The sequence below is a fragment of the Vespa crabro genome, chromosome 7 (genome assembly GCF_910589235.1).
Source record: "Vespa crabro chromosome 7, iyVesCrab1.2, whole genome shotgun sequence".
Lineage (NCBI taxonomy): Eukaryota > Metazoa > Arthropoda > Insecta > Hymenoptera > Vespidae > Vespa > Vespa crabro.
The window spans coordinates 4,573,885-4,862,242 of NC_060961.1; the positions used below are offsets into that span (position 1 = coordinate 4,573,885).

General features: G+C 31.5%; 11 protein-coding genes and 1 long non-coding RNA gene across 44 annotated transcripts in view; 5 read left to right on the top strand and 7 right to left on the bottom strand.

Annotated features, from left to right (window-relative positions):
- The window catches only part of LOC124425768 (glycine receptor subunit alpha-2), a 12,226-nt gene extending 5,789 nt beyond the window's left edge, over positions 1 to 6,437 (top strand). For all 4 annotated transcript variants that reach the window (XM_046966614.1, XM_046966615.1, XM_046966616.1 and 1 more), the window contains one exon: positions 1,282 to 6,437. In XM_046966614.1, coding sequence (XP_046822570.1) covers positions 1,282 to 1,458 — 177 coding nt within the window. In that variant the 3' untranslated portion in view covers positions 1,459 to 6,437. The remainder of the gene's footprint in view (positions 1 to 1,281) is intronic.
- A 6,400-nt stretch (positions 6,438 to 12,837) lies between these two features.
- LOC124425766 (potassium voltage-gated channel protein Shal) lies at positions 12,838 to 109,223 on the bottom strand. 6 transcript variants are annotated; one of them, XM_046966599.1, is made up of 7 exons: positions 104,538 to 109,223; positions 72,446 to 72,608; positions 55,124 to 55,312; positions 45,130 to 45,282; positions 25,866 to 25,949; positions 20,151 to 20,408; positions 12,838 to 14,053 (listed from the first exon to the last, which is right to left on the bottom strand). In XM_046966599.1, exons 1-6 carry the CDS (start codon positions 105,650 to 105,652, stop codon positions 20,268 to 20,270), a joined length of 1,845 nt encoding a protein of 614 aa, XP_046822555.1. In that variant the 5' UTR covers positions 105,653 to 109,223; the 3' UTR covers positions 12,838 to 14,053; positions 20,151 to 20,267. The 6 variants fall into 6 exon arrangements, with proteins under 6 accessions (XP_046822555.1, XP_046822554.1, XP_046822556.1 ...); XM_046966598.1 differs by having other exon boundaries at positions 12,838 to 14,058; XM_046966600.1 differs by lacking the exon at positions 25,866 to 25,949 and adding an exon at positions 31,401 to 31,451 and having other exon boundaries at positions 12,838 to 14,058.
- A 148-nt stretch (positions 109,224 to 109,371) lies between these two features.
- Positions 109,372 to 136,018, top strand: LOC124425767 (adenosylhomocysteinase-like 1). Of its 8 annotated transcripts, none has more exons than XM_046966606.1 (12): positions 109,372 to 109,390; positions 128,775 to 128,891; positions 131,192 to 131,239; positions 131,685 to 131,769; positions 132,132 to 132,325; positions 132,450 to 132,774; positions 132,856 to 133,006; positions 133,104 to 133,256; positions 133,347 to 133,512; positions 133,677 to 133,923; positions 134,079 to 134,199; positions 134,373 to 136,018. In XM_046966606.1, exons 2-12 carry the CDS (start codon positions 128,793 to 128,795, stop codon positions 134,377 to 134,379), a joined length of 1,596 nt encoding a protein of 531 aa, XP_046822562.1. In that variant the 5' UTR covers positions 109,372 to 109,390; positions 128,775 to 128,792; the 3' UTR covers positions 134,380 to 136,018. The 8 variants fall into 8 exon arrangements, with proteins under 8 accessions (XP_046822562.1, XP_046822564.1, XP_046822565.1 ...); XM_046966608.1 differs by having other exon boundaries at positions 132,144 to 132,325; XM_046966609.1 differs by lacking the exon at positions 131,192 to 131,239 and having other exon boundaries at positions 109,376 to 109,390.
- On the bottom strand, positions 110,784 to 128,335 carry LOC124425763 (rho GTPase-activating protein 190). 4 transcript variants are annotated; one of them, XM_046966590.1, is made up of 24 exons: positions 125,414 to 128,335; positions 123,718 to 124,439; positions 122,744 to 123,654; positions 122,444 to 122,653; positions 122,218 to 122,229; positions 121,877 to 122,063; positions 121,682 to 121,797; positions 121,432 to 121,584; positions 121,118 to 121,356; positions 120,843 to 121,044; positions 120,582 to 120,752; positions 120,226 to 120,477; positions 119,968 to 120,146; positions 119,700 to 119,883; positions 119,415 to 119,605; positions 118,912 to 119,325; positions 118,576 to 118,815; positions 118,299 to 118,496; positions 118,155 to 118,207; positions 117,696 to 118,077; positions 117,483 to 117,614; positions 117,313 to 117,363; positions 116,639 to 116,735; positions 110,784 to 116,549 (listed from the first exon to the last, which is right to left on the bottom strand). In XM_046966590.1, the coding sequence occupies exons 2-24, from the start codon at positions 123,886 to 123,888 to the stop codon at positions 116,351 to 116,353; spliced, it is 4,944 nt and encodes a 1,647-aa protein (XP_046822546.1). In that variant the 5' UTR covers positions 123,889 to 124,439; positions 125,414 to 128,335; the 3' UTR covers positions 110,784 to 116,350. The 4 variants fall into 4 exon arrangements, with proteins under 4 accessions (XP_046822546.1, XP_046822543.1, XP_046822544.1 ...); XM_046966587.1 differs by having other exon boundaries at positions 119,415 to 119,623; XM_046966588.1 differs by lacking the exon at positions 125,414 to 128,335 and adding an exon at positions 124,776 to 125,386 and having other exon boundaries at positions 119,415 to 119,623.
- Positions 136,019 to 136,424: 406 nt separating the features above from the next.
- Positions 136,425 to 148,981, bottom strand: LOC124425764. 2 transcript variants are annotated; one of them, XM_046966591.1, is made up of 13 exons: positions 148,289 to 148,981; positions 146,341 to 146,941; positions 145,325 to 145,624; positions 144,237 to 144,542; positions 143,998 to 144,155; positions 143,747 to 143,918; positions 143,371 to 143,679; positions 143,083 to 143,231; positions 142,115 to 143,006; positions 141,888 to 142,034; positions 141,731 to 141,821; positions 141,539 to 141,608; positions 136,425 to 141,441 (listed from the first exon to the last, which is right to left on the bottom strand). In XM_046966591.1, exons 2-13 carry the CDS (start codon positions 146,924 to 146,926, stop codon positions 140,029 to 140,031), a joined length of 4,593 nt encoding a protein of 1,530 aa, XP_046822547.1. In that variant the 5' UTR covers positions 146,927 to 146,941; positions 148,289 to 148,981; the 3' UTR covers positions 136,425 to 140,028. The 2 variants fall into 2 exon arrangements, with proteins under 2 accessions (XP_046822547.1, XP_046822548.1); XM_046966592.1 differs by lacking the exon at positions 148,289 to 148,981 and adding an exon at positions 147,323 to 147,346.
- A 99-nt stretch (positions 148,982 to 149,080) lies between these two features.
- On the bottom strand, positions 149,081 to 157,054 carry LOC124425765 (membrane-associated guanylate kinase, WW and PDZ domain-containing protein 1-like). Of its 4 annotated transcripts, XM_046966597.1 has the most exons (12): positions 156,749 to 157,054; positions 155,844 to 155,924; positions 155,530 to 155,755; positions 155,042 to 155,445; positions 154,763 to 154,951; positions 154,121 to 154,684; positions 153,541 to 154,042; positions 153,313 to 153,448; positions 152,675 to 153,232; positions 152,414 to 152,584; positions 152,212 to 152,346; positions 149,081 to 151,226 (listed from the first exon to the last, which is right to left on the bottom strand). In XM_046966597.1, the coding sequence occupies exons 2-12, from the start codon at positions 155,890 to 155,892 to the stop codon at positions 151,062 to 151,064; spliced, it is 3,099 nt and encodes a 1,032-aa protein (XP_046822553.1). In that variant the 5' UTR covers positions 155,893 to 155,924; positions 156,749 to 157,054; the 3' UTR covers positions 149,081 to 151,061. The 4 variants fall into 4 exon arrangements, with proteins under 4 accessions (XP_046822553.1, XP_046822550.1, XP_046822552.1 ...); XM_046966594.1 differs by having other exon boundaries at positions 153,541 to 154,684; XM_046966596.1 differs by having other exon boundaries at positions 152,675 to 153,229; positions 153,541 to 154,684; positions 156,749 to 157,053.
- Positions 157,055 to 157,382: 328 nt separating this feature from the next.
- LOC124425356 (3-hydroxyisobutyryl-CoA hydrolase, mitochondrial) lies at positions 157,383 to 159,789 on the bottom strand. Of its 3 annotated transcripts, none has more exons than XM_046965604.1 (8): positions 159,397 to 159,789; positions 159,231 to 159,324; positions 158,872 to 159,011; positions 158,563 to 158,804; positions 158,227 to 158,468; positions 157,942 to 158,161; positions 157,679 to 157,866; positions 157,383 to 157,571 (listed from the first exon to the last, which is right to left on the bottom strand). In XM_046965604.1, the coding sequence occupies exons 1-8, from the start codon at positions 159,397 to 159,399 to the stop codon at positions 157,441 to 157,443; spliced, it is 1,260 nt and encodes a 419-aa protein (XP_046821560.1). In that variant the 5' UTR covers positions 159,400 to 159,789; the 3' UTR covers positions 157,383 to 157,440. The 3 variants fall into 3 exon arrangements, with proteins under 3 accessions (XP_046821560.1, XP_046821561.1, XP_046821562.1); XM_046965605.1 differs by having other exon boundaries at positions 157,385 to 157,571; positions 158,872 to 158,945; positions 159,397 to 159,787; XM_046965606.1 differs by lacking the exon at positions 159,231 to 159,324 and having other exon boundaries at positions 157,385 to 157,571; positions 158,872 to 158,945; positions 159,397 to 159,786.
- A 94-nt stretch (positions 159,790 to 159,883) lies between these two features.
- LOC124425520 (ankyrin repeat and zinc finger domain-containing protein 1-like) lies at positions 159,884 to 164,365 on the top strand. 3 transcript variants are annotated; one of them, XM_046965966.1, is made up of 12 exons: positions 159,887 to 160,436; positions 160,760 to 160,966; positions 161,052 to 161,392; positions 161,561 to 161,675; positions 161,941 to 162,095; positions 162,176 to 162,401; positions 162,471 to 162,740; positions 162,835 to 163,050; positions 163,213 to 163,477; positions 163,592 to 163,733; positions 163,824 to 163,997; positions 164,064 to 164,365. In XM_046965966.1, the coding sequence occupies exons 1-12, from the start codon at positions 160,337 to 160,339 to the stop codon at positions 164,226 to 164,228; spliced, it is 2,376 nt and encodes a 791-aa protein (XP_046821922.1). In that variant the 5' UTR covers positions 159,887 to 160,336; the 3' UTR covers positions 164,229 to 164,365. The 3 variants fall into 3 exon arrangements, with proteins under 3 accessions (XP_046821924.1, XP_046821923.1, XP_046821922.1); XM_046965967.1 differs by lacking the exon at positions 164,064 to 164,365 and having other exon boundaries at positions 159,885 to 160,436; positions 163,592 to 163,728; positions 163,824 to 163,991; XM_046965968.1 differs by lacking the exons at positions 163,824 to 163,997; positions 164,064 to 164,365 and having other exon boundaries at positions 159,884 to 160,436; positions 163,539 to 163,669.
- A 62-nt stretch (positions 164,366 to 164,427) lies between these two features.
- LOC124425521 (RNA polymerase I-specific transcription initiation factor RRN3) lies at positions 164,428 to 167,600 on the bottom strand. Of its 2 annotated transcripts, none has more exons than XM_046965970.1 (8): positions 167,423 to 167,600; positions 167,013 to 167,216; positions 166,708 to 166,927; positions 166,486 to 166,588; positions 166,249 to 166,401; positions 165,685 to 166,155; positions 165,421 to 165,599; positions 164,428 to 165,195 (listed from the first exon to the last, which is right to left on the bottom strand). In XM_046965970.1, exons 2-8 carry the CDS (start codon positions 167,214 to 167,216, stop codon positions 164,846 to 164,848), a joined length of 1,680 nt encoding a protein of 559 aa, XP_046821926.1. In that variant the 5' UTR covers positions 167,423 to 167,600; the 3' UTR covers positions 164,428 to 164,845. The 2 variants fall into 2 exon arrangements, with proteins under 2 accessions (XP_046821926.1, XP_046821925.1); XM_046965969.1 differs by having other exon boundaries at positions 166,486 to 166,591.
- A 1,793-nt stretch (positions 167,601 to 169,393) lies between these two features.
- LOC124425818 (diacylglycerol lipase-beta-like) lies at positions 169,394 to 174,910 on the bottom strand. 6 transcript variants are annotated; one of them, XM_046966743.1, is made up of 14 exons: positions 174,535 to 174,910; positions 173,276 to 173,374; positions 172,861 to 173,073; positions 172,379 to 172,701; positions 171,782 to 171,925; positions 171,513 to 171,681; positions 171,313 to 171,436; positions 171,089 to 171,232; positions 170,740 to 170,851; positions 170,550 to 170,642; positions 170,317 to 170,471; positions 169,971 to 170,117; positions 169,775 to 169,893; positions 169,394 to 169,694 (listed from the first exon to the last, which is right to left on the bottom strand). In XM_046966743.1, the coding sequence occupies exons 2-14, from the start codon at positions 173,368 to 173,370 to the stop codon at positions 169,520 to 169,522; spliced, it is 2,013 nt and encodes a 670-aa protein (XP_046822699.1). In that variant the 5' UTR covers positions 173,371 to 173,374; positions 174,535 to 174,910; the 3' UTR covers positions 169,394 to 169,519. The 6 variants fall into 6 exon arrangements, with proteins under 6 accessions (XP_046822699.1, XP_046822698.1, XP_046822701.1 ...); XM_046966742.1 differs by having other exon boundaries at positions 173,644 to 174,910; XM_046966745.1 differs by having other exon boundaries at positions 169,974 to 170,117; positions 173,453 to 174,910.
- A 313-nt stretch (positions 174,911 to 175,223) lies between these two features.
- On the top strand, positions 175,224 to 196,367 carry LOC124425817 (dynein axonemal heavy chain 8). Its single transcript, XM_046966739.1, has 63 exons — positions 175,224 to 176,972; positions 177,061 to 177,283; positions 177,368 to 177,519; positions 177,657 to 177,855; positions 177,970 to 178,133; positions 178,204 to 178,380; positions 178,821 to 178,922; positions 179,013 to 179,159; positions 179,228 to 179,502; positions 179,583 to 179,922; positions 179,998 to 180,224; positions 180,289 to 180,776; positions 180,886 to 181,039; positions 181,115 to 181,326; positions 181,400 to 181,527; positions 181,615 to 181,795; positions 181,862 to 182,199; positions 182,614 to 182,777; positions 182,866 to 183,120; positions 183,216 to 183,456; positions 183,555 to 183,754; positions 183,815 to 183,986; positions 184,131 to 184,276; positions 184,355 to 184,493; positions 184,557 to 184,787; positions 184,855 to 185,060; positions 185,191 to 185,411; positions 185,489 to 185,774; positions 185,837 to 185,975; positions 186,050 to 186,270; positions 186,355 to 186,538; positions 186,627 to 186,767; positions 186,848 to 187,195; positions 187,252 to 187,432; positions 187,513 to 187,658; positions 187,720 to 187,918; positions 188,016 to 188,134; positions 188,210 to 188,546; positions 188,652 to 189,123; positions 189,212 to 189,457; positions 189,538 to 189,856; positions 190,012 to 190,238; positions 190,323 to 190,545; positions 190,624 to 190,800; positions 190,881 to 191,048; positions 191,120 to 191,473; positions 191,550 to 191,846; positions 191,932 to 192,087; positions 192,187 to 192,342; positions 192,415 to 192,550; positions 192,638 to 192,789; positions 192,872 to 193,125; positions 193,203 to 193,631; positions 193,724 to 194,000; positions 194,078 to 194,264; positions 194,326 to 194,587; positions 194,650 to 194,889; positions 194,965 to 195,132; positions 195,217 to 195,358; positions 195,438 to 195,627; positions 195,706 to 195,827; positions 195,888 to 196,049; positions 196,185 to 196,367. The coding sequence occupies exons 1-63, from the start codon at positions 176,841 to 176,843 to the stop codon at positions 196,308 to 196,310; spliced, it is 13,557 nt and encodes a 4,518-aa protein (XP_046822695.1). The 5' UTR covers positions 175,224 to 176,840; the 3' UTR covers positions 196,311 to 196,367.
- A 7,368-nt stretch (positions 196,368 to 203,735) lies between these two features.
- LOC124425819 lies at positions 203,736 to 207,023 on the top strand. The gene is made up of 4 exons (XR_006942582.1): positions 203,736 to 204,032; positions 205,814 to 206,233; positions 206,359 to 206,597; positions 206,819 to 207,023. It is a non-coding gene; the product is annotated as an uncharacterized LOC124425819 (long non-coding RNA).
- The last annotated feature ends 81,335 nt before the right edge of the window (positions 207,024 to 288,358 follow it).

The following is a 288,358-nucleotide window of genomic DNA, read 5'->3' on the forward strand; positions in this document are numbered from 1 at the left end:
CTTTGCGAAAAAGGAAAAAAAGAAAAAAGGAAAAAGGAGAGTCGAGTGGAAAGTTTTAAGGTTGTTGTCAGCTCTGTCGAAACTCTTATCCCGTTTCATTGTTACGGGGGATTTTATATTGCCAAAGATATGTAGATAGAGATAGAGAGAGTTAGAGAAAGAGAGAGAATCTAAAAGATCGTACAACTCGATATAATTAAGCATTCTCGATATCTAGTGAACGAACGACTGTGAACGTTAATTACATTTTTCCAGAATGTCATGTACCATATTCGTTCGTGTATTCGCAATACGTATCATTAAGTACGTAAAGCATAAATATTTCTGCGTTACATTTACGCGTTCACGAACACATGTGTAAACTCCGACGATTCCCTTCGGAAAAACACAATTATTTACTTCTCCCTCGTGCAAATAGATCATTCGTGTTTCATGTGTAAAAGCTCTCGTTAACGAAACTGGTTGATTCACTTTAAATATCTCTGTGCCTTTTGCCATTCGAGAAACTCGAAGGATAGTTCTTGCTTTCGTATGTATTCGAATGAAGAGAAAAAAAAAAGAGAGAGAGAGAGAAAGTAAAAGAAAAAGAAAAGAAAAAAATTAGTAGCTTATAATAATTACAAGTCAATCTTATCAGTTTGTACCACTTTTATAAAGTACAAAACGTTCCATCAATCCATGATATAAAATGTTAAGACTACGAATCAACGTGACAGACTTTACGAGCTAACTTCTCGAGAAACTTCTTACTCGGAAAATTTTCAAGTCAAAATGTTACTCGGCTAAAACTTTGTCTAGTAATCGAGGAATCGTTTGTTTCCGTCTCGTTTCGTCTGTTTTATGAATAAAAGACATTAGAATCTTTTACATGAAGAGAATCGTAAGTTATTCTTCATCTAATCCATTGTTGAAACATTTTCCTCGAAGTTTTTCTTATACATATATTAGGAGGATCGAAAAGTAATGTCGCTTTCTTAAATTAAATTCAAACGAATAAATTTTTAACAAGTTTTTATTTTTAATCACAATCGATATGCGCAGAAACGACATTACTTTCCGGTTCCCCTAATATATATATTTATAAAAAAAAAAAAAAGGAAAAAAAAAAAATAAATGACAAAGAAACATTGAACGCTCGTTAATAATGTGTATTATAAATCATTTATAAATGAAATTAGGATATATTCATTATTATTAAAATCTTGACATATTCATCAGCGTTTATGTTTTTTAACATTTATTTTTGTCCTAAAATCTATAATATCATGTAATATTTTATAGACTCCAATGAGGCCCGATTCCGAAAGAAGCAGAAGTCCAGTAAGACCACCTACCGTTCAGTATGACACTTGCTGTCAGGGAAGGGCAACAGCAATTTACATCGACAAAATCTCCAGATTCTTCTTTCCCTTCTCGTTTTTCATCTTGAACGTCGTTTATTGGAGCACCTTTCTATAAAATAAGAAGAATCTTCGCCACGTTACCTATCGATCGATCAATTAACAAACAGAGACATTCGAAATCGAAGAAAATATGATTTAGAAGTGCCTTTTATACAGAGTATTGATAAAGAATTGGCTGATATTCTGAAAACTTATAGTTTGGTTTGAAATAATGAAACAAAGTTTATATGAATGTGTGTGTTTTATGATACATCATTTATCACATTAATATTAATTACCTTATCTATAATTATATAATAATCATTTTAAAAGAAATGTTTGATATCCCATGAAAAGAAAAAGAAAAAAAAAAAAAAAAAGAAAAAATACGAACGAATTTATCGAATTTGCTATAGCATAAGAAATCATATATAACATATATTTATAGAAACTCTTCATTATTTTAGCCTAAACAACTTTATTATTATCCTGTATAAAATCAATACTTACAAGTTGTATCAACAAATCAATATTAACTTATGTTAACAATTTAAAAGATCAATTCTTCTACTTATGCAAATAATAACAAATTTAATTCGTTAAGCTTTTTAATCCTTCGCACTCAACGACATTCTAAATCTTGTTATTAAATATGCAATATAATAATAATGATGATTATTATTACTATTATTACTATTATTATTATTATTATTATTATTATTATTATTATTATTATTATTATTATTATTATTATTATTATCATTACACTATGTTAGTGATATTAAACAAAATATATTTATATCAAATAGTTGCTATTGTATTTATTAATATTTATATACCTACTTACGCGTATATTGCTATACAAATACAAATTTTGTATGTGAAAATTACTTTCGATGACCAAACGAAGAAAATGTAGAAAGTGCAAAGGATTAAAAATGAGTATTTAATTAAAAAGAAAAGAAAAAAAATGTAGAAATGCTTTCTCATGGATAAAAAAAATGGCACACTTACTTACTTGATCGAAGATTTAATATTGTGGCAAGCCGCAAATATGATAGAGAATCTTATCGTAGGAATGTACGACCACTTGTGGGTTTTACTACTAGACAATAATGTGGTATCCCTTACGTGGTAAGCCGCATTGCCATTACACCGTCTAGTTTAATCATAAGAGCATCTTAAAATTACAAGCTTCGCGTCAGTGAAGAGAAGATAATTAATTGCATTATTAAATATATATATATATATATATATATATATTGATACTTACGTTGATACTTTCGCGTTTTTTATATCAACGCAAATTAAAAGAAAATATATACACACACATAAAGAAATTAAGCGTTAAATTATCGGTACTGTGTTAATGTTAAATTGTTATATGAAAAACAATGATTTATTCAAAGAAATTAAAGAGTATTCCTTTTGAATCATTAAATATAAGTAATATATGTAATAGTAAATAAAATAGAAATACTTTGTTAATAAATTATCATCAAAGATATAATAACCCATATAACGATGTTTATGAGAAGAACATTTCTACGTTCTCTCTTGTTACGTCGTTAAAATTAAATAAAAAATAAAGAGTCATCAACAAGAGGATTGAATTTTGAAGGAGAAAAAAAGCAGAAAAGAATAGGTCGAAACAACGTGAATAAAGACAGTATTTTATTTTCATATATCTCTTCAGACAGTTCATTATTTCATGAAATGTTCGATAATAAATATATTCTTGAGGCATCGAAGTGGGTTCCACTGGTGTGCAGATCCACGTGCAACCTGTTTTTAAAACTCCGGCGGCAACCAATCGATCCACGATCGGTTGTACGCTATTAATTTTTCTCTTCTTTTTTCGTTTTTTCCTTTTTTTCTTTTCTTTTTTCTTTTTTTTTTTCTTTTTTTCTTTTTTTCTTTTTTTTATTTTCTAGCAACTCACGAAAAATCGCGCCCAAATTCCGTCGCTCGTAATACATTCCTAAATAAACGATATCGACTTGCGATTTTTACGAGAAGGTTAATCCCTTCGTTTAGGAAAAGTTCGTTTCGTTTCATCGATCTTCGTTTGATAATCCTCTTTACTCTCAGCTGTTCTTTACACACGATGATTTCTAAAATAGTCTCGACAAATTTATAACCATGTACTCTGTTTCAATAGAACAAAAGAAAGAAAGAAAAAAAAATGGAATACTAACGAACACGTTTAGTTTACATTTTTAACATTTACATACTAGACTATTTCAAATGTTTTTGTTAAAACTGAAACGAGATGGATGAATATTTAAAGAAATAAAAAAAAAAAAAAAAAAAAAAAAAAACAGAAAAAACAGAAAAAAAAACAAAAAATTCAAAATTATAATGATATATGAACTTATTTAATTTTATCTATTTCATCAATTTAAATAGATATAAAAATCAGTTTATATGATCATTATATTTTTACAATCTATATAAATGAAAATAATTATAGTCTAATAGAAACATAGTATAGACGGAATCATTTAACGTTATTAGGCAATAATCGATAATATTCGAACGAGTTAAACAATTATTGATATTTTAAATAGTTAATGTTTAGGATAGAAGATACGTATAGAAATTTTCCGAAACTATTTTAAATTCCCATCCTATATTTTATCAATAATTCCCATTCAATTTGCACTCAGTTTCTTTCGCGCTTTTTCATTATTTCTCTCTCTCTCTCTCTCTCTCTCTCTCTCTCTCTCTCTCTCTCTCTCTTCCTCCCTCCCTTTTTCTTTCAAACGCAGATACCAACACGCGTGCTTGCACCGTCACTTTTTCATATATTTCTAAGCCATCTAGATAGTATCCCAATCCCATATTATCGCTAAACCTTCTTGCAAGTTTTTTTTTATTTTATTTCTTTAAGTAAAGTAAGGAAAAGGCAATCTTGTACGAAGGAGGAGAAAGTTGGGAGCGATCAGGATAAGTGATTAAATCCTCTAACGACTTTGACACCTTCTCTATCTTCTTTTCTTTTCTTCTTTTCCCTTTTTTCTTTTTTCCTTTTCTTTATCTTTATCGTTAAATACATCTACGCTCTTTTGGCATACATATACACACGCACACACGCATACGCACAAGCACACGCGCACGTAGACGAACGCACAAGCCGACGGGACTCGAAATCAAGAAAGCGAAATACGAGGCTTTTTTAATTTCTATTAAAACGTTTTAGAATTAATTCATTTTCATAGAATTTATGAAAGAATGTTTCGCGCTAATGAGAAAACAATCTAATCGTCTAATTTTCGTCTTTATGAAAATATAACAAATCATCCTTGCACAGGTTATTAAAATAAATAGCCTGATTAATAAATTCGTAATATCATGCGATCGATATTTAATGATAGATTTATTATAAGCTTAAAGAAGAAGAAAAGGTACCCACTTTCTGTCGCCTTTATTTTATAATAACGACGTCCTACACTCGATGGATCATCCTCTCAACGTCAAGGGGCAATTAATTGTAGTGAAACGATTTAATGGATTGTACCTTTTCAAAGAACGATTTCTTTTCAGGTAAGAAATTGTAGTACCCTCGCAACGAATCGGTTGAGCAAAGCCGCTATTAATTTAAATATTCTATACGATCCCTTTGCCTTTCATTTACTCGTTTATCTGTTTAATAAACTTTGTTAATAAAAATTCATTGTTTTTCTAGTTCTTTTTTTTCTTCTTTTGTTTCTCTCAACACAATATTACAATTGTTTATTCATATAATTCACGTCGAACGTTGCGTTTAATTATAAGATTTGATATCATCGTGCAAAGGGTAGAATCGTAAAGGTGAATCATTAAACACAAAGCTTGTGTCTAGTCGAGCAGAATAGTTTGAATTGATCGCTTTTAACGTTATCACAAGTAGCTACGTTTAATTATCCGATGTGCGTGCGATACGATCGTAACATAGTTGTTTGAGCCGTCCTGATCTTCCTTACAGGATATTCACATTTTCGTAATTAACTAGAAACTTTCTAACGATGGGTTAACAAGTACGTATACTCTATCTCGATAGTTAACAAGATCTTCCCTTTGAAATATTCTGTAATATACGATATATTCTATTTTTGTTTTAAATATCTTATAATCAAAGAAAAAAATTGACTAGAATTATTAGCTATTATTGATACGTCTCGTTTGATAATAACATTATTTTATTAAGAAATCAATAAGACAGGGATATTAATTCGATCGGGAAAACCTATCTTTAAGTATTAAGTGTGACGTAACATAAATAAAAAAAAAAAAAAAAGTAAGTCATAAGATTTTGATTGAATAGAAACGATCGATAAAACGTTTAATCAATAACTATACAACGTTCCATAGTACTTTATCGATAAAGTTTTCCTTTATAGTGTCACAATATACCTTCTATCCTAATGACTATATGCTTTTAACGGAGCATCGACTTTTTTTTTGTTTTTTTTTGCTTTTTTGTTTTTTTGTTTTTTTTTTTTGAATACGATCAAAGAATGTAATCTTAAATTTATCGACTCAATAATATTCTTAGAACGACTGACGATTATAAGAAAAAAAAAAAAAAAAAGAAAAAAAAAGAAGAAGAAGAAAAAATAATGTGAAAGAGTTCGAACGTACAATAAATGATAATTTTTTATATACGATTAGAACATTGATGCCTCTCGTCTTTGTCTCTAATACTTCTCTCTCTCTCTCTCTCTCTTTTTATCTTCTTTTTTCCTCTTTATCTTTTTCAATTTTGATTACTCTTGGGAGATGATTTTCTACAATTCCCGAAGAACAAAGAAATGCTAAAGAGTACTTTTATCTACATAAATGAATCTCTCTCGTTTCGTTGAAATTAAATTATCGTCAAGTTATATATATATATATATATATGTGTGTGTGTGTGTGTGTGTGTGTGTGTGTGTGTGTAATAAGATATTTGTAAAAATAGAACATTTAAATATAGACGATCGAGATTTCAAAAGGCAAGGAACGATGACGATAGAACGGAGTCACTATTATATAGGTTCATCGAATCTTTTAGTAAGACTATCAACGAGAAATCGATTTAATCGGTCTCACATCTCCCTTATCGTCTCAAGGGAAGCTAAGTGAAGGACTGTCAGAGGATAAAGAGAGTATGATGATAGATAATACGAAGATCAATTTATTTATCTTTCCTTTTTTCTTTTTTTTTTCTTTTTTTTTTTTTTTTTGAGTAAGGCGCGGAAATTATCGAAGTTGAATAACGCCGTCGATTAAAACGTTTATCCCTTTTTCTTTATATCTAATTGGAATAGTTTCTGTTTTCTTTTTCCTTTTTATTTCGTTTTCTTTTTCTATTTCTTTTTTTTTTTTTTTTTGCTATTTTTCTTTCCTTTTCTTTTTCTTTCATCTTCTCGGCGTAATTACGCTCGATCTCTTTTCTTTTTCTTTCACTCATTCTCTTCTTCTATTATTTTTTCTCGATCATCAATTTAATACGATTAAGAATAGGATTATTATTATTATTGCCAAACATCGATATACGAAATACAATCCTCGAAATCCAATAGAAGAGATAATCATCAAAATCACAATCGATTTATTTTTATATATAAGTCTATGACAGATGTTGGAATATATAATACTAATAATATTTTGTTAATGCGTTTCACACACACATACACACATACACACACACACACACACACACACACACACACATACAGCCAAGAAAGAGTGGAACTTCTTTTGCAAAGAGATAAATGTAAAGTTCGCCCGCTCTCAACGAAAGCTTCCTTTGAACGAAGAAAACCACACGATGGATTCAACAATTCCCGAAATAAGTATAATTTATTTTCTAGATATCGAATAATCGACCGTTCCAACGACGATTCTGCGCTTTCCTACGAACGAATTGTTCCGTTTCACCATTTTAAGCGTATTTGGCATGTCTCTCGAAGCAAATTCAGCCGAATTCAGCCGTGGTATGCCGAGAAAAACTGAGATAATACAGTTAATTGTATCATCTTAACATTTTCTTAATTCAAAAGGGATAATAAAAATACAAAATCTCATGTGATAAATGTTTTACGAGACACGAGTCTTTTCCAAAACGTATGAAATTCATATTTTAAGAAAATTGAGATTACCTATTACAAAACCCATATTCTGGGATTCTGATTAAAACGTTCCAAATGTTTTATAAGATATAACAACATCCAAAAAACGATATTCATTTTTGACCATATACTAAAAACATTGGAATAATAAGTCATTAAAAAGTTGTCGAAGTGTTAAAAATTGAAACGATCGAGAATTATGAAAATAGATCATTATATGATCTGTGAAAGAGAGAATATAAGTCCGTTTGAAGAACGAAGAACTATTTTATTCAATGGATTAGTTAGTTAGTATCGAAAAGCGACGAACTGTACAGAGTTGTATAGAAAAAAAAAAAAAAAAAAAAAAAAAAATAAAATATTGAAAATATTATTTCGAATTGTTAAAAAAAAATATTAAGACAATGAATGAATTTCGACGCCCATCGTATTTCTTAGCGAACGAATCATAAATTTCATGGAATCGTCTGTTGTCGACGTGTGCACGTGCGTTTGTCTCCACGTATGTGAAACGTAATATTAATCGATTAATTAATTCCTATGCAATAATAATAATAATAATAATAATGATCGTAAATTAATAATAAGATGTTTAACATTGAGTTTTCGGTGTTTAAGGAACATACGGTGCTCGACACAAATCGCTTTTGCATTCAGATTATGAATCGCGTAGAAATACATGGACGGCAAGTGCCTTGCTTACAAAAGAATCGTATTTTTTTTTGTTTTTTTTTTTTTTTTTTTTTTATTATTATTATTTCTTTCTTTCTTTCCTTTTTAAACAGCGAACAATTACACTCACGAGAGGGACGAGTTTAAAATTCATCTTGAATTTCGGAATCAAACGATATTCGAATAAAGAAAACTTTGTGATTCTTATAACTAAAATCTCTGATTCTATTTGAAATATACATGTACGTGTTATACGCTATACAGTAGTATGCACGACTGCGTGTGTCTGTGTGTGTATGTGCATGTATATGCGTGTATGTGTGTGTGTGTGTGTATCTGTGTATGTGTATCTTTCTTAAGAAGGGGAATATACGCAGCTCGAGCAAGACAAATCATCTAATCTCTTTCCTTATCTTACTCATTCTGATGTTGTGCATATGTGCGATATTTATATATAATCGATGATAAACATAATAAATAATTTACTTTCGCTTGATTAAAATAATAATGCATTTTATCTCACTATGCATTTAGATCTCATCTCGTCGACGAAAACGCTTATTTAAAAAAAAAAAAAAAAAAAAAAGGAAAAGAAAAGCAAACATTGGAATTCTCTCCGTTGCCCTCTCATTTTTTTGAATAAAATGATACCATAAGAGAATCTTAAAGTCCTTCTAGGACTCACCACTGGCAAAAGCTCAAAACGAACAAAGAAAAAAATAATAAGCTTATGTACGTATGTATGTATGTATGTATGTATCTATGTATGTATGTATGAATGTATGTATGAATGCATGTATGTACGACGAGAGACGGGCATCGTGTATTTCGCCTATTAAACCCTCTTATTTAAAGTTATTACGTCGCTTCGGAAAAATTGGCAGTACGGTAGTGAATTGAAAGACTCATTATTATTTTTTTTTCCTTTTCCTTTTGGTTTCTTCCTCTCCTCCTCTCTTCTTCTCCTTCTTCTCTTCTCTTCTTTTTCTACAAAACGCAATGACGCCGACGAAACGTAACTTATCCATCGCTTTGCGTTTTATTATTATTATTATTTTTTTTTTTATTTTTTTTTTAGTATTATTATTAATTATTATTATTATTTTTATTATTATTATTATTATTATTATTATTATTATTATTATTATTATTATTATTCATCTTCTTATCTTACTCGCTTGCGTTACTTACAATTATTAATTAATTATTCAACCAATCAATTACGTACTCACTACAAACGGATGGCTCGTTTCAAGCACAAAGTACAAAACGTGATCGATCGAACAGCTCTCTTGTCAGCTTCTAATTACTCGTATCAACGTATCGTAGTTTAACACGAGAATTTCTAAGATTTACACGCGTAAAACGTGTCGATGCAAAAGGAAACAAAAGAAATTGAAATTGAAATAAAAGTCGAGTAATTATCTAATTCATGAAGTACGAGAAGCATTTAAATGCGACGATCGAATTGCATTTCAGGGTTTGCATACGTGCCCTTCTTCATACTTTATTGGAAATAAAAGTCCGATAAAAGAAAGGGGAGCGATCAAAAAATTTTCTATCTTTATCGATTTTAATCAAAAATATGAACGAGGCTCGATGATAAACTTCCACAAGTTTGGCACACGAGAAAGGAGGGCGAAAGAAATTTTTGCAGCCCTTGTTGTTTCTTAATCGCTATATATTAATGAAAGGAGAGGGAGGATAATAGAAGCTAAAACATCACGTTGCGCACTGTGTGCTATACTCATGCCCATGGTAAATGAAATTAATTATCATTTAATAGCTAATCCTGAAATTTTTTTTGCAACGATAATTCTTCCACGCTAGTTTTAAATCTTTCTTCTCTTTTTCTTCCCTTCTCTCAACCTATCTCTTCAATTCTAATTCGAAACTGCTCTTGCATATTGTTTTTCTTGTTTTTTGTTTTTCTCGTTTTTTGTTTCACTACTACCTTGTACAGTGGTTCTAATTGTGGCTTAAAACGACAAGAAACCTTTTTTTTTTCACGACACACAAATGTATACTCTCTTTTGTTCTATCTTTTTTATCTTTCTCTTTATCTCTCTCGCATACATACACACAACATATATATTCACTCGATCACACACTCTCTCTCTCTCTCTCTCTTTCTCTCTCTTTCTCTCTCTCTCTCTCTCTCTCTCTCTCTCTCTTTCTTTCTTAAAACCTTGAACACATTCAGACTTTCACACATACTAGTAGTTTGAAACGATTTAGAATTTATTTTATTGCGCGACGCATAGTGCTGCAAGTGTGTGTGAGAGAGAGTAAATTTGTTTCATATATGTATAATCTCTGTTCCTCTGCTTTTCACTCGTAATATAATATTTATAATATAATATTGTGTATATATATATATATATATATATATATATATATATATATATATATATATATATATGTTATTACTCTCTGTGCCTTCTTTTTTTTCTTTCTCTTCTTCAACTCCAAGTTAGATTGTTACAGATAATTACAAAGTTAATTACATTTAACGCAAATAAATATTCCTCACGAACTTCGACGAAATATTTACAACCTAGAATGTATGTATTTATATCCTGATTACACGGATAGTCGCTATTGTTATTTTTTCTTTTTACGAGCATTCTTTCTCTCTTTTTATCTATCTCTTTTTTCTTCTCCGTATGATATTATAACGCGCTTGTATCGATCGATCGTTAGTAGAGATATCGATTCGTTCATCACTTTTTAAATTCTTTCAACGAGTTCTCTTTTTACACTCGTCGATTTTTTTCTCTTTTTATTTCAACAAATTTATGAAAAACGTCAGGACATTTAAGCGTATTCTCATTCTGTCCAAATAATAATTTACTTTACAAGCTCTTTCTATCTTTCTCAAATTTTTTATTAATTCCCTTATAATATGTATATATATATATATGTGTGTGTGTATGTCTGTGTGTGTCTGTGTGTGTATATATATATGTATATGTATATGTATATGTTACACCAATCTACACGGAGAGTAAATAAAAAATCTACTCACGATAGGACATCATTTTATAATTGGAACAACGTAAACGCGTAGAAGGAATGTATCGTAAAAATTGTTAATAATCGTATTGTTTAATTTAAGCTTCGTATTACATTTATCGCGAAGAGATTAAATTAAACGGAAAATCTACTATCTGTCTACCGAAGGCGTCTCAACGATCGATCGTACAGCGAAACAAGGGACGTTCTTCAAATCGACGTCCAGCGATTTTTAATTAAGTATCGTGTCTAAAATATCTTCGCGATCGGGCACGACCGAACGCGGAACTTTGAAAGAACGAGGGTATTATCTTACTTTTAGTTTTAATAGAATACAAAGGTACGTGGGTCCCTGTCTCTCTCTCTCTCTCTCTCTCTCTCTCCCCTTTGTCTCTGTCTCTGTCTCTCTCTCTCTCTCTCTCTCTCTCTCTCTCCCTATCACTTCTATTCAATCGTTATTTATTTATTTATTTATTTATTATTATTATTATTATTATTATTATTGTTATTATTATTATTATTATTTATTATCATTATCAATATTATTGATATTATTTATAAACATGGACAATAATTTCTCTTTTATTTTCTATTTCGCTCCGCTTTTGGACATCGCGGTTGGCATGGATAAAAATTTGAAATAAAATATTGTTGCTCCGTTTTATCGACAATTCCAGACAGACACGAGACCCTTAATGAATCGCACTTTATAACGCGTCGCTCAGCTATGAAAATTTCGTCTTTTCTCCATGTTCGAGATGAAACGAAATATTTCATTAGCAATATCGCAAACTATAATTATCATAGAGAAATTCTTCGGGAACCACGTCGATTCATCGAAACTACTGATAGTCCATAAATTCTAAGCATCTTTCGTTCTAAAGATTTTCTATATTAAATAGGTAGATAAATAATGTAGAATTATAGCTACGATGAAGACGACTAAATGTCTTCAAAATTTATCGAATATGTACATAGGTACAGTGTGTAAAAAAAAAATTAATTATCTATTTAGATGAAATCGGACAATATTTTTAAAAATTTACTTTTCTTTTATATTTATTATGTTCAGTATGTGTTAAAAAGGATATAAATTTTCAAATTTTATTCTCATTCACATTCAAAATTTTAACAATAAATACACAAGAACGCGTCATTGCTGTAATATCCCATATCAAAGGAGTGCAATGTAATGAAATCATCCTATAGACAATGCGATTCGTGAACTTGTGAACCAAATTTAAAAGAATTGGATTCATATCCGGAATAGGTAGGAAGAAAACGAGAACAGCGCATAACAAACAATTGGTATCAAACAAGTACGACAATTGTTCAATTACGGAAGTCATTGGAAGACTCAACATATACAAAATAATAATTACAAAATATGTTTTTTTCGCAACGCTAAGGATAGATTTAAAATTTACAGATATAAAGATATAGCACATATTGAACATGGCAGATATTAATCAATAAAATTTTGAGTTAAAATATATAAATCATTTTTTGAATCATAATTAAGTAATAAACATAAATTTATGTAAATTCTTTTCTTTTTTTTTTTTCTTCTTCTTCATAAATTCAGCCGATTTCATTAAAGTAGATATTTTTAATTTTAAGACACACTGTACGTGCATATTTAAATACGCTTTTAATGACATCTTAAAAAACGATTGATAATTATGAAAAATTTTAATTCTCGATATTATATTAAATATTCATAAGTAATTAGTTATACATGCATCAAGAGAAAACGAGGAATTAAGAAACGGTGAAAAATTTCTCTTTTTAAGGAAACGACGAAGTTCGACCCGAAGCCCGATCGCCTAATCAACAAAAATAAGTACATAGATTTATTAATATATATATATATATATATATATATATATATATATATATATATATATATCATTCACATACGAATTATTCGTAAGATCGTCACGATCTCACCACGTTTGAGATTATCGAATATATCTAAAACTTTTTGCAAGATATGAAAAATAACTATACGACTCGGAGTAAGGCATATTATGGTGCCATTTTCTCATTTCGCAACTTGTCTATCTTTCCTGTCGTAGGTAGAATCGATTCATTTTATTAAGAATTAGATCTCATTCTTTTTTTCCATCTTCTTCCTACATCCTTTTCTGATAAGATAAACAAATTACAGAGAAGCGCGCAAACAACATCATAATATATCGAACGTCGATGAATGTCGATATAATTAACATGGATAAAACGAATCCCGAATAGTGATTCAAACTCAATGTAGAAATTCAATTTGTTCGAATCATCATTCTTGGAAATTCTATAGTAATCCTTTGCGAGTGACTTTCTGGATCTAAAGTATTAACGTATTATCATTATAATTTCTGTCATACGGTCCAATGAAAATTTTTGTAAACGCGAAGTCAAACGCGAAGAATTTCTTTTCGAAAGGTTACAACGAGACCGTGAATTTCTATGGTCACCGTTGAAACGTTTTGGACGTTTAATCTCGCTATTAAGATCCCTATGCAAAATCATCGATTCAATCTTTTTCTATCTTTTCTCGCCGGAATCAAAATTATCTCTCTGTGTGTGTGTGTGTATGTGTGTGTGTGTATTAGAAATAAAAATTAATAGTGCATATAGTCTCATCGACGAGATCCAATACAAAATTTCTTCAAGAAGAACCAATCGTTGATCTTGGATCGTAGTTAAATCGTATCAATTCCATTCTCTCAATTTTTATCTTGCTTGAATATTCCATTCTTGATCCGATGATATATCTTGAGAAACTTCTCGTCGAATTTTCCTCATTTTTTCAAATAATCTCTTGATTATTTCTGCCGTGTAGTAGTAGACATTTCGAAACTTCTATCTCGTCGACTCGTGTATTCGTTCTTTCTTTACTGCAATATATGCATACATTGTATCGTTTGTAAATCTATTTTTTATCGTCAAACATTGAAAATGAAAGATAATTTATTCTTGTATAAATTCGATCGTATTCAATATCGAAAAGTATTTTGATGAGATCGAGATGCTTACAATGAGAAAATAATCTCCTTTCTCTCTTTTCTCTATAGAAATAAATTTAATAAGACGAAGAGATATGAATGGATTTTAAATGTCACAATCGAAATTGAATATCGTCATGGATAAAGTGTCGGAGAGAAGATTTGAACGCGCGCAGATGTTCGAATGAAACTTAAACCCAACTAATTTGAATATTTATATCGACTGTATTAATCGAAGTACTTAATGTAAGAAATAAAAGATGATACCATTAATCCATTGAAAATCAGTCAATACATTTAAAGTACTTCGTCGATCAGATATATTATAGATATAGATATATATATATGTATATATTCTTCATAAAAAAAAAAAAAAAAACAAAAACAAATCTAGAAAATCGAATGATTTTTAACGTTGAAAAACGTCTTAATTATTTTATTAAGACATTCGATAGATCGAAAATAATCTTACATTTTATAATATCAATATTATCAAATGAAAAAACGTATAATTATTTCGTCGAAATAAATTATTCGATAACGTTAATTGGTACATATATACATAGAAAATTATGTTGCCAAGGGATACATTTTCAACGTGTCAACGTCAGTAATCGTATTAATAGAATTATTGGAATATCATAAAATTTCTATGATTCTGGCTAGCCACAAAATGTAAACCTACATGCAACATAATCGATACTCATCTAATTACGATAATATCAGCTTCGTTATATCACTAATAGATAGATATTCCATTACTTCAACTATTTTTGGTCGAAAGAACTCGATCGAATTTGTGATAATAAAATGATAAGGAAAGTCGAGATTATCAGGGAATAAATGATTATAACGTCAGATTCTTTCATGATAAGAATAATTGTTCGTAAGTCTAAATAGCATATCTTAATTTTCTGACAGAAAGAAAACGTTCTGTTGCAAGAAGCTTATCGTGTTCATGGTATATTGTATTCGTTCGGTGAAACTATGACGGATATCTCGCTATAAGCCGAAAATCCTACTATCTATATATTTCTCTCTCTCTCTCTCTCTCTCTCTCTCTCTCTCTCTCTCTCTTTCTCTTTCTCTTTGTATTCTTAAAAACTCGGCCGGAATCCGATGCAGCTATTAACGAAACTCATGCGAGTTCTCGGAATAGTCGGCAGTTTTTGAAAGTTATTCGTAACAAGCGCGCCAATCATGAACAGCCTAGAACTCGGTCATCTATTGTCACCGCTTTTTTCAAGCTTGAACCAAATTTCCGAAAGTCAAACGAGAGTAAAAGAGAAAGAGAAAAAGAAATCCCTTTTAAAGTCAGCCTTCTGGAACATTTCACGAAAAATGGGGAGCTAAATATGAGATTGCCAATATACTAGAAGATATAATTCTTTGGATTATAAGAATCTCCTTTTTTTTTTTATTTTTTTTCTTTTTTTTTCTTTTTTTTTTTTTTTGATATAGTACTGACAAACTCGTGTGAAATTCTATCTGAAATTATAATTTGACACTGAGACATCTCGTTCTTATCTCGCATTCAAATCTTGTATTCAAATCTCGCATTCAAACCTCGCTTCTCTGCGTTTATCTGACTGCGTGTACGCGACGTAATACAACTGAATTCTAATGTTACATCGAAGTTACATCGAAATTGTATTGTATTTAATCTTTACAAAGCAAATTGTTTAACTTTATCATTATTGTTCCGTTGAAGATTCTACAAAACCGCGATGTAGCGTATACCTACAGGTTATTTCAAATTTTTCCTTACAAACTTTGACAAAACAGAAACAATTTTTTAATATGAAACGTAAACTCGCTTGATGTAAATAATTTCTCTTCAACATTTCCATCTCTCAACGAATCCGAATTAGATCGATAGATTCACTGAATCTAAATTATATCCGATGCTAAATCCATCGATTTGAAGCCGATGCTTATATTACGGTTTCACGTTTGGACGCATTCGAATTTGCCAATCTCACAGAAAATTTATTAAACTGGCAAGTACGAATTGGCCGTCGTAAGTCGGTATATGCAAACGAAGAACATAAAGTGAAATATGTATATAAACGAATTTTTATGAACTTTTATCAAGTTTTATCATTAAAATCGATCAATTTTAAAAGAAAAATAATATACTTTTATAAAATAATTTATTGAATAATTTCTATCGTATTATCAGATAAAATTAAGATCAATATAATTTTAATTTTCGATAGCGATATAACGACATATTATTATTGCCTACAATTTGTTTCCCTTTAAAAGACGACTTGTCGATTTCGAGTGTAAAAATATTTTCATCTTTTTGACAGGTTCTTAGTACAGTTCAACAAAGATTATGAACCAATCTAATTTTTCGAATTCACTATACATTAAAAATTAAAAAGTATCATCGGAAAGAGAAAGCAAATCATGTAAAAGTACCAAACAATTTCGACAAATTTATGCGGGAAAGAAAAAATGAATCGAAGAATAGTAGAATTAGTAGAGATATAGAATAGTAGAGATTCGAAGAATCGATCAAAGAGAGCAATAAAACGGCAAAGGATGAAGAAACTCGAACAACGAATCAGTCGCATAACAGACATTCCAACGAAACCCGCCAATCGATCGGTCAAAGTTCGATAGCGGAGTTCAATTTAGAAAGTCGATAAAAAAGAAGAAAAAAGAAAAAGAGAAAGACAGAGGCGATCTCATAGGAAAAGATGGACTTTGACTACTTGTACAACTATCGGATTTCCGAAAGTTGAACGATGAATTCGAGAAGGAAAATAGGCTTTACTATGGCACGTGTTCTTGAAAAGTCGGCCAGGTTGCTGAGTGCTGTGAAAGATTCAAAAAGGAGACGCAGAGAGAGAGAGAGAGAGAGAGAGAGACAGAGAGCGAAGAAACAACTGTCACAATTGTCATGCGAAAGAAGGAATCAACGAAACAGAGTAAAGAAAAAAAAACGCGAATGATGGAAGAGTGTCGGAAGATAGAGGGTGAAAGAAACGAGAGATATATAATAGCTAACTGGTTCACACCAAAAGGGTTGGAAAGAGATAGAGAGATGGGCCAAAAGTAAGAAGAAGGAGAGAGAAGCTCGAGAGTATCTCGAGAATAAGTCGAGACGTCCGTGAAAGTGCTGCTGATGGCGCGTACGCGTCTCTTTTTGTCTATATGCTAGTTTGTGTGATCCATCACAACACATACACACATTTGCACAGAACGGCTATCTCGTCGAAGCTGGCTAGAGCAGGAGAATGAGCGATAGAAATAACACACTCGACTCGGTTGCTGGCACCCCAGGAAGATATAGAGAGAAGAGTAACACAGCTGAGAGTCAAGAACTCTGATCGATATCTCTACTAGATTATACCTTGAGGCTCTTTCAGACTTACTTCGAGAGAAAGGGGGTAGAGAATAAGAGAAAGAGAAAGAGATAAAGTTGTTACTGTACGGTCGATGAACAAATAACGTAGCTCATTCTCATAATTTAAAATGAACGAATTCTACACTTCGATTTCATTTTCGATTGAATCGAAACACAAGAAACATCGAATAAATCTCGATTCTAAAATAATAAAAATAAACTAAAATTAATATAGATAATCATTATATATCGTATAATTATATTCTCTTGATTTTATTGAAACTTTGTCGTTCGAGATATCGATCGAACAATGACGACTCTATGCAGAAGAGTAACTGTGAGATAAGCCATTGGGAACGCATTCATTCCACACCAGGTATTTCGACGGTTTACCTCTGTGCAAATTTACCTTCGACCTCGTTTCGAAGGATCAAGCTCCTTTCTCGAACTAGCTTCGTCCTCGAGTCGAGCATCCACAGCTCTCAGGATCGAAATTCGAGCAACGAGCTTTGGTGTTCGATTACCGGCTGATTCATCATCCACTTGCTGACTGAATCGCCTCGATAGTAGACTCGATACTATGGCCGATACATACTTTGCGAGAAATCATCTCACTAAACACACTCTCCATTATGTTCGGATAAAACAACGAGACTATGCTAGAAATATTAACTGGTACTGCGCTATGAGCCAATAAGTTTCGGGAATAAGCGAATATCAATTCTGATATTTCGTCGATTATTTAACTATCTCGATGAATCAAAAAAATCACTTCTTTAAAAAAAAAAATCTTTTCTTTAATAGAGATCATACAATGAGTTATTATCTTTCTCAAATTATTCGGATCAAAAGGTCATATTCCATGCTCGAACGACGAATATCCGATATTAATTACCGTGTAATCAAGTTTTATTATAGCTTCGTCCTTCTAACTAGAAGTAAGCATCTCGATCTTAAAGCGTAATCCAATAATCGCGAAAAGAACTGAAGGGGTAGCTTGTATAATTATCGTTCGACCTTGACGAGATGGATACGACAAAAAGTCGTTGCGTTTTACCCTTTCACGGGTTACAAGAGATTATACACTTGTAGGATAACAGTTGACCAGTTTTCGCTTGAGGGAACGACAAAAGCTTAATTAGTGTTAATAAAATGGTAACCATCGAAGAATATTTCGTAAAGAAATCCTTGACGCATGATTTCCCTTTAGGTATTCTTTGTCTTCATGAATTTGAATTCGTCCAAGTAAAAAAAAAAAAAAAAAAAAAAATTCAATGTAAATATAAAAAAAAAACAAGAACAAAAATTTTGTTATACATCACAATTAAAATATGATTTTAAAATATCATTTTATTTAAATATTTAAATATTAATTCAATATTTTGATTCAAAATAAAAATATTATTTTATATATATATATATATATATATATATATAAATATGATTCTTTATAGATAAGGACTAACTTACGATTACTGGATTACTTGTAATGTTCGCGAAAGAAATAGAGTGAAATATCGAAAAAGAATGGAAAACTTATTGTGTGTAGAGAAAAAAAAAATAAACAGCGTAAACCACCGAAAGTAGCCAGAAATTTTCAAAAAGAAAATGTGAGAGCTTTCTCCAACGCTTGGAGCAATAACAATATGTACGTGTAAACTTTTCTACTACTATACAAGAAAGTGTCCGACAAGAAAAAAGAAAACGATTGACTAAAGCAAGTTTGTACATTTCATGCGAACCGAATCAATACAAATTTCTTAAAAATTTTTGAAACGATTCGATCATTGTGAAGTTTCGAAACGTTTCCGTAATTATTCGAAATTGAAAATTCTTGAAAAGTTTTGAAAACTGTTTAGAATTTTGATAATCTCGAATACGTTAAAATCATTTTGAACCATTTATTATGTAAAAAAGAATTATAATCATCATTTCAAAACTTAAAATAATTAATTTTTCAAGATCTTCAAGAATTTTTAATTTCGAATTATATCTACTGGTATTTCCCACTTTACATATTTCTAAATTTAACAGAGAATTTAATATATTTTGAACTATATAATATCAAATAAATTTATCTTATATCGAAAATTAGTAAAACTTTCAATGAAACTAATTAATTGTCAGAAACAAAAGTTATACTTATTGTATCGTGTTTATGGGAAACGTCAGTTCTCACTTTACGAAAAATGGGATCGAAATGAATTAATTTGTAAGAACAGAAATTACTCATGTATTCAAACTGACTCGAAACTTTCGTCATATACATTGTGTGATCCTGATAAAGTGTTGCGAATTATTCGTTGATTACTAATTTATCGTTAATTGACAAAAGTATCAGTAATCAGCGATACGTGTTCACGAAAATCTATCAAATTCCACGAAGAAGTTTACGACTACTTCCGGTGACGCGCTTTATACATTCCTCTTCTCAATGTTCCTTTATTCTTTCTTTTTCGACGATATCTCTCCATCTGTTTTCTAGTTTATTTTTTTTTTTTTATTATTATTATTTTCTAGAATTCTTTTTCTATTTTATTTATTTTTTTTTTGTTATTTTTTTGTTTGTTTTTTTTTTTTTTTTAATTTTTTTATTTCTTTTTAAATGATCGTGATTCAGGCTCACCGTATTCATGGCCAGATGGCCATGGTTAGTTCTCGAAGCAATCGGTAGAGAAGAACGATGATAGTTATAGGTGATCTTATTAGCGGATATGGTGATCGTGATTGGTCTCGATCGTACTCAAGCGGTCTCCGAAAGCGGAAGCGGTGGCTGCCCACCGGAAGTAGTCATGGCAGGCGCGGTGTTGGTTGTGGTGGTGGGGACCGGAAGTGGCTGTAGGGCCTGCATGTCACAGGTGTGGGAACCGCGCTTCTTTAGGTCCTGGAACAATTGGCATTTCGGATATGTTTGAATGTTCTTTCCTTCCTTCCCACTCTTTTCTTTTTTCTCCTCAACTTCTTATCACTCTCTTTCTCTCTCTCTCTCTCTCTCTCTCTCTCCCTCTCTCTCTCTCTCTCTCTCTCTCTCTCTCTCTGTCTCTTTCGCTCGCTTCTTCTCTCTCTCTCTCTCTCTCTCTCTCTCTCTCGCTCTTTTTCTCTGCATCTCTCCATTTTCTCTCTCTCTCTCTCTCTCGTTCTCTCGCTCGCTCGTTCGCTCGCTCTCTCATTTCTAAATCGACTAAGGCAGATTAAACTACATCTACCTCTCCTCCCTCACCTCTCTTCTCTCATTCTCTTTTTAGTTGTATCGATTGCTTCTTTGTTCGCTCTTGTGGAGAGCGCAATTTAAAAGAAAAAGTGCAACGCAATAGTACTCTATCAAGTGTCACGGTCAAAACTCAGAATGCAAGGTATTCGAGACAACCACAAGGAACTTTCGAACTAGTTTGAAGATCGACTTCGCGTATTTTCCGAAAGAATCGGCTTAGGATATAAAAGCTCTTCTCGCGCTTGGATGGTAGGAATGAGAAAAAATAGAATAAAAATCTTGAATGATAGAGGAAAGAAATTATATATACGAGCGTGAAAGTACGTCGATGAGAAAGTATTATTAAAAGAGTGTTGCACGATGATCGTTGTCTTCTTCCTTTTCTTTTTTTGTATTTTTTCTGTTTTTATTTTTTTTCTTCTTTTTTTCTTGTCTTTTTTTTCTAGAAAGAGAAGAAAAATGATGCTCGGCTTCGATAATGTTGAAGGAGAAAATTATTTATCCATTCGAGAGAAAAGCATTGTATGTTAGATTTGAAATATTATAAAATATTCAAAAGAATCGAACGTCAGGTTACCTTTAAAAATATATGATAAAAAAATAAATACTTGCACGCGTATTTCGAGAAAAGAAAGGAGGGTCGAATCGTTTTTCTTCCTCTTTTTCTTTTTATATTTGTTCTGTTTTTTTTTTAACTTTATTTTTATAAATTTGAAAAAGTCATAAAATATTTTATCGAGTTAGTATTCGTTTCTTTTTTTATTTTTTCTTTTTTTTTTTATTTTTTTTTTTTTTATTTTTTTTTTTTTTTTTAGTCGAAAGAACGGAGAGAGAGCTAGAGGAAGGGGAGAATGAAAGAGACACGTGGCCACGTGCAGAGAAATCAAAATCATGCGTAACAATGAACAACAAAGACAATTATATAATAAAACAACAAGTGCGAAGCAAGCAACAATAAGAATTAAAAATACAATGAAGAACAAGAAGAAGATAATACGTAAAATTGTTAAAGAGAAGAACGAATAGTACAGGAACTACGAAGATATGAACTATGAACTGTATATGTATGTACATATGTACATATATATGTATATATATATATATATATATATATTTACAAAAGCATGCAATATATGTAAAATATTTATTGAAAGCATGATATAACAAAGCTTTACGATATGTACATAGATCTTTTTGTCGAAGCTCTTTTCGTTTTCTTTTTGTTAAATAAATAAAATTAATAAAAACGAAAAAAGTTTTCGTTCTTTCTATGTAACAATGACGAAAATTAACGAATTATCAAGTTCAAAGTATTAAGCAAAAATGTACACGTCATATTATAATATATAGGTAAAAATAAAAGAATAATTAGTAGAGTCTCATCTGATGAACGTATCTCGGGTATGTATAATGAATTCACGCTTAATTACATCAAGTTTGAGCAAACTAAATTTATTAGGAAGTTCTTCAGTCCGGAAAAGTTGGACGTTCTACGTTCGGTCTGAATATACTAAAACTCGGACTAAGTCCGTGAAAACATATGCTTGAACGCATTGCGGTGACCTTTACGAGTCAACGTATTCATCATTGTCCATTTGTCGTCGTTTGCTCGATAGTTAACGCTATGTTCTGTTTTCTTCGAAGACAGGAATCGTTCGAGCTAATAATTCCTCATGACAAGCTGCACCGCACTGCAGGTGCGACGATGCACTTCGTGCACTCTTGTGTACACATACCTAATCCGTACAAGCTTTCATCAAATACGTATGTACGTATGTACGTGTATATATGTATTGAATAATTTAAAACTGAACTGAAACTTAAGCTAAATAAAATTTTGTAAAATACTTGCACTCAATGACGTCCGTCGAAATTAAATAAAAACTATATCGCATTCAAAACCGGAAATAATGTCAAGCAGGATTCTCAGGTATCGAATATAATATATACAAGTACGTTATATAAATAATTTACCTTTCTATCCGAGTGTAAGTACATGTAGAAACTACAGGAACTTATCGAATATTCGTCGAAATAATTATTGATATCAAAATGCAATACAAGGGAATAATTTATCATAAAATTAAATTGTTGCATTCAATATATCTATTTTATCGAATGAAGTCAAAATTTATTATATTATCAGTAGCGCTATAAAAGTAAAAGGATACTTGTGCGAAATGAAATAATTCATTTTTATTAATTCAGAGATGGAGAATGATTAAAGTATCATAGGACGTCCAACCAAAAGCAATGTTACCCCTTTATATATATATACATATATATATATATATATATATATATATATATATATATATATATGTATATATGTATATAAAATTTCTTTAGATAGAAAATATAAATGTTGAAAATGTTATTAAGCATTCACTAACTACATTAAGAAGAAAGTCTTTTCCCAAGGTAAAATGTATACATAAAAGAACGGAATTTCAAAGCTAAGAATTCTTACCAAATGTTTTTTCTTTAGCAGATTTTATGGATGCTGACCCCATTTTAAGGAGAACTTTAATTAGACTAGTACAACATAATAAAAACATATTCGTGCCATCAGCACGGTAGTAATAATTATCATTATAAAATTCAATAGAAGGTGAAAACTCGATAATACCAATTTCTTCCTACGAAATAAATAACTTAGAAAAAGCCTAATTCAAAGCTTAGATATATAATCGACGAGCTCTGAAGATCGTAATAAATTGTAGCAAAATTATAGAATAAGGATGCAATAAAATACAACAGAAAAATTGTGAAGATTCATTGGAAATTGAAGAAATAGAATAGAATAATTTACGATAAAGCAAGAAACGTTCGAAACAACACGCGTTTAAGAATCTTATTAAACATTACCGTTACGTGACTCGCCCTTTTAATTATAAACACCTATAATATCTCTCTTTCGAAAGCATTATGCAATATCTAAAAGAGTATAGTAAAATCGTGGGATGAATTAATTAACGTTATAAGACGCATTCCCTACGGTCGTTTATTTCTTTCTCGATGCAAAGCGCAATAACTGCATCGTGGATACCCTGTAAATGTGGTTCTCATTAAGTGTGCTCACAAAACGGCCTTTACGGGTCGCGTAATTCTATTTTTCCGTATCACGTATATATACGTATATATACGTATATACATATATATATATATATATATATATATATATATATATATATATATATACACGTATACGCGAGCCTCTTTCTGTAATATGGATAAGAGAAAGAAAGAAAGAGAAAAAAATGTTGATGACGATGATGTTGATATTGATAATGGTGGATGATGGTATCAAGTGAAGCACGCTCTTCAAAACATCTAATAATGAATGAAAATCTATAGATCCATGAAACGAAAGAAATTATAATACTTTAAAGAGACTACAATACTTTTTCAGAACTATTTCTATAGTGTTACTTTAAAGATAGAAAAAAAGAGAGAGAAAGAGAAAGAAAAAAAGAAAGTATAGCAACAATTTCTTTGTATTCCATACTCTCATTTATCTTCATGCACTCAGAGATGTACTCAATACGAATAAGAATGCCTAGATATTTATCCTTTTTTACGTTCATGTGTATTCAAAGATGCCAACATAAAACTCTAAGAAATGATAAGAGGAAATAGAGAAGAAAGTAGAAAAAGCTACAATGGTTGATTTTTCTGATAAAATACGAACGGAACGAAATGAAAAAGAAAGAGGAAATTTTATTTCAATCACCGAAAAAGGCCGATATCGAGTGACACATATTCTATTTTTCATTTTCTTTTATCACTTTTTATGTTCTATCATTTTTATGTTCAACCGCGATAAAGTTGATAAGATATAAAACTTCATTTCGGCGCTTGTATGCATTTTTTTAAAAAAGTTATATCGAACATGTAATAAGATCAATAATTGATTTATCATATCGCGTTTATGAAGAAAGAAAATCACTGGTTGTATCGAGGACAAAAAATTATATTTCACGTAACGAGTAATATATAATAAGTAAAAGAGAGCGTGAATTTGCTATGACGCGATTAGAAATTCTATAAACATTTCCAAATTTTCAATTAATCAAATATAAATATTTTATAACATTGATTGTAACAATGCCATGATTATACAAATCTTAATTTCAATCAAATAATCAAGTATGCTTATGAAAAATATAATGACGAATATAATTAAAAAAAAAAAAAGAAACATAGTATCACACATAAAAAAAAAGGGAAAATTTCAAGTTCGATTTCTAATGATTCTCATTATCCGAGGAAATTATAACGATATGTCTCCCATGTAATTCAAATAATCAACATTCTAAATACATCCTATATGTCAAATATTTCATTATTAGAATTTCTAATCACCTTTATTTCGTTCTCGACGTCTCACCTAAAACAATGAAAACGCATCAACTTTAAGAAGCAAAAATACGGCGAGAAGCAATAAAAGAATAGTAATAATTCATATCAGCCAATATAAACGATCATAACTAAAACCGTTATAATTATTTAGATATCAGCATATAATTATGATGAATAATAAAAACGTCGATAGGAGAAAAGTAACTGTTGGAAAGAAAGCGAACATTCATAAGCCAACTCAGATAAGACAGCCACGCGATAAGATCGGCTCGCACGATCGGCTGACACGATCACCAAAGAGGATTTCTGTTCTGGAGGACCTCATCGTGTGCCTCTCGTGTGTCCTCCAATCGTGTAAGGCAAGATATCATCATCCAAATCATTAAATCGTATATATATATATATATATATATATATATATATATATATATATATATATATTCGCATACATATATCACATATATTATCATATAAATATGTATGTATATAGATACGATTATATAGACATCATATCTATATACGTATGTATATATAAATCATCACATCAACAGCAGCATCGTTATCATCTTTATCATTATCATCATCATCATCATCATTATCATGAATATCATTATTCTTATCATCTCACAATCTCTCTCTCTCTCGCTCTCTCTCTCGCTCTTTCTCTCGCTCTTTCTCTCTCTCTCTCTCTCTCTCTCTCTTTATATTTTTATAACAATATATCATAGCGTCCACAAGCGTTTCCAAATGAGGAAACAATTTCTTTACCTTTTTCCGCACTTGTATACGGTCGCCATATACGAGCACCACTCTATCCTTGCTCTCGTTCGAGGTGAGCTGATAGGACAAGCTCTATACGTGGACACGTGTAACACCGTCGTAGAATTGGATTCGTCGTGAGATCGTTTCGTTCATTTGTTCATTGTTTTCATTTTTTATGAACGTCGCACGTTCATGTGCGCGTCATTTTTGTTATTTTTTGTTTTCGTTTTTGGTTGCGTTCGTTTTCATTCACCGTTCGTTAGCATCGCATGGAACCGTTCGTCGTTCGTTTGGTGCATTTATTTATTTTTTTTTTTTTTTCGTTCCATTTTTCGTTTTTTCGTTATCGTGACGATTCCATTCCGTGATGCCGTCAACGATTGGTAGTCGAGCGTTCGTCGATCGAATTGTTGTTTTCGTTTTTTTTTTTTTTTTTTTTTTTCATATCGTCCCGAGTGTCGTTAAATACATTACACGTCATTTTTGATTTCGCACACTCGCAGCACGCGTTTACGACGACGAGCGGTTTACGTTTTGATATTTTTTTTTTGTGTGTTCAGTCGTTCCATTGTTTGTCGTTCACATTTGATGAACGCGTTTGGTTCATCCGACATTAATAATGATCAGCGATTTAATTGTTTAGTAATTTCAGAACGAACGATCGTTTCGTAAAGAATATGTTATTGCGTGTGTCAAAAATCGAACGGACAAGAAGAGGGAGCCATTGTGGTGTTCGAAGTGCGTTCAAAGTCGATGTACGGAGATGTCGATGACGATGAAGATGGTGGCGATGATCGGAATGGCAGTGATGGTGGTTTGATGTTGGTGGTGACGGTGGTGATAGCAGTGGTAGTAATGCGACGATGGTCATCATTGCGGTCGTCGTATCCATCAGCATAGAGAATCCAGACATCGAATCATCATCGATCGTCGTCGTTGATGATCCCGGGGGGTCGAGAGGTCGCATCGATGGAGATAGCACGGAAATGAGGAAATAGAGAAGAATTTGATTGATTGACACAGTAGATTTTCTTTTGGTGTATCTTACTAATTTTTTTTTTTAATTCATGTCGATTTTCATTTTGTCTTCACCTCGCTTCTCTCTCTCTCTCTCTCTCTCTCTCCCTTTCTCTCCCTCCCTTTCTCTCTCTCTCTCTCTCTCTCTTTTTCTTTTTCCCTTCCTTGATTTATTCATGACCTCTAGTCTCGAATTATTACGTTTCTTTTCGCTTTCGAGCTTTATAAGAATGTCCTTTATATATTCGTTTTTTTACTTTAGTTCACTTTCACACGTATTATCAAATATTTTCATACACGACTCGAATCGTACGTACCTCGAATCGGTAATGTGACTTCTTGTCAACTAGAAAGAGACTCTTAAAATTTTTTTACTTTTCTCATTTTCCTTTTCATTTCATTTACAGTTTATACAAATATCAATCGAATTGCTTTATATCGATCTCTATACATATATAATGTATGTGTCATGTATATATTGTACATGAAGATTTATCTCGACATATCGATTTCTTACTACGTAGCGGACACTCAAAATGAGGCCTCGACGAGGTAAGTGCCGTCCATGGCGACCCCCGTCTGCCCACCCTGGGCCCCGGAAACTTGGGCCCTTGTAGCTGGGATGTACTGACTGTACGCCTGCTGAAATTCACACCACAAGCACACACTACATTGTTGCACGCCAGACTGACCTATCCTAAGTTTTTCTTTTATTTTTATACAGATCTTCCTCACTTTCTCTCTCTTTCTCTCTCTCTCTCTCTCTCTCTCTCTCTCTCTCTTTCTCTCTTTCTTTCACACACGCACACACATAGACACACTCACGCACGTACAAACATACGATCTTTCTTTTTATTTTTCCTTTTTATTTTCTTTCTAAGTCTTTACTATTTATAGCTAGATACTACGTGAAATATTTCTGAAGAATATTCTTGGGAGAAAGATATAATGTCAACCCTTTCGTCGACTATTTTTCGCGAAAATATTCTTCACAAATTCACGTTCCTGGAAAGGTCACTATTGGAAATTATGGCATCGCGATATATATCTATCTAACTCGTTTCATCCTACATGGAGACATACGAGATCGAGCCTCGCGCACAAGACTCGATTTATCATAATCCATTTAAGGGCTATATACCTAAACAATACTTTTCACCTTAAGTGAATCCTCAGTACGAGGAAATCGTTATATAGAGTGATAAATAAGACTCGTCCTGATGGTCGAATTATTTTTATAAGCGGACATTTTGCTATAGAATAATGTCCGTAAATACTTAAATGAAATGACGATGACTTTCATTTCATTGTCCTATTCTAAGTCTACACATGTCACGATCTATTCCTAATTTATAGTTTCATAGATTTCTTTTCGGTAAAATTATGGGTAATAAGTTTTACAATTAGACATAATAATAGGGCATTATAAATATTTACGATAAAATTCTGGATAATAAATTCTACGATTAGATATATCGTTTTAATCTCTATTTCGTGCCTTGTTACATGAACGTCAGAAAATTATTTTTACTCACGTAATCCTTTACTGTGTTTCGTTGTCTTTCGACAAAACCTTTCGACTTCTGACCTACAAATGTCAAGAATTTTTCGAAATAGGCCAGCTACCTGCCTGTTTTGCGAAAGGAGAGATGCGAGAACTTTAAGTTCGTAGTACGAGGACTCTCGTGACGTTCTTATGACACCTGTCAGTGCTTTACGTACTTGTTACACGACATACTCGTCTATAGCATTACGATGATAACTTACATTGAACCTTCAGACATCATAATGGAAGATCAATATTCTTTGAACGATCACAAATGATATATAAACGCGTATGATTTAAAGGAACGTTACTACTTCTTGAAATATTTCAACCATTAGTTTTGAATCTAAATGGATGAATAATAGCGATAAAACGTAGAACATGTTCCATTTAATCTGTAAATTTATAATTCGAAGGTTACTTTTCCTTTATAAAAATATCGAACATAGATTCGAAACACTAAAGCATTTTTATTCTTGAGAATCTATTTCAAGCAGAACGAAATAAAAATTGTACGAAAAATAATCAAAAGTTTGTATTATTCCGACAGTGACACGATCGAATAATCGAAGAGATTTATAAAAAGAAGCAAAAGAGTCGATCGAGAACGAAGAAATTTCTGCGTATTTCCTGCGCGAATTCTTTGTCCTATTTAAATAAATGAGTATCGGTTGAGTGGTATTAAACAATGAAACGTTCTCAACAATTGCATACTTCATGATTAGCAATTAAAGCATATATCGTTTATTCTCTCCTCTCGTTAGGAGAACACCTAACGTGAAGTGTTATTGAAGAAAAAACATAATAATAATAATAATAATAATAATAGTAATAATAATAAATAATAAAATAAAGGAAACTATGAAAATGGGCGAACATGTCGAAGAAATAATAATAAAATAAAAAATACTTATTGCAAGAATAACTTGATATGAGAATTACTTAACTCAGGAACATCAATGCTGTTTTTTCTCAGACATCGCAATGAGAGCACGAAACGAAATTATTGGAGATTCCCATTTTTCTTTTTCTCACCCCAATTTTTTTCCCCCGTTTATGTACATAAACGCACGGGCACGTACGTAAGTACTTACGTACGTATGTTTGCGCTATATTTTAAACTTGATCCAACATTCGTAACGTTCGTAAACAAGTATGAATAAAACGGACGTATAATAAATCGTCCGATTAACGGAGATAGTCGGAACGTTCTATAAAATTTGTGTCCAACGGTAATCCCTAACGGTTCCCCACTTGGAAATATTTCCTTTTAATCCTCAAAGGATAAAGAAGTTCTAATTATCGTGATTAAAAAAACAAATATAATTGTATTCACTTCGAAATGATTAATTAGTATGGGCAATCGATCATAGATAAACGTTGAAAAAATAATAAGAATACACGTAAGTACATTAATTAATCAGTATAATGAAACATAGTTCCTCACCGTTGGAACACGAATTTCATAAGACATATTATATGTATATATATATATATATATATATATATATATATATATATATATATATATATTTATATAAATATATATACAGATGTGGAACAATAACAAAGTGCCAACAGTAAAAACAACAAGTTAAACATTCCCAACTATAAATCGGCTATAGCAAAAAGGTTTCGTAATTCATTTTTAGAGGTGAGGAACAAAAGAACAGTCATTTGTACTTTGTTAAAGAAATCTTACCTTAAACAGGAGGATACATTTTCTACGGGGTGCACAAGTTTTTTTTTTTTGTAAAGAGACACGTTTTTATATATTTATATATTTATATATATATATATATATATATATATATATATATATATACATATATGATATAGTATATACATATATCAGAATATATTATACTTGAAATGTATATGTACACGTGTGTGTTATCAACGTCCGGTTCACTGTATAATAGAAAAGAAACAGGAATATCCAGACATCGTTACTTGTCTCCCTACGATCACAGCCTTTTGGAAATTTCTAATTTATCAGCTCGAGAAATTCATATAGAATTATAACTATTTCACAGTGACACTTTTGAATTACCAACGATTTAATGTTTTCAAGGATCTTAATTATATGTTGATTGATCGTTCAAAGGAGTATATTCAGAACGTGCACATGTACTACGAGACTGAGTGACTAACTCGTAATTAATCTCCCTCTCACGTGACAGCTCAATTCCAATAAAATCATCGAAGGATAGACAGGCCATAGATTAAATTTTCGTTTATATCAAACGATTACTTATATGAATTTTCGAACATATCCTTCGCATCCCTTTTGGAAAAGAGAATTAACTCGATTGTGAAAATATATCTAGATGATATTGTTGGATGTACTACTAGCGATATTCAAATGTGGACCACTGCCAGTCTTCGACGATTGACCTGTTGAGCGTTAATTAATCGACCTCGCAAATGTTCGTCGCTACGATAAAGTCGTTACTGTTTATAAACGACACTTATAAAGTATAACGTTATTCCCTTATCATTGCGATAGTAGGGTATTTGCCAAGAGAGAAATGAAAAAAAAAAAAGAAAAATAGATAGATAGATAGATAGTTAGATAAAACTCGATTATGACTCCATTTATCATTTGACACGGCTGTGATCGACGCAGGTAGACAAGGTACAACGACTACTCGGTAATTAATCTTCCCCTTGTGGTGACAAGGACGCGAAATACTGTTGGGGATCGATGAAAAACGAATGATACGGAATAATAGGGTTGAGAGTAGAGGTAAGGGTAGTGGTGATACTGGATTCGCGGACACTCATATATTTCTAGTGGAGAAGCTGCAACGAATTCGCTGCGACAGCGGCAGCCTCCACCGCTTTTCTTTTTACGAGGAGACGAGGGCTGGATGGAACGGCGAGGGTCGTTCAAACGTGGTGCTCGTTACTGGGTTAACGACGAGAGGATCGACTGAGCTTTTTAGACGGACACTTAAGATTCAATTTTGTCTTGCCTGGTTGATCTGAAGTGGATGCTCCACTACAGGCTCCTGCTGTTCCTTCGGCTATGCATTATTCATAAAAGCAACTCGTGTTATACATTATAACGTAGATTATGCTCCGGTTAATTCGACGCGATGTCATCGTTCTCTCAACGATGACTTTTTCTCTTTTTTCTTTTATTCCTTATTTTATTATACATACTTTCTTCGCCTCAAGCGACGAATTTTATCGCAACGAATGATATGACTTATTCGTGAAGATCGATATGTTTCCAACGATATTTCGATGATTCTATATGATAGCGATGCAAACGAATTTGAAGATTGACAAAAACAAAAAGGAAAAAGAAAAAATAGGAATTTTTCAAGTGAAAATTCCACATATCGATATTCAGGACAAGTTATTTTGACAACGTCAAATAAAATATAGATATCTATATACATACGTATGTATGTATCCGAATGTAATTCGATATTCAAAAGTAGAAATAGTAGAAGTATTTGTTTTAAAGATCGAAGCCATAGCTTTCGTGTATGAGTTTCACAAAAATTTTGTGAAACGACATTGAAAAATAACATTATCAAAGTTTAGTTATAGCCAATGGCTATGGAGACGATGATGACAACAATTGTAACGCTCGCAGCTGTGCTTTCTACATTATCGATCGGTTAATTAAAAATTGGTCAATGAAATAAACCATAAGAACGCTCTTACTCAATGTTAAAATATTCATTTTTACGATTTATGCGTGTTACGAAGAGGCGATACAAACTTTTACATTATTTATATTAAATTTTTATAAAACAACAAGTAATAATAATTATGAACATTATAATGATACACATCAAAGATAATCGTTAATTTTAAATAAATTGTATATACAAAATTCATTTCAAAATTTTTAATATAAAAAATTCATTATCTTTCTCGAAAATTAATTCCCCGTTTCTAATTAATTAGATATAAGGACCCTAATTGAAGCAAGTATTATCCACAATAGAAATGTTGAATATCTGATGATCTTATTATAAATGATCAATGATTCAGTGATACATTGATATAATAATCCATCCATGATACGATTTAATATAAAATATTCTTCTGCTTTATTAAAATAATCCGATATAGATAAACATAATAGATGCTAAGTATTAGACAAAATTATTGACTATTCGTTTTAGCTTTTATAGAACTTTGTGAATGATGCAAATAAATATTTTCACTTTGCATGATTTTCATTCGTCGTCCGAAAAAGTGGGACAAAGAAAACTCGTTAAAGCAAAATCTTGGTCACAATTGTTACTTTTGTTATTTCAGAAAATACTTATAGTTCGATCTTCGTTCATTTTTTTTTTTTTTTATATTCACGATTTCAATGATTTCAACGATTTCATTTAAGACAGTTAAAACAATCAATGAAACGTCTTATAATGTCCTCTACAATTTCGTTTCGATCGACCCTACCCAATGGAAACATTTATTCGATCTTAAATGCTTTCATTGTTGAAAGTTTGAGAGAGAATAATTAATGCCCGGTCGAACTGCGAGATTTATTGAGGTCTTGCCTTGGCAGTTCTGACACACAAAGCTCTTCGCGATAATTTAATTGCCACCCCTGTGATCCAGTTCTTTGAAAGCATACCGCCTTTGCTAACTAGAGAGGATGCAGAGTGCTGCGTCAACGATGGGAAGAGAGAGAGAGACAGAGAGAGAGAGAGACAGAGAGAGAGAGAGAGAGAGTAAGAGAGAGAGAGAGAGAGAGAAAGAAGAGAAATAGTCGTTTGCTATAAGACATAGACGTCGTTTTCATCGGTACGCTTTTCACCCTCTCTCTACGAGTCGATGCACCTGCGACCCGATTTTAATCGGAGAAATTTTGCACCTTCGTGATTGCTCATACAGAGTAACGTATGGAAAACGAGCAAACATAATAGAAACTAATACGAATAACATATCGAGTATTCGTTTTAACGAATCTGTGTCCACGTGGAAGGGAAAAAGGTTTGATAGTCAATGGATTAGAGAGAAGCGAGCGCAAAGCGGAGCTTAATGAATACCTGAGTTACCGAATCACTCTCATCCTCTCTCATTCTCTCTCTCTCTCTCTCTCTCCTCTTCTCTCATTCACTCTCTCAATGTGCTCACACGTCTCTTTCACCCTTCTCTATTTCTATCCCTCTTTCTCTCCGTTTCCCTACTTTGCCCGTTCTCCTCTTTCTCTCTCGCTTTCTTTTTTTCTCTCTTTCTCTCTTTCTCTCTTTACCTCTCTTTATCTCTCTCTCTCTCTCTCTCTCTCTCTCTCTCTCTCTCTCTCTCTCTCTCTCTCTCTCATTCTATACAGTGAACCTCTTTTCTTCATGTCTCTATACAGAGGATCAACTAGAGTTTTTGAAATGAAGGAAAGGAAAAAGAGCGAACCCGATCAAAGTGCCGTGCCGTGATAGAGCGCGTTTATGCGGCCCGCCGAGCTGGAGGTAAAGTAAGAATTTATTTGAATGCTTTGAAAAGCAAATTTCTTAGACGTTCAGGTGCGCCATACGTCTCTCGGCTTTTACCTTTAAAAGAACTTTTTTTCGCTATCTCTACGACCCAATAATGGAATCGAATAAGTCAAATATGTCGTGTGTTCCAATTTGAAATCCTTTTTAGAATAACCGTCGAAGGTTCTGCGAGAAGTGTGACCTTTTATTTTTAGATTGAGTTCGTTTAAAATACAAGGTGGCCCATTTAACGTTGCAATTTCATAAGAATTTTTCATTTTCGACAATAATTGTGTTCAACGATTAAAGAAGAAATATTTTCATTATTGATACTTTCTTTTTTTTTTGCCTTTCCCGAGATTCATGAAATGTTCAAGAGTTTTCCCGCATAATAACGATAAAAAAAAGAAAACATTTCTTATTCACTTTCAAAATAGGAATAAAATTATATTTTTATAATCCTTATATTTATGAATAAAGTTCCAAATATTTTAAGGGTCGGTTAAAATTTTTTTATCAAAGAAAATAGTTCACAAATATAATATAAACACTTACTACTATTATTCAGGTAAAATATCGTAAAAGTTCGCATGACGTTCTCTTTGTCATATTATGCATAATGATTTAAATAAAATTTATTTCTAAATAGATGCTTTGAAAAAAAGAAAGAAGAAAATCGAGAAGAATTTAATTCTCGATAATTCTTTGTAACTCGGATTAATGCATATTCATATATATCAGGATTAAAGAAAATATTTATGCGTTAAACGGACGTGTATCGAAGAAAGGTGAAAAAAAAAAAAAGAAAGTATGATTTTATTTGAATACTGTAACATGTTAGCTCCTTGGAGAGTAAAAAAAGAAAAGGCGGAAAAGTGACGGTAGCTAGTGGCTCAGTCATTATGTGTTTTCCCTCTCTCTCTCTCTCTCTCTCTCTCTCTCTCCTCCCCCACTTTTTTTTCTTTTTCTCACCCTTCGTTTTTTTTCTTTTTTTTTCCCGATTCACGGCACATTACTTTCACGTCTAAGGCGAGATCAAAAAGAGGTACATAGATGCAGTCAGAGAAAACAGAGGCTAGAAAAGAGACAGAGAAAGAAGAAGAACGATTTCTCGACATCGCTCCCAAGAGTCGCCAGGAAAACCATGAAAACGTATAGGCTCTCATATATTTCAACGTATTTTCGCGAGAGTTGCAGCGAGAAAAGAAGACAAACGACTTCGTCGTTTGTCCCTTTTGTCATCTCTTTCTTCATCGTGCAACGTCTCTACGAACGTGAACCGGATGCATTTTTCTTTTCTCTTTTTCTTCCTTTTTTACGATGACGTCATGGTGGACAAGACGAAAAAGTAAGACACCTTACTCGAAGATATATACACCCTCGTATTTCAATGTTTTTATCCAAGTGCTACGATTTAACCTGTCGAAAATTCAACTCGAGGACATGCTCAAGAATATCCCAATGAAAGTTTCAGTATTTCAAGACCAAGGTCTTACCAACTCTTTCATATGTATAATATATATATATATATATATATATATATATATATATATATATATATGTTCGAGAGCAAAAATAAAGACAAGAAATTAAAGTGCTGAAAGTGTTTTCCTATAGGAATGAATATATGAATTTCATCGATAACATATCGATTAAATATTTTTTTTTATATCACAGTATAGAAAGATCCTTTTGTGACGATTAATTTTATATTATTTTTATCATCATCGAAAAAAGAAAATCAAAAGAAAAAGTCAAAGATAGCAAAATTTAAAGAAAGAGAGAGAATGAGAAAGGGAGAGAGAGAGAGTGAGAGAGAGAGAGAGAGAGAGAGAGCAATAACGATTGTTAAAGTAAACTAAGGAGGTAAACCAAAACCACGTCTAATTATAATAGGTAATATCTAATTCTGTAGTACATTACTCCTTTAATTAATTTCCGTGCGACAAGGAAGTAATATCGATTAGCAACATTGAAGTGCAGGAAACTTTCGAATCAATAATTATAATCAAAAGGAAAACTTCTGTCTCTTTTAAGTACAAACGTTTTCGAATGAAATTCTCCTTTAAAAAGAAGTAAATTAAATTCACCGGAAACAGTCGAAGAAAAGTTTAAAAAGATTTAAAGTAACATGAAACGATTAATCGCTAAAACGACGAAGAATGTTTCTCTTTTCTTTTCGCTGTTCCTTTTATTGAAATAAAAGAAAAATGTTTTGTTCTTGCCATTTCAAATCTTACAGGTCAAACCTCATACAGACGCTTTGTCTTTTCCTTTCTCTTTCTTTCTCTCTGTCTATCTCTCTCTCTCTCTCTCTCTCTCTCTCTCTCTCTCTCACACACACACACACACACACACACACACATATACACACGCTTGTTCACTGTGCTCTAATCACGAACAGCTCTTTCCCTTATTACACTAGTTTCGAGTAAATCTCTGGATGACCTGCTTCCGAGCAAACGGCTGGTATGGTGATGAAATGAGGGACAGAATTACTCGCGAGTTTCGTCATAAAGAAAGGATCTTCTCCGAGCAGATTTGCGCACTGTTGGATTCTCGTATTTGTTCTAAACAATATCAAATCTCGTAACGTTGTTTTCCTCTTCCTTTAACAATTAACAAACTATAAAGATTTACGAGAAAGCCTTCGTTAATATTAATACGAATTTGTCGTAAAACTTTGGATAAGTAAGAATAGGATTAAATCGGACAAAGATAAACTACGTTAAGATATATTATTAAAAGAAAATATTAAAATCGATATGGAACGCCGTTTGAATCATTCATATACAAAGTACACTCAAATCTGTTCCCGAAGTTTGATATATAATACATAAATCATTGTAAAGATACACGTAGTACATATGTATGTATATACATAGAATATCGCCTCTTCGTAGTCACGTGTAAAGCGTAACGTTCGATCGATAATAATGCATAGCGTGCAGATGGGACTCACCATTCACGGTGTGTAACCTAAATCGCACGTGTATGCATCAATCGGCGTGTACGCGAGCACAGCTACGACACATTGTCGACGTTTACGGTGATACCGTTCGAGATACGTACGCATAAAGACGTTTCCTATTTTTTTCCTTCCTGTGAATATTTGAGAAAAAAAAAAAAAAGAAAAGGAAAAACAAACAAACAAACAAACGAAACGTTCGGAATAATTGATTATTTTGCCGTCGGAATAAAATATTAAGTTAGAAAGAAAAAGTTCCCGATAAGTTCTTTAAATAAAAAAAGAAAACATAAAAAAGTAAGCAGTTACGCGTTCACCAAAGACAGGACTGTCTTCTTTAAAAAAAAACACGTTGTTAGTTCGAGTTTGCGTTTCGTAAATATAAGCTATGCCACATACGTAAGGCAAATGTAAAGGCCGTTGGTATCCCTAAGGTCAAGGCAAAACGTGTTACTATAGAACGTTCTGCTAGTCGATATCTGTGCAAGGATGACCATACATCGGTTATATACATGTCCATGACTCTTTGGCGATCACATTGGCATATATACAAATCATGTTGTCCGTATGAACGCGCGAGTGCTATTTCTGTCAACGCAAGAAAGCACAGAAGATGATATTACTTCGATGGGTTCCTCTAAAATGGTTCAGCTAAATTCTGCTAATGATCTGGTATCACGTCGTATTATACGATACGTGATACGTCATTCGAAACATCAAGGATATTTATAATATTTTCTTTCATTTTTATTTCTTCTATAAATGTAATTGAGACTTATTAAGAGTTTAAAAAACAATGTCCGAGATTAAAAAGCATCATAATGGCCGATTTAACGTTTCAGATAAATTTCATAAATTATCTATTTTTATAAAGGTATTATAAGAGGATCAATTTTATTTGTAAGTTTTTTCTTTCTTTCTCGACTCCGAAGACCTTATGTTTCGCGGACAAAGGAAAATCAATAAAGACCTCCTTTAAATTCTTATTTTTCAAGCTCATCATCAAATCGTAAAATTGTGTAAGAATTCGTTCTTTATTTGTTCAAGCGTTATTTCCCTCTTATATTCAAATATATTTATGTATATCATTTAGAATCGGAATGAAGAGCAAGTGAAAATCTTATAAATGCACGCACATTAAAAACAATACCTCGTCGGAGATTGAAAAGATCTTTGTGTATGTGTGTTTTCTTTTTTTTCTCTCTGTTGGTTTATCTTTACATTGAGATACGTTAATTATTTTATAAGAGCTTGAATAAGCGAAAGTGATATTTTCTCGTATTATCTTGTCTTGCAAAAAATGAGAACCCGAGCGAATCAGAATGCGAAATTTCTTTTGCTTTTTCACTTTTTCTTTTTTATCTTTTCTTTTTTCTTTTTTTCTTCCTTCTTTTTTTTTCTCTTTGCTTCTTTCTCGTTATATTTATATATGTATATTCTTTTGTCATCTTTGATAACATATCTATGGTTTAGGCCGCGCGTTAAGAAAGAGAAGTTATAATAGCGTATTTATATGTAGCAGGAATGTGCCAAGTAAGATATCTAAAAAGAAGAAAAAAGAAAAAAAAAAAGAAAAGAAAAAGAAGAAAAATTACGGTCGCGATTTTATTCGCGATAACATCAAATATATCACAAAATATTTGTTTATTAGTAATTCTTTAGGAAGTACAAAAAAAAAGTGCACGTTATCGTTCTCTTCAGAAAACAAAAATCGAATATACTTCGAGACTGGCCGACGTCGAGTAATTAATTATTATTCTTCAGGATAATAAATTGTCATTGGATCGTTTTCATTTATTAAAAAAATTAATAAGAAATTAATATTGATTAATACATGATATATAATGAAGCGGCATTAATTTTGTTCTCTTTTCTTTTTCTTTTTCTTTTTTTTTTTTTTTTTTTTAACAGGCTTATGTCGATGAGACGAACAAATTTAAAAAAAAAGAAAAAAAAAAAGAAAAAAAAAGAAAATACTTCTCATCGAGACATACTGCATTTATCTGATCTCTATTATCAAACATCAATCTAAAATATTAGAGCTAAGTGAATGCAAAATTTAACTGGACTGAAGGAGAATTCATTAATCTTCGCGTCCCTAAGTTAATTTCTTTTTTTTTTCTTTTCGTGAAAAAAAAAACTCATTCGGCTCCAACCAATCCCGAAGAATCGATCGAGCGAAATCGCGACCGTTTTCAGTGCCTGAAGAAAAGTATAGAAAGGAATAAAAAAAAAAAAAAAAAGAAAAAAAAACGATAAAAAAATGAAATAAAATATTCTTACGAATACCGGAAGTCGATATATATATATATATACCGTAATCACGATTTTTATGTACATATCGTTGTGTAAAACGAACGTTCGTGAACACACTGACTGTGTTTTTTTCTTTTCGTGACTATCTCTATCTCTATTACTATTTATTATTAATTATTTTATTAATGTTATTATTATTATTGTTATTATTATTATTATTATTATTATTATTATTATTATTATTATCGTTATTATCGTTATTAATATTAATTATTATTTAATCATTATAATTCAAAACGGCCTTTCTTGTATCGTCGTTTCGATTAGGATTTTACCTAAGAAAAAATAAGATTTCCTTAAACATCTATCATTAGGGCCATAAGCTCGCACCTTGGTCAACCTTCAATCGTAAAAAAATGCACGTAATATCGAAATATGAAGGTTAAAACTTCGCTTCTTCTTCATCACGTGAAACTCGCGCTCGTCATTTTTTTCTTTCTTACGTACGCTCATTCAAGAACGACATTTATAATCCAAACGCCGAAGCGAACGTGAAAGATGAGAAACGAAGCTAAAAAAAAAAAATGACGAGTGATTATCATGTAGAAAAAAAGATAAGTCTTTTTCCTGGAATTCTTCCATGTTTAGAATAAAATCGATTGCGTGCTTTCCTTTTCCGTTTATATATATATATATATATATATATATATATATATTATTTTTTTCTTCTTCTCTTTTATTTCTTTTTTTTCCCTTTTTATCTATCTTTTCTTTCTCCGTGCATTTTTCTTTCGTCTTCTATCTCTCACACGTTTCTTTTTGGTTTCTTTTTTCTCTTTACCGATCAGAGGAACGTGCCGGGAGAGACGTCAAGTGTAATAGACGATATGTAAAATGACGCCTCTCTTTTATTTTTTTTCTTTTTTTGTTTTCTTTTCCTCTTTTCCTCGATTCTTTCTTCTTTTTTGTTTCTTTTTTCTTTTCTTTTTTTTTTTTTTTTTTTACTTTTTCTTTTCGTTAAATACTTCGCGGGGGGGGGGGACAGACAATGCGTCTTATTCGTCAGGCGCGAGCTCTTCTTTTCTTTTTTTTTTTTTTTTTAGTTCCTCTTATCTTTCTATACTTTCTGCATATATATTTTTTTTCTTTTTTTTTTTTTTTTTTCGTCGTATCTTACGTCGATCAAGTAATATATAATTTAAGATATGTGTATGTTATGTATGTACTTGTATGTTAAGAGGCTAATGATACTTGTCATTAGATGTACATACGAGAAAAGGGTGATAGGTACGAGCTCGAATAGGATTCCGGAGTGAAGACTAAGTTACCTAAATTGGAAGACTTAGGACTGGGCCGATGAGCATCGAGCTCGAATACAGGGAAACTTTCGTCCTGTGGGATAGGAACGATTCGCCCGGTGATCAAAAGAGAAAGAGAGAGAGAGAGAAGAGAGAGAAAATCGTTGAACAAAGTCGACTAGTTCGAGCGTAGTCGAGTAAAAATTCATAGCGATTTTCGGATGCGTTAGAAGAACTTGGTGCGATAAATCCTGTCATCGGTATGCTTAGAATATGTCGTATCTCATGTTTATATATGTACGTTATGTATGTACGTTATCTATGTATATGTTTGAGCATCGACTCGTAAAAACCAACGAGAAAAAAATTGCCGCCTGCAACGATGATAGACATTATTACGGATTCATCCAAACCATTCGATCGATTCAACGTATGAAAAAACCATTTCAATCCATTCGATGCCACGTCACCTTCCTTTCATCGACCAAACGCGTAACGCAAAAAGTGAAATAAAAAGAAAGAAAACGAAAATGGAAAGGAAAAAAACAACGAAGAATTGTGATTACGATGAATTGTGACGTGGCACATAGTTATGCGAAATAAATGGATTTTTACATCGATGTACTATTTTCACTTTCGACACTTTTCTTTCAACCTAATATAAATGAATTGAAAAAATTACTCTCATTTTCTCATAGAGATAAATTCTTCGAAGAAAAGTACTCTATAAATACTGTGTAATTATTACGAGTTAGTTTAATGACTTCATTCGTACATACAAATATCTAATACTTCACCGTTCTCATCTTTAACAGAAATTTCACAGGAAAATTTGAAGATAAATTTCGTGCAGTAAAGCGTGTTTAAGACACATTACCGAGTTGGTTCGCATGTTAATCAGCAATTAACGCGAACGAGGATTCAAAGAAAGATTAAAGAGAGAAAGAGAGAGAAAGAGAGAGAGAGAGAGAGAGAGAGAGAAAGAGAGAGAGAAAGAGAGAGAGAGAATGATGAACTATTAAAAACTGGCTTCCATAAAAATGGAGATACGAGAGAAGGCACGATTAAGGAGTTTCGATGAGGTCTTGTCCTCGATCTGTCGAGCGACTAAATCATTTATCACTTCTCATTTTCCCTCGTTAACGGAGGCTGATTTACGAGTCGATATACATACATCGAATCGCCAAACATTCCAACCGACACGTGTCTAAACCGACCGCTATCGTAGCTTTTTTTTTTATTTTCCTACGGTAAACATTTGACGCTTCAACAAAGATACGATCGAACCAATCCGAAAGATCAATCACTATACGATCCAAACGATCTTTATTATTAGTCCTAAATTAAACCATTACACGCGTAATAATTTGAATTCCGTGCATATATCAATATTATTATAGATCTTTTTAATAATACATCATAAAAATTAATTAATATCTGATAATTAATATCATCGTTAAATATAATATATTCTTTTTAATAATATATCATAAAAATTAATTAAAATCTGATAATTAATATCATCGTTAAATATAAAATATTTCATCAATTTTTGTTCAATATTCACGAAATTAATACTCTACCAAGGATTTCAAAGGATTCAAAGAGAAATCGATATAACTTTGATCGATTTGTTTTTCCTTTTTGAGTAATTTTTATGAAGTAATAAGAGACAAGTTTAAATCAACATCTCTAAGATTCGATTTATTACGAAAATAAATATAAATAAATTTAAGAACGTAAAGGATTGTATTACACAAGAAACACAAATTTACAACGATCGATTTCCCTTCAGGAAGAACGATTTACGAGTCGATGCTTTAGTCAAACTTTCAAGAACGATCTTATCAAGTATCCAAGGATTAGTTTATCCATTCTACAAGACGCAATCCAAATTGGACTCTCTCAAGAGCAATGTCAGACGACGTGAACGGATTGCTCTAAACGTTAGAGAGAAAGAGAAAAAGAGACGTACTTCGAATTTGGAGATTCAAAGGGAAGACAAAGATAGGGATAAACCCGACTTAATCGACGAGAAGACGTTCGCCGCGATCGAAGGTATAAATCAAAGGACGTCGAAACTATACTCTCATGAGAGTGACCTATTAAACTCCATCATCGTTGTTGTCGAAGGTAAGCGTACCGGATCTCCGTGGCAAAGTTTAACGAAAGGAGGAGAAACTTCGGCACGCATAGAGAAGCTCCGACTGTCTTCCTTATCACATAATTTCGAAGAACTTTAGCACTGGCTAGTCCCCACAAGCTTGCTTTCTCCTTGCTTCGTTCTTATTTATTTTTCCAATTAAAACTTTGCTTTCTATAAAAGAGTTCTCTTTTCTAGAAAGAGTTTCTCGGTAGAACAAAAGGAGATAGATATCTTATTCGAGTAGCGTTCGATAATATATGTGTATATAATTCATATATATATATATATCACGCTTAAATGTAACATTTTAATTCAAAGAACTCATTAATTGAAGTTATCTGAACTTCAATCTCGGTCGTTCTTTTTTTATCTTCTTTTGTTTTCCTTTTTATAGATTCGTCGCGTGAATCCGGTACGTTCGCATTCGAATCTATGTTGAATATCTACGACACTGATTTAGAATTCGGTACGAAGTCAATTGAATTCGTGGAATAATTAATTTCTAAAGTAGATCCCACTCCCGATTTCATCAATGAACTAGGAGTGGCAACAATGAATATAATTTTTTTTATTTATTTTATGCATATATATATATATATATATAATATATATATTTTATTAATTTGTGTATACGTGTGTTGAATAATCTAATTAATCTACGATAAGTTTGATAAATCCGTCTCCGATGATTATTCTCATGAGGGAATTCGCTAGAGAAACGATGAAACGATTTTCACGATTTCGATTTCAGCAAGAAAAATCGTAAAGATTAGGAAATGTTCTTTACTAGTAAAAGCGAAAAATATTATTTCTTTCGAGAGCACCAATTCATAACGCGAACTCTCAGGGCAGTGCTTAGGGAAACGGCTGATCGTGAATCGAGTCTGAGAAATCGATGAGACGATTCATTCATTTATTTTGTTCTAACCATAGTGAATGAGATGTCTGTTCATCGCCCATCTTTTTTTTTTTTTTAAATAAGATTAAACGTCTCTTTAAATTTATTTAAACTAAAGTTACTGTTAATGAGTATGTATCGTGCTGAAATTTTATTTTGCCCTTTTAAGAATCTCTATCAAATTCAATATCTCATTTGAAATGTCTAACAAAAAATCATTATAAATATATCAAATTTTATGTTCCAACAGTTCGATAATAAACAGAAAATAAAAATCATAATAAAATGAAAATACATGAAGTACTATTAGAAATATTTACGTTGAATATATAAATATAAATATATATATATATATATATATATATATATATATTTATATTTATAAATTATTTCAACTACAACTCAATTTTCTAATAGAAAATAATATTATATATCAATCGATAATAGTTCATTGTTTAATTCAATACGAAGGTAAAACGTACGATATCGATAGAAAATCAAATAAATGAATGCATATGAATTAGAGCAAAATATTCAAAATAATATGATTCGGGAAACAATTTATTTTAACAAATTATACTTAAAAAAAAAAAAGATGCGCGATACCAGTTCACTTTCTGTACACATATGTATTCACACATATGTCTATATATAGCAAAAATCGTTCATCGAGTATTACGTGGTCGACCGATTAACGACCACCATGGTCATATTATTGAAAATAGAACGCAATCGAAGAGAAGGATGTAGTGACCACGTGCGACGCAGTAGAGAAAGATAGAAACGGCGTGTGAGGGAAAGAGAGAAATAGATGACAGAGAGATTCACCGAATAGTGACGCTCGATTTTGGCATCCCCAAAAGCGACGACAACGAAATTTTGTCGTCGCACTTGGTTTCCGTCATATGGCGTGAATTTACGCACGTTTATCAAATCACCAGTATGATCATCGTGCTGTTGGAACTTCTCCATCAACTTGATTTTGCAACTAATCCGTAAAATTCGTGTCACCGAGTTTAGAATCTCGTTGAGCCTTTATATCTCATTATGACGATAATTAACGGATACGTTCTCGTTCGAAAAAAATTCAATAACCTAATGAGAAATCTAAAATTATTTCAGTATCATCAATGAATCAAGGATTAATGAATAATATCCTTTATCAAGAGAAAAACAGCCAACGATGAAAGTTAAACTTTCGGAAGAAAATTGATGAACAAACGATCGAACACTTTTCTCGAACATAAGAAAACTGCGCCGCTTCCTTTTGTCTCATCCTGATCGTAAGTCTCTATTATTAATTCTTCGCGAGGACATTAAAGATGATAATTATTCAAGGATCAGCCTATAATCTCGTGTATTTCGTACCTTGTGAGAAGGAAGGGAACGCATACGTTAGAATAAGGGATCTATTTTCTTTTTTGCTTCATTTAAAGAAAAGTATCCGTAGACTCCCATTGAGCTAGCTCGGCTCACACCCTTGTCTCGTTGTATGGGCTCGAAGTGCTCGTGCCTTGACGACGTCTGTCCTCGCCTGGAAAATTGAACGCGACATTCGGCACAGTAGTAGGATCTACTAACTGGCTAGCCTGCGGATTCTGGCAAGTCGTCTGCGATTGGTGAGAGTGGGAGGAAGATGAGGGTGGACCCTCGCTTATCGAGGTCGTTGAGGCGAGTATACGCCGACCGCGTACCTGGTAACGCTGAGGGTAGCAGCGACCGCAACAGGACTGCAGGAGGCCGCCTCTCGAGGCAGTGCTGTGGGCAGGTGACGTCAATGGTGACGGCGAACCTGGCCTCTTTGGGGCACCATTATAGGGCACCTCCATTTCCACGAACTCGCGATCCTAAAATCATAATAAAGTTTTTCATTTTTAATCCCTTCATTTCCTTTTCTTGAACTCAAATATATAGAGAATATCTCATTTAAATACACCCTAACATCCATATAGTTCCCCTTGGCTTCACTGATATGAAAAAAATATTACAGAATTGCCCGATTGAATAAATTCAATGATGATATATAAAATTTTTTTAAACAAATATGTAATGTTGGTTGTTGCTTTTCAATTCGTTCGTTTAAGTTGATTAACGTACGTTATACGATACGTAGAAATAATACATAGAAATAATACGTAGAAATAAAGAAAGATATGTGTACTAACAAATAGAAAAAGTATATTCAATAATTGCAAAACATAATCCAGAATATGATGGATCCTTTTTTTTTTTTTTTTTTTTTGAAACATAATTCATTGTCGATAAGATAGTTCTTTGTCTCATCATGATTTAATCGTTAACTTGTAAGATTTTTCGATAAGATGTGAGAATAAATTTCATAAAGTTGACTCATTGATATGGAAAGGAAATGTAAGATTTTATTAAATGTTCTAACAATGTCGCTCCTTTGAAAAAGGATCGTGGTTGATGGAATTTTTAACGATATTAACTACTGTGCTCGTCGCGAAGGAAAGATAGGAATGACGTAACTTTTGAACTTTTAGAATTTTTGCAATTCATTGGAAATTACAAACACTTTATCTCCGTGTAAATCGATATCTTTTCTGTGGTAAGCTGAATCATCATTTCTAACTTTGGAAGATTAATATATAATAATAGTTTTCTAAAATAATGTGCTTTATATTCCACGAATCGCACATTATAAAATATAGATAATCTTCCTAAACGTAGTAAGTCGGCGATATTGATCTATAAGCAATGTTTAAAATCGAAAATATAACGAGGAAAAAATTTCATTCAAAAGTTACGAGATTTTTATCGTCGATCAAACTCGAGTATTTAGAATAGTTGATGCCACGATGTAAGGGAAATTGCTGACCAGCTTGAATTATGTCCTTGCAGCAAATCATGTAGCACGTCCTCATGTAAAACAGCTGTTTCCCGTTATTCCACGAAATTACGTATACATACCTAAACACAACGGGATAATTTCATGGCGAAATGAAGCCAAGGCTACTCTTTTGCCAAAGAGAAGGAAAAAGAAAGAGAAATAGAGAAAATTATAAAAAGTTACGAATTCGAAGATACTTTTTATCTGATGGAAGATAACATATCGAACATATTAATCTCGTTTGATGTTTAAACATGAGAATTTTGTCATTAACATAAAAACGATCGAGAGATAAGAAGATAGAGTCTTTCTTGAAAGACTCATGGATGGCTTTTAACGTCGACCGCTCAGTCTGTTCAGAAAAGAAGACATTTTTGAAACATTTTGCTGACGAGATTGTAGCGCTTTTCCATTCTGCGGAATCAAATCTTTACCAGGAGCTCGGAAGGCTGAGAAGGATATGATTCTCGCTTGAACGATGTCGAGATCAGTTGATAACTTCTCGTATTTTCGCATTGGAGCTTTCTCGTAGGATTTCTACGAGTATCTAAGGTATTTCGTTCTCTCTCTCTCTCTCTCTCACCTCTTTTTCTCTCTTTTTCTCTCACTATCTCCTCCTCCTCTCTCTCTCTCTCTCTCTCTCTCTCTCTCGCTCTCGTTCGTTCACTATCGGAATAAGTGATGAACTTTTCAAATTCCAAAGAAATAATTTTACATACCTACATTCGAATGGTACTGCGTCTATGGAAAAAAAAGAAAAGAAAAAAATTTCAAGTAATGCCATTAGTCGTACATTTAATCGGAGCAAACGTATCGAACTGCAAAAATTAAAACCGATAGCGTGGCTTTCTAATAAAATCGATCGGTAAGTTTTTTATCTTGAGTTTACAGCAACGAAGGAACGTGTACCGACGTAGCTATCCTGCCCTTAACCTCCAGTTAATATTGATCCTCATCGTGGCGAAGAAAAGTATTATTTCCGCCTTTAAATTCCGTCCTCGTGAAAATATATTCATGAATTTCCTTTCTCCGAGTAGCGTTAAGATATTCAAATGTCTTCTCTATGTACAGGGCGTTTCATCGTACGCATTGTTAATTCTTATTAACGATATCACAATGTCCCTTTTTTTTCTTTTGTTTCCTTCTTTTTTTTCTTTTTTTTTTCTTTTTTTTTTTTTTATTTTTTTTAAACGTCAATCTTATAAAAGAAGCTTTTATGATAAGTAAACAAAGCCTTTCTCTACCTCGAGTGATAACTTCGATTTTTTTAATCGGTATATGTTTTCTTAATTATTAAATATTAAATTATTATTAATTATTATTATTAAATATTAAATTAATCCTTATTAAATTAAACAAGTTTTGATTTAAATGTTTCTAAAAATTTCACTTTTATCAAAAGTTATAACAATTTGAATTTTTTGCAGTAGAAATTGCTTTTCAAATTGAACAGCGTAATCCAATAACAATGTCAATAATTCAATAACAATGTCAATAATCCAATAACAATTTCAATAAAATATATCGTTAAAACGATATGCTTTACATCTATGTTGAATCAACCATTTAAGATTAACAAAAGTAATTCATTTTATGAGAATTCGTGTTTCCAGTATTGTAAAGTGTAAATTCGTCTGAGGAAAAAATTGTTTCCAAGAAATTGTTATGAATTAATTTTTATTACATCCAATTGCAAAGCTTGACACATTGAACAACACCTATCATTCTTAATTCTCGATAGAATACTCGATAGCCATTAAAGTTATGCTTCATTAAAATCGACGAAACAGAAACTGCTGTCTAATTTCATTATTTCTACTTATTTGTCTCGTGTTTGTATACGAATTGATTGCAATTGTAGCCAGCACAATAATAGTGTCATTGTCATTTGATCATGATGTCAATTGTTATTTTTTTTTTTACTTTATTTAGATAACATGAAAAATAACGAGCGCTTAAATTTCATAAATATATTACAAGATATCAAATTATGATACCTATGATGAAACATCCTATATAAAGAAAGAAAGAGAGAGAGAGAGAGAGAGAGAGAGAGAGAGAAAGAGGTAAATTCGATATCGGCAATCTGCGAAATTATTCACGCATACAGTATTCTCAGCCCTTCTGCCGATAGGAGCTACGAATTTCATTCTCAAAAGAAGTCGGATTAAACTCGTTTTATCGCGGTAGACTTCACTCTTTCCGTTTCGATTTCTCCGTCTCGTGTTAAGGAAAAAGAAAAAAGTACGAGAAAGAAAAAGAAAGATATATATATATATATAGAAAGATAGATAGAGAGAGAGAGAGAGAGAGAGAGAGAGAAAATAATAGAGAAAAAGAGATATTCAAACGTAAAAATAGAACACTCAGTTTCAGGAATAACAACGGTCTGATCGGAAAAAATTTTACCTCTCCCTCTCTCTCTCTTTCTCTCTATTCTACTCGTTATTTTTTTCTTACTTCGCATTCACGTATTTTCACGTATTTTCTATACAAATTCGAATTCGACAAATTTTTTTCGGAGAACGATTCGATGAAGTCGTAAACAAGCGGAACAACGAATGCACACGAGTAAGAAAATCAACGGAAATACGTATACGAGTATATGGCATCGTTAAAAATTTCATCGAATAAAACAAGAAACGAGAATTTGTTTACGAGATCCAAGCAATTGTCGACGTGTGACATGGAGCTATTAAAAAAAATTGCGAACTAGAAGACGTAAAGATATGACATTCGTAAATCCAAGAACGCCTTCGTTGTGGCTCGTAAATAACTGGTTACATCGAGTTGTTTCCGGCAGCGTGACCCTAGTCATAGAAAAATGTCGTACTTGCCATGACCTTTTACACGCTTGTGACGCTTCTTCTCAGTCTATCTGTCTCTCTCTCTCTCTCTCTCTCTCTCTCTCTCTCTCTCTCTCTTCCTCTTCCTCTCTCTTTCTGTCCCTCTATTGATAGGAGAACTTTTAAATACCTCATTTCAAGCGATGAATCACGAAAGACCTAGACAATTTTATATTTCAACCAACGACACTCATTTTCCATTCGAGAGTTTGAATCGTGAATGTTCAGACTGTGAACACACACACATATACAATATTCTTGAACAATACACTGTTATCTTTTATATACTATTGCAAGTTTAAAATTTCTAAATCTATATTCACCAATAATAACATTTATTAATGATAATATCAATTCAATTAACAAATAGCATCAATTAATAATCATTTATTGATGTTTATTGAATAAACATTTATTAATTGATGTTATTTGTTAATTGAATATTTATAATTTTTTTTTTTTTTTTTTCTATAGAATAAGAAGTCATTTCACCGTCCATAAAACGATATTATTTAATAAATATATTTACTTTAGCATAAAAATTTAAAAACTCTTTTCAGCATTGAACAGGGCTTTAAATTTCACCTTGATGTTCATTAAAACTCATTAAAATTAATACCTTCCTTTGACTTTTGGAAAAAGGCTTTCATTTTTTAAATCACTTTAATAATGTAAACAAGCATGAACACTTTTCTAAGATGGCCAAAGATTTCAAAGAAACGGATGTCGAACAGAAAAAGATACGATTGATGGATTCACGTTGGAGCGTTCGTCATACGTAAATACAGATGCACTATCCAAAAATGGCTGCAGGAGTGAATTTAATATCGGCCAACCGGAAATAAATGTTCAGGGTAGAAAAGGTTGGAAAGAAAAACGGAAAAAAGAAAAGGGAATGGAAAGAATTGGAACGGAGAAATGAACTGGACAACGGGCTACGGTTTTATCGGGGCAGAAAAATAAGGACGAACTGAGAGAACGAGCAACAAAGCCTGCTTCAGAATCTCGACTCGATTCTGATTAATACGGTTCAGCTTAGCCTTTAGTTCGAAGAGTAAAAGTATAAAAAGACGTACAAAGATAGGCGTTGAATCATACGAATGACGATCGTATTAAAAATATCTTAAATCGTGATTAAAAAATATCTTAATTATTGAAAATCGTAAATATTGTTTGAATGAACGATCTTTATAATATTGATTTCTTTGACTAAATAAGCATAATCATTTCGTCGTTTTATCATGTTCTTTTCTTTTTCTTTTTTTTTTCTTCTTCCTTTTTTTTTTTGACGTCTTTGCTAGATATTTTTAATAATTCGAAACAAAATATATCTTTGGGCAAGATAATGAAGTAAAGAGAGATCGATTAAATGTATACTAACTTAACAAAACGATCTCGCATTCTAATTACGTAGAGTAGATGTTAGAAAAATCGGTGGGACACTTTTAACTGAGGCAAAACGGGAGTTGTCAAAGGCCCGTGCTTTCCCTCAACACGAGGTAACTTTGAAGCGGCCTTTACAACGACAAAGTCATTCAAAGACCCTCCTCCTTCGTTTGTCTTCTGTGCTATGATGATAACCGAACGAAGCCGAAGCAAGTCGAGCCAAGCCGAGCCGATTGAAGCGGAACTTAAAACCGATCGCAACGTGCTTCTTCCACGACGATTGCGTTCGATATGCCACGCCAGATGGAAAATTCGTGTCCCGTGACATGACGACGACTACAACAACGACAACGAAGGGATCTCCCCGGCTTTATTGTTGGATATCCTCTTTACATCACGCCTTGCTATAATTAGCTTCGAGGATGACGTTTCCCACTATCGACGGTGAGAGAAAATCTGAGAATTCTCTGATAATATTCGATCGAGCGCGAGCATGACCCGGAAGAAATCAATACACGACCTAAAGATACCGATTGGTCGCATCTGCTAGGTCGACGAGTGCAAGAGAAATAGAAAGAAAGAGAGAGAGAAAGAGAATTTATCGAAAGGATACGCTACATTCTCCTTTTAACGAACCCAGATTTACCAATATCGTCGCTCCTAATATCGATTGGTTATCTAAACTATTATTCAAACAATTACGCGCACGCGCATAACATAGATATATGGTTTATTAAAAATGACCTATCCTATCAAATGTTCCTAGTACACGTGCTCTTTTATTATTTCATAAAAATTCATTTTTATAAGGCACTCATATTCCGAATATGGCATACACGTAACCAATGCAAAATCGAACGAATTCTTTTCAAATATTTCACGAATCTTTCCGATAACTTTTATACCTTTATATTTGACAAGTTTACAAACTTAAAAGGGAGAAGTTTATGTATATGTATACTTGTGAAATAATATCGGAACTACACGAAACGTATTTCTATTATTTCACGAATTCCTTGTTCTTCTCTTTATCGTTATCGTTTATTCTTGCTTTCGTTGATTTAAAAAAAAAAAAAAAAATAAAACTTTATTATCTGTTTTCGAAAAAGTTCGACAAAGACTGAAAAAGAAAAATGACAGAAATAGAGACAGATAACGAGATCATAGGCTTTGAATCTTGTTAAGCATTCTTGAAGCGAAGGCCGTGCCACAGTTAAAGGGTTGCAAACACGTTTGTGGCTCGTCGGTGGCCCATTCTGGAGTAGTAATGATCGATCGAACGATCGAACGATCAAGAACTCGATTTACGATCGTTTACCGCTTCGTCCCTGTGACGATGCAATGATGAAAGCATTGAAGTGTCGTTATCTCTCATCGTAAAATCGTTTTGAAGAAACGTGAAGTGGAAAAAGAATAACATTATTTGGAACAAATTTCTAAGTATGTCCTGTTAAATATCTATGACATTATCAATTCAATTCTATTAATATTCATCGTTAGAATGAACTTGCAATTAAAATAAGAAACACAAGAGGAAGAAAAATTTTTAAATTTGATACGAAGAAAAAATTGAACGAACGTCACGTCAGAAATATTATTCATTCGATCTGTTAATATTTATATTTTAAAGATCGAAAAGAAAAAAAGAAACGTACTGTATAAAATGACACAAAACAGCACGTTAGAATATTGCACGTAACAAAAAGTTTCTAAGAATGTCAATTCACATTAACTGAACAAAGAAAAAAGGAAAAAATTGAATTCGATGCATTCAATTGTAAAAACCAAAAAGAAAAAAAGAAAAAAAGAAAAAAAGAAGAAATGGCATTCTATTGAGGGAAGAAGAGTCGTCGGAAATACGTAGAGAAATTTTTTTCGCTCCGAAAATGTCAAACAATAAAAATAGACACGTAGAAATGGATGATAGAGGTGGGTGGACCTCCCGCGTGAGTTTCGAGAGAGACAGTTAAACGTCGGCAGGAAACATCGGAATGCTGAAACGCACCGACCGTATACAACGAAGCTCAGAATGTAAGAGAGGAAGTGGAACGACGCGCCTCCAGGCCGTGTGCTCGGTTTCTGACGCTTCAACAATGGTACCCGGAATCGCATTGCTTTCTGGGTTAAGTACACGAGACGACTAGGAAAAAGAAGTGGAAATAGGAAAAGAAAACGTGGTAGTTGGACGCAAAAACGTGCGAATGGATACACAAAGCTATAAGTATCTTGATAAACAAATAAATAAAACAAATGAATATGATAAACGAAATGGTAAACAAATATGATAAACAAATAAATAGTCTGGTAAAATAATGAACCTTACATAATTGGATGTATCATTATAAATTCATTTAAATCATTCTCTCTCTCTCTCTCTCTCTCTCTCTCTCTCTCTCTCTCTCTCTCTCTCTCTCTCTCTCTCTCTCTTTCTATGTCTATCTCGGATTTGTAATTAGATAAAATTAGTCAATTATTTATTAACTATCCGAATAATTTCGTATTTTTCGGACGAGCCATGGAATAAAATAAATTCAAACAAAAAATCGTTATCTCATTCGTGCGGAGATAGGTAGATATTTTAATAATGCTGAGAAAAGAAGATAGTACCGACGGGAATGATTTTAATATATTCATACAGTTTAAGTGCGGAAAAAGAAAAAAATTCACTACCACTTTTATTCATTCGAGGGAACGATAATTGAGAAATAAACGTCTTTGTTTTTATATAAGTAGTATAACTTAAAACCCTCATAAATAATTCCAAACCGTAAGGGACGAATTCATCGATAATAAATTACTCTCGGAACCACGAAAGATAATAGAAAGGAGTCTAATAGTAAGATCAATAATAGAATAATATTTGGAACATAAATTCGCGCTAAATATTGAATTAACTATTAAATATAACTATAATTATAACGTTAGTAATGAAATTATTTATTGTGTATGTTAACAATTATATTATCTTTAAACATCATGTATAATAATTACACCTTATAATATAATTAAATGAAGAAGAAACATGATTAAATATCTCCAAAGATACGTGTTCTTTTTATTATCTTCTCATCTTAAAAAATCAAAAGAAGTCAACGTGTTCGATAAAGTAATCATATATTATTGGATACTTCAAACAAAGACGAGGCATTATCGATGAGAGACAAATAGAGAGAAGAAAGAGGAGACCCTTGGAGCTTGTTGCGTCCCTTCGATAAGCACGTACGTGAACATCAATAAGTGCCCTCGACTTATGGTGTACTCGATGAACATTGGCGAATGAAAAAAAAAAAAGAAAAAGAAAAAAGCTACTAAACCTTGTCCATTGCAGAAACTCTGCATTTGTTTGTTACGACCAATCGTAAAGACAATTGCTCCGTTTTTTTTTCTATTTCTTCTATTTTTTTTTTCTATTTATCTTCTTACGGTTAGCCAATTTACGTTAGGAAAATCCTTGATAAGTTTATCAGTAACGTTTAAAGGATAGACGACTTACTTCAAAACGATTACTCTAAGCTTATGCCCGAAGGCAATCTTGTCCGTTTCGGTACGCCCTGTATAGCAAAATTAAAAGTCAGTAACACAGATGCACTTCCGAGTGATCCTACATTGGTTCATATGTGCTGACGATTTTTTGCGATACTCGTTGGCGATTCCTGATTCTGAAAGAGTTTCCCACTCGATCTCCATCGAGTTGATTGAAGGAGGATAAACGTACATAGGAGAAACCCGGACAAAGCGAATGCCCTGGGCAAAACGGATATATTTTTTTTTTCGCGTGATGCAAAAGAATATAATTAATACTAAGAAGAAAAGAAAAAAAGAGAAAGAGAAAAAGGAGAGAGTGAGAGAGAGAGAGAGAGAGAGAGAAAGATAAAGAAAATCGTGATTTTTAAACAGATTTAAGTGGAATAAGAATTTGCATAACTATGTGTATGTGAATTTATCCCACTTGTGTTATTACTACATTGCAACGATTGGCCAAAGGCACGCATGTTGTATCTGGTATGTTGGTCACAGTATATACACTTTAGCTTTACATATCTTTCCACCTAGAAATGTATATGTATATACATTCGTATACGTATTAGAAATGGAGATAGAGTTCGAATTGAGCGGGTTATGTACTCGCACTTTCAACGAGATCACGCATACATACGTATATATATAGTACGTATAAAAGGAAAGTGTATACTTAACACGATACCCCTTACAAAGGCAGTTGGTTAAAATTAGACGAGAACGGAAAGCGGTTTATTCAAATTACTCGGCACATCGATATCTATACGCAAAACTGCTTGACGGATTTTAAAATGATTTTTTTCTAACGGCGATTTTTCTTTGACGAAACATAAAATATACGATAAAAGGAAAGGAATACTTATATTAAAAAAATCTTCCTAAAAGAAATATTATAAATTATACGTTTGTCTAGTGTATTCGAAAGAACCATCAATTTTTAATATATATCATATAATGATTTAATTGCGAAATACAATGAAGAAATATATACTTTGTTAAAAACAAATTTAAGAAAAAGAATAGAAATGAAAATAAAAAGAAATTAAATATTATATCTAAATATGATTTAAATATTATTTTACTCACCGTCGTCTTCTCTAAACAACGAAGTAAATGATGATGTTGTAATTCGAAAATATCCTCCTCCTTGTAGTTCTCGTCCAGCTGCAAGCCACTCTCCTGCGCAGCCAATCGTGCTTCGGCCGCTTTCTTTTTGCTGACAAAGGCCGCACCGCTTGATGCTTTAGCGATTCTGATGCGAGCCAACCTCGCTTTCTGATGGAAAAGAAAATTCGTGTCACTCGTTGATAAACAACTTGTTTATGTTTATTTCGAATAATTTCAAGGGAAAAAGAGGTAAGTCAAGAAGATCGAGATATAGAAATGATTTACGAAAAACGAACCAAGTACCCTTCGTGAAATCTTAAAGCAAAAATATATACAAATATACCTACATATATATGTGTGTGTGTGTGTGTGTGTGTTTGTATAAACGTATGGGTATGATTTTTTCGAGCATATAAAGCGATCGGCACGTTTTACACTGTCAATTCACAAAGACTCTTTATACTACCATCTCCATTAAATGTGTTATATCCTTCCAATATATCGGATCATCGACGAAAGATATTTGAGATTTATTGATTACCATTTAACGTACGTTAGAACGATCATACATTTTAAAGCCTAAAATTCCCATTCGAGCATCGACAATTTTCTATTTTTTCTATACCGTTCCGAAATATATACGAATTTTGTAAGATTTAAAATTACAAATGTTGGTACATATTTTTGATAATACAAAAAGATTGTTTGTTCATTGAAACTTAAAATTAATACGAATAGTTGTTCTGTTTTTCATTTATAAAAATTATCAAGAAGATAATTTCAATGAATCATCTTATACAAGCTTCTAGATAAAACTTGTCTACCTAATATTTTCAATATATTTCAAAAAAAAAGTTAGTTATTTGTTGCAGAAGAAAAAAAAAAAGAAAGAAAGAAAAACATATAAATTATAATTTTATTCGTACCCGGTAACATAATTCAATTTGTTTTATGCGAGAGTTGAATGACTTGATTCAATTGATTTCATTTTAGGACTCTAAGAACAGCAGAACTCTATTGTATATACCGAGTTCATTCGCTTTCTCTCGTTCTGTAAATCTATAGAAAATTAAATTCTTTTTTTTTTTATTTTTTTATTTTTTTTTTTTTTTTTCAAAAGATACATCTCTCTGCGAAGACGTAAACAGAACTTTCCTTTCTTTCTCGTTTGATTGAAAGCTTTTCGTTTTCTGTCTTTTCCACTCTCTGCGAAGGATTGATCCTGAATAAATCTTTCTTTCTTCTAAAAATGTATGTGAAGAGTAGACCTCGTATTTTATATAAATATGAGACGAATGAAAGATGGTGACCTACATAAATAACAAGATCCGTGTAGATCTTTTTAACCAGAAGATAAATATTTATTCCTACGTATTTGGGATACAAGTAAACTACTCGTCCAGAGGTCATCAGTTAGAGGACTTCTTTTATGTAACTGTATAAATACTAAATTGTTTATTTTAATTACATACTACGCAAACATTTTTGCGAGAATATTTTAACTGCGTGACAATTATTACTACTCAATAATATAAAATCTATAACAATTTATCGAATAGTTTAATAATATTCAGTGATGGAAAACTATTAGTGAACACCTAATAGCATTCTAACCTCTTACTCTTATCCGTATATTACACTTATATGTAGTTATGTTCAGTATTCTAAATGGAATTTTCGTACTAACTTTGAACCTATATTTTGTCTACGTACATATTTTAATGTATAGAAAATACTCAACGTGCTAAGCATCTTCCACTATTACATGAAATTTCTCTTTACTTCACATCTATTCTAAATATGACACGTTTTCCTACACGAAATTAATATATCCTTACGAATTAAACTTAATAAAGAAGAGTAAATTTTAGAAAAAAAAAAAAAAAAAAATACAAAAAAAGAAAACGCAAATCACAAAGAAATGTGCTCCCGACAACGAGATTGAAAATTACGTTATTTCGTTAATTTAAAATAATTACATTAACTTTTGATTAACGAAAGTTATTATATTTTAAAGCTAAACAATTAAAATCTCTATTAGAGGCAATCGAAATTATTCGATTCGTCTCTAATAAATTCTTATAATTATCAAAGCATACGAGTTTAACACAAAGTAAAACTATACAATATTTAAATACATTGTTATAAAGATACGAAATGCAAATCAACTATTATTTCTTGTAACTAATGCTTTTATTTATTGATCTTCTCATTGAAATTTATTCAATTCCGCAAATACACAAAAAAAATACTATTGAGACAATAAATGTACTATTGATCGATTCTTCTATTTAAGAGGTATACTACATCTTGTATAAATCGAATATATTCATTTAACAAAGATAAAGATATAGAAAACTTTATCGTCATACTTTTAACATTACAATTTTACTCTTATTAGAAACTTTTAATCTTTGAGATGTGACAAAAGAAATCGAAGAAAAGTTTTAAATAAAGTCTGCAAAGTTAAGCTTTCAATATGTTCACAAATGTGTTCACATTCTTTTCTCGGATTTAATACTGCTCTGGATTTAATCCATACTACTTGATAACTGGAGATCGACTAAAGATTTTCTCGTGAACTCAATAGTCCTTCGATCGATATTGCCGAGGTAAGGAAAACGGCGCACGCATGTCTCCTAAATTTCGTGTGATACAAACACGTACACATGTCACTTTGAACGCATACATACGACGTAGACGTTCAATGTGACATGTCTCTACGTATAAACAAATCTTTTCCATTTGAAATTTTTGTCTTACCTTTTCTTACATTTTTACAATTTCATCTCGCAAAATTTAAGAAAAATTACATTAATATGATACGTGCTCAGGTATATATTTGTGATATTTCTTTTGTTATTTCAGTTAGACAAATTTTACAAACCATACTAAGAAAAGGAAAAAGATATAAAATATACAGATAGTTCCCACTTTTATGTTTGAATTTATTCCAATTTATATTTCATAAAGTAATTTCCTATAAATGAAATCGTATCTTTTACTTCTGACAATTAATTATTCCTATTGAAATTCGTAATAATTTCGAAACGTTCGTCGATTGATGCCGTAATAAAAATTGTGTAAAAATTTCTCAATGCTGAAAATTCATAAAGCGACATATATATACTTAGGTATATATACAATATATTCAAGAACATAATCAAAAGACATACGCAAAAGAATAGAAGAGATAGATCGAATAGCTTTGTGACAAACTTCCATGAGATCATAGAAGCAGTTAGGCTGTTAATCGTGCTCGAATAGAAAGGAAAGAAGATATCTCATGGAAAGGACACGAAAGCTCGCGGGACAATGGCTCGTTAGATTTCGCGTGCAGGTCCATTTCGTATCGTGTCGCATGTTAAAATGGGAGAAGAGTACGGGGTAAAGAGGAGAAGGGAGGAGTGGGGCTGGCGCTAGCGATCACATAAAGTGGACTGCACAAAATGCATCAACCGCAGGCCCTCGATTCAAGAATCGCACGAGCTCGGCAAAAGGAGTCGTTACACCAACAATGACTTATTGTTCGCTGTCCCGTTGATGAATTTGCTGTTTTCTTTTTTTCTACCGCCATTCTCCTTTACCCTCCATCAACCAACCTCTTTTACAAATTCACCGACACTTTCACTTCTATATATCTCTTGTCCAGAACACTCATCCTCGCTTGATCGATTAAGCTTTTAACGAAGATTTTCGGTAGGGGAAATTACTATGCCGTACCATTAAAGCTTGTGCGCCGCAAATACGTGACGCTCGTGTAATACCATTTTAAATGCAGCCGAATCGCGCGTCGCGCGCACGTACCCTACTTTCAACCAACCCAGTCGCCAACTCCCATTTCCGGAATGATTATATACAAAGGATGAGCAATTTCGTAACCAACTGGTCTATCTACCCTTATCGTTCGTTCTCCCTTTCGTTATGTGTCTATTTATTCTTTCACTCTCATCTACATCATTCAATTATTTTCAAAATGATTTCATAAATGTTTATATACTTATTGAGAAAAAAAATGTCATTGGAATCTTTGTAATAAATTTTAAAGACAATCTCATAATTATATGAAAATTTCTCAATTTATATCCGATAGAGAATAATATTTATTACAAGATATAGATAAGATTAATATTATCATTAAGATGAGATATTGGAAATAATATGTCTTACAAAGAATTATACAATATCAAGAGAACGATTAAGTCGGTGTTAATACAACGTCATACCATCGATGTACTTGCGATGTACAAATAGCGGTTAGTATTTGTACTGACATTGAAATCAAACACATGCTAATTAGGACTGTGTTTAGAATTCTAACGTCGGTATATGCGTTATGTAAATAAACCAAGCAAATGCTCTACTTGCCAGATTGGAGCAAGTGATTAGTAACTTATATAATAATTTTTTTCAACGTGTAATATTAATATTACTTTTTAATTATTATAATATATGTATATCATAATATCTATTATAATAATTAAAAGTTAACATAGAACATTGGAATTTCTATGGTTTCGAAATTCTGTAAGGAATAACGATACAACATGACAGATTCAATTATACCAATTGGAAAATTCCAAATAATAATAGTATGAAACTCGATATTTAATTACAAAAGATCAACTTGAAGAATGCTAAAAAAAAAAAAAAACTTTTCTTACGATAACAATATAATAGTTGCCATGATAATATAACAAGGACTTAATATCACGACGTGTCTACACAGGCAAGAATGAGTTGAGATGACTATTTTTTTATCATTGTCCTTTCGTAAACCAACAAATAAGGAAAATAAGAATATTAATGGCGAAGATGTATTTCGGTCAAGGTCTATTCATCCCGCAAGCAGGTCGACAAGCAAAGTCGTGGTTATCGGGACGGAAAATAACAAAGTAACAGTAAAAGGACTGAAATAGTTCGTCGATAATAATAACAAAGAATTCTATGGCGTAAATATAGACAAAAAGAAAAATTGGATCAATGATGGTTTGACCAGTCGATTTGAATTTTTCATATTCCACTTCAAAACATTTAGCAATACGTATGTAATATTAAATCCACATCACAGTTGAAAGTCGGTAAGTCGGTCAATTTGTTAGCTCGTACAAATTGCAATATAAATTTAGGGACTATGGTTGCGGCACGATATAAAGCTACACTTCTGCCAACAAGCGCCATCTGCGTAAAGGTAAAGCGTCGTATTTATAGTGCGTCAGCTGTACGCAATGGCATCTGTTTTTGCGATGAACTCTTAGCAAACGTCGTCTCGACGAGTAGATCGTCTGACTTGCAGGTGTCCATGTCAAATTTCGTAAAGCTACGAATTGTAAAACATCTAACGTTTGCCAAGAACGTTTTTAATAAACGAGATTCGATACAAACGTAATGAAAATAATGTTCAAGTACTCGACTACAAGTGAGACCATTTCGATTCAGCTTGTAAAAAAAGAAATCGACACGAAAACATCGTAGAATGTTAACATCAAAAAACACAAGTTCCACGAAAGCCAAAGTAATAAAATTTCACAGCCTGGCCAATATTTCACAAGATAACGACACGTTGCTATCATTACTGAGACTCTGTGCGTAAACTTACGCTCGGTTGAGTTGCATAAAGCTGCCCAACTGCAACGAAAACACAAAGCGTCATTCAATGAACGCGCGAGGAATCGCGTTTGTGCGACAACGTCGAATGTCAGCGTTGCAGCGTGGTACGGATAAGCGCCCTGGCGACCGACCGTGTCCGGCAATAAAAGCTCAAAAGCTCTTGCTCGTTCCTATCCTCATAGACGTGTTTCTCTCGTAAATAAACGACGCCACAATCAACGATAAGCTTACTTTGACAATTCGCAAATTTGAGAAAATGAGGCCCACGTCAGCTAAGTCATTTGATAGTATAAATACAAAGCTTTAACAAATGGTACGAGATTTTTCCTTTTTATTATTTTCACGCTTCGTAGGTGTAAAAATTGGACCGTTTGCGATCTAAATTATTTCAACCAGACCGTACTCAGAATCAGTATCGAGTAGTTTCTCATTATTTTGATATTTTATCACTTAAGTAATACAATAATATATTTATATTAACTCAACATATAACTCCTTAGAAATCAATTTAATGCTTAGTCAGATTTGACATACAACCGCAAAACGTTAAATAATTATTTTCTTTTTTTAAAATAAATATATGAAAGAGTACTTATTGTACTTATGTTTACTTTTATTACCAGTATTATAAATAATAATTAAATCCTCATGAATATCGATAAACGACATTTATAAAATCAAATAAGATAAAAATTCATAAATCTTCATATTTTTTTCTTTTTTTTCTTTTTTTTCTTTTTTTTAAAGTACCAAAAAAGTTATTAATAAAATAAGACACTAATTGTAACGGGAATGAATTGGAACACGTGAAATGAAGAATAAGCAAACGATTGAGATGTATCCAACTTAAAACAAGTTACTAACGTAAACGTAATGTTTAAGATCACTGTATTGCTGTTTTAAAAAATATATCATTTCATATGGTACTTCGTCTTTTTGCATTATGTTTTAAACAGTACCTATGTCTTGTCTGTTGCATGTCTTAACGTAAAGCGGTATGTGGTCGATCTAAGAGAGACGATGTAAACATCCGCGAAACGGATCCTTTTTCATGACGCAGATGCATCTCTTTTCCTCTTTCGTACGATCGAGTAGATTCCTTGTCAAAATATACGCTGCGATTGGCGAAAAGTAACGGTAAACAGATCGTTAAGAATGTAGATTCAGGTATACACGTCATTTCGTCAACGTTAACGTCAGCGTCGTTGATGATCGTTTAATAACAAATACGTTTCTCTTCGTAAAAATTCGAACAATAGACGTAATAATCTGTACTCGATAGAAGTGATCGAATTGTTCGAATACAAAAGGTACAACTAGAAACTCAAGTTAGCTTTTCAAGTTTTAAAAGAAAGAGAGAATGAAAAAGCAAATGGAACAAAAAAAAAACGTATGACAAAGCTAGGGATGTATTTCGTCTAGCACCGAATGATTGATCGACGAGATTTCATAGTGCCCTCCCGGAAGTTCCAGTGGACGCATAAAACAGGCATTTCCTGGCAAAAATCCAGAACTACGCGTACGAGCAGCTGGTGATACGTCACAGAAGAACGTAGATTTTGCGCGAGAAAAAAGATAATCAAAGACAAAATTGCACTCGTCTCGTATATATGTATATGTATTTTGAAATTAATAGCGTACGTCGAAAAAAAAAAAAAAGAAAGAAAAAAAAATAGAGGGTGAGAAATACAGAAATGGAAAAAAAATTTATTTTTTATGAGAGAACAATCCTACTTATCTATACCTTTCACACAGGGATTTAAACAAGCTTTTGTTAAACACATAATCTAACTATTACCGTCTACAATAATCGGTCTAAGATAAATGTTATTTCGACTACTTTTTCCGTCGAAAAATTTTGAATAAAAAAAGAAAAAAAAGATCAGTAATCGTATCTACGAAAAGGTTTCCGAGAAATATCAGCAATGGACAAGTTGACATACTTTTTCCTTTTCACGATATCCCGACAATGCAACGTTTCGTCATTCGATTGCTCGTCGCACTTTCCGATATCGCAGCTTTGAATGAAGAAGATCGAATGCAACAGCCGGCTTGCCGTCACTTTTTGTATCGATATAGACTTGTGTATTTTTAAGTACTCAATCATTCGTGTTTTCTAAGTCGAACCACAAATCCCGCGCAGCTGTAAAACACGATTCGTAGATATGTTTATACATACGTATTTGTATATATATATATATATATATATATATATATGTATGTATGTATATATATGTATAAATATGTATATATATATATATATATATATATATATATATATATATATGATACGTAAATACATATATGTATATAGATAGGTACAAGGACGCGTATCGTCGCGTGGGCTACGACAATTTATCTAACGAGGAAGAATCGTGGAAGACGCAAGGCTATAGGAAACGAAAAACACGATTGTAATGATCGCGCACACTGGCTTGCTTATCTACTAAGTTAATTAAGCGAATGTCGGCATATAACATAGGTCATGGACGACGAGAGCCGACATACATACATATACACATTTGCATTTACAACAGAACAGAAAAAAAACGGGGAGAACTCTTTTTCCATAGAAATATACCGACAATGCAAACTCTACGCGGGTTTCATATACCACATAATGGAAACGATGTAATTAGCGACCTGTATATTCTCATGATCTCAAAGAAATTTTTAGTTATAAATATTATAATGATAAAAAAAATTTATCTATTAACTATTTATATAATTGTTATATTAAATTATTATATTTATTATATAATATATATATATATTATTATTAGATTAATTATATATAATAATTATTTTGTAAATATCTCTATTTGAAATTTATATGACTATTTGAAAGAATAAAAGAACTTCGACAAAATAGATTTTTAATCGAAGAAAATCATGAATTGAAACGAAATCCATATGATTTCGTTTTTTACTTCGAGTTATGTAGAAAAATGTTATATTAAAAGTATTTATTTAGAACGCCTAAAGACTAAAAATTACTATCGTTCTTGTTGTTGCATTGTCCCTTAGGAACATATAACTCGTTACGTGACTACCATTTGAATATTCGATTCTGTCTTGTTTGAGCTGCAAAACCAGTGTGGACCGTAGATACGTTTCAGAGTTTAACTTCGTCCAGTCGTTTGAAATGCCATATTGTGTCGTGATGAATACGTTTTGGAACATAGCTCTAACTTCGTAGTCCAATTTCATAAAGATGCCAGTGATGTAACTTACATAGTTAAGTTTTAAAATCGAACCGAGCCGACATTATCGATTGTCATTTAATCGATTTGAAAAGTCATTTAAAAAGTTCTAAACGCGTTTTGTACATAGTTCAATGGAAATCCCAAAGGATATACACCCTATCGAAGGTTCGATCGTTGAGATACGTATCGTTCATGAGTAAACGACATTGCCAAGAAGATTCGCGAGGTTATTCCTGGCAAGATAGAGAAAGAAGCTATAGAGAAAGAGAGAGAGAGAGAGAGAGAGAGAAAGAGATAGAGAAAAGAATGATAGTTCTTTCCTATGCCAATATTCTCAGCTTTTATTACGCGTCTCTCGGTATCGTAGAAAAACCGCAGTAATCGTAAAAAGGAAAGAAGAAACAATCGTCGCAAGAGTAACGGTGCGTACAAAATAATACATCTGCTGCACTGAATGCAACGTTTGTCGATATATGCATTAGAGAGATAGAAAAAGGATAGATAGAGAAAGGGAGAGAGAAAGAGAGAGAGAGAACTTGGCCCAGTATTTGAATATTCAACGGTTGCTACGTGATTCAGCCCCAGAGTCGAATCGGATTCGTCGATGTGCAGCGAGCGCACGTACTAATTAGTCGCGATTAATTAACGTCGTGTCGTCTCTCACATACGCTTGCATAATAATTCACGTAACATCATGAAAACGCGGGAGCTAGCTCGACCGCTGCTCGGTTTTATCTCGACGAGAATTAACAGTTACCCTTTCTACCTTGCGTTACGAATTTTGTTTGGAGGTCTGTTTCGAAGGCTTTTCGAATTTCGAATGTCGTTCTGTCGAACGTCGCCGATCTCCGACCGAATCCCGTTAACGGCGTTCGATGACGCTAAATCACGCTTTTATTGCCAGCTAGTATCGAACTGTCAACCGACGAACGCCAATAATTTTCTGCCCGTTCCATTCTTTTCACGATTTGACTTATCGACGCGCGAATATCATGGATATTCTCTCTCTCTCTCTCCCTCTTTTTCTCTCTCTCGGTCGCTCTCTCTTGACCTCTTACCTAAACCAGCTGCTACACATTTCACAATTTAATTCTGACTTATATTTTACTTTTTCTCTCTCTTTTTTTTTTTTTTTTTTAAGTACTATCACAGAAAATTCTCCTTATTCTCTTGATATCGCAAAAAGTGACAGAGATATGTAATATTCTTAATGCTTTTCGAATGATTGTTAAGAACATTGTATCACGAAATTTCATCTAACCAGACCGACGATTTCAATTCGTACCAAGTACTTAAATAAAATTGTTATTTATTCCTGAACTCGATCGTAATTTTATATTTAATTCAATCGTTGAGATCGATTACTAACAATTTTCACAGCGAAAAGTTTTCTTTTCGATATCGTAATAACAATGAATGCAGGGAGAATCGTATTTCTTCGTTATGGAATGATCAGCAGAACGCCCCATTTTGACGTCATTAACCGAGCATAGAAGTTTATTGGCCCGATCTTGTATCCTGTTAACAAAACTCAACCGATAACTTCGACTATAGCAACAGACCGCTAGAGCACCGTTATGCTATTCTTAACGCACTAAACCGTCTGCATTTTCAAACAGTTTATAGCAGGGCCTCAGTTAATAAAGATTGCTCGTCGTAATACTTACTACCAAGAAACTGGCCGTATATATATCATCCTCGGCAAAACGAAGTGCCTCGAAATGCGTGGCATCGTTGATTTAAATCGCCTATTACTTCTTTGCGCAATAAACGAGAAAACGAATAATAGTAAAGCACAATTCGTGACGTAAGAAAATCTAAGAAGAAACTACCGAAGTTTATGTAGAAATTTTTTTTTTATTCAAAAAAAAAAAAAAAATTGTAAAAATACTACCATGGTTTTCAATTTTATACCAAAATCGGCATACGATAGGCATGACTATTTTTTAAATGAGATACGTTCGACTAAAGAAATGTTTAAAGAAATAAAAAAGAACTGAGATAGAAATGAGCTTGTAATTGTATTAAAAACTTGCTTATTACAAATTGTGAACAAAGACCAATAATATGTTCTATATCTTATATACACTTAGGTTAAAATTACAAAGGCATTTTATATATCGTACATTGCACGCTGCGTTTTCTTCGCCAGAATAGGAACTGTGTGTTTTAATGCAACTGACTACACAGGCGTGAAACACGCTCTGACACTTTCAAACGAAACGCAGCTTGTCGCGTGTCGCATGCGGTAAACAAAATAAGCTGGCAAATGCTGTACAATGTTTATCGTGTAAAAAGCCTGTAAAATGTTCATCCAGTTAAAATCCTACTAGGACTAAAAAAATGTGACGAGCAATACGTGGCAGTATACTTCTAGCTTTAATAACGCTTTTGTAGGTTACTTTAAAGGTGATTTATTTAAAAAATGTAAAGAGATATGTGACTAACACCTACAATTAATAAGACTAAAATGCTACTCGTAATATATCTCGTGATAGTCTTAAGTGTAGTCATTCGTTTATGTTTTTTTCTACGCTTTACACTTTGTTTCTTCGTTAAAATTTTTATCACTAACATTAAATGTAAAGTTAACAAGACGAAATAAAGGACCAGCTAAAAATAATAATCACGAAAGATACAAAAGATGCGAAAGACGCGAATGTATTTCTTTCATGAGTTTGTTGTAAACTTGTTCAAAGGTCCCGTCCTTTGTCACCTTTAGATTTAAAACAGAAAGAAAGATAGAAATAAACAGGCAGAATGATATAGATAGATAGATACAGAGAGAGAGATAGAGAGAGAGAGAAAGAGATAGAGAAAGAGATAGAGAAAGAAAGAAAGTGAGTCTCTTTTAGAAGCCCTTCGGCCATGCAATGGACTTTTTACGTTAATCATCACGCTCTACGATTTCCGTGCTTATCATCGTGCACAGTCGATGCCTTGAGGCTAACACGACCAACAAACAAACAAACGAAATGTTTAAGAAGCGGCTGAGAAACTTTACCGACGAGACTCTGCTTTCTCTCGTTATTTTTCTTTCTCTTTTCTTCTTTCTTTTTTTTTTGCTTCTGAAAGCCTCTGGGACTACTCTACCTTCCACCCTTAAAGCCAGAGTTTGTTGGAGAAAAAGAAAGATGGGGTTGGAAGGTTGGACTAAAGGGTGGAGAAAAGAGAAAGCGAAAAGAGAGGGCCAACCGTGCCGAGGGGTTCGTTCCAAGAATAAACGTGCCATGAGGGTAGGAATAGAAGGGCCGACGAAAATGTTAGAGAAACCGAGAGACAACAGAAAACATAAATCATTAGCAAACCGCAAGACCGCTGATATTGATACGATGTATCACGCGTTCTAATTCATTAAATTTTTGCTTTTAAATTAAGGAACTAAAAAAAAAAGAAAAAAAAACAGCAGTATATCATTTTCTGTGGATTTGTTTAATAACATCACTATTTCCAGCAAGACTACGATGTATTTTGATTGAAAGCAAATCGACATTTTTCTTCTCCTTTTTTTTTTTTTTTTTTTTTTTTTTTTGAAGGGACATCTATATAAATATTATTGATGATCAAACAGTTAAATTTTAAGATAATTATTTTAGAAATATCAGTATTCGCATAATTGTTCGAACGCGTGAACTGCTCGAGAACAACTCGACCTTGTTACTAACACGTTACAGTAAAATCGTTGAATTCGCGGTAGCGAAATTAATTAAAAAATAATTTCCTTCGTTAGCGTGGTAACTCTGGTATTGCTCTATAGAATTAAGACATCGACGAATATATTCCTCTATTTTCTTTTTTTCTCTCATCCGCGGTACCCACGTATATCCGTTCCGTCGGTTTGACCTTTTGAATCGATTTTACAGGTACTACGCAAGCTAACTCGGCTCTAAGGGTAAACAAATATTTGAGGTGAGCTTATATAAGTAAACGTTTTCGCCATAAAGTTTTTGTCGTGGTAACCCAGTCTTTCCGACTTTCTGTGAGAGCTTCTCAAATCCAAAAACGTTACTATTGAATATGTGTGTCTGTATCTTTGTCTTAACCCTTCAAACACCACACTATTATACCACAAAACCCTCTTATTGGTTGGTTAGCGGAGAACAAAATATCTTCTTACTTACATTTTCCACTTCATTTACTATTCGATGTCAGCTCCTTCCAATTAAAATTTATTATTTGCTTTTGGTTAACCAACCATATAGTCATCACGTTTTATCGCATAGTATTTCTATTTCTTCAAAATTAAAATGATCTCTCACGAATATCTTGATTATTGATATTGGGATCATATTTAACAAGATTAACAATGAAATTTTTGAAATTTACGAAAATTTCTCTCGTAAAAATTTTCAAAAATTTTCTTCACAATATCTCTCCACCTTTTAATTTTACTTGAAAGTAAATTTTTTTTTAACTATTAAATATTTTACAAGACAATACATCAAGATATTATCTTTCGGAAGCATTATCAACGAGTTTACGCTAATGATTATTATTACGCTAGAATTATTCTTACTACTCTGATTTAACGATAAATTCGAAATTCGTTATGTCTTTTCTTCTGGTAATTTGGTTAGAGCAAAAGGGAAGAAAATAGAAAAGGAACGTAAAAGGGAAGAGACAGGGAGTTACAGTGAGAACAGAAATCAGAGAGACGAAAGAGAATCCGTCGAGCTCGCGAAACCACAAATCGAGACAAACGTGTCCATGCATATGTAGATAACCATATCTGCATTGCAGATTTTACTGTTGAAAAGAACTAAAGAAAGAAATAAAGAAAATTCACGATTCGATAGGTAGGTTTTAGAATACTGCTGCATTGCCCGAAACGCAACGGCGAAATAAGCTTTCTCGTTCGTTTTATGCGTCTAATAAAAAAGGAAAAGTAAAATGTGTATTCACCAAGTTCTTAGAACGTCTTCTTTCTGTGAAAGACGAACGAGACGCTTAATAAAAAATTAAAATAATTTCAAATTCATTGAAGAATAGATTAAGATTCTTTCAAAATTTAATTCGATTCAAGTACTATAACCACCACAATTGGACCATAGATATCTCAACGTCGAAGAGATGTAGAAGAATATTTCCGTATGAAATTTGAACGGTACGGTATAATGCTTGAAAAAATTCAGTGGAACTGGGCTAAAAGAAAAAAAGAAAGGGACGAAAAGAAAAAACATACAAGTTTTCACTTTTGACCTCATTTAAATTGTAGGAATATTAATTGCCCTTTCCACTTACTCCAACCTTCTTGCTATAAGATCGTTCATTTTTCATCCAAAATTCGCGTACGTAATTGTAGAAAACATCGAAATAAAAACAGGCCCTTGGATCTTGGCCAAGAGAAATTACTTAAAGCTCGAGCCTTGTTTCTGAGAGAAACCTTATCTATCTATCTATCTATCTATCTATCTATCTATCTATCTATCTATCTATCTATTTATCTCTTTCTTTCTTTCTCATGAAAACATCCACCGAGTGTAAAAGAGGTAGAAAGATGAGAAAGAGACGAGTAAGAATGAAAGAAAAGAAAGCAAGACGGATATAGAGATAGAAAGAGGGAGAGAAATCTCTTGACGCGAAATACGAAAGGACAGATAAAAGAAGATCAAGCAGAAATGAGGTGGATAAAAGGAAAAGCTTGCGTTTTTCTTCCAACTCCTGTTAGTTTCTTATGAAATTCTGTGAACTTCTGATTATCGTTACTCCGTGTGGCTCACTTTCCTTCCAAAGATCCCTATCCGAATCCCGTCCAGCTGCTTCAACCTCTCGTCTCCTATGAAATAGTGGTAATGAACTGAGAGTAGCCGTTGGAATCGAGCCAAGGCAAACTCCTCCAAGGAGCTCAAACTGCGTGATCTTCGCTAAGATCAGTCGTTGAATTTCATGTGAACGCGTGATACCATGATCCAAGAGAAAACTGAAAGGGGAAAGGAAAAGGAGAAAGAAGAGATGAATTAAGAAGGAAGGACTTGCAAGAATCAGATGATCTGTCTTCATACGTATCTTAAGAGTTAACTTTAAGTCAATCGTTAACTTAATATTATGAAGACTCTATTGAAGTTTGATAAACGATGTCAAATAATACGTTGCTTGTACGTAAAGTTAAATGTATTTAATCTTTCCTTCGATCAATGGACGATCACCATTCGCATAAAAAATTATTGAAATTTAATCTTATAACCTAATATTTAAAACGTTTCTTTCAATTTCAGTTTCTAATACGATAAATAAGTATTACTCTGATAGTTCTCTTTTTGATTTTAATGAATATAAATTACTCTTGAAATGAAAAAGTTAGAGAATCATCGAACATTGGATTAGGCCGATTATGAACGAACACGTAAAAGATAAAACTCGATCTGGCAGCAGATCGAAGCTTTTAATACCATACAACGTTCAAAAGATCCGATTTGAGCTACGGAGAAGCATGAGTTTCATTGATAAACCTCGCCTGTAATCTGAGGAGTCTTTGTGGCCTGTTAGAAATTGCAACCTCGTACTATTCATTAGAGTTGGTGATATTGCATTACTCAGAGGCGATCACGACAATGCACGATAACGAGCGAACGAGGCAAATGTTAAATATAACTCTCTAAGTTCTCAAGCACAATCTTGAAACGAAGACTCGCGAAAGTTCTATTTCTCTTCTCGAACTGAATCTTTATTACTTTTCAAGTCGATCGTTCGATCGTCGATATTTTATGTTAATAATTATCGAAGAATTGCAAACATGTTTAAATATCCCTATATATATGTACAAGTAAAAGCTTATTTCGAAGTCAAGTCTCAAAAGTTTCAAAGCGTTTTACGAGCGTGTTGTTTTCTTTTAATAAAAGTTTTCTTTCGATGCAGGCATTATTGTCCGCTATTTTATAACAACGACGGTGTTCCTTTGGGCGAAAATATACCTAATTATAAACTGTTACAAAACGAAAGCTTTCTTAGCTTTTCGGAAAGTTATGCTTTTTCAAGTAAATGTATAAGAAATAAATCGTGGGAGTATCGTAGGAGCTTTGAAAACATTAGCACGCCTGATCGAACGACGAAGCCAGAGAGAAAGAGGGAGAGAGAGAGAGAGAGAGAAAGAGTCAAAATGAAACTTTCATCGAATCCATCGATGGTCAAAGGCAATTTTAAAACGAACGTAAAAAAGTAAGGAGAATGAAAATATTAAACTAGCTACGAATGATCGGAATTGAAAACTACACATCACGAAGCACTTACTTCCCATAAAATAAAGAGCTTCATAATTGCCAAAAAGCTACGAAAGACAATATACAATCGTGACCAGAACTAATATAATAGTATATCTCAACAATAAAAATTTATTCGATAATTAGAGTTCCCTTCACGTGAAATGACTTTGAATAAACCAGCTTATATTTTTCAATCTAACATTCGACGATACACGATGATAGCAATATATATCAATATAGATAAATTATTGAAAGAAGAATGAGAGCGCATATACAAGTTTTTTTTTTTTTTTTTTTATAAATAAATGGTATAATATTTATGAACGTACGTATATAAATGCAAAAAATGATACTATTGCAAAAGATACAAAAGGGCGAATGACTAATACAATCTTCATTTATTACTTTCATATCATCTTCGATAAACGTTCTTAATGTTTTATCCTACATTTAAGACGACATACTTTAAGAAAATGTAAAAATCCAAAAGTCGATTTTTGCAAGATTTTTACAAAATGATTGTAAAAAAAAACCCCATTTAAGAAACTCCCTTCTAAATATAGAACGAAAGATCAGATAAATCTTTTTTATAGTCAATACAAAATCAAAATACAAATTTAAAAGGAATTGCATTCATTATATTCTAATTCGCATAAACTCTTAAATAATATAATAGAATATTTTTCTCTCGTTGTTTTCCCCAGACTCTTATTTCACATGTACTTGTCAGTTCCTAGGAAAGACTCGACGGAATTAACCTACATACATATGTTCAAAGGTTCACGTACTTGAACTCCGAGACAAGTGGACGTTCTGCACGATCATGTACACGCATTTACAAGCTGACAAACATAATCTTATAGGATTTAAACAAGTAGCGAACAATGAAACGTAAAAGAATGTCCGAGCAGTTTCCATCTCGAGATTCGATTATATGATTGAATTATAGTCTTAACGAGTTATCAAATGCGAGTTTGTTTTAAAACAACATTTATCCTTTGTGACTTTTAATTTTTAACTTTTAATTTAGTTCTTTAACAATGTTATAAATATGACAAGGATGAATAATATTTGTCATTGCAATTTTTATATTATATGTTTTAAATTTGAGAAAAAAAAAAATAAATATTGCATTTTTTCTGTAATAAATATTTGTTATTGATGCTTAAAAACGATACTATTGATATTGTTAAGACTTGGTTCGTATATTGTATCACTATCTGACCTTACAATATTGTCTAATCGTGATAAAACATTAAAGAGAGTATTTAAAAAATTCTACTCACCCTCTGTGCCTTCCTTTTATCGGCACGTTGATTTTGATGATATATTCTGCTGAAATTACTGACGATAACAGGTACCGGTAAAGCGATCACTAGGACACCGCTCAAGGAGCATACACCCCCGACGATTTTTCCCGCGATCGTTTTCGGAACCATGTCACCGTACCTGTAAGGACAAAAAGAAAATCATTAAAATTTGACATCAATGACGAACACATTGAATAAAAATGATTAATAAGAAACGATTATAATCATTTCATATCACGTTGTGTTCGGATATATATATGTATAAAGTTGCAGTGACTATAATGTTTCTTAATAGCATCAAGCATAATATAGTATCTCTGATAAACAAGAAATAATTCGTATACTATTACACTGTCTCCCCTCAGGTGCTATTTAAAGAGAATACTATCTCGAAACAACCGTGTTATGTTATGTGATGTTCCTCTCGCGGTAATTTCCATCTCTTTCTTCGTAAAACGGATTATTGTAATAATAATACAAACTGCATAATATTAACTAACCTTAGTAAGATTCAAATACTATAGATAAGATAGAACTCAAATGCTATATATATATATGTATATATATATATATATATATATATATATATATATTTGTATACATATGTGTATGTTTATTTTGTCTAAGAATAAATGGTGCAATATATATATAATACAATATGTCGTAATTACTTTGCGATCAATTCAAAGTCTCCTTTTTTTATGTATGTTTCACGAAGTTTTAAGGACAAAGAATGGTCAAGATTCAAAGATAAGTAATAATTAAATAATTGAAAGGCGAATGTCAAAAATATATATTATTGTTAGACTAATATCAATACTAAGCACATTAAAATATTTATTTTCAATTCTGATCGATCATCTAAGCACATATATACGACTTATGTATTTTTATCGATGTTTAATTTAAACGTTTGGATGTCATGTAGCACGATAGTACTGTTCACATTTCATTTCGGAAAGTGCCAGAGTATAAGGCCGTGTTGCGCAATTGATGGTGCGCTCTGTCGACATGTATTGAAATAACCTTTATCGCGCCGTTTTGACATTTTTCGACATGAATTGAAACAAGCGCTATCGTGTCGCTTGTCATTTTTTGACAAGATTTTTTTAAAGACCCCGTGGCACTCCAATGGATAATACACATACATATATATATATATATTATATATATATTATATATATATTATATATATATATATTATATATATATATATATGTATGTATGTATAATAATTGCAAGTTGGAATCAGAATTATTCATGTTAAATATTAATTTAATGTTTCATTTCCAATTGTAAGTCTGAAAGGAATCGCATTTTATTTCTAATGAATAATAAAATTATTCGTATATTTATAACTTTTTCTTTCCAATTTTTAAACAATTTTTGTTTGACATTGTTCTTAATAACATGTAATAACAACCAGAAAGGGAGATTTGATTATTGATAAAATTCAATATCTTCAAATGAGAAAATGTATAATTTTTGAACGGATAGATAACAAATCCGTGTCAAAAAATATTATCAATAAAAAAGATAGAAAATATTGTCGTGTAAAAAATAAACGAAGATTTTAAACGATTCTGAAATATATGCTTGAACGAAAAACTGTTTCTGGTATTTTCCTTCCGGATTTATCGTACTCGAGTTTTTCGCCTGTGTAAGTAAAACAAAAAAAAATTTATGCGTACTAAAAGGAAAAGAGAAATAGAGAGAGAGATAGAGAGAGAAAGAAAACCCATGAAATGGTAAAAATAAACGCGTTTAAATTAAACAACGAGCTGGACACTTTAACGATTCGATTAAACGACGTCGAAAGTCAAAGTTGAGGGGCAACGCAGTACCATTTCGTAAGGTGAGTATGACGTTGAACTATATTGCTTCACGTCATATGCTAAAATTTTTAAATAACGTTTTGGATCATTCATATTCATCAAATGAATAATGACAAAAAGTAAGAAAGAATGTATTACCTTTAAATACTTCGAATTATTTCCAAGTATATATTCAATTAATCATTAACATAAAACAAAACAATGGAAAATTAAAATATCAAACCCTTTGTAATGCCATAAATGAGAAATTCACAGTATGATCTATTCTAATTGAATTATTCGTGTTTATTCAACATATATAAAAATGTATGATATTCAATTTCTCTTTAATGACAATCTACGTCATAATAATCAACAATGCATTTATTCGACAAAGGAGAAATCACATTATTATTCTTAACAAAAAAAAAAACAAACAAATAATTAGACTTGTCAAACTGTATGTCGACATTTATATCTTAAAACTGAAAAAAAAAAAAAGAACATATAAGCTATTTTTATATGCCGCATTGTTCAAAAATTCGCGGCAAAATTTAATTACTGCAAGGCAAAATTCGATAAATGAGATTTATCGAGTTCGTCTATTGCGCTGAATCAATGGATCAATAAAATCGACCGATATCAGGGATGTTTCGCGTTTGCGAAACTATATCCAATTTACATACAATATTTTAATGTAATTTATATTACAATTGATGTGTCACACTGCTAACTAATAGAATTTATATAAAATAATTCGATAACAATATATAGGCTTTAAATTTTAATAAACGGGAAACATAATATTAGGCGCTAATTAATTATTTCCAAACAATCAATGAAAGTTGTTCGTCATTAAGTATTGTGCTACTAACGAAGTCATTTTAGAATCGTCAATGATAGTTGTTTCATCGCTTGTGTTCATATTTTGAATCGTATTTAGTTTTTTATGACATCCCTTTATTCGACATATAAACTAATATGTAATTAATTGATAGTACTCTCTGATAATTGTCTGAAACATTGTAATTAGACGTTATAATATTTGAATAAAATTTGTAAATATTACTAATTGAAAAAAAAAACGAAAATGAATGTTATATCCTCGATGGAAAAATAGAAAATAAAATATAAAGATACCAAATGAATGAACGACGACAAGTATGAATTGGCTCTTCTCGAGTGAATTTTTGTGAGTTATACGCAATTCGAGGGGTGCCTTCGTGGGAAGATGAAGGTAAACGAGTCCATTTGAGAGACGTTCTGTAAATGACATGATATGCGATATAAAAAATATGCTCCTGGAGATGGATGTAATGGAGCATGATGCCTCAGCATTTTCTGAACCATGGAAATATCACGAGGCTATATTAGAAGGGGGCCTCAAGAGTATTATAGACAATGGCCCTATATCTCTTGACGTTCAATTATTTCCAAGGACAAAGTTAAAAATAAATTTCTCTTACGCAATCGTATGTACCTATATATATGTAGTTTCATTTATCTTAAAAGTGAAATCGATTAACGTGATTGGATACTTTCTTCCTTCCAATACTAAAACGGAGATTTAATCAACGTTTCATATAAAATGGTAATAGGTATACTGTAAAAGAAGAATAGATCGTCTTAAACTTAAAATGAGATGCATCAAAAGCGTGACGAGATTACTATGACGACACAAAAAGAGCGTCAGATGGTCGTTTTCCCGTAGAAATCGCTTCCGGAAGTCAACGAAAGTAAAGTCTCTTGGTAAAGTAAATCAGAAGTGAGAAATGGTAGTCGAAGTCACTCCAATGAGTTATCGCACTGTTCTGAAAAACGAGAGAGCGAAAGTTCAGACCACTGGTCTGATACTCGACGATTTCCGATTGTTTTTTCTTTTTTCTTTTTTTTTCCTTTTACTCACTTTTTTCGATTTGTCTAGTTCACGAACATACAGCATGAATTCTCCAACTTTGATGGTCCATTAAAGACGACTGATGATAATCACTACGTATTTTTAATAGTACGACGATTATTCGAACTTTCATTGTCTCTGGTCGATGATTCATGTATTGCAAATAAATTTTATAAAGAATAAATATCTTAATAGATGATGTTTCATTTTCTTTTTCGAAATTTTTATGTACAAAATATTATATCATTTATTATACGTATAAATAAATATGTAAAAAAAAAAAAAAGAAAAAAGACTAAAAGAAATGATTAAAAAAATTACACTATTATAATTTTTTGTACGAGAGAGTTATTAAAAAATTGAATTATTGCACATATGCATATCGAATTATATTAAAAGATATTAATTAATAATTTTATAAATATATGCATTTAAAGGATTGACAAAGAAACGGATAGTCAAAAAATTTTGAGAAAGAAGATGACGATGATTTGATCTTATTAGAAATCGTTATCATCTTAGGTTCACATAGTACATACGAATAAAATAATAAGAACACTTTACAAAAGTCATGATTGCACGTAATTATAGGCTGCACGTAATATGCCGTGCATCTATGTAGGCCGTTGCATTATTAAAAAGGGAAATGTGTGCGCTAATTGCCAGAGGAAGGGAAAAGAGCTCATTACGAACACTTTGCTCTCTACCCCCTCTCTCTCTCTCTTTTTCTTTCGAACGAACGAGCGAGCAAGCGAACGAATGCACGAAGGAATTCATACTAGAATATATATATATATATATATACTGAATAATGAAAAGGTGGGAAATGGAGTTAATTGTGTTACTGGTATTTGTGTTCAGCAATGGGTAACGTTAGTTTTGACTATCTTAAAAAATTGACAAATGAAATGAATCCTTTCTTTTTGCTTTTTCAAATTGATCCACTACTTAGACATATATTATTAAGAATAACTATTTTATATGTTGTATTTCAACGTAAACATTTTAAAAATAAAATAAATCGAATAAATAATAAATCTTGATATAAATCTAACATTTGTCTTATACGCTTGATACTTAAAATAATATAAATATATCGAATACAAATGTATAGGAGCAATTTGCAAAAAAAAAAGAAAGAAAATTGAAAATTACTTTTAACTTTACCAAGATTGAAATTTAATTAATTAATTGATTAATACTGTTTAAATAAAGAATGTCTTTTTTTTTCTTTTTTATACCCTATAAATCAATTAAATGTTGATCTTCGTAAGATTTAATAATAATGAAAATATCTTGTTTCATTTTCCATTAACGAGAGATCGAATTCAAAGATCTTTCATCTCTTTCACGAAGCACAATGTTGTTCGCGTAATCTCCATCGCGCGTGCGAGCATACACAGTTCAAATCGAATAATACGAGCGTAGCAACCCGATCCCGGCTGCAATCCCGCGAGGATCGTGCAATGATGTAGCGTCGAGGGTACTGAGGATCCCGGAAGTGCAGCAGAAACGGCAAGATAATTCGATCAAGCATCGAAGAACCACGAGAACGAGATCGATCATGAATTGGCTTATCGACGATGCGCTGTTCCCTCTACGATTCTATGCACTTGCGGGACCATTTAACCCCTCCACTTTACATTTTCTTTCCTTTCTTGTATCGATCGTGCAAAGAATTTTACTGAACTATTAATTGTGGGATTACATAACTTTTATCAGAGTGAACAAGTTCTGAATTTTTAATATATACATACAATGTGTGTGTGTGTGTGTGTGTGTGTATGTGCGTATGTGTATGTGTTTGAAATTAATTCTTCAATATCAGCAATTTTTTTTTATATCTTATAGAAATTTGTTGATAAATATATTATACTAACTAATTTTTCGAAATTTTTATGAACAAAATATTATATCAATTATTATACGTATAAGTAAATATGTAAAAAAAAAAAAATAATTAAAAGTTGATGATTAAAATGATTAAATATTTAAGTAGGAATAATGTAAAAATTATATTATCATAATACTCTTTTATAAAGAAAATTTAACATGAATCTAAACTATTACGCATACGTCATATTAAACTACATTAAATATAAATGAAATTTGAAATTCGGAAACGACGTACACGTAAGGGATACTGTGTTACGATCAGATACGTTACAAACTGAAAAAAAAAATATATCAACGTAGCAGCGATAAAATAGTTTTTTTAGTATTCCCTTCGTCTCATAAAAAAATCGAAAAAGTGAAAATAATGTACCTAGGAAACAATTTTTACGATCCAATACGACATCGGTTGTGTCGAAAAAAATAAAATAATATAACCACTATCTTTAAAGTGATAGAAAAACGAGTTTATTTCTAGTGTTACAAAAATAAATATTCAAACGTTGACACATCGTGGCATATCGAGAAACGGTAATGTTAGAGATCGCGTGCCTTTCACGAAGAACTTACTGGAACTACATAATTATCTTTACTATGGGATAAAAATAAAAATTAAAACATGAAAAAGTTACAATTATATCATAAGTATACACATTCAAAGAAAATTTAAGAATTCAAAAGATGGCCTCTATAGATATTAAACCATTTTGTTTAATTCTCCATGATCCAAATTTTTATTCATATCTAAATAAAAATAATATAATATAAGAATTATAATATCAATAAATATAATTATACTCAACAAATAATAATTTTTGAATACTTATGGATTAATGATTGATTTTATGTAAAAACAAAACAAATATATATATATGCGATAAAACTTAAAAATGTACTAAAACTTAAATATGAATCAAAAGTCATACGGCGATACGTGAAATTAATATTAATTATTATTGTAAATATATATTATAAATTATTATTGAAAACAAAAAAAAAAGAGAAAAAAATAAATCTATATGACAAAAATCGTAAATGCGTTATATAAAAAAAAAAAAAAAAAGAAAAAAAACTTGTAAATATATCAAATCGCACGATTTTATAATCGAAAAAAAACGAATGCCATGACACAGTTCCATTTTACTCATATTCGTTTCTCATACCTGCGTTTTAATTTTTATTAGATATTATATACCTGTGTAGTTTCGCGTATGTATAGAATATGAGAGAAGTTCGAAGGAGTCGGGTGCAAGGTCAACGTGTTTTTTGGAGAGGGGCCGAACTATCGAGATATTTTTGTTATTTATCAATGTAGTCCCGGACACACGACGGAAACGAGTTTAGAAGCGGCGAAAACGTAGGATTAGATATCTATCTTTAGAAAAGCACGCCTTGGCGGACGCCGCGAATACTTGCGTTTCAAGCGCACGCTGTTAACTCGCGCAAAGGCTTCAACACGATCGTTCGTAATGTAATATCAAATAAAAAACGAGGACGAAACGATAGTTCCATGCAAATCGATAATCCATACGTCGGATTAAGAAAATTCATTAATTAATTTTCTATCACGTCGCACGAGATAGAGATACAAGGGTTGCACTCGCAATTAGCGTCGAAGTCGCTCTTATCGTTCTTGAATTCATCAAATAAAAGAAAAATCGTATCGTAATTAAAATTCTCGTTAAATTATGATAGGTCAATAGTAAAGTATAATATCAAAATTTTACGGTATAAGAGTCGTATAATAAGAGAGTCGTATCTATCTACATACGTATATATTAAAATGAATGTTTGCCAAAGTAGACGGAAGAAATCTGAAACGGTAAGTAAATATTTGGAATTTAATTCGTAAATTTATTTCGACAATATCAGCCAAATTTGATTGATTGTAGATATATTTCTAAAGATTTACATTGCACTTACGGACACTTTTCATCGATATTAATCATTCAAAATTGAATGTAAGGGATTTCACGATTGAATGACCGACAAACGAATAGTCGAATACATTTTGAGAGCGTGCAAGGTTGATGAAAGGAAAGGAGAGCCGATAAAAAGTTAGTTTTTCGAACTCCTCACGTCGGAGAAAGTCGGTGAAAGTGCTCGTGAAAAAATCAAGCGATCGCTTTATTTTCGACGTCCCAATTGAGGGTGGGTAAAACTGGTATATCGAACGAGAGGAGAGATTGCCTTCGGTTCTCGTCTTTGAAGCTTCGATAAAAACGATTCTCCTTGATCGAAGGTAATATTTAACCAATTTCAAGAAGTTTCGGACGGTCGAACGTCATCATCCGATAAAATCCTATTTTCCATCGATCAACATTTTTTTCTCTCTCTCCCTCTCTCTCTCTCTCTTTTATTTCCAGCACAATTACGAATAGTAGACCGAACTACTACAAAAAAGGTGCGCTTTAATGGTTTCGAATGTATTTTATGGAGAGAAGAGGTACGCTCATCGATGTAAAAAAGAAAAAAAAAAAAAAAGAAAAAAAGCGCGAATAAAAAAAGAAAAGCATCCTCCAGAAAAACGATCGAAGGTGAGCTGTTTACTTCTCATTGCTCGATCATTACGCGAACAACAGGCTGCGTGCGTATCTAACGATCGATAAAAAAAATAAAAAAAAGCAAGCTTAATTAGTTAGTCGATGCCTCCTTCGCATTTCACGCGCTGTCAACGTCGATATGGACGATTAAACGACCTCGATTTAATCTTCGTAAATGTATATATGCATCTACGTATATATGTACAATATACATACTACTATATATGGCCTTAAGTAAAGTGCAACAACAACAATGTCGATAGGAGTCGAGTGTAATACGTTTATGGAAAATTAATTTCCAAGTTAACCTTAGCTGGTTTGAAGTAACGACAATGTATAACAAATAATAATATTTCTCTACATAGAGTCAACCATACTTTAGTCTCATAGCCAAAGAAACACACATGGAAGAAGGAAAATTTCTGAATCTCTCTCTCTCTCTCTCTCTCTCTCTCTCTCTCTCTCTCTCTCTCTCTCTATCACTTTCTCTCTGTAGACTTAGGACACGGTATTGCGATTGCTAGTAGGCTTAGTATTAAATAGGCTTATGGTTAAATTCCGAAGTACAATCTATCGTACTTTGTTTTAATCCATGCTCACAAACTTGTACAAAGCTATCGAGCACGTAACCTCGATCATAAGTCACAATCGAGCTTCATTCCTGAGTTTTTTTCCCAATCAAATCAATTCTTCGGCAAATTTCGTTCCTTCGATATTGTTATTAAAGCTTTATAAAATATATGATCGAAATAAATCAATTTCTTTTTTTTTTTTTCATATCTAAAAAAGAATTGTATAATATGAAGCTTTAAATATAATTTATACTATTGTAGTAAATAAAATTTATATTTAGCATACTTATATTTAATCTTCTAAAATATAAACTAAAATAGTTAATTCTATCGCTCAAGAATGAAATAAAATTAAAAAAATAAAAATATATGAGTATGTCACTTAAAAATTACATGGTGTTATACCATAGTTAAATAAATACCGAACTATTTAGATTTTTTTGTATTATATCGTATTATTGTTGAAACAAAATATGATTGTATATCCTGTTATTCTGACATATATTTATACACATTATAGACATTATGTACACACATATTTATTTAATATTAAACGCTTTATCGATGCTTTATTTTTCACTTAACTAGGTTCGAAGAACAAGCATCGATCTAATTCCATTAGATAAAAAGTACATGTGGCTCCAAAGATAACCGCTGTTACCAGATTACGGGTCTTTGATGTTGAAGCATTTCATTTGAAAGAACGATACAGCTGGTCTCTCGTCATCACGCGATCACGCAAGGATTAAACGATCGATGAGTCGATCGATCGATCATACCGGACATCTTTATGTACATAGAACGCGTAATCCGTCGGTACACGATATAATAATTAACGAACGACAATATATGTATGTGTATAGATAAATATATATATATATATATAATGCTTCTCTGCTTCTCAAAGGGTTATTAACCCTTCAGAAATATTGACGTGTATGATAGAGCCAAGATTATTGGGTATACTTATTATTCTCGTACGGCATTGCCATGTTTCGAAGGATAATTACTATTAATTAAATTCATCGATGCTCGACAGTAAATTCAATATACGAAAGTATCGAAATTCGGTATTACTTTAATAACATTTCTGAACGAATTCTGATGGCTACGTATATTTCCGAAAAAAAAAAAAAAGAAAAAAATTATGTAAACGTTTATTTGATACCATTGTCTATAATAAAAAGTTCATTATAATTTTACAAAATGATAAAATGAGATATCAAATATATCATTGAATACTTGAGATGATCATAATTGTCCAATTGAAAATTAACTGAAGAATAAGGAAAATGTATGAGATTGAAAAATATATGAAACATAAAGAAGCTGATTCTTTCATCACGTTATGTTAAGAGACAAGTGCACTCGAGCGATCGATCTTTCCATCTCAGTCACCCGGTATACATCGAGAGAAAGATGCAGTGTGCTATTAAAAGCAGAACCACCACCTTTCCAGATTAGCCGCGAGGTGTTCGTGTGAGCTGTTTGAAAATAAAGTAGATTCTCGCCCGTGAAATGCGTTCATCTTAGATCGAAACGAAACGAAAACGACAAGCGAAAAGAATATTTATAAAAATAAACAATGCAATTTTTCATCAATTCATCGATATACAAATAGAAAATGTATCACAAATATTAAAGAAAGAATTTTATATAAAATTCACAATGATCACATTTTAAATTAATTAATAATCAATGATTACTAACAGAAAATAATAGTATTAACTAAGCGTATATTGAAAAAGAGTGAGGAGAAATAGCAAGGGAGATCAAATGATGTAGGGTTCGCATTATCAACTCTTAACCCTTTCCACCTTTCTTTATTTTATCGGTGAGCGAAAAAAGAAGCCGCGAGGCGTAAATAAAATGCCACGGAGATAACTAAAAATTTTACGTCCTACGCATTTACCCCGTTTTCAGGAAAGTGCACTTTAACCGTTAGTTCTCACTGAAAAAAAAATGCATTTTTACCATCATGCATGCATGCGAGAGCATCATTTAGTAGGTTTTACGATCTGAACGTAATCATTTTCCAAGTAAACAGTAAACTTACATCTTCCTTTCTAGTGTCTCATGAAACTACAAATATATTTCGAAAGGAAAGAGAGAAGAAAATAAATAAAAATAAATAAATAAACGAAGTGAGGGCAAAAAAGAAGTAATGAAAATCGATACAACAGATATCGCCTTATTTTTTATATTGAAATTCTTTCATTCTCATTATAATGTTGTAGCTCTTACCAAGCGTACACAGGCGATCGATAAAAATGTTCTTTAGAAGAGACGTTATTAGCGCGTGTCACCTAACGTTTGTAAAGTACCTCCACTTTCCAAGTGTCCGAGTAAACGAGGAGACCAGAAACAAGGTTGGGATAAAGACATGAAAAAGAGAGTCATCTCGACGTTCATCAATATCTTCCTTCCGAAGTATACTTCTTACTCCGTGGGATATATATATATATATATATATATATATATATACTAGACCTACCTATGTAAAATGTACATATATATATATATCACCTATGTAAAATGTACATATGTATATATCACCTATGTAAAATGTACATATATATGTAAAGAAAAAGGTACACATAAGGAAAGGCACAGAGAAACACGAACATGCTATACCACCTTGTCAAGGGTTGCACCGTCTGTTTACTTCGCTACGACAGTACGTGACGGAAGCAAGTGAGACGAGGGTCACGAAGATAGAATGGTGGATTGGTCCGATCGTCTGGCACCTGCTCGCTTTCAACCATCGAGCGAATTCACCATTCATTTCAATTTGTGAGAATTTAAGCCCTCTCTATATATAAATACGAGCTTAACTTTTCAATTAATCTTTGAAAAACAAAAGGTTCGACCTTTCGAAATTCGACGCGTAGGATAAATAAATTTGAAACAGATAGAAACGTACGACGAAATTCTAGAATTTCTTTCTTTCCTTTTTACTGATTCGATTTGTCGAAAGAATTCAGTTTGTTTACAGTAGAATAAAGGAAAAGACAAGCAAACTAGATGCGAAGCTGTTGAAAAGGAATACACGAAAAAAACATAAAGAAAGATTATCTCGATCGGCTAGATTTTTCGTTTAGAAATCTGGCAAACGGATTTAGTATAGTTTGTTGAAAAGAATCAAAGCTACGTGATAATATAAATATAACCATGAGCTTTTCCTTTCTTTCACGGTGAATATTATTTATTGTCGTTGGAATAATATTTTTATCAAATGATTTACATTAATGATTTTCAAATACTAATTATTAATTTAATAATACAGAAATGATAATGTATGTAAAAGGTATAAATATAAGTAAAATGTCAGCTTCTGCTAATTTTTTTACGATTAATTAATACCTTTGTTAATCCTTAATTCGTAATTTATAAATAATACTGATCTCTTTTGATATATATTACGTAACATTTTTGCTCACTATTCGATACACCTTATACACGATTCACATATTCCCTTAACAATACTCTTTTTATAATGCTCTTCTTATCACTTTCTTCTTTCAGCTAATTAATCTCCAAAATATTTACAATTTACTTTCTACATTGCACTACGAGAAATGAAAAATATTATATTTACTTATACGTACAACATCTCTCATTTTTAATTATTACACCGTTCAAAATGTTACTCCCTTGTCTTTATATATTATATTTTGTATTGTAAGTTATAAAAAGAGGAGAACGTATTCCTGTCCTATTAAAACTTATGCACTTTCTTTTAATTAAATATTTATGTATATATTTATTTTTGTAGAAAAGAAAATTTTCTATTCGTTTTATTGGCAGAATCTCGTCTATACGTTTATAATGAAAAATAGAGAAGATACGTAAAACAAAACAAACAGTTCTTTTCGTATTCATCGTCCTTGTAGCCCAGCTCTTTTCAAAGATGTAAACCCTTTTTCAAGTAAATACGCCTTGCGTCATAAATTTTCATCCTCTCTCTCTCTCTCTCTTTCTCTCTCTCTCTCTCTCTCTCTCTCTCTCTCTCTCTCTCTCTCTCTCTCTCTCTCTCTCTCTCTCTCTCTCTCTCTCTCTCTCTCTCTCTCTCTCTCTCTCTCTCTATCTATCTTTACTCGCATACGTCAGTGTGCGATGAGGGATTGAGCAAGGAAAGTACGACGACTAGCGTAAGTAGGTAGGTAGGTGGATAGGTAGGTAGGTAGGTAAGTACGAACTGCGTTCGGCTAATGGAATTTCAGATAATCTCGTTCGTCCGAAGAGGCAGGAAACGAAGCGAAGTGAGCACGACTACGGGCTGACAATCTACAAAATCCGGTTAACTTGAGGGTGAGAATTTTTTAAGCGATAGTAATTATTGTTTCGTCCGTGTCAAAAAGAAAGTTTTTCCATATAATCGCTTTCACTCCCGTAGAGAGAAGGCAGCTTTCGCTCTGCCGTTCAACGTAGGACTCAATTAAAATCTCGTTTTAGGTGATCAATTTCTTTGCTATAATTTCGCGAAAATTCGATTTACCTACTGGGCCAGCAATCTTGGTACGATCTAATTATATGGGATGATTCCTTTTTACAAAAATAAAAAAAAATAAAAAAAATTAAAAAGAAACAAAAAAAGAAAATAAAATAAAATATAATTCTTTCCTATTAAATTTTCCTATCTATCGAAAACTCATTCAGATCTATTTATTAATTCCTATATCTAACCTGTATTTCATGTTTCTATGGTAAAAGGTCAAGGGAAAAAAGTTAATCGAAATGAAGAAGATATAACAAGACTACAAACTCGCTATAATCATTATCTCATTGAAGTGTCTTTGATACCATCTGCCATGGAAACGAGAACTTCGGACGACTCTAAGCCTTGATATGCGAACTTCTTGATTAATCGAATAATCGAGGACCCAGTAGCATAAAAGCGATTCAAGATGTTCGTGAAAACGATCGATCATCGGGCATAATTAGAATCTAGGAACGGAAAAGTATAGAACACCATCATATTGGTGTAATTATTCTTTGCAAGAATTACAAGTCCAGATACATTGTTATTCGACTCATAGTTTAATTTGAGCGATACTTGGGTTTTTGATATATTTACTTTTAACCAAGATTAAAGACTATTGAAATATAAAGTTTACGACGTCAATGTACTGCCGTAGTATTAAGATATGAAAAATTAAATGACACTTGATCACTATTCCCCTCTTCTCTCTCTCTCTCTCTCTCTCTCTCTTTCTCTCTCTCTCTTTCTCTCTCTCTCTTTTTCTCTCATTAAGCTGGCTAAAATGTTCAAAACCGCCTCAAAAGTTAAAAACGTTAAGAAGTTCGTGACTCGTAATTATGTCGCTACTGAATCCTTCCAGAATTTTCTGGCATGTTTTAATTACAAACTTTAATTAATATCGCGAAAAAAAAGTGTTCTTTATTTGATTAAAATCTTTCTTTAATTAATGTCTGTCAATGACGCATGGCCTTTAGACCATCGTTTCTCAACCTATAGGCGGCGAACCAATATTGTACCACGTTGAATTTTTAATGGGTTGCGAAATGATCGTTTCCAGCTTACACCAAAGAAAGGAAAATGATTAATTTATAAAAAAAAAACTTTTAAGAGTGTGCAAAAGAATAAAGCAATAACAATCGTACCTTTAAAATAATATACAGTGATTACTAATCTATCAAGTTTTTCAAAATTTTCTATTATAAACATTTGTATTGTGATAATCATTTAGAAAGAAATATATTAGGCCGTACGATAACAAGATTGAGAAACGCTGTTCTAGGCTTTATATCGGCGTACTTCACCGAACCAGAAGCGATCTAATATATCATCGTTTAATTGTCCTCTCTTTTCCTCTCTTTTTCCCTTACCTCCTTTCCCCTCTTTTTCTCGTTACCGCTGCCAACATGATTGATTACTAATTAGTTTTAACAGTCAAAGTTGATGAAGGAGCGATCGAAATAACAATTATAAATATTCACCGATATAATTTCATTGCTATTTGGGATATTGATATTGATATTGATCTTGGACAATTATTAGACATTATTATGATTAAATGATGTACTATGTGAAAATTGTTTTGACAAAAATAGATTTAATTCCAATTGAATAAAATAAAATTAAACTTATCTAATATAATCATTTGAAAATTTAAATGATGTTAAATGACTTTTAAAAAGGAACAAATTTTCTTTAACCATGCGATATAAATACGTACATATATTGAGATTGTTTTCAACAATATTACAAATACGAAAATAGAAAAACCGTCTGTAGCATAGAACAGTATTACGTGCATGTAAATTGTGCAAATACACGCAATCAGTTACGCGTTGATACGAGAATCGCGGTAGCCCATTCATAAAAGCGCAAACTACAATTTCGTGTCAGACGGAAGGTCTTGCCATGCTAACATATCGGACGAACTTTCTCTACTTTGAATCTAATACAACCGATGTCTATCTACATATACGTCTACATATGTCTACCGCAAATACGAAAGAAATATACTGAACTTTTTGTTTTAGAAATTCAAAATATCTAAGAAACTTTAAATCTCTTACAATACAAGTATAATTTAACGATGGGAAAATTTAGAATTTGTGCAAAAAAAAAAAGAACAGAAAAGAAAAAAAAGAAAATAATAATACATAAGTATTGTAATTATTTGAATTCATTTATTGCAAGTGGTCTGAGTTATCGTTCAATGTATCGTTTCAATGAAAACACTAATCTACATAGTTCTACGTGTGAAATAAAGTCGAATAACGTGCCGGTTCCTTCTTCGTTTAATGCTAATGTTGAAAAGTTTTGGCCATAACGATAACGAACCAAGCATTTACCGGTCGAGATCATAGATTCCGTCGTAACAATGTAATTAGTTCTACCGCGAAAAGGTAACGATAACGGCTATCGTAATCCCATTCACACGACCTAAAATATATGCACTACCTTATAAGCGTCACGATGTGCACGCAACATTTTACTACGCTTGGTTAAGATGATCGTGATAATTGATTAAGTTCGAAGAAGTTTGCGTATAGAGCTCTCTCCCTCTCTCTCTCTCTCTCTCTCTCTCTCTCTCTCTCTCTCGTTCCCTCTTCGTCTTGACCAATTATGCTAATGAATCTGACAATTAATATTGAGTTTACATAGGTGATAAGACACGAAATGATTTCCCCCTTAATGCAAATCGTGCGTGTTCGAAGATGATCGATGTAAAATTTATTAGAAGTTAATACTTTCTATGTTTGAAATTTTATTGAAATAAATTTCATTTTATTTTCGATATTGTTAAATTAAAACAAATCTAATTCGTATTATGTGATATAAATCCAACGGAACAGAAATGAAATAAAATGCGAACGTCGAAGGGGAACGAAGTTAACGTAACTTTTTTTTTTTTTTTTTTTAACAGTATTAGGTTTAAAAGTCGTTGTTATTCCTTTCATATCTCAAAAGAACTTTTTTCTCGCACCCTAGGGTGGTGCTCTGACTTATCGTACTCGTAAAGAATGGGTCGGCATAGAAAGAAATTTCATATAGTAGAAATACTTCAAAAAATTTTTTGTATTCCTAAAAATTCTTATATTGTACAATTCTTTATGATCCTTTGTGATTCACAAATACAATTCGCCGATCAACATCGAAAAAAATTTATAAAATTTTCAAACGTAATTGAAATCTCTTCACATCGCAATATCTTTCTCTTTCTTCCTTTTCTCCTTCATAACTTTTTAGTTAGGAATGACGATATCGCCGAAAAAAAAAAAAACAAAAAAAAACAAAAAAAAAAGAAAAAAAAGGTTACAAACCTCTTTTATCGACAATAAGACGTATGCTTTAATTAAATTTGACGTGCGCTACATGTAATATGAATGAAATAGAAAACGTATCTCGACAGACGTAAGTTTTCCGCTCTTTTTGAATCAAAGGAAACCATATCACCTACAAGGTGTTATACCATAAAGGGAGACGGAAGCGAGAACATCTTCTTTTTATGTTTCTTTCAGTAACGCTGCAAGATTGGACTCAAGCCAAAAACTCTCTTTTCCCTCCAGAGTTAAAGATACTAAAGAGGAAGAAAATATAGAAACGGATATTACGACTGGATGTTAAAACGATAAGTGAACGTTAAAACGATATATTTTTACAAATTAGAGAAACAGAAAGAGAGAAAGAGATAATTCAAAATTACAGCAGAAAAAATTGAATATACGAAATGGAATGCGCGGGAATTGTCGAAAATTATTTTCCCTACTAATGATAAAAAGAAATTAAGACGATTGTACAATTTGCAACTCGGCGAACGCGGTAATATCGGGGAAAATTTCGAAGCCAAAGCGATTATTAAAAAAATTTTGAACGATACTTTCATATTTCATTGTGACACCACTCGTTTCTCACCGATTTCCCACAAAGAGGGAGTACGATCGATTTTAGAGAGGCGGAACCATAATCGCGTAAAGACAAATAATGACAAAGGTTAATCATAGTGCAAATAAATAGAAAGCGAAACGTCAAATCATAGGCTGTGATCCTTTAAATATCAACTTCTATGAAATTTAAAATATCAATTGTATTTATTATTGATTATCAATGTATCAACGCTATCAGTATTATTAGATTAAATTATAATCAATAACAAATAAATATCTGTAATCTTAAAATTATTAATTACTTTTGTACTTGTATATACGATTTAATTAAAAGCCATTTTCAATATTATATATATAAACGAAATGCAAGAGTAATAAAAATAGAAAAAGTACGAGATAATAAAATTTCCATTTCGTTACGTTCAAGATCATTTTCAAAACAACATAAAATGACCTATGAAGTGTCAATGGAAGTTGTCATCGTTTACTAAATAAACAAAGGTCTATTAACCTAGACAGAATATTACGATCGAATTATATCAGTCGTAGTTGATACGTCGAACGGGAAAGTCTTTGACAGTACTTCGCTCGTCCTTTGATCTTTTGCAAATTTGTCTTATTTATATATATTTTATAATACATTTAATAAATTTGATTGATTGATTTATATATATATATATATATATATATATATATATATAATATTTTATCAATTTATTATTTATATATCAAGCATATTAACGTATTAATGAATTTTTACGCAAAGATTATATCTTGAATATATTCAATTTATTCTTGGAAATATTTTTAATAATAACAATTTGTTCGTGCGTGAGCTTTACAAAAGAAAAGAAAAAAAAAAGATATAAATAAGACCGAAAATTTGATTTAGAGTTAAAAGAACAACAAAATCAAGATGAGTAACAACAGAAGGAGATGGAACTTAAAGGGAAACAAGAACGTTTTCATGAAGATGCTACTCACCTAGTTCCGTCAGCGATGACCTACGTTTGGAAAGTTGGAGAAACGCCAGAAGGTTCCTACCGAAGGAAGATTCAAAGGGATGACATTGTTTGGAGTAAATTCGAAGAAAAGGAAGAAAAACAGGCGCCAAAATGGAAAGGGACCGCGTATAAGTCGTCGTTAAAATCATCCGATACGATGAAAAAAGACAAGAAGAATAGAAATGTTGAAAATCGAGCGATCACTTGGGATTTAAAAGGAATAGAACTTTTGAAAATCGAATGATTAGTATAAATTTCTTACTAAATTTATGACCGTAATGATAATTTAAATCACACTAAAGCGGATTCTACAATCATTACTCACGATAAGTCGACGATATTTTATAATCACAGCCTTGTGATTTTTTTCATTATAATTCTTTCGCCAAATAGTTCGATTACGTTTAAAAAGTTAAAAAGTATCTATTCATATTAAAGATAATATAATTGTAATTTACTTGTTCGAGTTATTAACGTTATCTATCATCTTTGTGCATATAATTTTTTCTAATAAGAAAAGTTTTCAGCAATATAGGAAACGAGAAATTGCAGAGAGAATTAAGAACTTCATTCCATTCTCCCAAAAAGGAAAAATTAAAAATTGAACCAATTCGTAAAGAAAAAAAAATTCACAATCAGGTGCGTTGTAATCCAGGGAACATGTCATGAGATTCAAGTTGAAAAACGAAGAGAGAAAAAGAGAGAGAGAGAGAGAGAGAGAGAGAGAGAGAGAGAGAGAGGAAGGAATAGAACGAATAAAGAGAATAGTGAATTTCCGTTGGTAACGATGAAAGCCCTTGCACAAAGTTAGGATCATAATCGAGGGACGGTCTTAGTACTATACAACTGGGTCACTCTAGTCGAAGTAATTTATAGATACATTTCTACGTATCTACATCGTAACGTCCAACCAAAACTTTTCAATAGTCACTTTATATATTTGATAATAATAATTATTACCATAAATAAATATTTCAAGCCAATAAAACGAGTGACTATATTTTAATTATCGAGAAAAATATCATTCTTCTAGTTTCTATTCGAAAAGGAAATATTATTGTAATAGTTATCGTAAAATATGAAATATGGTTTGTAATATGTCGATCGACGAAAATTTAATGAGAATTTTACTTCCTCACACCTATCATGAGGAAACTCAACTTCGAGAAACGAGCCTTATCCTAAGTTTTCCTCGTAAATTGAATTAATTGTAAGTAAAACGAAAAGAAGAGATCATAATTATAAGTAATAAAATTTTATTACAAACCTATGTAAATGTAAAACTCGATACATTATCTTACAGTATCTTTTGTAAAAACTCGGACGATTGATATTTTTTATTATATAGGAAGTAGAAAAATCAGCGCGGTCTTATTCATTTTCATTTTCGAACTTCATCGTTTCGCTTAGACGAATACGAAAGATATACTATGATAAGTTAGGACATTTGTCATTATTTTTATTTCCACGCGATTTGGCCCCACCCAAAACGACCTTCTATACGAGGCGGCCAAGCAAATCGATAGAGACATGGAAGGTGGAAGGCCATGGAAGATTCTATGGGTTGAATTGAACTGGTCCAGAAAAGGATAGAAAAGAAAAGAGAAATCGACAGAAAATGATGACTCTTTGAGATCTCTTCTGAACTTATGACTATTGTTTCAATCGTTGGCATCATTTAACAGATAACTTGTTTGTTGTTTTTTCCTTTCTTTTATCGTATATTATTGTATAGCAAGAATAAACTGTGATGTATGATTGGGTAAAAGTGCGTGCGTGCGTGCGTGCGTGCGTGCGTGCGTATGTGTATTCGTACGTGCTTACGTGCGTGCCGATGTAACTAAAACGAATCTGTCTTTGGGTTAAGGACGAAGGAAAGGATCACATTGGTAATAGTCCATAAGATAAATTTCTTTTGATTACTTGTAAGACGCAACAGTTATATTAAATTATCCCCGATCGAGTGAAACATAAACAATTCGTAGAATAGCCAAAAAAGAAAGGAAAAATGTTCTCTTTGCCTAAATAGAATACTATTGATATTTATTATCTCGTTTTCACATGTTTCATCTTGATTTTTGAGATAAGTTCCTTCGATATTATCGAGCTAATTTTATGGTTATACAATTTTTTTTTTTTTGACATAGTCGAACGAAACTATTAATAAAATCATACAATGCTATTTTTCGGCGAATGATATATTTCCCCATTGATTTGCATGAGTCCTACAAACTCACGATAGTACGTCTTTATTTTTCTCAGATATTTTTACGATAAGGCTTTCTTCTGTTTTCATTGCGAATCGTAAAAATGAACTTCCAAAGGGGCAATCTTTTCTCGAACGTGTTACGGAAATTTTTGCAACATTATTTATAGTCGCATCAAGTTTTATTATTGCGAATTTTACATTCCCTGATTGATCGGAAAAAAAAAATATTATATTCTGCCCGTGCCTTCGCGATAAAACATATACGATCTTGATAACTCTAGCAAATAATTCGTTCGAGTTATCCCGAACATGTAGGTATAAAGCTATATATATATATATATATATATATATATATATATATATACATATGTATCGTAGAATCAAATCGATATTTCATGATTTCATTGAAAGGTTTTCTCGATTCAAACGGGCCAACTATGCTTATATATTCATCATTGACAATGAGACATTAGCGATTGAAATCGCCATAATGTTCATAGTACGTAACGTCGATAGGAAAGGACCAGTGATCGATCGTAACGTCACGACTCACGAGTTCATTCTTGCGCGAAAGCTATTGACGTTCGCATCTAATATCATCGCTCTTTCTCCCTCATGAAACGCAACGCTATCGACTATCTCCTCGACAATGTCGAATAACGTCGATGTTCGCACCCTTTTCATACTATCGGAATAGACTACCCCTGCCATTCTTCTGCACCCTTCTCGGCAGCTTGTCTTCTATCTTCACCGGAATATTATTTGCAGCTTTGGAATGACTGAGAATTTTCAATGACTAGACGTTATCATCATCTAGTAACAGTTCCATCATAATGATTATATTGACCGAAGTATTATAATACATATTAATAATAATTACTCGTCGCACATGCTGGACAATAGTTTTTCTATGAAATTGTTAGAAAACAAGTATATATATATATTATATATATTATATATATTATATATAATATATATATATATATATATATAATAGAGCGTTTATTAAATGCTTGCGATAGATTAGATAAGGCAGCCATTGTGATAGAGAATCTCATTTAAAATCGAATTCGATCTTGAAGTCAAACGTGGATTGCGGTCGCGAAATAAAATTGTGATGGCCTTTGCAATAACGACGAGTCAAGTGTAATAAAGGAGAAAAAAAAAAGGCAATGCAATCTGCACGCAAAGGTATGGTCGATATGGTCGGAAGATTTTAAAGAGCTTGTCGATTACATTATTACCATCGATACTTATGTTAGAATATATTCATGGATAAGCTCGTTTCCCGATGCGCATTACAACGTAATATTAAATCTTTATGGCTATTACGTTATTTACGTAATCCATCTAACGAATTTTTACGGATTCTCGCACATTTTATTGGATTAAATTTCGCATAATTTACGACAAGTGTTCTCAAGTTTCGTGAAATCGCTCGATTATATTTTTCATTAACAAACACGTTCATTAACGTTAATTTAAACGACGCCGCGTGTTATATTATCGTGTATCATATTTGGCAAAATATCCAATGTTCGCAATATAATTCATAATAGAAAATTCCAACTCGAAAAGGGCCGCCTTACGTGAAGAATTAACGCACCTACACGTAGAAAATACGATATCAGCATGTGCGTAAATTGTACACGAACGTTCCCCCAAATTCATGCTGATAGTTCGCATCGAAAGTTCTCTAAAATTTCACTGATTATTTATTCTCTATCCGTAGATACATAATGCACGCAATTTCAACGGGACCGGCATTTCGCATTCATAATATTCAACGTTTCCCATAATCATGCAGTCGTTATAATTCAGTAAATCTGACTTTACAACTTTTACCAGTCGACATTCAATTTTCTACTCACAAAGAACGCTTTCGGCGAAAGGGCCGAATGAATCAAAAGTTATTCTAAGGTGCACCATGTCAGTACATATGTAAAATCACACAAATGATTGTGCCGATGATCGAGTTATATTAAAAAAACAAATTAATTTCACGGAGAAAGCGTGCTAATGGAATTTCCCTTCCTCTCTCTCTCTCTCTCTCTCTCTCTCTCTCTCTCTCTCTCTCTCTCTTTTTCTCTTTTCTGAGAATCTCACAAACGACATAGCTGATTTATAAAACCGCTGTTCTTTAACTGCACTGTCACAGCCATGAATTCAAAGCAATGGATTTTTAATAAATTTCTTTCTATTTAATAAATGTGATAAATCTTATAAGGTAATGAAAGGAAAAAGGAAAAGGGGGGAAAAAAAAGAACGATAGCTTCACGTTTCTCTTGATCACAACTTGGTACCCAAAGCTTCTCAACGTTCTCTTGAGTTCATGAATTACGCATCGTGTTCCGTTTATATACCACGGTTCTAGGGAATAATCGTATATCGTGGATACGTCAGGCTATCGCAATCGTGTTTGAATAAATCTGCTCGAAAGCTGGTCGACTTATTTACACCCCAAGTATCTACTGTATCAGAAAAGAATCGATCGAATTTTATTCGTTTTCTTATAACAAAATTCAATTCATTGTTTCGAAATCTTAGTCAATTGATCGAAAAAATCAATTTTTATGTTTTATACAAAAAAGAAAACCTTATTTATTCTCTGTCCACAACAAAAGCTTCCTTTATGCGCAAAGCCATTGGATGACCTTTTAGGACTAAATGGAATAGGTCGAAGGGCGTATTCATCCGGATAGAGGTTGGATATAAATCACATACACTCTCTCTCTCTCTCTCTCTCTCTTCTCTCTCTCTCTATCTCTCTCTCTTTCCCTAGCCTTTTTCCCCTCTTCTGGAAGATAGGAACCTTCCGTTGACGTCTTGGTGAAACGACTAGAAATACGAAAGATATTTCCTAACGTGTGCATGGATAAAGAAGAAGGAATAAGGGTAAGAGTAAGGAACAGTAAAGAGAGGGAAGGAAAAAACGAAGATTGGATATCGGACCGGCTCAATGTACGAAATCCCCGCAGGCTTTATATTTCCGGAAATTTTTTACGAAATCCATCCTAGCCAAGAAAAAAGAATAAGTATTAAATCGATAGGAAAAGCGAGAACGAAAACACACCAAGGGAGAATTCAAATGATCCATCGTAACGATAAAAATAATGTGTATGCATAATATATATTATATATATATATATATAAATATATATATTGTAATGATTCACTTATTTAATAACAAATTAATAGAATAAAAAAACAATAACAAGTATACATTATTTGTATAATATAATACGATATTTTCAAATATCTAAAATCTACGAAATTTCCTAATAAATTTGAAACAATTTCCAATTTCTATCTTGATATAATAACGATCCAGTCGGTCATAACACTCCTATCAATCGTGCTTTCTTCTTCTTTGTGTTAGTTTGGCAATTCATTACATATCTCGAAATCTAATTCAGAATTTCTACACTCAATCAATCCATCGTTTCATTTAGAGACGACCAATTTGATTGATTCACGCTTCAGGCAGATTCAGTCCACATGTATATTGCATAACTGCAAATCTAAATCTATTGTCCCGAAAGCTTCGTAGAACAAGGAAAACAATTATTTTTGTTTATTTTAATTCACTAATAGAATCATTCTCACGAAAGCGACTCTTAGAGTTATTTAATTTACGCACTAGTTGTTTTATATCTTTATAAAGTCTTAATTTTTAAGTTATACTTTTAATCATATTATTACTTATCAAAGGTAGATTATAAAACTTATAAAAATTAAACTTATAAAGATTAAAAAACATATAAAACTTATAAAAATTAAAAGAAATCACGGTCGAATATTAAAAAGGATTGCGAAACAAAAATGTTTTAGAAGTAAAAGAGAGGAAGATAATTCTATTAGACAAGAAATATGATCAATTCGTAGATATAATAAAATATTAGGAAAAAAAAAAGTGAAACGTTAAAATATTTTTAGATTTATACAATGAAAAATATAACGGTATCGAAATTTTATATTTTATCATGGAAAAATATGTAGGATAAATGCTATTTATAACGTTACTTCCCAAAATGAAAATTCGATCCAAGTGAAAAAAGTAAAAGTACTCGAACATGGTAATATTAAAGAAAAGTAATTTAAAAATGAGCATAAAAGTTCGAGAAGAGAATGTCTAAGAAAGAGAAGAGCAAAATGAAAATTTACTAGTAGTAAATTTCTTAATAATCTAATTTCAAAAGATATTTTTAGATTAGAACCTATAGGAAACATTTATTTTTGGTTTCTTTTTTGCTTTTTATTTTTTTTTATAAAAAATTTTCTAACACATTATAAGAAAATATATAAATATAAGAAAAATTTCATTACGTTCGAATATTGATTGAAATAGTATTGAAACTCGACGAAATGAGAAAAAAGAAAAAATAAATAGAAGAGGAACATCTTCGGTTCTTACCTGATCTCTCTCTAGAGGTCAATTAATGAGGTTACTGTGCACAAATTATCGTGCAATAACGTTATCTCGCGATGTTTCGTCCTCATTGACCCATCCATTACACGATCCTGTATCACTTGTCCCTTGTCTATAGAGAGGACGAAGCGATGCAGAGCGTACGTAAAGAGGCCCGTAAGCCATGACTATAAGCGTAATCGTTAAGCATACGTGATCAAAATTGATCGTATCAAACAAATCGTTAAATCGACAATGGCACGATGTTACGATGAGTGCTAGGTAAATTTGAAGGGAAAAAGAAAAAAGTAAAGAGAAGTATATACTTACATATGTAAAAATCAAAGGTAACAAAGGCAAATGGAATGAAATGAAAGAAAATAGAACACTCGAAATGGGAGATGAGTTATCGAATGTAACATAAGATGTAAGCTAAGACATATATATGTGTGTGTGTGTTTGTGTGTGTATAATACACACTCTCGTTGTTAAATAAATTAGGATAGATTTGGAGGAAATAAGGAAAGAAAACTGTGCTGAAAGAGCGCTGAAGGGTGTAGACCGAAGGTGATCTACAAACATTCTGCCACTCCTCGTATTTTCGACAGTGATTGGCATAACTCCAAAATACTGTGAGACTTGGATCCGATACGTAGTGCACTTTTTTCTCGCCCAACTATGTACGCTCCCCATAAAACCACGCTTTCTTTTAAAAACTACCCTTGATATCGGCCAATTCCGGCCACAAAATCTCAGGTCAGGCTTTCTCGATTTAATCGAGAAAAGGAAAAAATAGTTAAGGGAAAGTGTCACCTATTGGCGTTCATAAATCCGGAAATTGCGACTCGCGTAACTTTTTTCATAACGTCTAACAAAACACGAATTTCATGGTTAGTTTTATAAGTAATGCTACTCTATGAGATTTTATGATTTCAGTAAGAAAAATAGTGATATCTCTTTATGAAACATGAGTATTATTGGTATAGAGATCATAAAAATATTTCAATAAAAAGTAATAATAAAAAATGAGTAATGTAAAGTTTAACGAATCAATTCAATAATTAAAAAAAAATATATCAGAGATTCCTGCTTTAAGTTACTCACAGAGAAAGTTAAACTTTCGATCTATCAACGAAGCTTTCCAGACTCTTTTTGTTATCTTTTCTCTAAAGAGATATCGAGATAAGTATCAACGACCCTTTCTAGTTGTTCACTTTCTTGTTATTCTATTCAAAGGTGTTGATTCAAAGCAACCATAATTACTATCCTCAATTAATACTTAAGTAACCATTAATTACTTTTCTATTTATTAATATTTCTATTACGTATGTATATAATACGAATTTTTATATATTAATTTTATATATTAATATAAAATAATTATATAATATGAAGATTTCAAGTTTGCAGGAAAAGCTAAAATCGGATCATGAAATAACAGACGTATAAAAATAAACAGTATTTCGGCGATTGTAAAAAATTTTATTGTAAAATATATATTACTTTTATAACCTTTAACTTCTTGACGTACAAACAATTTTAGGTTTACGACTTTGTCGGTAGAGTTTTCATGGACTATTTTTCAAGATAAAAATCGTCATTAGACGAAGTCCACCCAATTCATGGAAGAACGTAACACAGACCGTAGTACACTTTCCCATGGGCATTAAAATACCACGATTATGGTCGCAGATAACAGGAAAATTACCAGGTTATTTTCTGACCAGCGGTCTTGCTATTCGCTTTCATTCCTTCTGCCTCTTTTCACCCCCAACGAAGCCATGGAACTTCGAGTTAACCCCCTATGATGAAAACGATGTAAGTACATGCTTTTAAAACCTTGGCGAAATAATAGAGATAGAATGTGAGCACATAGTTATAAAAAGGGAAAGGGTTACGTTAATACGTAAACACGAGAAATTCGGTATAATGAAATACCTTAGAATTTTTATAATGGTATAATATATGAAACACAAAGCTACGAAATTTTAATATTTCGCACGTACACTTGAATGTAAACATATTATTTTGTTTTTAAGGTATTCGAGTTATTCCCTGTTTTGAGTTAACGCTCTGTTGAACGTGCTATAACAGCTAACACGGTGTATCCCGTTGTTAGAGAATTTGACACTTTAAATATTATTCGAAGAAAAATTCTATACTTCGAGATATTTAATCTTATCAAAAAAATCTTTTTTATCACGTAAATACTTTTATGAATATGTCTCGTAATTCATTAGTTTATAAAGTAAACAGATATGATGACAAATACATATACAAGTTTTAAGATCGTATCAAGAATTGTGGATATATTTTTGGATAAGAATTTATCGTTTTAAAAGACGTACGAGAATGTCTTTATATATGGAGGCTATAAATGCATACAAGTTTATCCTGAGATATAAATGGTACAACAAGTACTTTTTGGCAAAGCCTATGAAACGTTGCAACGAAACATACTAGAGTACAATGCACGAAAGACACGAACTGGTATTAGAGCGGTATGCTGCCATACGTACCAAGGTACACCAAAGCATCCTATCGGTATGTAGAGGTATACCACCGCTCTACTGGTTTGGATAATATCTTATTGGTATGTTGGTATGGCTTTCGTATCCACGTTCGCCAAAAATCGTCTTATGTCTGGCACGAACCAAAGTTGTCCAACGAAGAACAGCTACAGCTATCGAAATCGATCGTGGCTCGCTTTTTTTCTCGCTAATATTTTATTAAACGATTTATCCCACATATATTTTCGCATATACCGTTTCTCCCTTCCCCTTTCCCTTCCCCTTTCCCTTCCCCTTTCCCTCCGACCGAACTCTTCTTTTTCGGTTCGATCGATCGGGCTCTAACAAAAAAAAGTAAAATTATGCATAAAACGAAAAGTAAATAATCGTAACGGCGAATAAGAAAGTTTTCTTCTCGAAAGTCCTCGGTTAGTCTCGCAAATTCTTGTTCTCGATTTCTTCTTTACTTTTCTTTGTTTCTTATTCTTCCCTTCGCACTTCCAACTCTCTTCCTATTCGTTTTACTTCGGCAAAATAAAAAGAATTTGATTCAAGATTCGAAGTTTCTGTGAAAATCCGTTTTTCGCATTACCTACTCGCTGGTCAGACCTTGGGAATTTTCCGATTGGTATAACCCTTCGTAGCATCCCCTTCCTCGTCTTCTTATCTCTAACCCTCTCTCTCCCTCCTCTTCTCTTTATTCATCCAGTATATGGGAAGGAGCCGAAGTTAAAATCGATTCATCGTGAGACCGGATAGATTTCTAAAGCCTAGATTAGCGTGTGTTTGTGTATGCAGCCGAGTGTGTGTGTGTGTGTGTGTGTGTGTATTACATAGTACCATAATACTTTATTAACTTTTGGATCCATCGTTATATATTTTTAAGCGAATATAGTACTCTCCAATATATGTATATACTTTTTCATTTCACTAGTATTCATGATTCATCAAGAAAATCTTCGAAACTTTATATGAGCTAACGGGTGATAAAACGAGAGAGAGAGAGAGAGAGAGAGAGAGAGATGTAGAAAGAGAAAGAAAGAAATTTAATCGATTTAACGGAGCATCAAGCTACGAAATTCATGCATCTCTTGAGCCATCAAAATCAACGGTAAACTGAGCGTATTAAAGCCGAAACTCGTTAAATCCTCATGAGCCATACTTCTAACGGGAAAGATGTTACAGAAACTCTCTTGATCATTAAATTAATTCATTATCGATTGAAAATATTTCTCGAATTTCAAGAAAAAATCGTCAAGATTTTTTCATTTCTATCAATAAAAATTGGTCCATTCATAATATGACCGATTGTTCGCTCATTTTCTATACTGATTGTAAGAAAGCACAACCTTTAACATTTATCATTGTTTTCTTTTTTGTACGACTCATCCCAAATAGACAGAATAATCTACAAATGCAACGAAGTATAGAGATGTATCGTATTTCCTCGACGGATTCAGGATAGCTTTCACATTGCTCGTTCCTGTGAGTATTGGCACTGTGCAAGACGATATAGGAAAAAAAAAAAAAAATATTTCTATCTGTAATAGCGCACCCATCTACATTCACCTCTCTATCTCTACTATGCAGAGCTACACGAACATATCTATCTGTCTACCTCTGTGGGGCAATTAGGACGCGATAATTCCTCTAGGAGAGATTATCGAGAGAAAATAGCGACGAAAAGCTCGTACCTCCGCACAGCTTTAGTCGGGTGACCGCAATGCAACGACGTAATGCGTATACATTCATCTGCACACTCTTACTCTGTATGGTGCATTAAAAATCAACGAATGAATAAGCACGCTACGAAAGCTTTTCGAATGTAACCAATGTAACAAAGGTACATACATAGCTTTGCTTGTGATTTATCAATAGGAATCGTTTCACATATATTAATATTACAAATGATATAGGATCCTATCTGAATTTATATCATCTTTTTCATCCTTTGTTTTGTAAATAAATAATTTCAGCATATATGTACAATAGTTATCTAATTATATTATTAAGATTATCTAATTTCATTTAAAAAAAAAAAAAAAAAAAGAACGAATCTTCTAAAGAGACATATATACATAAATACATATGATCGTTATTATTATAACTGATAAGAATGAATTAATAAGAATCGAGATGAAAAAATGTTTAAGCACATAACGTTCTTGATAAAAACATCTTAATAAAAGAGAAAAGAGAGTTCGCACTATATACTTATATATATTATATTTGAGAATATTCGGTATTATAAGCGAAATCGTATATGAACATGGGTGTATGCAGAAGCGAAATTCCAGTCGATTTGCCGAAGCGAATACGACAGTGAATTTACAGACAAATTATGCATAGTACATAGACTAGACAATGTATTCGCCCGGTGGATTATTCTCATTGCAACCTATACGAATCTGAGTAATCTTTCGTGCGCGCATTTCCGCTCTGTATATAATCAATTATCCTTCGATATCTTTTTCGCTCATATACACATACATAGTCGATACGAGTTACATCGTTCGATCAACGAATTCAATTGCAATCAAGATTCGGCCATTACTGATGCGTTTATGTTTATTAAGAGAATTCATGAAAATAAATCGATAAATTAATATTAACAGTATTAAAGATAATTCGATCATAGTATCTTTTTTGATAAGTCAACAAAAGAAAAAAATTAAATTGAATAACACGAATGGTATCGTACAAGTAATAGTTTTTTAAAGCAACCATAGAATCGCGTTAGCAAAGATCCAAGGCACCTGTTGATAGCCCTCGTTAAAGTTTGAAGGAAGTAACCTGGGCACTGCTGGACACGCAAACCAAAAGATAGCTAAGTAATACTTCAACACGCGAAAAATAGTGCCACGTGTATCATTTGTCAACCACAAACTGATCAGTTGATCTTTAATGCCATAAATTAACATCAAACTGACGAATGAGCAAGTACAAAGTTGAAAAAACAAATGTTCCTTGTTCCGGTAATGGTAATCCAAGTCTCATGTATTATATCAACACAGAGTTATTCTTAAATCAAAGAATTATTCGACATTCTGACGATTCATTTAAGAAAAATTAAATTAATTCAATATCCATACATATTTTTTATATGATATGCTATTGATCTTTAAGCTTGTGAAATGTAATTCTCTCTCAAAAAAAAAAAAGAAAAACAAAAATTCTCAATAGAAAAAAAAGACGAAGAAAATAATCGATGAAAATCAAAGAAGAACAACTAATATTTCGGTCATCATTCTTGCGACTAGAATAAAATAAATAAATCGTGTCTTGGTAAGAGAAGCGAAACAATGCTACATTCCGATAGACTAATAGACCATCGAGAATTCTATTTCTGAAACGCGTTGGTGCAAGCCGTCGTCAGCGTGACTCAAGTTGTGTCTGATTGTCAGCTGTCCATGCGAAAACGAAACAAAACGCCATTGACATAGATTTTCATGACACGAATACAAACGTATGTGTTCATATGTGCATCAACATATATACATATATATATATACGTTAAATAAATTTGTACTTCCGTTGATAATCAGGCAAAGAAATAAGTCGTTATTTCTCAATAAGTTTCACGTTAAAAAATAATATAAACTATCATCTATTATCTTAAATCATTGATAAATGAGAAGCCGTGCGTACGTTCGTCGTCTGTTTATTTATTGTTACCTTAAAATGAGTCAATCAAGCACTTTGACTTTCCCGGAGAGATTTTATCGACTCGTCAATAAAAATTAAAGGAATTCTCCAAACCGAGAGAGTGCACGTCTGAGGAAATTAACGGTATTGCTTCTCTCTCTCTCTTTCTCTCTCCCCCCCCCCCCTCTCTCTTTCATCTCTCAAAGTGATGACCGAGCGCATGAAATTTACTTCGAAGAGACAAATGAAACAAATGAGAAAGAAATGACTTTTTCGAAGTGAACTCGTTTCTTTTCTCTATCTATTCATCTACACCTCTCGTAGAGAATAATGATAGCTAACGATTATACAAAAAGAAAAAAAAAAAAAAAAAAAGAAACGGAAAATAGTTCTCAACTTCTTTCTTATGGAATGTCAGCTCTCAGAGATACGATATTTCGATCGAAACTAAAGAGATAGTAAATATAAACTAAAAAGATAAAAGAAAAGAAAAGTACGCGGATCGACCGTGATAATTAGAAGAAAAGAATCGCTTCACGGCTTTTAGAAACGATGCTTTCTCCGGCAGAATTTAACAAAGCGCAAAAGCCCTTCGGGATAAAAGGGTCGACAACGAGCTCCGTTAAAATTATCGCCCAGACTGGTGCTTGCAGTACCTTTAGGCGCTTTGCACAGAGCCAATTACTTTGCTAGAGTTCAGTACGTTCGTTCCCATGAAACGTATACGGTTGGACATGTATTTGAGAAGGGATTCGTATTTTCAGCAAGGAAAAAAGGACCTATCAATCCACTGACTTATATTACTCCAATCTAATTTAAACTACGCTCGATTTATTTTTATCAGCAGTTTTTTTACGAATATTTCTCCATTATGTAAATTCCTTATATTTAACGATGACCTAATTACCAGGATGATATCACGAAATTAATATAAAGAGAGCGAAACGTATATCATTAATGTCACTTGTCGTATAAGAATGAAAAAAAACGTTTCAATCGGCGAAATATCATTAAATAATATTAATACGTAGAATATTTAATTAACGAATAGTTAATCTCAAAATGATAGAATTTAAAGGGAAAAAAAATGTTTTATCCTTTCGTTCGCGGGAAAAAAAATGATAAGCAAGATAAGTAACAGGTGCAATATCTTAAAGTTTTGGTGTAAGAGAGGCATAAAAGAGAGAAAAAGAAAAAAAATCAGAAACTTACCCCAGCGTAGTCATCGTAACGATGGTGTACCAGAAGGCAGCAGGTATCGAGGTGAAGTTCGTACCGTCAACGTTCTTCTCCGCGTAGAACATGACGGTGGCGAAGATGATGATGGCCATGGCGAGGGAGAATACAAGAAAGCCAAGTTCGGATGCGCAGGACTTTAGGGTGTAACCAAGAATCCTGAGGCCCTGGGAGTGCCTGGAGAACTTGAAGATTCGGAATACGCGGAATACGCGTAGAGTTACGAAAGCGCCGGAAACGTCGTCGTTGTCGGTTATACCAAGACCGATGTAATAGGGCAGTATAGCGACTACGTCAATGATCGACATCACCGATCGCGCGAACTTGCAACGACTTGGCGCGGCGAAAAGCCTGAGCAAGTATTCGGCGGTGAAGATCATGACACAGGCGGTGTCGAGGCAGAAAAAGACGATCTTGTATCGTTCGCCGCATGAAAGTGTACCCGCACGACCAGGTCTATTGCCGCATGGCACGGTTTCCACCACGTTCGCCAGCACGCTCACGGCGATGAAGAAACCGGTAACGTAGTAGAAGACCAATGCCGCGGTTGAGATGTGTGGATTTTGGAAGGCTCGCCACATCTTTTGTCTTATATCGAGCAACTGCTGAAGATTCTGATCGCCATTTTCGCTGAGTTTGTCGTCCATCAAACGTTCCGCATTTTCGCGTTTGCGATCGCGATAATCCTCATAACAGCAGTCGCCTATCACGTCCGGTAGGATGCCGAAGAAAGCGAGCTCCTCGTCGTAACTTGTCAGACATTCGTGTTTCGGATAGTGGAGCTTACCGGTTCTGTAGTAATTCAATATGTGACGAAAAATGTCCGGATCGCGATCAAAAAAATACTCCTTGCTCTCCTCGTCGTAAAAGAACTCGCGCTCGTTCGAACCGAGCAACGTGTCCGGATATTTTTCGAGTGTATTTCTCCACGTCTCGAATCTACGACCGCTTACGTTAATAAGGAGCTTCTCGTCGTCGGCTTTGCGACGATCCTTCGGTATCGGCGGCGGTGGCAGTGGGTGTGTGGCGATCGGCACCCAACCGATCGCCGCCGCACGGGCGAATGGCAGCCACGCTGCCACCGAGGCCATGCTCGACGGTGGAATCTTTCTTTTCTCTCTCTCTCTTTCTCACTTTCTCTGTCTCTCCTTTTTTATCTCTCTTTTTCTCCTCTTATCATCTATCACCTGCAAGTATTATTTCTCGATCTCACCAAGATCGCATTTAATTCGAAAATTCCTTCTAGGATCTCTAACGAAGCTCATCGTATGCTCGAGGCTGCTTCTCGCTCGGCGTTCCTCGTTCGCCAAGGTCATCGATGATGATGGAAGCGTCCGAACACTGGCAGTACTCTCTGCTCAACGGCAAACCTCTGCCGTCGATGACGAGAGTGACATCGAAAGTGACGCCGACCACAACGATATCACGATTCCCTATCCTATTAGACTCGAGATTGACCTCGAACCTCCACATCGTACCACTGCATTCCTCCTCTCCTACTTTCTTTCTTTCTTCTTCTTCTTCTTCTTCTACTTCTTCTTCGATCTTCACGCCGTCTAGGCGTTAGGATCGACCTTGACAAAGATTCGTCCTTGAACGACACAGACTCAAACAGCTAAACTCTCGAAAACACTGGAGGAACTCGTCTTCCAGCATTCTCGACACGAATCCTTTCTTCGATCGCTATCTTTCTCTTCTCTTCTTGACTACATTCTCGAGTTAACGAGCTCGCAAGCTGCGATCTCTTCCCTACTTTCTTCTTCACCCTTCTTTTTTCACGTAAAAGTAATAATAACGAAAACGGACGACATGTTGGAACGAGATGTCCTTTGATTCTCAGAGTTCCATCAAATTTTAGTTAGGACGAAGAAATCTTTCTTATATAGTATTTATTATATATTTTCTCATGATTCAGCAGGATATCGCTTGTGATAATATCACTTCTCTCTTCATCTCGAGCTCGAGCACGCTTTCAAATCGTACGATACGTAATGTTGTTTAATATATACGTAACATATTCTCTGCGCGCGGAACGCCGGTGCGGCTGATCTTGGCGATCAGCCGAAAAAGAGCGGCACTCTTAGGATCATCACCGATAAGGAGAAAAAATCTCTATAAACCATGTACCATTGAAAAAAATTCCTGACCGATATATAATTCGGCGCGTCTCGACGGATAAAAAATGTGAAGAACAACGATGAAGGACGGCGTCGGGTAGTACGATAAAAAAAGAATATCGAAGGGCCCAAACGTGTGTTTAAAATTACGAGAGCCCTTCTTTCTCTCTCTCTCTCTCTCTCTCTTTCTCTCTATTCCTTTTTATTTCTTTCTATCTTTCTTTTCCTTTTTATCGGCCTTTCCCACCGTTCGCCGTACAAAAAGCAACGAGCTTTCAATCGTATCGTACTAGAACGGAATGCACGCAATATTCCTCTCTTACTACTGTCGGAGCTTTTTCACATAATTAACTGTATCGGCGAATCAAAGAAATGTATCGAAAGATGTTACGTGTTATCGCGGAAAAATAATAAAAAGTAGAAGAGCAATTCTCTTTCGATGGCGCGTTCGAATTTATCGGGCAACTTCTAGAAGCACTCGCGTGAGCTTCCAACCTAGCGAATCCCCGGAGGTTCACTCGACGATACGTCGTCGTCGTCGTCGTTGCCTTTGAAGAAAGCCCTCGTAGGAGGAAAACTCGATGGCGCACGTAAAAGGAGAAGAGTAGCAGCAACAATAGCAGCAGCAGCAGCAGCGGCAGCAGCAGCAGCAGCAGCAGCAGCGGCGGCGGCGGCGGCGGCAGGAGTGTCGTCGAGCTTGATTCCGCTCCCGACGCATGTCAGAGCTGAAAGCTCCGCATGCCCGAAAGCATCGTGAAAACGTTCCTCCTCTTTGTCCTCTCGACGTCCATACGTATTTCGTCGCGTCGTCGTATGGCGTTTCGATTCGAAAATTGGTTGTCCGCGTCACCGGCACGTTTCCGTCTTGTCTCGTCTCGTGTCGTCTCGTTTCGTCTCGTCCTTGTCTCGTCTCGTCCTCGTCTCGTCTCGTCTCGTCCTCGTCTCGTAGTCGTCTTGGTCACGGTCCTTTCTATTCGTTCTCGTGTTCTAATCTTCGCCGTTGCGCGTTCGAGCTCGCGCTCTCGGAAATGCGTGCTTTAGTGCGCGGCACGATCGCAAGCACGAGTCTCTCTCTCTCTCTCTTTCTCTTTTTTCTTTCGCTCTTTTTCTCTCTCCCTTTCCCTCCCACCCTCTCTGTCTCTTTCTTTCTCTTTCTCTCTCTCGATCTTTCTCTCTCTCTCTCTCTCTCTCTCTCGCTCTCTCTCTCTCTCTCTCTCTCTCTCTCTCTCTCTCTCTCTCTCTCTCTCTCTCTCTCTCTCTCTCTCTCTCTCTCTCTCTCTCTCTCTCTCTCTCTCTCTTTCTGTAACCCGCTCGAACGAGTTGACCACTCGCGACTGCCGAAGCGTTTCCGAACTCGGCGAGCTTTCGGTGCTTGCGCTGCTACCGCTGCTGCCGGTGGCGCGGCACAGTAGTGGTTGACGCTGACGGTAGCAATGATGGAAGCTAAAGGTGGAGGGAAAGAGAGGTAGAGAGAGAGAAAGGGATAAAGAGGGAGGTGGTAAAGCCGCGTCGAGCTCGACGCCTTGAGAAGCGTGCACTCGCCTGGCCTCGCTTCGTGACGACTCGACACGGCTTGACTCGTTTCAAACGACGAGCACGTATGTAGTTTCGAGCCGATCACTGCTAGCTCGCTCGCTCCTCGCTTACTTTCTTTCTCGACCCCTTGCTAGCTAGCTATCTAGCTAGCTAGCTAGCTCGTTCGCCTAGCCGACGTCTAAATTGATTTTTACGGTGCACCGCCAGTGGCGACGCGCTACGGCCTCCCAAAGCGCCGGACGACTCTCGTTGCCCGGGCAACCCCTTAACGATGACGTCACATACCACCCTCTTGGCAACCCTCTTTTCACCCCGTTTCTCTTCCTCTTATAACTCTCGCTAGTGGCTCCCTCGTCCTCACCAATCTTAACAACACCTTTTCTCATCCTTCTTCCTCTTCCTTTTCGAGAATCCATCTCACGTGCAAAATTGGATATCTTCTTTCTTAAATACTCATTCCTTCCATCATTCTTCTTCTGAACGCATGTTTGTGTGAGCGGTCTTCTTTGCAACTGACATTCTGCATTGGACAGACCAATTATTTCTTGACTTCATTCATTAAAGGAAAAACGTGACGAGGAATAATAAGATTTGATGACCATTTACATACGCGCTCGTCCTAACAATGAGTTAACTTGAAATGTAATTTTCATAATGTAACGCTCCTTATATTTTACCCATTAACTGTTTCCGCAGAACGGAGAATTTCTCTCTCTCTCTCTCTCTCTCTCTCTCTCTCTCTCTCTCTCTCTCTCTCTCTCTCTCTCTCTCTCTCTCTTTTCTACGTCCCTTTTTTCTGTAGAACGTGATATCTTTCAATTTTCTTTATTTTTTTAAGCGCATTCGTCTAAGTCAAACGATATACTTAAAAACCTCCCTTTCTTCAGACATTTTATCCATTAACATAGATCGTTGTACAGTTTAAAATTAGTCCTTTAAAAACTAATTCCTTGAATTTACATTTTTTACATTTTACAAGCAGCATGAGTTCGTTCATTAGAACACTACCGTTGGTAATGCTCTCTCTCTCTCTTCTTCTTTTTTCTTTTTCTTTCCCTCCTCATAACGGTGTCACTAAGAAAAGCAGGTGGTGAAAGACGAAAAAAAGAGGTGACGTTGGTATATCCACGTTGGATGACTGAAATCAACGAGAAGAGCACTGAGCTTCGCCGCCAGGTAAATTTGTGCCACTAATGAACGTGCGAAAGAGTGCAGCCTCAAAATGTGAGTGTACACTCCGCAACAACGTCGGTAACGTCCCCTCAAAAGTACCGTTGCACATTATTACAGGCTACCGCCGTTTTTTCATCCGTCTTTCTTCATTTTTCTAAGCGAGATATATACGTCATTTGACTATGGGCTCTTGGTGGTAGTAGAAATAAAAAAAAATATATATATATATATAAATATACAAAAAAAAAGAAACAAAAGTACTACTATCGTTCTTATTTTAATGTACAATCGATTATTTAAATGAGAAGATATTGTAAATGTATTGTAAGAACAGACTTCGCGAGATGTAAAAAAAACTCTAATATTAATTAATAATGATTGTTAGGGCAAGTTTTCAAATTAACAATTATAATTTTCGTGAAGAAATTCGAAAGAGTTGATTTTTTAATTACGCTTAAAACGTGCAATTACCAGTTCCTTCGCGCGACCATCGTGCTTCGGTTTGATCTTATTCCGGTGAATAATTTTCTGTCCTTAATTTTTCCCCAATCTTCAAAGATAAAAAATCACGAAGTAAACATAAATGACGTAAATAACGCCAAAAGCGTAGGGAATTTTTCATTGGATCAAAATTGCTTTCTAAGAAACATTCGCGGTTACATATAAAAAGATGCTCTATATGCCTATAATTAAGGGCCACATTAGAAATTATTTTAAAACTCGTGATATTTATGTAACTACAACGTTAATTGAAGAGAGGCCAAAGCTTATATATATTCGGTAATAGCAGTCGCCCATAAAGTCGCTTTTAATGCTTTGAGAGGATGCAACAACTGAATCAAAACTCGTAGCCAAGTATTTTTATTTAATTAATTTAAAGAAAGACTATAAAAGATAAAGAAAATTAACATCCTACTGACAATAGAGAAATAATTTTCCTATGCGACCGACATTTTTTAGAAGAAAAGTGTAAATGGATAATGGTCGTTCTAATTGGCCACTAGGTACGACGTTGACAGCTGTCGTGCGATTTTGATTTATACGTAAGATATTTTAACACGTTGGATTTTTTAAATAATTTTCGTGCGATATTGTAAGTGAAATTTCAAGAGTAGAAATAATTTATAAACGAATTAAAACTTTAACTAATCTTTGCATATTCCGTATAATCTTGTTCTCTAGTACAAGTAGGATTATATGTATGTAGATATATGAACGGCCGTATAGAGACCGCTTAAAAAAGTCAAAGCGATGTAAATTTCAACTTTCCTGCTTTTTATCTTTCATGAGGATTCAATTACACGCGAATAAAAATGAACGAAAAGTCGGATTAGGAATTAAAGTCGTTGTGTAAACTCCTTGTGCAACGAAAAATAATGACAAAGAAATGACTAGATTTACTGTTCAAATTGTACATAAAGACGATTTTTATTTTTTTAAATACTTTTTGGACACCGATACTTTTTGTGGTATTTTCAGCTTATTTCTCATTTTTTTCTTATATCTTCGCAAACGTCGAAATGCATTCGATTCTTTCATTCTCCCCTCGTGTACGGATATGACACGACGCGTCGATCATACATATTAAATACTCGTCGAACTCTACGAAAGATTCTCACGATTATTATTTAACTTGAAATTTATGTCAAAACGTTTTTGCCTATTCCAATCTATGAGAGCAAGAGCAAGAGCAAGACGATATCGTGATGACGGCAGTACGGCAGAGGAAATGTAGGCCGATTATCGAAATAAAAAGGGACGGTAAACTTTATTAATAATGATCTATACGAAATACCCTCTTCCCCAGAAGCTCCTCCCGTCCTTCTTAAATTTGATTAATCATCTTACAATTCGTAGTATCAAAAGAAAATGATGGTCCGTCGACAATTGCGAATAATGTAACAATACATATTACACCTCGTCCCTATACTATTCTAGAAAACATCACGAATCTATCGTAAAGCTCGACACTTTATATCGTAATTATTTTGTACATTGGTTATATGTACGAGCGTCGAAAACGGCAGCGCACTGTCCCGCCCTCACTCTCTTTTTTCAATCTTCCCAATTTTTTTGCATTCATAAAGTCAATATGTAACGACCAGTAGATAAAAGCGCGTCGAAGAACTTGTTTTCTTCTTGATTTTTTTCCCCCTCCTTTCTTCTTAATCAGACTCTCTTCTCATAGATCTTTTCTTCCTTTTTCTTTCCTTCCTCGACTTCTTTCTTCCCTCTCTATTTCATTTCGTAAATAGCGTCATTAACGCCAATAATTCGTGTCAGCCGTCGATTATGAATGACAACCGTTAATAGCGTAAGCAACAATTATATACACATTAAAAAGCGTCATTACAATTATCGATTACGAGTACTCGTGGATTACTAAATTACATGCCACATCCAAATACATCGTTCGTTCGCCATCTTACAAGACTATATAGCTTTTCATAATTTGTGCATCTTCGAGTAAATTGACCATTCAAACGGATACGACTGCTTATTCCTGCTCACTGAACCGGTCGCTGCATCTTTTGTCGATCGATCTTCGTTGCAACGCGTCCTCTATTATATATATTTGATATATGTATATCTTCGCATACCATCGTGGCACAAAATCGAGAAATATCGTTTCTTATATCGTAATAAAGATTTTAATTAATTCGCCTTTTTTCTCGTTTAGAGGATGTATGATCCAATATCGTTGGATTATATTAGGTGCATTAATTAAATAAATAAAAAATAAATGAAAATAATAAAAAGGAAAGAAAAAAGTTGACTGTCTATAGTATTTAGCATGTTGGATGTATATAAATATGCATACACGTATAACTTCTTGAAATAGCATTCCACATGTTGGTAAAATTTTTTTTTTTCGAGTCTTCGATCGATATTTTCGCAGCCTGTATGCGAAACGATTGCGATCGTTGTTTCATTATAAAGTATAGAAATATTTGCCAGCATCGGTGTATATTTTTTATATGTTTCATAAAGATCGATAAATGTGTTCGTCAAGAGGTAAAGCGGTGTGGGGTGTAAATTTTAACAAATATCTCTATGTAAATGTTATTCGAAAAATTCGACGTTTTATCGTTTCATAAAATAAAGATTCGTAATCAGTGGAAATAAAAGAAAGTACGATAAAATATTTATATTAACCTTTTGCGTTAATATAAACTCGACAATTAACACCCAAGACCACGTAACCCATTTTCTTTTTTTTTTTTTTTTCGTACATCTACATCCACATTATACTTCATATAACTCATTCGCAAGCACACTAATCACACAGTTTTCCATTCTTTGTTCATATTGTTTCTTGTTAACTTATATAGTACGATTTTAAAAAGTGATTGCGTCTCAATTATTCGTTAAATATTAAATTTAAGACATATCGAAGTTTCAGCAGCGTCGTCAGTATAAAATTTCATAACTTCGCGCAAATTAGAAATCCTATACCTACTAATGCTATATATAATACGTTTAATTTTTTTTATGTATCAACCACATACGATCTACATGCGATCGCTTACCGATTTCGATTAGATGTCTTCATGAATGAGTCCGAGAATTGTAACAACGTGTTTTCCGCCTCACTTTACGTGTTCGCTTTTTTCTTTTTCTTTTTTTCTTTTCTTTTTCTGTCTTCCTTTTATACATGATATATATCTCCGGACAATAAAACCCAAAATGCAAAATGATCATCGTTTCGACGCCCGTTCGAACTCGCGAACATTAAATTGACGATACGACGCAACACGGAGTTGCATGGGAAAAAATAATTTATTAAGTAAATTATCGTTCCGCGTTTTTTTTTCTATTTTGGATGGAACTATTTGGCAAAGAATTGCTGAAACTATGTATCAGTGATCCCATACAGATAGACAAAGCGGAACATATAGTGTAGGAAACTTTTAATCAGCAGAGATTCCCATCGTTCATATACAATAATAATATAGCTATTGATACAACGAGGACAGGGTTGCGTCCATTTACACGTTATGTATAATATTATATTTATATAATATGTATATGGATTATTTACAAAAATCGTTATAATTTATTATAACGACGACATTTATAAATACACAAATTTTCTGGAAAGAAGAAAAACATACTCATCGAAAGTTCAAGACTTGAAACAGTGCGACATATCTAAATTAGCGATCGAATGCAACTACGATTTGCATGATGCTCGTTGTGATCGTAGACTCGTTTCGTTCACATTATAAATACTCCATACGTCTAATTGCAATCTAACTTGAATAATAAATCAGATCGTTTGCAAAAAGCGATTAAAGTATATGCTTTAGGCCGACATACGCATCGCAAAGCGCAGTCGTCGATATATCGGAGATGAAAAAAAAATCGCATCTCCTTACCGTAAGAAAACCGCTTTGCGTGCACTAAAAAAAAAAACGATTCGTACAGAAATATAATAATAATAATAATAATAATAATTATTATTATTATTATTATTATTATTATTATTATTATTATTATTATTATTATTTTGTGTTCGTGATTAGAAGAAAGAAGAAATAAAAGAAGAAACAGATCGTCGAAAGATCGAAATCCATGAGGAAAAGTGGACGCAAACGCTTCTTTTATTTAAGTTTCGACGTTCGGCGCAACTGTACAATTATAATACATTCGCACATCATCAGTCCACTCTATAAATTAAAAAAGACGATCTCTATTCGTTCGTTTCCATGTTATCACAGGCAACGACAGTTTAACATTTAATTTTAATGGGACTACGCTTATATCCCACAGTCTGTACGCGTCGTGATTGAACGTCCAGTTGCAAGAGATTTATTAAAGCAGAATCCTAAACGGACATTATCGTAAAAAAGTGAGTTTGCTTCAGTCAGAAGACAAGATGATGGCGGAACACGCACCGAGAACTGATTTTGATGAGTATAAATGAGTATTCGCCAAATCTTTTTAAAATATTAATGAGCGCTAAGATGAATGATTACTTTTCAATATTATCTTATTACTTGCGATATGCAGTGACCATTTATGGATATTTAATCATGCTTTTTTGATCTCGTGCGTACCAACTACACCTTGCTTCCTATCACAACGTTATATAATTACGTACATACGAATGTATAAAATTTGATTACTACTAAATGGGAATGTAAGTACGATTCGCTGTTTATTAGGTGTGCTTGCGAGACATACACGCACACACATTTATAGAATTATCATTAACAATGTTCTTTTATAAATGCGACGATGCGTTCGACAGGCGTATATTTGAAGCAAGCGGCCGTGTTCGCGATTTCGTCTTGCAAAAAAGGTTTAACGTGTCTTGTAATATCGCGGCCGTGCTACAAATTCACGTCTACGAATTCAAAATGAACAATAACCATCTCCGACGCTTTTTATGCAAATTTTTTTTATATATTTCGAATTAGAAAAATTGTGCTAATGTTGGCATTCAATGAGCTTAAATCCTAATTTTAACGGTATTTCATTCTTTTCATTCGCTTTCATATACACTTAAACGACGTGCAACTTCGAAATATGGCTCGCCAAAAAGGTATGATTATTAAAATCCTAACATACGGATTTATTTATGGCACATTTGTAGCAACAAAAAAAAGGCATAAAAACAAAAAGAAAAATGATTCCAACAATATTATAAAATTGTCAGAATCAGCGGATCAATTAATAATTACTCTCTGTGTTCCATTAATAATATGACCAGCACTTTGTCAAATACGTAAGTACATATTTAAGAGATTGATACGTTTCATTAGCTACGCTGGCACAAAACATATTTCTTAATAAACAAAATTAAGTCTATTATTCGACCTATCTTCCTTTTTAAAAGTATTTTTCTATAGTTCGCCTTGGTTGTTCGTAATTTAATATCTTACATTAGTATATTTCTATATACACCTCTGTTCAAAAAAATCGAATAGTTACCTAGATAACTTTAAATCTATTGAAGAACACCGCTGTATATCTGCTTTTTTTTTCTTTTTTTCTATTTTTTTTTTTTTTTTTTTTTTTTTTTAATTTTCAAAGTCTGCCTCGTATAAGTATATTGTTAACAATTTAATGCTCTCCGTATGACATTATTACTGCTTATTTATAAATTCCGTAATCTCATGTAATATTTCGTTTTCAATTAGACGGAATAGATATATGGATTATATCACCATACAGCTTATTGAACGCTACTTGAAATAAAATTTATGCGATTGGAAATACCATTTGAAAAATAATTTTTATAAAGCGAAGTAAAATTATTTTTAGAATGCAATCGAAATGACATTACATGAAAATGTTGCATTTGATACTATTACTGGCAAAAAAAATCATATCAAAATAAATAATGCGCATGAAGATTATATAATTACTTTGCTTAATAAAGACGCGTCCCCCACTTCCCTTTCGACGAATATCAGTTTCTTTTTTTTTTCTATGAAATTAGTAAAATAATTCAATATGATACTTAAACTACATGAAAAAGCAACATCAATTTTGACATTACAATTATTTGATATTATCAAATATCAAGTCTTATATCTAATACGTAGTAATAAATACATCGTTTTGGATACATCCAACATGATACATGCATACTGTTATGACACTTGGATTGACATAATTACTTGCATTATTAACCGATGTATAAACAGCCGTCTTAGGATCATCATTCGATCATTTCGCTCGGTCATATGTTTTAAACAATATAAATGAAGATTTAAATAAATTCGGTCTTTTATGTCGCATACTTAAATTAATCGTATTATGTATGTACTACGTCAAAACAAATATTATAAACTATAATGAGACCAATCATTCTGCGTAATTGTCACTGATAACATGTTAGCATGCATCAGGCTCTTTTAGAAGCAACAAGTTCTGAGGAGAACTATAATATTACTTTTTAAATAGATTCGGTTTTGTTTACACAACCAAAAATTCCTGCAATAACATTTTGCACTACACCATTACGATAGCCTCTTCTCCACAAAAAAGAAAAGGATATTGATCAATCATTGTTTGCACAACGTCTTCTAAATATGGCCTCATGGCTTCAAATCTGCCAAGATCATTAAATTCTATTGGTAATAATGTGGGCCACCAGCAGATGGCCAAATTTTTGCTGTCCATACTATTTAACTTGCAATTTTCTGCCACTCTGTAATCGCATAAATTATTAATCATAGGTAAATAGACATAAAAAAAGACATACATTAAATATACAAAATAACTTGAAAAAGTTCTTACTTGACAAAATGTTGAAATATGAATTTCAGTACATCAAAGTTTACTGGATTTAATTTATTAAGCATCAAACGTAAAGCTAGCAGTCTGCAACTACGATCTGGAACCATAAATATGTTTGTATTATAGTATTCCTAAAAATTTTATTTAACAATAAACCGTAACAATAACAATAACAATAATAATAATGATAATGGTAATAGTAGTGATAATAGTAGTGTTAGTAGTAATAGTAATAGTAATAATAATAGTAGTAATAGTAGTGATAATGATAATGATGATGATGGTAATAATAATAATGATGATAATAATAATAATAATAATAATAATAATAATAATAATAATAATAATAATAATAATAATAATAATAATAATAATAATAATAATAATAATAATAATAATAATAATAATAATAATAATAATAATAACAATAATAACAATAATAATAATAATAATAATAATAATAATAATAATAATAATAATAATAATAATAATAATAATAATAATGACAATAATAATAATAATAATAATGACAATAATAATAATAATATTAACATTAAGACAAAGAAAAGAAAGAACAAGCAATGTTTGTTCTGCATTAACCGTATTTTAGAGAAGCATAATAATTATGATAACAGTCACGTATATTAATATTCCAAAGAAAAGGCGATACTAACCTTCCATATTCATGCAAGTCGCTGACATTGGTTTACTGATGCCACGTGCACCTAATATAAGCACACACATAGCTCTACATTCTCATATCAAATAACATTTAAGTATATTTTTCTTATGAATCAACCAATCGTTTTGTTTTTTTATAATATTGCTACAATTAATTACTCACCCGATATATCTTCGAGTTCGTTCATGCGCTCTTTATCAATGAGTGGTGGTAACCTCTTAGAAAAGAAATCTTTTAAAGCTGTTGCGACTGCATTTACAGGAATGTCCAAAGAATGTATATCCACATTACCATCTATAATTAATAAGAATTATATTTTGTAGATGAAATGTATTTCTAATTAAAACATTTCCATTAAATCTATTGCATAAGTACCTTCTTCGAACTTCTGAAAAAGAAGTTCAACGTGCGCTCGATTTCCAGGAACTCTATATATCCCTTCTGAATCTAATCCTTCGTCTTCAATGAACCGTACACATTTCTCCAAAAATAATGGTATCCGATTAGTTTCGCTTTGTGCAAAGTCTTCTATCACTGGTTGTTGTATTTGACCTGAAATTGGTGTTCCACTAGGTCCTTTTGTTTGCTTTATTTTCTCTTGCTTTTTCTTTTCCCTTTCTTTTTCTTTCTCTGCGTGTTTCTTAAGTTTCTCTTCTTTCTGCCTACGTTTTTCTAATTTTTCATCTTCCTTTGCTTTCTGTTTATCTTTTTTCCGTGTTGATTTGTCACCTTCTTTACCTTTATTGAGTATTCCAAACTACAAAAATATAGTACATATAAATATATTTTTATATTTAAAGGTAACAGATGTTTATATTGCTGCTCTTTACTTACACTAGGAGAATTTATTTCACGCGGAGATGAAACATCTAGGCTCGATTCATCGTCTGTGTAACGTTATAAAAATTATTAAGTTAAAAATTTGTTTATAATTTCTTTAAAAATAAAAAAAATGAATGAATCATAAAAATTACTTACAAGAAGCACTAAACATATCTTGAGCCATATGTTTAGTATTAAAAGGATGTTGCAATGTTGCTGCTAAATGCTGTTGTTGTAATGAATTACCAAATCTTTTGCGTAAACTTGCTGCTGCATGCTTGTATTGCTTTGATCTGGCCCTTGACATTTGTTCTGGATCACTTGATTCAGAACTATCTGGAGTTTCACTAGATACTGATTCATAAAATGAAATTATTATATTATTGCAATGTACAGATTATTTATATAATATAATATAGAAAAGTAAACCTACCTCTTTCTGCAGGATCGATTCTCCAATTTTTATCATCTTTGAGATTATAATTCATTCCTACAATACCATCTCCACTTCCCATACTTGCCAATGATGGCACTTTTGGAGTTGCAACTGGTATACCAATACGTTTCTTACGTATCCTTTTATGAGTTAACGGTTTCTTATTTACTTTTCCTAAAGTATCCACTACCTTTTGTCTTTCCAAAGAACTCCATTCTGAATCAGAATCACTGTAAGCTATACATAAATAAAAAACATAAGTACATGAAATATATTAAAGCTATTTAATGCGTTGTCATATTCATGTATTAAATGTATTAAACTAATGCTTACATGGTTGTCCTTTTTCACGTCTATGTCGTAATTTAGATTTGTTGTTTCCGACAGAATCTTGCACTAACGCATACATATAGTCACCGTCGTAAGCAGAATATAAACTAGGAACAAGGTCTTTCACCTGTGCATATTCAGATCCGAGATCTACCAATTCAGGTGTAGCAAGAGGAGCATGGCCCAGACCTACTTTAGGACCATGCTCATCTTTTTCACCTATTGTCATTCTAGCTATAGCGTCTGTTACATTGGAAAAATCTTTTAAATTAATTTTTCCAGGTTGCTTTAACGTTTGACTATTTCCTTTTGGCCGTGGTTTCGCTTGCGAAATATGACGTCTACCTGTTGTAAAAGCTCTATGAGGATAGCTATTTGTTACTCCATCTTGATGCATAAATGTTTCTTTAACCCATCCTATATGAATAAATAATGTACATATGAATGTCAAGAAATTCAATATTAGCTCTATTATCGATATACTATTATATTTCTATAATACTAACCGGATAATTTGTTAGTAATGTCTCCAGATTTTAACATCTCTCTTTCCCTTTCTTCTCGATAAAAATCAACTTGACTATATATATCACTATCATCACTTGGACTAGCTCTGTTATCAGCAAATTGTTCAGTCAATCCCGGATCTCCAAGATCACCATCCGGCGTTAATTGTTCATAAGACTCTGAGCCACTTCTGAAAGTTACAGACATACTGCTTCACATTAGATTTGTGAATTATAGAAAAAGTATCATTTATACAATACTTTAAAAGGTTTGAGATTACTTACCCATCATCTGGCGTTTGAAGATGATAGCTTTCATGTCGTGGTGGTGGCATTGGATGTAAAGCAGAGTATTCTAATGTACCCTCACCACTATCATTTAAATTACCAGGTTCCTCCATATTGAATGCTTGCTCAATTTCTGGTTTTTTTTCCCACACCTCTTTAAAAAAGGGCGTATAAAAAGCAGCTGCAATCATAAAATCAATAAATTTACATTTTATCGAAAGTATATAATGCTAATAATAAATTTATTATCTAAAGAAAATTATACTTTTCTGTTGACAACTTGATGCAGATGTCATGAAATGTGCTTGTAATCTATCTGCGGTTGCATTTCCTTCTGTGATAAGCAAATGACTCAAATCATTACTGAAGAAAGCATTGGCACCTCCAGTATCAGTCACAGCCATAATTTGTATTGGTAAATTGGGTATGTTCATAGAAAATGCACTGAAAGCAATTTCAATAGATATAATAACAATTGTATAATAAAAAGTAAAAAATATTAAATCAATAATATAATACATACTTAAGAGTTGCAAGAGATGCTTTTCTCTTTGTTGAATAAACCAATATGAAACCATGTACAAGTTCGTCTCTAAATGCATTTGCTCCGTGAAAACTGGAAATAATAACTTCAACTCTGCGTTTGGATTCCCCCAAAAATGTCTCCAATACAATAGATCTATCTCCACTGAGAAAACAACACTGATGACTGAGTAAAGGTCCAAGAACATTTTCCACTGAATAAGGATCTCCACAGAACATACACATTATTATTCTGTAATAAATAATTTACTTGTAGTTATTCCACTTTCCTTATATACACATAGCATTTCTAACTTATAAAGCTGTATATTTAAATTATATTATTTAATAAATTACCTAATGTCTGGTTCTAAACACTCTATAACACTTTGGTAAATATTCAAAAATCCAGCTCGATGATTTATAGATTGTATAAGTTGCTGTAGAGCATCTTTCACCAAAGGCGTTGGGAATCTTTTATCTTGTTCTAAATCATCTATGCAAACATCGATAAAAGGACACTGCAAACTATATCATAAATAATAAATATCAAAAATAAGGATAAGCAATCTAATTTTTCAATGGAATTAGAAAAAAAGCTTTTCTAAGCACATATACCTATCGGCAAGATTTTGTCCTTCTTCCCTGAGTCGTATTGCTTCCATATCATCAATACTTGATTCTGGTAAAAACATAATAACAATAGGTAATCCTTGAAACGGTAACCTATCTTCTTGTTCTAAATTTGAAAGTAATGTTTTCTCTAATGACGAACGAATGTATTCGAACGAATCCTCATTTGAATATATACAAAATGATCCTGCAATGATAAAACATCAAGAAAATATTTTAAATATTATTGATTAAATATTATAAGATTTTTTATTATATACCATGTGGCATGAAATCTGAGGTGGTAAAAGAATTGTGTGGTAATCCTACATCACCATCAATAATCCTATATCCCAAAGTGTATAATTGGCAATCAATTTCTACTTCATCATCATCTGTTTGCGCTCTTATTTCCCGAGCGAATTCCTCACCAAGTCCGTTACATCCAAGTATAACTAGATTCAGTTGATTGTTATCTGATGTTAATTGCCACTGACTACTATGATTCCAAGATGAAGGTCTACAATAATATAATAATATTTTAAAATAAACTTTAATTTATAGAAAAAATTATTATGTGATATAATCACTTTACCTGTGGGCTTTTGTACCAAGTATCCTTTCTATAAGAGCATCCATGCAATTTGGGTATGCTGGACAATGTTCTCTTATAGGACAGTGAACAAATCCTAAGTGTTGGAACAACATCAACTTTCTATCTTGATCCAATCTGTCTAAAGCTTTGTACCTGCACAATAATGTTCATGTCATAACAATAATGAATGTTTTCAACCATAAATTCTTCAGTAGGAATCTTAAAAGATATATTTTAATTGATTATTAACCTAAAATCATCTAGTAAAGCGTCCGTAATTTCTTTTATATCATCCTGTGTAATGGTTCCAGAAGGAGCTATGCTTTTGAAGTGATAAAATAAATCAGCATGTTCTAACAATAACTCCTGCAAAAAACAAAGAAATGCAAATATTTATAGTTAAGAGATTTTAATATTTATGATCAATACCAATACCAATACATACTTGAAAATTATGTTTTGCTTTTTCAATTATTTCTTTTTGATGTTGATCATATATTTCCTGACAATCATGATGAGAAAGAGCTTCAAAACATTCTCTACCCATAAATAGTACTCTAACCTCAGATAATTGTTTTCCAGGTGTAACATAACCAGTTTCTTCTAATAACTGCTTAAACTGTTTCTTCCATCTAATAAAATAATTATACATTATAAGATCCAATTGAATTAAGAGTAATTAAATTGAAATTGAAGATAGCAAAATTTCTATCATCATTATGCTAATTAAGATCTGCTTATAATTATACAATACATAAAAAAGCAGTAAATAAAAGCATAGATTACCTTTTTGGAAGTCTGCACAAAGAAACACCACCCAGAATAAAGCAAAGCATTAATATATTATGGATGAATATTATTGTCTAGAATTCTAAATGATTGTATAATCACAACAACAGAAGCATATACAAAATTAAGCAATGACACGAAGATTAAGAATAAATATATTAGCTTAAAATTTGGCTCAATATTTTTATATTAAAGCATTATTCCACTATATTACAATACTTACTCTAATCGACGTTGTTCTTGTTGTAAAGCATTTACATGATTTTTAAAAACAGTTTCAGCCTCTGATGTTTCTAAAACGTCATAAGGAATTTTAGAGCTATTATTTTCTCCAAAATCATAATCAATCCAAGGTATATCCTCGGGACACTCATAAAAATATTGATGAAAGTCAGGATGTTCTTTTATACACTGTTGTACTGCAGACCATTCCCTAGTGAACAAAATTAACAATAAAATTTTATTCGTTTTTTTAACTTCACTTAAAAACAAAATTGCACATAAAATAAAAATAAAATCTTACTCATTCATTAAATTTGATATATCAGGACATATCTCATGAAGAACATCTGGTAATACATCCAAGTATCCTTGTATTTTTTTTGCTACCTGCTCATCTTTTAGTTTTTTAATATGTCTTCTAAATAATCTTTGTGTTGCATCAACTCCAAATAATTCTATGAAAGTTGAGAATTCTTTATGTTGTGCAAGTTTTTTAGATGCTTGTGACCATAGTGCACGAAAATCAGTAACATGTATGCGAATTAATCTTTGCAAAGATTCAGTGGATGTATCTAATAACTCTTTTCTAGCCCTAGCTGCCTCCGCGTAAGGAATCACTTTACTGCGCGTTTTAGTCTTATCAATTAACTGTGCTACGATCATAAAGGCCAGGTCAATATTAATATTTTCATGCGCAGAAGTTTCCACTATTAGTATAGATCCCTTATATTCTTTGCGCATCACTAACTTTTCTGCTTCTTTGACATATTGTTCATTTGCATCATCATTTTTAGTTGTGATCAGAACTATAGGCTTTTTTGTTTTCATTAAATTATTTAGTATGTTAGCTACTATTTCAACTTGTTTCTCGATTAATCTGTTAGGCACAACACTTACATCGAATACACACAAGAAACCATCAATATTTAGTTTACCATCTGGTAAAACTTTTTGTTCATATTCTTTTTCGATACCCAATTGATTTTTGCAGATGTACATAAGTTTTTCAGCACTAGTAATTTTAGTTGCTGCACATCTCTTTGCGTAAGGTTCCATCTTACCACCCTTAAAAGGTTGAAAGGATGCATCATCTATAAACTCTGTATGCTCTATCACTTGAAATTGATATTCTGCACCATCTTCAGCAGTCTTTGTTACTTCGCCCCAATATAAAAAGTGATCATTATTCACGACTCTGCCACTAAAATCCGACTGCAAAACATATAATATAATCAATGAACTTATTTAAAATTATAATTCAAAATATTACAATACCTGTGATAATACTGAAATATGGTCCACATTATAATCATCGCTGAGAGAACGCATAAAACGATTACATAAGCATGACTTGCCAACTCCAACTTGTCCTTTATCTTTCTCAGTACCAGAAAGTCCAACAATCGCAATATTTATAGCCTTGACATTATCGCTTTTCCTTGCCATTTTTGGAATAATGTACAGTTATAACACTTGTGCAATTTTTAAATTTGAAAATAAATTGGTTTTTCTCAAGTAATGTTATTCAAGACATATTTATATATGTTTAAAAGTAAATGGTATTATAATTGCTTATATTTATTAGGAATTTGTTCGCATATTTTTGATCATAATATTAGATCTACAAACATGCATGAAAATCAGAAGAACTTCCCTTAGGTAACATTTTCATTAATTCTATTACTTTAATTTGTTTTTTCGCACTTGGAACTTATATGTCATCACAATAATGCAATTTCAGATGCAGTATCCAAAAATTTGTATAAGCATGTATGTTTAACTAACATTTGCCAAAATTTCATTTGTGCTTTATCAATACAGTGTCCTTATTCCAAATTTGCCAGTGATAATGCCATATAATCATTTCTTGATAATGTACATATCTCAAGACTTCAAAAGTTATATGTATGAAATACAATATATTCCAACTTCAGTACAATTTCAAGGAAGATTATCTTTTAAAAAGTATGGTACGTAATAGGATTGATGACATATATCTGAAAGTTACAAAAAAAAAAGAATCGATATATCTTGCAATGATTAACCAAGATAACAAAGTAGACAAGAAGAAAAAAATTTCACAAAAAGGTAAAATATAATTTATATATGAAATATATAAATCTAAAAACAAAGATCAAACTGTAGTGGTGTTTCAGAACAATTATTTTTTTATTCTATTTCAAACCAATTATTTTATCATTCTTAATATTGCATTTCTTCTATAAAAATTTATTATAAAGCCCAAGCACACATTAATCAACTCTTTAACAGTTCATTATTTTTACAAACACACAAATAATCGTTAACAAATTGAATATCATTTAAACACCTACACGTAAATGTAATTGAAAGCAACTGTTTTCTTTTCAACTAAAAATAAAATGATGATTGCATTAGCATTCAATAAAACATTATGTCTATCACGTTACAATGTAAAATAGTCGATTTTTTGCCATTAAAGTAATTTCGAAAAAAGAAAAATTCTAATATATTTCATAATCCGTCTTTTAAAAATTACACATACAAAAAAAGAATCGAATTTTTAATATCAAAAAGCATAACTGCAACAATAGAAAAATAAATCGTTATACGTTGCTGCGTGTCTAGATCGTGAACGGTCCTCGCCATTCGTCAAGCTTATTACGTGCGATCATTGAATTGTTACATCGAAACACAAAAAAAAAAAATTAACACGCGCGATTTGTTCGAAATATGATTGACAGCTATGAATAGATCAATATGCAATGTACACATCCGCGCTGAATTTTGATAGTGACGATTGCGCGTACATACGTTTTTAATATGCTAAGTTACACATAAGTTTGACAAAATCAACTTTAAACTCTTAAGATCGTCGTATACAAGTCATTGAACGGAAGAAGATTATTTTTATCTTTTTTTTTTCTTTTTTTTTTCTTTTTTTTTTTTTTTTTTTTTTTTTTTAATACGAAAATGCTTCTTTCGCGAGTACCTTAAAATTGATGTGCTATACTAGCATGAAAGTCATACAGATACATATATTCCTTCGTTGAGCGATCTCACGAGCCGACCGGCCGTCTCGTTGAAACTTTTTTAAAATTCGACAGAACCTTCACCGCTTTTTACCGTTCGTCTACTATCTTGACTTCTTTTCCTGCATACACACCGCACCAAAAAATATCTAACACTTTTCTGGACAGTGTTAAATTCCAGGCGTGTAAATAACTTCACGTCAAACTTCGAGTATTGCCCCGTAAAGGAGCCATCTTGGTGGGTGGGCACACTGCGACTGATGTTTTTAATAACGATAGTATAATATGCTATCCTGGACAGGATCGTATCAACATAAAATTATTTTGACTACTGATTCTTCTACATGAGAAAACAATTAAAAAATCGCATGAATATAGTAAAAAATATTTTAATTATTATCTTCTTAAATAAAGTATCATTACGTATTAATAAGAAAATTTTATCGTTATATTGGGTAGCAAATAAAAATTAATTTTTATAGAATATATTACAATATTTCAATAAAAAAGTTTGAATAGATATCGCACGAGATGAACATACTTATATCTTGGAAAATTGATGCTAAAATATAAATAATTGTCAAATAGGATTTTATGGGATTCTGATTGGAGCATTTTATGGGATTCTAATGTAACATATAAATATCATCCAATTGAGATCCGGTAAAGTTAGCTTTCATCCACCTTCGTTACGTTATCATTTTTTATTTTTCAAAAACAATTTCCTAATGTCTATATACATACATATGTACCTTTTATTAAATTAATGACAAGATTCAATAAATCGTAAATTCAAAAGTAAAGCAATACATTGAAATACATTGTATCATATTAAAGCAGCGACGGTCCTGACTATCAAACGATAGTATCGCCCTCTAATAATTCAAAAAACGCCGATAGTAATGTACTAACAATATTAATGCATTTAATAATTTAGATGTAAAAACAATTTTTATATAAAAAATATATTTTTGACGAACGTGAAATAGATACTTCATTTTGTGAGAAAAAACGATGAAGTCGATATAATATGTTCAAAACATATTCTTATAATAATGAAATATATACACGACACACAATATATACAACAAATACATTTAAAATCACGTGATCATCGCGGGTAATTAGATATCCAATCGCATTATAGTTTCCATGTTAACACTTTCACTTGCGCGGTGTTAAGGCTATTCATCACATCTTGTTTTATAACATTTTACGCGAACAATGAGTACAAGTGTAATTCTTAAATGATTTTAATGAAAAAGTCTCATTTTAAAAGTAAATGTTTCAGAAAGAACACAACTTTTCAGAACTTTTGGAAAAGTTTTATTTTCTTTGAAAAAAATCGTATCAAAAATAATATTTTTCCTACAATAGTTTATCCAAAAAATAAAATTTTTTAAAAAATTCGAGAAAGCCATATCCTCACTTAAACCTTTATCTTTAAAATGAGATCTTGTTCATTAAAATCATTTAGAAATTACACCTGTACTCGCTGTTAATGTAAACGTTGTTTTCGACATTTTTCATAAAATAAATTTCGTATAGTGGCGCTTTTTGAATTTTGCGGCAAAATAGAAGAAGTTCTTATCCACATTACTGATTTTTATATAAACGTTAGAATGATATGTGGTTTGTTTCCGTGAAGTGGACAATTGCTTCTTTATCAGCTTCAAATTTTCTGATTCATTGCAAATATAAAGAAACGCGTTTCGCCATGCTCACACGGAAAAGTCACAATAACCTATTCAGGCATTTTAATGAGTTATTGCCTAATGATTCTATGATAAAAACTATTCAGTCGTTCATGTTAACAATATATAAAATCATAGAATAGCATATAAAATTATTTCAAAATTATAATTATTTAAACTTTGTATAACCTACACAGAGTACAATAAATTAATATTTAAATAATAATGTACACTCATTTAAATATTACATAGTTCGTAACATGTGTTAAATATAAAATAATTTCAATTTAATATTTCAATAGAATTAAATTTTGATTTCCGGATTGTTGACTACATTTAATATCAACAAAAACAAACTAACGTTTAACTGACTTTGACCTTTATCGATCCATTCTTCTTTCGTATTCTGACGAGGAAACATCGAAGCTCTCTCTCTCTCATTCTAAGCGTCTAAGATTAGACAATACTTTTGTTGATTTTATAATTATTAATTTATAATGCATAATATATACGAAGTACAATAAACCAATATTTAAACAATAATACATTCGCTTAAACATTACATAGCTCGTAACATATGTTAAATATAAAATAATTTCAATTCAGAGATACATTCTGAAAAATTATTATACATTATATTACTGCTATTATTATATATATATATATTATATTATCGTAATATATTTTATCGTAAGTATTATTAAGGTAATAGCTGCTTAAATACACTTATTTGTATAAGTTTAACTAGAAATAAAAAGTATAAAATTTATACAATTAACAAACATTTTTCAATTAATCTATCTTTAAAAAAATATAATCTGACATATGATCTTTTCTTGCTTTTATTATATGTACTACTATTTTTTACTATTTACTACATACAAAAATTTCTGTCACACACTCACTCAATCGTTAGGTTATGTGTGAAAGATTTATGACATACAAGCCTATACAACGATATAATAGGAAATAGTGTTTCCCTATTGCGCTTGTAGTTCATATTTTGTCCATACTTGTCGCTGAAGTCGCATATTATATCGTTACGAGCGATAGGTGGTGAAGAAACTTAAAGTTCATTGTATTCAAATTTGATAAATTAGTGTTATAATATTTTTCACTTCTCGATCATTAATCTCGTATAATTTTTAATACGATCACATATGAAAAAGTTTCACATAGCAAAATTAGAATACTTTTTATACTATATCAATATTTTATTGACATTTAATTAAAGATTCTTTACAATTCGATTGGACGATAAATTCGTATGATTTTACTAACCATGATTATCAGGTTTAATTAAAATAAATGATCTTTTAATAAAGTCATTATTATACATATACTTATATTTTAGCTCAATATTATTGATATGAATACCTTATAACCATAGTATATATATGGTACAATATAAATTCCCTTGAGTACATTAGTTACATCTAATTTTCATTTTATTCGATAGAAATATTATATTGAACAAAGCTTTAATAACATAATTGACAGTTATTAGTTCCTATAAGATTAGCGCTGTAATTCACTTCTGGTAAGTTGTCAACACAGAACTCTGGTTGCAGTGTCTATAGTTATATATATATTAGTATAGTCTATGCTTTGGTCTTCTTGTATATAGATGTATCTAGATTGAAAAATGGCTGACGGGGGAGATACATTGAATACGTTATCAGGAAAAGAGGCTAGAAATACCGTCAGCGATGGTCCAGTTACTGATCCGGCTTCAAGTACTAAGGTAAATTATATTTAGAACGTTACGATGTCATTGAAGATATCGTAATTTTTACCCCTCTCACGATCATACTCAAGTTTGATGACTAATCTTATATAGGGATATTTTTGCTATCGTACATTTACAGCTCTTTTAAAATTTTATTTTGATATAATATTTCAAAAATATATTTTTTCCAAAATCAAATATATTATTTGTATGTGCGTGTATGAAACAAATATTATCCCTTAAAATTAAACTTAATTAAGTACTATGTGTCTCGCTTTTTTTCATTCTTTTTATTCTATATACATATATTTATGTTTCTTCATACCTTATGTTACGTTTGTTTGTTGTTTCATTATTAAAGTTCTTTTTTAAAAGTTTTATTTAATGTTATGTAATTTTGTATTAAATATTGATAAAAATATAACTTCATGTTAATTTGTTTGGTCTTTTTTAAACTTTAAAACTTATGTTATATAAAGTATTAGTACAAAAGATATTAAAATGATATGCAACATTTCTTTTTTTACAATATTATATCTTTCGATTATTTATAATATTATAATATAATACTACAATAATATTACCTTAAGGAGCATTTATAATATTTATTTAATACCAAATTATTTAATAGATATATACCGTATAATATATTTTGAGTTAACTTTAAAAATAGCTCACAAATAACTTTTACAATTATTAATTTTATTTAATTATTGACTTATGATATTTTGTAAATATATTTTAGAAATTTATGATATTATAACTTATATAAAATTTATTTATTGGACACATTTTGCAAGTGGCTATATACGTACATAGAATTATAACATATTTGTAAGTGCTAATTAACATAATATTAAAATGTAACTTGAATGTAATATACATGAATTTCTATGATAATGGCAAATGTCTATACAATAAAGAAGAGATGCAGACATGCTATCTATTAATGTTATGCAACATGGAAATACATTCTGTATAGTTAGCTTGATAATTTAAACTGAAATTGAAGACACTTGGTTTAGAAAAAGACTGTACTTGGTACAGCTGTTATACAGCTTGTATAATTCTGAGCTAACAGTTCCTCGAATACTTTTAAGCACATAAGTTGTAATTATTATACTGTTAAATATAAAGTAATAGATTTAAGTACAGTTATATATTCTGAGTTTTTTCTTTTGATTAAAAATGGAAATGTCAGAGAAGGAATTATCAGAGTCAAAACAGGATTTAAAGATTGTATGTAAACATTTTCTCTATATTATACTTCTTATTACAATAAATTTTCTTTGACTTCATTCATACAAATATATTCTTTCTATTATTATTTTAATATAACTTTTTTTATAAAAAATTCATTATCATAAAAAATTTTAATAAATACATTTGTCTTTAATGCAAGCATTTGACTTTGTCAGTATAATAACTTTTAAATATATATTAGCAACTAATATAAATATTACTTATTGCAATTTGAAGATTACAAAAGACATAACTTTTTAATTATATCCATAAAATCCAAGTTTTCATATTTCATTTATCTAACATTCATATAACATTGTATTATCTATATCATTAAATTGATCTGCATATTAAAAATAATTTTATTTCTGTTTTCAACATTTAGATGTTATTCTATTTATTTATTTATGAATATAATGTATAAATTTAAAAGCATGTTAGTTGTTACATACCTGTAGTCTGTCATTATAATGCTTTTGTTGTTTTATATATACAGTATTATTCTCACAGTAGTCCGTAGGTTCGGTACCAATCACTCATGCATCGCTCATTTATAAGCCTAGATACACTACATGGGCGTGGCACAGTTCATTCTGAATGAATCTTTCTCAAGTGTAATTGAAGTAATTATGGAATATTTAAAGGTTTTACTGCTAATATATGTATAACAAATTGAATTAATCAATGCTATTCATTAATTCATTATATTGTTAAATATGACTAATACTTCTCAAATACTAACTTTAATTACAATGATTTAAAATAATTTTAATTATATTTTGTAAATTATATTATATTTTGCATTACATTGTATTTTATATAATTTTTTTGATTGTATATAAATTTTAGAATTATATTAATTTTGTATTTTATATAATTTTATATAATTTTAAATAATGTCATTGATAAGAAATTATTATAAAATAATTTTTTTATTGTACATTAACATTGATTGATGCTTTATTTGTTTCACATATAAAGTATAACCTTTGGGAGCTTTGTACCAAACTACGGACTGTATTATGAAAATCTAATGCATTTGAATCATGAAATGGTGATTGTTGTGATTTCAGAGCCTTGAGGCATCAAATAATGCCTTTCACGGCCCGAGAACAAAATTAGTAAGTAAGAATATATGTGTATCAAAGACAAAGTAAATTGTATCCTCTGCCATAAACAATCTCTTGTCACTTCCTCAGGATTGCTTTAATTCCTTCCAACTGTGTAAAGGTGGTCCACGCCAATGGAACTGTCATTTTTTACCTCCTTACCAGTGAATACAGACTAATAAAAAGATGATTTACTTATCTTCATTTTCTCCAAATTCTTTAACACAGAAAGTATTCACATAAATAAATCTGTATACTATATGTTTTAGGTTTAGTCATATATATGGAAATCATTTAAATCATTTATATAATGGTGTAAATCGTCTGTATTAATCTGTGTCTATATAAAATAAAATAACTTCATTCGCACCATTGAGTTCGTAATTTTATTTGATTCATAGCAGTCTATGGAGCATTCATGAATGCTAAAGATATTTAATCTGTTTAACATTTCTAGGATACTAAATCTGGGGCTTTAAAGAAGTCTAGTCGTTATCGCAGCCGTTCCTTATCTGCTAGCAGCACTGACAGTTACAGTTCTGGTATGAATATAATAATGATTATTTGTTGCCTTTGTGCTTGTTAATCTTTCTTTAAATTCTTTTTCTTAAAAAGTGGATGTCATATGTATATATATATATATATGCTTTTTTGTGTTAATGTCTGCAGTATTAATTTATTTAAAACATATGTATAATTAAAAATGTATGCATTCAAAAAAAAAACAGTAATTGATCATAATTGATACAAATGTGTTTCATTATTATGCATGATTTATCAATACAAATACAACTCATTAACTTTTATCTCCAAAGTTACAGTTTTATATAGAACATGATTAACTCACACTTGCATTTTTTGTGGCACTAACTGTTAATGTTGCGGTGTTTTGGTTTTATCTTAGCATCTTATACAGGAAGTTCATCAGATGAAGATGATGTCTCACCACGTGAGAAGATTCAAAAGACAGAAAAAGGCTTTACTGACTTCTGCGTACGGAATATCAATCAGCATGCCTTTGGGCGCAGAGAAATTGAAATTGCAGAACAAGAAATGCCAGGAATCATGGCACTTCGTAAGCGTGCAGCGGATGATAGGGTATTTTTCTGTTTTGTCTCTTACTTATTTATATAATTTATTAATATTTGTTTACCCATGTGTATTAATTTATAAATTTTGTTAATAATAAGATAAAATTACAATGTATAAACGCTTTTAACAGCCATTGAAGAATGCTAAAATTGTGGGATGTACTCATATCAATGCCCAGACAGCAGTTTTGATTGAAACTTTAGTAGAACTTGGAGCACAAGTACGATGGGCTGCATGTAATATTTATTCTACACAAAATGAAGTAGCAGCTGCTTTAGCTCATACTGGATATCCAATTTTTGCTTGGCGGGGTGAAACTGAAGAGGATTTTTGGTGGTGTATCGATAAGTGTGTTGCAGCTGAAAATTGGCAACCAAATATGATATTGGATGATGGAGGAGATGCAACGCATTTGATGCTTAAAAAATACAATGCCATGTTTAAAATGATTCAAGGTATAATGTTTGTTGTTTCTTATTAATGATTTTGAAAACTATATGTACATAATGTTTTTATATAAGACAAACGTATTTTAGGTATTGTTGAAGAGAGTGTTACAGGCGTTCATAGATTGTACCAATTGTCCAAGGCCGGCAAATTATCCGTCCCTGCAATGAATGTAAATGATAGTGTTACAAAGACCAAATTTGATAATCTCTATAGTTGCCGGGAAAGTATTATTGATAGGTATGTTGATATTAGTTATGATAAAAATATTGTAAAGTCAGCATTATATTTATATATATGCTGCTATAAATTCTTTTTGTAAGCTTGTTTTATATAGTTTAAAGAGATCCACAGACGTTATGTTTGGAGGAAAACAAGTTGTAATTTGTGGTTATGGAGAAGTTGGCAAAGGATGTTGTCAAGCTCTTAAAGGATTGGGTTGTATTGTATACATTACTGAAATTGATCCAATTTGTGCATTACAAGCTAGGTAAGTAATTCTGAGTACCTGACTTTGATTTATATCTTACTATATAGATATCTGTAATATATATACATATATATTTTTTTTATTTTACAGTATGGATGGCTTTAGAGTAATGAAGCTAAATGAAGTGATTAGAAATGTGGACATTGTTATTACTGCCACAGGCAATAAAAATGTAGTTACTCGGGAACACATGGATAAGATGAAAAATGGATGTGTAGTATGCAATATGGGACATAGTAATACAGAAATAGATATTGTATGTTTTAGTTTTTTTTTTAATTTATAGTAGTGTAAAGTTATATTGTTCAGAATGCTTTGATCTTGGCTTGTTTGGAGGAAGAACTCGTATTTCTTCTATTTCAGAACAAAAAAGAAATATATTGGTAAAAGATTAAGATCCCTTTAATATGTTCTTAACAGAACAGTTTACGCACTCCTGATTTAACTTGGGAAAAAGTAAGATCTCAAGTGGACCATGTAATCTGGCCAGATGGAAAGCGTATCGTCCTCCTAGCGGAAGGTCGTTTGGTCAACTTGTCTTGTTCCAGCATTCCTTCTTTTGTAGTCTCCATTACAGCTGCTACACAAGCACTGGCCCTCATCGAACTGTTTAATGCTCCGCCAGGCCGTTACAAGAGTGATGTTTATTTGCTTCCTAAAAAAATGGGTATTTATGAAAAATATATTAAAATTTAAAAGGCAATTAGTATTCAAAAAACTTAAATATAAATACTCGGAAACTATAACATAAAGTTTTATTAATTAATTAGTATTAACTGTTTTATTAGCAAAATTACTAATAGAAAACATATTATTCTGCAGATGAATACGTCGCTTCGTTACATTTACCAACATTTGATGCACATTTAACAGAATTGACAGATGAGCAAGCAAAATACATGGGTCTGAATAAGGCTGGACCTTTTAAGCCCAGTTATTACCGGTTAGTATATATATACATATATATATATATATAATATACATATATCCACGTAGTATTATAAAGATATAATATTAAGAATTTCAAAAGGTTTTTTTTTGTGTTTAGAGAAAATATGTTTCTGTGATTGAATTGAAATTAACAAATACTTGATTGTTGTGATTTATTTGTTTCAGCTACTAAAAGTGAATTAAACATTTCTCTTTGGAACATACGTGCAGTATTTAAGAAATTAGATTTGAAGTTACTGAAGCTATCTACTTTCATTATTGTTTTGTTTTGCTTAATTTAATATGAACGTGCATGTCGTTTAGTAACGAATGCACTATTGTGTAGATTTTTCGTTAAAAATTTACAGATATTTTCAATGTATATTGTAAAATTGTTTTACAGCTGTAAGTTCCGAAGATCTAATGTTATCGGAATTTTTACAACTCTGTCAACATTTCCAATACATAATCGGATCATTTTTACTATTTATTTTAACTAGTAATGCAGTGAAAATAATTATTAAAATAACGAATAAACGATTTAAAATGATTTTTTAGAGATATAATTTTAAAAGCAATTTACTTTCTTCGATTGATATTGTAAAAAGAATCGAAATAAAATTAAGTATATCAGATGAATTAAGATTTTTGAATTAATAATATTAGAAAGCCCTTCATTTGAATATTGATAAACTTTATTGAATTCATAATTTTAATTGTTAAATTCTTGTAAAAAAATATAACATTACTTTCATATATAGAAAATAGTTAACAGAGCTGAAGTATTACTGTTCGAAACGATTTCGAAGATATTAATGCATTTTTTAATTCATAAGTGAAGGGTTAATATATAACAAAAGATTATATTTAATACATTAACCATTTTTATCGTTTGTTGGATTATTTTCTTATTATATACATATTTTAAATTCAATAAAGTGATTAAAAAATAATATTAAATTATTAAACGAGAATGTCAAACATGTTCTTATATACAATTGTCCATTATTAGAATTTGTAAAAATAAAATAGCAAAATTTTTCCGATATGTTTTAGAAAACAATATTATTTAATAGAATAACATGCTTTATATCAAATCAGCCAAAAAAAAATGTAACATATAATATGCAATATTACTATCAGTTTATACATGCACATCATACATGATACATTATTCTATATGTAAGTAATAATGTATCATGATAAATGTATTTAAAAAATACTATCCACAATACTATTAATCTAATGATTGATGTACACCTCATTTATGCAACAATATAATTTTTCATTATTTATGTTATAATTCTATACAATTTCACGTAAAATTTAATAGAAATAAGAACTAAACGATCGATATACAATGCAATAACACGATAATTATAAATATGGTTAGTGAACATATGGGTATCAGTGTTCCTAGAATATTATAGAATGGCCTAAGCCTACTATGGAATTATGTGATGTGCAAATAAATTTTTATACGCGCATAAATACAATGACAAATAATAACAACTTGCGCAATAAATTAAAAATTATGTACTCATTTATTCTTTGCCAAAAATCTGAATAGGAAGATATATTGATCATTAGGTGATGAAGTGGAAAATTTAGTATGTTATATTAATATTATAGCAAATTAAAAACAATAATATATAATATAGTTAATAATGAGTAAAGTCTTAAAATTGATGATTGATTTTAATTAAAGACAAAAAATAACAAGTAACATAATATTATGTTCACCACAATAGGAAAGGGACAAAAGTATCTTACATATAGATGTATGTATGAACACATTGTAAAATATAGAATAAAATAATAGTTGCTAATCATCTCAATATTATAATATATACCAAAAAATAATAGAATATAAAAATATAACATAAAATATAAAATATAGATTTACAGTATTTCAGCAATACTACTAAGCAAGACAGCATCTGTGATTACGTTTTTGACAATAGATATTTAGAATCATGCAGTAGAAATATATACTTTAAAATTATTAGATATCCTGATTATAGTAACTTTATGGATATTTTTGTAATATTTACTCCACCAATAAAATATGTAAAATATTACCTTGAATGGATACGTATCATTATAATACGTACATTTGAAATATTAAAAAAATGATGTAGATAAAAATTTTGCTTGTTTCTAAATTATACAAATATATACACGCAAATTGTTACTTTATTAGGTAATCAATATGTAGTCAAAAACAAAAACGTAATGTTCAAATATAATAGTTAATATATTTCAGCATAATCATTATAAAGTAACTGTTTTCGAAGCACATATTGACAGCATTCTTCAAAGATAAGTTACAAGATTTCTTGTAAATATTTAAAACGATTCCTGTACGAGTATTGAAAATAAAATAACTTTGGAATATACACACTAAAAGAACATAAAATGGCAAGTTTTTACGGCATGGCATACAGACAATGGCATAATTGTTATTTCGTAGTAAGTTAAACTAAACGTAACCACAATCTATGTAATAAGAAATAAATAATAAAACCAAAAAAGTAGTAAAAATATATTTTACAGTACTCTGTACAAGACCTCACTAGAATTAGTATCATGTTATCTTAATATAAAAAGATATAACATTAATTTTGAGATGATAAATTCACAAAATTTAGAATACTTTATAAAAGAAATGGCAAATAGTTCATATATATATATATATATATCTGGCGAATTAACTCAACAATCCAACGCACTATATTTCGACTCCTATATACAGGGAGCTCAACATTATTTATATATCCTGTTATTCTCTGTTGATATAAATTTACTTAGATGTATAAAAGATATATAATATTTACATAAACTGATTCTTTTACAAGTGATTGCACAAAGATTTAATTATCGTAATATAAACATTAGAAAATGTGTCATATACATAGAAATCATAAAGTATTATGAATGAAGTCACAAAAGTACTTAATTTTGACATAATCAGTTTGTTACTCATAATACTGAGCCCCCATAAGAAAGTGAAGGTAAACAAACATTAAACATCTTAAAGAACTATTCAGTATTTAACTAAATTATAGAGATTGTATTATTACATACAAAAATAAAACATGAAAATAGGCGTTGTATACGTGCCTGATTTGTTAAAGACAAATTAATAAAAATATAAACATTGACACAAATATATCTTATAAAACTGGGTAGCACGTCAGTAATTCTATATTTTGTTTAATTCCAATTTTTGTCAATTTAGCCTAGTATATTTTTACTGTGCAATAAAGTACTTTTTTCTTCTTTATAAATATGTAACAAAAATAGATAATAATAGATATTTATATGTACAGAGGGGATATGTGAAATCTATTAATAGATAAGCTTGATTACGTTCTTAAATTAATCTATAAGCCCATACAGCAAAAAATACTTATTTAATTTAATATCAGCATAAACTGCAATAGTATGCATTTACCTTCATTTAAATAGCTCATTATGTCATTTCTTGTCGATTTATTTTTCCTTAAAAAGATTATTGATAAATCTTTGTAAAGAAATAAATTGGAAAATTGGACGTACAAGTTGCTTATTAAAATTTTGTAAAGTTATCACGCGAACTAGGTACATTTTTAATATTCTGTATACACATTTTATATATAAAACCGTTACGTAATATTATAATATAAAATTAATTAATTGCATTTGTAATACATAAATATCATTTATCAATGTTTAATTATACTGTACATTATTTTTATATTAATCATAAGATAATAAACCATTCGATGTTTAGAGAAGTATACAAATCATTATCGAGTGTCATATGTTTTTTATGCTTTCTCTCATTTATAGCTTATGTCCAATGCTGTAATTTTCAAATTTTTGATTACCCCCATTTTAGTATTCTTTAATTATTTAGAAATACCCATTCTCTTATTTAAAGATCGGGCATCATATACTATATACTTAACATGATTAAAAACTAAGTAGCATTTGCATAATACACATAATGCATTGCATATTCGCGGTTCGTCTTAATAATAACAACATACGAGTATACATAAGCTCGTTTTATGTCAAAATTACATAGATGTTAATTCATCTATGTAATTGAGTAGATCGTATTTCACAAGTACAAACAATATATTTCTCAAGTTCAAATATATCTAACAATCACAACAATTCTTTTGTAAAATATTAGACTGTTTGAACTTGTAAAATTACTCAACTCTAAAAAATCCAGGCCTTTTTTATTTCAGCTTCATTTTGTGCTAATTATATTTTATAACGTGTCAATTAGGAATAAAGTTATATTTAATATTTGTAGTAATTAATGAATATAAGAAATGAATATTTGTGCAAAGGGAAGTAATATTTAATAAAATAATATAAATTCTGAAAGTATTTATATAATAATAATTCTGCAAAATTGTTAATTTTATATATATTGCATAAAGCAAAATGTATATAGAGAATTCTAATTTTTCTTAAAATGCAATAATATATACAATGACATAAAAAAAGGCCTGGTTGTAAAAACTCGCGTACTCTGTCAATGACTAGCTTAAACTATGCATACATATATTCTTGCTCGTTTTTTTATGACTGTTTTAATGGCATTGCATTATTCAAAACTTTGTTAGAACAGTATTCTTATCACTTGCTATATAATTTATAAAATCTCTACTAAATGTTCTTTTTATGATTAACAGTGTATAATTGATTCTTTTTTTTATTCTGAATTAGTTCTAATTTATATAAGATATTTATTTATTTTCTTTTTCGTTAACTTTGCAAACTGCTATTAATAATAATAAAATACTATAGAAAAACAATAAAAATAATATTTACAATTGAACAATTTGCATATGCAAATAGCATGTAATACAAGTTTTAATTTGTTTGATGGACAATAATATGAACAAAAAATTGTTAAATTTTACTCAAGTAAAATCTCTATATATGATTGCACTGTTGAGGGATAAGTAAACATATTTTATATTATTATTTGCCTCAGTATTTGTTGAAATATAGTTTCAAGAAGAATATTAGTATGCACATTGCTATCCATAAGAAGGATAATATAAATCTGTGATTAATTATGTCCAGTTAATTTCATGTAACATCAAAATAAATTTGTTGTTAAAATTTATAGTCTTTTAAAATATACTAATTAATATTAATAATATGATGAAGAATTTGTTGCGAAATTTGTAAAGACAAAACAATCATCTCTCGAGAATCACACTTATCATAATGTATCGATGTTTAAATAACAATTTGATTATTTTGACAACAATAAGCTGTCTATCGATAGATATATGCCACATAATTTACTTAATTTATTCTTATTACTATAATATTATAAAGGACCCTTTCATCACAAAATATATGATACAAACGTAATACATTTTGTACATACTTTCACAAGTGAGGGCACTTAGTATTTAATATATCCATGAATCACTCATATCGCGTCATTTACAATATCACGATATAACATTATCCTCAACTTCATATTTGATGCAAATTTAAAAGATGCTTCCTTAAGTGCCAACCTTGATTATAGTTTGCAGAACACTTGAATAGATGCACAAAATAATGTAAAAAAAAAAGCTCATGCCAATACATCATTATGTACATCTATATTTTACAGGATATAATGTCCAAGGCCCTCATTAAAATGATTACATTTTTTAAATCATAGATAAACTATGTTCAACTGCATTCTTTAAGCACCTACGGACACATCGTTTTATTGCACCACATGATTCATTATGTTTTATCTTCTTCACATAAAGGAAGTCTTATTAACATAAAGTATAAATTCTATAACCATCAAAAGTTAATTTACTTCTTCTCATTGCATTGTACTTGGCACAACTGTCACTTTACAATATTGTTCGTCTGATGACTGACCAATAGTTTGTGGCAGTGGCTTATCAAATCTATCATGTTGTGTATAAGATGACGATGTTGTAGATGGTATTTGTTGATCTAATTTTGGATTTTCTGCAATGGTTACATATCCAGAGCTTTTATTAGTAACAGGCACCATTTTATCAGTATCCAATCCTATGCTTGGTTTCAGATTTCCACCTGACTGCCAATATAAAGGAGATGATGTTGGAGAATCATCACTTTCACCTTCATGTATTTCTGAATTGGAAGTTTCTGTTTTTTCTCTTTGCTGTTGTAGCATGTGAAAAACAGATGTTGCAAGAACATATGGTTTTGATGTTCCATCTGTGGTACTATGTGGAACACATGATTTTTGTGAGGAATCCAATGAACTAGTTACAGCACTTGACTTTTTTGTTATTTCAGGTATTGATGACACGGTAACATATGGCTTTGATGATGAATCAATCAAAGTTTGTGTTAACGTGGTTGGACTTATAAAAGAAGAAACGAACGGTTTATTACAAGAATCTGTTAAAGATGTTGAAGCAAAAGGAGTAGATACCATACTTCTCTTAGAATCTGTATTGGTTAAATTAAATGGTTTTTTCAATGTATCTATTATACCTGTTTGTACATATGGTTTAGAAGTTTTATCTGAAACGGAAAGTGGCGTTATAGTTTCGGATTTTAATTTATTTCGTTCTGTAAATGTTATATCGTCAAGGTCATGGAATGAATCTGTAACTTTCTTATCTTTTCCTTTCTGTTCTAGAGATGCCAAAGTTATATATGGATTAACGAGTTTGTTCTCTGTTTTAATGCCAACAGTTTCAGTCATTTCTGCATTTTCTTCTGATTTAGATCTCATAGGTTTAGGAATTCCATCAATTATACTGTAACAGCCAGCATTGAAAGGTTCCTTGGGAACCAAGCTTGGATTACTTGATAATTCTTCAGATGAAGGCATACTAATATATCCTGTTGATGACCATGTATGTTGAGAAGTAGTGTAACCTGTACTATCAGTTAAATTAGGAGTTGATCTTGCTAAAGATGATGTATCTCCTATTATTGGTTCTCCAGATTTTGCCACCTTTACATAAGAATCCCAACGAGCAGTTTCTGTTACTAGTACAGGTCTAGTGACACCAACATTTCTCTGGCGAAGACTAGATGATTCCCAAGCTGGTAAAGTTTCAAGCAATTTGTTAGGTGAGACTGGTATTGGATCTATTTCTGTTCCACTATCACTAGAAACTTGTGAATCTGATGTAAGAGAAGATGTAACAGACTCTTGTCCACTTGAACATCCGCTTGAATCAGCAGAAGATTGTCGTATATGTTGCTCTCCCCCTTTTTGAAGCAGTTTCTATAATAATAAAAAATCATTGTAAATTAATAAGAATTATTATAATAAAAAGAGAAGTTAATTATCAATATTATTATAAATTTAGAATATGCCTTACCATATTTGGTGCAAGTCCTGGTGGTAATTTGACTTCAACATCTTGCATAGCCTTACACTTCAGCCACATCCTGCAATGAAGAAATCGAAAAATACAGTATGTTATAAAAATGTAATCTACATCACATAAAAGAATACAGATAAACTACAAACAGAATAGTTAGGAAGACAACAAAAAAGAATTTCTATTTACCTCTTAGACGTATATGCAAGACAAAAAAGGAAAGCTACACCACTCAGACTACCAATCACCCATATAACTACCCATACTTTAAATGATGGTCCTGTAACACAAAGGAGAACATTGAACAATAGATGATACTGTAAAAATAATTAATTTGTATAATTACCATCACTGTAGCAGTTTCCTTCTCCAGGATCTGACCAAGGTCCTTTTAGATAAGTGTTATCTGGAGCTATATTAACAGCTCTTACACGAAATTGGTAAAGTCTTTCTCTACCTACAGTTTTACAATCAGGAATTGGCAACTGGGCGTCTGCAATGTGTATTACAATAATTTATATAATATGATATTTTGTTTTATTTATATAAGTATATTAAATATCACTCACTCACCAGTCTTTGTACTATTTTGAATTTCACCATCACTAGAAAATATTTCATAATAATCTAAATGACCAGCTGAATTCTGTGGTTTAGACCATATGACAATTACTTGACTCGAATTCATAAATCGTACATTTGGTACATGAATTTTTCCGGGTACGCCTATTTCTGTAACTTTATAAATTGTTGGAGATTTTACGCTACAAGACACAGTACAAGCAGCAACATTAACGCTATAATTTTTGTACGCTAAAAGCTCCTTTAATTCTATATGATTAGCTTCTTCAACTTTTTGTGCACGACCATTATAATAAACTTCATAATATCGAAGTACACCATTCATCGCATCAGGTGGTTTCCACGTTATAAACATTGTTGTATTTGTAACGTTAACGATTGTAACATCCTTTGGAGGTGTACTTGGTGCAGCTTCAAGAGTTGTATTGTATAAAGGATCACTATGTAAACCTTCTCCACTTTTTGTTAATACAGCCACAGCCAACATATATGTAGTATAAGGTTTTAAGTTATTTACTATGCCATGTATTGTATGAGGATCTGCTTTAATGGTAGTATTTAATTTAGAACCTTTACAATTGAGATTAAATGGAGACATTATTGGACAATAATAAATATTAAATCCTTCTACAATGCCAATACGGTCGGAACAATCCAATTTCCATCCAACTTCGATAAAATCAGAGCCAATACGATTTATCCACACAGATTTCATTTTACCTACAACTTTATTATGAATTACTGTACATGATGCCCAAACCATTCCACTACTTCCTTTTTTTGTATTTGCCGAAATTGCAAACTGATACACCTTTTTTGCATCAGGTACAGTCATATTATAAATTGTAGTATTCTTTGATACATGGACCCAATCCAAATAACCCTATAATAGAATATATGTCATTAAAATATTAAATAAAATATTCTTTTGTTACATATTTATAACAAATCGTACATACAGTGCATTGATAAGGTCGATCGCGCTCATTATCACACCAAAATATAGTGTAATTTGTAATTTCTGTATTCATACTAGGTGGTTTCCATGATAATTCATATAAACCTCCGTCGAATGCGATTTTAGTAAATGCTACTGGTTCACGTGGAACTGAAATAAATCCAATATTAATATTTTTGTATTGAGTTCTATTATGTATATACACACACATATACACACACACACATACACATGCATACATACATACATACATACATACATACATATATATATATTCTTATATTCTTACTTTCAAATTTGCTTGGTACAAATATTTTAGATCTCTCTTTACTCATACCAATTATATTTGCTGCAACAATTTCAAAGCGATAACTATTGAAACTTATCCCTTTGAATTTTGCATATGTTCTGGTTGTCTCATTTGGTATAAGAGCTAATTTTCGTCCACTTTCTTCTACATAATCAATTTGATATTTAAAATTATCACCATTTTCCAAATATTGAGGTATAGCTTGCCAATATAAATATATATCTCTGTTAATATTATTCTCTGCTATTTCAAAACTTCCAATATCAGTACGTGGTGGTAATGCAGGCACTGAAAATATCATATATATGTATAATTAGAATATGCATTCTAAACTAATAGTTAAATATTATCTTACATCTTGCTGGTGTTCTAAACGTAATATCACTGAATTTACTCCATTTATCCTCTCCTACTGCTAGTGCACTTTTCATAAAAACACGGACATCATAACCAGTATTAGCATATTTCAATCCAGTAAGATTGTAATATCTTTTGGGCATGTGTATTTCATTTGTAATATTGATTATCTAAAGACACCACAATTACAATGAATATATAATAGTAATTGTACATAATATTTTATTTATTTATAAAGTGCAGACATACCTGCCAAGACTTTTGATGATCCCATTGATTTTGATAGGTGATTCTGTGATGTAAACCAGGAGGAAAATTTTGCATTGGAAATGGCACACTCCAATGCAAGATTGCACTATCTGATGTTTTATTAATTACTGATAAATTTGCTGGTTTTGCTGGTATAACTGTAAAATATAAATAAGCAGGTGATAGAAACCTTAAACCATTATTAAAAATGACTATAAAAATAATTTATAGCTACAAACCATGAGCAAAATGATGAAATTTATATGATACACTTATATTTCCCAGTACATTTTCTATATTTAATATAAATGTGTAATACTCATATGGTTGTCTGTATATTGGATTTGTAGATGCATCCCATAAACAAGTATTTGGTTTATTTTGTTTCGGACAAGGATATAACTTCCGGCCTCCTGCTCTTCCAGGTAACTTAAATACTAAGGTAAATCTTGTAGTAACATAATTTTGCACTGGATCCCAAGAGCAAATCATATTTTCCCAATTGTAAGATATACAACTGAAGTTTTGCGGTTCTTGGGGTTTAACTATCAAGTAAAATATATAATATTTATTTATTAAAATATATAATAAATATAAATATAAACATAAAATGTATAAAATGTATTACTGTAAAAAAATTTTATTAAATTTAAAAAAAAATAAAATAATGTTATTTATATGATTGAAATTATATTGTTACTAATAAAGTAAATAATGATATGCTACATAGCAATGAATTGAATTTTACATAACGATTTTAATTTCTATATTGTTTTTTTATTTCTTATCTTATATTTTTTTTGTAGTAAAAAATTTTTATTATTATAAGTTAAATATTAAAACAAATATTTCTAAGTAAAATTTATGTATATAATAATGTTTGGATTCTTAGATACATTTAATTTTTTATATACTGTTGATATCTTAAAGGATGCATAAGCAAAGTTTCCAAGATATACTCATGTCAAGTGTCAACTTCATGAAGCTAATAAGTGGGGGAATTCAATACTCAGTCTTGTTTCTATCTATCTTTTGACCCAGGCTGATAAGCCTATATGAATGACGCATTTTCGTAGGAAACTCATATTGCAGTTTATTTTATATGCTAAATAAATTTCCTATTAAAATTTTAATTATAAAGTTTATTTTATAACTAAATAAATTTCCTATTAAAATTTTAAACCATAACGCAAAGTTCATATATTAAAGTATTAGTTTAAAGTAAATAAAAAACTCATTTAAAAACTTCTAACTGCCATGCAAATTCTATAGTATATGAAAAGATAGTTGGACTAATAAAAATAATAATAATAAAAGTAATACTTACAACCAATAACAACTTTATTCAAACAAACTGCTTCATCTTGTTTATCATGATCATTAAATAATCTCAATTTACAATAATACATATCTTCTGCAGGTGGTGGTTTTTCTACATACATTGATATTGTAGTTTCATTGATAAAAGTAATATATTCTGGTTCCATTTCTTTCATATTGCGAAAGAATACTAGATCAGAAGAATTTTTTCCAGGAAATGCAGTGTCTATATATGTCTTATTTAATATACAAAGAATTTTCAAAGATTGACCATATTCAAGAACAATGTCACCTTGTGGCCAAGTCCCTAAAAAGTAACAAAATTATATAAAATTATTTAATCTTATCCTAGAAAATTCATAAATATAAAATAAAGTAAAATAATTTATTGTATGATGCTTTAAATTGTATGATGCTAATATTGAAAAAACATATCTTTTATATATGATCATTAAAAACATAGTTTTTTTGAAAATAAAAATATTTTTTTTATATGCAATAATCATATTTAAATGTTAAACGTTAAATTTTATTTAAAAATTTGCTATTAATATAGAAATTGTAATAAATATAATCTCAACAAAATCATGTTTATAATTAATATATTTATTTGAATTTAACATTATGCATTTTAACCTCAACATGAAACTATATTTTCCCTGCATCAAATATAGATATATCCATTTGGCTCAACTTTGGAATTCCAAAAGAAAAGATAAGAAGTAGGTTTTATTTATAATTCTAGTAGACTAAGAAGATACAGAGTAACAGTATAAACTTAGGTGTAATGTTTTTAACAACCTGTAATTTTATCAATAATTTAATTAACAATTTATAGTTAATAATTTAATGTGTACATATATAAATTATATGTTTACGTTATTTAACTTCTACTATTCTTTTAATAATAATAATCTATCTATTAGAAATATACATATAATTTTTTGTTATACTTTATCTATTGGATGTGATATAATATGAAGTAAAATAATAAAAAATATTATCAAAATATATGGAACTTACATCCAGGAGTTTTTAAACCAACTGCGCACTGACTGGGATCTGCATTACAGATATTTGTACATAACATGCCAATAATAATTATAAAAATTGTCCTCCAAGTATGGCTCTTCCATTTAATATCTGTTGATTGTGCAACTGATAAACCTAAACTATAATCAGAATAATCTCTTGTTACAGAAGATCTATTTAACAAGTTAAAATAGCTGCACGTGCACAAACAATTCTTCGTTAAATCACAACAATCACTTTGCCTTATTTCACATTTACACGTAAAACATGTAACTTCCTTTTCTAATGAACACTGACAAATGGAGCACATTTTAACATCACATTTGTTATATATTGGACAATCATTTGCTTCATTTTTTAAATGTGCTTTATCTTTATGATATAATAAATGATTTCTGTCTGTACAACCATGATTTGTTGGATCTATGTAGTCTCCACAAATTTTATAAGACTCAGACATGCTATGTGCACCTGTACACCAACATTTATCATGCTTCGATCTAGTCTCTGATTTTAATAACGAAACTCGATTCATTTCTCGAGGGTGTCTTCCAAAACATGCTGTATTTGAAGACATATTGAGCTCCCATCACTGAAAAATAAATAAATTATCTCAGAATAATCTTATGAATTAAACTCTTTAACTATTAACTTTAAAAAATAATAAAAATTTATATGAACTTGTAATAAATAATACAAGTTGTTTAAGAAGTTTCAAAAAAAAGTCACACTATTATTAGATAATATGAAGTAATAAAACTTATGAATCGAGAAAGATGTATACCGCACGAAAGCTTTAATGCAACTACAGTATGATAGGATAAGAGATCAAGTAAAGAATCAAATCAGATTGAAAAAGGATTCATAATCTATCTACAAAACAACGATTCATTCATTTTATTTACTGGAATCATTAAAAAAGTATAAAAAATCAAAAAATCAAAATATTCTATCTGATTGTAAAAGAACTTACACAGTAATTTCCATATCAACAAATTCATATCATTATATTTGATATATAACAAATTCATATCATTATATCAGATATTATATCAGATATTATGACTCAAATATGATACAAATTGTTCTACACATGAGTTAAAAATAAATTTGATCAATATTATAAAATTTATTACTATAAACATACATCCTGTGATCGAAATTCGCTAACATAAACGTTGCATATTATTGAAGGAATAAGAATCTCAAATATCACTTGCATTAAATTTTACATTATGAAAACAGAAATGAAGAGAAAATCGAAAGTTTTGCATGTCTTGTCTATTATTCCAAAATTACAAAGGATTTTGATTTATAATTCAAATAAATCTTTATTAAAGGCAATTTGTACGCCTACAATGCATGTTTTATCAAATCTTCATACGTATGTATGAATTAGTAACTAGTTGTGTATCTAGATATGTATTACACACTCGTGCATATGTGCAATAAGTAGCGTAATATTACGCGTGCTTGCGCGAACGTTAATTGGTTAAAAAAATAGATTGTCGAAGATGACGATAATATTATAAACACGGGGACATACGTTGTACATTACAGAAAAAGAACACAACGTGAGATCAACAATGCGTACGTTCACTAAGTACGCACATATGTACGAGCATGTATGTACATAGATACATACAAACACATATAGGAACATTGAGCCTCATGGCAATCGAAAAATATGCGTTCGTCAATGGTCTCTTACTAACAAAAGAAAAATCTATTATACTATTGTATCTTTGAAACGCAACATGTAGCATTGCGAAAATAGAACTTAGAAATAAGGAAAACTATCAATAAGGAAGGGAAGAAGTGAAGGTATAGGGACTAGAAGGTGTGTGAAGCAACGAAGAGGGGGGGGGGAGGAAGAAACATTACGATCATGGGAAAGTCCAAGAAATCATAGAAGTAAGAACGAGAGAGAGTAGCTCACCCTCGACTTGACGCCGTCGAATTTCTGTCTATCTCTCATTGCACTTCCATGAAATCTAAATAATCCACCTTCATGCCACACTCCACTTTACTATGTATACTTCTTGAAAGACACACACACACACACACGCGCACAAATATACACGCGCACCACCAGCAAGAGAAACGAAATGAGCAAACCCGTTTTACCCGCTGGGTATTAATGCTTTCCTCGACGTACCGTAAACGCGTTACCTCAATGTATTATTATTTTTCTTCTAAAAACACAGACTCCATCGAACGTGGTTATCACGAGTTGTAATTTCCACGCACGTCGCAGCCGCATAAATCGGCCGTGTCACTTCATATTTGCGAAAAAATTCTGTTTACATTCCCCGAGAGGGGCCCAAGAATAAGTGTATATATATATGCGATATCACATTCTGGGTAAAAGTACGTGCGATCAATCGACAGTGTTACCAATCTGATAGCTAATAGAGGCATAGTTAGTAAGTCTTTTTAAAAAGGACCGAGTAAGATGAATACTTCCAATCGTCGTTTTCCTATCAATGAAAGATATAAATTTAATGAATTTGCCTTAATTGGATTTTATGATAATTCTTTTTTATGATGATATGCAAACATATCGCGTTCAGGAATTGCAGTATGATTGACGTCATGATTGAATGTCAAACGCCATATTCTTAGAAACGAAGGCGCAGGCTTCGTTGTTGGAACTGATCAAGCGAAAGCGCCATTTTTTAAATTATGACGCCCAAACATCGTATCATAAATTATCAGGATAATGTACATCTATTTGTTATGAATTTTATTTTCTTTTTGATTTTATTCTTTTTATTACATAATTTTAAAAAGACAATGTGTCATGATATAAGATTTGACCTAAGAGCAAACGTAAGGTAACGTTACTTCACAATATTTAATGTATTATTTATTATATCAATATGTTTCAACAACAATATAATGATGACACAATATTTTCGTAGTAACAATATTAATTTTCTGTGTTCATTTTTGCGCATTATAGATAACGATTATTGATATTTTTAAAATACATTCATAGAATACAAAAGTATATTTGTTTAATAAATACATGAGACAAGCATATATATAATCATCTTATGGTAGAGAGAGATCTTATAAATTTCGAGCATCAGAATGAATAACTGCCAGTTTCATTATTAATCTATAACGGAAATGTATGAAATATAATTTTTACATCACAATAAAATGTAAACCCATTCCAAGTATAGACTAAAATGTCTTATAATCATTTTACTCAAAGAGATATGTGTATACTATAAGGCTAAAAAATATTTTTATTATAATCATATTACTAAAAGGCATAAAAGTTTCAAAATATATAAGCAATATTTTGGCAAGAGTTAATGTAAACAAATAGATAGCTAAATTGTTTCAGTAAAGAATTGAAAAGATTTATCATATTTTAATTAACATACTGTTATTTTAGATATTAAGTCAACAATAGTCAACATGATCATTTAGTCTTTAAAAATGCATAGATATATTTACAGTTATATCATATATAGATACATATATGATATCCTACATAATATACAAATATGTATATGTATTTATATATATATAATTATAAAAAATAAACGATGGTTATGAAGTGAGTAAATGTGATCCATTCAATAGGGACTGCTGCTTCTTATCATTTATATGATATGCGGCAGAGATTACTTATTCGAACATATAATGAATTATGGTGATTTTCCACATACGTGTCTGGATGCATACATGTTGTTTCTTACATCAATGCTGAGATCTAAAAATACAATCTAATATGTTATTCTTACTTTATCAATAACTCGGGCCAAACAAGTTTCTTTATCTCTCGCTAAATCGATAGTAAAAAAATATATATTTTGTAGTTTTAAACATTCACTCTTTGAATTATCGCAAAACGATAGGAAGAAACCGGTGTAAAAAAGTTTTTAATCAATCTCATCTCTCATTCAGAAACTTTCTATTTTTTAATCTAAAGCTCTTTAAATAATGTAATTAATAAACGATTGATATCAATACTCTAAACTGCATGTCAAAAGAAAATGATTGATAAGAGCATTTGCTTCTTTGGTTGTACGAACACTTAAATATTAATGGACATACATATACACCTCAGATACGTCGTAATAAATACTTAAGGAAATAGTACTCCCACTCATCTTTTAAATGTTATTAAGACATGAGATGGTCGTAAAGATAGCTAAATAATAGTAGAAAATACTAAAAGATCTTTATGTTCATTTGAAGAGTTCTTTATCAAGGCCACACTTATGTTGGTGTCTTGATAAATTCTAATTAAAAAACAACAAGATTTATAGAAAAACATCCACAAAGGGAAACTTTAAATATTATCTTTACAGTCTAATTTCTCTTAAATAAGATTTGTCAATGAGAAAATTATTTTTTTATAGAACAAAGTTAGAATATTTTACATTAATTTCAAATTATTCTTCACATAAAATACTACCTATTGGCAAAAACTAATATTGGTAAATGTAAATTTGAGACCACATTTTATAACTTTTGTCATTTTTACTGTAGCATATATCACTTTATCTTAACTGTGTGATTAAAGGTTTTCAAAAAGTATGCAATTGTAGTAAAAATATGTATAGTAATTATCGACTATGATTTTTAAGTCTGAATTTTCTTTTATAAATTTCTCAGTGTTATTGTTATTAAATATTTACTTATTGTATAAACATTTAAAGTATCAATTACATTTATACCAAGAATGCTTACTATAGATATCTCTTTTTAGATGAACAGCAGTTCAATAAAATGGAAAATCGAACTTTCGGATGTTTTTTAGGGTGCACACCCATCTCGTCTAATTTCAATAAATGCCTTTGTGGGGTGCCCTCACCAATTGGTCGAATACTTATTTGGTCGAGTGTGAGATTACTCTACAATGAATTTTAATAAAAATTTATAATCATTTTGAAGGCCCAAGCATTCACTTAGTAATTGTTATTAAATACGGAACACGCGCAAGGCACAATACTTTCAAGCTATCACACGTGTTAGGATCAATTACGAAATTAAACAATCAAAATATAAAATTAGCACCAATTTAGTTAAGATGAGCAAATGTCATAGTATCTAAAAATTAGATTCCTTGCAAGCTAAAATAATAGCTGCAAGAAAAAGCCACACTAGCTATCATTTTGATACGACTTTACAAATACGAATAATAAAAATACCTTCCTGTTTACATTCATAATTATAATGAATGTAATTAAAAAATAACTAATATATAAATTTTCAATATAAGTTAATTAATTATTGAAATTCCCATAATAATTTACCCACTTAAATGGATATAAAATAGATCAAAATTTTGGTGTAGATATATAAAACACGTTATAAAGAGCGCATATAAATGTGAAACAATTTTACACTGATCATATATGTTAATATCTAACAATATTATCCAATGTAAACATAGATAATAAGTTGACACAAAAGATTCTTTTTTCCTTCTCGTTGACAATTGCATACAATACCAATCATTCAGATTCATTATTATAAAACATTATACATTATGACACATTTTGTTTATCTTTTCTGTTTTGGTTCTTTTTTCCTTTTTTCTTTATAAAAGTAAAACCAAATACCTGGTTTACATTTTATTTACGCAGTGTCAGAAGACATGTTTCTTTTTTTTTGGAATTACTCTTCATTTCTTATATTGTCTGTCGCCTTATCTACTTAACACATTACCTAATGTTACACCCTGAAGCTTGATTCCAAGTCATCAGAAGTTATACAAAGGCAAAGTTAGCATTAGCATCATCATAAAAGATGTTTCGTTAATTTATGATTAATATGTTATTATTGAAATGGTTAATCTCAAATATTCATATCGTAGAGATGTGGAGGAGCACCTACCACTGATGGCATTTGACAGCCACGTCGTACTAACAGGCGAACAGAAGGACCACCATTACGAATAATTTCAATCGCTTCCGTGTGTGTCATATTTTTAGTATTGATACCATTTATTTCGATTATTTGATCACCAACCTAATTATTGTGAAAAAATAATAAATTATAATCTTATTAATAAACTTCACATAAAACAAATACTTACCCTCAATCGATTATCGATAGATGCAGGTCCATTTTCAGCAATTTGCAACACAAATAGTGGCATATTCTGAAATTCGCGTCCACCACGTATACTAAATCCAAATCCTCGAGTTCCACGCGTTAATTCAACAGCATGATATTGACCTCCATCTCCTTCTCCTGTTGGTTCATCCTAAGTTATATGAAATAATTCATGATTATAAAAGATCTGTATAGATGAACATATTTATTATATAAAAAATGATATAATAACAATTAATACCTTTTGAGATAAAGATGTGCTGCTACAACAATCATCAAGAGGATAACCAATTGTTAAGGTCACAGAATATCCAGAATCTTTGATTAGATTCACGATATCTTTATGACATACATTTGTTATATCAACGTGATTAACAGCTAATATATGATCTCCAACATTTAATCGCCCACATCGTTCCGCCGGAGATCCTTCAATTATTCTACCAATCGTAGAGCCAGCTTTATTAACTGACGATATAATTACAAAACCAAATCCTTCATTTTCCATTCTAGTGACTGTCACATCATAAGGATATTGGAGATTCATTTGTCTACTATGTATTATTATATCATTTGAAGCTTGGAGATTATCTTGTAAATGTTCTTGAGTATTAATACGGCGACGTATTCCCAAAGTAACTCTGCCATTTTGAGCTGCAGCTATCATTAATTGCACTACATGATGGTGTGAAGAATTCATTACACTTTCTCCATCAACAGACATAATTAAATCGCCCGTATTCAGTCTGTTATCAAGATCTGCTGCACCACCAGGTACAATATGACCAACAGAAACCTGCTAACCATTACATACTATTAGCTCCAGTTTCCTTTTCACATTTATAATATTTGTAAATTATAATGTTTATTAGAACTAACCTGAGATCCCTCTTCTGTACCACCTACTATTCTAAATCCAAACCCTGTATCTTGTCTGACTAATGTCACAAGTGTCTCAATCCATTCTATATCAGGTACAATTGGGCAAACCAATTCATTACTATATTGTGGATACCTTTAATCAAGCAAAAGTAATCATGTAATTATATATATATATAAAAAATTAAATTTAAAAGTTTAAAAAATAAAATTAAAATGTTAATATACCGTGCTATAGAACTGGAATGTGGTTGTTCATGTTCAAAGCTGGTAGTTTCCTTTCGCTTATCCCAAATTTCACCAGTGTCAACATTTTGTTCTTGACCAATTGAATAAACATTATAATCTGTTTCATTATATTGGGAATGCGATTGAACAGCGTATAAATCTTTATAATAATCGGAATGTATACTTCCATTTTGTTTTAATATATTTTCATGATGAGAAATGTTAATAGAATATAAGTCATTATTTATATTCAGTTTATCATTTGTTACCCAATCATGTTTTGTAACATTTCTTACAGATTCATCATCCAAATTTGTCATGGTAGCAAAGCTGTCTGTTAAGTTCGTAATGTTTGCTTTATATGGATCAGTATAATACATGCTATGACTATATTCAGAATATTTATATCGAGTATCAAGTGGATTCAATTCATTTTCACTTTGTACTTCATTCCAGTTTGGTCTACTTGCTGCTGTAGGAGATTTAGGATGACTTCTTGTATCTATTAATGGTGTTTTTGGTCTGCTAGGTATTATTGTTTTAGATTGAGTACTATAAATATCTGCAGTAGGAGTCTTACTTCTGAAAAAATCTTGAGTGTTTTTTTCCTTCTTTTCTTTAGATTTTATTGTGGTCCTTTGAACGTGAACAAGAGCTTCTTCATTGCGTGGACAATCTTTTAATACTTGGACAACCTCTGAGTGACACATATTTCTTACATTGATATCGTTTATACTAACCAATATATCACCTTCCATCAAATTCTTACAACGTTGACGATCCAATATCTTCTTAACTTTTTGACCATGCGCAGAATCTGCTATAGTAAAACCAAATCCCATTGCTCCTTTTACTATAGCAATACTTAGAAATTCTGATTTGGAAGACACAGGAGAATCTTTACATTCATTAATTTCACTATTTTCTGATAAAAGAATATCTGTACTACTTGGTCTCTTAATTGTATTAATTTTGTCTGAAATGCAAAGGTCAGGCATAGAATTTACAGATGTTGTAGCAAGATTTTCACCATTCTGCAAGTTATGTACTGGCAAAAATGTAGAATCTAGAAAATTGAAACGTGAATTTGATTGTAAAGGAGGTCCCAAATCCATGTACATGCTTGGTTCTTCGGTTAAAACATCTAAAAAAAATTTGTTAACATAAAAAATGTAATAATTATTAACTCCTAAATTAATTATTAATCCTATCTTTAATTTACCTGGTGCATTAACTGCTATCGTAGTAACAACTTCAGTATTTGGATCATTCGGATCAAATGGTAATGGATAACCTCTGCATACTTCTAATGTAACAGTTTCACCACTCCCAATTGATTTAAATACATTTACCATTTCATTGTGAGTGAATCCCAAGACACATGTATTATTTACATATACCAATACATCACCTATAAAATAAAATTTGTTTTACTGCATAATTTTACTAAAATATAAAAGATGTAAAATATGTTTAAAATTAGTAAACTACAAAGTTATACCAGTTTGCAGCTTTCCATCTAACCATGCTGGACCATTTGGTACAACACTTTTTATTTGAAGAAATTCTTCCACAGTATCATCACCACCAACTATAGTAAAACCTAACCCTCTTGCACTTTTTATCAAAGTAGTTCTTATTCTTTGACCCTTTAATTTGTCTGGATTTCTTGTAAAATTTGGACTTTTTCTATCAATTAAATTCTGTTGTGCTCGTTTTGCTTGCAGAACCGGATTTTCATATTGTGTCCTACGATTTACATGGTCAATAAAATATGTCCCATAAAGAGTATCATCTATTTTTTCCCATCCATATGGTAATTCATCATCTAAACATTCTTCTAAAGATCTTTTTTGAAATTTTGACAATCTTGGATCCAGCCAATGAGATGTTCCTGTATTATGGCTGGAACGTATTAAAAAATATATACATTTTTTATATATTTCTCTATTTCTCAACTTAATTAGTCAGTAGTCTATATATACATACTCTATAAAATACACTTCTCCAGTATCTGTAAAAGCTTTTTCCCAATTTGGTGGCAAAGGTCCAAGTTGATCTTCAGTAGCTTGATTACGATTAATTCCACCTTGTTCTTGATCCAAGCTACCAGTACTTTGTTCAGATCCTGTATTATACATATATGTTGGTGGGATACGGAGATTCCTTTCATCATTACTACTAAGAGTTAATATTTCCTTGTCCATACTTTCTCCTTTAAAAATCAAAAAATATGATAAATTTTTTTATTTAATTTAATTAATAAAATGAAATAAACAATCATTTACAACTTATTTATTTACCATCATTTGGATTGTCAACGGATGCTGCATCATCTGTTTTTGTAGCCATTTTACAAGGCTATTTAATACCTCCTCAGAACCCTAAGGTGATACATTATATATTTAGTGATATAAAATTTATAAAATAATTCTTAAATATAAATATATATATATATATCTATCGCATAATTAATAAAGAACACACGAGAGTGATCAAGGAATATACAAAAATAGAACAGATCTTTCTTTCTTCTTAGGCCTGTCAAGCGCGTCAACGAAGACAACAATAGCCACTACAGTAATCTTCCGTCGTATGCATTACTCGAATCTTATCGTATTACAGATTCATCATGTTTATCACGACAACGTATATATATATATACGTATATAATTGTAATCTTAGCATATACACACCCTACTTCTCGAGGACAAATTTAAAAATGATGTAGTCGAATTAAATTTGTAGTGACGACTTCGTAAAAGCAATGCGCGATATTTGAGAAATGAAACTGTAAATGTTGACACAAACGTTCCTGATAAGAGAGAACATCGAGCGTCCTACATCTTCAGAAGACAGGTGTCTCTAGGAAAATTACATAAAGCAGAAAAGGAACGCGACATAGAGCGGACGTGAATGCATTCTTAGGAATGCATTCACCCAATACTCAGCGCAGCCCACATATCGCGCTTCATTGAATAGAACTTTCTATTCGTAAAGGAAACAACATAAGTATCTAATAGAAAAAGTATGTAAGTAAAAACGATAGATTTTACGGCATTACAGATTATAAGATCTGTAAAATTACGGAACTTATAAATTTTTAGAATAAAGACTAATTATATAGTTGTTCATGTAAGCCATAATAACGCTTATTATACATATATTCTTTGTAAAATGTTTTTTCTCTTGTCTTTATTAGACTCACGTTGCTTTTGCTGCCCGTACGTCCTTTCACGCGCAACCATCATGCTATCACCCCACGATGATTTCCCAGGCCGAGATGCGTCGGCACTGAATCACTCACATATCACGGAAATACTCATAGTTTCAAAAAGATATCGGTGAAATGAAACGCACTCATGCGATATACGATCACATGCGACACTATACGGCACTGCCATCAACTGCTATCGAATGCAACGAGGCATTTAACCGCGAACTAGTACATAGTGACTCTCAAATTTTTTTCTATTCAATTTGTTTCATTTATTTTGTCACTTCACTTATTTTATTCAGAAATAACTCATTGATATATTTATCATAATAATATGTTTTATATATATATATATATATATATATATATATATATATATATACAATTTTATAATAGGAATTACAACATGTAAAGTGTATTATCTAAATATAAGAATCATATAAGAAAAATAAAGTTGATTATCGCTGAATTAACTAATCGAGGTATTGGCGCTAGTTTCGCTTTTTAATATGGAAAGCGCGTATAATGTATAAGCATTCAGATTTTAGATCGTTAAGATCATTTATTTTAATAATATTCTTGTTTATAAATTTTTAAATAAAGTATAACAATTTATTTTTTATAAAAAAATATTACAATGTAATTGATATAACGACTGATATATGTTATATTATACAATATTATTAAAGCTGCAATTCTTTTTCATCTGGAAGTTTTTCAAATAATTGATCAATATATTTATCTGTAATTTCATTTAAAGATTTTGGATTCCATATCGGATTTTGATGTTTAGTAATAAGTAAAGCTGTAACACCTTTAATAGAAGAAATATTAGATAATCATAATATATTTTGTTTTATATACAATATGGAGACATATATATATATATATATATATATATATATTAATCAATATGCTTACCTTCATGGAAGTCACTATTTTCGTTCAAGCAGGCACAAATTAATCTGAATTCCATTTTTAAACATTCTCCTAAAGTAAGTTTACTGCCTTTTTCTATACATTGTTTTGTAACTTTCAAAGATGTTGGAGACATTTTTAGCAGTGTTTGTACTGTTTTCTTTGCCCATTCAGAACCATCGTTATTTAATCTTAATAATAGAAAAGAAAATAAGAAAATATATAATGTAAAGGTACCAGAATAGATATAACTATTTTTTTTATACTTATTGATTATTTCTTCAACAGAAGATGAAGAAAAGCATTTTTCAATTTTGTCTATATATGGTGATAAAGAGAATTCATTCATCAAATGTTGAAATTGATATTTACTTAAAATTTGTTCAATATCATCAGTGTCCAACTTTAATAAATCATCTTTTAAATCCTGAAGTCTTTTAGATGGAACATAATGTGTTGCAATACCAGCATGAAATACATCAATGCCTAAAAGCAAACTTTTTGTATATTTATAATTTTCATCATTTAAATTTTAAATTTCATTTCATTACCTTGCAATCTATGTCCTGTGAGACCCAAATAAAGACCTAATTTTCCTTTTAATCTAGAAAGAAAATAACTTCCTCCAACATCTGGGAACAATCCTATTGCAGTTTCAGGCATAGCAAATAAAGTATTTTCAGTTGCTATCCTGTATTTTCCATGTACAGATAAGCCAACACCACCTCCCATTGTTATTCCATGTATCATTGCTATATAAGGCTTTTTATATGTACCAATTAAATAATTTAATCTATATCAAGATTTGACAGTTTCATAGAAGTATAAATTTGATAGTAAAAAAGATATCAGTCAATTTAAATTGATATAAAAGTTTCAAAACATACGTGTATTCATCTCTAAAAAAGTTTTCTCCCAAGGAACTCCCATTTGGTTTATTTAGAGCAGTAACTACGGCTTTTACATCTCCACCTGCACAAAATGCTTTATTTCCTACACCTTCTATTATAACTAACTTTTTGGTAGATTCCCATTCCTTCAGAATAGGATATATCTTTTGTACCATAGAAAGATTTAATGCATTTAGTGCTTGTGGCCGATTCAGTGTTATTATACCCTTATCTCTTACCTACATATAAAGCAATGTTTATATAAACTATTATATATATTAAATATATATTTGTTTCTAAACTTACATCTTGAATAAGAACTTCATCGTTATTGGTACTTGTATTCATCACTTTGTTATTTCTTATATTTTCATTGGGTACTGGAATTTCAGTAGGTGGTTTAGAATCCGGTTGAATTTTAGGAAGGACAGGTTCAATTATAGGACCTAACATGATTCAAGATATGACTATGGTCTTATGAAAATTCTTTATTACGTACATACAATGTAATTATTAATATCAATATATAGATTCTAAAAAACCTGGTATTTCTATGATTATGGATTGCTTAGATGGGCCTTTTGGGGACTGGATAGGTGGTTCCTGATCAGGTAAAATGACTGGTTTGGGATTTGGAGTACTTGAATCAAATATTTGATTTTTACCTGAATTATCTCGTATTAATAATTGCCTAACACGATTACGTGTGGTAAATATTCCGTACTGTATATGATTAAACTTGCTCATAGAATTTTTAAACTGTTTCAAGATAGAGATATGATTAAATATTGAAAATTACTTATATTCTATTAAAATTTCAATTTTAATTACCATTTTTCCCTATGATGTAATATAAATGTGCTAAATGCAACTTGTTGATTTATCGAGTCACTTATGAAAGAGGTTAAAAATATTTCATACTTATATCACATGCATTCAAATTACTATGTGAATATAGTATATAAATCTATATTAGTGAGTCATAAGTAACTACATATATGATTAAAGAAAATTATTAAATATGAGGTTATCTAACTTTCTAACTTAATAAATTTAGTTGCTAAAACACGTGTGACGTAAATAACTTTTCTTTACTCGCAGTTGCTCGCAATATCATTCATGTGCGTTCTGTTTATTATTTATTAAAATTAAAATTACTATTTATTAAATTATAAAACGAATAAAAATATGTAAGATATATTTGTCATTGCCATTACAAAAATATTATATAATAATAATACAGAAGTATAAAAGTAAAATTATTTTATATTAAAATTATTGTAGACACTTCATATGTATATATATTTATAATTAATGGATATAAATTTATGAAATAATAATATAATTATAAATTTTCACATCAATTATTGCCGTGAATTGTATTATTAACATACAAATAATATTAGTAGCAATTTAGTAATACGAATTTATGGGAAAACCGTGTTTTGAAATTCCCTCCCAATGTAATTTTTTTGTACAAGATAGTACATACATACGACATGATGTAACTTGATGTAATCTTTTTGCCTCGTATGAAACGTTACGTAGGAAATTCGTGAGAGGATTGCTAAATTGTGATATTGATTTGCCATTAATTTTTAAGTTTTTTTTTTGTATTATACAGGAAATTTTTAAGGAAAATTCTATTTAAAATATTTTCAGTTGTAGAAAAGCATTATATATATATATATATATATTAATATATACATTAATTTTGTATTTCATTAAACTATTGCAAATATAAGAAAAATTTTTACTGGAATACTTAATAATGGATCATCGAATATATAAAATTTACAATCAAGAAGACTTTAATCGAATTACGAAAGGCATCAAAGTGGCACAATGTATGCAGTCACGATCATCATCTGGTACGTATATTTAATCATTTTGCAATTGTTATTATTTACTGTTATGAAATTAATTCTTTGTTAAAACATCTGGCATTATAAATTAAGTTTTAAACATTATCAAATTATGTAAAATAAATGTTTGATACAATATATAAACACGACTTTATTATATTTAGTTTATAGTGATGATATCTATACATATATATAATTATTTTTTGTTGATTTTGTAATATAGATATTTATTATTTATTAATATATTATTACTTTCATATATATCCATGCATTCTTGATGTATTAATTATACATTTTTATACACACTTTAATTATAAATGATGTTATAGTTTCAGAAACAGAAAATGTATTAACTCAACTTGAGGAATTAGTTGTATCAGATTCCTTAAGCTGTTCTTTTTGTAATACTATATTTGAGGATAAAAAACACCAGAGATTACATTATAAACTAGATTGGCATCGTTATAATCTTAAACAACGTTTAAATGGTCTGAAGTCAATTAGTGAAGATAATTTCAATCTTTTAGCGGATGAAGGTATTCTCATTTTAATTCTAAATTGTCCATATTTATGAAAGGTATAAATTTTTATACATATTGTATACTATATGTATTTTAACAGGTGATGTATCCAGTCTTTCTGGTAGTGAAGAAGATTCTGACAATGAAGATGATACAGGTACTTCTGAAACGGGAGGGTCATCAAGTCCGTATACGAAAAATAGTGAATCTATAAGTAAGAATGAAAGTTTATCTATTGCAAAAAGTAAAAAACAGGAAAAGAAAGGAAAATCTGCAGAATTAGTATCTGATAGTTCAGATACAGAGTGTAATGAAGAAATATCTAGAGAGAAAAAACTTCAAGAATTACTTGCTATTGCTAATCGTCATTCCAAAGTATTTTTTGAAAATGACGATGGAAATATATTTAGTATATATAGGTGTTTACTTCATAATAAAAAGGTTTGTTAGTTATTTATAAAATTATCATACAAAGTATAGATTTAAGTTAATACATATAATTTTGCATGTACAAATGCAAAAATTATGTCTTGTAACTTGATCCACTTTGTTAGAATCACTTGGCGTGTCTATACTTGCCAGATCAGGAGAGATGCACTTACGTTTTAGGAAATTCCTGAGATGGACAATCAGATGATAGCTCAAGCATTGAATAGTGGGAAGAAAACATCATGGACCATTATCATGGTTGGAGGTGGACATTTTGCAGCAGCAGTATTTCAAGGTTTCTATCCAATTATGTAATATACATATACATAATTCTACAATATACATATGTAAAAGCACACAGTAAGAGATTACCCAGTAGTAGCAATTTTTAAATATTTATATTTTTTAATTATTATGCTGTTGTACTTTCTTTTTATTTTTAGGTTGGGACGTTAATATTTATGATGGAGCATTTAAAATAAATATTTAATTATTTTTATTCTTTTTAAGTCTGTAAAAAATGGGATTTAAATTTTGTATTTTAATTTTGCAAATTTCAGATGGAGAACCAATTGTGCATAAAACCTTTCATTCTTATACTGTTAGAGCAAAGCAGGGTACTGCACAAACTTCTCGTGACAGTCGTACATTGGGTAATCATACAAAAAGTGCTGGAGCAAGTTTGCGTCGCTATAACGAAGTATCTCTCATACAGGTTTGTGAAAAATAAATTTTAGATATAATACTTTATTATATCTAAATTCATTTTTATGAATATATTCATATATGATTTAGCATGTGCAAGAAATATTGGAATTATGGACGAGTCATATCAACAATTCATCATTAATTTTATATAGAGCTGTGGGACCACGTAATCGTACTATACTTTTTGGTGGTAAAAATCCACCTTTAAATAAAAATGATTCTAGATTAAGACCATTACCATTTCCTACCCGAAGAGCTACATTCAGCGAAGTTAAGCGTGTATATGATATACTAAGTACAATGGAAATATATGGTAAATATTTATATTAGTTTTCATAGTAAATTTCATAATACAATCTCTTAAATATCAATATACATTTAGGTTCTGCAGCAGATTTTACTGATTGTTTCCCTATTTCACCACGACAACCACCACGAAAGAAGATTTCCAAATATGATTTATTAGTTGAAGTAGCAGAAGGAGAAATAACTTCTTCAAGTTCTAATGTTAATATCACGAATGATATAAATAGGCTTAAAAATAATGAAAAATTTAAAACAATGCAAGCATCTCCAGAAAAGCAACATAGGAATTCTCGCGCACACATTGATAGAGCAAAACCACGTAAAAGTCCATGTCGTCCTTTGCCTGGTATTTTATTTTGTTATCATTAAGTAATAACTTATAATTACTATAAAATATAATATATAACGATAATAAAGAATTTCTAATTTTTGTATTTCAGATATTGTTATCAAATTGGCTTTAACATCTACAGAGTCTGAAACCAATGAAAACAATAGTTGCACTAATAATCAAGTAGATATGCCTCTAATTGAACATAATATGGAAATTGATTTTAGAGAAAATCTACTCGCTTTTCAAAATAATGTACCACGATATATGAAAAATAAGAAAGCTCGTAAACAAAAGAAAAAAGTGAAAAAAAATCACACAGATGGTAATGTACTATTTACAAGAAGTACATTTAATAACATACATTTATCTAAATATAACATGCTTTTACCTGTAGAAAATATTTTAGTTATTCTATGCAGTTATAAAGCGATTTATATATTATGTAATAAAAAATGTTTTTATATGAAACATAAATTTTTTTTAGAGTCTGCAGTAAATGAAGTATTACATAATGCTAAAGATCAATTATGGACTGCATGTGAATTGGGTGATAATGAATTATTAACTTCTACAATAGATATTTTATTAACTGAAGTTAAAAAATTCGAATCATTAGAGGAAGAAAGCGAGATAGATACTCAGACATTTTTAAGTATGGAAGATGTGATAAAATTGTTAAATGATGGAAATGAAGATGGTAACACAATGCTTCATTTAGCAGCAATTGGAGGACATCTAAAATTAATATGGTAATATATTTCAAAAATATTTGTGAATAAATGTAGATAATAAACCTTTTTTACATTATAGGAAATTTCAAAATCTAAAATATTAAGTGTTAAGGATTTTTTTTATAATTATAGGGCATTATTAGAAATTGGTTCAAATCCTTGCAATAAAAATAAGAAATTACAAACACCTTATTCAGCTTCAAAAGATAAAGAAACTAGAAATACGTTTAGAAGATTTATGGGTACTTATCCTGATAAGTTCAATTATAGTAAGGTATTTTTTTTAAAAGTTATTAAATAGTTCTAAATATTTACATACACAAATTAGTCAAATATTTTTTCACGACATATTGTTTTATGTTAGTCACAAATACCTGGACCACTTACCGATGAAATAGAACAAGAAGAAACGGAAAGAAAGAGACAACAAAGGAAAGTGAAACGTGAGAAAGAAAAAATAAAAAAACGAGAATTTGAAGTAAAAAAGCAAGAGGAAGAGGCGAAGCAACGATTTTTAAATTTGAATGATAAGGAAAAGGTACATTTTTTGAAATATTAAAAATGAAAATATGAAAATAAAAAAATTATTGTTCTTTTTTTATAGAGGGCATTAGTCGCAGAAAATGTTTCAAAAGAAAATCGTACTGTCCGATGTTTCCAATGTGCAGTGGACATTACAAATCAGGTGCCTTTTAGTTACAGCTCAAATTATTTTTGCTCTATGCCTTGTTTAAAAGAACATCGCCTTCATAACAAACATATTCTCTAATGAAATATGTTCAGAATAAATTTTATATGAATTGAAACATATGATAAAATAATATAGTTACGTGCTTTAATTATATAGTTAAACAAATCTTTTAAGTAATTGATAGAAATAATTCATTACATAAATAAATAAACAAAATGTTTTATGCATATATTACATATTAATTTTTGATTTAGTTCAATATAGAAAATAATTCAAATAAAACTTAATTTACTATTTATTTGTCATTTGCTGCGCTTCTACAATGTGTATCATAATTTATGATGTATTTACTATATCATATTTTGTAATTCTTATATTTTGCATAATAATCTTTATTGACATGTATACTTTATATTTGGGTAGAAGAATGTTAGGATATGTGTACTTTATATTTGGGTAAAAGAAATAAAGAAATGTTTTTTAAATACTTTCTTTGAAGATACATAATTTTATATATAAGATTTTAACAGACCATTATTAATATTCATGTGTTAAATTTAAACGGAAATTTTATAAAAGATGAATCAAAATTGCACAATTTATGGGGACATTTGTTTGAATGTAAGCATAAGAAAAATATTTGCATATATATTGGAATATATCTATGTTTTTATACTATACTAAAGAATATATAATTAATCGATCATAAATTCTGCAATATCAGTTCTATGTTTGTTAATGAGACTGTAACAATTATTTACAGAATTATCATAAAATAAATGTGATAATCGTTGTGTACTACGATTTAAAGTAAATGTACTGAATGGGAAAAAACTATCAAGCGTATAATTACAAGAATTAGTATCATGAATAATTGGTAATTGATGTCGTGAATTACTTTCAATTATTGTATAACAATATGCCAATTGATATGTTCGTGCTATGTCAGCAAAATTATGCACGACTTCAGATTGACATGATTTAAGAGGGTTTAATTTGCACGTTACAATTCTAGGTAGATCTAATTCATGTAGACACATCATACCTGTAAAAAATAAATAACATATTAGCAAACTATATATAGATTAGGATATTTAATAAATGGATACATCCAGTTTTATTAAATTTCAAGTTTAGTGATATTATTAAATTTGAATTTGTTCTAACAGATTTTTTGTAAGTAGTATTTGTAAACATTCGAAACCAAAAAGATAATTAAGCTTTCACATTTTACTGTCTCACTCTGTATAATTAGATTCATAGTACTTACTATTTTTTGTACCAATAAAATCTTTGTGTCTAGCAGTCACAATAAAAAATAATGCTTGACAAACAGAATAAAATACAGGATGATTCATTGGATCATCACTGACATAATCTGAACTTTCTTCCATATTGATATAATTATGTATCCACTTTGCTAAATTGGACTGTGTTTTTTTTACTAATCTGAAATAGTTACGCGATTTAGATACATTTATAACATATAAAATAGAACAATGATACAAGTTAAATAAACAAATTTAATAATTACCCTGATGAAATAAATGAAGCTGCAGCAACTAAGCTTGCAATATATGATAAACATGTATGTCTCAATATAATCGGTACATTTGGATCAGTTGCTTTTCTCCAAAGCCAGTCTAAGAAAGCTTCTACAACTACTACTTTAAAACTACAAATGTAGAACATGATGTATTGCACACACTGACTTCCATGTGTGGGTAATATTATTGTTTCAAACATTTTCAAAATATCAAGATAAAGCTTTTTAAGAGACTCCATGTTTAATTCTTCCTTCACATAACAGGTATCATATATAAATTTAAGTATTTGTTCCATGCATACATTCAAAGTATGTGCTATTGGATGTAATGACTTTATATTTTCTTTATTTTCATTACTTGTATTTGTATTAGTATCAATTTCATCATTGCTTTCCATTGCATCATCTTCATCTTCGTCATTGTCTGATCGTGGAATATTTACATCTAATACCATTAACCTTAAATATATTACGATAAAATAGTATCTTTTTTCATCAATTATTAAAAAATACAAATTTTAATTATGAATATTATTTATTTTATATATTTACCTGTTAATAATTAGTGATAGTATATCTGACCTTAACTGAGGAGCATATTCTAATAGTTGAAGTAATGAATATATATAAACTTCATGAACATGTGTACCATGAATAATATATGGAAACCTTAGCCTTAGTGATTGCAGTAAAAGTTTACTAGACCTGAAATTTATAAAAAGCAATTTATTTTCTTTTACTGCTCATAAAACACTTTTAATATAACTACTAAAAATGTATAATACTTGCATTGGTACAACTTTCAAGATTTTACGTAAAACATCATGTATATGGTTTAATCTATCTACATCTTCTTTTCTGTATTCTCCTGCTTCCCATTCTATATCATTTTCTGCTAAAAAAATTAAAATAATTTTGAATACACAAGCGTATCTTTTTTTATTTTTAAAAAGGAGTGTTTAAAAAAATTTCATTTCGACAATTATTTCAATAATAAAATTAAAAGTTTACCTGGCTTAAATAACTCAACAAGTTTATCTATTATACATTTTCCATGATAAACCTGTGCACATATCAGATCTTCTAAGAATATTTTATAAGCAGATATTACTTCTGGTGACCTGTCAATCCAATTTATCTGAAGAAGCACCTCAACAAAGATTTTATGAATAGGACCAAGTAATGATACAGATTGTCTTACTTCAGTTAAAAAGTCTGCTAAATCAATATCCTGAATACAATTTTCCAGATTAATATTAACTTAAAAATTTTAACTTCACTTGTATAATATAATAAAGTATTTTATCATTATTTACCTTGACATTTGAATTTCTCAAAGTACATATTAAATCTTCATAATCTTTTATTCCATTATTACTTTCAAAATTTAAAAGTATATTTTTAATATTTTTTGGAAGTTTGAAATATACCCTGTTAGATTGTTTCACCAATTGTGATCTGACACCCGGCGATTTTAAAATAGATGACAGATTGCTAACTCGCGATGAAACAACCGACATCTATAGAAAACATACGTTAAATTATTAAAGCGATAAAAAAGGCAATTTATTATTAATAATTGCGACACATATATTGCTCAATTGTTTAACGAAAGAAAGTTTTGTCAATATTCCATTGAACTTCGATTATATAAAAACAAAATTAAAAGATAGATACACAAATAAGGTTACGTCAATTGGACAGAGAAAAATTAATGATTACTTACTTTTATGATTAAATTTTTTAATTTTCAAGTTACTATATTATAAAAGTATATGTTATTCATGAATTATTATATACACAAACAATGAACGTACTATTTACTATATTTGTAACTAAGAAGGTCAACATGTGGTTACATTTCGCATGCTTGTAAGAAATTCTTCACCACTTATATGCGCCATGTTCCGAATTTAACAGTTGAAGTAACATGTAAATAGAAATTTCTCTAACAAATTATAGTTTTTTTGTTATTTCTCTATATCGTTGTGCTCGTTTATGTCTTAGAATAAAAACGTATAAGAAATTTTCTATATTGCGGTGTGAGAGAGAAATAATTCTTTTGTTATTTTGGTTCACTATTTTACTAGCATTTTCCTTTCTAAACATTTTTGCTTTAGATTTGAAATACTAATTATCAATATATATTTTAATTGAATAGTATGTGAACGATATATGATCATAGTTTATTGTTTTTATATAGATAGATTTTTCTACTAAATCAAACAAAAATTTAAGAAAATCTAAACAAATATCGGTACATATGAATCTAAATACTAAATTATTATAATATTTGTTTTCAAATTTTTTCGAAGCTCGTATCGTATAGTAAGATAAATAATACAAAAAGATGGATAATTTTAGTAAGCGATAAATTGACAACTATATTGGTTTTCTAGAAGTTAAGGTTATTGATTCATACTCGTAAGTCTAATAAATGTTTTGATTATCAAATATGTATGTAATATAGCGTATATTATTATAATATTATTACATAACAATAATTTATAATAATCGAATGTTATAAAGTAAATGTTTAAATAATAATAGATTTCAACATTTATTTAAACATAATACGAATGCAAACATAATGTAAATATAAAATAATGATAAAATTTTATTAGGCGCGAAACTCATATTCATTGGTGGCTAAAGTAGTACAGACAACAAATATGGATGACTTTGATAGATATATAAAGTCAAACTACTGCAGTTTACCATTGAGTCAAATGAACAAACATCTCAGCTCTTCTAATTTCGTAAGTTTAAATAATTTATTCCTTTGATTATTTTACATTTATTTATGCTATGTATAATATATATGTAGTATTACAATATGAATAATAGCAAATTTTTTAAACATTATATAAATATTAATATAATGTGAGTATAAAGTAATTTTAATGTCAAATTTTGTTTGATGCAAATTTCAAACTTTGAATTTTTGTTGTTTAATGTGATGGTTGGAATAATTTTGACAGGTAATAAATTTTACAGATACTTGTAATATAATTTCTTTTATATTTATATTTCAACTGATAATTATTGAAACATTAGTTTATTAATTTAAATGTTTATATTTAAAATATGGTAATTTATAAGTCAATTTTATATGATTAATATATGTATAATTAACCTACGGCACAGTAAAAATATACAAGATGATCGGTTGCACATGAAAGTACAGAAGGTATAGATTCTGCACATTAAATTAACAAAACAAAATTTATATAAATATATGTTTGATTTGACCTTGCTTATAAGTTATAATTTGTTATACAATTAATATATAGTTTATCCAAACCTGAATCGACTTGATTTTAACTTATTGAGATATTTAAAATCGATAATATATAAAACTTCAATTAATAGTATTGAAATACTTTGTCAATTTGTGCATCAAGACTGCTTTTAAATTCGTACTATACCTAGCCTGTTTCAATATGTTTAACAATTAATTGATAAGATGTATTCATGTCTGTATTGAAGTTAGAAATGGTCACTCTGAATAATTTCTTTGAAGATAGATAAGCAGTTATTACATCATAAAACGAACTATAATTCAAAAACGAAGTCACATCAGGAATGTGTTTATATGAACTTTTTTTCTTATTTTAGCGTGTAGAATACACACCTGCTGTACTTTCAATATGCAATCAGATATCTTGTATATATGTATATAGAAATAATACAATGATAAATTTTATTGTGTATTTTCTAAATTTACAAAATAGTATTACAATATATATAATTACAAGGAGCCTCTTACCATTTTTAATTTAAGTAAAATATTAATTAAATTTTACATGTTTTTGAAACTATATTATGGGTCAAAGTAAATTGGTAGATCTTTTTGTTGTTCTATCAATGTTGCAAGTGCGTTTTCCAAATTTTCTGGAAGATGGTCTAAAAGCATTCGCGGCATTATTATCATTTTTGTAAATTCTTCTGGCTGTGCCCACCGCATTTCATATTTCTTTTCATTTTTCTTTTTCTTTCTATAAGTAAATAAAAAAATATCACATAATTATAGAAATATATCAATAAAAACTAACTAATTTACTATATTTATAGATACCTTTTTGTATCTGTTTCTGTATGCTTACATCTTGCCAGATGTAATATAAGACCAGCATTGTAAAGTCTCATTTTTGAAAATCTTCTTTGTGAAATATTTGATGTTAATACTGTGTTTTCCTAAAGACAAATCGCATAATTCATTAGACATAATCCAAATACATACATTCAAGTATTCATTTGCTGATGTTTATTACCACATTATTAGTAGTTTCAGAATATGTTAATAAAGGAGACTGTCCTGGTATTGAATTAATGATATCAGAAGTTGTCCATGTTTTGTCGAGATCTTGTTCAGGGACACCATGTAATGCATACCCAAAACCATTAAGAATTACTCTGTACTATTAAAACAAAGAAAATTATGAGAATTAATGAAGTTTCATATGTTAATTTCATGTTTCTACAAGGTATAAAAATTATAAGCAACAGAAAAAAAATGAAAGTAAAGAAATATATTGGGTTGGCAACTAAGTGATCGCCGGATTTCAAATAAGAAGGAAACGATAAAATCCGCAATCACTTATTTGCCCAACCCAATACCTTTGGTAATCGACATTCTGCAAGAGTGGCAAGCAAAGATGTTCTTAAATCTTCTGTACTTTCAACACTCAATCTTGTTACAAGATCATCTCCAAGGGTTACTGTTAATACAAATTCTTCTGTAACTTTAGCAGCACTTCGGCTAATAACTCCAGCTGTTTAAATAAATTTATTTTGTATTATTTTTTACTTAAAGTGATAAAGAAAATATTACAAGCATCTGAAGATATTACCTGGTGTAGAAAATGCATAAACTCTTAAATTCGGGTATTCAGGACGTAATAGTATGCCCAGTAAAACTGCCACACCAGCACCTAAACTGTGACCTATAACAATTTCATGAATAAGCGATAGTAAAAATTTCGTCATGTTACATAAGATTATTCTATCATTTAATTTAATAATAAAATTATAGTAACTTACCTGTTAATGTAAGGGTATAAGTGGGATATGTATTAAAAGCCATTTCTAAGATTTTATAATGGTGCAATTGTTTTAAAAGTGTTTTAGCTCCTAATATCATACCCTTATGTGCCTACAAAACAAATTAATTTTTGTTTTAAATAATGTGCATAGATGCACACACAAGAAACCTCATTATACGTTCTATAACTACGTTCTAATAATGAGATGAATATAAATATTAATAGATAAAAAATGTTTAATTTTATATTTACTATTCAATATACCATTAATCAATGCAATTTTAATGAAGAACGTATAATGAATCGTTTATCTCTTTTTTGTTTTTATAAGTTATGAACATAATTACCATGCTTCCTGAAGGTAGTCCTAGACATTCAAATGTCTCGGATGCTGCGGCGATATCTGTGATTAAATCTCTCAATGACAGAGAGCCTCGTACAATTATAACGATACTAGATGTTTTATGATCGACTATCACGCAAAAAGGTATCTGTAATTATATACAAAGATGTAAATTTTTTATGATAACAAGATATTTTTTTATTCTATTTCTTTCGAACGTAAGCTTACCTCACATAAATGATTCTTGAAACTAGCGAATAAAATGTCATCATTTGATAATTTCGATATGTATTTTACCCCCGATAAGTTATAGAAGCAACAATTGTCGTTCAGGATGACTTTCCGTTTTTTTCTAGCAAAATATAATGATGTAACAATACTAAATTGTACGAAAGATTTGTTTAAGTATGTCACGTTATGAAATTTACCGGAAGCAGGCACAGCAAGTTAAGTTCGGTATTAAACGAAAACATCCTGTACATATATGTTGATAACAAACGAACAAATGGCCGTAAGATGCAATCGATAATTTAAGGAAATGATGTGCATTTTCCAAGGTCATCCAACTGGGAGTTTCAGTAAAAATATCGCGTGCATCTAAAAAGATAGGTTTTAATGGTTTTATCTTTATATTCTCATTAATGAACAATTGTTAATCGATAGTAGTCGTCGAGTGAAATTGGATCGATTTGCATACCAACAGTATATTTCGGCCAAGAAAGTAGATTTAAACTTCTCAATTCGTGCGTTTCACGTTTCTGCCGAACTCGCAGTAGAATTAAGCCTGCCATAACGTCAGAAGGTACCAAATCCGTTCCTCGAAATAGTGCGCTGAGAAGACCTGGAAAAAAGTAATTATTTATAATATATGGAACAGTCTAATTATATTAATCATATTATTATTTATATTTATATTAATTATAAGATTTTCAATGTCATTTGAATTATTTTTTCTAATACGTTATGCTATTTAAAAAAAAGTCCTGCCTATGCAAAAATCTGAACGAGGATGACGATGACAATTTTTGCAAAAAAATGAGTTTCAAGTAAAAATTTTCCATAAAAAGGATAAGATAGATCGTCATGATTTCTCTATATAACTAAACGAATATTCAAGACTTCCCTGTTCTATTTCTTTCGCTTGTTGTTAATTTTTTTTCTTTTATTTATTTATTTTTTTTGTAATAAACAACAAAATCACGATATAAGAGCAGAAAAGATAATGAATATCGCTATCCAAGCTCTAATTATAAATGTGGCAGGACTTTTTAAATCAGGCGTACCTATGTCTCACCAGCGACATGTTGGAAAGTCTCATTGGCCTTTTCGTCTTTCCTCATCCACCAAAGGAATTTGAATCTTCGCCGCCAGTTTCGCGATATCTTTCCATGCTTGATCGAGTCGTCTAGATCTTTCTCGCGTATATCCAACGAGCCAAGAGGATCGAAAACAAGAACGAAACCGAAGATGGTAAGGCCGATAAGGATCCAATTGAAAAATACCATTGCCTTTACGATGCTCATTGTGTACTGTTCTATCTCGCAATCTATGTTCTTACTGGAGATCCAAAGCGTTCCCAAAATGTTCCAATTTATTTCGGGTAGAATCATGAATATTCTGCAAATATATAAAAACAATTTACATGCAAGAAACAAAATAATACTATGATTTTGTTGGAGATCTCTTCATCTCTCTTTCTTTCTCTCTCTTTTTCTCTCTCTCTCTCTCTCTCTTTTTGTTATTTAAAAATGTAATATTATTATATTATTTAATTACTTCACTGTGAGAAGCGGCTCAACATAACGGCGAGCGTGTGTATCCGTTATGGATCCTTTACTGCTATATCTTATGATAAAAAATGTAATAATTATAACTATGCCAAGGATGGTTATTTCTCCTATTAAATATACACGGACTACATCGCCTCCTAGTTGACATTTCCAGGTACTTGCGTAATATTGTACGCATCCTATTCCTATCAAGATTAACCTGTAAACATGTGGAAAGTTTTGTTATAAAAAAAAAAAAGACAATCCATGGTATTTATCGGATTACATTTAGAAAATTTAGAAAATACAGCAATAAATGAAAATCATAAAATGATTAATATGTTTACGTAGACAAGACAAAAAATGTGACGTCAATAGAAGACAATTGATATGCTAATTGTCATTCATTATTGATTACTCACCAAGTAAGGCGTATTAAAATTTCGAACAATCCAGGGTATACAAGATCATCCGTGGCTGCCAACCATTTTCGGCCGAAAAGCTTCAAGGCTGGCATTTTTCTGTAAAATTATTTTATTTGTAAAATTTGTTATACATGGATACACGAGGATAATTTTCTATTTTTATTAATTTATTACAATATAAATGATGATTTGATAAATCTATAGCTGTACAAGTTGTATGTAGAAAGATCCAGAATAGTGATCGTACAAAAATTCTTCGAAAGCTGTGGTCTCTAATCTCGAGGTTTTCAATGTTCCATAATATTGAAAGGATACAGAATTTTTTATAATAAATATTTTTTTAAAATTTATATGATCGTGCGTACTTTAAAACATATTAAATTTAGAATTCATTGAACACTCTGACATGACGTAGAGAAAGTTCCAAGAGAAAGTCTTCATTTATATCCTTTACATACGAATCTTTGATAGATAATAGTTTAGAATGAACTACGCCATTGTGAATGGAGAGTTTAAAAGGGAGAGGAAATAAAAATCGAGATATATTATCTCATTGAGAAATTTTCATCGTTTCGTAATGATATGATTAATTGTAAAAAATTAAATTGTTTTATTGCACTTAATTTGCATAATCTGCATAATGAGTGATGGTGATAATGAATGATATATATTATTAGTTTGTTTTTACGCGTATGTATGTAAATTGATATTATATTCATGAATGAAGCTTGTTTATTAAACATGAGATTCAACTTATAATATAATATATAAGATATAATATTATTTTTGAAATTATCAAAGAAGAATGTGAAGTTATCTCGCAAGAATATCACAAAGAAAGCGATATTTTATTATCGATAATGATAAGAACATATAAAACAAAGAATCATTAATTCTAAAACGATCACCTGACAAAAATTTCTTCTCTTTGAAACTTGATAAAATTTTTCTTCTCTCACAATTGGTAAATCGCACTTTTTTCGTCGTAAACGTACAATAACTGTAGAAATATTTTACTTTTCATAAATATACAAAAACATAACGTAACGAAGATTTAAAGGATGATAGTGACGGTGAACGAATTGTTAGAAAATTCTTTGAATACCGCATGTACTTTCATTGGTATCTTCATGAAAAAATTTTTTGTAAGAATGCTAAACGGTAAAAGAGGATTCTCCGAGAGGAAATGTAAGCGGCAATCGTAAGATACACACAGTGATACTCCGTCTGACTATTTGCGAAGTCTACTCGTTCACCTTGCTCTGTGACATCCTACGTTGAATTTCACGATTCGGTTGGCCGTCGATTGGTTCAGCGAATCGGCGCAAAGTACATTTTTTCTTCCTCAACCTGTCTTGCGGCACCTTCCTTTGCAATGTACAGGAAAGTATTCTTAAAAGGGAAGCTGTGTTCTCTCCTTTGACAAAGATAGAAATAAACCATATTTTACTTCGTAAGTTTCTATTATGCGCTGTATTTTTTTTACAAATGTCATACTTCGTATTGTCTTTCGAATCTTTTAGTATAATAAGATATTAATGAAAATTTATCGAGAGATTTAATAATTTGTTCTATTAGATTTTAGATATATATATACATACATGGTTCAAAGTCTTGTAATAATCATAAAGTAGCTAAATGGTAAAAGATAATAAAATAAAAGATTTAGTATATATATATATACACATGTATATATATACATATACATATACATGTATATAAAAGGAAAAGAAAACATACCTCGTTTGCAAATATATATATTTGCGAAAGAAAAAAAAAGCATATCTCGTTCTCGTATATTATATATATATATTATATATATATGTATATATATATATATGTATATATATATATATGTATATATATATATATGTATATATATATATAGATGTATATTCGCGTATTTGTTCATATTTATTTTTTCGTTTTTAATATTCATTGTATATTTCTTTCGTTTCTTAGAATAAAATGAAAATAATAATGTATCTCATATTTATCCGTTCGACCTTCCATATTTATTTTTATCCTCTCATTTTAGCCTTTTTTAAATATAAAATCAATTTTGTAATGATATTGAAGATAGAACGAGATCTCGAATATTTTTTACGGTATCTTCTTAAGAAAAGAAAAGATTGCCTAAAAATAAGAATTGTTCGACTCTTGTCCCAAATGAATTATATTATTAATTAGAATATCAATTGAATGATACATCCCCTACGAGAAAGATCAAATATAAGTAAGAATTTATCGTGTTCAGGAGTTCGTTTGAAAATGGCTTGACGAACTTTCACTTGTTTTCCTCTTAACTCAAAGTCCTCTTCGATGACCTAGTTACTTATGTACACATACAAATAAACGTTTATATAGGTATATATATGTATACGATGTATATCATGCGTTCCTTCTTTCGTGTTGGATTCCATATAATTGCTGTCGCAGCTTGATGTTGCAGCATCAGCAATTCGAAAGAATAAATAATTATTTTAACTCGTAGAAGCTCAAGATATAAATCTATTTTTTTAATCGTTCTTATACGAACAAAATAATAATTATTAGTTTCTTGAAATATATGTTTGAAAATCTAATGAAACAGGGATAAGAATCATTATAAAATTATTGTTATTTCGTGGATTTATGAATTTTGAAATAAAAAATGCATTACGAGTCTGATTTGGAAAAATTATTCAAGGAATTTGAAATACCTTTAAAAAAAAAAAACAATATAAATAATTTTTTTTTTTAATGTAAACTATGTATTCTTGAGTTTTGTTATTATGCACACGTGAAGCGTCTTGTATTTTATTATTGTATTAGGTTTGCTAGATTTTTTGTACAAAAAAGAAAAGAAATAATTTTAAACTGTTTATTAATCTGTGACTCTTTCTGCGCAGCAATTTCCATGTAGTGAAGGTCATATGATGCAAATATGTGTGTTTGTTCCTGGTATATAATGTACATATATATTATAATATCATAGATTTAATTAGCTATGCTTATAAGTAGAATGTAATTAAAATTTTGAACATTTGTAATCTTTTAACTACGTTTATCTTTCATTTACGTGTTTATCATTATCGTAATTCGATATAATATATTTTATACGATTAATATTATTTACATTATCGCACATATATATGTAAATTATATGAAGTTTTCTATAGAAAATCACGATAATTAATACATTATTATATATTATGAATTATTTTATTATTATTTTTTGTTTTATTTGACTATTAGATTTATTTTAAAATTATTAATTGGATTAAATCAAAATCCACGTGGTTCAAAATCGAATTATGGAAAATATTGCTGTATATGCATGAAAAGAACTTTTGCAAATATTTACTTTTTTGAAACCACATACGTCAATAAAAAAATTTTCCTCGTTTAATTTTATTCTCAGACATTGGTTTTCTTTGAAATGAAATTGCCTTTTTTAAAATTACAATAATATTGAGTTTCATTTGTTATGCATGATGAAGAATTATTTCATGCTAAATATATGATTGAAGAATTTATTTTTAATAATTCTTAAGATTGTTATATTTTATTATTTAAAATAATGTCTTTCGTAAACACACAAAATGTTTCGCGAGATTATACGATGCCGGCGATACAGCAACGAATCGCTGAGTTATTAAAAAGAAGAGTTGCATTAGAAAGAGTTCCTGGAGAAACTATAGAAGAACGCCTTGTGTGTAGTTTAAATTATTATATGTAGATGAATTACTTTAATTCATCAATATTTTTTTAAAGAAGCAGAATTTCTAATGGATTTATAGGCAAAATATAAAGAACAAAGAAATTTTAGACATGGTCTTTTAAGAAATACACATCAAATGGTATTGGAAATAGCAGCATTTATTTTAAATTTAGCACCAGAAACTTTGGAAGAAGGAATTATTGACAAAGATGAGTATGTGAATACATTTAATAATTTCTTTAAGGAAGGTGGAAAGCGAGCTATTATTATACATTATCAATATATGACACCACCATCAATAGGTACTATATTTTCTTGAACTATTTAAAAGTAATATAAAAATGATATTATCTGTCTATATTATATCTTTTAAACAATTATTTCAGAATCTGGTAGATGGACGCCACAGTATGAACATGAAAAGCAAATTCTGCGTTGTTGTATAACTGATGGTACTACTGAGCAGTTTTATGGCAAATCAATAATAGTTTATCGCTTAAGAACAGATATTGAATTTGAACCAAAACACTTGATGGATGTTAGTAATTTCATTTATTTATTATTTGATTAATTATACTTGAGAAAGTAATTACTCACAAATTTTTTTAATTATAATGTAGAATGAAATATGTCAAATATTGTTATGTCCTTATATTTCTCTATTAATCTATACAGGAAACATATTATGCATATGCAGAAGTTGATCTTACTTCACAAAGTCCTATTGCTGCGATATCAGATTTAATTTCACGATTAAATGAACCAGCAATAAAAGCTAATGTACAATGGGGTGAATTGTCCAAGACAGAAAGAGGTTTCATAACGGCAAAAAATTTTATACATGATTTTAGCGATTTCTGCGAATTTCTTAGTAGTATGTGGTATTTATATTATTTAAATTATTCAATTGGATATTTAATACTAAGAATTTATAGAAGTTATTGCTTTTATAAAATTATACTTAATTTTATTTGTACATTATTTACAGCAATAAATATTGATCTTCAAGGTATTGTAAACTTCGAAATTAATTGGGATCTTTATAATAAGTATTTAACAACACAACAAAATGTAGAACTAAATGCAAAAAATCGTGAAGTTGTTGAAACAGGAGAAAGGAATGTTCAAATTTGGATGAAAACGATGGAACGAGTTAGAATTTTTATTATATTATAATTTATATTTATAAGGTCATGAATATTATATTCGTTTTTTGTATTAGGCAATTGTGGAAAGTCAACAATTACGAAGAGAAACTGAAGTAATTGGACCTACAGGTGAACTTGCTTACTGGAGACGATTACTTATCCGTTTTTCATCAATTATAGAATGTATTAAATCACCATATACTCAAGCATTTATTAAATTATTGATTCGTTCAAATTCCAAATTGATGAAAGTATGTATATTCACTACTTGTAACATTTTCAAAACTTTCATACAAGCATTTTGACTTATGTTACTATGTTTTTTTTTTTATATATTAATTGTGTATTAATTTTTTATTTAAAATACATCATGTGTTGCAATTATATAGAAATGGAAGAAATTGATCAACCATGTTATAACAGTGCAAATATTAGCTCAGGACAATGTAACTTATTTATATGCTTTAGAAAAATTTACTAAACCATTATATAGATTAGATCCAACTAAAATAGGAAAATATTTACCTGCACTTATGTATGTTGTACGTATGATCTATGCTACATCAAGATTTTTTAATACAAGAAGAATGATAACAGCTGTATTTGTAAAGGCACAATATTTTTCAAATTATTCATTGAATGATTACTATTACGTATAATATTCTATTTATGCTTATATTACATTTTATAGATGACAAACCAAATGATATTAGCTTGCAAAGGATATTTAACATATGATGGTACACTACAGATTTGGCATGATTCTAAATCTAGCATAATATCCAGAATAAAAGTACTTTCAATAAATCTTTATTATATAGATATTTTTATATGATTTTTAATTTCAGAATTAGTTTTTATTATTTATTATAATATTTCTTAGGATTGTATTGCTCTTTACACGCAATATTATGAATATTATGATGAAATGTGTAAAAAAGTAAAAGAATGTGCTGATGAAAAACCATTTGAAGTATCAGATATGTATGTTTTTGGAAAATTTAAGACTTTCAAAAAAAGATTAATAAAAGTGAGTGCTTAAATGATTGTGTTACATATAAGACATAAATTTTAATAATAATTATATTTTTATTATAGATCATGGATGTATTTGAAATTACTTTAACATATTCCATTCTCCAAAGTTCTACTCTAGAGGGAATAGATGCATTCAATGCTAAATTTATAAGCTTTTTTAACAGAATTTCCTCAAAAAACTACGATCCTTTAGATCATAGAAAACCATATTTCAATTCAGATTATGATGAGTTTAAGAATGATGTAGCAAAAACTGAAATTGAACTTAGAACATTTTTTTATGATACTGTATCTGTAACAACAAATATTGAAACAGCTTTGATTATAGTAGCGAGGTAATAGTTTACAATATTAATCTCTTACAAAATCGTATTGCTCATTGTTTAATTTGTATTTAATTTTATAATTTATATAGATTTCAGAAATTAAATTTAAAATGTTTAAGAATTGATAGGAAATATTTAGAACTTACAAACGTATATCAAAATGAAATAGAGGAAATGCGAGATAGATATAACGAGGACAGATCTTCTCCACCGATACCGCGTAATATACCATCTATTGCTGGTAGAATATTTTGGATACGACAATTATATAGACGTATTGAAGCACCAATGAATGTATTTAAGACTCGTAAGCGCGTTATCACTCATGAATACATGCAAAAGTGTATCAAATTATATAATGCTATAATCAGTGTTTTTATACATTATGAAATAATATATCATAAATCATGGTATGACTCTTGTGAGATTGTAAGTATAAAATAATAACAAGTTTATATATAATATATATATTATTGCACATCTATTAATTAATATTTAATTTAGGTTCGATTAGCTTTATCAGCTCCATTGTTCGTACGCCATGCAAAAACAAATAAATACTGTTTAAATTTTGATCGTTTTATTTTGGAGGTAATACGAGAATCTGAACATATGTCTAGATTTGGATTGGAAGTACCTGATTTTATACAAATCATAACAATTTGTAAAGAAAAGATTTTTTCTTCATATAATGAAGTCAAAAATTTACTTGAAGAAAATGATGCATTAAGGTATGTAATTTTAATGTAACATAATTATTCACAATATAAAAAGTTATTTTATTGTGATTTTCAGACGATCTATACCAATTATATTCTTGAATTTAATAAAAATTGCATTGGTCGATCTTGAAGTTGCTTTCCAACCATGTTTATCAGTTATTTCTTGGGCATCCTTGAAAATATCAGATACTTGTGAAAATATTAAAGTAAAACTTCTAGAATTACACAATTTTGTTAAGGAAATAAAAGATATGAAAGAAACAAGAGTAGATGAAATGCTGGAATTAATAAGTGGCACAACATTATTAAAAATTAATAATTATCCAAAAACACCAGCTGAATTTTTAACAGATAATATACATTTTATTAATATTGTTGCTAATGATTTGGAAGTTAAGTCATCAATGGCTGAACAAGTTGTTATAAAAATAATCAATAAATTTATGGATCTTATTACGGATCCTAATTTTCAAGATATTAAATATGATTGGATGGATCCTGAACAATTGACTAAACCAGTTGGATCCGCTACAAAATTAATTACTGGACCATATGAAACAGGTACATATATCTATCACATATAATGAATGATAAAGACGATTCTGCTTCAATATAGTTTTCTGCATACCAGAAATCAAAGTTCTTGATATTTTATAGTACTAATATTTAGGTTTCGCCCCTGTTTCTAAAATTATTAATATAACTCAGATACATAATGATTGTATGGAATTGTTTGCATATTTTAATAATAAAATGATGGAAGCTTTGATAAAATGTACTAAGAGTACCCTCGAATTATTGAGAAAAAAAGTAGAAACAACAAGGTATTATTAAAAATTGTCATATAATAATTATCAAATATTATATGCTTACAATACTTTAATTTTCTCTTTCTACAGTTCTTTACTTCCTAATAATTTCAAATTAAATGGTAACCCACTCATGTTCACACAATTTGTCTTACAAATTCCAAATATTGTAACAGTACCATCCATAGAAGAATTGCAAAATAATTTTGAACAAGTTATAATAAGTATAATAGATACTCATAAAAGTATTTTTCTATGGGGACAGCGATATCATTTACCTGATAAAAAAATGTCGTTTAATGGTAACATATTTTAGAAAAACAAATAAAAATTTTAAATGGAATATTGCTAAATTAAGTTTTGTTTCACTTATAGAACGTACTACTAAAAATTTAAAAAATTATTATTCAATTATTTCTGATCACAAGGAAATTATTCGAGTTACTATGGGTTTACAAGGTATTATTTTAATGTTGAAGGATGATATTACAACTCTTGGCAATGTAATTTTATTAAATAATATACATTTAAAATGATATTATTTTTATAACAGAATTAATTATTATAATTTATTTTTTTGTAAATAATAGTCATATCTAAAATATTCATACATATGGGATGAGGATAAAGAACAAATAATACAAAAATTTGTTGAATCCGAACCCATAACTCAAGAAATAAAAGAAAAATTTGTAGAATATGAGAATTTACTCATGGAGATTAACAATCTTCCAGACTTACATATTATTGGTCCTATAGAAATAAGAATGGGTATGATGATTACACCGATAATTTATTTACATTTTATTTTAATTATAATTTTCATTAAAATTATAGGAAAATTGAAGCTTGCCTTTTCAGTAGAAGCAAGTGCATGGAAAAAATTACTAGGATCTACATTGTCTATTAATTATAAAAATAAATTGATGAAGATCAGTGAATATATTAATGAAAAAAATAAAGTTCTTCTTAGACCAATAAAAGATTTAGAGGATGTACGTATTGCCATGAAATGTTTGAGTATTATACGAGATGATTTTATAACTTTTGATATGGAATTGATTTTAATTGAAGAAACTTATACTTTGATGGGACAATTTAATATTGATATATTGAAAGAAGAACAAGATATAGTTGATAGTTTACGTTTCAATTTTAACAATATGTTGGATATGGTACACAACCTATTATATTATTTAATGTGTAGATATTTAATTTTTTATTAATATTATTTTTAATAATAAATTACAATTAACTACACATTTTGCACCAGTTACGTAAATATATGTCTTTTCCAAGTGATCATTTAATCATCTATTTAAACTGTATTTTCATTTTACCATACAGTAATAAAATGTCAGAATTGAATACACCAATAATATAATATATAAAAATACGTTTTTTCCATATTGTTGGTGTATTCAATTTGGACATTTTATTACTGTATTGTAAAATGAAAATACAGTTTAAATAGATGATTAAATGATCACTTGGAAAAGACATATATTTACATAACTAGTGCAAAATGTGTGGTAATTTGTAATTTATTATTAAAAATAATATTAATAAAAAATTAAATATCTATATAGGCAAAGAAAGTACAAGAAACTATATGTGAGATGCAAGAGCCATTGAAAAAAGAATTAATAGAAGGTGTTGCAATTCTTATAGAAGATGTTGCACAATTTGATGTGGACTTTGAATTAGAAGGTCCTATGATTGAAGGAATACCAGCTGCAGAAGCTAGTGAAAGGTTTGCTGCTTGATATTTTATAGTTATTATGTATTTTATTTTATGTAAAAATTATCTTTATAATTTAATCCATATTATTGGATAATAGAGTTGTAGCATTTCAAGCACGTTTTGACGAGTTATGGGATAGGTATGAAACTTATAGTAGCGGTGAAACTTTGTTTGGAATACCCGTAAGAGAGTATCCTGAATTACAACACAGAAAAAGAGAACTTAATTTGTTACAAAAATTATATTCATTATATGCACAAGTTATACGAACAATAGATAGTTACTACAGTATAGCTTGGTCTGATATTGACATTGAATCTATTGTAGCTGAATTAACAGAATTTCAAAATAAGTAAGAAAGAATAACAAAAGAAAAATTTACAAGTATTCATTTTTAATAAATATTTGATAAATGTAATTAATGTTTCTATTATTATTTGATTTTAGGTGTCGGAGATTACCTAAAGCTATGAGGGAATGGCCTGCTTTTATTGATTTAAAGAAAAAAATCGATGATTTCAGTGAAACATGTCCATTACTTGAAATGATGGCAAATAAGGCTATGAAAGCTCGGCATTGGGAACGGATGTCCAAGTTATGTCATTTCTTCTTTGATGTAGAATCTGAGACATTTACATTAGCAAATGCTCTAGAAGCACCTTTATTAAAATATAAAGATGACGTTGAGGTATATTTTACACAATACATTTAAATTAATTTTATAATTTATTCAGTATTTATGATTAATATCATTATCATATATATTATGCTTTTAATATTATTCAGGACATATGTATTAGTGCAGTAAAAGAAACAGACATAGAACGTAAACTAAAACAAGTGATTGCTGATTGGGCTGTTGTAAATTTACAGTTTTCTCATTTTAAACAAAGAGGAGAGTTATTGCTTAAAGGAGTTGAAACAGCTGAAATAATATCTCAACTTGAAGATAGTTTGATGGTGATCAGTTCTTTAATGGCAAACCGGTATAAATTTCATTATATTTGTATTAAATAGAAGATAATTATATATAATATATTTTATAGATACAATACATATTTCAAGAAAGATATTCAATTATGGCAAAAGAAATTAAGTAATACATCAGAAATATTATCGACTTGGTTAATCGTACAAAATTTATGGGCCTATTTAGAAGCTGTATTCATCGGTGGTGATATATCAAAGCAACTTCCAGCTGAAGCAAAACGCTTTAATGTAAAATAAAATAACAAAATAAGTATAATTAAAAAAAAGATAAATAATTTATAAAAATATAAAATATCATAATAATTAAATATTTTATTTATTAATGCATATGATAGTATAGTAGTATTAAAATATTCACATTTATCGAAATAGTCAATTGATAAGTCATGGGTTAAAGTTATGAATCGTGCACATGATAAACTAAATGCAGTGGAAACGTGTACAGAAGATGAAACTATGGGTCAACTCTTACCTTATTTGTTAGAACAGTTAGAATCTTGTCAGAAATCTCTTAGTGGGTGAGTTAATAGAATTAAAACATATGCTACAAACATAACAATTATTTGATTTAATATTAAAATTGGTTATTCAAACAGGTATCTGGAAACAAAACGTGTTATATTTCCAAGATTTTGTTTCATATCTGATCCAACATTATTGGAAATTCTTGGACAAGCTGCTGATTGTCATGCTATACAAAATTATTTAGATGGTTTCTTTGATAATATTGGGAAGGTAATTAAATTTTTATAATATATAATGAATTTTATTTATTAAATATATCTTTATTTTCACTAGTTGGAATTTTCTGAAAAGGAATATGAAAATATTATAGCAATGTATTCTCGTGAAAAAGAGAAAATCGTACTTGAAAAAGTAGTTGTATGTTTAGGTGGTGTAGAAAATTGGTTAAATATGTTACTATCTGTACATCAATTGTCTGTTGCTGCTGTAATTGCACAAGGAATGAGTTTGTTAAATACTCCTGATTTTGATATAATATCATTGATAGATAATTCTGTATTGCAAGTAAGAAGTTTTATAAAATATTATTAAATATGGATATATTTTTTACTAATACATGAAATTCGATTAGGTTGCATTGCTTGCAATTCAAGTTATATGGACTCGTGATGCTGAAGCGGCAATGAATGCATCAAGACGAGATAAAACCATCATGCGTAAAACTAACGAGTGGTTTTTGGATTTATTAAATGCTCTAATAGAAGTAACTGTGAAGGATCTTACATCATATGCTAGAAAAAAATATGAAGCTTTAATTACAATTCATGTACATCAAAGGTAAGAAACAAATAGTTTTATAGGAAAATATATATAATATTTTATTGTAAAATATAAAATTTATACTTTAATACATTTTTAATGTATAATAATTATATTTATTTTAAATAAAAAATACAAAATATTGCAGAGATATATTTGATGAGTTATATCATTTAAAAATTCGAAATGTACAAGATTTTGAGTGGCTGAAGCAAAGTAGATTCTATTATAATGATGATAAGGAACAAATTCTGATTAGAATTACAGATGTAGAATTTATCTATCAAAATGAATTTTTGGGCTGTAGTGAGAGACTCGTTATTACACCTCTCACAGATAGATGTTATATAACACTTTCACAAGCCGTTGGTAAACATTGAAAAAATATAAGTTTATAGTGATAATATATTATATGCTATTATTATGCTTATTTATTATTTATATAGGTATGAATTTTGGTGGTGCACCAGCAGGTCCTGCTGGTACTGGAAAAACAGAAACTACAAAAGATATGGGAAAAGCATTAGGAAAATACGTTGTCGTATTTAATTGTTCTGATCAAATGGATTTTCGTGGTTTAGGTAGAATATTTAAAGGATTGGCACAAGCAGGTATTTGGGGTTGTTTTGATGAATTCAATCGGATAGAATTACCTGTACTTTCTGTTGCTGCTCAACAAATAGCAATTGTGCTTAATGCAAGGAAAGAAAGAAAAACACATTTTCTTTTTAGGTAACATTAAAATAATATTTAATCATTCTTAAATCAAACCTTGATCTTAACATTATTTACAGTGATGGTGACACATATAAACTTAATTACGAAGTTGGAATATTTATTACAATGAATCCAGGCTATGCTGGGCGACAAGAATTACCAGAGAATTTAAAAATACAATTTAGAAGTGTAGCTATGATGGTCCCAGATAGACAAGTACTTTTTTATTAGAGTTTACGCAGAAATTTTATTAATTTTAATATCTTATATTTCAATTTTATCCTTTTTAGATAATTATGCGCGTCAAACTGGCAGCCTGTGGCTTTTTACAGAATATCATGTTAGCACGGAAATTTTTTACACTATATGCTTTGTGTGAAGAGCAGCTTAGTAAACAAGTGCATTATGATTTTGGTTTACGAAATATTTTATCGTGTTTACGAACACTTGGTGCACAAAAGCGTGCACGTCCTAATGAATCAGAGGAAACAACGCTAATGAGAGTACTTCGGTATAATCAATTTATTACAGATGTGATATAAATTATCTCAAATATAATAAACATACTTATATTAATAATATTATATTTTTTCAGAGATATGAACTTATCGAAATTAGTAGATGAAGATGAACCTCTGTTTATATCACTCATTGAAGATATGTTTCCAGGGATCAAATTAACGACACAAACATATAAAGAATTACAGAAAGGAATAGAAGATGCTACAGTTGATTTAGGAATAATGAATCATCCTGAATGGAATTTAAAAACTATTCAAGTAAGAAAGCTATTATTGTAGCTAAAATGTTAATTATTAACATTTAATAAATGAATATTTATTAACTATATTAATATATATAATTTAGCTCTATGAAACATCTTTAGTTCGTCATGGTCTGATGGTGCTTGGTCCTACAGGAACTGGAAAAACTCGATGTATGTGGGCATTAATGAAAGCTCTAACACAAATGGGTATATTTCATAAAGAAGTTAGAATGAACCCTAAAGTATGTATAATACATACTGTATTAACATTATTACTTTTTATAAATCTAAAAAGAGATATGTGATTTATTATTTACTTCAGGCTATAACAGCATCACAAATGTTTGGTAAATTGGATGTTGCAACAAATGATTGGACAGATGGTATATTTTCGACATTATGGAGAAGATCTGTTCAAATGAAAAAAACTGAACATTTATGGATTGTATTAGACGGACCAGTTGATGCAGTATGGATCGAAAATTTAAATTCAGTATTAGATGATAATAAAACCTTAACTTTAGCAAATGGAGATCGAATAATTATGTCTTCAACTAGTAAATTAGTATTTGAGCCAGATAATGTTGATAATGCATCACCAGCAACGATATCACGCATGGGAATGGTCTTCATTAGTTCTTCTGTATTAAAATGGCATAACATATTAGAGGTGACTTTTATTTGGAATTCAAGATTTTGCATATTGTGAATTATTAATATCTTTAGGCCTGGCTAAAGACGCGTCCAAATCAAGAAGTGGACATATTACGTACACTATTTCGTAAAATATATGATGATGCTCTTGTATTTGTCTTAACAAAGCTTCAGGCAAAGATGACGCTTTTGGAAGCACTTTATATACGTCAAACTACTGATCTATTAAATGGCTTGCTTACAAACAGTGATAGTAAGTTCACACAAGAATAAGTGTTATGTAATAATACTCTCATATTTGACGTTTATTTTTTTATGTTTTATAATTTTCAGAAGTGTTAAATAACATCCATATAGAAAAATTATTCTTATTTTCTATTATGTGGAGTTTAGGAGCAGTGTTAGAACTTGATGCACGTTATGCTTTACAAGAGTTTCTTTTAGCTCATAAATCGCATTGTCATTGGCCAACTGTAGAAGTTAATATAAATATTATTATTTCCATTTATTACATAATACATTTATATTAACATATTGTAGGAGGATGAAACAATTTTTGAATATTTAGTATCCGATCAAGGATCTTGGATACATTGGAATGATATGGTACCAGAATTTGAGTATCCTTCAGATCATGTTTTGAAATATTATAAAATATTAGTTCCTAATGTAGATAATACAAGAACATTATTTTTAATTGATGTAATAGCAAAACAAGAGAAAGCAGTTCTTCTAATTGGTAAAATAATATATTTTTATTAATAAGTGTGTTTATATTTTTTTTACATATCTTTTATAAAATAAATATAATTAATAAAATATTATATTGTATATAGGAGAGCAAGGTACTGCAAAAACAGTTATGATTAAAAGTTATATGTCCAATTTTGATTCTGAATATCATCTTCAAAGATCCTTTAATTTTTCATCGGCTTCTACACCCAATATGGTTCAGGTAATTACAACAAAAATACTAAACATAAATATTAATAATATTTACATGCAAATACGAATAAATATATTCCCGTAGCGTGTATTTGAAAGTTATGTTGAAAAACGCGTTGGAAATACTTACGGACCTCCTAGTGGACGAAAACTTACAGTTTTCATAGATGATATAAATATGCCTGAAATAAATGAATGGGGTGATCAAATAACAAATGAAGTTGTTCGTCAATTAATGGAATACAAAGGATTTTATTCATTGGACAAACCTGGTGACTTTAGTACATTACAAGATATTATGATACTTGCTGCTATGATTCATCCAGGAGGTGGTAGAAACGATATACCACCAAGGTTAAAGCGACAATTTAATATTTTTAATTGTACATTACCATCTAATAAATCTATGGATGCTATTTTTGGTAAGTTTTATGTTTATTTTATTATTTAAAATATAATTACATGTTATATATATTCATCATCTTTTTCTCTCTTACATATATTTAATATTTATTGTTTTTATTCAGGTAAAATTGGCCAAGGATACTTTTGCTTGACTAGATTTTCTGAAATTATAGTAAATTTTATACCAAAATTAGTACCTTTAACACGAATCTTATGGCAAAAAACCAAAATGAAAATGTTGCCCACACCAGCAAAATTTCATTATGTTTTTAATTTAAGAGATTTGTCACGTATTTGGGAAGGTATTCTTAAAATTGAAAGAGCCGAATGTGAAACTATTACAACGTTATTAAAACTTTGGGATCACGAATGCTCTCGTGTAATATCTGATAGATTTATAACTGCTGAAGATAATAAATGGTTTCATAATGCATTAAAGCAAACTGCAGAAGAAATTTTGGATACAGAATTTCGATATTATGAAGATGTAGAAACATATTTTGTTAATTTTTTACGCGATCCTCCAGAACCAACAGGAGATGAACCAGAGGATTTTGTCTTTGAAGCACCAAAAATTTATGAGGAGATACCAAGGTGCATAAGTATATTTATTTATACAGAGTAAGGGCTATGTTCTATATTTAAGATGAATTTTAATTTAGATGTATTCATTTATTTTTAGCTATAAAGTAGTTATAAAAAGAGTTAAGCAAAATATGGAACAGTTTAATGAATATATACGTGGAATACATCTTGATTTAGTTTTATTCCATGATGCTCTTGTACATTTAATACGGATATCAAGAATACTTGGATCACCAAGGAGTCATGCAATGTTAGTAGGTGTTGGAGGATCTGGTAAACAAAGTTTAACAAGATTAGCTTCCTTCATTGCAGGTTTCACATTTTTTCAAATAACTTTATCTAGGTTAGTATTCTCTAATTTATAATCACTGTCTTTTTATTAATTATATAATAAATGATCAATAAAAAACACAATATTTCTAGAATCTATAATGTGGCAAGTTTAATGGACGACTTAAAAAAATTGTATCGTGAAGCTGGTACTGTTAGCAAAGGATTGACATTTATATTTACTGATAATGAGATCAAAGATGAAGCTTTTCTGGAGTATATAAATAATATATTAAGTGTAGGCGAGATTGCCGGTTTATTTCCTAAAGATGAATTAGATGATATTTATACAATAGTAACACCACTTATGAGAAAAGATGATCCTAAAAGACCTCCACTACAGGATAATCTTCATGATTATTTTATAACACGAGCACGAGATAATCTGCACATAGTTTTATGTTTTTCACCAGTAAGATTTCATATTTGCGCTATTAACTTTTTTTCATTTAATTTTTAACCCAATATTTAATATAATATTGTATAATTTAATATTGTACATTTTTTAATATAATGAAGCATAATTTTTTTTTTACAAAATTATAATTTTGTTTCTGTATTATATAGGTTGGAGAAAAATTTAGATTACGTGCATTGAAATTTCCTGCACTCATATCTGGTTGTACAATGAATTGGTTTAGTAAATGGCCAAAAGATGCATTATATCAAGTAGGTGAACATGTTTTGAATCCGTTCGAAATTCAGTGTACTTCTGAAGTAAAGCAACAATTAATTCAAGTAATGGGTGATATTCAAGATGATGTTAATGATATTTGTATAGAATATTTCAATAGGTAATAACAAATTTACAATTTATTATTTATTTATTATTCACTTTGATTGTACCTAATAATTACTTCAGTTGTGATATCAAAAAGGTTTCGACGGCAAACATACGTCACACCAAAGTCATTTCTAGTATTTCTTACTGGTTATAAAGAGATTTATGAACAAAATTTGAATAATATTAATATGCTTGCCGTTCGTATGAGTAATGGTTTAAGCAAGTTAGTTGATGCTGCTATACAAGTTGATGAATTACGTAAAATATTAGAGAAAAATCTACAAGAAATCGCTCAAAAAAATATTCAAGTGGAAGCTGTATGTATTTTTATGTATTTTTATCAGAAAACTACTTTTATTTCTTATAATCATTAAAAGTTACACACTATTTTGTAGATAGTAATCACTGTTAATGAGAAGAAAAGTGAAGCAGAAACAGTTAAAGCAACAGTACAGATAACAAAAAATCAAGCTGAAGCACTATTGAAGGTGATTGCTGCAGATAAATTAGTAGCAGAAAAAAAATTGAAAGCTGCAGAACCAGCATTATTAGAAGCTGAAGCTGCATTGCAGGTATTCAAAATATCAAGTTATTGCAGTTAATCATTATTTCAATTATAACATTTAAATAATAACAAAAAATATATTTTTAGACTATAAAAGCATCCGATATTGCCACTGTACGTAAATTAGCCAAACCGCCCTATTTAATTACTTTGATTATGGATTGTGTGTTGATATTATTTGGAAAAAAATTAGAACATGTTAAGCCAGATCCAGAACGTCAATTTTTAGTAGCCTCTTGGACTGAAGCTTTTAAAGTACATAATTGATAATTATGATATGTAATTATATGTATATAATGTTGTTATCTTAAAATTTATTTATATAGGTTATGACTGATACTAGATTTTTATACAACTTGCAACAATTTCCTAAAGATAATATTAATGGAGAAATTGTAGATTTAATGTATCCATATTTAAATTACCCTTTATATACATATGAAGCTGCAAAGCAGGCCTGTGGTAATGTAGCTGGTCTAATACAATGGACTATTGCAATGGTAGCTTTTTATGGAATAAATAAAGATGTACTTCCATTAAAGGCAAATTTAGCCATACAAGAAGGAAAGTATGAAAGAGCTAATCGAAATTTACGTCAAGCAGAAGCTTTATTAAAAGAAAAAGATGAAGACTTAAGACAAGTGCAGAAAGAATATGATGCTGTGATGCAAGAAAGACAGGTAAACACAATGCTAATATATGCTGTCTGTAGCGTTAAATCTATATTACACATGTCTATTGTTTATTCTTTTTCAGATAATAGTTGATCAAGCTGAAGCATATCAAGCAAAAACTGATACAGCAACTGCTATGATTGATGGATTGTCTGGTGAAAGAGTACGATGGACGGAACAAGTAGCTTTGTTTAAATCAGAAATCGAACGACTCGTTGGAGATGTTGTAATATTAACTGGATTTCTTTCCTATTGTGGTCCATTTAATCAAGAAATTCGTGTTTTACTACAGCGAAAGTGGTTTGATTTTCTTCGGGATAAGGACATTCCATGTTCTAAGACTATAAACATTGTTGATGTGTTGACTGATACAGCAACGGTAGGATTCGTTTATTTATATTATATTTGTTATTACGTTTAATTTGAATGCATATAATATTAATACTAAATGTTATTTCATATAGATAGGAGAATGGAATTTGCAAGGTTTACCCACTGATGAATTATCTATTCAAAATGGTATAATTGTGACAAAAGCAATTAGATATCCACTTTTAATTGATCCACAGTTACAAGGTAAAACATGGATTAAAAATAAAGAAAAGGATTTTGAGTTACAAGTGAGTATTGTTATAATTATTTAAATATATATGCACATATACAAAATAAAAGTTTATATAAATTTTTCTTATTATTAAACAATGCATTTTTCATTGTAGATAACACTCTTATCTCATAAATACTTCAGAAACCATTTAGAAGATTCTGTGTCCCTTGGACGGCCATTACTTATTGAGGATGTAGCAGAAGAATTAGATCCTGTCTTAGACAACTTACTGGAAAAAAATTTTATAAAGATAGGAACTACATATAAAGTAATAAAATGATTATATTTTTCTTTAAATATTTTAATACTTCAGTATTTTTTTATTCTTGTCTTATTTTAGGTTAAATTAGGTGATAAGGAAGTAGATATTAGCAAAGATTTTAGACTTTACATTACAACAAAGTTCCCAAATCCTTCATATAATCCAGAAGTATTTGCACGTGTTTCAGTAATCGATTTTACTGTAACAATGAAAGGTACAAGTTTTATTATTATGTATATTGGCAGATCTTTACAATTGTCATTTATCTGTATTTAGAGTAATAATTATATAATCTTAACAGGTTTGGAAGATCAATTATTAGGAAGAGTTATTTTAACGGAAGAGGAAGAATTAGAGACTGAAAGAGTACAGCTAATTGCAGATGTAACTGCTAATAGAAGAAATATTAAAGAATTGGAAGCAAATCTTTTACATAAATTAACAACAGTTCAGGTGCATTTATTTGTCATTATTTATTTTTATGCTTACATGTTATAATAAATAAATATTAAAATAAATATGAGTATATTAAAAGGGTCCCTTGATCGAAGATGTAGAGTTAATGACGGTATTAAATACAACAAAACAAACTGCTGCAGAAGTCAATGAGAAATTAAATATTGCAAGAGAAACAGAAATTAAAATAGATGCAGCTCGTGAAGAGTACAGACCGATTGCTACTCGAGGAAGTGTTTTATACTTTTTAATCTGTGATATGGCACATGTTAATTCTATGTATCAAACATCTCTCGTACAGTTCTTGGAACGTTTTGATATTTCAATGGCACGGTTAGTTTCATTTATATATCATACGATGTATAAGGATGCAAGATATATTAACAGTAAAAATGTGCAATATGTTTCAGATCTGAAAAGAGTCCTGTTATTCATAAAAGAATTCATCATGTTATAGAATATCTAACATATGAAGTGTTTAAATACAAAGCTCGGGGTTTATATGAAATACACAAATATATGTTCAGTTTATTAATGACATTGAAAATTGATCTTCAACGTGGAAATATATCTCATGAAGAATTTGAATTCTTTATTAAGGGTGGTGCAGCTTTAGATTTAAAGACTGTTCAACCAAAACCTTGCAAGTGGATTACAGACGTAACATGGCTACATTTAGTTGCACTATCAGATTTGAGACAGTTTCAGTATATATTAACACAAGTGCCAGCTTCTGAAAAACTTTGGAAGGTTTGGTTTGATAAAGATACTCCAGAAGAAGAAATTATACCGGATGGTTATAATAATTTAGACACGTTCCGCCGCTTACTTATTATAAGGTTTTTATATTTATGAACTTCTATAATATTATATGTATAATTAAAAAAAAAAAAAATTTATATAATCTCTCTAAAAAAGAAATTCTTTTCAGAGCATGGTGCATGGATCGAACTCTTTCACAATCTCGTAAATATATAGCAAGTTCTTTAGGTATGCGATATGCAGAAGCAGTTATTACACTTTTGGATGTAATGCATAGTGAATCACGACCTGATACACCCATGGTCTGTTTCCTGAGTATGGGATCAGATCCTAGCCCAAGTATTGAACAATTAGCAAAAAATATGGAAATTTTATGCAAAAGTATTTCGATGGGACAAGGTCAAGAAGTGCATGCTCGAAAATTGCTCAATAGCGCTGTAACCGATGTTCGTTAAATGTTTTAAAAGTATTTTATTTATTAATTATTTCCTGAAGTATCATTTTATTTAATTCAACTTTTTAGGGTTTTTGGGTACTCTGTCAAAATTGTCATTTAGGTCTAGATTATATGAACGAAATGGTTACTTTTATTTTGGAAATGCAATCTCCTCATCCTGACTTTCGTATATGGATTACAACAGAACCACATCCAAATTTCCCTATTTCTCTTTTACAAATGTCTATCAAGTTTACATATGAGCCGCCACAAGGTTTGTTATCCTTTTTATCCTATTAACAATATTTTAATTATTTAATTACTTTTTATTATAGGAGTAAAAGCAGGTTTAACAGCTACATACAGTGGAATGAATCAAATAATGTTAGATCAATGTGATGTTCCTCAATACATACCGTTAATATATGCAGTGTCATTTTTGCATACTGTAGTACAAGAAAGACGTAAGTTCGGCCCACTTGGATGGAATATACCTTATGAATTCAATACTGCTGATTGGTTAGCATCTTGTATGTTCATGAACAATCATTTGAATGATTTTGATCCTAAACGTGGTATAAGCTGGCAAACCGTTAGGTATATTTACAAAATTTTAACAAGTTATAATATGTAATAATAATATTTTATGCTTTTCGCAGGTATATGATAGGCGAAGTACAATACGGAGGTCGAGTCACAGATGATTATGATAAACGGTTATTGAATACATTTGCAAAAGTGTGGTTTTCAGATGCACTCTTTAATGAAGATTTTGAATTTTATAAAGGTTATCCAGTATTAAACTACAACAATATTGCTGAATATTTAAAGGTAATAGACTCTATGGTATCAATAGATCCTCCACAAGTTTATGGACTTCACTCAAATGCAGATATTACGTTAGTAATTGATTATAATTTTAATATATAGATAAAAAAGCTTATTTTTATATAAATATATTTGTCTTAAAATAGATATCAAAGTAATACTACACAAGCTGTGTTAAATACTATAATATCCATTCAACCAAAAGAAGCTGGCGTGGGTAGTGGTGAATCTCGAGAAATGGTTGTAACTAGACAAGCAAAAGATATGTTGGATAAATTACCAACACCATATGATTTTTTTGTAGTTAAGGAAAGGTTTGCTAAGTCATATTTTTCTATTAATATTGTGAAGTAATATTTTTCTCCTATATATTAAATTATGTTTTATGATTTTTAAAGACTAAATATAATGGGTATAACTCAACCTATGAACATCTTTTTGAAACAAGAGATAGATAGAATAAATGTTGTCATTGTATTGTTAATCACTATGCTAAATGATCTATTGTTAGCTATAGAAGGTGTGATAATTATGAATGAGGTAAAATTTGTAATATATATATTTTATTCTTATACAATATAATGAAAATAAATGAATAAATGAATACAAATCCACACAGCAATTAAGAGATACTTTCGATAATATATACGATGCAAGAATACCTGATATTTGGAGAGTTCGATCATGGGAATCTTCGACGCTTGGCTTTTGGTTCACAGAATTATTGGAACGAAATCAACAATTTTCTACTTGGTTATTTACTGGTAGACCTATGAGATTTTGGATGACCGGATTTTTTAATCCTCAAGGTATAGAGGTTTATTTAAATTAAATATGTAATGGTAATTATGGATGAAGTAATGATATATTTCTAATTGTTTTTATAGGATTCTTGACGGCTATGAGGCAAGAAGTAACACGTGGTCACGAGGGTTGGGCATTAGATAATGTAACTCTGCATAATTCTATTATGCGTTATTATGCCGAAGATATTAAATCTCCACCAGATGTAGGTTTCACATTCTAAATATTTGTAAGAATATATATATATTTTTCTGTTCTCTTCTAGGAAGGTGTGTATGTTATCGGACTAATTTTAGAAGGTGCTGGATGGGATAGAAGAAATAATATGCTTTGTGAATCAGCAAATAAAGTTCTCTATGTGAATATGCCAGTTGTTTATATTTTTGCCCTTTATAATAAACCAGACAAAGATCCCAAATTATATGAAGTTAGTATATATTTTGCAAAACTCTTCATAAATATAATGATGGAAAAAATATTTTTATAGCAATAATAATAAAAAGTATATAGTTTTAAATAAGTTAGTACAGTTATGTGTATATTTTAATATAATATTTAACAGTGTCCTCTGTATAAGAAGCCACAAAGAACTTATAATCTCTTGGTTACACCACTTTGGCTGCAGACCAACAAACCCCCTGAACATTGGATTTTACGTGGAGTAGCTTTACTTTGTGATAATAAGTAATGAAAAATTATATGATTACTAGTGGTATTAATAAATTAATGGTATTAATAATAATAGTATCAATAATCAATTAAATTATATTAATAAATTGTGCTATTATTTGACAATTATTTTATTATATTTAATATAAAGACTTCCACTATATTGTTTTGTGCTTTCGAACTCTATACAGAAGATTTCCAAGAGAAAGAGGGAAATTTGAGAATGATCATACTCAAATCTATTTGCTCTTATAATACTCATACGTTTTAGTTGTCTCGTACTCTTTTTTTTTTTCTCTTTTTATCTCCTTTTTTTGTCTATTATATCTTCGAATTATTTTCGTCTAGACGAACGCGATATTTAACCGTTTCGATGGAAACTTTTGTTAGAATTGATCGAATCATTAGGATAATTTAAAATTTTGTGAAATAAAATTTTTTAAATATTTGAAAATAAAACAATTATTGAACAATGATTACTTAACAGATCGAATGCATTTATTTCTTCTTATATTTTAAAATATTTAAGAAAGTATTTATTATATTAGTTCAAATTTATTATGGATTTGTTAGTTATATTTTCATTTAGGAAAAAGTAAACTACCGTCAGGATTTTAAGTACATTAGTTATATTTATATTTCGTAATTAATTTGAATTTCGTAATAGAATAATCAGGAGAATATTGGATAATACGGATAATCAGAATATCGAATAATCACAATTATTCAATTTTTAGGAATAATTACTGGGTGTGTTATTTGCAATCAATATTGTGAAAGGCGTTCACTCGCCATAACTTCTGATAGATATGGAATTTTTCCTTGTTTTATTTTTTTTTTGAAATTCTGCAAGAATTATAGAATTTAAAAAATGTATGTGTGTCAACTGTGACTAGTCGGATACTAAAAACGAACGGATACTCGAAAGGACAGAGATATTTCAAATATAAATTGTCTTTGTTTACCATTTTTTTTTATTTTTCCATTGTTTTTTTGTAAACGTTTTATCATGATGGCTTTTGTTCGTTCAATATACAGGGTGAGTTTTTTTTAAATTGGGACACTTAAATATTTTTAAAAACATTTAGTATAGACATTTTTAAAAAGGAAGTTTGAAATAAAAGTTGTTTGGTTTTTAGAAGACAAACAAAAGAAAATGTATGGGTTATCGAAAACAAGAGAAATATGTACATGAAATTTTAGGAATTAAACTAAAATTCGACTAGTAGCATTAACGCTTAATAGAAATATTAAAATCTAATCTATATAGATTTTATTTTTGGTTTTTTTTTTTTAATTAAATTCTCCATAAAATCATACAAAATTATATAAAAATATGATACACGAACACCATAGGAATATAAACAACATATTTTTTACGGTAACGTTTATACAGTTATGTTCCATAGCTTTCAACGCATTGCCGTGTTATCCATTAGATATATGTCGTACCTCTATTCACCCTCATGCCACCGTTAATAGCAGGCAATTCCGTGTTCCCTCGGCTAACCCATGTAATTGAGGCAATGTGTGTTAATCAGAGGGTGCCTCATTTGCCACAGGGAATAGTCCAAATTACTTTTGTTACTTGGAACATCTTGTCCCGGTCTATATAACTATGAATTGGTTTTCAAGCTAGTTATTTTATTAAGGACAATGCTATCGGATTCTATATGTACGTATATATGTTATTAAAGATTTTACTGAAAAAATATTCGTCAAAAACGAATCATTTTTTTTATTTATTTAGTTCTTATATGGTCTAGACATTGAGAATTACAAATGTTTATATTGTTATTATACTTAGTGTTTGTATATACATCAAAGAGTTAGAGAAGGTGAAGGAGAAGAAGGTCGTTCGGAACAGACCTTTTTGGGTGCGGTTGACGTGCAAAGGTATGGAAGTACCTTAAATAAGGCGGAAGTGTCATAATTCTCTCGCGGTTACGTGAAGGAAATAGTCTAAGTGACATCTGTTATTTTCGCGTGGGAGTAAACTTATATATATATATATATATATATATATATATACACAAGGCGTCTTATTTAAAATTGGACATTTATATATTTTCCTTGAATTTTATATAATTATACTACCGTATCAAAAATATATATTATTCCATTAAAAAAAAAAAAAAAAAAAAACCGATGATATTGATATGCCAAAACAATGATGAAAGAAAATATTCATATCGTATTTCCTTACTTTGAACGATATAATTTTGTCTCGTCAAATTTTTCTTATAACATTCAATTCAAAAAAGATAATTAGATGTTCAGTTTTAAATGGAACACCTTGTATATATAAATATCTTGGATAAGTTTCTTCTCCCTTTTCGTCCTTTTTCAACGTAATCCAAGGAAAAAGATAAAGAGTCCGAGGACTTATCCCTTTCGTTTCTTCTATTTTCTCAAGAAGCGCATTTGAGCGTTGAATAGTTTTTAAGTTGATGGACAGTTCGTAATTTCTTTGATATCGTATAGACAAAGGTTTCGCGAAGACGAGCCAAATTTCGTTAGCCAATTTGCACCGCGTACATAGCTATCCAATCAACCTCCATCCGATAGATTGCTCGGTTCCGCTTGGATGCGGTGAGCAGACGATTTCGTCGAATCAATGAGCAGCTGGACTCGTGGCTAACCACAAAACGTGCCTTCTTTTTGATCGATCGCCAAATTTTCTGTTCCTTACGATTATGGTGAATATATTTATTGCGTTTGCTATAAATCTTGGTTGACGAGAAGAGCTACTCGATTTTGATGCTAGTGCTGATATTGCTGGTGGAAGTAGAGACGGAGTTACGTATGCGGAACGAATCGAGTCATACATACATATATACATATACAAGCAAGGAAACCTTTTTCTTTTTCTTATGCTCGTCTTTTTTCTTCTTCTTTCTCTTTCATCCTCTTTTTCTACTACTATTTTTCTCTCTTTTCTCTTTCTTTCTCTCCCTTTTTCTTTCTCTCTGGGGACACGTTACACTAAAGGTCGCTGGTCTCATGACCGTCCTTGCCTCCGAACGTTTGGCCTGGAGGTTAGCTCGAGACAACGTCTGTAGCTTAAATGTACTATCTTGCCGGTAAGCCGACCAGAGCTTTCTAGTTTTCGGAATATACGCGGTTACCGAACGCCTTGCTACGTAGGTATGTTTCTATACTTCTCTCTCTTTTCTCTCTCTCTCTATTTCTCTATCTTTCTGTTTCTGTGTGTTTCGCTAGCCGTTGAATGCGCCTTGTGGTTTCTCAACGATGCACTATTTCGAACAATAATCGTCCTTCTCAAGATGTGCAAACATCATACTTATGTGCATCGCATGACAACGATGTTTTCAAAGAACTTCAAAAATTGGCACGTACATATCTTCAAATACGTGGTTTTAGCTAACTGTAGATCTGAAGTTTCATGGAAATTTCGATCCTCTTTTTTTTACGTATATACCATATGAAATTTTTCATAAATATTCAAAGTACGTTGCCGTGGCATTTTTTTTTTTTTAGATATAGATGATTATAGATTATTGTATATATCTGAAAGAAAATTAGCGAGAAGAAGAAGAAGAAGGAGAGAGAGAAAGAGAGAGAGAGAGAGAGAGAGAGAGAGAGAGAGAGAGAATTTGCAAGAGTGGAATTAGTATGATACGCACTTGTCTAGCATACGAAGCGCTCCGAAATTAACCGGCGGTGCAATTTAGCTGGCATCCACTTTGGAGAAATCAGGATAGCTCGATTTAAGAGATAATTCTGATGCATTGGCGACTCCGCATTGCTTTTATGTAAAACGACTGAAATCTTCATTCCTATTTCTCTACGTTTTACGTGCATGCTTCATGTTCCTGTCAAAACAACGGCTTTCTCCTTCTCATTTAAGATAATAATTTTAACTCTCCGAGGCCAAAAGACATACATATAAATGAAGAATTAGAATTGAAAGTATTGGACATATTATTTCTAATAAACTTTGCCAATCGCGCATCATGAAATTAATCCTTTAATGGATCATTTTATTTTAGAAATTTTTCAAAAATTATTATTGTGGTAGTTATTATATATATATATATATATATATATATATATATATATAATAAATATTAAAATAGATATAATGGAAAAATAATATCATAATTTTGTTACGAAATTGAATTACGAAAATGAAATAAAGTTGTTGCACGTTGAATATTAAACAACATTATATTTATTAATGTAATATATTATAATGTAATATATTACGTTAATATATATATTATAATTGTAATTCCAAAACAATATACGCATTTAACTTGCGTCTTTCTAATTATATCGTTTTTCATGCGGTTAACTCTCATCTTTCTAATTATATCGTTTTTCATAAGGATATTCCTTGAACAAGAAAAAGCATTCTTTCGAAAGACGATACTACGATGACATGCAACTCGTAAAAGAAAATCTGTAGAGAAGAATAGCAGCCTTCCCGTTCGTCATGGCTCGTATAACATAATAATATACGCAATGTTGTCACCGTTGTCGCCGCTGTTGGAAGATCGTCTTATACCCGTTCTTGCTTATGGTACAGCAAAAACGTGTCTTCTTATTCCTTTACCGAGTTTCATTCCCAGGCGGGTGAACTAAGCAAAAATTCACGGCTGGTGAAATAAAACGAACGGGATTGTATGCAACGCCATATCCAATGGCGCTTTCTTCGCCGAATCCCCGGTACGGTCGGTCGAGAGTTGTTTGTTTTGTAAGAAGCCACCGGGTGCTCGCTAAAAAAAGCATGAGACGTCAAAGGTACATTCAATGTTGCTTCGTTTGTCGGCCTGATGTCGTATTGGCGAAAGGAAGCGAAAAAACAAGCGTCTTTTGTGAGTATAGAACACAATGAGAGTAAGCTAGATTGAAAAAAAGAGCAAGACATGTTGAACTATGCTAGACATGTTGAAAATAAAAGAAAGAGGGAGGAGAACAATGGATGGTGTAATATCTTAGCACATGAAATTCTAAGAAGATATTCTTATTAAAAATTCATGAGTTTCGAGTATTATTACTTTTTAAATCTTACAATGAATCAATATGATTATGTCACTTATGTCGATAGAATAAGATGTTTATTAAAAAAGTCCGAAGATTCAAAAGTAAAATATAAAGGAGGACTTGTCTTAGTTATCATGGCAACGCGGAAAGATGGTGTCAACGTTACGTCCAGGTTTCCTCGTACAATGTCGGCTAAAATGGGCGTGCACGCGTGTTATCCTACAGCCACGGTTCGTAGGGTGCTAACTAATCTGATTAGAATCCGATCTACGCGACGGACAACGAAAACGGTACGGCGTAACATTCACATCCACAGGTGGCCAATTAATTTACAAGCGCGCACACTTTAAGCGACATCGATTGATATTCCGAGCGTAAAGTCACCTCCCCTCGGCCTATGAATCAGGTGTCGACGACATGATGGCTCTTTTGTATTTGACACTTCATTGCTCTTACCATCTATACATATAAGAAAGTTTTGTTCGTCATCTTTTTATCGTTGTGTGTTTTTAAACGAATTTGAAGACGTCTGCCTAGTTAGGTTGTGTTAGAGAAATGATTTTCTTAAGGACGCAATCGTCCCTTTGAATATATAGAATATTCCATGAAAGTACCATGGAATCAGTCAGAACAGTATAATGACCGAACGTTTTGGGGGACAAGTGTAGAATTGAAAATCACGACAATTACTATTCAATCATGAATTTCATCATTGATTTAATTATCAGTCAATAGTTCGACGAAGGAATTTGAAATAACTTGTTTGATCTATTTTAAAAAATACTATGAAAGTAAGTTATTATTTAATTTATCATGTTTTTTTATCACGCACTTGTTGCGTTCCCTAGAGATAAGATCGATTTTCTTTAAATCGATATATCTGAGAAGTATAAGAGCATTTTTACGATCCTCGAGAGAATAAAATCGGTTTTGTTCTTGCAATAAGGCAAATCGTGGTACCGGTGAGTTCTAGCTACTGTAAGCTCGACTATGACCTCGGACTTCCGGGTGAAGTCGCTGTTTCCAATTTTTTTTTTGGATTATCTAGAATAAGTTAGGCAATTGTTGGCCACGAGGTTGCTAGCTATCCCGCCTGAAATTGTGTCCTCGAAGCCGGACAAGATAATAATCCTTAGGGAGCGTACAGAAAGAGAAAGAGAGATGAATCGAGCTTTTTCCAAAACGATTATCTCTCTAGTATGAGAAAATAGCTAGCAGTGGATTACTAGTAGTTATTAAAGAAAATTACTTTCACATATTTCTCGAATATTTTTCGAATCGTTTCTTCTTCTTTTGAAATCGTAAGAATCTAAGAAAAAACAATTTTGGATATATTTTAAGGATTCAACGAGGAAAGAAATTTTTCTTTGGAGTGGAATGGAGTTGGTAACTAAAAGAAAATAAAACAAAAGAAACAAAAAAAAAAAGAAAAGTAGTACTTGTAGAGAAATAGAAAGAGACACTCTCAGTGATCTTATTGCCCCTTTGCCGTTCCGCCATCTACGTCATTCTTTTTCTCGTGTTCTCTTCCACATTGCCATGCTAGCAGGCCGCGTCTAATAAAAGCTTTGCAACACGAGAAGCGCTAGGAAGGTTTTCTCCTTTTTGGATGAAAAACAGTGCCAAGGGTAGGAAGAGACCATAGCTCGTAGCACTCCAACAGCGGCACCGACTCATTCTCGCGGTCTCGCAAATCATTCGAGTTGGCCTTACATTTTCAGCAAAGAGTTAGAAATATTTGCCGTGTTCCTTACTTTAGTTGTGCTTTCATCTATCCTTCAAGTATGGAAATACACAAGTATTTTCTCTTAAAGTTATAAATGTTATCAATTTATTTGAAAGATTAAAGTTAACGTGCATAAGAAAATGATCGACCGAAGGATACCGTATTATAGTTTATCGTTGCGAAATATCTCCCAGTCGTATATAGAGAATCATATCACACAGTAATAACTTTCTTCGGAAAAGGAGAAGAAGAGAATGAGGGTTGCATCTGGGTTGCGATCCTCGCTAAAAGATATTTCAAAAGAGATGAAGGAAGTAAACTAAGCGGGGTTGGCTCCTGTTGTTGATAGTATTCCATACGATTCATCCGTGAATTTTTCGCTAGCGAGATGGCTGGGTAGTCTCAAATGTATAAGACGAAGAGAGAGAAAGAGAGAGAGAGAGAGAGAGAGAGGTGGGGGAGGAAGAGGCTGAAAGGTGAAGATCTTATGAGGGTGAGGAAGACGTAGTTGTAGTTGGGGGTGGTTGATATAAAGGCGAGAATAGACGGGACAGACGGAAAGGAGAGAAGAGCCACCGTTGACGGTCGTATGCGTTGTACGCACGCGTGAGAGAGAAAGAGAGATAGTGAATCAGATAGAGAAACAGAACAGAGAGAGAGAGAGAGAGATACAGAGATAGACAGAGACAGAGAGAGACAGAGAGAGACAGAGAGAGACAGAGAGAGAGAGAGAGAGAGAGAGAGAGAGAGAGAGAGAGAGAGAGAGTAGGGAGGGTCTGGATGCGTCTGTGAAATTCAACCAAGCTGTTCCGCTGGTAATAATGGACGAGAGGCAAGCGTTGAAATGCAAATTAGAGAGCGGGTCGCGGACAGCTTGATACATGTGCGGGGATTGTGGTTTCGCGCGACGCACAACGCCGCCTATATTTGTGGAATAAAGGAGTTTGTTTTGGAGTTTTGCTCGGTACGGGGGATATTATATAACGTCGGTGGGTTATAACATCGGTACGCTGACTCACCTGTATTTCATGTGTGCCAGGATGGTCATTTCCCTAGTTTTTTCTTTTCTTTTTCTATCTCATCTTCTCTCTCTTTCTCTCTCTCTTTCTCTCTCTCTCTCTCTCTTTTTTATTTTTTTATTTTGTTATGATCTTTCACTTTTGTGAATGATCGTTCATCGTAACACGTAACGCATGTTATTCTACACTGAAAGGGTGGGAAAGAGGTGTTAGAATAGAAAAGAAGGAGAGAGAGAGAGAGAGAGAGAGAGAGAGAGAGAGAGAGAGAGAGAAATTGTTCGAAAAAGGTATCCCAGAATGTTCCTGACAACTTAATGCCACAAAGATTTCTCGGTTTTGTGGAAGGTCCGAGTTACCACGGGCTAAGTAATCGCAAATTGGCTGCGGTGTTTCCTACAATTTTTTCTGTAAGCTCGTTACGGTGCTATCGATTTTTGCGGTGAATTACGAGTTCGCGAGGGCGTAGTCGAGAGTGGCGCTCGTGAATACGTGTATACCACTCGTGAGGGGAAACGAGAAGGGACGAGAGAAAGAGAGAAAACGAACGAGAAAGCGGCCCTTGCCTGCAGTTACAAGCAAGTGAAATTCACGCTTTCTTCTTTGTGTGCGAGTCAATACGCGCTGCGGAATCGAGTACGAAATAAACACGAGAATCCGTTTCTCATTGGGAAACGTTTGTTCGTGTTCCATCAAAGTTTTTTAAGCTAAGCCGAAGCTTTCTAATAAATCTCATGATTTATTAAAAGTTATTCCGAGTTTTGCGGCAAGTCGTCCAATATTAGAAATCTTTTCTTTTCTAAGCTGTACAAATGTATACATACATACATACATATATATATATATATATATATATATATATATATATATATATATATATATAATAATTATTATTATTATTAAGTTGCTAATATTGTCTTAAAAAACATTTATTTTAATTATAGGTATTTATATACAATAATTTCTTGTTAGTTCAACATAAGCGATTAGTTTATCTTGTAGATAAATAGAAGAAGCAAAACAAGGCAAGACGAAGCTAGTAGTAATATTCGTTGATGGTTTAGCCGAAGCTCGTCTCGTGCTCGTCGCGTGATCGATGGAGACGATCTTGTGACCTATGCCGTATACTCTACGACAACCCAACGAAATGGATTTTCTACGCTACGCTACCATAGGCAATCTATAAAATCGTAAATATCAGCAGCTACGGTTGGTGAATTTGCGAACATTCGTCTCCTTCTTCCTCTTAAATTTATTGTTATGCTAACATAACGTGAAAGTCCTTTAGCGTGAGCTTTTCTGAGATGAGCTTCCGATTTCCGTATCAAACGGTGTATTTTTTTCCCGTTCAACGTTTTTCAAGCATTTCGAAAATTTCGTTCTATCACTCGTTTTATTTCTATGAATTTCTAGATGATTTTAGATTCGATTAGAAATACGTAAGAGCTTTCTTGTAAAAGTTGTACTCTCTTACTCCATTGTGAAGTTAAGCCGATCGATACGTTTCATGATCGACATTTGAATTATTTCGAAAGCATTATCGATCGTTGATATATTTTATGTTACGTGGTTTTAGAGAAAAACAAAGAACGAAAAAGAGAGAGTAAGAGAGAGAAAGAGGAAGAAAGAAAGAAAGAAAGAAAGAGAGAGAGAGAAAGAAAGTGAGAGAGAGAGAGAGAGAGAGAGCAAGAGGAAGAGAGGAAAAGAGAGAAAGAGACAATGGGTCGTAAAAGTTTCCATTAACAGCTTTTATCTTTGCTTTTATACTAGAATAATGCTGAATTTTCAAGCGATCGTTTCGAGTGCTCGAGTGCCTAACGATATGCCAAAGATTACTGAATAATTCTAATGCAGAAATGGTAAAAAAGTTATGACGTCTTTCGATTCTCCGTTATCTTTTTTGTCGCTTCGTTTTTCAATTTATAATATATGTACAGTAATAAATTTGTAAACAATATATGTTGGAAAGAACGTTCAAACTAAATTTCAACATAGCCTTTATACATTCATAAACGTTTGCTTTTGAAAGAAAAAATATTTAAATGCCAATGGATAAGAAAGAAAAAGTTTGCGCTATGAAGATGAATGTGTGTACGCACATTATCGACATCTTTGACATCCTCGCAAACTCGTGTCTTTGCTCTCAACTTTTTGCCGTCGCGATAAGAATGAAAAAGAAGCTACACATGGGTGAGTATAGTGATGGTAATACAACGATATCTGTTTTTCGTAGATTTTTTTTTTTTAAATAAAAAATCACGATTTTGAAATAATATTTATAAATTTTTCGAATAATGATCGGCGTTTTATAAAAGAATGAACCAGTGATGATTTTCGAATGGAATTGCAAACACGTTCCCAAATGAAAATTGATTAAATTATTTTTACTATAATTATTGAAAATAAATTCCGCGTAAGACAAACAATGCTGAATTTGCAAATGGGAAATGGAGAATAGAATATTATATATATATATAAGCATACATACAAGCAAAAAAATTATTTAATGTCTATCTACCTTCGGGAAGGAACCGAGGAGACAAGACGTGAGATTGTAAGTATAGAAGAATTAATAACACGTAAATCAGAATTGTAGATACATATTTGTCTATTGGTATAAATAGTTATCAATAAATCCTGTTTTTACACGTGCATGCAACAATACATATATATATTTATTAGCAATCAATAATATCACAGTCGATTTCATACAAATAGGAAAAAGTCATTTTCCTTTCATTCCATTCATCTTACTTTATATTATTCTATTCGTAGGTGAAGAAATGTAATTGTGTGTTGCAAATGTTTATACGTATCAAAAGTGGGACATACCTATACAAGCACAGATTTTATGCTTTATGAGAAAGCATGGTTCTCAATTCATTATCTTAATAATGATCGCATATAAAAAAATAGCAATATTTATAAGAATTAAAAACCATATGTGATTTTTTTTCCTTGTCAACTTTAAAGTTCTATAGTTCGAATCATTACTTTTATATTTTCTAAGGTTGTCATTTTTTTTTCTTTTTTATTACATTCATCGTTTGAATATAGTCTGAAAATAAATTAGTAATAATAATAATAATCTGTAATGAGTATCATAAAAATGAAAGAAAATAATATATATGTAATAAATATCTAAAACTTTTTCGATTGATCGTCATATTTAAAATATATTAATCCCACAATTGTATTTTTTCTTGTACAATAGAACAAGATTAACGAAAATAAAATATTCTTTTACATAGTATATATTTGATTAGTACGTTTTTATTGACTGCCGGTTTACATACTTAGGATTGATTCTATCTTGTTTCATTATTATGCAATTAATTACTAATCCTACTACCTCATAAAATCTCCTCAACGAAGCTTGACCGAAATCAAACGGGAGTGCGATTGACAGACCGTAAGATAGCAAATCCTCTTGGAGCAGGCACCTTTGGCACGAGATACGTAGATATCGTGCCAATTACTGTGGCTAGCACACAGAGAAACCTCGAACCGTGAGTTATGCACTCGAACGCATTACCATGTGCCGCTGCAGGAATCGTTGGCACGCGCTTTAGTCGTCGTAGATTAACGCGATCCTGAGCCGTTTCTTCCTCGTTAAATCTATGCGGCTACAAAACCGTAATTGCGTCGCTAACGTAATTCTCCCTATGAAACGTTGTAATTGGAGATTCGTGTGTAAATTAAAAAGAATTATTAAAATTCAGTTTCGTATTATCGTATGTAGAGTTACATCATATTATATTAAGAATAATTATTATTTAATGAAATAGTTAAATGTTATATAAGTTGTCAATGTAAGATGTACGATGTAATGATATTCGTACGTATATATTTACGCAACTATACGTAGAACGAAACAGCTATTCATACTGAGTATTTAGATTAATATCCAATTCTTATTTATTTTACGAACAGGAATATGAATGTATGTTATATAAATATATATTTTAGAAGTTTGATTTGTAGTACAAGCATTGTATATAAAATAGATCTTACTTGTGAAATTACGATTACGAACGAATTTTTGTAAAAGGAAAATATTAAAATGCATACGAAAATGCATATAGAATTATATAAAATTAGAGAATTTAATTTTATACATAAATGTCGTCTTGTATTCCTACGCTGTCCATCTTTTTGATCAAGGTTATTTTCTTAAGATGATAGGGCTACAAGAAGAAATACACAAATCGCATGTCCGTTTGTTGCACTCGACATATTTCATGACACATTAACATATTATACTTGAGCGTACATTCTAGGACAAAAAGCATGTTTGCTCGTCAGCTTTACCAGACGTTAAGCCCATCCCTCTTTGTGTGTCAACTTAATGCCACTTCAGCCCCGGTGGAACCCCTCATCGTGGTCTCTATACCACTTGACTTGCTTTTTCTTTCTCTCTCCTTCTCTCTTTCTCTTTCTCTTTCTTTCCCCCTCTCTCTCTTTCTTTTTCCCCTCTGTCCCTTTGTCCCTCTCTATATCTTTCTATTTTTCTCTCTCTATTTCTCTCTGTCTTTTTCTCTCTCTATCTTTCTCTCTCTCTCTCTCTCTCTCTCTCTCTCTCTCTCTCTCTTTCGTCTTTCTCTCCTTGTATCCATATCTATTTCTTTTTCTATTTGTCTTACCTTTTTCCAACTCCCTATCTTCTATCTTTCTTTCTATCGCCTGGAATCTTTTCCCGTACTTCTTCGCTTTCTCTCCATAAACTGCTTTCACGTTCTATCTTGTCTTTTCGCTTATCTATCTTTCTCTTTCTCTTTCCTATACTTTGTCATACCCATTTCGATATAACAGGGTAATGGTAGTAGTTTCATATTAGATGAATAAACGCCGACGAGCCATTTTTCCTACGCCATTTTGTTCTCTCTCTCTCTCTCTCTTTTTCTCATCCATTGATTTAGAACTAGATTTTAAATGTCTTTTCATTTTCTAACGCTCAGAGACATTTTTATGACAGTGGCAGTAACAGTGGCATATTGTTATGTTGACAAGAAATAACAACGTACAGATTTTTTTTGTCAATATCCTTTTTTTTTTTTTTTAAAACTAACTTTTATAAATCATACGACATAGCTGCAGTTAGTCTTGTTAAGGAAACAAAGAAATATACATCGGCATATTCTCTTCTATTCCAACTTCAAATTCTATAGGCGTCTAATGCATATTTTACAATCGAGAACGATGAGAATTTCTCTACGTGAAACATTTTCGATATGGTATTGATGATGTCATAGGATATCGTCATGTTATATTTCTAGTTGAAATTTTTGAAATTATTAGTTACTGAAATGATGAAAAACAGTGAGTTATAATGATTTAAATAATACATATTATGAAGTGAAATTATCTGTATATAAACGAAAGCATGAGAATCGATTGAATGTATATAGAACTGATAGGATAGTATGTATATATAGAATGATAGGAAATTTATCGTTTTTATTAATTTTTTTCATTGTAATTCAAATTGATTTATTTTTGTTATTTAATTATAAGAGATTTTATATGATGTATTATTGTAATATGTTCATTTTGATGAATTTGACAAATTATAAGCAATTTTCAATTTCATTAATCGAAATTCGAATCGAAACATGAACGGGAGAAAGAAAGAGAAAGAGAAAGAGAGAGAGAGAGAGAAAGAGAGAGAGAGAAAGAGAGATAGTAGTGTGCATTTCAATTATGTGAACCTTTTTGTTCACTAGTTAATTTTAGTTCTCAAAACTCTGAGCGAGGTGTACTATGCGTACGAAATTTATCTTCCCTTGAAAACTCGATTGGAAACAATAACCGCGTTAAATGGTGTTTTCCACGCGAACGACAAAAATTGAGAATTGCACGAACGCGAACGATAGACACGCATATCGAAGGAAAAATAAAAAGTTCGATACCTTATTGTATTGCATTTTGGGATATCGGTAATATGAAGACAAACGTTGTTCGTTGTTATCGGTATCAGTGATTAACGTAATTAAAATTGGTGTATATTCTGGCTATCAAGTTATGATATTTAGTTTATTATTTATTTAATTTTGAATTGAATTTTGGAAGACAAAGAGAGAGAGAGAGAGAGAGAGAAAGAGAGAGAGAGAGAGAAAGATAGAGAACGCTTCGATTACAATATTAAAGCAAAACAAATATTTTCAATTCCTTTTGTAATATTATGCATACATGCTTTATATCGACGTCATTGTGAATATTGATTTTTTCTTGTTTATTGCCCACTCTATAGAAAGATAATAGAGCTAAAACGAATAACTGAGTCTATTCAAGGGACTGAGTTCTCAGCATAACCCAGCTCAAAGTGAAAACGTTTTAAGTGAGCAGTGTCGATCTTTTAACGGCGAATCAAAGTTGCTAGCACTTCATCCCTCGGGTTATATCCGCGAGAAATTTGCACCTCAATTGCATACGCTCTTTTATTCATTCGTGCCATCCGTTCGCTACGGTTTTAACACTATCGTCCTAGATTCTATCTCCACACTTTTCGCAAAATTAACTGCCGTCAGCAGCGTGGACATTTTATAAAGGTCAAAGTCCTTTACTCCCTCCCTTCGTTGAGAATCCATTTTGAATATCCTGAATGCAAGGTAATTCTTCGACGACAGGAAATTACCGTTGCTCTAACTTTTTATTCTACTGACTGATTAACGAATTCATTTTTATTATATTCCTCCATTTTTTTTACGACGAAAATATCTACGATAAATATTAGAAATATAAGTTTACAAAGTCATATCAAGTGAGTTTGAATCGTAGAGGTAACTAAAAGACATTTAACAAGTCGAAAAATATCATAGAAATTCTTTGTAAGGTGAAACGAGACTTCAGTGTTTCTGTCAAACTACGTTCATGGTAATAATTCGAGGGTAGCGTGGAAGGTGTACGTACCTCGAATATAGCCATCACCTGACGAACATTTCGAATAAAAGTCGTTGAACCTTTTATTTTCTTAGTACTCAACGCCTTTAGTACTTCGTCCTCGCATTTCTTCAATCGTAAAATCAAATATTACCCGAAAGAGATTTCTCGTTTCGATTTAAACTTAAGAATATCATTTACGATCAATATCGGACGTAGACTTGTTACTATTTGTTAAAAGGAACAAATGAAAAAGATCTAATACGCAGAATGTATCACGTATACCATATATATATATATATATCAACATTTTTTCCCATGTTATACGGAACAATAGGAACTGTCCTATACATATTATCCTCATGCGTATATTTTAATATTACTCAAAATATGTAAATACGAAAGTCAGAACGAATCGCATTGAAATTTCATGTCGGTATATACTAACCTGGATATCATTCCGTATCTTCCGAGCGGTACTGCAGTGAAAAGCAAAAACGATTTTCCGTACGTTGCTACGAAGAAGCGAAGAATACACTAGAGTCTCGTAATGCGAAAACGATTTCAAAGACGTAACTGTGAAGTCAGATGAAATCTTTCATCTGAGGACCGTGTGGGATATTACGCGAGCGCGAAAGAGAGAAACGATAGAATTTTTCGAAATTTTCGAAATAAAAAGTTTAAAAGAAAACGATTACTATGATCGTCTTCGCAAATCGATCTTGGAATTGATCGACTGACGATCCGAAGAAATTTCAAAGTTGATGCTGGCTGCGTTTGCCATGAAGTTTATCGATCTATCTCTTTCTTTCTCTTTCTCTTTCTCAACGGTGACGATAGCGGCAGCAGTGGCAAAAGGTTAACGCAATTTAGCACTTCTCGTTGACAATATTTTACCGAGGGAAAAATACTCAGTGATCTCGCGAACTGCAGACTTCCCCGGAATCGTGAATCATATTTCGCGTCTGGAACCGACGTACACGCGACGTTTCCACATTTTATGACGATCGATCGTACGAACGCGAGCCTCGCGAAGCGTCGCACAGTTCGTAGTTCACAGTTCTCTCTCTCTCTCTCTCTCTCTCTCTTTCTATGGTTGCAGCCTTATTTCATTTCCATGCAGCCGTGGGGAGGACGCCCGTTAACTTTTAACGGTCGGTTAATGCGACATCGCATCCTGCACTTTAACGGCTTCTACAAACGCGTTTGCAGAAGGTCAGGGAACATCTCACACGATGTATAGCCAACTATCGTATAACCACACTCACAGAATCATTCCACGTTAAACATTATTCGAAAGAGTAAACCGTCGCGACGAAAGTGAGAAAACATTCTGAGATTAAACGAAACAGGATCGCTGGATTGAAGTAGCTACGCGTAAAATTGTTTTCATTAGAATCGTTTTCTACTTTCATCGTATTGTAACATTATAACTTTTTCATGTCGAAAAAGAAATAATCATGATAATATCGTCGACAAAGGGATATAATACTAGTCGTTTTAAAAATTACGACAAGATTAATTATAAGATTTCATTGGACATTTTATCGTCAAAAGGAAGAGTATGTTATTTTGGAATGTGTGAAAACGGTATGGTTATAATATATGTACGTAATAAACGCATCGATTCGTAATATCAAAATAAGATTATTCATCAAAATATTCGCGAACTTTGACATGATTCAGAGGGCTATCTAAAAGGATATTACGAAGATATGTAATATGTATATTATTGTATGTAATATCTACGTACTACGAGAATATCCGCATAGTAATGCCGAACACGCACGTTTGACAAATTCGACGGTGAGTGGTAACGGTGCGTAAGAATCAGCCATACATACTCTGATAACTTTCAGCATATTCTATAGCATAAGTCATATTTATGAGCCTCGGAGAAACGTTGCGTTTTACGTGAATATTTTTCTTCGACTTCTTGACATCGTGCTACGCGATCTTACAAGCATACATATTTTGTATTTAACGAATAAACGTACGATAATTAAGAATAATATTTATCGTCGTTCGTACGAATATAGATGCGAATATTTGTGCTATTCTTTCCTCAATGAAATTTTAGCAAATAAGTAAATATTTGATGTTAATTAAAAGACTCCTTCTCATAGGTTACTAGAGAACTTCGTTATTGATATGAAAAGATCGGAACGATCGTGAAGATGGATTTAAAGGGGACCTATCCCTCTAACAAAATTGTTCCTTCGCCATTTCTTTATGATCCACCCGACCCTCCTTCTTTGCATAAAACTTTCGTATAATCCAATTCCTTTTCCTCTTTTCTTTCTTCATTTCATCGTTCCATATATAACTAGACATTTTCAACACTATCCGATCTCTCATCACGAAAATCATTAAAGTTAATGCTATTAATCATATTACGAATCGTCGTTATGTAAATGTAACAACGATCATTAATATCGTCGGTGATTACATTTCTTGTCAAGTGGCGTGATTCTGTTTAGAGAGTATACGATTTGATTTCTTAAAAGATAAAGGACTAAAAGATTTTTAATTCCTTTCTACTTTCTCTTTCTTCTTTATTTTTTTCGTCAATGATGTACGACAAATAAGGACTGTTTTTTCAAGAAATGGTTAGCTGATTTTTTAAAGGGATACCAAATCGTTACTCGTGGAATTAATTTAAGCACAAATCTAGTTTCTATTATATATTTATACAAGCTTAGTTTTCTATACATCAAAGGTTTTCAAGGTCTGAACTGTTTTACGATGTAATTCTACCATTCTACCATTCTTCCATCTTTATTTGTTTTATTTCAAATAAATTTTACGTAATCGCGATAATATATTTTGTATTATAATATCAATAATAAATAATGAGTTGAAATTTTCTAAATAACTGGGATTTTAATAGATTATATAATTTTTCGCTAATACAAAATGAAATTTGTGTGGAAACGAAATCAAAACAGAGCCAACTGAAAGACAATATAACTGTATAGTTGAAGGAACATAACGATTGTTAGCCGAAATTCTGAAGGTTTCGTTATTCGGACGATTCGTACATTACGCAATTAGTATAGTTAGATGAGTTACGAGACACCGAATACAGAGTAGCCAACAGTTATCCACACCTGCGAAGAGCTCCACTTAACATACTTTGCTGGTCGTTCTTCCGCGTTAGTACATCCTCGACGTAGTTCGTCTACCCTTCGGTTCGTTTACTTTTCCTTGCAACGCAACTCGTCTACAAGGGCTAGATTTACATATATATATATATATATATATATATATATATATATATATATATATGTACTGGTGAATACGAGTTAGAGCGAAGTAGCCAGGATGTAACGCGAATATTCTCTTGTATCTAGATATTGTATAATGAATACACGTATATTACCTGCAATGGATATCCGGATTTGGAATTAGCGTATATTTTGACATAGAAATTTGCCTCGAATCTCGGCAACTATTAACACTATAACTCATTGAGCTTCTTTCGAATAATAATCAGATTCTAAAATAAAACTCAAACTCATATATTTCATATGTTTTTATTTAATAAGAAATATTAAAATGTATCTATATAATAACTGTATTTTTTTTTTTTTTTTTTTTTTTTTTTTTTCTATATACGATATCTCGATACTAAATATGACAATGTTAAGACATATAATAGGGTGATCTTCGATTTTTTGTTTCTTTCTATGTAACTCAAAGATAAATGAGAAAACTTACTTCGTTAAGATAACATCTTTTGAAATGATCAGAGTAGGCTGGTATCATTATCTAAATTGAACAAACCAAGATATTTGCTCGAGACTGACAGTGCAAATATGTTTCCCCATTCGAGAGACAGTTTTGCTAGTTCAGAAAAAGCCATAACTTAACCATATCAAAACGTACCTTTTATAGACCGTAAGAAGTATACCCGTATTAAAACGTTTTTATCTTTTTGGTTAACGAGATATAAATGAATTTTGCCTGTTGTACAATTTTTAAACGTATTTCACAAAGTTCTTTTGTTAATTTTTTTAGTTTTTATTCATTACCTAATTAAGAATTCAATTAAAACACAAACGCGGAACGTTATATTTTTTTTTCCCTCGAAACGTGATCTTCATTTTATCGTGATCGAGAATCATTGCGGATATTTTAACGTGATAATTTAGTTTGATTTGTTGTAATTATATTTATGCGTACGTTACGAAACATATCAGATTGACGATATTCGTTTCAAACGTAAATACATTTTATTAAAGTCGAATAAATAAAATGTTGGAGAAAAAGGGACGATAAAATTAAAGGACGTATGGCGGTATTCATAAATCTGCAAGTGTGAGTATTTATTGTATCCGGGGAGACGCTAGTATGCGGTGTAATGGTGGGTGTGGTGCGGTATGGTGCGGTACGCGCGTCCCTGTAATTTCCGTTTTAATTAACATTTCATTCCTGTGATTAATTGCCAGCATGATACCGAATTGCTTAGCTTAGTGTCAAGAGTGACGAAGTAGGGCTGTGTCGATTGGTAGAGTGATACGCGATTTCATGCATCCCCTCGACTGTGATCGCAGACATATCACCATAAGCTTAGTTTGAACACTTTCTCTTCGGTAGCGACGACATATCAACATATATCTATTGCATGTACCTATATAAGCCGATGGTAATTAATCGAGTCGATGAGATATGTATTTGCTACTCGTAAGGAATGATGTTTTGTTAGATCGAAATACGATCGCGAAGATAGAAGTCGACAATTAGCGCTAATTGCTATTTGGTTGTTAGATCGAGCGGAATATAAGCTTACCGAACTTCCGTTTCAAACTTTATTATTCTAAGAATATATACAGATATTATATATACGTGTATTATAAACGAGGATTTACATGAAAATTAATGAGACTTAAAAAGCGGAATTTCGTATAAGGATGTCTAGATATTAATATATTTTTATCAGGAGCTTTCGTATAGTATATAATAAACGATTATTTTGTGTATGTTTGTATGTGTGTGTGAGAGAGAGAGAGAGAGAGAGAGAGAGAGAGAGAGAGAGAGAGAGAGAATTTATTGAGAGAGTTATTCTATAAATTATTTATTATTTGTAAAATTTGTAGAATTATTATTTGTAGAATTAACTTATTGTGTTATTTTAGTCATATCTGTGTTTTGGATCGATCAATATCGTCAACTCTTAAAATTCTCCTCATCCTCTTTTTATTTTTCTTTTCCTTCTTCTTATTCTACTTCTTTTGGTGTTTGTAAAATTTCTCTTCCAAACGTCTACCAACTGGTTCTGCGATTTATCAATGTATCGCATACAAGTACATATGCACTTGCAATGAAGTTTTGTATTCTTTCGAAAACATTATCGGAAAAACAATCGTTCGTGCAGTATGAATTTCTATATCCATTTTACTTCCATGTTTCTCTTTTCTCTTTCTCTCTATTTCTCTCATCGCATGACAGTTCGGAATCGTCGCGTCGTAGAAGCACAATGGTTCTTCAAGATAAATGAGTTTCGAGACAATAAGATTGACGTTTGCGGACAGCTTGGTGCGTCTGTATAATATGTTATATAAATCTATGAAAATTCGATATATCTTTTAAAACAATGATAAACAATGGTAAACTAAAAATTAAAATGACTTGTTTATTTTAACGATATAACAAAATAATCTCGTCATTTTATTTTGATAATTATAATAAAAAATAATTATCATTACAAATATTTCAATGATGTATCTAAATGCAAAAAATATTAATATATTAATTATTGTTAATTTGCATATAATTGTTACGTTAGTCAGTGAGATGGAAGAATTTTAAAATTAGTTTTAAAATACGATTTTAATCCATGAAGAAGCACCTAGATGAGCTTTAATCGATTTGAGGTAGATTCGACTTGCTTAAAGTTAAATGACTCTAGCGTAAAGAAAGGCACGCGCTTGTGTCGGCGAGTTAATTAATCGACAAATTACTTCTTGCCTCACGCATTCCCGCTTTTAAAGCTCGATGTACCAATCGATGTGGGACGAGAGGAAGGAAGGAAGGAAGGAAGGAAGGAAGGAAGCATAGAAGAGAGAAAAGAGGCGCGCCATCACGGTTGGTATGTGTTAAAGCGCGGATATTCTCGTTAAGTATGGATGCTTCACTCTCGTTAAAACGTCGAATATGGTTTACGTTGTCGCACGGAACGTCGATCGTTGCTTCTATGGCAGTTTGGTTAACGATGTATTCCTGCTTGATAAAATATCGACGATAATTGCCGACGATGGTGACGAGGAAGACGAAGACGACGACGACGACGACGAAGACGACGACGACGACAACGACGACGACGATGACGAGAACAGTTCGATTAAAGATACTTTAGTCAAACGTCGGCCCTAAAACGCTTCTCAGGAGCCTTCTTTCACGATGATAATAATTTCTGAGTAAGTGAATTAACATCTCGATGAAGTGAAATACTTTCTTGAGTATATGAACTCCTTTTCGTTGGAAAGAAGAAGAAGAAAAAGAAGAAGAAGAAGAAGTGAGTGAAATTCTTACCTGGATAATCCGCGGGGATTCTTTTACAAGAGAGCATAACAAAGTAGAATGAGAGAAAGAGAGAAAGAGAGAGAGAGCGAGCGGAAGAAGAAGAAGAAGAAGAAGAAGAAGAAGAAGAAGAAGAAGAAGAAGAAGAAGAAGAGAGGATGAGTTTGGAAAATTTAGGAGAACGCCTTGTCTAGACCTGAAGCTTCCTCATATTATTACCTGCTTCGAGGAGAGGAAGAGATCGTAGATAGGAAGAGGGCTAGAGATATTACTATGCACTACATACTTACTACCGAGGATGTTGGAAAGTTATAGAATGGCTCAGCCTGTAATTTACCTACTAAGTGTTTGCGTACCTGGCTTCATAGTATGTAAAGTTAACTAATTAAACACTTAACTAAAGTTCGGAACAAATTAAACGAATGCCGAGCTTTACGAGCGTCATTAAACATTCCACAAAATTTTTGTTGCTTTTTTTTTGTTTTTTCTTTTGTTTTTTTTTTCTAACCGTCTGTTTATGTCTCGCTCTACGATTAACTTTTGGTTTTGCCATTTACGAAAGCGCTTCGTTTAGTCAGTGGTAGATGCTTGTTGTTCCTTGTACGTAGGAAACGCTTCGATTCTATGTTGGAGTTACACCTTTTTTCTTCATAATGAAATTCACGTTAGAGAACGGGAAATAAAAGAAGTAGGAATAATTTGCAAATTTCCTTCGTTTGTTCATAGCCTCGAGCATTCATCGTTCGGGTACTTGAGTGTGCTTTGCGTTTTACCATAGTTTGGATAATGAATGAAAGTACTTAGGTCGGTAGGGTATACGTTTATTCGCACGGATTTTAATGCTAATGACTTTTACATTCCACGAGAAATTATTCGATCATCTGGAACATTTAATTCAATAATTACAAGGACATTTATTATCAAATTATAAATTGGGAAGACTTCTGATACTCTAAGTAGAATTAGACGAAGAACTGATACCAGGTATTTTTAAAAGAGCTAATACGAAAATATTTATTTCTACGGATGTGGAAAATGAAATAAAAGAAGAATATAAAGACGAAGGAAAGGATATTTTTTTATATAAAATAATAACCATAAAATAATACTCTTTAATAAGGTAAATTAAATATAATACTACGATGAGACAGATGATATCTGGACGAGTGGTTCTTCTTTCATCGTATTTCAGAGAGAATTTAAATATGAATTTCTAAAAAAAGGTAATTCTAAATACTCCATCGAATTTGTAAACTTATTTGATTCCGTTCTAAAAAGATTTACAATCTCTATAGTGAGAGGGTGTAAGATAGGCAATAAGTTTCGAGAAATAAATTGGAATGTTAATAACCAGGAGGGTTGTGTGAACACATTCGCTGTACTCGAAATGCATAGGATAAACGGCACTTGTATTCTATGGCAGAGATCTCCTTTCGTTTGTTTTCTCATAATTTTCTAAATCCAATGCACTAAGACCGGTGAATTGAGTTTCGTACTACCTACATAACTTCGACATCGGATATGTATTTACCGAATAGTCAAAGTTGGTTCGATTTTGGCCGAGTTAAAGCGAAACTTTACAGAATATCGTGAAGAAATCGATTGAAATGATTCAACCGTAAAACTATCTAAGTATTTACAATATCCAAATTTTATTCGATATCTTTTTTCAAAAGAACTTCGTAACTAAATATGCAGTTATATATGTAGATATATATATGTACAGTTTGTTTCGATCAAAGCATTTTTTAATTTTCTTCGTTCATCAATCGTTTAAGCACGATTTTAGCAGCTTGATCAAGTAAAATCTATCGCAATATATGGTGGGCGTTAAGCGAGATTGTAAACGTACTTCTATAACGTAAAAAGGATTCTACGCTTTTTTTTAGAGAGAATCAAGTGCAGTTTTAAATCCCTGTTTGAAACGATCGAAACGGTTTAGAGCGTGACTGCCTAAGGGGAGGCATTTACGGCGAATAAAAGGAATAATTTTAGATTCGTTAAAAGGCGCTTTTCACCCGTACCGACCTCCACCCTTTTCCTCCTCGTTTCATCGACCTACCAATGAAGAGAGAGAAATATAGAAAGAGAGAGAGAAGGGGGGGAGAGAGAGAAAGAAAGAAAGAGGAGGGGGGAGAGAATTCATAGTAGAAGGTATGGGTGTAAGATTGTGAGGGAGCGAGATCGTTTTCATTTGCAAGCTGTTACGAGTGTAGCATCTGCTGCTAAACGCCATAAACAGCTTTACTCGACTCGTAATGGCAGAGGCGGAGTTTAACTTTAGAATAGGGTGCCCGGCCGTGCGCTGCGAAGTCGGCACTCCGTGGCTGCACTAGCGGGTAGTCCTTGGTAATAGAATGTAAGTGCGATAATAGAGTCGCCACCTTCCACCCAGCGGCTCTTCCTTTAGCTCTTCCTCTCCTTCCGTTCTGAACGTTTTACTCTCATCCCTTTCTCTCTTTCTCGCGGCCGTGTACTCGCTCACTTTCCTTGTTGGGACCACCGAAGTGGGATAGAACTGTACAATGCCGAATCGTCGAAGCAATTTAAAGTAATTGTCGCGAATATTTAACGTTCACTCGAAGCACATGTGTTCTATATATGAAACATAGAGAAAGAGAGAGAGAGAAAGAGAGAAAGAGAGAAAGATAGAAAGAGAGAGAAACGGAAGGGGTAGAAGGGAGAAAGTCTCGCGCTAATGGCCCACGATACTGTGATATACATCACCATTAAAGCTTGAATATGGTATTGTTCGTACAGCTTGACTGTAAATCCGCTGTTTATGCCGCGATAACTGTTGTAATTGTCGCAACAAGAAGAGAGAAGTAGTGAAGCGTGCCCATAGTACTTCCTACCTTCTCTACTTCGCTTATATCATTGTTACGAAGGTTAGAATTTCTTGGCCTTTTCTTTATAACTTTTTCTTGTCTTTGCAAATTCAATAGAAGTGTTCAAAGTGTTATGGTCGAAGCTAAAATTAATTATTTGAATTTTGATCAGAATTGAAGTAATTGAATTACGTCTGTAACGATAACTTGTTTTCCTTTTCTTTTTATTACATAGGTGTGAATAATTTGAGAAATTGATAATTGCCTTCGTTAAAAAGTCCACTACTGGATGGGAAATCGCAATTTAATACTCGCTCTAGGTCATCCAATTCATTTTGTGATTGACAGAACGAAGAGAGAGAGAGAGAGAGAGAGAGAGAGAGAGAGAGAGAGAGAGAGGTAGAGGGAAAAGTGGAAAAAATAGATCGATCGTGGAGTCGAGCAGAACTATTCCCTAGGGAAACGATATGGGGATATCTTAACTTCCTTTCTCGTTTTCTATGTCGACAAGTGTCAATGATTTCTTTTGTAGATTTCGTCGAAATTACAAGAGAGATTCATGCTATTGCTTATTTTTCCTTTTTATTTTTCTCTACGAATTCTGACTAATTGTATGATTAGATTAAGGACTTCCCTTTTCGAATTGACAATGACTGATATAATCGATTGATTCGTAAAAGAATGCTTCTTCAGATTTTGTTTTTCATTCATTTTGCGATATATAATTTTATTCTTCGGATAAATATCAGCTTCCATTTTAATTTAAACATATATTATTGTAACAATGTAAATAATCGTGTTATTGCTAAATAACGACGTAATAGTGAAAAGATTTAATATTATATATATCTCGAATGATATCACACTCTTATACTCTTTCTGCTTTTCATTCTCTCGACATTTCTTTTTTATCGCTTTATTCTATTTTCTACTTTATTCATGATATACGTACTTGAGTATTATCGCGAATTTAGGATCTTTAAAGTGTAATCTATTTTATAATCGAATTTATTAATTATTCGAGAAATTCCATTATTCTTTTTTTTTCATTAATTTATTGATTTATTCGTTCATTTATGGATTTGAGCATTTGAACGATAATATTTACGGGTAACAATTAGGCATGAATTTTTTTTAGAAACAAAGCATCGGCCATATCTTGAAAGCATTCACATAATTGTGTATCGTAGATGCTTATTATTATTGCGCGGATCTCTCTCTCTCTCTCTCTCTCTCTCTCTCTCTCTCTTTCCCTTTTGAGTGGTAGATAGCATGTAACGATATAGTTATGTAAGTAGTTACTATGTTGTGTTTGTCCAAGGTACGCGGTTACATCTGATAATGTCCGTGACTAGTGTCGCTCGAGATAGATGACTGCCAAACATACGTATCTATGACTATTGTTTCCCTGCCAAAGCAGACATAGTTAGAAACTAGCAGACGTTCGTCAACAATCCATTTACGACTATTGATACGGGGATATAATAAGTCCAACTTAATACTCTGGAAATCTATGTTATATCTATTTTCAAATATTGATTCAGTTCACTAAATATATGTATATGGTCTATGAGATACTTATAATCCTATGAGAGACGCTTTATATATGTATACGGACGGTAACGAACGTTATTGCTCGTTAGTGAATCGTGAAATTTACACTCGTACCGTCGATATTTCACACTTTAATTACATCCAACAATTTATTCAGAATTTTAACCGCATCAAAACCGCGATTACAATGCCTTGTAAATTCCAATTAATTAAATTTACTTTTTAATTTTCACCTCTCTACGATGGGGAAGGGAAATGTTGTTATCATGCGTAAGTTCACGCACGACCGGCGACATTAGTTGACATATTTTTAACGCTAGTGCTAGCGCGCGCGAGCGCGTACGCAATTTCCATACACCAGCCATGTGCCATCGAAAAGGTAAAATAATTAGCCAAGAACGTGGCATAAAATATTTTATCGCTGGCTCGCTCACATATATTGTTAGGTATATGTATAATATACGTACGTACGTACCTGTATACATATGTATATATGTGTTAGTACATATATGCTCACAGATGCACACTTTTTCATGGATAGTTCCAGGTTACGCGTATCTGATGCACTCTCGGGTATCAACAGTCGAGGATGCGGTTACCGTTTTTGAAATGTTTGCAAATGGAATTTCAGTTCTCCTCTACCCTTCTCTTTCGAATTCCTGTATCGCATTCTCTCCGTTGGTCCGTAAAAATTCGTTAAAGGACGCTTCGCAATCGAATACAGACGTTGTCAGTTATAGTTGAATTTTATGAACGGCGATTTGAATGAGGTTGGAAAGAATACGACGGAAAAATTTTTCCTTCCAGGAGGAGTTAGGTTCATAAATAAGGAATTCACAGACAGTTCTTTCCACACCGAAGGAAATAAAGGAATGGTTTAAAGTTCGAAACAAAGTTTTACTAACCCGGCTTGAAGGGAGAAGAAGTAAGCTGGGCTTCAAGAAAAGAAAGAGAAAGAAGAAGAGAGTAAGAAAAAGAGTAAGAAAGAGAGAGAGAGAAACGGCGGAGAGAGAGAGAGAGAGAGAGAGAGAGAGAACACGCTCTGAGACTATGTGTAGTTGCTGCAAGTAGAAAGGAAAATAAATCATCTAGCTAAAGAAAATACGGTTAATTGTGGTTCTGGCGATTGAGTTTAAAGTATTGTATGTGTGTATTTGTGTTTCTTGTACATACTGCATGTACAGTCTGTGATATCGAACTCACTGTCCATAAAAAATAACTCTGCTTCGAGTCTGTTCATGATTTGTTTGTATAGGAGAGTCGGAACTTAAGAAAGTCAGAGAACCAATATTGACGAAACCAGTGGAGAGTAGCGGCTTAAATCCGACATACTCCAACTCCTTTTGGTAACATCATCCCCGCTTCACCACCTAACATCACTATTTGTTGTCTTTCTTCTTCTCTCTATCTCTCTCTTTCTCTCATCTGGCCGTGAGTCGCAATATTTCATTGCCGTTTGGTAAACATCTTTTCTATTTCGAACAAGGAATGTATTTAGGTGGATTTTCCACGATACCGTTTCTATGTTGGTGATTAGATAATCTAAACACCTTAAGTAATTGTTTAAGATATGACTGATTAAGATGTATTGGTTGAAATAAAATTAATGAACATCTCAATTTGCATTGTATTTTTAATTCTTTACGTCCTAATTACCACGTAACTTTTATCAACATTTTTATATTTTCTGATTATATCTATAAAAATTTATAAATTTCTAAGGCAGAATATGTGTTATTAAATGCAATCCTATAAAACCAACAAAATGGGAAATATGTTTATATGTCATGACTGATTCTTCATTCTGGTTATATTTATAGAATATTGCTATATTATGATAGTATTATGTCTGAGAGATTAATCATGCCAAACCTATTCGTTAGCACAAGAATTTAATTATATCTTCATAATAAATTATTATAAGAATATTCCCAGAGACAGAAGTATATCATATTTTTATTGAACGATACTACAAACTTATCTCTCCTGATAAAATTACATAAAATTAAATACCATACACGTTTCTTTCTTTTTGTTTTGTTAAGCTTTCTTTTTTATTGTTCCTTGTTCGTTATCCTATTGACATATTCTTCGGATATTAAAATTTTTGTTATTTCTCGTGAACATTTGCTTATTAAATATTTGTTTTCATGAAGTTGGACATTTAGCAGGCAATATCTTGGTTGATAACCATTTTTCATTCTCGATCATTGTTTTAATAAAAATTTTAAGTTATTGTACATCATGAGCTTCGTACTTTGATATATTATTGCGAATATTTTCTTCTTTCGATTGCTCTTTAGCGACTGATGTATAAAGCTATATACTTGTATAATGAAATATTTTAGCTCGTAGGAGAAATATTTTCAATATCCAAGGAAAATGCATATTCAGAGATGGTTTCACATATTAAATCGGTTTCGTCTTATTTTAACCGACAATTTTCCGGTTATCAAAGGAAGCCGTTTCGTGAGATCAAGAAAGAGAGATAAGAAGAGATGGTTGGTTGACCGTGGAAGCGTCTGTTAACAGTTCGAAACGAGAGAAAGTCTGACTGATACTAATGACCATGGCTCGTTATTAAGATACCTCTCGGACGAGAAACGCGCCAGAGGGAGCAGGAGATCCATTTATATGCGTTAAGACGTCGTTGCTTTCTTACGAAAACTTTTAACGACCGCGGACAGAAAGCGAAGAAAGAGAAAGAGAGAGAGAGAGAGAGAGAGAATAAGAGGTAAGGAGAGACGACGAAGATAGGAAAGTTTTAATCTTACCCAACTGCGGCCATCGTCGACCGAGTGTAGCGCTTTACGAGGAGTACCTGAGAAGTCGTCTTGAACGTCTAATTTCACGTTTGAATTAGCCTTAGCCACGCGTTTCGACTCTCTGTTTGTATGTGTGTTAGAACACTCCACCATTCCTTCTCTTACCTCACCACGATCCGCATCGTGTGGCTTGGCAGGAAGCCTCTCGCAAAGCCGCTCCCGGCTATTGGAAATTTCTTCTTGTTTCTCGTCTTTGTTGGGCGGGATTTACGAAGGCGCGGGCTTAAGGCCATTCGTAATACACCGCCTGCACCGTTGGTATTCGAGTATTCTCTCCACCCCCCCTCTTTCTCTCTCTCTCTCTCTCTTGTTCTCTCTTTCTTCTTTTCTCTCTTCATTTCTTTCTTTCTTTCGCTCTTTCTTTCTTTCTTTCTTTCTTTCTTTCTCTCCGAGCGTACTACCGTTCGCGGTGATGTTAGAAAACTGGATCATCGATCCCTTCTTTCCTATGTTACATACTTCTTGATTTTCACAATTTTGACGATTTGATGATAACAATTTGAAGGAAGGAAATCTTTATTGAAAGATATTATTTAGAGATCGCTTGTTAAAAAATCCAAAATTAATTGTGAAAGAGATAATAATACTGAAAATCTTACCATGACCAATGAATTTCGACTTCATTAGCATAGAGACACTTTCAGAAGGACGCATGTTATGTATTTATTAATCGATAAAGTTGTAAGAACGGTTTGAAATAGTTATTCGAAGACACGCAACTTCTTGGAACTTACCCGTACGGTATTTACGAAACTCGTTGATGTGCGTTTAATGCGATAAGATTTGTTTCGGGAAAGTTATGCGAAAGTTTCTTACGTACTCGCATTCCCAACGGCGCGTGCGTTCTTTCCTTCTTTCTCTTTCTCTTTCTCTTTTTCTTCGTTTCTCTTTCCCTTTCTTCTTCATACTCATATTTTTTGAGAACTTTGTAGCTTCTTCGCGGTCTCGTTACCGAACTAAGTTTTACCTCGTACATTCTCACAGTCCGCGAGTAAAATAACATATTACCTTCGTTATTATATTTTATGTTTCGTACCTTCGAAACAACACATAATTTAATAGATATTACATGTAATTTTATCTTTCTGCGATATTCTGCGTTTTAGAAATCTTCTTACCATCTTTTACTTTTCATTATTAGCTAGATCTGTCGAATTTTTCGAGCAAAAGAAAGCTCGTTGCGAGCTATAATAAATTGCACCTACCTTTCTTGTTTAAGAGAAAATACGAAGATTGACGGCGACTGTGTGTGTACACAGTAGGTTTGGCAAAGTTCAACTTAAAGTTCTCACTTGCAAACGAAACTACAAACGAACACGACTCGCCTACGTGATCCACTTAAATTTCCTCGTCTCGGCGTTAGATACGCGTCTAACATCTTTCATGTCTCCTCCTCAATTAGAATTGAGATGAGTTTGAGAAGGAAGAGGAACGATATCGAATGATATCTCTTTCGTTTTTCGTGATCTACGTTTGACAATGATCTCTCATATTTCTCGTAATTGTGATAAACAAATTTTATTCTAATTTCTTCGACAATAAAATTAAGAAAGAGATTTTCGTTTGTCATGTATTTTAAAGATGTATTCAATGTTCAATTTGTTTTCTGGTAATCTCGCTTTGAAGGAAGTAAAGAAAAAAGAAAAGAAAAAGAAATAATTAATTGATTTTTATAGAATATATTTGTCATTTTAACTGTACTCATCCTCATTCTCTCAATTTACTTACTAAACAATCTTTTCATTCTTTTTTTTCTCCTGTTGTCTTTATCACCGATCCTATAGCGACGATTATTTTTCTTATATTTTTCAATCGGAAAGGAAACGAAAGTCGAACGAAATGAAGCGAAATTAATTTTATTGACAACCTTTTAATTAATCAGAGAAATCAAAGAGCCTTACCTCTTTCTCTCTCATTCTCTATTTTATTGTCTCACTCCGAGAGAATTCCGAGAGAAAGAATAGAATAATTAATCGAGAATAATTATTTGAACTATTATATGCACCCATTTGCCCGGTAGTACTTGCATCAGATTGACTTTTCATAGATAGCAAGTAATATCGACCTAGGTCTCACCACGTGGAGGTTAGTGCATCTGGAGAACCACGAGCTAACTAAACTGATTCTACTTTAAAATCCGCGTTTTTGATTTTCTAATCGAGATTACGAGCAATCTAACGAAATCCATCATCGTTGGATTTTTAATCGTGCCCATTTTTAATTCTCCTTATTTTATTCTCGTGTAAAAATCGATGATGAACCGAGCCGCCCCATTCGACGATACATTGGACTCAAGCCGATAGACCGAATCCTCGTAAACCAACCACATAACCGCAGATGAATCTATCTCTCGATGATCCAGCCTGGAAAATAAGAAAAGATGAAGAAGAAGAAAAGAAGAAAAAGAAGAAATAGGAAATAGAAAAGAGAGCCGGTGAAAGAAAAGAAAAAAAAGTCGGAGAAAGAATAGAAAAGAGAACTAGAACATGTGCGCACGTAATAGCGATAAAACTTAGAACGAAAGATGGACATATTAAATGTCGTTCCACCCGATCAAAGTTATCCGACTCGAAAAAACTGGAGTAACAAAATTTAGCTCAATTTTTGTGTACTGAAAGAAAGAGACTCGCTCAAGGACCAAAATCGAAGGACTTTTTCCAAGGATTCCACTCGTGAGCTCTACACGATATTCAGATAGTAACCCGCACAATGGATCCAACCTATGGTTCCCACTTAAAAATAATGATTAATAAGAATAGATAAAAAATAAAATAAATAGAAAAAATGACGAGCATAAATGGGATAGAAAAATTTTCTGTGCGTTTCTTTAAGATATTATTTTAGAATTCTAATATATTCAATCCATTTATTTATTCAAACATGTTTAGCCATGTAAAATGTAAACACTTTTTAATGTTTAATTGGAATTAGATTGAAAAGATATTCTTGAAATATGCAAACATTCGTTCGGTAGTACTTGTCTACCATAAGATTTCGAAATATCGCAAATACTACTGACCCAGGTCTCACCAAATGAAGATTCTTGTATCTGGAGACTCATTTATGGCCTCCTGTATAAAAATTTAAACCTGAGTATATTACAAATAAATCTATGTTCCTTTAAATGTAATTTTCAAATATCCGTAATTTCTAAAAATCCATAATTCCGTAACTTCTGTTAAATTAATTATATCGTAAATCTTTAGTCTTTTTGCAATTGTAAGTAAAAAACATAGCATATATTTAAGTCTGCACCATTACTCAGTATATTTTCACTATTCTCCACAATTGCCATTTCCTATTCCTTTCGTGATTTTAGGAATGACTAGTTTAATGATTCTAATAGAACTTTATTTTATAAAAATGAAGAGGAATAATGTAAGAACAAAAAAAAATATGTATGTATATAACTTATGAAAAATAAAATATTTAATTTAATTTAATTTAACTTTAAAAATGAAAAATTCTTGATCATAATCTAGACAAATATTTTTTTCCCGTAACGCGTGGCAAAGGGAAAACTTGGCACACATCCCTCTGTACTTGTTTCAGCTTCATGTGCACCTTTATTCAGTGCAATTTCGGTGGTCCCCACAATTGCCATATCATACATTTCGGTACAATGACTTTAATAAAGAACTAAATTTTATAAAAATAAAATTAAGAATTTAACTGAACTTTAGAAAAGAAAAAAGAGAAAAATTTATAATTCAATTTTAATAATAAAAATATATAAAATATGAAATAATTTTATTCGCGTACGCGTGGCAAAATGGGATCGGAGATGGAATGTTATGTCGTCTCAGTTTTTCAAATCTGCTACTACAGCCATCACCATAAGAGCATTTTGAGTGACATACGTGGTAAAATATGACTAAGAGTCATTCTCGAAAGTTTCTGCTTAACTTTCGAAAATAATTCAAAAGTCTATAGTTACCCTCTTGAGCCACAGTTTATGGGGGTCTCTTCGGTATATAGCCTCTTCTTTGCTTCGTGCTCTAACCTAACTGATCATCATTGAAAAAGTGTAACAACAGAATTTGATTCCAAATTCTAAGATATGGAAGGAAATTCTAACACAATTCTAACACATTTGGAAAATAAACATCTTATCTCTTTGGATAGATATCTTTTCGAGAGATAACTTTTCACAATGCAGGAGAAACGGGAATTAATGTATTAATTGCTGAAAATCCTGAGTTAAAAATTGATTAATTAATTAATTGAATTAAGAGATAAGAAATCATTCAGAACATTTATGATCATTCAATGTTCTTCTATTAATTAATTACAATCAATCACTTATGCCAATTCGGACCTTTCCTTTTCGATATGATTGAATGATTAGAGGGACTTAAAAATTCACTTACTACTTAAGAAGTTCTGCGATGGTTTCAAAACACTCGTTCATGATTTAAATCGGCATTGAGTATGGGTGATATGTAGTTGGTTGAAAATAAAGTAGATTGACATTGACGTTGATTGAGATCTTCTTTAATGATGCACTGACTCTAATTCACAGTAATTATTTATTAATGGACGGTCACTGAATTTATTTCGTGGAACTTTACTATCTTTTATAAATACAGTCTGTACGACTGTTAAAAAAAGCAAAAACTTTGCGTACAAATACTGACTCTAACGACTGCATTGCACGTAGTCGATGCAAATTCATTTGTAGTTTAAATCGCAAAACGCGAACGAACAAACACTGTTTTCTACTTCACGAATTTTTGGCTTTTATTTTACATATATACAAACACTCAATTTCATCATTGTTTCGAGCATTGCGATTGCAATGATATTCTGAAAGAAAAAAATAAAAACAAAATTATTACTACATATACTGTTATAATAAGAAACTGTATAAATCATTGAAGAAATGTGTGATATAAAAATATATTTACCTTAAATCTTTGTTGATACTTGCAGCAAAGACATCTTGAGAGACGTTTATTCGTTGGAATGCAAAAGAACACTAACTCTGTAATCGTCAAAGTTAATCAAAAGACCGTTTATGTTGATATTACACATGATCCATAATCCCGAAATCAAAATTTTTAAGTATTGAAATTTTTAATTAAAATTATGTTAAGTTTCTTGCGCGTTACGATCTTTGTAATGTTTAAACTAATGTACTATTGTTTAAATATTGGTTTATTGTACTTCCTATATATTAAAGATTGTTTAAATAATTGGAAAATTATCGAAAGTATTAATTTATAAGTTTTCACGTTTAGAAAGAGCGAGTTTCGATGTTCATTCGTCGGAATGCAAAAGAAAACTAACTCCGTTTACCGTCAAAGTCATTCAACAGTTTGTTTTTGTAAATTTAATTAAGTGAAGGCAACGACTCTGAGTTCAAAATTTAATCTTTTTGAAATGTCAAAGTAAAATTATTTTATATTTAACACCCGTCCTGAGCTATGTAATGTGTTAAACGAATGTATTATTATTTAAATATTAATTTATTTTATTCCGTGTACTTTACAGATCGTTTAAATAATTATAAAATTACCCAGATTATAAATCATTGAAGTTCCGAAAGAGAAATAAGAAATTTCGTAAGAAAAGATCTCTAACGTTTACTCCCCGGAATGCAAAATAAAAGTAATTTGTTTAGTGTCAAAGTCAGTCGAACATTCATTTTTGTTGACATTATAAATCGGTATGATTCTGAGTTTAAAATTTAATTAGATTAAAATATTAAATTAAAATTATTTTATATTTAACGCGTGTTACGAGCTACGTAATCTTTCATTGAGTGTCTCAGTGTGTAAATGTTAATTTATTATATAATGCATATATATTATATATTGTTTAAATGATTATAAAATTATCGAAAGTATAAATTATTTAAGCTCTGCCGCATCGAAAGAGAAAATTTCAATATTTATTCATCGGAATACGAAAGGAAAGTGATCTGATTATTATCAAAGTAAATTGAATGTTCGTTTTTGTTGATATTATAGATCGGCGATGATCCCAAGCTCGTATTCAAATGTTTAATTAAATTTATTTTATATTCAATGTGTATTACGATCTATGGTAAAATTTAAATAAATAAACAGACTTAATTATTATAAATTATTATTATATAAATGTTAATAATTAGTTGACTTTCCTGTAATATTATGCATGTCTTGAATGAATGTTAAGTAGTCGAAAGAAGCATTTTAAATGATGGTTTAATTATTTTTTATGTATCAAAGTAGTTCAAACTCATCGTTATTGTTTAATGAAAAGAAATATAATAATTCGTACCGATTGAAATTTAAAATTACAATTATTATATTTGAATGTTTTATTAACGCGTATGTTTATGACATTTGCTTGTAAAAAACTTTTATCTAAGGACCAAACGTTTATGGGTAAAATTAAATTATTTAATATGAAATGGGTGAGAATTATTAGCTTTGTAACATGTAAAAACTTATATGATTGTTCATTGAATTATTAATTATATTCTAATTCTATGTATTAACTTTACATTGTTAAAATGAATAAACATATTTAAGATATTTTTTGTAATCCTATTTGGAAGATATAGATTAGCAAAATTGAAATTACGTAATCTTAGTGAATAAGAATCATTTTTTAGTTTTCTTTTTTTTTTTTTCATATCGATTTCGTAAGAGAATTTCGTAGAAATTAATAGTTTCGCAAAATCAATAAGAAAGTCAATAAGAGCTCAATCAAAATAAAATCGATATAAGGAAAAACGATATAAAGAGAAAAGCGAGTACTACGAAGTATACAATTGTGTGTTATGATTATAAAGCAGAAAGACAAGAAGAAATTACATTGAACGAAAACAAAGAATCGTCTTCGTATTTGGCATTGTATCTCATTATTATTAGCTCGATGAATGATTATGTTTCTGAATTAACGAAGATACGATTTGTTTCGGAAAATTATCATGCGTAGTGACATATGGAATACATTCAAAAGAGGTGACAGAGATCTTTGTGAGACATTAGCAATTAAAATGATTATATTGTACGTTGTTCTTTTAAATATATTTTTCTTTTTTTTTTTTTTTTTTTTTGTTATTATAAATCATCTCATTCTCATATATAATGTAGGATGTACATGACTATTATTATATTTTGATATTATATATTATTTTCTTATTATTATATTTTGATATTATATATTATTATTAACGGAGTAGTAGTAATATTAATAATATAAAGTGGATTATTCCTACGGGAGAAATAACAATCAAAAAATTGCATTCAAAGTTCTATTACGATTGTCTACTTCACAGAAACGAAACACACACATTCAAACTTTTCTATGAAAATCATCAGTGGAACTATGAGCTTCTTTCCTTTTGTTACAAAGTTCATGGAGCGCCATTACGTTACGAAACTTTTTTTTCCATGGAAAATATCAAAAACAGCGTTAACGACAAGAATGAGTCCAAGTGTAATTCTTGACCATTTTCATGAATATGGTCTCATTGTAAAGATAAAGATCTAAGTAAATAGATCTGCTTTTTAAAATTTTTAAGAAAGCATTATTTTTATACATAAATTATTTTCGGAAAAACATTATTTTTTTCTTTTTTTTACTATTATTTTGAAAGAAAATAAAGTTTATTCGAAAATTCGAAAAAATCAGATCCACGTTTAAACTTTTATCTTTAAAATGAGATTTTGTTTTTCAAAATTGGTTAAGAATTACGTCTGTAATCATTGTTGGCCTAAACCATTATAAAATGAGGGATGATAAGTAGCCTTAAATTATATTTGATCTATTTATTTTTTTTCCTTCATTCGTTCTGATGATCATTACCATTGAAACGACTAAAGAATATTTTCTTTCGTTTATTATAAATGAATCGATTAATATATCTTTGCACGAGCGAGAGCTCGAAGAAAAAGAGAGAGAGAGAGAGAGAGAGAGAAAGAGAGAGAGAGAGAGAGAGAGAAATTACATTTTGCGTATTATGTAAAAATGTTACATAATCGATGAAACATAATAATTTTTTTCTTTCTTTTTATTTATGTATTTATCTTTCTTTTTTCTTTGTAAAATGATCGAAGACTCGCATTATAGCACACGCTAAGCTCGTTAGCGATATTTGGCCCTTCGACTCACGTTTGTTTCTCTCTCTCTCTCTCCCTCTCTCTCTCTCTCTCCCTCTCTCTCTCTCTCTCTCTCTTTCTCTCTCTCTCTCTCTCTTTCTTCCACTTTTGTAATTTACGATCGTCGGAGGGGCCACTTTGCGAAATTGAAGGCGTCATTTTCTCGGATCACGCACGGCGACACGCGCACAAACGCAGGATGAGCGTAGTTACTATGAAGGACGAACAAAGCTCTGCACTTTCTCAATCTGGAGAAGATATTTTTCTTACTTACGAGAACGAAAAGGGCGCGGGTTTTCTACTATGAGAACGGATATGACCCGGGAGTTGGTTGTTCTATAGCGTATATACCATGCCTTCAATACGTGCTACGAGATTTATTTCGAAGCTTTCCGAAATAACCAGACCGACCTCTTCAAACTAACCGATGTTCTTTCTTTCTTTTTTTCAATAATAATCGTTCAATCATTGAAGATATGATTAAATATCGACTAACATTTTTCATTTTAACTCAAAGGACATTGTTCTCTTTTCTCTTTCTTCTTCTTACAAAGTTTTTTCCTTTTTTTAGTTTTTTAATTACTTACTTAATCAGATTGAAAACTTCACAAAGATTACTTCAATGGAAGAGTAGTCTTTTCAAAACACACACACACACACATACAAAGAGAGAGAGAGAGAGAGAGAGAGAGAGAGAGAGAGAGAGAGAGCATTCGGAATATTTTCTTAAGTAAATACTTAGGCAGATAAGCGAAATCTAAATTAACGGAAACTCTTTTTTAAATAGAGCGAATTTGAAAGAAAGTATGTCCGATTAACATTTGTCTTACGTAAGGTTTAAATAGGATCTATGTGTATAAGACTACTAGGTAGACTACTTTCATTATGATTAATTCCATCATAATATCTTTTAATTTAATTCTCTTTTAAATTTTAAAAGAAAAACATAGATGGATTTATGTTTGTCGCTATAAGAATGAAAATTCGAAACGTTTTTATTATCACACTTTTTAAGATAAATACGAAAAAAGTCTTAACGCGATTCGAGAGATGAGATTTAAGAGCGGACTGGCGACGCTATTCGGAATGAAAAATGTCTCTGTGTTTTTTTTTAGAAAAAAGATAGAAATCAGTCCGGAGTGTTCGTAAACCGCAACGCGTAGGGAGCAACGCTATTCTTTCTACGGTGACGGGATTTATGTGCCATCGATAAGAAAAAGACAGCAACGAGAAGCACGCGAGGCATCGCGACCGCGTCGAGATAACTTGAAATCGAATACGCATTGTTTTTTTACGAAATTTCATTCGCGAATGGTACTCCATTTTGTTGATCTATCATTCTGCGACAACATCTTCCTTTAGATTCTTACTTTTGTTCGTACGTAGAAAATGATTTATTAAAAGTGTACGATTTATGTTTAATATTTTTTACGAATTATTATTATATATATATGTATATATATATATATATATATATATATACTCTTTCTATTGATTTAAAAAAATCGGTGTGTTATTAAATCTATAATAATTTGAATGATATCTCATATATCGTAAAATTTCGTCCCGTAAGTTGGAATATCTTTGTCGGAAGCAACGAAATAGCCATCAGAGTGTACATAGAAAGTATATATGAGAAGAGCATAGAGAGGGTGCCTTTCGTCTCGGTTGAAAAGAACGGCCGTAGCAAAATCGTGGTTGAAACGGTAAGCAGCAACGGCATGGTTGTTGGAAAAGAAAAAAGAGAGAGAAAGAAACAGAGAATTGGAGAGGGAGAGAGAGAAAGAGAGAGGCGGAAGTAAAGATGGAGAATAAGAAAAGGAAAAAGAAAAGGAAAAAGAAAAGAGAAAAAAAAAGAAGAAGAAGAAGAAGAAGAAGAAGAAGAAGAAGGGTAGAAACGGGCACAGGATGATGTAAGCTTCTAACCAGGCGGACAATTCTATTCCGAACTCGACTCTTCTTCGTCTCGGCGCGCCAGTGTCAGCGCGAATTGATGTTTGCCTCCGTTCATGCGAGAAGCGCTTCCCTTCGTTTTTATACCATTAGGGGAACGCCTTGTGATTCCGTTATGTTGAAAGCAACGGGCAGCACTCGTTTCTACTTTCTCTTTTCTATGCCTTTATCGACGTTACATCGAAATCAAAGAATTCACGATGTTCGCGTTTGGCTTTGTCTTTTCTCTAATACTTTTTCGCTTTTATCTATCACCAGATGGTACTTGTTCGAAGAGAAAAAAAGAGATAGAGGTATGTGTTCGACTTTGTTCTTTTTTTTTTCTTTTTTTTCTTTTTTTTTTTACAACATCGAAATTATCTCAATTTAAAATAAATTTTTATTACATCGTACAAGATATTCTTTTGAGATCTATAGTATTAGAATATTTCGTGGAAATATTAACGAAGATATTTCGAAGATTTGAAAGTTCTCTCAAGTATATCGAAACATTTTAAAAACTGATATCTTATAAAATAAGATAACTATTCTTCGTTTCTTACGTGTATGATATATATCTATTTATCCATTTATCATAGGATATACGCATAAATTTACCTATTTACAATAGTTATATGCTATTTTGAATTTTTATGCTCGACGATAGAGTTTATCTTCTCGTCGGATCGATCTTTCCTTTGAATTTTGCGATTTTTCTAGAAGCGCGTTTGTTATTTTTAAGTCAGTTATTCTTAGCACGCAAATTTTCGGCGTTATATACTCAAAATTTTATATCACCTATATTATGATTTTTATACGAATAATACGATAAATCTTGAAAGGTAAAAAGTAAGGAAATATTTGTTACGATTCTTAAAATAATTCACATTATTATAATATAGATATCAATTGTGAGACGTTTAGTAAAACGAAATAAAAATAGAATTAATATTTTATAATGTAACAATAGAATTAATTTTAGAATAATATTGTAAAATTATTAACATTCTTTTTTCTACGTTTCGTGTATCAAATGAAATATTATATTTTTAAAAATTGTTAAACAATATAAATTGGACAAATAGTTTTATAATCATAGTGAAGATGAATCGGACGTTAATTTCTATTTTACGAATGGCTATGTTGATCGCATTTCTAAAATGCAAGATTTCAAGATTATAATGAAGATGTAATAAAGAGTGACACGTGTAAAATGAGTTACGACGATGACAACTTTCTTCAGTAAAACGTCGGAGAATAAATATTTAATTTCGCAATATTAATACCAAGGAAGTCCCATTATTTTTATTACGTCCTTCAAAAGATATCATAATGTTTTTAGTATAAATTCTTGAAAGCTCGTTTTAGATAGGAGGGTAGTGGTAAAGAAGGGAGGTTGTATAAATTTCTAAGTTACTTCCATGCTCTTTTCTCGTAGAAAGAGCTTCGTCACTTCGTCCTCGTCGTGCTACGGCGCGATTTTAAAAACGCTGCTGTCGATTTGCGAGTCCACGGTCTCGTTCGGTAAACGACGACGTTGGAACTGGTGATGGTGGTGTTGGTGCGGTATGATTCCTGGGGAAAATCATGAATATATTCAAGAGCCACGGAATTTCTGGAGGGTCGTTCAAGAGGAGCCACGCTAAGAAAGAGTAAGATAGATAGATAGATACATAGGTAGATAGAGATAGATAGATAGATAGATAGATAGATAGATAGAGAGAGAGAGAGAGAGAGAAGTTAGACTCAGGAAAGTTCGATATATCTTTTCTTCTTTCCTTCCTCGTCTACGTATTTTCCTCCCTCTAGGAATGACAAACAATTTACATTGGCTACCGTCGTAGAGATATCGTTTAATTTCACGAGAACATGCAGTACCACGCATAACTATGTAAAAAAAAAAGGAATGTTCGTCTAATGATCTTTGAACGTGATCAAAATCGAATCGTGGTACATCATAAATGTTTCAAAATGTTTTATATTGATTTTTATGTTTTTTTTTTTTTTTTTTATTTATAACATTATTTGCATAAACTCCATTCAAATTTTTCGTCTCCTTCTCTCTCTTTCTTTTTCCCTTTCTCCCTTTCGTAAAGTATGAATGCATTATTATTTCATATTACTCATCCTTCCAAGTAATTTCTTCTTTTCGTTCTATATAATTAGTTTATATTCGACGTACTTATGGATTAACTTAAACACTTTTTTAATTTTTCGACTGTCTTGCTTGAAAGATAAAAGTATCATTATTAAAGCAATCGAATTACTGTCAACGCGTTCGTAAGTTTAAAAACGAATTTTCAACAAGGTGCATCCTTGCGACTCTCAGGAGTGGTTTTTGTAGCAGAGAAGCCAGTGATGATAGCATGCTTCGGTAAAAGCTGAGCAAATTGCGAATATACGTGACGTTCCCTCGAAAGTGTGCGCATCACTTGTTCGATTTTGTTGGATCGGCTATGTTGATCGTGTTCCTTGTTTATTTTACTTTGTATATTTGCTTGATCGTATATCCTAGCAGACATTGTCATCGATAATTATTTAGTCTTTCTAAAGGACAAAGTTTGTTTTGATAACAAGCTTACGAGAGTAACGTGTGGCTATTTATCTGTGTAAATCGAACGAACTGTTTGTATGTATAATTAACAATGAATTCTTTTCAACATGATAACACGATATCGTATCATTCTTCATCTTATTAAAAATTCAGTCGAGACTGGGTAAATGATAATGAGTACATATACATACATTTTTTATTTTTTAAATAGAAATAAAATTTCTCGCGGGAAATGAAGAAAAATATTAGATACTAAAAATGGCCGATGATATCGACAAAGACACGAGAAGGCGACTGTTTTTGCTCATTCTCTCTCTCTCTCTCTCTCTCTCTCTTTGAAGAGACGACGAAAAAGTGAAGAAGGGTGGAAGGGAAAAGAAAACATCGTAGTTGCTTTAGCCCGTAGAGAAACAACCATAATCGTCGCGAAACGCGTTGTATACGTGCCTCCAAGCGCAGCCTCTAGAATCTTTCTAGGAAATTGAATTTACAATTTCACCCCCTTAAATGCCCTCTTTTGTCGGGTAAAAGCTGCCAGGACATAATAGGCAGGCATGTCAACAGCTCGCTCGCTAGTTCGCCCGCTTCGCTTTTCTATGGAAGTTCGCTCGCTCGGCTTTTACAATGCGGCTCGTCTCTGACATCGACCTTCATAAACGATGTCGGCTCGAGCGTGTCCCTTTGCTCTTCTCCCTCTTTTTCCTTCTCTCTCTCTCTCTCTCTCTCTCTCTCTCTCTCTCTCTCTCTCTCCCTCCCTCTCTCTTTTCCATCTACGTTCGCCATTCGAGCATCGACCGACTCTCCGAAAATTGTGGCGAGATTAATTCTTTCCATCTCTTCGTCCTTACCCTTCGTTGCCCTTCTCCTCGTTCCATCGTACCTATCCTGCCCGTTCATCGTCGTATTATTATTCAAAAGCATTTCTCTTTGTCTTCGTTTCAGCCAGCTGATGTGGCTCTCTCACGTTGACCGAGAGACACCAACGTCGATTTTTCGCATATTCACGCGACAAACTCAAATCTCGAACCACCTCTTTCCTAGTCCGTGACAGATGGAACTATTGGACGCGTAAATCGTGCTTCGTAGATATTTCGGTACATTGACCTTGATACTCCGCAAACTTTTCTATTCTCGTTTTTCTTTCCTTTTTTCTTTTTTCTTTTTTTTCTTTTTTTTTTTTTCTTAATATTTTCTTTGCTTTTTCAAATTTATCTTTGAAGGCGGTATACAAAAAAAAATTATATTGGAATTGGTAAGATTATAAAATTATCGGATCGAGTTGAGTTCATGTCAAATACATATGTCATGAAAGTTGAGAGAGAAAGACAGATAGATAGATAGATAGATAGAGATAGAGATAGAGATAGAGAGAGAGAGAGAGAGAGAGAGAGAGAGAGAGAGAGAGAGAGAGAGAGAGAGAGAGGGACAAATCGAAGGAACGCAAAGCGAGGATCACAGCGTTATTTCGTGGCGATAACAAATCGTTGATACGTCAAATGCAGCGGCTAGGATTTTACCGCTCGGTAATGGCGCATCCCATTCGTCGACGTTACTTGCAACAGAGAAAAAGCCATTAAATCCTATAGGATGAGTGCTTCGGAAGGTAGCAGAACTTTAATGCGGCGATCGAATGATATACCGATTTATAATACTTTCGGTATAAATCCGTCGAACATTAAATATTATATTGTTAATGCGAACCATCGTTTAATCGATTTATCCTTTTGTCTCGCTCACTATATCGACTCTTTTCTTGCTTCGAAAAAAAAAAGAAAAAAGAAAAAAGAAAAAAAAAGGAAAAAAAAAGAAGAGAAAAAGAAATTGAAAGTAACATCTCGTAAAGTTTAGTTGGGAAATAAGTAATACGCGTTAACGTCGAGAATATTTAACAAATAGAAGAATTTTGCACGTCTAATTAGGCGTGATTAAATTTTCTGTATTTTGCGCGCCGTGAAGTTAATTGCCAACAAAAATACGAAGGTATACCGTACACTTGCGAGAAGAGAAGCGGAAGATTAAGGGAGGATGGGAGGAGAGGAGAGGGATGGCGATGAGAGTTAATTAAGCGAAACGTAACACTGCTGCCGCTGGCCGTATACGATTTTTCATCATACGGACGAACGTCAGCTTGCTAATTGTCCGTGGAAAAAATTTGAAAAACGAAGTCGTCGTCGGATTGGTCAGAAGAGTCACAACATTAAACCAACTGGAACGAAGGAACGAAGTTTCGGGACGCTAAGATGGTACCTCGTTTATTTATTGTTGACTGTAATTAAGCCATTTTATTCGCTTGATAATTTATGGAAAAATATTAAAAGACGATTTGCGTTCGAGGTACGTATTCTTTTGACGTCATCAGCATTTTATTGATGTTTTCGTTATACATTATTTCCTTACGATGAGTTTTCACTTTCTCTCTTTTTCTTTTGTTTTTTTTTGTTTTTTTTTAATCTCTGTCTCTCCTTCTCAATGGGTCTCTCGGAAGAGTTAAATACACTTCTTCGTGCAGCAACCTGTGCACCAAAGTACTGTAATCGCCTACGGGAGTACTCTAGTAGCAGTGTTAAACGCCGTGACTGCTGTCTGTATGCTTGACGCAGTTCTATTTGGCGGGTGCGTGTGATGCAAAGGCGAGACCCTTTTTCTGGTACATAAATCTTTGACGAGGCAAGAGCTTAATTTTATCGCTGTCACGAAAGAACGTCCCGTAAGAGAGAGAGAGAGAGAGAGAGAGAGAGAGAGAGAGAGAGAGAGAGAGAGAGAGAGAGAGAGAGAGAGAGAGCACGGAAGGTAAGTGGTAGAAAGGCAACGCTTCTAAAAGGACCCAGGTTAAATTAAAAGAAAGGATCTGAATGAGACCACGAGCGCTGAAAGTAATCACTTTATCTGTAGCCACCACTCGGGGCAGCTCGCTAATCTGGGCCCTCGTTTTGAGGTTGAATCGTCGGCTCGACCCATCCTTCTCACCTCTCTCTCTCATTCTCTCTCTCTCTCTCTCTCTCATTCTCTCTCTCTCTCTCTCTCTCTCTCTCTTTCTATCTTTTTCATTTTCATCTAGTTCTTATCCTGTCTCCGACCATCTTCAAATATCACATACGTTGTCGTAATATATCCTATTCGTAGTATTCCTACGTATTCTTTCTACGTATAATCCATAATGGAAAATTGACGAAAAATTATTTGATAATAATAAGCTTCGTATGCTTAATTTCTTTTATTACCAAATGACCGAAACGACAACGGGAAATAGAGTGAGAGATGATATTCGATTTCTCCATCAAAATTACGAATCATGATTCTGCTTTATGGGAAAACGACGTACCAACCTATCGGCCGGTTTTCGGATAGTACGTGCAACAACAGAACTGAAATCGTTCACTGAACCTGCGTTAACGGCTCTTTCTCTTCTCACGCCGTTACAACGGCTATTTGGAGGAAATTCGTGTATTGTCGGGGCTTCGGTATTGGTGACATACGTCAAAAGTGATGACGGCCCACGCGCGTTAGTTCACGAACACTCCGAACGTTTATCCAACATGGGTACGTAGAAAATGCATTATACTAAATCAATTTAAACGAGGAAAATAGAAAGAGAGAGAGAGAGAGAAAGCTAGAGAGAGAGATATGATTCGAGGATGGTTGGTTGGATAACGCTAGTCATATCATAGCTCGCTAATCCTGGGAGCAGATGTACCAAAATGTTATTGAAATCCACCTGGATTCGTTATAATAGGATTTACATTGTGTGGTCATGCCTGCGAGATTTGGTATGACATACCGATGAACGGTATCAACAAGTCAACGATGGCTTCGATTATTAATCAAATGGATTTACTTTAAAACTGTGGCTGTCGCGGTCCGATGAAATGTAAAGAGTAAATTAAATTATCTCTTATTACTAATTATATCAATGTGGAGATGGTTTCAATACGTCAAAATTGAACTTTTACGGTTTATCTTGAATGATACTCTTCTTCTTATTCTATCTATTCTTATCCTATATATTACCCTACTTTCTCGTTATAAGTTTGATAATTAATTTGAAATATCGACAGGTGAGAAGATACATCTAATTTATTCGTTTGGTTTTCGTTAACTTCAGAAAGAAATTATATTTGTATTATTTATAGTAAATGGTAAGACTAAATATTACATTTAAGATAATTTTATTGTGTTAATACGAGTTACGAGCAACGAATATTTCATTGAAAGAGACTACCAACGTTTCGACAATGGTAAAAATTGTTGAATATTTTAATAAAAAAAAATTTAGGAAGAGTAGCAAGTACCAGCTTCGAAAAAATGGTCATAGAAGGCTAACACGGGATCAAAAGTGTGTGAGTATAAGATAATTAGATTTCAAACTGTATCACGCAAACCCTGTCAAAGTTCTCTCTCTCTCTCTTTCTCTCTCTTTCTCTCTCTCTCTCTTTCCCTTTCTCTTCTGTTCTCTACATGCAACGGTTGTAGAGCTATTCCTCTCGACACTCATAGTTGGAGCTTTCAAACGGTCGTTGCATGACAACCTCTCGTTAAATCGTAGCTATTGCATTTTATGCGTAAGTTCATGATGCGACTCACTCTGACGCGCTTTGCTATTTCGAAACTAACTTGACTTACTCCGAGTCTAACAATTTAGTAAACGGATAATTCACATCGTTAATTATTCGCAGACGAGTTAACGATAGACGCGATGATGGCTATACCAATCGTAATAGTCAAGCATACATCTACTTTTCGTGTATATATGAAGAAGAGATATATGAGAAATAGATAGATAGATAGATAGATAAATAGATAGATAGATAGAGAGAGAGAGAGAGAGAGAGAGAGAGAGAGAGAAAAGAGACAGAGAGGGGTAAGAATTATTTCTTACGTCACAAAGATGTAAGTATTTCATGCACTATTCTAACATTATTATCAGGAAGGATCGTTTGTATTTATTTATATCGGAATATTTGTTCTTGAGCAATTCATTGGACATTTGTTAAGTTATAAATATAGAATATAGAACACATGGCTCTTTCTAATCTGAGTTTTAGATATACTTTTTCGTTATATACTTATAGTATTTTTAATTTTCTTAAGTCGGGCAATAAATATTAGAGCTTTATAGACAAGAAGAAACCATGTGTTTATCTTAAATCTACTCGTTAAGATAGATATTTTTTTACACGTAAAAAATACGATAAAAAGAAATGCCTACAATTAATACAATGGACCGTACATAAAATTATTTAAAGATATTCGAGACGAATAATCCTGACACACCCCCAATTAGAGATCACTCTTGTCCTTTCTTTATACACTTTTTCACAAACTCCTCCTTTTTTCCTTTCCTTAATTTCTTTAGTCGTTATCCTGGATGGTTCGTCGAGAATAGTCAAGTCTTAAAATGATAAATCTTAAAGGTCGAATTTTAAAGGTCAAGTTTCAAAGAACGAGTTTTAATAAGCGATTCTATGACCAATGTGTTTTATAATATATCGAGATCAGTACGAATTTCTTATAGTTTAACGAGAACAATGCAAATCTCTAATAAGTCATTCTTAGGACAATTACGCGAAAATATTATATAATTGTATCTTAACTTAGAAATCTATACTACTCCGTTCATTATATCGTTAAATAATATGTATTATCGTTCATTATGTTGTTAAATAAAAGTTTATAATTAAACAATATTTTAGAATTAATTTTGCAACATTAACTTAATGCAAAACAAGTGACAAATACGCAATATTACTGAATAGATTTTTGGTCCTTCGATACTATAGTCAAGATACTATAGGACGATTTAATTAAAATCGAAAAGGATAGGAATATCGATATTCCCAGTCCACTCTCGTTCGTTTCGTTATAATTAAATTTGCACTTTTGAATAGAAATAAGAATTTGGATCGTTAAATAGGATGAAAGAACGGGAGATCATTGTTTGTTCTCTCGCCTATTTTTTCACCGATGGAAAATAAATGAATTAGGTTACGAGGAATAAAAGAATAAACATTTAAATGTCGTTGAATCTTTACAAAATTATCAAATTGTTTATACGAGTAAATCTCATGCAAATGTAATTCTGCTAATACAAAATAATATTTATTATTCTGCTAAATTGTGTAAAGTTTAATATCCAGGAATATTATATTGTAAAATAATTATAGTAACTCGAAAGTATTCGATTCGATAAGAGTAGTTTTCCCGTTCGTTCGCAAGTCGAATTTCATCGTATATACATGGGACATACATCGTACATACATCGCGTGCTGATCCTTATGCATTATGCATATTATCGTAAAATTCTGCACTTTGTAAAGCACTTTTTTTTTACCACCTCCATGATATTTACGATAGCCGAATCATTTATCATTTTTGCATCAACCGTTGGCGGGGTATTGCAGAGTTTTTACGTTATCACTTGATTCACCACGATGAAAAAAATGTTCTTGATGTTCAGTTGAAATTACACTTAAAATATTTAAGACCCCAGATAATTCCAAATCGCATTTGGAATCATCTTTCGCGTGTACGTATGTTCAGAAACAACGTATGAATGAATTTTATAACCTCACGTTCGTATTGTATACATAGCTATACAATGTGCATGTATAATAGGAGAATAAAATTCCTATTGGTATCGATATCGATCAATTTGAGATACAAGAAAATCGGATTTTCCATAAAGATGCGATGTTGATTACCATGCGATTGCCATCTTACTGATCGATAAAAAAATGATGAAAGATTGCCAGTGAAAAGGAGAGAACTAACGGTGAATAGTTGAATGCAGAGAAAGAGAAAAAGAGAGAGAGAGAGAGAGAGAGAGAGAGAGAGAGAGAGAGAGAGAGAGAGAGAGAGAGAGAGAGAGAGATAGAAAAGAAGACTATTGCAGGGCTGAGACAGGATTGCCATCGTCGCGTTTTCTCATGAAAATCCATAAAATATTTTCGAGAGACTTTCCGCTTCTGCTATTATTACCTCATTATACTGAGGGTCTTAGACCGCCTTGGAATGCCGATTCAGAATCTTCGAAGAGTTTCTCGTGCTTCCACGATCCCATCAACTCCTCTTTTTCTTTCTCACTTTCTATTCCTCTTCTTGTGATTTATCGATATCAATTTTTTCTCTTTCTCTTTTCCGTTCTCTTTTAGTTTTGGAATTTTTCGTATCTTATCTAACGTGTACAGGCGAATCTTCGATATATATATAACACTTTCAATTCTTTTTCGATCATTCAAATAAATCGTTAAAGCATTATCATGATTTTCTATATAATGCTTAATAAGATTAAATTATAACGTTATTACGGATTCATGATTCTATAGTAATACTACGGTGAAAAAACATGTCGGTGATCTTTTCTAAACATATATTTCTAACTTATCTATATAACATACATAAATATGTATATATTACAGATTCATTTCGAAGAAAGATGGATGTAAAAATCGTGACACTTTTATAACACTTTTTCATCGTATATTTCACTTTTTCATTGCATAGTATTTAAAAAGAAAAAAAAATGATTACGGATAGCAGCCGTTATTTAAAATTGTAATGTAAATAGTATAAAGGATAGAGAAAAAAAAAAGAATGAGAAATAAGTGAGAATATTCGAGGACACGATGATCTAACGAAATAAACGTACTTTATCTATCGATTTTCATCGACGAATATTTTACGTTCAAAGTGAGAAACGATTTGGCTACTTTTTAGATTTTTATCGTAAATAATTCGATCGACGGGAAAGAAGAAATTTCGAGGAATATTATCCGTACAACTATTCGGAGAAAATGACGCGGGTGGACGAACAATCGTTGTCGCGAACAGCCTGCGAATAACGTGTGTCGCTGACGCGGATTTCGTGTCATCCACAGGTCAAACACGTTCGCTAGTAGAGTTAGCGAGATGTATCACGAACAATAGTAGAATCGAGAGATGAACTGCTTTCTCTGTATATGTATACGTGTATATTCATACATATATCTTTCCTAGTCAAAGTGAATTTTCGAATAACATGTATATATATATATATATATATATATATATATATATATATATATATATATATACATAGGTAGGTATATATTCGTGACAAGATACGTTCTCAAGAAGGAAAGAGTTAGATTACCTCCGATGGATTTTTTGTTCTTTCAGAGAGTCTACACTATCGAATGTTGTAATTTCACTGTATCACTTTCACACATACGAGTGTATATGTGTATACATTTATATGTGTATACATAGTGAAGGCTCGTATAATCTAAAGAGTGACGGTGCACATTCCTCGTAACAATGTAATTTTTTTTCTTTTTTTATTTTTACATCGAGCTGCTGAAAGATTAATCGACAAGCTCGTTCAACTATAAAAGATCTATTCGGGCGTATACGCGAGGCACGTGTCAGTACTAATTTTTATTTCGGAATTATCAGTGCGCAATATATGGATGCGTTCGAATAAAATAAATAAAGATGAAGATCATTTAATTCTCGAATTTAAGAACAATAGAAAGACAAATGGAAAAGGATCGATTTAGAAGGATAATATATGTATTTATTGGTACAATTAATGATTTTATTTCATCTGTTTACATTCCGATAGTGAAGGATAATATATTACAAAAAAAAAAGAAAGAAAAAAAACTTTCCTTTTTATATTTTAAAAAATGAAGAAAGGCGAATAGAGAATAGAAAAGTGAGAAGGGAAAGAAAGGAGGACAACGCTCGCCGTTGCGTTTTGCTTCGATGGGATCGATTTTAAAAGCGGAATGAATGCAAATGTGCACCTTTTTTCTTTACTTTATCTTCCCTCTTCGATTTTATCCTACCATTGAACTTATTTTATTCATATTGTTTTACATACTGGGAGGAGAATAATCATCTTAATTATCTCCTATCTTTTTAGAGATTTGAAGGAACTTTTTTTTACGAAAGTCTTACAGTACGAAGATATCTATAATATGGTAGTAATAATTTTTTTTGTAAATAGATGTGTAAAGAAAATATAAATATCAACTAAATTTTCTAAAATGGAATCATATGTTCTTATTGCATTGGTCGATTTAGTTTCAACATTCTTGATAAAAAAGTATTAACCCATATATGTCGAAAAATTATTAGTTTAGGCAGTATAATATTTTACAATTATATCCTTATTGCGGAAGAGGCTTTTAGAGATTTTCATTAATATTCTATCTTTTATTTTAATTAAAGAAAATAAAATTTACATAATTATAACAAAAATTTTAATGATTTCATTATAGTTATGTTTTTATTATGAAAAAAAAGGAAAATTTTTATTTTAAAAATTATTAACAAAATTGATTTTATTATAACAATATTATTGTAATATTTCAATAAATAAAGAATAAATTATACTTGAAAACGATATTTTTTTCAAGTCTCTACGACTTTTCGTTCCGGAGATATCGTCTTCGAAAGATTTTCATTCATAATTAGTATCATACATATGTTCTTAGTAAAAGTAGTAGTATTCGTACGGCTGCGTAAATTCTTGGAATTTATATAGGTTAGTGTATCATCGAACCAATATGAATGAAATTATATAGGTCAATGGATCAACGTAAATTCTTTACATTTATATGAGTATATCTCTGGAATTAAAATTCATAGAGATATGCATCGAATATCATTTTAAAGAGCAGGATTTTTTCTATTTTTTTTTTCAGCGTATTGTTAATAATTAATTAAAAATTTATTATAAACAATATAATTTTTTATAAACAAATTTTTACGAAATAAAATCATTCTATTTTGTTAAAAATAATGCTGATCGTGACTTATTTATAAAATTATATAAATTAATAAATAACTAATAAAAAGATTACATTTTTACTATAGAAATAATCATTTAGATGTGTATATCTTTGGAATTAAAAATTGTAGAGACTTGAAACAAATACGTGAAATAAGCATAGAATAAACGGTTACTCTGCATTCACTTTGTGCTTATATTGCGCTTAGTTACACTATTATTATGATGTTTACATAATTTTTTTTGACATGTACATTGATCCTTCGGTTTCCCTCAAAGATAATCTAACACCTTTGTTGATAAACAACTCTTTCATTTGGATGCTATTGCTGTATCCTTCAAACAGCTCTACATTTCGACAAACTCGCAACACTGCTCTCTCTCTTTCTTTCTCTCTATCTCTCTCTCTCTCTTTCTCTTTTCAAAGTTGTCGTCCCAACAACTCCGCTATTTGCCAAGGGAGTTTCTCCAAACTTTTTCTCGTTTCAAGAGCTCAACTCCAGGGTGCCTTGACGACAACACTTCATCCGCATTTCCCTGTCGAATTCCTCGTATTGCTCCGTTTCCCGGTTCCAAACGGATGCCTTTCAGGAACAAAGGCGGGACTCGTCTTCTGGTCTCTTCTTGGCAATAGTCCTGGCCTCTTCCAGGTTCCTTTTCCAATCTATTCCTCTTTCCTCGCCTAGAGCACCCTCAGTATGGGGAAGCGGTGGGCTGACATGGGTTTTACTCATCCGTTGACCGACTTGGTATTCATCCGGAACACTAACTTGCTCTACCCAAAGGGAAAACCATGGCATATTCCATTGAGACGGTGAGTTTTCGTATGTCTCCAATAGGGCAGTCAAAAAGAAAGGGAGATCTTTCTAACAGTGATGAGAGTAATTCAATGTTTATGTTTATTTCGAATGTTGTGGTACATATCTTTAAGTTATTCGACTGATTCACCGCTCTTTCTTGAAAATTAATTTCCCCGAATCGATTTTTTTATACTTATCGTTTTGAGAATATTCCTCATTCTTAAACACTGCTATCAGAATCGCTATTATAGGTTAATCTTGTCACTTCTGCTTGAATTCTCGAAAGGATAACATCTTGCTCGCGAAAGGTTAGCTTTTAAATTGTAAACAATGGCGAACAATGAAATCAGCCAATCGAGATATTATTGTTACAGATATTATTTGTATTTATATTCTAATATATTTTTATATATATATATATATAATACTGTTTATATTAAAAATCTCCAGGTGTTAGGCGATATTCCGCGTAATATTTCGCATCTGACCTTCACGCCTGACCTTGTCTCTCTCTTATATGGATCTAATACCGAATAGTCTGTCTGACAAAATATCTTTCAAAGGACTCCCTATTCTTTTTTCGAACAATACTCCTAATGGAAGAACATAGTATAGCGATTCACAAAGAAATTAAATTGAATAAAATACTCCCTAATTGAATCTACATCGTTATATGTATATTTCCCAACAGAATAACCTACTCCTATTGTGAATCTAATTTTCAGACAAATTTTACTAATACGAAAAATTAGACAAATCATCGCTCGTAACATTATAGGTATTTATATACATATATGTAATTTGAAAATTATACGTATTAGGTGATGTATGTATCGAATTTCAATACTATTGTTGTCGTTCTATTCGGTTTATTTTTATGATAAAGTCATTAATGAAATGTCAATATCATTTTGATAATACCATGTTGCCATAATGTTAAACATTTGTTATTTTAAGATTACAATATTACGACAACGTATGTATGTCATTAAACTATCGATTGATGAAATTATTAATGATACTTTTCTTTTTTCATATCTCTTCGCTTCATTAAATAAAAGATATCATTACGTTATAAAAAGGAAAAGAAAAGAAAAATAGATCATTCATAAAGAAGGCATTATCTTTTTCTTGAGAAAGGCCTTATCGTAACAAAAGATCTTACACTCGCAAGATAATCCTCGATTCCCTTTCGATACTTTCTGTGAACGCGGTAACACGCGTTATAATTTTAGTGCGCGGCGTAGTGCCGTGACTTGGCTATAAATAATACTGAAATAGCATGCCCAACGTCCGACCAATAAATCTAGATATAACCCTGGAGAATAAAATAAAGTTATGGGCCCGGTTCATGCACCGATACAGACCGATAGTTTACCTTGCTTTGACTACTAGTAGTAGTAATCACTTTGTCTTCTATTCCTTTTCCTTTTCCTTCTTTTCTTCGTTTATGTTTCTGTTATCTCTTTTTTTTTTTTTTTCTTTTTTTTTTCTCTTTCATTTTGTATCTCGAGATTCTTTTCATTTACTTTTTCTTATTACTAACGTAGGTGCAGCATCCGACGTATTTTCTTTTTCCTTCTGAGATTTTTATTTTTAAAATACTTCTGCTTATCATCCTCCTTTTTTCCTTTTACTTTTTTCTCTTTCATTTCTTCGTAATCGTCGTCAACATTATTGCCTTTATTAGCTTTCTTCACGAAAATGTATTATCATGCGTTGACACGTATACAAATTCTTGTACGTGAGATCTCTCAGAACAAATCACTTTGCAATCACTTTTAGTCATTTAATGAATCTGCTTAGATATATATATATATATATATATATATATATATATATATTATAAATAAATCAAATCTTTTGAACCTTTGTTATTATACGAAATATATTATATTCGATACAAACTAGAATAACGTTATGTATCTATCATAAAGACTTTTTTCTCGAAGCTTTTCTTGGCCTTTTTTAATATTCGAGATCTTGAAATTCCGTCGACGATGAAGCGTATGCGCTTTGAAACGACGTAGTGTTTAAATTTTTATAGCTCTCAGATACTATTTCGTAGACAGTTTTCGAGAGACGCCATCATAGAATTTCTCTATCTCTCAAGCCGTAAAATGTTGGATTATCGAGCGTCTGTAACCTTCCAGTTTGGACAACTTTCCTTTCCCGAGGGGGTGGTGGCAATGTTCTTCTGCTTTCGCTGCTTTCCACGTTCCTCGATATATTGTCTGGAAGAATGAGTGAGAAGAGAGAACGAACGAATAGGGTTGCAGATGAATCTAATAAATATGGATAGAAGGAAAGAAGCTTGCAAGCTTACCGGAGAATCTTTTATCCTTCTAACCGATCGAAACTTTCTTTTTCGACGACTCGTATTTTCCCTAAGACAACAAATCACGTTTTTTTTTTTTCTTATATAACTACTTATCTAATGTTAGATAAACATAATTTTTTTCAAAGTATATTCCATCGACTTGATTTTAATCGATTTAGCGAGGATCTCGAGTTTGCAAGAAATTGAAATATGTTTTCTTGCTTTTAACGTTGTAAAACGACGCAAATATCGGAATTTGACGATAGAAAGAGACAGAGACAGAGACAGAGACAGAGACAGAGACAGAGACAGAGACAGAGACAGAGACAGAGACAGAGATAGAGACAGAGAGAGAGAGAGAGAGAGAGAGAGAGAGAGAGAGAGAGAATTGATAGAGAAAGTAGATTGAAAGAGAAAGGTAAAAGATAATTAAATTTTTATTCACTTTGACACGAGTTCGTTGCAAGATGATGCTTGATTATTTATATGCACGTAATCATAATTATTAGCTCTCTTCTTTCCATCTCTCTCTCTCTCTCTCTCTTTCTCTCTCTCTCTTTCTTTCTGTATTTCTTTCTCCTTTTTTTTTCTTGCGAAGCTGTTTGTGTTTATTAGTGTGTAATTTTGGTAACCCATGCGTAGAACGGGAAAAATTTATTTGAAACCTTCAAAATATTTTTCACGAATAACACGCTTCCTCTTTTCTATATGCATCGAGAACGATCCGTGTTTCACGTTAATTTCAACGATGATGCTTCCTTCTTTCTCGCTGCGAAAGTTTGGACTTCATTGATGCCGTTTTTCAACGAGCACAGATACTAAACAAGCTCGTCGTAATTAAATTTTTGTCCTTCTCGTTCTCCCTGGTCCACTATCACCATCACTTCCTTCTTCATTTTCTTCTTTTTGTCTTTGTTCACTGGCTGACGAACTCGAGGTGGTGCAATTAGTGTCGCTATGACGTTGCTTACCTCCTTTCCTATTATCCTCTATTTCGTTAAAGAATCTTGTTCTCTATTTTCGTGCGTTATCAACCATCGATGTTTTCTTTTAATTCTTTTTTTTTTTTATATTATTTGATAACGATAAAAAGAATTACAAGGAGGACTCATCGGACGTTTATCATATAACAAATGTTATCAGCGAGGACTCAAATTTTTTTTTTACGAAAAGTCGTATTCGAAAATTTACTCCAAATGAAAATTATTAATTGTAGCATAGTGTAGTCAAGAGTAAAGGGGCTTATGAATCCAACAATAAATTTCGTTTGACATTTTCTTCCTTCTTTTTTCTTTTCTTTTTTTTTTTTTTTCTTTTATTATTTTTAGAATCCCTTTAGAAACGAAAAAATTACAACTTTTGTTATTTGATAGAAGTAAAAAATTCTATCGATTTATCTCGAATATGATATATTGCTATACGTCAATATACACATATTTCATTTTTCCATTAATCGACCATACTCACGTGTGTCGACTTCATTGCATTTCGCAATACGATCGGGATAAACTATATATTTTGTTCGTTTTAGATCGATGTCATTTACGATTGCTCGTTCTTCAATGATCGCTACGGAACACATTTTTAAAAAGAGAAAAAGTGTACGGATTTATAATGGGATTTTAGGTCGTCGTTAACGGACTGCAAAGTTGAAATGGCATACGCTCTTTCGTGGAACTAACTTCGACGGCTACGAAGATTATTTATTTACGGTTAGCGAGCACGAACATTTCATCGCGGAATCGCGACATCTTTCTCTCTCTCTCCCTCTCTCTCCCTCTCTCTCTCTCTCTCTCTCTCTCTCTATTTCTGTCTCTCTTTCTCCTTCGTTTTCATTTTTTTCTTTTTAAAGAGAGTAAACTCGCACCCTTACTTCTTTGCTTATCCGCGCGTACCTTTCTTACGAGGGTTACCCTTGAAACTTAATAAGCGGTTTTCGCGAATTAAACGTCGTTAGTTATTCATGCGAGAGGATAACAATGGATCCTTTTCATCGAGTTTTTGAAACTTTTACTTTTTCTTTTTTTTTTTTCTTCCATAAAATCCCGGTTCGTATGTAAACTTTACTAAACTGTGAACTCTATAATCTTTTTGCTTTAGATTTTTATTTTGTTTATATTGAATATGTATTGAGGATATGAAAGAAAATAAGTTTCTTGAAATTAATTTTCAGCTATAATATTGCTCGAGAGGGTCACGAGAGAGGATGATAAAAAAAAAAAAGAGAGAGAGAGAGAGAGAGAGAGAGAGAGAGAGAGAGAGAGAGAGAGAGAGAGAGAGAGAAAACGTTATCCATACTCGCGCAAGGATTAATTGTTATTTTATGAAAAAAAAAAAAGATAAAAATCTCGCAGAAAAAAAAAGAATTTTAAAAGCATGTTTAAAAATTGTGGGCATATATTGTTTATGTATTAAAGTTTCAAGATAGCTATTATAATGATACGCGTGATATACTCGACTTCAGAAATCCTGTAAACAAATGCTAACAAAATAGATAACGAGATACAAATATCATCAAAAATAGAAAAGGATCAACCTAATAAAGATAACATTTTTATCTATGGCCAATAATAAATTTAAGAACTTCATAGAATAAACGAACGTATTAATAAAATAAATAGAATATAATAAGAGGAATACGATTTAAAGGAATAAGCGACTATGATTTAAAAATAAAGGAGATATAATGAAAGATATAGAAAAAAAAACCAACACGATATACTTAAAGAACATATCATCGAAAATAGATCATTAAACGTGTATTTATATGCAATAGATTATGCATTAGAAAATAGAAGTTCCAGAATAAAGTATTGAATACAGTGAAACGATAATTAATAATTGACAATTATTATTGAATGAATAATGATGAATATTTAGGTTTATCATAGATCTTCGCATGGTTATGAATGTGTCATTTAATTTTTGTTTCTTTTGGACTTTGTTTTTCTTTCGTTTTATTTTTACGTCATCTGGAGTCAAGTCGTATTAAAGTAAACATCGCGCGTAATAGAAGCCTAACGATAAAGATTTATTTATTTATACAATCGTATCGTGACCTTCCATGTTCGAACGTTTATATACGATCGGAGATGAATATACCGATCAGTTTGAAATCAGAAGTTATAGCGTTATGTATGGATAAGACACGTTCAGACAAATTTATACAAGTATATGCTGTGATCATGCCATTCCATTATGAGACCAGGAAACAAGGAAAATATCGGTAGCTATCAAATATAATCTTTATTAATTGCGTAAACAATAGATCATTTTTTTTATAGAAGATCAATTGATATTTCATATTATACCTCGATTTTATATACCTTCATATTGAAAGATTTTTGTAATCAGGAAATCGTAACGATAGTATTATATTATATTAATTATCATCTCCGTCACGATATTAACTAAACTAATTAAAAGTCATCTCATCTCAAAACGTTTAGCATGGATATACGTATACGTACTACATTCAATATTTACAAATCATTTGAACATTTAAAAAGCAATCATACTTAAAAGCAGCAGTAATAATCAGAAATGTCATTACAATAATAATAGAATATATAGGTATGGATTGATCAAGACCCATTGCATGATTATTGAATCACGTGATGTGAATTAATAAAGAATATAATAATAATAATAATAATAATAATAATAATAATAATTATTATTATTATGCAATATCAATATTTCTAATAATGATTTCATAGAATTCAACATAATGGTTCTAATGATGACAATAATAATAATAATATTCGTATGGATAATAAAAATATAACACAAGTTATTTTTTTGTTTCTCAGCATGACCGCAACAAGTTCCTTTTTTTACTATTTTTGTAACTATTTGAAATATTAAACAGATTTGTTCGAATCTTTAGGTTTTATTTAAACATTTAAATGTCTGTATACCTATTTTTCCGTCTAAATTGTTACATGCATTTATGAAATTTATACTTGTACCGAGAATCCACGTAATGAGAGGAGAATTGTGCAATATCGACCGCTCTAAATTTTGTTGTTATATGTATTCTGGGTTAGAAAATTACAATTTCAAAAACGTGTCTGTACTATAAATGGAACTTAATAAAAGGACGGAAATTATTTGATTGAAAGGAGTGCAATTTTATGATAAGAATTAATAATACGCAAAAGAGCAAAATAGTTGTAATTTGTAGGAAACGAAAAATTGAACGTTTTAATACATATCAATTATTAAATTAATACATTTTTAAATCTAAATGATTAACAATTTTAATAAAAAAGACATTTAATTGTTACAATAAAAGATTTTTGTGATATATATTTGTTAATTCAATTAATTAAATGTTAATATCCAATGGAAGAAACTAAAAAGTATTATACAATTCTTTTCAAATATTACTTCACTAGGTTAATTATAAAAAATTCAAACATTCATAACAAATTGTATATGCAATGGAAATAATTAAAACTACGCGAGAATATTTCAAATAATATCAGCAATTTGTAATTAGGAATTTCTTTTGGAGATTTTTTTTCTTTTTATATAAGCTATTAAAGGATCCTAAGGAAATAAAAATAAAAATTTTCGAAATTAACAAAATATCTCCATACATGTTTCAATTTTATATACAATTTATATTTTGATGAAATAGGAGAAGTGAGTATCTACTACCAAAAAGGGGAAGCTTTTTTCGCCTGGGGTTTAAAAGGTGGAGCCCTCTGCCCGGGTTGAAAGGTTGGTTTATTTTCGCTCACACGCGTGAAAGCATGTATGGTAGTATCCAGGTATGCACGTATGTGTATTGGAATACATGTAACAGAAGCGTCGCACTTGCGGTAGTGGAAATGGATCCGATGTTATTTACGGTAACTTTGTTTTCAAGCTCAGGTTGGTACGTAGATAGATGCACGAAACGTGATCGCTTGTTACTGGTGTAATACTCGATACGATGCGAGAACGATGGCTTCACTTCGATGGATGAAGTACATAGAATTCTTTTTCTTTATTTCTCACAGCTTCGAACGATCATCGTTCCTATCCGATTAAATCTTTCTACGAATTGTCTATATTCTTAAAAGAAAAAAACAAAAAAGAAAAAAAAAAAAACAAAAAGAAAAAAAAGAGAAGAAAAAAAAAAGAAAAAGAAAAAAATCCACTTTTAATATCAAGCATAGGTTTCGCAAACTCGTTCCGTTCATTTTCCGTGTGTATTTATACGCAAGGGATCTTCCCTACGAAAGCAAGATGAATTCGATAAACCATTCGCGAAACAAAATACAAGGTCTCTCGTCGCTCGTAAACAATCCTGACGTGTTAGACCGAGTGTATTTTTACGAGCGTGGATTAATAATAACGTGGTACATTTCACGCATAGGTATGTATATGCATATATGTATCTCAATCGTTGGAACGGCAACCTACCGATCCTAGCTAATTAACGGTCAGTTATCGACGATGCAGCGATGCTAAACACTGGCACCGTTGAGGTGCTACATAATTTCAGCCTCACCGAATCCCTTTATACGTGGCTCGCGTAAAACCGCAGTTACAGTTAATAATAAAGTTCGTGGCACTATGCCAGCTCTGATATACTACGCATTCTCCCTTTCTCTCTCCCTCTTTCTCTCTCTCTCTCTCTTTCACTCGCTCTCTCGCTCTCTAATACCTTTTCGTACCTTCTCTATTTGTAGCTACAGTCATGGTTGCAGGTAACGAGTCGGTAAAGCCGCTTCACGATTCGTACATAGTTTGTATATCCGACAGTGCATGATGCAAATATCCTGAGAGAAGAAAATAAAGCAAAACGGTGTCGTTACTTATGAATATACTAATTGTAATAACCTCCAATTATACGGCTAACAACACAAATGTCTTATTCGTATTATTTTCGAACTATATTATGATACGAATGGAATTGAATTGTCGTATTTGTTTTTCATCTTTTTCAAGTTATGTCAGAAAATTTTAAATGAAATAGGAAGATATTTGATTTATCGTATTATGTATATATAATTGTCTCTTTTTTTCTTTTTTTTTTTATTCGCGTTAGTTTATTATCGATACAGTTAAAAAGAAGAATAGTTTTATTTAGCAAAATTCGAAAACTTTGTGGTATATTCCGATATCATCTTGAAATTTCAATATACGAGAGGAATTTGTCGTGTAACTTGGATAGCACATTGTTTCGAAGATTCCAATGTCCGATGTCGTGATGATCTTTCGATCATGCCCGTATCTAAATTCTTCAAAATCCAGAAAATATCATTTACAAAGGTGCTTGAAGAAGATACGTAGAAGGAGAGAGAAAAAGGATAGATTTTTTCTTTTTCAAAGTAAAATTAACAATATGTCAATTATGCTGTAAGAAAGATTAAAAAAGTTTGAATAGAAAATAAATATTTTCTTTTTTTTCTTCTTACATTCCAATCGTAATTATTATTATTCACGAATAATTGTAAGGCTATTTGTTTAATCTTTTCTTTTTTCTTTTTAATTATAATCTCTCTTGTAAATTAAAAATTTGTAATACAAATTCTAAATTCTTAAATTTTAAAGACCCCGTCATATATTATGTATTAACTTACTAGTCTCAAATTATCCGATACATTCGATGTTACGAATTGAGTCAACGATATTTAAACGAAGTTATCTCCGTCTCTTTCTCTCTTCGAACGGATGAACATTTTCAACGCGTTTTCTCGAGACTTGAACTCCTCCTGATGACGTCTGTTTCAACTCGGCAATTAACAACGTTTGCGTAGCAGCGACTTGCTTAAACGCTTGAATAGTCGTGCTACTGCTTTGAAATTGAGGCGGTTGTACGGCAACAGACGTTCTCGTTTGCCGCTTAAGATGTACGTTAAAAGAACGTATATCTCGTAGAACGGCACCTCTCTCTTCATTTTCGTCTCTACGTAACGGAGGCTATAGCTAGATGACGACGACGAGACGAGACAAATTTTCATCCTCCTGTCTTGTTCGCTCAACTACGGATGCAGAAACCGATAAGCAAGTTAAAGAGAGAAAGTTGTGAGATAGTTGAACTAGTTTCTTTCTCTCCCTTTCTCTTTCTCTCTCTCTCTCTCTCTCTCTCTTTTTCTTTCTATTTATTTATCATTCTTCCAAAATTTCATTTTAATATTTTTTTTTTTTTTTTTTTTTTTTAAGATAGAAATGTCAAGAATATTTACTGATTTAAATATATATTTTCTTTCTCTTACATATTTTATCTCTTTCTCTCTCTCTCTCTCTCTCTCTCTCGCTCGCTCTTTCCGAGTATTTCAATGTTGACATATCGTCATCGTTAATTATTTCATCCATACGTTACATTGAGCAATTAACCGAGTTAGTATACGGTTGTTAAATGGAGGTAAGGAATAGGTACGACATTGAGCCATCATCTTATTACCCACAGGGGAATTGTAATTAATTAAACTGAGACAATATTCGAAATCGCAGAGGAATAATTCGGCATTTAATTGAATGAATAACGTTATTTTCTATTTTTGATACAGATATTCGACTTGAAGATCACTATATTCGACTAATTGAAATGAGTATTATAATGATAAAATGTTACAATATATTTATTATGACGAATTTTATTGCTTTTTCCTTTTGTTTGTTTTTTTTTTTCATTTTATGATAAGTAATTTAATTTTACGTACTTGTATAATTTCAAACGATTCCGTACAAAGTTTTTCCTTTTTAGCCTATGGTCACATTGAAATCTTTAAACTGCAACAAAATAGGAACGTTCGATTTTTCTAAAAGTTTTATCAACGATAGTTCATAATTAACATTGGATTACATTAATCTGTTTTCCCTTGACCGTAGTTAAGCTCGAAATTCGAATGGCCTATCATTGTAATCGGAGTTTGTCCATTTGCTTTGCGGAATTACACTTTAAGCAAAATCTATGAGAATAGTCTTTTCCTCGAATATTGCAATGAGAGCTTCTCTCAAACACATTCCAAGATACTCCTCAGAACGGACTAATTCGAATCGTTGAGAATTCTCGATCGCCTTTAAAAAGGAATCGTCAATTCGTTTAGCGATCGAACGATCTCATTCACTCGAATTAATTTCGGATTCGAATAAAATAAAAAAAAAAAAAAAAGAAAAAACTGAAGAAGTATTGTAACGAAACGATGCAACGTATCTTTTCATAAATATTTCAGGCATGTTAAAAGATATACGTTCCCTATTTTTTCGCGTTAACGAGCAACGGACTTTCATAAAAAGATACGTAGCTAAATCTACGAAATCTCGCGAACGATCGAACGAAGCTTTTTTGCCCTTCGTATTAAATACACGAAGGGATAAATGAGAAGAGACGAGATGAGAGCCGGAGTATTTGATAGGTGCGAAAGCAGCAGCATGGGCTGCTTGATTTGATGTGACTCTCAGTAAAGGAAGAACCGAACCGAGAAAGATAGGGTTGCATATACGTACATACGTACATACATATATATATATATATATATATATATATATATATATATATATATTTACATGTACAATTGGATGAGAATGCTCATACGTAAATGATTTACATACAATAAAAGAGAGATGAAAAATATCAGTGTACATCGGCAAATGTGTTGTTTCTATGCATATATACGTGAATGTATCTGTATAATATAAAGTATATAAATATATAGACATACGTGCACGTGCTTTGGATTCGCTTTTCAATGAATGCCAATATAAAGGCGGGTCGTCCCAAGCTTTCGCATTCTCAGCCACAGCGAGAGTGCACCGGCTGGGCTTGCCTTTATACACGGAGAAGCAGAAAACAGAACGGTAGCTCATTAGCGGTAACAGGGAGCCGAGCAAGAGAGGAAGCTCGTTATCCATGGATACACAAACCCAGAATGTATGTACGTACCTCCTTCGTAATCCGTGCGGTACGATTCGAGTTGTCTGTATGTCTTGAAGCTTGAGCTTTCTACGGGCATCACCCCCTTTGAATTCAACCCGTACCCCTTGCAATCTATTTATCTATATATACATATACTTTTATATCTTTATCAAGTTCTCTTGGTAATCATGACTTGATGCTTTTAATTTAGTCATCGAACGTTTCCTTCTTTGTACATTTTCTCTTTTATTCCTTTTCTTTTTTTTTTCCTTTTTTTCCTTTTTGTTTTTTTTTCTAGAAGTATTGGAGGAAAATATGGTTAGAATGATCAAGCAAACAAAACTTTTTGAATTTAGCAAAGTTTCCAGAGGAGCGCTTTCCGGAGGATATTGATCCTACCGTGTGCGGTGTATTGTATAAAGGCGTAGTTCGTTTATCGTTATAGTTGTCTTTAAAAAAAAAAAAAAGGAAAAAAATGAATAAAATAAATTGGTTAAAAGTGTATATTTAATTACAAAAGGGGTTATATCTATAAGGGTTATATTTTCGATTAATTTTTTCTTTTAATAATTTCGTTCTTTTTTTCTTTTTTCTTTTTTCTTTTTTTTTTTTTAATTACGTTTTACAATTAGAAAATAAATAATAAACAAAATTAATTGATAATGCAGAAGCTAACTTTTTGTTCTTTTAATAATAATAGAATATACAATATGGAAAAATGATATTATCGAGAAATATCTTTTTTTCCTTTGGAAAATATTAAAAGATATTTGTAATTAATAACTTCAAAACTTTAATGAGCAAAAATGAATGATATTGTTGCCATATAGAGCTATGGACTATGCGATGACCGTTTTTAGGATGAATAATATTCTGTAAGAGGATTCTCCGCTTTTGCTTTTCGTGGAAGAACATTAAGAGGACGATTCTCGTTCGTCCTTGCTGTTGTTTAAATGCAATCTCTCTCTCTCTCTCTCTCTCTGTCTCTCTCTTTCTCTATAGCAGTACTCGTTGGGGCAGAGTTCCGCATCGACTTAATCGTCAAGCGGCAGAGAGAATTTACATTCACAATGACACAATGCTCTGCTTACTGACAAATCGGTCGTTCACAGTCAGCAACGACATAACGAGGAACAGTAACGCGAATGGTCTTTTGAATCATAAAGACTATATCAAAATATCATAGTCTCTTTGTCTTTTCCCGCTTTAATTATCCAACGAGTTTGTAATTAGAACTATATATATATATATATATATATATATATATATATATATATTTGAAAGAAAAAGTTGTTACCAACGATAATTAAAGTTTTTCTCTTCGTGATTTCTTTTTTATTTCTTTTTCCCGTTAACAATTTGACTTTTAAGTCGACTTCGATATAATTATAATGTAATTATCTATATTGTAAAGGTATAAAATATAAGAAAATTTATTGGATTTTGTGGATTGCCTTTTATCGTAGTTTTTTATTTTATTTGAACACGACTGACAGTAATTCTTATCAGTATTCTCAATATAACGAATATAACCATAATCTAAGTTATTTCGAGTAACTGAGAGCAAGAAAAATGTAATCTTGACCGTTTAGGATTCCATCAACCGACAAGATCTATCGGCTCGGAAAATCATCGGCTTCTAGTCGAATAGGCCGTTGTCACTAGCTTCCTAGTAGTACAAGGATACCGTAACCAGAGGAATGCTCGTTCGCAGTAATGCAATAACTGTGGTATCGCGACTGCAAGATACCACGAAGGGCTGGCATTCAGATTGGTCGCATCTCCCGCCGGTAAACTTGGAAGCATTTGCGCAAGATCGATCGCGTCAAGTTTAAGAAGAAAAACGAATGATGTACGAGAATTACAAGGATACGACTTTTTTTTTGTAAATTGGAAAGTTTTTGATGAACACTTTTTGAAATCATTTCTTTCCACAAAAATCATAATTATTCGTATTTTATGTCGATAATTAATAATATATTGAAAAGGGAGACTAGCTTTGATTTTCGTTAAAAGTAAGAAAAATTCGATATTATCGATAAATATCGAAAACGGGTACTTCAACTTTTGCAAATCTTTTATTTATAGGTGAAACAGGAAATTTAACTTGCTCAAAGAGCATAGTCTTTCTCGAGTTAGTTCAAGTGTATTGCGATCGTTGATACAGTGTAGAACTATGAAGATATTATAATTTCTTACCGTCAAAAATGAAAGTTAAAGAAATTGAAAGAGAAATAAGATTATCGTTTAATTAAAATTAAATCACTTTTAGAGATAAATCAAATTTTTTGATATATCAATGATCTCCCAGATCGAGAAACAATATGATTTTCCTACTTAGTTAATATATAAGAGCGAGATATAGATACTAAATTCTTGATTAGCCACATGTCAATATACACATAAGCGCAAAGGATAGCCATAGCCTTAAGTGCCATCCTCGCGTATACTAGCTAGCGTAATCGAATTTGCAGGGATAGACCAATTTGATTACGTTGAGAGAGAGAGAGAGAGAGAGAGAGAGAGAGAGAGATAGAGAGAGAGAGAGAGAAAGAGAAGGAAATGGATGCTTCGACATTGCTCCGTGTAATATCAAGTCATTATTATAATACTTGCGAATGTAGCTTAATAAACGTTTATTTAATACGATCCACGATGAGAGAGTCAGGAAATTGGAAGAAATTTGATATACTTTTACAAGTTATGAATTAGTTAACTTTTCTGTTCCCTTTATTATCAGATGTATCTACTCGAACTTATTGAAATAAGTTTACTCATTGAATTATACGTTCCACGCAAAACTATTTACAGCGAATAATTAACATGGTTTATACATTTGGCCCGTAAGTTTAACACGTTCCATAGTATTATCGACTTTTTATAAAGCTTGAACGAATAGAAGGTAATAATCACTTTTGCAATGTTTCATACTTGAGGGAGAAAATAAACGAATATCGATTGTTACCGTAAAAGCCATCAAGATATCTTTTTAATTTTTTCTTTGATCTCATCGCTGTCTCTTTCCCTTTTATTTTTTTTTTCTCTTACTTCTCTGTTCTCTCTCTTTTTCTCTTTCTTTTCGACACTGATGATCGCGAGCGATTATCAAGCCAACTTTTCTCGTATTTCCTCGTATTCGCGAGATTCAACTTTCTTTCGTTTATTAGAGGACGAACTTCTTCTTCTTATTTCGAATCGCAAGAATGAACAATATTTCTTCGATTTCTTTAAGAAGTAAAATATTCCCGATTCTCAATCTACTTTTTTTTTTCAGTCAACTCTTTAGCTTTGTCATTATACGAACGCTTTTCTTCGTTTGAGATTTTGTACTTTTGATCCTTGAGAGACATGTTAACGAATGAATAATTTTTTTTTTTTTTTTTATGAAATAAGAAGCAGGAGAGGAAAGAAGGATGATACATTCAAGGACGTCACGTTCGATGATTTCCTCGTACCAATTAAAGACGTTCGAACGTTTTGACGAAATATGCCGACTATTGTTCCAGACAAAAGGGAAAAAGCGATCAAGTTCGAAATATACCTTTTCTTTGGGATTATTCGGGCATACTTTTCGTAGTAAAATGATTCTGTAAGTGATTCTTAAGCGTTTGTCTGCAGTCAGACACGTATACTTACGTATTTATAACTATATGTATGTATGACTAGTAAGAGTAAGAAGGCTTGGAATACCATGAAATATCAGGAATACGGCTCTTTTACGAAAGTACCGAGGTGCTGGATACAATCCAGAAAGCTCCTCTCTTTCTTCTTCTTCTTCTTCTTCTTTTCTTTTTTTTTTTCTTTTCATGCGCATGCGCGTGTAACTCACGTTTCCGCACGTATGCCGCTGCACATTTCCCGCAATCTCGAAGTTTTAGAACGATGCAAAAATCGTTTCTCTACGAAAAGGAATGAGATACTTATCTTCCGTGTAACAGTGGACTTTCAGAGTGTATGATAGAGAAGATGCATTTTTAGAGAAAACTCTGATCCCTCTGGAAGGAAGTGATACCACGTTCACGTGATGTGAATTCTTTATTTGAGAAAGATAGATTGTTATATAGATAGACAGATAGATAGGCAGATAGATAGATAGATACATAGATAAATAGATAGATAGATAGATAGATAGAGAGAGAGAGAGAGGGAGAGAGAGAGAAAGATGGAGAAAATATTGAGTTCATAAACATATTTGATCATAAGTGATATTATATATTTCATTCATGATCACATATATTTGATATATGTATATATCTGAGTATATATATATATATTTTTTTTTTATTTCTTTAAATATTTATTTAAATTAGTCAATATAAAATGATCAGTACAATAGTATATTATATAGTAATATAAAATAAAATAAGATAAAATAAAACTGAAAGAGGGACAATGTAGGATTGTAGAAATTATTCATTTCAGTGAAATAAGAGTGAAAAGGTATGAGAGAGAATACATCCTTTCCGTATTTGTTTATTCGACGTGTCGAGCGTCGGTGGACTTGTTGGCCGGTTGGGTCAGTGCCAGACTTAGTATTGCTTCATAAATCCTTACCCAAGGAACTCCTGCATCATCTTGTATTGTGTCGCAAATAGTGCCCGCTTGCCCGCGTACCAATAATCGGATGTATCCGACAAAATTTATGGCCGATGCCTGTCCCTTCGAAAGGTAAAGAACGGCCGTGAAACTCGAAAGAAGCTCATCGAAAGCCCTTGGATATATTCGTTAATCTTGCAGTGTTTACTTATCGTAAAGAAATCTCGATATTTTATATCAAAATGTGAATTCAAAAAAAATCATTCCGTTTATCAGAAATTATTATATGTTTTTTCGTTAAAGCATATAATAATAATTTCTACTCTTACGAATTAGAAATTGTTTTTCAAGAAATTCTCTTGCTCCGTTATCGACTAATAAGGAAGCATTAGGGGATTGGATCGTTAATTATAATTATCGATGGCTATTCATATAAGAAAATTGTATTAGTGATCTAAGATTTGACCAGGTTTGAGAGAATAAAAAAAAGAAAAAAAAAAGAGATATTAGTTAAAGCTTTAGTTATGAATGATCTTTAACAATGAACACAATTTTATTTATTTTTTTTTTTCTTTTTATTCTGAAATTATATTCATTAACCGCTTTACGAAACACGAATGAACGAGATCATTGATATTATAACGATAGATAAAGAAAATAAATTTATTAATATTAGATTAAGACAAATAATCTTATAACATTGTAACTAAGTAATTTAAATCCATAAAAAGATTTGAATCTATTAAAAGGTCCAACATTTTATACGGTTAAAGTTCACTTGAATCGTAGGGTTGCTAAATCCTAAAGGGTTTTCGTAGCGCGGAAAAGGATAGATCCACTCATTCGTTTCCCATTTCAAGAAACTCTACAACTCCTTTCCATCAGTTTCATCTCGCATTGGTAGAAACTTACCGGTGGATCAAAGTCTGAAGACGAGTCGTCGAAGGCGTGTGTGTGTATGTGTATGTGTGTATGTGTGTATTTGTGAGTATGTGGTGTATCTAAAGGAGAAAAGAAAGATGAAGTGAGTGAGAGAGAAGGAGAGAGTGAGAGAGAGAGAGAGAGAGAGAGAGAGAGAGAAAGAAATGGTAGAGGAGGTATTGAGGTCGGATGCGAGAGGCGTCGTTGAGGGTGGAAATATAGGGAAAAAGACTCGGGGAGAGAAGATCTGGAAGAGAGGAGTAAAGTTCTCTCTCTCTCTCTCTCTCTCTCCCTCTTTCTCTTTTTCTTCCTTCCTCTCTTTTCTTTCTTCTTCACTCCCCTCTAGTTCACGCATCGACGCCTCTTCACCGCGAATGCGAATCGCTTGCTAAGGCGAAATGCTTGACGAATGATGAACCGGTTTCGCTAGCATGAACGGAGGAAGAGAGCAAGAGAGGGTAACGTGGAATGAAATAAAATCGAGCGTTTCGCGGGTGATGAACCGTGATGACGAGTTGCGATAAAGGAGCGAGACGGCATCGTGAAGATGTATGAATTTAGGATAACCAAAAGTACCTTACGAATTCGTCGTCTCGTCGCTCGCTTTACGGAGCTGGAAAAAGAGCGGTGCGTTTCTTTTTTCCTTCTTCCTTTTTTTTTGTTCTTTCTTTTTCTTTTCTCTCTCTCTCTCTTTTTTTTTTCTTTCCGAGGAATAAATGAATTTATGGATTTCGAATAGGACGAGAGAGCGTGCTTTGAATAAAATAATGTATAATTTGTGAAATATTAAATGAATGTTTTCACTTAATTTGATATATTTCATTTATACATATATATATATATATATATATATATATATATATATCATTATTATTATCTATTCTTGTTTTAATTTTTATATATTTTCGCATTTAATTATTAATAGGTATTATTCGTCGAACGATGACCACGTTTCTACATATGCATCGAAGAAGAAGGAAGAAGTAAAATCCAGCTTACTCATTCGTAAAGGCATCGCCGTAGTGATATCGCGATTCGCATCTCTATTTAAAGTCGGACACTAGACAAATGTTAGCATTCGCGCTTCCCATTCGTACTGTTGGGAATCTAGGTACGTTCCTGTGTGAGGCTATATCTACGAATATGGATACGCATTTGAAAGACATCCGAAATGGAGCGCTTGGAAATTTTTCTACTTTCCATAGAGAGAGAGAGAGAGAGAGATAGAGAGAGAGAGATAGAGAGAGAGAGAGAGAGAGAGAGAGAGACAGAGAGAGACAGAGAGAGAGAGAGAGAGAGAGAAAGAGGAGGAGGAGAGAAAGGAAGAGAGAGAGAGAGATGGAAAAAGAAAAGGGCGAAGATGTGCAAACGGAACGGAAAGCCTTCTAGGCGTGGGAAACTCTGCTTTTGACGTATCTCGACGTCACGGAAAAGAATATGCCTTCTTTTTTCTGTTTGCAATTATTTGTTTCAAAGAAGAAAGCTCCGTGTTTCTACGATATTTTTTAAATTTCCTTTATCCATCGTGTCTTTTATGATAAACGTCGATATCTATCAAGAAAGATGAGGAAAATTGAATGGGACAACAACGATCTCGCTTTGAATAGAATATTTCCTCTTTTTCTTTTTCTTTCTTTTTTTTTTATTGCACATTTTCTTTCGCTCTTTTTTTTTTTACAGAGCGTATATAGCTAAATAAAAATCGAACGTGTCACAGGCATAAATTTTGAATGATTTAAGTCGTTCTCCTGGTGGTTATTATTTCTTGATGACTGTGGTAATATATTTTTATTATTATAATATATATATATATATATATATATATATATATATATATTATAATAATAAAAAGAAAAATATATAAATCGTTCTCAGTCATAGAGGGATGCAATGAAAATTCACATTTAAAATGTATTTTTTTTATTAATGAACCATCCTCGGATGTTCTCAAATGTTGTATGTGAAGTACGAATACGATGAAGAAGAAGATGCGAGATTCCTCTTATAGAACTGTTTGCTAGGACGACAACAAGAACTGTCGAAAGCAGTTCAAATTATTTATGAAGCTTTTTTTCCTTTGGTTACACTTCGAAGCATGCCTGTTTGCTACTACTATAATCCCGTTGCTTTAAAGCTAAAACGCTCAAGACCACGAAGAAGAGCACGAAAAATTCAAGGAAGAAAAGTTTTCGTGCATTTGACATTTCGGATTAGATTCTGTTCTCTTTCTTTTTTCCTTTTTTTTAATATACGACTTTCTTCAAATTCAATAAGACGTTAATATGATAATAATGTAAGTATGATGACTCGAATCGATATTCATTGATTTTATTGTTCGGAGAATGTAAATAATAGGAACGTTTTAAAAATATTTAACAAATGTTATTTCTTTTGTAAAATTATACTTTGGAGATTCAAACTGAGAAGTAGATATAAAAATTTCTTATAAAATTATCATCCATTAATGGCAGTATAGTTTAACGAATATTTCGTGTAAATCAAATCATAGTTCTCTTTCTCGAGATCTTAAATCTCATTTATGTAAATCCCACTTATGTTTCGCAGGAAGTTTAAATTAATGAAATTTAATTTAAATTCTACTATCGACTTCCTTTAATTTATTAATTAAGTTTTTCAAAAGTATTTTCTCTATAAAATACGTACGAAGAAATGTACTTACATATGTTTCGACTTATCAAGCACACTATTACAAATTTATAAAAATATGTACTTAAAAAACTCGCGTTTGTGTACTTAAAAAACATACATGTTTGAGCTCGAGAAAAATAGCTGTTATTGTTGTCATTGTCATCTTTGTTGTTTTTTTTTGTCCACCTCTTGTTCGGACAACGTGTCGCTTTAAACTGATGATTTTATCTTATCCCACGTCACGCGTTAACAAGATGGATTTAAGAAGGATGTCCGTGTTACCTGGTAGATGCGGATCGAGGAAAGGAGAAAAAGAAAAAAAGAAGAATACTCTCAAGGGTTTTCTGGAAGAGAGTAAACGAGCGTTTACGAGAATGGCCCATTATCAGGGCCAATATCCAAGATGCTCGACAACCTCCTAACGACCCTAACATAACTCCTCTCTCTTTCTCTTTTTCTTTTTCTTTCTTTTTCTCTTTCTATTCCACACATTTCTTTTCCTTTTCTTTTTTTCTCTTGCCCTTGGACGAGTCGCCCCTGTTTCTCACGCTTCTTCTTTTGCTCTTTCTACGTTCTCGTGTTCTCCTAGAGTCTTGCAAGACTTCATCGAAGCCTCTCTTTCAGAAAGCAACCGACAACCGGCTGGCAATGACATTGACGACGACGCCTTCTGATAGCGACATCTTCTCTCACTCTTCTATCACGGCTTTCACGTCGTATCGTCATTTCGTCTCATTTCCCTTCTAAAGCATGTCGCACACGGCAGTGCTTTATCGAGTTTCAATGACGCTTGCTTTCTACCGTATAAACTAATCCTTGATCAGGAAGATTGTAATGGCTTTAGTTTTTAATCATTATCCTCTCTTTTGTGTTAATTTTTCTTACGTTTTCGATAAATTATTATTAATTCGTTCATTCTTTGTGATTTAATCTATGATGGTTCATAGACTTTTTATAACTGATCATTTATAACTTGGAAATTGTTAGCTGCATGAGAGAGCTTCCATGAAATTAATATGTTCTCTTGAATGTTAAATTGGATATGCGGTTTCGTTGAGCTGTTCGAAACACCAAAAGGGAATGAGAAAGAGAGAGAGAGAGAGAGAGAGAGAGAGAGAGAGAGAGAGAGAGAGAAGCGTCTTTTCGATTGGAACGGTAAAATTATAGTAACCATTCCAATTCGTTTTCTTTTCCAGTAATGGAGGAGGTAATCGATTTTGTGTGTCGCCAATGTGAGAGATCCTTCCGCTACGGTATTTTTTATGTCGAGCGATCAGAGAAGGGCTCGAAGGTTCCTTAATAAAGGACACCGATAGGCTCTCTTCATTGAATTCGTTCTGATACCTTTATCCCTCGAAATCCGTGTCGGACCAAGCACAGAATAAATTTCTCTTTCTCGCTTGTCGATCGCATATTCCATCTCATGTTCGAAACGATTCTTTGAAAACGAAGACTCGTTCATGGTGAGCCCTCCTGTCTCCTATTATACCATTTCATCCGCTTGATGTCCGAATCGAAATTGATGGACGAATGGATTATCATAATCACTCTTTATTCGTGAATTTATTTAGATGTATCGCTTTCGATTGTGCTCATGAGTTTAATAAATTACAAAAAAAGTTTTTGTCTCTATTGTACGTCTTTGGAAGTTAATATCTAACATTTAATAAATACGTATCATATAAAAATATACATTTGAATACTATTCACGTAACATTAATCTCAAGTATCCAAGTTTTGATTACTTGTATAATTACATGTCAATCGCAAGAATACAATTCTAAATATGAAATGGCAAAATAACGAGCTAACGATCAGCGAATAGCCAAAATCTCAGAATCGGTTCAGTATCATGTAGGAGAATTATTGATATTGAAACGAGTGCTTCGAGTCGTTCGACAATTATTAAACAGTCGTACGTCGGTGTATCTGCAGTTGATCGTTCTACGAACGATTTCTCGTTAGTTTTGCGTCATATGCACGTTTCCGTCATATCGAACTAAACGGTGTGCATTATCGTATCTTCAATGCGACCGTGGATGCATAACCTTTTGGCTCTATCTCCATTCCCCGTAGATTTGCAAAGCCGATAATCCTAGGCAGCCGATCGTAAAACGTACATTCGTCATTTCCCTATAGTCGAGTCATCGAGATTTGCACGCGATCGCCTCGACGCGATTCGATGGAATTGAAAAGTCGGACCGGACGTGACAATCATGCAACAAACAATTTTTAAAGCCGATGGACGTGGATTTTTTTGAGCCATTTGATATCCATCTTTATTTTTTCGTACTTCATTCTTCACGAAACATACTTGGACGTTTAAAAATATTATCAATCGTCTATCCTCTTATATTGAATACAAATCTACAAATTTGACTTTAATGTCTTTAATAATATTTTTATAAAACTGACCATATAAAAGAGTTTGATGATAAATTATATTTTTTATTTGAAAAAGATGAAAATTTATAAAATAAAAATTATACGCCAATCATCGATGGTACTTTCATAATTAATATGATAATTTATAAATCTCAAAAAACGGCAAAGAAAATAAATGTATACCCATTTTTACATCCTATCTGATCCTATCTGATTGTAGTGAAAAAAAGGGAAAGTCAAGTTAATCGACGAAAAGTCTCTCGACGATTTATCTCGGCGAGTGTAAGAAGGCTTAAGATGAAAGCGTGTTGTTTCGCTGTCTAAACCGGCACGGACAGATTGCGGGCCTCGTTTATACGAGGCTCTTATACTCTTGCCATCGTATGGCATCGATTTATGCCTCAGCATGCCGTAAATTCGACGGATCTTCCACCGTAAAGTTTCATCAGGTTGGTATTTACGCCGAGAAAATCCGCAACGTTTCGTCACCTCCGCTTGTACATCACATTTTCATTCGACTTTCCAAATCAATAATTGATCAAAAATTATCATTGTAAACTTGAAAATGTGCTCGTACGTTTCATAGATTCTTTTTTTTTTTTCAAGGCTTTTTTTTTCCTATTAAACAAATCCTATTCTAGTGATGATTTTTTGATCGATATTAATAGTTCAAAACTTCGAGATGGATAATGGTAATTTTATAGAGATTTACGATAGAACCCGAATGGGAATGCATAAATTATTTTACTTTTCACGAAGTATTTGACCGAACGAAAGGTCGAACTTGCTAAAGAGAATTGAATGTTCAGCGGAATCATCTCATGCTCATGGGCGTGAATATGAAGCGTTGAAACACGCTTACGGGTTCACCCATAGAGAGAGAGGTAGGTATATCGTATTCGTAGTTGCGACTAATTTACCGTACCGCTGGACGATTTATATTTCGATGAAATCTATTGGATCGACAAAAAGCCAATAGCTCAGGACATTCGGTTATTTCAACTGATGTATTATTATCGGTGAATCTCGCGGTCGTCAGGCGGCCTGTTGCCTGCATCAGCGGTAGTTGTACGACATGAGATAAAGAGAGAGAGAGAGAGAGAGAGAGAGAGAGAGAGAGAGAGAGAGAGAGAGAGAGAGAGAGAGAGAGTAGGGGGAAGGGAGGAGGAAAGATAGTTGATAGAGAAGAGAGAAGAGACATCTAACAACAACGCAAAATTCGCGATTTCCGCGTATCATATACGAGCGAGCATTCGCTCGAGACATTTTCCGCCGACGAAACCCGCACGCCCTTTCTATAGGAGCTCTGCGAAATTGTTTTCAACAATAGGCGAAACTAACAATAGGACGAAGTCGTATAGTACCGTTCGAGACAACATAGAGAGGATGGTGTTGTGTATACGTAGGTACCTTACTCAAGAGATGCTACAACGAGAATATCCGTGTTGCTTGGGTTGATGCGTGTTCCCGATATGAGAGAGAAGGGCTAAAACTTTGCATTCTCAAAGCTCATAGTGAATTAATACAATGCTCTATTTCTCTCCTTTACCTTCGTACAGTTCGTGAGTTTCTCACACTCTTTTCGATTTACTTTCTCACGCAATATTATAACAAGTATTAAGACAAGTATAAGATTATATTCAACGTGCTATCAGTAGTTTTCATTTCATAAAAGATTCAAATATTAATTTCCAATAATGATCGTTGTTCAACTTGTATTTCTTTTATAAATTGAAATATAAATAATAGAAGTTATTGATTGTCATTGTTTTAATCGATTTTTCATTGCTTTTTAATATAAGATAAATGATCAAGTTACTTTGAATTTGTCATCAATATGGTTCGAAAAATTTGTTATATGATTATCTATAACATTTTTCAAAATTGTTTAAGGGAATTATTGTCAAGGAACGTTTAGGAATATTTAATAATGCAATATGATTTAGAAATAAAATTATCTTTATTATTTTATAATATTATGAAAGTATATACTAAAAAAAATGTAATTATTGTTTGACATTTTAGTAGCTATTGCGAACAGCTATTGTTTAATAGTTAAATAAAAAATTATTTATTATGTAATATATTCAATAAAATTAATTATTATACAGTTAATAAAATTAAAGTAATAAAGCAACACAATCTTCAACCTTAATTGCAATAACGATGATGATAATGATAATTATTATTATCTTAATTTAATATACTTTAATTTAATCAAGTTTATTGTAATCCATTCGCATGAGCACTTATATTTAGTTATTTCAATTGATGTCAGAGTAATTCTAATTTTATAAACATACATTTTTTTTTTTAACAATTTATAAACGGCACGTTATTATTAAAAGAGCCTTTTAGTTTTTATTTAGAGATCTAAAATAAAGATAGTCCAATAATTGATTAGTTTAGTTTATTGTTCTTTTTTACGTGTTTTTTTATTTTTTTTTTTTTTTTTTTATTTTAGTGGACAGAAACGTTATTGTACTCTTAAATGAAAAACTGAAAGATTTCGAAGCATCATCGATCGCCTATCCACGAGCGTGGATTATTTCATTCGATTCGAATCTGCGACACGTCGGCAATTTTCGCGCGAAAATCGCGAACTGCAGCGATTGGCACGACACGACGTGCCAGACCTTCGATACCAGTGCCAGAGGTACGTCTCGATAATCCATCTCGAGGGCCTTCGCTTTCAATCGAGAGAGATACGATTCGTTTGATGTGCCAGCCGTTACGTGTTCCCTTTTATTTTTGATTTCAGCCTCGAACGTGCCGATGCTATCGTAGTATATTGCTCTTTAATATCTTACATTTGTTAGAGAAAAATGAAAAAGGATGACGTGGCATGTGTCGCTTTTTATAATGAGATAATAACGTTAAGTCTTTCTCTTCCTCTATCTCCGTCTCTCGTAAAGAAAGTTTCGACGTAACTGTCATCTTAACGAAGTTTTAAAGTAACTGTCTATGACGGAAAGTTAAGAAGATAATTTGATATCGGATAACTTCTCATTACTTCGATATCGATTGTTCTGTTCGATTATGTTTTAACATTTATTCGTATATTAATACGTATTACCTTTCATATTACAATATGGAAATTTTCAATGTATAACATATATCGGAATTTTGTAAAATTATTTCCTTGTTTATCACTTAATCGACTTTCATCGTACATATATACGTTAAAGAAATAACATCGTAGTATTGCAAAATGTTGAATTTTATAGAAAAAAAATTCGATCTCGTCGCGAATCCTTGCCACGTTTATTGATGCTTGGAAAATAAGCTGGGACGTCGATTTACCATACGATATTTACAAGCAAATATACGAGCCTCGTTCGTTGAATTTTTTGAGGCTCGAACGAGCAACGACGTGCACTTCCTTCTACGGGTTTTACACGTTTTCCCGGTTATCGAGGACGAAAGCGAACTTCGACGGCAATTCTCGTCAGTTGATATTCGCGCGAGAGGTGATAAAATTCACATCTCTCTTTTTCTGGACTTCGTCAAACTGCGAAAGGGGACGAGGGTGTATATACATCGATAATCCGTTCGTTAGTTAGAAAGAGTACGAATTCTCTCAAAGAAAAGCGAGCCGCGTTGATGGATTCCGATGAGAAATAGCAGACTCGGGTTATCAATGACATTGACGTAACTTGATACTCTAACGGCCGATAACTTGGTTCACACGATGGAAAGAGAGAGAGAGAAAGAGAGAGAGAGAGAGAGAGAGAGAGAGAGAGAAAGTAGCCAAGGAATGACGTAAAAGTGAAAAAGTTAAAAAACTCTGGGGTCTATCTTATCGAATAAAGGTACTACTTTCGTGAAAAGATAACGAGAAAGGTTTATTTAAGACTTCTTCTTTTTAAAACGGTGTAAATATCGGATATTATTAAGAACGAAAAGATATTTTCTTGAAAATTAAATTCATATTGTATATTCAATTTTGCAAGAAGAACCTTCCGGGATATTTCCTTCCTTCAAACTCGATTAGAATATTAAGCTACGTGCCAAATGTTGCTATCTCGTAGAAAATTTCATTTCTCTTGAAAATATTGACTTTTTCTCTTTAATTACGGTATGCGTATCTTTAATCTTGGTTTTACAGGAGTGAAATTGAATATTGGTAGAAAAGAATATCGAAATATAAATTGATTTTATTTTATATCGAAATACAAAGCTAACTCTTTAGAAAATATTGTTTTATGAATCGGCATATGATAGCCTATTAAAAGAGGGAAGCCTTTTCGATCTATCGTACGATCGTGCGATAATTAAAATACAGAAGCAGACAACGTTTTTGATGTATACGTTTCGTACATATACGTATATACAGATACATATATATGTATATATATATAGATATAGATATAGGAGTATACGTATAGGCATATATGAAGCGTATACACGGAAGATACGTACGATCGAATGTACCAAGGATTAAAGAGGATTTTTTGAAAGGCATGAAAGAGGGAATTACACCGGAAATTCTTCTTTACCATTTTTCCTTTGGATCTCTTTTCCGAACTAAATTATTTCACTGATGTTGAATCAGGTATCTCGATGATGGCGACGAAGTTGATTGTGAATTTTCAACAAGGGTCTTTCATCGAGCAAAAATATCTTCGCAAATTATTGTTCTCTTGATCTTGTTTGATATTACTTCTCTCTCTCTCTCTCTCTCTCTCTCTCTCTCTTTCTCTTTTGAGTGAAGTGTAGAGATTATATCGTTCGTTCCCTTTCGTTTCTAACGACGTACTGAATATAATTTATCATCGAGACGCGTAAATACAATTCTCTATCGTTTCTACGAGATTGTTAACAGCGTGAAAATCAGCAAAAGTTATTGTTCAAGAAGACGCAAACCGAGCACTTTCTCTTGTGAAATGACTAGCCATGTTATCCTTTGACGTCGTCACATTTATACAACAGTGAAGACCGGTCCGAGAGGCAACAGTGAACGACGACGTGGCTTTCGGAGTGCCTGTCGGAAATCCCTAACCGCATTTCAGCGCGTTGCTACTCTAAGTAGGTGCTGCTCTCTCTCTCTCTCTCTCTCTCTCTCTCTCTCTCTCTCTCTCTCTCTCTTTCATTCTCTATACACTGACGTTGATGTAATTTTAATGAGCGTTCATGGGTCAGAGGAGGGAGGTCTTCTCGGAAAACTGTAATTGCAAGTCAGCCTCTGGAATAGAGAAAGTGCTGGTAGTGGTGGTGAGAGGGTTAAGAAGAGAGTAAGTCGATGGAGATAAGGAGTCAAAAAGGGTGAAAGGAAATGGAAGGAAGAGAAAAGTTAGAGTGAAAGAGAGAGAGAGAGAGAGAGGGAGAGAGAGAGAGAGAGAGAGAGAGAGTTTAAAGGACTTCCCGGTTAGATAATTCGGCTCTTTCTACGAATTATCTAGATTCAGTGCTATCTACGTATAAAACTACCATGTGGAATTATCTTCGAAAGCTAACCACTACCATTAGTTTTCTCGCATATTTATAATTGTCCGGCATAAAGTACACACGCGGTACATTGACGCGGAATGCGTATTTAATCTCTAAACATGAAACTTCCATTCATGGCGAAACAAACCAAGAGGGTTTTATGTGCATACAGAGACAGACAGACAGACAAAAAGAGAGAGAGAGAGAGAGAGAAAAAGAGAGAAAGAGAGAGAGAGAGAAAGAGAGAGAAAGACATATATATGCGTAGTTACATTTAAACGATACTAGCAAATTCGCCTGTTGAGTGAAAGATGAGGGGAGGTGAAGAATGAAGAGAAGGCTCGCAGCATATGCTTCGTGAAATGTAAATACTCGCTGGATTTTCACTTTTCGAGTAGACGTCACGATTATCGCGGGATTACCATTTAATGCGCGAGTTATCGCCAAGGTTCGTTTTCTCTTGGCTATTATTGCGTTTTGATATGCAAAACGAGCGACTGCAGTTCGCGAGCTATCCCGATGAAAGAAGAGGAGATTTCGATGATCGCTGAATGAGTATTCTTTTATTGTTTTTTCTTTTTTTTTTTTTTTTTTATTCATCATCTTCTTTTTTACATTAAATTGTTTTCCTTTTTTATTACTTTTATTTTCATATAACATTATCTGATTCGTTGCATTATGAAACATTGATTATTTATGCCATTTAATACTTTGTTGTCCATTATAAATTTATAATTATCGTAGATAATTGTATGTTTTATATATATATACATTTTACAATAATTAAATAAAGAAAAGAAAGAGTTGTATAAATTGTAAAGAGAATATGTGATTTATTTCAAAACATAGTAAGAAAATCATACTCTAAATATTGTACCAATACATGTTGTGATTTCCGATAACGTTTTTATAGCGTTTCGATTTTGCGATCGAGAGATATGTATGTTCTTTCCTAAAGGAAGTCAATTGCAAAGATGTACCGGTCACGTATAATCATTGGACGCGATATATAAGAAGTACGATGGGAATAGAAAACAAGTTATAGTCGGTAGTGCATTGCTCGCGAATCGAGTCACGATGAGAGGTCGAGCGTCGAAGTGGACCAAAGAATAAATTCTACCGATGTCTCCTCGTTCTTCCGTCGATGAAAACTGCATACTTATGTGTGCACATATGTGGATATACTCGTGGAAGAAAGGAGAGTAAAGAAGACTACCAACTTCCTTCTCTTTTAACCTTTCTTTTGGCAAACGAACGCGAACAAACGGACGAGCATTCCGTAGTCGCGACGAAATAACCTATGAGAATTTTGTCGACGAATATTTTTGGATTCTAGCCATTGTCTTCGTCGTCTTCGTTGTCGTTCACAACGTGTCAATTCTCCATGGGTGGTACTTGGCCATAATACATTCGTTTTTTTTTTTTTTTTTTTTTTTTTTTTTTTTTTTTTTTATTTATTAGATCGTTTCGTTTATTCGTCTCAACGATAGATTTATTATGAATTTCTTTCTTATTCTGGATAGTTTTCCTTACCGTAAACGTATGTGTAATTAACGTTCATAGTCAAAATTTATTTTGGAGGGAACAACGGCAACGACGAAAATAAATTCTCTCTCTCTCTCTCTCTCTCTCTTTCACTCGCGCTATCCTAAAAGAGAATTTTCGGTATACGGTATGTTTTTCCGTGCACGATAAATTGTACGCTTATGCATAGAAAGAGGCACACGATTACGAAGAAATACGCGCTCGCATATTGTTACCGTAATTTCAACCAGGACAAAAGGGATTAAAGCTAAAAGTACCCTCCCTACGTATTTATCTACGGCTTGACGCCTTTTCAACAACGAGCATTGAAGTTTTACGGGGGGTTTTGATTAACTTACTTTTGATCGTTATTTCAATCTGTGTTACTTTAACTTATAAAAAGCCACTAAATTCTACTTTTCAATTATAAAGTTATAAACCGAGCGATTTGGATTCTCTTCTGTTCGTTTTTACATTCGCTTAATGATATATATTCGTCGAGATTAAATTAAAAAAAAGAAGATAGGAAATGAGCGAATGAACGCATGGAAGTGACAAGAGACGAGATTACGAGTATGACTAGCAAATAAAGGAGAGAAAAAGTGTGTGAGAGAGAGAGAGAGAGAGAGAGAGAGAGAGAGAGAGTAGGTGAACGGCAAGAGTAGTGAAACTCGACGGATAAATTTAGCGTCTTGCGAGGAAATTTCATTTTACGTTATAGGCTAGTCTTTCCTCGATCACGTTGGAATTTAATATTTTTCTCGACAATTAATAAAAACCTTGCCTGTATCTTTTTTCGTTTCTCTCCAATAAACATTTTTAAATCTACGGCGAATAAGATGTTTCGATATTGTTCGAAATCTTTTTTTGCCGCGTTTTTATTAATTACGGAAAAGGAGAGAACTTAATTTGCAGGTAAAATTCGATCCGTAGTGTTAATTATTTTTATTTTTTTTTTTTTTTTGTTATTCACTTCATCATTTGTGATATTTTATTATATATATATATATATTTTTTTTTTTTATCTTCTTCCTCGTTGTCGTCGTCAACTGGCTTGGACCACTCTTTCTTTTTTCTTTTTTTTTTTTTTACTCCAAGCATTTTCATTTACTTTGGTATTAATCGCGTTCTCGCGTGAAATTTCACGAACGGCTACGCATAATGGCTTAAATACAGGCTGTGCGTAATAGAAATATAATTTCCCGTTTCACGAAAGGGGTAGAGGAGAGAACGCACGCGCTTCTCTCCGCAACGTTTCTCCCGCGTCAATGGGATAAAAATGTTGAAGCGGAAAATACGGCCCGCTTCGCCTTTCAACGCCACTTGCACCTAAATTATTTAATGGTGCCGTTCAATTTGCAACGCATTTTACATGCTCTGCTATAATTTTTTCGTATCTCATCGTTCCTCCACTTTTACTCTCTTTTTCATTACATCCCAATCTTCCTCTTCTTTTAATTTCATTCATAGGTGCGCTACTTCATCAATTTCGCGATAAGAATTGGTCGATTAATTCGATAATCTTATCTTTTTCGTAAATACTCAAGATATTGAATTTTTATATGATTAACCTTGAGTATCATATACATCAGTATAGTGAGAAGATAGTAATATAGAAAGATCTTTTTTATTGATCTATAAATCAAGCAAATTATTGGTAATAACTTATGTAATGTTATTACTTTTTCACATAGTGTTTGTTTTTATGTTTTCAAAGTATCAAAATAAAAAAATTAATCTAGTCAAAAGATATATTAAGTAAATCGAAAGTAATAGAAAAATTTATATATATATATATATATATATATATATATATATATATTCAAAAACAATATTTAATACACAAATCATGAAAATAAACGATATAAATGCATAAAAAAATACGAAAAGATATTGAATATAAATCTTAATATATTATATCGTATATGAATAATTATAATTAATCTAGATATTAATCCAATCAGAACAAAGATTTGTAGATTTTAGAAAAATTAGTCACACAAATAACATATCTTTATCACATTCAGAATAAGCTAAATATGCCCAATCAGGCACATGGGAAATGAAATTTTACGAGTCCCATATTATCACTATTTCGTGTTTGTGTTTAATCTAATATAATTCACATACGATTCAAATGCGATTCCAGGGGATTGAAATACATTAATTTAAAGAATTATATAATTGTTATTTGAAAATCTAATTTGAATTAGACTACCTCATATTTGTTTATATAAAATAAGTAAGTAAATATTTTGTCAATTAAGCAATAAAAGTAGCTTAATTAATAAATAAGTAAAAGTCTTCAAATAATAAAAACACTGATAAGTGTAAAAATATATTTTGTCTTTTAGCCTAGCTATTGTTTACAAAAATGAATTATAGTTTTATCAGGGTATCAGAGTACACTTTAAGATATTAAATGTAGCAGAGTCACTATTACACGGGATCAATATATTGAAGTTTATAGCGATTCCTATATTATCACTTTCTCATATATTATCATCTCCTACTCTATAATTTTCCTATAAAGGAACAATAATTCAATACGTTTACTCGTATTTATACGTTGATAAATAATCAATGCCTTTAGAGCATGAGAACGAATTGATGAATGGTTAATGCAGAGCTTAAGAAGCTTAAGTTAAAAGGAAGAAGAAAAAAAAGTGATAGAGAGACAGTTAGAAAGAGAACGATCAAGAGATACGAATTCATTGGCGATTGGGTCTTCGAGAGAGAAATCAGTCGACATATCGAGATGAAATCGATCGTCGCCCGCCGGCAGCTTCTTGCCAATTAGAGATCTGGCGGGGACCATCGTAATTGCAATTTCGAGAACGATTTCGTGGTGTATGTGAGATGTAGGGTAGTGGCTATCTGTTCGTATATTGGGTGGCGAGAGGTAGAACAGCGACGTGATACGAGCTTGAAGCTTTCGTTACATTAGTCCCTTCTCTCTCTGAGCCCATATTCATCCTTCTCGATGAGAGAAGGGATGGTGTAGATTTACGCGGTGTATGGGTCGCTTTGTTGGCACGACTGCGGTGTAGGCAACTAGGTCGGATTGTTGTTTACTCCATCGCATAATTGCTCACTCCATTTACGTATCAATCGGTGCATTACTATTGCGATATGGCTAATTAACGCCTATCCTTGGATTCATATTCGCTCTCTTTGTTCGTATGACGAGTAACATCATTGATGAAGTGACCTGGTACCCGTCAAGCTGTTCGCTTGAGCCTCTCTCTTCGGCTTTGTCCTCCCATCAGGATTTACACTTCGGCTAAAGTATCGTCGCATGGTATTATGCTAATGATAATAGTTACAATCGTGATGGGAGACAGAGAGAGAGAGAGAGAGAGAGAGAGAGAGAGAGAGAGAGAGAGAGAGAGAGAGAACTAGCATATGGTTCGTCTTAATCGTTGGATATATATAACTGTAATTCCCATAATGACAATACGAATAAATAAACTGCTGTCGAGAAAGTAAATTATTTTCCAGAAATTATGATTTTAAAATATAGCCTTTGAATTTATTTTAATAATTTTAATTCAATATGGTAATATATTTAAATAATATCCAAGAGATAATAATATATTAAGAAAATATAGTTTTACAATTTTATTTGACATGACTATGTAACTATATACAATACTATGCGAAAATATAAGAATTTATAATTCAAGTCAAGCTACGTATTTATTTTGGTCATCTTGACTCATTTATATGCATATAGTTCATTCTGTAAGAATGCAATCTTATCGACTACGTTGCTTCTGATATGAACCAATATAAAATTACGATTTGTACTGATAAACGTATAGGAAACTTTGATATAAGTTTCCTCACAAATTCTATGAAAATCTTGTTCTCTTTCCTTTAAAAATCGATAATTGGATAGCTGTTTTATTCTGATTCATAAATATTTTTTCTAATATTAGTTATTTTAAGTTAAACAAATTCGAACTTTTTATCTTCAAAGCTATTACATTATCATAACTCTAAATCCAATTTTCCAAATTCTTAAACAACCATATATCCTTTCGTTTTTTGTGATAGCTTAGTTTCCGCACGTATACACTATGTTTTTTCGTTTGTATGATAAAATTTTGTTATGTTGATCTTTAATTACTATAATTTAAGTATAATCCTAATTCTCAAAGGACTCATTTTCGAGGAACTGAAATAGATCGGGTATCACATAACGATTAACAGGACTTCTTTTGATATGAAGATAATTATAGTATTTGTCAAAAAAGAATCACTGGGGATACATTGCCATCATTTAGATACTCGATTTTGTGTAATTCCGTTTGTTCCATGATCCCTCGAGATTATTTATTTAAAGCAATTTTGTAGTAATTATCATATACAGATATTTCTATATACTGGAAGAGGATTATGAGATATCTAAAATATCGATTTATTTCACGTTCTCATAGTTGATTATTTATTATTATTATTATAGTAAACAGATTTTTGTTGAATATTTAAATCTCACTTTTTACATTCATCTACTAATTTACATGGTACTTTTTATACGCGGGTTTCTTTTTATATGCAGTAAATTATTTCACGGTTTATATGGTACTTTTATATACGGTCTCTGTTTATGCGGTCAGAAAATATAACCCTCCATAATCTTTATTGACTTTATTGTTCTGTTGTAATATCTAAAATGTGATAAAAACGAAATTTTCATTGACACGATTGCTTTAACTTTGAATCAATCAAAAAGAAAAATTTGATTACTTTGAAGTACGATACTGACGACAACAAATAAAATTCTTTTTTGTGAATCTATGTAAAATAAATATTTTGAAAACTTATATTGACTTTTTCTTTAGCTTTTTTTATTTTCGTACTGGACAGATCTCCATTTTTATACACGTAAAAAAAAAAAAAAAGAAAAGACTGCATAAAACGAACACTTGGTAAAAATCAAAAGATGGTTGTATTTATTAAAATAAATTATTGCAATTCTATTATTCATTTCATACAATTATCCTATCTTGTAGTATGTGTATACGTATTTTTTTTTTGCAAAATTCGTAATTTATTTGTTAATTAACTTGTTAACTCGAAAATACGAATATTTAACTTCAATATTTAGTTAAGAAGATTTAGCTTTACTCTTGTGAAAAGAAAAAAAAATAAATAACTTACTTTCGTTTGAAGTTTTTTAATCATTATAAATATTTACGTGTAAATTTTACCTTTTATTTGTACAGTTCTCATTTGTAAATCATTTTATTTTTAATCAGTATCAATTTCATACGTTCATGTTTACCGATCAAAAAAGAAAAAAATTATCTCAATTAACAGGTTAAATTATAACTTTTTTTTTTCTGAATAAAATATTTCGTGTGTATTTTCGCAAGAAGATCGTCACATCGAGCGATCATTCGTTTCGAAAACCGAGGAAGTTTCGCGGTCGTGTCGATTATCAAACAAGCGTCGTTCCGCGGATAGGGGGTGGTTTTCCGTCGAGCGGAAGGAGCGCGTGCGTTCGTTCACGCTAGGCGTAAACGGATCGATCAACAATAATACCACGCGTAGCTTGTGTTAGATGGTCAGCGAGTCGTACACTCTCTTGCTGTTCGTCCCGCCCTAAAACGCAACGTCACCGACAAATAATTTCATCGGCACAGCGCGAATATCATTTCGCGCTTGCAAACCACGCACCACCACTATCACAAATCTCCGTGGAGATTTTACCACCACTCTCTTCCATCCCGCTTTTCCTCCCTCTCTCTCTCTCTCTCTCTCTCTCTCTCTTTCTCTTTCTCTCTCAGAGACTTCCGGGATTGATATATCAACGATAAATGTTCGTTGAGGCCTGCCAGTTCGGTGATGGGACGTCATTTCGAGTTGAATTGCAATAACCGGCCCATATCGGTATTAATGCCATGGTGATTCATGCATGCATAAGCCAAATAGAACGGTCGCTCGCTGTCAGTTTACGAAGCTACGACCGCGTCAAGTTAGAAACAACTAATCGTGACGGATTGGTTTATAACGCTGACGACGAATACGCGGTTGAAAGCTTCAAATGCAACCTAGTTCGTTTCTACTCCCTTAACTACTATATCTTTTTTCTTTCTCTCTTTCTTTCTCTCTCTCTCTCTCTGTCTCTCATTTTCATCTGATAGCATTCATGTCTCTATGAGAAGGAACAAGTAAAAAACAAGTAAAAGTGACTTCCCGATAAGATACTCTTGTATTAGCATCCTAGCGATCGTTCCAGTTTTTCTTCTACGTTCGTCAGATTCTTGATTGCGTGCGTACTTTGCTTATCTTTCTTTAAAGTTCGAGTTCTTTGTTGCGCGATCTTTACTGTATTGAAAAAGAAAAACAAAAAGAAATAACAGAGAAAATACTTTCCTTTCGAATGCACTCGAATCGATCGATTCGACTTACGACAAGAGACGCGTAAAGCTGCAAATATTTGTATCTTTCAAGAGAATAGGGGGCGATTGGAGGAGAGAAAGAAAAGAAGTAAAGAGGAACGAGGGCGAAAAGTGCGTCATCTTTATTGGTGGAAGAACGGGAAAGGAGAGGGAGGGGGGGGGGGGGTTGAAAGCTTTTCTATAGAACAAGTCGAACGATTTTCCTCGTCGTCGCGTACGGCGCCACGCATATCCACTCGACGTCTTTTTCAAATCCATTCGGTCGCCTAGCCGAAGCTGGAATTTAAGTCCGCAGAAACGTTCTTTCTTGCAATTGTGTGTGTGTGTGTGTGTGAAAGAGAGAGAGAGAGAGAGAGAGAATTTGTGTAGAAAAAAGAAAGAGAGTCAGTGCTAGACGGTGAGAGATGGACGTGGTACTAGTGCTAGCAGGTACCAATTAATTACGTCTGCTCTGTCACGATGTTTAATTAAAAGTGCAAACGACCAGTGCAGTCCAACCCATCGAATTCGTCGCACTTTTCGTAATGCGGAATTGCATTTACGCGGAGCAGTTTTCGGAAGGACGATTACGATGGTCTCTTTCTCTCTTTCGCGATCCTAATTAATTAATGGATTTTGAATCCTCGCAGCTAGGCAAATCGGTCGAAAGACGTAAAAAGTTTTACTAATTAGAACGATTTGGATTAAAGCTTTCTTTTCTTTTTTTACCTGTCCTTTACCTCCAGGACGATGTTTTTTCCAGCACTATGGCTACGTACATACCTATGTATGTATATCGTAATGTCCGTGTTCGCCTTAAAAAGGTATTAATTTGGCTGGGTCGAAAATAGACGTTCGGGATGCAACGGGAGTTGGAAAAAACGGTGCTAACGATATCTTTTTGCCTGAACAGTTTTTTCGTTTTTTTCCTTTTTACCGAGCGAGCAACGCTTATCGCTTATCGCACGGCTTGAGGCCGTTTGCATTTTAACCGGCTCGTTGTCGATCGCTCTCCAATACGCGCGAATGAATTCGAAATTTCCCTTGTCGAACGCGAGTTACGTGCACCGGCAACGTATCTTGGAAAGCATCCTTTGTTCGTATCTAAGTGATTTTTTAATTTTCTTTTTTCATCGATTTTTATTCTTTCCAAGAGGATAATTAATACGATTATTTTAACACGATTTTCCGTTCACATTTGTTTTAATAACACATGTTCATTTAAATAATTAAACATGCGAATGTATTTACATAGATATGTCTGAAAAAATCTTGACTGATAACAGAAATTATTTATCAGTAATTTTATAGAACGGAAAATCTAGTCGGCTTTTCAATAACCACTGGGCAATGTTCGATTTATGCGTTTTAAATATAGAACGCGGATCACTCATTTCACCTGACTACATATTTCATTTACCATGAATTCTGTTCAATGAAATTTACCCTTCTCATTTTACCCCTCTCATTGTACCCTCACTCTTATTCTCTCTTGCTTTCTATAGTTCTTGAAATATCATAGATGGGACGCAAAAATGGCGCTGAGAAAAAAGCGCGAAGACAAATATTTGTCATGACTCTCTCCGGTTTATAGAACGCTCGAGTTATCAGCTCGTAACTCCGGCAACTTCTATCTTCTCGTTCCATGACTTCCTTTCTTTGTTTTTCTCTCTTTCTCCTACTCTCATTTTACCTTTTTCCCTTTTTATCGTTTCTTTCTTTTCCTTTCCTTTGTATTTTCTCATGACTCTCTCTCTCTCTCTCTCTTTCTCTTTTTTTTTCTTTATCTTTATCGTGCTTTAAAAATTATTCCAAACGTGACAAAAATTATATATAAATAGAATATAAAAATTTTTTAAGAAATAACCACGTTAATATAATTTGTTGATCTTTTGGAAAAGTCTGTTTATATTTTCTTACTTGTATAAGTCGGATCAATCTAACGTTCATCGATCTCTCTTATGTTCCTTATTCCCTTACTCGAAGAATCTTCGTGTATTTTTCTTTCTATTTGATTTTCTTTTATTGGATTTCCCATAGCGCCGGATATCGATGACTGTTTTTCTCGCGAAAAGAACGATCTTATCATGAGAGTAAAAATCATAAGAGGAAACGTTTGAACTCGCATCGATTGTTTCGCAAAAGTCGTAAACTCTTTTGTCGATGATTTATAAACGGTGGAAGATCGTTTTATAAATATCAAATTGAGAAAAGAAAAAAGAAATAAATAAATAATCCTTTTAGTATATTTTAATGAATTTAATTCTAATCCTATTAACGGTAAAAAATAAAGGAAGGAATTAATTTTTAACGAAGATTTGACTTTTCTCATTAAGTTAATAATTCATTCGTTTCTCGCTTCCATTAAGAAAACGTTGTATCTATGATGTTCGAGTTCTTCATTTTATGATTCATTAATTTATCGAAAACTCACTGTTGCTATGTATAGCATTTCATTTTTAATAGAAATAAATTTTTTATGAATTTATATTTGTTGATTAAAAATCTTCCCAATTAATAATATAAACAATACGATGTCAATATTTCGAAAGGATTTTGAAATAATTTGAAAGCGCGAAGCTCTTGTGATTCTAATAATTAATTCTTCAGGGATGCGTTTGTCTGATTATCCCCTTAGATTCGGTATACATATGATAATAGAGCGAAGGACTTTAATACTCATTAAATTTGCATCTCGAGACATTGAGAACGTGAGCAAGCGGCACACATATACACATAGAGAGAAAGAGAGAGAGAGAGAGAGAGAGAGAGAGAGAGAGAGAGAGAAGGAGAGAGAGAGAGAGAGAGAAAGAGAGAGTAGAAATTATTCGAGTTTGTTTGTACGAGAAAAGCGGAAGGAAGGTAGGACCTTTGGTTATTCTCTTGCTTAAGCCGACACATTGCAACGAATCTAGTCGGATTAAAGTAGCATTGCAGACCAGCGATTCGTGGTTTCGTATGTCGTCTCTGTCCCTTCGTCGACGATGAAACACGACTAGATTCGCTTGGCTAAGAATAATTGATAGCTTTAGTTTTAGATATAGCAAGAGAGAGAAAGAAAGAGAGAGACAGAGAGAGAGAGAGAGAGAGAGAGACAGAGAGAGAGAGAGAGGAGTGAGAGAAAGAGAGAGAGAGTTAGATGCAAAGAGGAATAAACTTTCTATCGGATAAGATGTCCAAAACCGAGCCTTACGATAAGTCCATAGTTCAAGGGATTCAAGAGGATTCCTCCCTTAATATCCCAAGGGAGATATTAATTCGATAATTATCGAAAGAGCACAAAGCTTCGCTTAATATACTCTCTTATTCCTCTCTACCTCCCTCCCTCCCTCCCTCTCTCTCTCTCTCTCTCTCTTTCTCTTTCTAGAGATTATCGACTTAGATTCTTCTCTCTATATCTGTTTAGGTATACATCCATATATATATATATATATATATATATATATATATATATATATATAAAAATAAAGAAGGTAATTCGTCTGTGCGAAGAATGGAAATACAGTGAAGAATAAGAAAGCATAAGCATTGAAGGTTGACCGAATGACCCGGTTAAATTTTGTTCCTCTCACAAATCGTCGCTCGTAAGAATTTCTTTGTTTTACTTAGTTGACGTTTAATTATTTCACCGTTCCTTTGTCGCAGATTCCCACCCTTCGTTGAGAAAAAGAGAAAGAGAGAGAGAGAGAGAGAGAGAGAGAGAGAGAAAGCACCATTCTAGTTTAGTGCAGTTATTTGGTAACGTTTTATGGTTTAAGTTCTAGTTGTGCCTGAACGAAGAAATGTTAGCATAGAAATTAATGACAAAGTAGACCGAAATAGCACTTCGAATTTGAAATGAAAAACAAAGGAGTCGCTCTACAATTAATGTTATTTATTCCTACAAAATTAAATGCTTTTTTATGTTTATAGTTAAAGAATGATTGTCGTCATATATATATATATTTAAATTTTGCATATGTTTAAGTTTATCGAGATCGCACGCTTTGATAGCTTCGTAAAAAATGACCCTGGGAAACAATATTCTTGCCAGATATTACTTCATAAATATTTTTTGCTTTACAAGAAATTTAAATGATCTATTTAGATAATATATATATATATATATATATATATATATATATATATATGTATGATTGTGATTATTTCGTAGTATATTTTTGAGATAGTAATGAAGATAAAAAAGATATTTTTCTTTAGAATTTACTTTTCGCTTTTTCTCGTTCTCTCTCTTTGCAAGTAAAATTGGAAAAGCAGGAAAAAGTAAATCTCGTTAATTAACGTAGAATGCTTGTCTTTTATATATAGTACGTATTATCATTGTACAACTTACGAAATGGTATAATAATGCGTAGAGAATAATGAGGTAGAAAGGTATCTTGTTGTGTTTCAAAAAATCTTTTCAAAATTATAAATAGCCATTCGACGAAAATGATCAATTTGATGAAACATAAAAGTTGTATCTATATCGCGATTCATTCAAAAAAAAAAAAAAAAGAAAAAAAAAAAAAAAGAAAAAAGCTCAATTTGGTGCAACGTTTAATTTGACCTATATACATAATTTTACATTACTCCGTCTATTTTGTTTATATTCTAAGATATTTACTTTCATTTAAAGGGAAAACAATTCTTCGACACTAAACTTATCTTGCGTGATATTCCAATATAGGATCTTTTTCTCTCTCGAAATTACACGATTCCCCATAAAGAAAGTTCGTCTCTTTCTCTCCCTCTTTCTTTCCCCTCCCTCGCTCTCCCCTCTCTCTCTCTCTCTCTGTCTGTCTCCGTCTTTCTTCTTCTTTTTTTTTTTTTCGAAGGGAAGAACACAGGCACGTGCACGATACGACGGATACGTGTACGGGTCTGAACTTACCGTGCGCAGCGAGGGGTTTTAATTTCGTCGAGAAGCCAGATGGACCAAATGGCTACGTGTTCTCCTTTACGGTCGTCTGCGTGTTCTTGATTAACGTCAATTCCATGGTGGTCCCAGTTACGTTCTCATTTTCGTTTCCGCTACTTTATTCAATTCACCGGTACTAACACCACCACTAATACTACTATCACCACTACCACTAATGCTGGCAGTAGTCCTACTACCAATGTCGCCATCACCACGGTCATCGTCGCTTATAGCCTACCTTTCTTCGTATCCATTCAGCAAAAGAGAGAACGAAATACGTTTCTTTTCTTTCTAGTGAATATAAGTGGTACTATAAATGGTACTAAAATCGAATCATATAATTTAACAACCATCACTTATTTTAACATCTAAAGTCACTTTATAGAAACGTATTAAGATCAATTCGTTCGATTATTTTAATTAATTCTTAATGTAAGAGGATAGAAAATTATCAAAGCTTAAGAAAAATAGATATTATTAATTGATCTCTTAAGATATAAGAAAAATATAAGTATTGTGAGATAATGTAAATGATAATGTAACGATAAAGAAAGAACTTTTAGAAATTAACAATGCTTACGATTAAATTTTTTTTTTTTTTTTTTTTTTTTTTTTTTTTGTAAAGATATTGTATAAAATGAGATA

What these genes read in the sequence shown, in the direction of transcription:
- LOC124425763 (XM_046966587.1), bottom strand. Translation starts at nt 123,888, where the DNA reads ATGGCAAGGAAAAGCGATAATGTCAAGGCTATAAATATTGCGATTGTT. An exon ending in ATATTTCAGTATTATCACAG is followed by an intron (nt 123,655 to 123,717) that starts GTATTGTAATAT and finishes TATGTTTTGCAG; the next exon opens with TCGGATTTTAGTGGCAGAGT. An exon ending in ATATCAAATTTAATGAATGA is followed by an intron (nt 122,654 to 122,743) that starts GTAAGATTTTAT and finishes TTTGTTCACTAG; the next exon opens with GGAATGGTCTGCAGTACAAC.
- LOC124425520 (XM_046965966.1), top strand. Translation starts at nt 160,337, where the DNA reads ATGGATCATCGAATATATAAAATTTACAATCAAGAAGACTTTAATCGA. An exon ending in CAATCTTTTAGCGGATGAAG is followed by an intron (nt 160,967 to 161,051) that starts GTATTCTCATTT and finishes GTATTTTAACAG; the next exon opens with GTGATGTATCCAGTCTTTCT. An exon ending in GTTTACTTCATAATAAAAAG is followed by an intron (nt 161,393 to 161,560) that starts GTTTGTTAGTTA and finishes CTTACGTTTTAG; the next exon opens with GAAATTCCTGAGATGGACAA.
- LOC124425766 (XM_046966599.1), bottom strand. Translation starts at nt 105,652, where the DNA reads ATGGCCTCGGTGGCAGCGTGGCTGCCATTCGCCCGTGCGGCGGCGATC. An exon ending in ATAAAAGGAAGGCACAGAGG is followed by an intron (nt 55,313 to 72,445) that starts GTGAGTAGAATT and finishes CTTTTCCATCAG; the next exon opens with AAAGCGAGGTTGGCTCGCAT. An exon ending in GTTGTTTAGAGAAGACGACG is followed by an intron (nt 45,283 to 55,123) that starts GTGAGTAAAATA and finishes TTATGATTTTAG; the next exon opens with GATCGCGAGTTCGTGGAAAT.
- LOC124425767 (XM_046966606.1), top strand. Translation starts at nt 128,793, where the DNA reads ATGGCTGACGGGGGAGATACATTGAATACGTTATCAGGAAAAGAGGCT. An exon ending in ACGGCCCGAGAACAAAATTA is followed by an intron (nt 131,240 to 131,684) that starts GTAAGTAAGAAT and finishes TAACATTTCTAG; the next exon opens with GATACTAAATCTGGGGCTTT. An exon ending in TTTGCTTCCTAAAAAAATGG is followed by an intron (nt 133,924 to 134,078) that starts GTATTTATGAAA and finishes ATTATTCTGCAG; the next exon opens with ATGAATACGTCGCTTCGTTA.
- LOC124425521 (XM_046965969.1), bottom strand. Translation starts at nt 167,216, where the DNA reads ATGTCGGTTGTTTCATCGCGAGTTAGCAATCTGTCATCTATTTTAAAA. An exon ending in TGAGAAATTCAAATGTCAAG is followed by an intron (nt 166,928 to 167,012) that starts GTAAATAATGAT and finishes AATTGTATTCAG; the next exon opens with GATATTGATTTAGCAGACTT. An exon ending in TGTTGAGTTATTTAAGCCAG is followed by an intron (nt 166,592 to 166,707) that starts GTAAACTTTTAA and finishes TAATTTTTTTAG; the next exon opens with CAGAAAATGATATAGAATGG.
- LOC124425356 (XM_046965604.1), bottom strand. An exon ending in ATGAAGTTCTTATTCAAGAT is followed by an intron (nt 158,805 to 158,871) that starts GTAAGTTTAGAA and finishes CTTTATATGTAG; the next exon opens with GTAAGAGATAAGGGTATAAT. An exon ending in GTTGAAGAAATAATCAATAA is followed by an intron (nt 157,867 to 157,941) that starts GTATAAAAAAAA and finishes TCTATTATTAAG; the next exon opens with ATTAAATAACGATGGTTCTG.
- LOC124425817 (XM_046966739.1), top strand. Translation starts at nt 176,841, where the DNA reads ATGTCTTTCGTAAACACACAAAATGTTTCGCGAGATTATACGATGCCG. An exon ending in AAAAAAGTAGAAACAACAAG is followed by an intron (nt 181,040 to 181,114) that starts GTATTATTAAAA and finishes CTCTTTCTACAG; the next exon opens with TTCTTTACTTCCTAATAATT. An exon ending in GTCATTGGCCAACTGTAGAA is followed by an intron (nt 187,659 to 187,719) that starts GTTAATATAAAT and finishes AACATATTGTAG; the next exon opens with GAGGATGAAACAATTTTTGA.
- LOC124425765 (XM_046966594.1), bottom strand. Translation starts at nt 155,892, where the DNA reads ATGGCTACAAAAACAGATGATGCAGCATCCGTTGACAATCCAAATGAT. An exon ending in AGATGGAAAGCTGCAAACTG is followed by an intron (nt 154,952 to 155,041) that starts GTATAACTTTGT and finishes TTTATTTTATAG; the next exon opens with GTGATGTATTGGTATATGTA. An exon ending in GCACATCTTTATCTCAAAAG is followed by an intron (nt 152,585 to 152,674) that starts GTATTAATTGTT and finishes CATATAACTTAG; the next exon opens with GATGAACCAACAGGAGAAGG.
- LOC124425764 (XM_046966591.1), bottom strand. Translation starts at nt 146,926, where the DNA reads ATGTCTTCAAATACAGCATGTTTTGGAAGACACCCTCGAGAAATGAAT. An exon ending in ATTTCATCATTTTGCTCATG is followed by an intron (nt 144,156 to 144,236) that starts GTTTGTAGCTAT and finishes TATATTTTACAG; the next exon opens with TTATACCAGCAAAACCAGCA. An exon ending in ATCGACCTTATCAATGCACT is followed by an intron (nt 143,007 to 143,082) that starts GTATGTACGATT and finishes ATTCTATTATAG; the next exon opens with GGTTATTTGGATTGGGTCCA.
- LOC124425818 (XM_046966743.1), bottom strand. Translation starts at nt 173,370, where the DNA reads ATGCCAGCCTTGAAGCTTTTCGGCCGAAAATGGTTGGCAGCCACGGAT. An exon ending in ACTTGCTGTGCCTGCTTCCG is followed by an intron (nt 171,437 to 171,512) that starts GTAAATTTCATA and finishes ATATTTTGCTAG; the next exon opens with AAAAAAACGGAAAGTCATCC. An exon ending in CTGAAACTACTAATAATGTG is followed by an intron (nt 169,894 to 169,970) that starts GTAATAAACATC and finishes ATTTGTCTTTAG; the next exon opens with GAAAACACAGTATTAACATC.